Consider the following 207056-nt stretch of genomic DNA (forward strand, 5'->3'; position numbering starts at 1 on the left):
CATTTTGTTCATAGAATTTAACTTTGAAAAGTAAAAAAAAAAAAAAAAAAAAAAAAAGAATGGTGAGAGACTTAAGTGACAGAAACTAAACCAATCAATTTTTGCAACTAATAAAAACAATTATACTTTGTATGTCTAATGTTCAAATTTTGACTCTTACGCCGAAGAAAATCGAGTTTCCGTTTCGAAAAAAGTTCAAGCACGCATCGCGTGCAAAAATATCTAGTATCTAACTAGTGAGAGTCTCAGGTGATATACGCGTTGTTATATTTAAATTAGTATTTTGGCTCGGGTGATTCCCCGACTTAATTACAATTATAAAATATAGCGTTATTCATAAATTTCATAATTGATCATATTAGGGATTCGTAATATTCTATCTAGTGCAAAATTGTAAAGTTGACGTTATGGCATGATAAGTTGTTCAAACAAATCTTCCAGAAGAATTAGAGATAAAATAACAATTTTAACGAAATTTGGGTAAGAGGATGTTATTACTTAATAAAAAAGGTTAAAAATCAAAAAGTTTGTCCACAAGTTTTTATAATAAAACATATAATTATAAGAATTTATTATGCTTTACTTTGAAACATTAAGCATTGAAATTGTAATGAATTAATAGTTTTACTCTCACATTTCATTTCAAAGATCATGTGTTCGAATCCTAATAATTACTCATTGTTAATATTTTTGATTGAGATTATAAACATGTGTATTAGAAGTTTCAAAAAAGTACCACGTGGCACCGTTCCTTTGATAGGAACGCCTTTTAATATATTTGTTTACAATATGGTCTCTTTATTACCATAAAAGTATTACGTTCTTTTAATGGGGGTACAACTATGAGACGTTATTATAATTTATTTTGAAATACTAAACAATGATGTTATATTGGATTTGTGGTTAAGTTATCACTTTTTATTTTAAAGGTCACATGTACTATATAAAATATTTTTTTTAATATATAGTATAAATGGATAGATAGCTTTAATTTTAAAAAATCTATTTGTAGTCGAGGGAGCCTACTCGACTTCAATCCAACTATTCCCTCTGTTGCAAATTATAAGTCATTTTAGCTAAAAGTATTTGTTTCAAAATATAAGACATTTTACATTATCAATGCTGATAATGAGGCTTGCCCTCCTATATTACCTTCTTCCTGTGCTTTTCAAGCTGCCTTGATTGATTATTCCTCTCAGGAGGTTGGTGAGGGTGTAGGTTGTGATTTTGCTCCACCCTCTGGTACTGATATTGAGCTCTCTCCTATTCCTCTTCAAGTTGTCTATCCAGGTGAGTTGTTCCAAGGTAATCAATTTGGACCCTTGGTCCAGTTAGATGAACCACAGTATGGTGGTTTTTCTATTTTCGAGTCTGATGTGGAGAATGATACTATGATTCTTCACGATGAGGAAAAATTTTGTGATGATGTTGCTGTTAACCATGAATCCTCCTTTCATTCTATTGATTCAGCTAGCTCTATTGTTAGGCATATCAGTACATTGGGTGTTGAGCAGGATCCTCCTATGGAACCCACTTCTCTTTCTAGTGCTGCTAAGAGAAGGAAAGGTAATAGTGAGGAAGATTCTGCCTCCTCAGGTCTGAAGAGAGCTAAAGCCTAAAATGTTTTATGAAAGATGGTAAGTTCTTTTTTGGGGTGTCAGTGGGTTCTCAGTATAGCTTGCTGGCTTGTTGGTTAAGTATGGAAGCTAGTGGTAGTAAGGCATTAATCTGGACCAACTTTTTGTGGATTGTAAATAATTTTGTTCTTCTAATGCTATGTGAAACTTATTCTCTTAATCTTGCTAGGATATTGAGAAGATGGAGGTTTTGTTTCTCATATTTTGTAATGCTTCCCACTGCCAGATTGCTTAATGACATCCATTTCTTTATTAGCTTTCAGTTGTGTATTGGGTTGTGGCCCGTTGGTTTTGTACGTTCTTTGATCAATGTTAATGGGTGTTTTATGGTTGTTTTTCATTTTAGAACTTTCATTGTATCTCGTTTAATTGGCTCTATTATGAAGGACTCTGATTATTATGTTGTTTTGACTAGTATGTGTTGGTTCTGTTTATTGTTATGTAAGATTCATATTAGTGATGGTTTTCTAGTAATATTTTTTCTTGTCATAAGAGTTTCTTTCTTCAATTTATATAGCCACCCTAACGTTTTTTCTGTGATGCGGTTGATTTGGTTATTAAGGGGCCACAGCATGAATGTCTATTGTCTCTTACAAAAGCATTTTATTTTTGTGGCTCCAGGTCATGATTTAAATAGAATTAAAGGGTTAGTTTTTATTCGATTCATTTTTGTTAATATAATAAGAGACTCTTTCTGTTTCTTTTTTAGCAATTTAACTATTGCTATGGCTATATCCAATGTTGGTGGGATTTATTATCTTAGAAACCGATTGTATGGAAGATCATGCAAACTTGAATTTTGGCTATGGTCTATAGGCGGTGATCAGGCAAGTTTTATTTGTCTAAATTTCCTAATAAAATGAATATTAGTTTTTGGAATATTAGAGGGTGTAGAAGACATCTAGCCATGGAAGAAGTTAAAGATTTTAGCTTAGCTAATAAAGTTCAAATCATGATGTTATGTGAAACTAAAGCTCAAATTCCACCAAGTGATGGGTGTGTTAGATATTGTGGGTTTCAGCACTATGATTATCTCCCTTCTTTGGGGTTAGCAGGTGGTATTTGGCTATTTTGGAAAGATAATGCTTCTAATCCCTTCACTCTATCAATTCTTTATAAAAATGAAAGGTTTTTAGCTTGTAATATTAGCCTCTTATCTATGGATTGTTCATTTGTCGTGATTTTTTTATATGCACCCCCGAATTATGCGCAGAAACAACTCTTTTGGGATGATTTAATTAATTACATTAAGACAATCGATAGCCCTTTTATGTTACTAGGAGATTTTAACGAACTTAGTTCTCGAGAAGATAAACAAGGAGGTGCACCTTTTCAATTTTCTCGCTTAACATATATGAATCTCCTATTTGATTCTATAGAATGTGTTGAATTACCTTTTGAAGGTAGCAAGTTCACATGGAGGAAAAAAATTCATGGACCTAATAATATACTAGAAAGACTAGATAAAGGGGTAGTTTGTATTAACTGGTTAAGGTTATTTCCAGGTACCAAACTCCTTAACCATAACTTTTCTTCGTCCGATCATTGCCAGGTTTCGGTTTCCTTAAATATTAGACAAGCTAGAAAAGCTCCCCCGTTTAAGTTTAATAAACTTTGGACTACACGCAAAGATTTTGATTGTTTGGTAAAAAAAACATGGTGCACCCGCTTTCAAGGCTCTTTTATGTATTGTCTCACAAGGAAATGTAAACTTCTTAAAGAGAGGGTAAAATGTTGGTCTACTACGAGATTTGGCAATATTTTTAGGCAGCTTAGGAATGTAGAAGCAAGGTTGAAAGTGATCCAGAGTGAGTTAAGCTTAAAGGAGGACTGTTCCTACCTTATATCGCTTCAGAATAAGTTTCTTGCAAAACAAGCTAAATTACTTCATTTTCAAGATATTCATTGGAAGGTTAAGGCTAAGGCAAATCATATAAAGTTAAGCGATGCCAATACTAAGTATTATCATTCATGTGCTACGATTAGGAAAAATCGGAACCTCCTCAATTCTATTCAAGACCCTCAAGGAGGAGTGGTTTCTATCCAGTAAGAATTGAAGAATGTTTTACAGCAGCTTTTAAACAACGGTTCACGTCTAATAGTAGTTGTTCTTTTGATGTAAACACAGATTTTGGTCTTCTAGATGAAATAATATCCGAGGATGATAATGTTTTTTTTATGTAGAGAGGTTACATATGACGAAGTTAAAGAAGCTACATTCGATTTAGCTCCTAATAAAGCTCCTGGACCGGATGGTTATCCACCTTTCTTTTTTCAGAAGTATTGGCCCTTAGTAGGTAACTCGGTGTTTAGAGCTATTAAAGCGTTTTTTCACTCAGGAAAATTGCTAAAAGAAATTAATCATACTTTTATCACTTTAATTCCTAAGATTGATAATCCTTCTAATCCTAATCACTTTAGGCCAATTAGTTTGTGCTCGACTACTTATAAGATTATTGCTAAAATTCTAGCTAATAGGTTAAAGTTGGTTCTTGGGAAAATTATTCACCCCCTACAAGGTGCTTTTGTACCAGAGAGACTGATTCAAGATAATGTGCTGTTAGCGCATGAAGTTTTTCACTCTTTTAAGAATAAGAAAGGGGTATCGGGGTGGTTAGCTATTAAACTCGATATGGAAAAAGCTTATGATAGATTAGAATGGGAATATATTTTTGTTACTCTAGACAAGTTAGGATTCTGTACTAGGTGGGTTGAATGGTTGAGACAGTGTATCACTACGGTCTCTTTCTCAGTTTTAGTCAATGGCATTCCAGGTGAAAAATTTACTCCGCAAAGAGGTATTCGTCAAGGAGACCCTTTATCGCCATATATCTTTATTTTATGTGCGGAAATTTTGGCAAGGGAATTATATCATGCTAGTAAGACTGGTACTAAATCTTTAGGTGTCACTTTAGGCCATTCGGGAGTTAAAATCCCGTTCTTAACTTTTGCCGATGATACGATGATTTTTGCCAAAGCTTCGGAGGAGAGCTGTCGTATTATTAGAACTGTGTTAGATAAGTACTGCAAGATGTCAGGTCAACTAGTAAATTTTCATAAGTCGGCTTTTCAGTGTACTCAAAACGTGTCCGAGATTTTTTCTTCAAATTTTGCGGAAATTTTACAAATGGAAAAGTCATTTTCGTTAGGTAAGTATCTAGGATGCCCAATTATAGATTCAAAAGTTACTAATGCAACGTTTTCTGATCTCCAAGAAAAAGTGTCGTCTCAGTTGACGAAGTGGAAAGCGAATTCTTTGTCCCAAGCAGGGCGTACGGTATTAGTTCAGTCAAATTTAGCTACGAAAGCTAATTACCAAATGCAAAGTTTCTGTTTGCCGCCTGCTATTCTTTCTTCCCTTGATAAGTGTTATCGTAATTTCTTTTGGAATAAAGCTTCTGAAGCGAAGTCCCCAAATTTGATTGGGTGGGATAAGGTTTGTAGTCCTAAAAAATTTGGAGGGTTAGGTCTTCGAAAAGCTAAGATCACTAATAATGCGCTTCAATTCAAGCTGTTATGGAAGCTTTTGGATTCTCCCGATAATCTTTGGGTTCAACTAGTTCAGAGAAAATACTTAAAGAATGAAGATTTATTTTCATATAAAACTAAAACGAATGTTTCTTGGCAATGGCGAAGACTTATGAATCTTAGAGGTGCTTTTAGGAAAGGGCTGAGATGGATAGTAGGAAATGGGGAAAACATCTCCTTTTGGTATGACGTTTGGATATTTAAGACGGCTCTGGGTGATAGTTGTATTATTCCCAGTGGGTCGGAGGATTTAAAAGTTAGTTTCTTTATTAATCATGATAGACAGTGGAATGTCTTATTGCTTAGACAATTTGTTCCACTAGAAATTTCTAATTCTATAGCTAAGTATTTCCTCCCGACTAATTCGGATCATGATAAAAGGGTATGGGGCCTTGCTCCTGATGGTAAGTATTCTGTTAAATCAGGGGTGGAGTTGCTCCAAGGACTTAGTAGGCACCAAGGTCCCCCTTCGGCTTTTAGTTGGATTTGGAAAATGAATATTCCCCCAAAGATTAGATTCTTTTTATGGAAATTATGTCACTATGGTCTTCCTACTAAGAAAAGATTAGAATTAAGCCATGTTTTTCTTCCGATGGAATGTGTGTTTTGTAACCACAACTCGGAGAGTGTAGAGCATTTATTTTCTAAATGTCCATTTACGATGGATGTGTTTGAGGCGCTTAGTGAGTTGATGGATTGGCCTATTCCTCCCCTAATTGAGGATGATGTTCCTTCTCACGATTTCTTTCTTTCTCTTCATTCTTCTTTCTCGGCGTCTCATGTGGAATGCATTGTTATTGTGTGGTGGTTTGTGTGGTATGCGCGGAATGGGGTTATTTTTCGCCAGGAATCGGCTTCCCCTCGTAAGGTTAGTCAGATGGTTAAAGCTTTTGTTCACAATCTCTCTATTTCAGGTGCGGTAGTAGCAAAAGTGGATTCTAGTTTTTCCCTCTCGGCAGGTCGCACTGGAAAGTAGAGGTGATCAAACATGGCCCGGCCCGCTGGCCCGGCCCGGCCCGGCCCGTTTTTGGGCCGGGTTTGGGCAGAATTTTTCGGCCCGCGGGCCGGGCCGGGCCCGGCCCGGTCATTTTTTTTTTTGTTTTTGGGCGGGCTTTGGGCAAGCTAAAAACGACTTTTTAGTCTATTTTTTGGCCCGGCCCGTTTTGGCCCGCAAAAGCCCGCTAAGCCCGGCCCGAAATAGCGGGCTTTGGACACAAAAATTCGGCCCGAATTTAGGCCCGGCCCGGCCAATGGGCAAATTTTTTTGGCCGCGGCCCGGCCCGAACCCGGCCCGGCCCGGCCCATGATCACCTCTACTGGAAAGAGGTCCGCAAGGGATCAGGTAGTTTGGACCCCCCCTCCGACCGATTATTCTAAGCTTAATTTTGATGGGTCAAAGTTGGCCAGTGGGCAGGCCGCGTTTGGGTTTGTTATTCGTGATTCTGAAGGGTTAATCCAATTATGTGGTGCTGGGTCTTTGGATGTTGATGCATCTATTTTAGAGGCAGAGGCTATGGGTCTCCGGGAAGGTATTAGAGGGGCTAGATCTCTCGGAATTACTAAGATAATGGTGGAAGGGGATAATTTGGCTGTCGTTAATGCTATCAAGCAGGTTTGGAAGATCCCTTGGACAATTCATTCAATTATAGTTGATACAGCAAAAGATTTGGCCCAATTTGAAGATTTTCAAGTGAGTCACGTTTTTAGAGAAGCTAATGCGGCAGCTGACTGGATGGCTCATCGTGGTCATTCGACGGTTTCAACTACTTACTGGTTTGATGTTTCTGTTTTATCTTTCTCTATAATCATCCGCAAGGATGCTTTAGGGTGGCCCAAATCGTGGGATCCTCCCTAGTTTCTCTCTTTCCTTCTTAAAAAAAAAAAAAAAAAAAAAAATGTAAAATTATATGTAATTTTATACTATCAAGATAATAAGATTATAGATTATATTATTCAATACAATATTTAATGTCAATTTTTTTATTACCTATGCAAATCTAACTAAAACTAACTAAATTATTAATATGCGTAAAAGTGGTTACATGCCTTATAATTTAAAACGAAGGGAGTAATATATAATCAAGTTAGGATAAACCCAATATAATCAAGGGTAAAACTCTCTCATCAAGTGCTAATGCATTTTGAGAGTTCAATTACCTGGAGAGACCAAGACCTCTAACTAAATTAAACAAAAAAAACTTTACTACTAATCGAGCACCTATTAGTCTATAATTAATTATTTATCATATCAAGGTATGATAACATCAAGTGAATGATTAATTAACAAATTTTTCTAAAAGAAAATGGAGTATTACTTTTACGTTTAGTTAGTGTATAACAGAATCTTGCACAAGATCCTATTAAAAACCTTTTAACACGCGATGCCTGAAATTCCTTCATTCTCTCTGATACAACCAAAAATAAGACAATGATGGAAGATTAAAGTGACATTTCAAAACTATATAATACTCCTTTCTTTTTCTCTATCTAGACTAGTTTATACATTGTCGTGTTTTAGGTCCGGTTCTGTTTAACTTATTATAATTTATTTAATATCTTATAAGATAAGATTAGATTAGATAAGATAAGATCAAATCAAATAAAATCGGATAAGATAATTAAGATAAAACAAAATAAGTTGGATCATACAGACCTTTAGTAATTACTACATTTGAGTTTAACTTTATGTTTATTAATTTTTAGATGTTCTTTTTGTTTTAATAGTTTTTAATTTATACGATGTTCTCTTAAAAGAGGAATGGATCATATAAGGGCCCCATATAGTTGATTAATTATGGACCAACTTGTTGTAATTGGTGGGAATTTTCAGATAAAATTAAGGATAATATTAGCATCACATAGAATAAGGAGTCACATATTTTAGAATAGTTATTGTCTCTTTCAATTATATTAACGATGTTAATTGCTTAATATATTAGTAAATTTTGGAAGAAACTTGGACGGTAGATTAAGGAAGATTGTAATGATTAAGTAAATATAATTTTGTGTTTTACATTTTGTCTCTATGATGTGTGGGGACCACTTCAGGAGCTTGTTTGTTGGATATTGGATTAAAGGATGAGCTATATGTAGCTAGGTTGTTGCACCCCTCCAAATTATCTACTTATTAGAAGGATATTAATTTTTTTTTTTCTATGGAAGAAGGAATCCAAAGCTTATATTTGAGAGTATGACATCTTATATGTTTATATAGAATCAGTATTTGTTTAACAAATATTGTCTTTGTGTGTTTAAACAAACAGTGTTTGTCTGTAAGTAAATAATGTTCATGTTAAATAATGAAAAATGTACACATAAAAAGTATATGTTTATAAAAACACAAACTTTATGAGTTATATCTACTTATTACATGTTTATCATTTTTCATATACATGAAAACAAAGTAAAAAAGAAAATTGTCAAATGATCCAAGTTGATAGAATAGAATATTTTTTGTAGACCTGGGCATGAACCAGACCAGGCTGGGCCAGTCACGAGCTCGGCCCGCGGGTTTGGGGTAATGAAGTTTCAAATTTTGTCCACGAGTCTGCAGACCGGGCCCATGTTTTATGTTGTTTTTTCGAATTCTTGTTAGTTTTAGACTAAAAACAAAAGGAAATGGTGGTGGGGTCGTACTGGGTCGGGGCTGAAATAAAATTCTTGAGCATGGCAAGCCCATGACCCACTAGCGAACAACGGGACAAGCCAGGCCTCGAGCAGCCTCGGATTGGGACAAACCGTGCCGACCCAGGTCGACCCGCGTGCTAGCCTGCCCCCATGCCCACCTCTAATTCTGTGGATATATATTCTGTAAATAGATATCTAATATATTGTGAAATATAATATATAATATTAGGTTAAAGCTTGCCTTTCTCATTGATCACTTTACAATATATATATGTGTACATAATAGGAAACCGCTATACAAAGAATATTATCTACAAGGAAACTTGCCACTAAAGTATATATGCGTATCACCCCCCCTCAAGTTGGACATGGGTAGGATCAAGAATGCCCAACTTGGATAATAACAAATCAAACTGTGCTTCCCAAGAGCCTTAGTAAATATATCAGCAAGCTGGGCCTTGGTGGAAACATAAGAAGGAGAGATAAGGCCATCAATGATTGCATCCCGAACAAAATGACAATCCACCTCAATATGTTTGGTGCGCTCATGAAAAACAGGGTTCTTCGCAATATGTAAGGCAGACTGACTATCACAGTACAGAGGAATAGCCTTGGGATGATGAACACCCAAGCTCAATAACAACGCCTTCAACCACTTTAACTCACAAGTGATGGGGCCATAGAGCGATACTCAGCTTCAGCAGACGAGCGAGAAACGGTGTGCTGTTTCTTAGTCTTCCAGGAAATAGGAGAAGAACCTAAGAAAACCAGCCAACCCGAGAGAGAACGACGAGTGATGGGACATGCAGCCCAATCAGAATCACACCACCCCTGCAAAGACAGCGCACTGTCGGCGCGCAAAAGAATACCCTGACCAGGAGTACCCTTCAAATAACGAACCACACGTAAAGCAGCATCCCAGTGCTCGCTACGGGGTTCCTGCATGAACTGAGACAAGACATGAACTGAGTAAGCTAAATCAGGACGTGTGACAGCCAAGTAAATGAGGCGACCTACAAGACGACGATAGGCCGCAGGATCTGACAGCAAGGGGCCAGAAGCAAGAGCAAGCTGATGATGCTGCTCAATAGGAAACCCACACGGTTTAGAACCTAACAAACCAGTCTCAGAAATGATGTCAAGAGTATACTTGCGCTGACAGAGAAAGATACCAGAAGAGCTACGAGCCACCTCAATGCCAAGAAAATACTTTAGCGACCCCAAATCCTTCATTTTAAAGCAATCAGACAAGTAAGCTTTGAAGGACGAAAGCGCTGCAGAATCATTACCAGAAATGATGAGGTCATCAACATAAACAAGCACATTAAGCTGAGTAGACTGACGAGTGTAAGTGAAGAGAGAATAATCAGAGTAAGACTGCAGAAAACCATAATCACGCAAAGCGGTAACCAGTTTAGCAAACCAACAACGAGGAGCTTGCTTCAAGCCATAGAGAGACTTGCGGAGACGACAAACCAGATTGGGATTAGAAGAAGCAAAACCAGGAGGAAGCTTCATATAAACCTCCTCCTCCAAGTCACCATGAAGAAAGGCATTATGAACATCCATTTGATGAAGTTCCCAATTTTTGGAAGCAGCAATAGCCAAGAAAGCCCGAACAGTGGTCATTTTAGCAACAGGAGCAAAAGTCTCAGTATAATCAATGCCAGCCTCCTGATGATTACCCAACACAACCAGGCGAGATTTGAGGCGCTCAACCTCACCAGTAGAATGAAATTTTGTGCGATACACCCACTGACTCCCCAAAGCTCGTTTCCCAGGAGGAAGCTCCTCCAGAGTCCAAGTACCATTAGCTTCTAAAGCCTGTATTTCATCCTGCATGGATGCCTGCCATCCATCACTTCGCATAGCCTCCTTGAAAGACCGCGGTTCAGAGGTAGAAACAACAGCTGCAACAAACTTCAAATAATTTGCAGAAAAATTTGAACAATTTATGTAATGAGCTATAGGATAGGGAGTACCTGAAGGAGAAGATGGAGAGGCAGTAGAGACAGAAGGGCCATCAGAGACGACAGTGTGCGTAACATAATCTTTGAGCAAAACGGAAGGGACCTTAGTCCTCAACCCACGGCCCAAATCATTTGGAGGAGCAGAAAAAGCGGGCGGCCCAGCAGGTGCAGCTGGACCGGGTGATGCCGCGGGCGGCCCAGCAGGTGCGGGCGAAGAGAGAGGAGAGGCAGGTGGGCCGGACTGCTCGGGCGATAGGGGAGAAGAGACGGTTGGGCGGGCTGGATTTATGGGCTGAATCGGTTCGGTTGTGGACCGAGAGACGGGAGAGGAAAGCTCATTTGTGGGCAAGGGCTCATTTGTGGACAAGGGAGAAGTGGAGGATCATTTGTGGGCAAGGGAGAAGGTGTAGGCTCATTTGTGGGTACATTTGTGGGTACATCGGTGGGTATATGTGAGGGCTCATGAATAGGATCAAACTCAGCAAAATCAAAATGCACCAAGTCATCATAAGGGGGCACCACAGTGTGAACATCAATATTAACATCATCAGGAGAAGGCAAAGGGATACACATCTTCAAAAAATTTAACATCCCGAGAAACAAAAAATTCTTTGGAGTCAAGATCATACAACCTCCATCCCTTCTTCCCAAAAGGATAACCAACAAACACACATTTCCGACTACGACTAGCAAACTTGTCACCTTTGGTTTTGTGATTATGAGCAAAACAGAGACACCCAAAGGTACGAATAGCAGCATAAGCAGGGGAAAAACCAAAGAGAATATCAAATGGAGATTTATTTTGTAAGAGAGGAGAAGGGGTGCGGTTAATTAAATGAGCTGCAGCAAGAACACTTTCCCCCAAAAATAAATAGGAAGATGAGCTTGAAAGCGAAGAGCACGGCCAACATTCAAGATATGTTGATGTTTGCGTTCCACTCTCCCATTTTGTTGAGGAGTAGCAACACAAGAGGTTTGAAAAATAATGCCAGAAGCAGAGAAATAATCAATCAAGCAATTGAATTCAGTTCCATTATCACTTTGAACAACTTTAATAGTTTGAGAAAATTGACGCTCAACCATAGCTACAAAATTCATAAACATACCAAACACCTCAGTTTTATCCTCCATCAAATAAACCAAACAGCTCTAGAAAAATCATCAACAATAGTCAAAAAATAACGAGCACCACAAGATGATACATGTCTGTAAGGACCCCACAAATCACAGTGAATCTTTTCAAAAATTCTACTAGCCTTACTATCACTCAAAGGAAACTTGTCTCTAGTATGCTTAGCACGAAAACAAACTTCACAAGCTTTATTCGACAAACTACCCACATGACCACATAGGGGAGGAAGTAACTTCACCACTTTCTCCGAAGGATGACCCATACGACGATGCCACAAATCAAACTCCGCAGAAGCACCATTCACAGCCACTGAATGCACACTGTCACCTCCGTTGAAGTAGTATAGCCCATCCACCCTACGACCCGTTCCAATCAGCTCCTTCATGCGGTCCTGTATAGCACACATGGAAGAGTTAAATTGAACAAAACACTGCAAATCATTAGTCAGTTGTGCAACCGAAAGTAAACTACAACTAAACTGAGGAACAAGAAGAACATTATGCAAAGTAATAGAATCAGACAAGCGAACCGACCCCTTTTGAGTAGCCACAACAGTGCTACCATTAGGGAGACCAACAGGGCAGGAAGAAATAGAAACCAAATCAAACATGCCAGAGATATCACCAGTAACATGATGCGTAGCACCACTATCAATAATCCAGGAAGTGGAAAGAAACGTACCGCTAAGACGATCATCAGAAACCTTAGCAGAACCAAATATACCAGCTAAAGCTTTCCACTGCTCAGGAGTGAAAAGTGATGAGGATGCATCGGTCGAAGAAGGAGTAGCCACAGCATGAGCCGTGGCCTTAACAGCGCCACGCCCACGGCCGAGAGATGGCTTCGAGGCACGAGACTTGGGATCCATGCCCTCAGGATAACCCACCAATTCATAGCATGTACTAACATCATGGCCATGCTTTTTGCAATGAGAACAAGCTAACAAAGTCCAACAACGAGAAATATCGTGGCCGGTTTTGTGACAATGAGAACACGGGGTTCGGTCCGTGGAACCCCTGCCACGGCCAGCAGCAGCCCGGACAGTGAACCCGAGAGCAGGTGGGGCGTCATCCACCGTGGCCTTGGCCGTGCGTACACGCTCCTCTTGCACACTAAATGGTACGCACGGTCAAGGGAAGGAAGGGGCTCAGTAGACAATATTTGGGTACGCAAACGAGCATAAAATTCAGAATATAAACCCATAAGAAAGTCATGTAATTTCTGCGTTTCCCGACGAGCCTCATGTTCGGCCCCGCTTGACACGCCACACAACAAGTACATGTAATTAAGGGTTCATGTTTCGATAATTCTTCCCACAATACATTCAATTTGCCATAATACGTGGAAACACTCATGGATTTAGTTTGTTCACACTTTGCAATACTAGATTTTATTTGATGAATTCGGGGCCATTAACAGTAGCAAAGCGAGTTTTAAGATGAAGCCATAATTTACGAGCCTCACGAAACTTAGTAAGCGTACCTTTAACCTCAGGAGAAATAGTGTTCATCATCCACGAAACCAACATGGCATTAACCGTGAGCCAATCGGACTCGGTGTAGGGGGCGACGGGGCCGGTGATGGTACCGTCAAGAAAACCGATTTTGCGCCTGGCTTGAAGCGCGAGCAAGAGATCCCCGACCAATCTTCAAAGTTATCGTGCGTAAGACGAGAGGGGGTGATAAAATCGCCAGGACGATCGCCATGGCTGAGAAAAAACGGGCTATTGATATCAGGTTTAGGAAAGGACGACTCGCCGGAGTCTTTGTCGCCGGCCATGAGGCGGCGGCGGCTGGGAAAAAAAAACGGCGGAAGCGAGAGAGAGAGAAAAAACTAGGGCTCCGATACCATGTGAAATATAATATTAGGTTAAAGCTTGCCTTTCTCATTGATCACTTTACAATATATATATGTGTACATAATAGGAAACCGCTATACAAAGAATATTATCTACAAGGAAACTTGCCACTAAAGTATATATGCGTATCATATATACTTCCTCTGTTTAGAAATAGTTGCACCATTTCATGTTTTCACGCTTGTCAATGTATTATTTCAAATATTAATATGTCTAATTATCAATAAGTAAAAATTATAAAAAGTTGATATTAGAAAAAATATACATTGAGAGGAGTCTAATAAGATCTTATATGGCTATGTTTTTCCTAAGGTATAAATCACCATAAACAATCAAAGTGTGAAATGTGAATAGTTTTTTTTTTTTTTTTTTGAAAGGAAATGTGAATAGTAAATACTATGCAAATGGTGCAGCTATATTGAGGAAATATATATATATTTTCTAACAGAATTAAGAGTTTACGACTATCATATAAATATTAGTGCCAAATCAACTCTAAATCTAAGCCCACTTAATTAGTGATCAAACCGGCCAGTTGAAGAAAGGAAGACATGCATATATTCTGAAATAATCTTTGCAACATTAAACAACTTGACAAGATAAATTAGAAAGGGAGCAATAATATTTGGCATAATAATAACAATAATAATGTATATATTGTGAATTAATCATAGTATCACTATATTACGCACTACCTTCTTACTTGAGCAATATCAAATGATTTCCATTAATCAAAACTCATATCTTTATAACGGAAAGTGCATTGTTAGTGATGATGTGTCGTCACAAATGCGGCGGTCATAATCTTGCAACATTTTTGTACTTCTTAACAACGTGATTCTAGTTTCCTCCAAGTAAATGCTCTTGTCTCCCCACTTTTATTGGAAACAAAAAAAACCCTTCACGCGTAAATTGAAAACAATTGTGCTATCTTATTATATACTTCACGCGTAAATTGAGAAAAAAGTATTTATTGTTAATGGCTACACAATCAAGGTAACATAATATAATGTGATGACTTGATCTTATATAATATATGTGCTCGTTTTTCCCTTAAAAAAATATAATATAATGACTCAATAATGCATATAATAATAATTAAATTAACAAACTGAATTTTGGATAGGAAAAAAATCCTCATCCCATAAATAGACATCATGTATATTGTATATATATTAGTTTCTCGAAAATAAAGTAGAATATATTAGTTTGTCCACAAATGAACATTGTGCTATTGCGTCAAATAAAAATATAACAAGGGCGCGCATATAATAGTATGAATGCGTCTAGGATGTAATATGTTAAACCATAGGTCATAGCTTATTATGTAACATGCATAAGAATATAGACTTCAACCAGAATGACATGGACTACACAAATAATAACGTAAAATTTATATCATTTTTTCATTTATTTCATGTCATTTATTTGAGTTCTTTTTTTTTTTTTTAACAAAAGAAATAGTAGTTTATTTGTGGGTTCTCAGTTCTCACGTCATAAATTATGTTGTAACATTTATATTCAAAATTTGTGATTAAATATTTTCTTCATTTTGCTAATATTGTAGCAATTTGACTTACACATAACATGGCACTTTGTTTTCGCGTGGAGAGGGAGTATTATACAAATGCTACTTAGAATTGCGCTCGATGAAAACCAAGGAGCCAAGATTATGAAACTCATCAAAGAAAGAAAGATTAAGGGAATGGCATGCATGGTCCATTGCGTCATGCGATCATAATGTATAGTAGAATCGTCAACGAAATATGGTTCTTAGACATCAATTACAAAGAAACTTGTCCCTTGAAGACTTACTGTTGAGTCCATGCTATATTTTTCAGTCACTTGTGAGAAATAATATATCATTAGGGATATAAAAGCTCGTATATGTACAAGTTTTATACAACCAAGTTAATTTATATTATCAATTAATACTCTTCTTATCACTAGAGAAAATGAGGTCAAGTGCTACATTTTGTTATTATCCGATCGATCTGTTTGGCTTGTAATGGACCTTTAAGTGAGGACTCTGTGCGAGGACAGTCCAAAGAATTTCTTCTTACCTTAAAAAAAATGTTAATCGAGTAATTTGTATGACGCGTTGGATAAAAGAATTTGTATGTATTGAGATTATTTTATAGGGTTGATGATTTTAAACGACAAAGGAGTAAGCCATAGGTCAAGAGAGTATAATACCCTAATAAAAAACCAAAAAGAGACTAACCTTTCGAAGCATAGAAGAGGACAAACCCAAAAACCAGGGCAAAAAGAAGTTTTATAACTTCTCCTGGACTCATATGATGTAATGTCTAGCTACAAAAGATGATACATATATAAAACAAAAACAAAGTATATATATAATGAAGATGACAATTTTACTAATCATTAGTTGCATGATGTGGACAGCTAAGCCAGGTAAGAATATCTGACATGTCCTCCACATGTCGAACGACGAAAGGTGACAAGTCAGCAAAGGGCGGCGCACCAAACAGACAATCAACAGTTAAATAGTGTTTGTCAATTAATAATAGGGGGTGGCAAAAAGAAAAATAATCTATTGGATAGGTTTAAGTTAAAGTTTTAGTCTTATTAATAAATTTTTACTTTTCTCAAGGGTTTATGGTTAAGATAACATAAGATAGTGATAGGAGGAAGTATATATATGAGAAGTATAGTGGTGTTGTAACACAAATATTTACGGGTGGCGTGAAAAGAGTTGTGTGTCACACCGTCCAAAAATATATGGTAAAAATTTGCGCAATCTGCTAACCCCATGCGTAATTGATAACCCTCTTTCTCACCTTCTTTTTTAACTTCACAAACATAACCATATCTATATATATAAACACATATATGATTGCCATTTTTCTCCAAGACATATTCATCTCTATATACCTCAAGCAACTATTGATCCTTGTGGGTGTTGTACGTTCACCATTTTTTCGTCGAACCCGAATCGAGGAAGAGGAGAAGGAGGAGAGGACAAGATCTTATTCATTCTTTGGTTAGTTTTCATTTTCTTCATGTGTTATTTATTGTTATTATGATGATACCTTAGCTCGAGTGGTTCATTATAACTTGAAATTAAAATGATGATCGAGGATCTAAGGTTGTTCGTTTATTAGATTATATAACAAGATCTAGGTTGTTGCATACATGGTTATATGGGTTTAGACAATTAAGTAAATTTTATTACACTCTTTGAGCAAGAGTCATTAGTTTATGGAGAGGCATTTAGTTATTCATAACCATAGATGATAGTGAAGATTATTTGGGGTGGAATGAAGGATCTAACTTTTTAAGAGATTATTTATTGCTACTAATCAAGGTTTTAGCACTGGTTATTGCTAAAGTAAAATGATATAGAATGGTTTTGTCCATTATTTACTTCATTAAGTTAAAAGTATGTGGTTTTGTTATAGTTAAATAGGGCTCTTTTGAGTAGAATAACCAGTACTCAAATACATGTTTTTTATGATTATAATTTGGATAACATAATAACATATATACAATTCAAATAATTAATTGTTAAGCAATTTTGCTAACCAATAATATTAATTAAATCAAGATTTATACTACCTATACTACTATTATCATGTCACCATAACCAGCAAAGTTGTCTAGCTATAACTTCCTGGATAGAGTGAATTTCAAAACCTAATAAGAATACTTTATATTATAGTTTATATGCTCTTTTCTCATTCTAGACACTTGAACACTTACATGGGACTAACATTATGATCAGCAAACCGATCATAGTATGTCAAGATTATACTCTACTTATACTACTCAATTTATCACCTTAACCAGCTGCAAAGTTGTCTAACTTGTTCGATGAGAAGTTAGAGGTATCATGTCACAAATAATCGAGTTGAAAAAAACTCGACAAAATTATATACTACGATCTTTTCTTCTTTACATACTCGCGTACTTTTGTTAGACTAACATTATGAGATCGACCTAAACTTGTAGAACTCTTCCTAACTGGCATCTTCAAAGGAATTTTTTTTTTCAAAGAATAACATGTTTTAGCCAAACATTTAGACAATTAATTCATCTATTGCATACTAATTGTCAACCTCATGTACATTGTCAAAATTAAGTTGGTTGGTTTTTGGTGCACTGCATGGCTCAAACTAGATTACAGTAATCATGTTTGACATTGACTTGTATTCATATAGTAGATTTTTTAGGAAGGGTAAATAAGGTGGTGGGTAAGTGATGTATATTTTGGTGAAGACATACAAAAGCTAATCAAAAAGTAAGCGTATGTGAATGTAGTGCACTCTACTCAAAAGACAACTCAACGTGCGTGCTTTAGTGCCCCTGCCAAAGTCAATGTTTTCGGCTCCTTTTATTTTTGCTTCCTCACATTTTTACCTCTCAAACCTCCGTTTCAATTTAGTTGCGACATTTTTAAAATTACGAATTCGTAGATAATTTTTTGAGATGAGAGAAATAGAGAAAGAAAATCAAAGGGTCCCATATAATAAGAGAGAAATAGAAAAAAGTTAATTATTATCCAAAATAAAAGTATCATAACTACTTCCTCCGTTTCTTTTTACTCGCTACACTTCTCATTTCACGGACTCCTAGGCAATTTTTGGAGAAGAGAGAGGTAGAGAGTAAAAAGAAAAGGGACCCATATGGGAGGAGAGAGATAGAGAGAGTTTATTGCCCAAAAAAGAAGTGTAGCAAGTAATGTGAAACTTCCCATAATGAAAAGTGTAGCGAGTAAAAAGAAACGGAGGAAGTATATTAAAACTTCCTAAAATAAAAAATGTCACAATTAAATTAAAACGGAAGAAGTACTTGAAAACCCTTGCTATTTCAAAGATATTTTTATCCTTTGATTTTGGTGGGTCATATATATTTGTTGATTGGCTATGAACTTAGGTATAGGACCATTATAATTGTATGGACCAGTAGAAAAGCATAATATATAATATGAGTATAGGCCTACAAATAATGCATATGATATCATGATTACCAATTACCATGCATTGAAATTTATGTATGCTACAGTTCTTTCCACTTCTGTAACATAATTCGATGGGATTATTCTCATGTTTTGTGGTAGAATGTTTCATAATAAAATTATATCTATACAAATATAATAATAGTATGGTTTGATCTCAAGACCTCAAATACATATACTAAAATTTTAATCACTAGACTAAGTTGTATTTAGTGTCATTATCATAAAGCATTATATTAATAAATGAATTTTTCTTACCCGGGGCATAGCCCGGATCTAATAACTAGTTTAATATAAAACCTTGCACATTTGGCGATTATTATATGGATATACTCATATATATGAAAGTTACTTGAGCAACTATATCACACATGAAAGTTACTTGAGCAACTATATCATACATGAAAGGAGGCTAACTTGCTTATATTGTATTTTGTTGCAATTTAAATGAATTATTCTAAAATTACAAACACAATAAATGTTATTGCAACATAATTAATACTTCACTTATTATATCGATGTAATTATCCTTATATATTACTCCCTGCGTTTTTAAAAGATCAATTACTGTAAATCGCTTTTCTCACATTTTATTTTATTTTGGATTTAATGTTCAGATTATGGATCATAATGAATCATGTGTTCCACCGGGGTTTAGGTTTCATCCCACAGAAGAAGAATTAGTGGGGTTCTACCTTAAGAACAAGGTCAACTCTCTCAAATTTGATCTAGATGTCATCATTGACATAGATCTTTACAGAATTGAACCATGGGACATTCAAGGTATTAGCTTGCTATATACTCCCTCTCTTCATTTACATCTAGAAGCCACATATACTCAAATACTTAATACTTTTATCTATAGTCTATACATATATGGAAAAAAAGAAATATCTAACCTTTTTTCAATGATAATAATTATTCTCTTTCTCAAATTTGTCCTTTTACACTCATTAACTTTAATCATAATCCGTTATTATGAATACATTAAAGAATGATTACGTAAAATCTTGTTAGATTTTTTTTATATTATATCTCGTATGTATACATCTTTCGAAATCAATGATTTCAGAAATCTAGGGAAAAAAAAACAAATGTTGCATTATCTTAAGATTAAAGGATCGGAGTAATTTTGATAAGTTCAAAAAACGTGACAATTATGTTCATATATACCATGCATATATATGTATTCACATATATCTTATGACATAGATGTCACCAAACCTAGCTAAGACCTCATTTTTATCCATTATGTGCCTAAAAATTTGAGTTTGCCATGTGGTAGAAACTATTACTCTATCTGTTTCAATAAATAAGTCACGTATGATGATCGAGGTTGAACTTTGACGGTTAATTACTCTTAATTTATGTTGATAGAAAATCTTAAAAAATAATGTTATTATAGTATTTCTCAAGACAAAACCAACGGTATAATTTTGATAATTTTTATTTATCATATTATGGGAGATATTTGTGGTCAAAGCAAATCTTCGTAAAACATATGAATGCTTTATATTTTAAAACGAAGGGAGTAATAGTATTAGTATTAACTACTCCTAAGTATTAAAGACATAATTTGGACCCTATTATTTGTGCAGATAAATGCAAGTTGGGATATACCGAGCCAAATGAATGGTACTTCTTCAGCCACAAAGACAGGAAATACCCAACCGGAACACGCACAAACCGGGCGACGGCGGCCGGATTCTGGAAGGCGACGGGCAGAGACAAGGCAGTGCTATCGAAGAATAATATCATAGGGATGAGAAAAACCCTTGTGTTCTATAAAGGTCGTGCACCTAATGGCAGGAAAACTGATTGGATCATGCATGAATATCGTCTACAAACATCTGAACATGCTCCTCCTCAGGCAAGTCTTTCTAATTTTACTCCTTCCAACTTATATACTCCATATATATCACACGTAAAATATGTTGTGCGACCTTCTACATATTTTATACTCCGATTATTATTTTATACTACATATGTATTAGTGTTCTACAATGTTCTTAAAGAAAGTTCACTTTGTTGGTTTTTTTCTTGAAAACAAACCACCTTTTTGTTTTTCATTATTTGTAAAAGCATAGACATCTTTTGCATGTGTTAGGTCCCAGGGAAAAAAAAGAAATAAAGAAGAGATCTGAATTGACTATTTTGCTCATCTTATTCATATAGCCTTTTCATACATGTTATTCATCAAATCATGTATATATGATGTACTGATATTATAAAAAGAAAATCATGTATGATGTACTAATGAACAATTTAACTCACATATGGGAGCCCATATATACTTTTCAAAAAAGTTGGTCAAATTTATGAGAATTAAATTATTAATAGTCAAGCTAATTGTCTAACAATTATGCGACTAATAAAGGTGAAAACACAACGACTCTATTGATCATATAGTAAACTCTATTATAATTTATTAACATATTGGAAAATTTTGCCGAATTTGGTAGCAAATGAACTTTCTCAATAACGCGCTAAAGATAGTTCATACTTGTTAGAGATGACGAACTAATGTTACATACGTCTAGACCTCCCTAAACCCTATTCATTGTTAGTATTGTAATGATGCATGACTAATAAAAAGAGTAATAATATGCAGGAAGAAGGATGGGTGGTATGCAGAGCATTCAAGAAACCAAGTCCAAGTCACAAACAAGGATTTGAAGCTTGGAATCATCATAATAATAACTACTACATGAGAAATAATAACAGCAGCTATGACAGATTTATTGGGTCACCTTCAATTCAAGATATATCATCAAGTCCTTCAGATTCTTTCAATCAAGGTCATTCAAACTTCAACAATAATCCTCAACATTCTATGCAACAACATCAGCATTACAATAATACTAGTTTTGATCAGGATTATATTTCTTCTAATGGTGGAGTTAATCTGATGGAAAATCAACTAATAATTGATCTTCCTCGATTAGACAGTCCATCACTTTCCACAAGCTTTGCAGCACAAGATCAATCATATGATCATCATCATCATCATCATCAGAGTGGTGATAATCATGAAAGAAGCAACAACAGGTGGGAATCTTTGGATAGTTTTCTTGGAAATTCATCACAAATAATATTACCTGAAATATCAGCAAGTTCTTCATCTTTTTCTAAGCCACAAAATATGCAGTTGAATTCTCATGATTATGAACTTGAGGTTCAGAATCAACTTGGCAGCTTTCTGGAATGTTTTCCCAACTTATAGCAAAGGTTAATTCATCCAAAAAAGCCAAAAAAAAAAAAAACACAAAAAAAACATATTGATATATTTCTAAAGCTAACACAGAAATTGTGGTGGCCCTGAATATTGTTTGGCTGAGTTTGGACATGCTAAACATATAATACTACCTTTATTCGGGTCCAGTTGTTACATTACTAGTTCAAATTATACTATCAACGTGACAATCGATATTCAACGATTGGATCATGGTAGGAAAGTCAGGATATATATTGTGTGTTTTAGACAAAAGGACAGCTTCTGTCAACATGGAAGTCCTTAGAAGTTCAATTCTTCTTAATTTCTTCATGTAATATGCATGTTAACAAGGCATGCTATAGTATCCCAATATCATCCCAAATGTAACTCTTTTTTTTTCTTCTTTTCAATAATTGTTTTTAAATGTAAAGTTAGTAGGGTTTGATAAGCTCAAACCCATAAAGATTTATTCAAGTTTTTATATACAATATGATGGTAAATGTCTATATGTTAATTACATGCTCCTTGCTTGTACAATCAGAAATCATGTTATTGCTCATACTAATAGTCTAATACAATCAAAATTCAATTCTCTTGTAGTATAACTATGCTCATAGCACATTAGAAATATAAAACATGCAAATCTACAATTGCCATGAACATTGAACACTGAAAAAAGTATCCACTAGCAACCCTAAATCACCGTAAAATGGGTTTTGATATGTAAAGGTTGGAATACCGTGCATGGAGCTAAAAAGTTCATCGGCTTGGGGTACACTGAGATGCTTTTACCTTAAGTTTTAAAGCCATTGCTAATTGAGTGACCTTAAGTCCCTACATGGGAGGATAATAGCCTTAATGAGTAACACAATAGTATTGGGTACACTTCAATAGACATTATCAAGCAATTGAGAAAATGCAGCGACTGTCAAAAGTTGGAGCCTTGAAAAATATGATCGGGCCCAAAGAAGTGTCAGTCCAAAAATGTCTCAAAAACAGCCAACATTGAAGGTTATAATACACGCTTTCGGAGTTTCCAAGGGCCCGAGCTACGGTTGCCACATGATGCCTCCTCGTGACATGGGAGATCATTGGAAAGGAGTCATGTGGCTTGGAACAAATATGTGGATGTTTTTACGTTCATTTCGAGGCAAATTTGGATTTCAAGAAAATGAACAAATGGAGTTTTTAAAGGCTTTTCGAGGAAACACAAATGTTGTCAAGCACCCGTACAACGTTACAAGTCACGTCAGCTTTCCTAGGAACGTTTCGGTAGAAAATTTGACCAGCCCCGAAAAAGTCCAAAAATGTTCCAAAAATAGCCAAAATAGAAGGTTATATATAGGCTTTCAGACTATCCCGGGCCCGATCACCGAACGCCACTGGATGCCTCCGAGGGGAATGGGAGGTCACTGTCTCACTGAAAAGGAGTCATGTGGCTTGGAACGAATATGTGGATGCCTTTAAGTTCATTTTGAGATAGTTTTAAGTTTCACAAGAAATGAAAAGTAAATGGGGGTGTTTAAAGGCTTTTCGAGGCAACACAAATAGTGCCAAGCACACCCATACGACGTTACAAGTCACGTCGGCTTTCTTAGAAACGTTTCGGGAGAAAAAATTACCAGGTTCGGAGAAATAAAAAAATGCCCCAAAAACAGTCAAAATTGAAGGTTATAATACACGCTTTCGTTCTTTCCCGAGGCTCGAGCGACAGACGCCACGTGATGCCTCCTAGGGGTATGGGAGGTCAATATTGCAAAGGATTCATGTGGCTTGGAACGGATATGTGGGTGCCTTTACATTCATTTCTAGGCAAATTTGGGTTTCACGAGAAATGAACAAATGAGATGTTAAGAGGCTTTTCAAGGCAACACAAATGGTATTAAGCACCCGCGCAACGTTACAAGTCACGTCAGCTTTCCTAGGAACGTTCCGGGAGAAAATATAACCAGGCCCAGAAAAGTCCAATAATGTCCCAAAAACAGCCAAAATTGAAGGTTATAATACACGCTTTCCGACTTTCCCGGGGCTCGAGCTACGGATGCTACGGGATGCCCTCTAGCGATATAAGAGGTCATTGGAAAGAATCATGTGGCTTGGAACGAATATATGGATGCCTTTACGTTCATTTCGAGACAATTTTAGGTTTCATGAGAAATGAACAAATGGGGTGTTTAGAGGCTTTTCGAGGCAACACAAATGGTGCCGAGCACCCACGCAACGTTAAAATTCACGTAGGCTTTCCTAGGAACGTTTTGGGAGAAAATATAATCAGGCCCTGAAAAGTCCAAAAATGTCCCATAAGCAACCAAAATTTTAAGGTTATATAATACACGCTTTCGGACTTTCCCAGGGACCGAGCTCCGAACGCCACGGGATGTCTCCTAGGGACATGGGAGGTGAATGCAAAAAAGTCATGTGGCTTGGGACGAATATGTGGATGCCTTTATGTTCTTTTCGACACAATTTTGGGTTTCACGAGAAATGAACTAATGGGGTGTTTAGAGGCTTTTTGAGGTAAAACAAATGTTGCCAAGCACCCGCGCAACGTTACACGTCGGCTTTCCTAGGAACTTTCCGGGAGAAAATATAACCAGGCCCGGAGAAGTCCAATAATGTCCCAAAAACAGCCAAAATTGAAGGTTATAACACACGCTTTCAGACTTTTCCGGGGTCTGAGCTATCGACGTCACGGGATGGCTCCTATAGATATGGGAGGTCATAGGAAAGGAGTCATGTGGCTTGGAACGAATATATGGATGCCTTTACATTCATTTCGAGACAATTTTAGGTTTCACGGGAAATGAACAAATGGGGTGTTTAGAGGCTTTTCAAGGCAACACAAATGGTGCCAATCACCCGTGCAACGTTACAAGTCACGTTGGCATTCCTTGGAACGTTTCGGGAGAAAACATATCCAAAGCCGAAAAAATCCAAAAATGTCCCGATACACGCTTTCGGAGTTTCCCAGGGCCCGAGCTACGGACGCCACGGGATGTCTTCTAGCGACATGGGAGGTCATTGGAAAGGAGTCATGTGGCTTGGAACGAATAGGTGGATGCCTTTATGTTCTTTTCGAGACAATTTTGGGTTTCATGAGAAATGAATAATAGGGGTGTTTAGAGGGTTTTCGAGGCAACACAAATAGTGCCAAGCACTCGTGCATCGTTACAATTAACGTCGGCATTCCTTGAAACATTTTGGGAGAAAATATGACTTGGCCCGTAGAAGTCAAAAGAAGTCTCAAAAACAGCCAAAATTGAAGGTTATAATACACGCTTTCGGGTTTTCCAGGAGATCAAGTTCCGAACGCCACGGGATTCCTAATAGGGACATGGGAGGTCATTGGAAAGGAGTTATGTGGCCTGGAACGAATATATGGATGCCTTTACGTTCATTGCGAGGTAATTTTGGATTTCACGAGAAATGAACGAATGGGATGTTTAGAGGCTTTTCGAGGCAACACAAATGGTGCGAAGCACCCGCGCAACGTCACAAGTCATGCGACTTTCCTAGGAATGTTTCGGGAAAAAATATGATCATGCCTGGAGAAGTCCAAAAATGTCCCAAAAATAACCAAATTAAAATTGAAGGTTATAATACACGCTTTCGGACTTTCCTGGTGTCCGAGCTCCGAACGCCACCGGATGCCTCCTACCGACATGGGAGGTTATTGCAAAGGATTCATGTGGTGTGGAACGAATATGTGGATACCTTTATGTTCATTTCGAGACAATTTTGGGTTTCACGAGAAATCAACAAATTAAAATGGGGTTTTTAGAGGCTTTTCGAGGCAACACAAATGGTGCCAAGCACCTGCGCAACGTTTCAACTCACGTCAACTTTCCTAGGAACATTTCGGTAGAAAATATGATCAGGCCTGGAAAAGTAAAAAAAAATGTCCCAAAAACAGCCAAATTAAAATTGAAGGTTATAATACACGCTTTCGGACTTTCCCGGTGTCCGAGCTCCGAACGCCACGGGATGTCTCCAACTGACATGGGAGGTTATTGCAAAGGATTCATGTGGCGTGGAACGAATATGTGGATGCCTTTATGTTCATTTCGAGACAATTTTGGGTTTCACAAGAAATGAACAAATGGGGTTTTTAGAGGCTTTTCGAGGCAACACAAATGGTGCCAAGCACCCGCGCAAAGTTTCAACTCACGTCAACTTTCCTAGGAACATTTCGGTAGAAAATATGACCAGACCCGGACAAGTCCAAAAATGTCCCAAAAAAGCCAAAAATAGGATGGTTAGGATGCTTATTTTCGATATTATTAGCCATGTTATTAAAGTATCCGTCTTCTTATCCTATTTTATTCACTTTTGAGTAATTAGGGATTGCTATTTGTGTTTGATTAACCTACTTTTTTTGTTGTTTCCTTTACTTTAACTAATCTACTCTTTATGTTTGATTAAGTTATCCCGTAAAAGTTCCACAAATGTAATCAAATAATTGGGGATTCATGTATCTTAAATAAAAAATGTTAGATGTAATAAGGATAAGTAATAAAGAGAGAAGTACCACAAATTTTATTGTTGTTCCGATCCTTATAAGTTTTTGCCTATATTTAAATTATTGTTAATTTTGGCTATAAATGCAATATTGCTGTTCATTTCCCCTGATAGTGTTTCATTTGAGTATGAATTAATATTAACCTATATTACCATTTTCTTAGTTTTTTAAAATTGTAAAAAGAACTTGACGAATTATACTAAAGATTAAAGGTGTGCATTACAATTTGACGTACGAAGGTTAGCGGATAAGTTCGATAACGAAGTTCGTCGAAAGAGCCTGAAATGATTTCTACTAATCGGGCTTTCCGGAATCCGATTGCTTATTATAATATCTTTCTGGAATCAGAGTTCGTTTGGAGCCTGAAATCAGCGTTTTGATTATTTTCGGATTTTATTATTTTCTTAATTACGTATTAGGGTTTTGTGTTAAGTATTTAAACATTATTAGGTCATTATTGGGAGGCAGTTTTTGACTTTTAATAAATCAGCTTGTATCTCCATATTTTCCGACCGCTCACAATTGAGGAAATTCTGAAAGGAATTAAAGAATACAAAAGAGAGGATGACAAAAAACGGTGAATTGAAGTAATAAGTTTATAACAGTACAAGAGGTGAAGAAACACCTTTTTACAGGACAAGAATTAAGATAGAGAATAAAGGAAATAAAACTAGAAATACTTAGACAACACATATGACATAATCTAGTAAAACATGGAAATACCAACTTCCGCATGACATTGACATGATAAGAATGCCGAAATATTCATTCCTTGAAAATACAACTTTTGTTCAGCGACAAATCAATTTGAAATTAGTCCATGGAACACAGATCAAAGGGTAGCAACAACCATCGGTAAATGGTGTGCAACTTTCCCCAAAATCGTGGCAACCAAATATGGGTTGAGGTTTTGTAGCAAGCACAAAAATGGCTACCAAGAGTAGCAAACTTACCAGCTTTTTCATCAACATAATTTAATTGTATGTTTACTCTTACTTTTTCGTGTGTAAAGTAAACTAAAACTATGTTTATGAATTGATGATACAAGTGGAGATTAAGGTCATCTTTTTATAGACGAGATGGTTTAATTTGTTGTATAGAGTTTTAGTCTTAGTAATAATATTGTAATTACTAATTAGACGTGCATAAAGAATCTCCAGCTCATGTCCATCATCATCGTTGAATTTCATACAATAGTACTTAGTAAACATGAACATGATGAATGCATTAAGAAGTTCATTTATCCAGCTCATGCCCAGATGCCCTCCCTTAACTTTCGCTGTTGCAGGTGTATCTTTAATGGCAGTGTGCATATCTACATTTAAAATGATGAAGAATTGAAGACAACAACAAATAAATAGAATTAACATATAGAGAAAGAAAATAAAGAAAAAGCTTTCTTAAAAAACCAAACTGAAAATAAACCTGAGAATCGTCTAACTCTATCTTCCTGTTGATATTATACTCCTCTTATATAGGAGCAGCATATTATATTCTCTCTCTCTCCTAAATTCCTGGAACTTACTGTACATTAGTTGTATCAGAATATTACTAAAAACAAATCTATAACCCAAGTTATTAATTTGTAAGAGCATTTCTAAAATGTTTCACACTTGAGTAGTTGGCCGACTCAACTCATTTTTTTCATATAAAATAAAATAAGATATACAATAAACAACTATGAAATTTTACCTAAGTACTACTACTAATTTCTCTTTTACGTTGCACATCATGCAGCCTCCCCTATCCCCCTCATTTGCTATGTGAACATTGATATTTTCATTTAAAAAAAAAATTGTTTCATCAAAAATTCTCTCTCAATTATTTTCAGTTTTTTTTTTTTAAAAAAATAAATCAAAAGCTCCTATTTTGCTCTGTGAACACAGAGTTTCCTTGAGCAGAGTGTTGTTTTTGAAAAACTTTTTTACATTTCAAAAAATTGACTTCTCTTTTTGTATTATATCAATGGATGGTGGTTTCCCATGTATTGACTTCTTGTTGGTTAGAGGACAAACATAAATTATCGTCACTCATCTCTCCGTACTAGAAGTGAAAGATGTTTTGGAATTGGCCTTAGAAAAAGATGGAAAATATTGTCAAACATGCCGAACATGGATGTCCCATATCAATTGGTTATTATGGTTTCTGCATTCACACTCCAAAATTTCATCCAATTGTATGAGTTGTATATACCGATTTCAAGGACTGCAAATATTGCACCAAGTAGAGCAGATTGTGATATGTTCAATGACTTGCGCAACAAAGAAATGGATAGGGTGCAACTTCAAATAGCTAGAGAGATTTGGAATTCGGTAGGAAGAGGTATATACCAGATCTAAATTTATAATTTGTTTCTCGCACTTAGCGTTTATTTTGAAATGTAATCCAAAAATTTGACATTATTAGGCAATTAGTATCAAAAGTATTATACTATTGGTTTTATTACTAAATTAATATAAAAAATAATTTACATATGATTTTATGTCTTCACAATTTTTTTCTATATAATTACGACATATATTGCCCTAAAGATTCCAAAAAAGAAAAAAAAAGTAACGTGAAAAATCATTGCACTAAAAACTCATTATAATTCGACTATCGTAAGTACTCAAAAGAAAAGGCACATCATGAGAACTTGAAAAGGGCATATTGCCCTAAATGAAATTTTTTCACCCGTCTACCTAATAAGATCACATTACACAAGTAGAAAAAGGACGATTTGCGTCCCCTCAATTGCATCGCACAGAAACGGAAACGACACACAGTTGGGATTTGCGTCGCATGTGGGAAGCTGTGCGATGCAAATCACAAAAATCTCTCCAGCAGGTGCACGGTATATGTGTCGCACCCTCCTCACATGCGACGCAAATTAACAATGTGCGACGCATATGAGGAGAGTAGGACGCATATACCACGCACCTGCTGGAGAGATTTTTGGACTACTGTGCGTCGCACCTACGGAGCATGCGACGAACATCACTTCTAAATGTTTTCAGCATATAACTAGCGCCGCCTCTCCTTTAAAATTTCTCAAACCCTAAAATTTCTAAAACGAGTCCCTCACTTTCGTCCGTTTCTTTCTCTCTCACTTTTGTCCCTCTCAACCAGCGTCTCCCTCAAGCCCTAAAATTTCTCTCTCAGTTTCATCATCCCTCTCTCTCTCACCCTCACCCTCTCTCTCACCCTCTCTCTCTCCTTCTCCCACACTTAACCGCCGCTCCGTGCGGCTCAGGTGAACAACGAAGAACAATAACGTGCGTCTCCGGCGAACAACCGCAACGTGCGTCTCCGGCGAACAACGAAAAACCGCAACGTGCGTCTCAGGCGAACAACCACAACGAACAAAATTTCACCCGTCTCCGGCGACTTTGTCGCAGCGAACTCTCTTTTCTCTCTCACTTTGACTGGTTCGTTTTTTTTCTTTTAATTTTTTAGATCGAATTTTATGTTTTAATTATCAGATCTGAAAATTCTTATTTTCATTTGCAGATTTGTGTTTGATTCTTTTCGAAGTCTTCTTCGTCGGAAAACGAGATTTGAAGAACGAGATTTGAAGAACAAGATTTGAAGAAGAACGAGATTTTAGGCGATTTGTATTTTAAAAAAAAATATATATTTAGTGAAATTTCTGTCTGTTAGATCTGTTTTCTTTTTTTTAGGTTTAGTATTTTAATTTCGTTTTTTGTTGTATGTTAGATCTGAATATTTACTTTTTGATATTTGTTTAGATTTTTTTCATTTCTTAATCGACACAAGACAATTTTTTTTTTAAGGTTCACTTGTTTCACTGGTTAGATCTGGTTTTTTGATTTCTGTCTCGTTTCTTTTTTATTAATATCACTTGTTTCCTCGAATGCAGTACTAAAGCATTATGCTTTGGTACTATTTTTTTTTTTCGGTTTTTTCACCATATACCCCTGACAAATTTTTTTTTGCACCGTATACCCTTTCGACTTTCCAAATTCATCATATACCCCTCACATTTCGAAAAATACATCAACTTACTCTTTTGACTAACGGTGTTAGACTTCCGTTAGTCATTAACCCCTAATACCCTCTAACCCTAATTAACTAACCTAAATTAAACCCTAATCCTAACCCTAATCTAATTTTTTTAACTAACCCACTGCCACATCACCCCCCACTGCCACATCACCTCACCCCTTACACCCACTGCCACATCACCCCACCCCTTACACCCACTGCCACATCACCCCCACCCCTTACCCCACTGCCACATCACCCCCTCCACCCCCACCCCACCCCCTTCCCACCCCTACCCACCCCTTCCCACCCCACCCCCTTCCCCACCCCCACCACTGTAGTCCCCTCCCACCATCCCACCACCCACCACCCCACCAGCCCCGAGACCCCCCCTCCACCGTTCCGCCACCTACAGCGCCGCACCCCTCCTCTTCCGCCACCCACAGCACCACACCCGCGCACAAACTCGCGCAAACCCTTGAAACCCCACAAGCCCTCGAAACCACCACCCCTGTCCGCTCTCGCGCAACCACCACACTAGTGAGAAACGCCACCACGCCCTGAACCCTCCCCTACACCAACGAGAAAGCAGAGATCTGCAACCCTCCTTCCACACCCCTGTTCCCCTTCGAAAAACAGGGCGGCGTAGACTTCAAAAAACAAAGACCGGGGACCCCCCTCCCACACCCCTGTTCTCCTTCGACTAACAGAGCGGCGAAGAAATGCCGGCGAGAGAGAGGAGCAACGAGAGGTAGAGAAAGAAAAAGCGCGAGAGGAGAAAAGGCTCCGGTGAGGTGCGAAGGAGAAAGAAAAATGGCGAGAGTAGAAGAGGCGGGGGTGGGCTTCGGCGGTGGTGGGGCAAAGGGGTGGGCGGGGGTGGGTTTCGGTTGTGGTGTATTTGGGGAGGCGGTCACATTCTAGGGTGGTGAGGTAAAGGGTGGGGAGGGGTGGTGGGTAAGGGGTGGGGAGTGGTGGGGGCTGCTGCCTGCTAGGGTAGGGGGTGTGGGGGCTGGGGTAAGGGGTGGTTAGGGTTAGGGACTTAGGGTATTAGATTAGGGTTAGGGTTTGGTTTAGGTTTATGATAACTAATTAGGGTTAAAGGGATGATTAGGGTTAAATGACTAACGGAGTTAGCCTTCCGTTAGTCAAAAGGGTAAGTTAATGTATTTTTTCAAAAGTGAGGGGTATATGATGAATTTTGAAAGTTGAAAGGGTATATGGTGCAAAAAAAAATTTGTCAGGGGTATATGGTGAAAAAACCGTTTTTTTTTTTTTACATTACGTTATTTGCGTCGTAAATGGCGTATGGTGCAACGCAGATGCCTGATTTGCATCGCACTCCATGCTATGTGCGACGCAAATTCCTCTTATATCCCGCCTGTAGTGTGTAGGTTGTTGGGCTTGAAAGACCAATTTGTATCGCACCGTATACAACGTGCGATGCAAATAGCTAAAACATCTGCTTCGTTTCCGCATACGACGCAGATCAGTTATACGTCATTTGCGTCAAGACCTATGCCGTCGGACTCAAGTCCGACGCAAATAGGGGTCCCAAGTCCCACGCAAATCGACCTTTTTCTACTAGTGTTAGACATACTTGGTCGTGTTGGTTTTAATTGATCCTTTTAGTTTATTCAATTGCAAATTGAGGTATGTTAATTATTATCAATCTTTGTTTTATTATATCTTCCAATGATAATATTTCTTACTATTAGTAATATGCTGTCTATAGTTGCAAATTGCTATGTCATCTTTCAAATGACGAACATGTTATCAAGCGAGTTTCAATTGAGAGGATAACTGAGCGAGTATGGCTATTGGATGGTACCGCTAAAAGGTTTTTCCTTTCATTCCTTGAATTAAAATATTCGAAAGCACTACTGGTTATGGCACTGTAAGTAAACTTACTATATATTTGTCATTTTTAAGGAATGAAATTAGTATTTTGTTACTAGTAATTACTATGTTTTTTTTATTCACAGCAATTTTTAATGTACATCTTACTATTTTTTTGCTATGTACAGGATCAAATTTTTACTCATAGTAATTGGAATATTGGATTGGCGAAATTGGAAGACGTCGACTGAACATGTTATGTCATGTTACCTACCAGTCTTAATTTTTGTATGTTATAGGAAAACTTCATTTACAAAAAGAGGACGACAAATTCTAAAAGGGTTGATTAAATCACTTGGGTACGGAATCTATTATCCGATGTAGGTGAAAATTTAGAAGGATGCTAAACATTATTTGGATAAGGAGTAGAATTGTGATGTTAAAGAAGCATCCGATATTTTCGATATCAAAGAAGACCTACTTTTGAAGGATTAAGATGGTTATTTTCAATATTATTAGCCATTTTATTAAAGTATTAGTCTTCTTATCCTATTTTATTCACTTTTAAATAATTAGGGATTACTATTTATGTTTGATTAATCTACTTTTTTGTTGTTTCCTTTACCTTAATTAATCTACTCTTTATATTTGATCAACTTACCCAGTAAAAGTTCCACAAATGTAATCAAATTGGGGATTCATGTATCTCAAATAAAAAATGTTAGATGTAAGGATAAGTAATAAAGAGAGATGCAAAATTTCCATTTATATAATGTTGTGTGTTTTCCGAAAATATTCTCATGTGGCAAAAAATAATTTCAATTTTTGCATTGTTGTTCCGATCCTTATAAGTTTTTGCCTATATTTAAATTATTATTAATTTTGACTATAAATGCAATACTGCAGATCATTTTCCCTGATAGTGTTTCATTTGAGTATGAATTAATATTAACCTATATATGTTATCATTTTCTTAGTTTTTTTTAAAATTGTAAAAAGAAATTGACGAATTATACTAAAGATTAAAGGTGTGCATTATTACAATTGGGTAAATTCTAAAAGGAATTAAAGAATACAAAAGAGAGGATGACAAAAACGATGAATTAATAAAGTAATAAGCTTATAACATGGTACAAGAGGTGAAGAAACACCTTAATTAATTGAGGACAAGAATAAAGATAGAGAATAAAGGAAATAAAACTAGAAATACTTAGACAACACATAATTTAGTAAAACATGGAAATACAAACTTCCACATGACATTGACATGATAAGAATGCCGAAATATTCATTCCTTAAAAATATAACTTTTGTTCAGCGACAAGAGAATTTGAATGACCATGTGACGGGAACACAGAGACCAGGGTAGCAACAACCATCGGTTATTGGTGTGCAACTATCCCCAAAATTGTGGCAACCCAATATGAGTTGAGGTTTTGTAGCAAGCACAAAAATGGCTACCAAGAGTAGCAAACTTACCAGCTTTTTCATCAACATCATTGTATGTTTTACTTTTTTGTGTGTAAAGTAAACTAAAACTATGTTTATGAGTTGATGATAGAAATGGAGATTAAGGAGATCCTTTTTATAGACGAGGTGGTTTAATTGTTGTATAGAGTTTTAGTCTTAGTAATAATATTATTGTAATTACTAATTAGACGTGCATAAAGAATCTCCAGCTCATTATATGTCCATCATCATCGTTACGTTGAATTTCATACAATAATAGTAATTAGTAAACATGAACATGATAAATGCATTAACAAGTTCATTTATCCAGCTCATGCACAATGCCGCTGCATGTGTTGCTGCTGTACGAGGTTCTGCAACAACAGATTGCCGCGATCTTTTGCATTAATGCTACCATGTTTTTGTTAACCATGTGATTGTTTTAAGCTTTCAGTTTCTTCATAAAAGTTGTAGAGATCGAAAAGTTAATGAATTTAGGCTCAAGAATCGTTCAATTAGGAATTGTGTGCTAAGAGCTATACCCATTACAAGATAGACATTGTTGCTGTCTAATCTAGATCTGCTGCGGTAATTCAGTAAAGAACTTATCCTTTGTTGGCTTGTATTTTTACTTTTAATTTGCTGGACATGGACATGGCTATATCTATAATGGGGGTTCTTATGGTGTTCTAGTTAAAAAGCTTTGTTAAAAAGCAAACGTGTCAACTAAATAAATACAGAGTAATGAGGATAAATAGAAATAATCTTCATAGCAATCGAACTCGATCCATTAAAAAGGAAAAAATAACTACAGACATTTAAATTATACGTGTTGGACATATAGATTTAAAGTACTTCTTTCGTCCATTAATATAATGTTTGATCCTATTTTTTTATGGGAATTAAGGTAAATAGAATATTCTATCATTGGACTTAATTGATTCCATCGCATACTGATAAGTCACCGCTTTTATTAGTTGTTTTAGTCTTAAAAAAGAAAACCAAACTATAACAATCAAAATTAAATTATGGCAAATGTTAGTAATAAATGAGTCAAAGATTCCATGACTATTCAATAAATATGAGTTCAGTTTAAATGGGTAATTGAGGACATATGGGAAAGAAAAATATGACAAAAAGCTTCAAGGCACTTTAGATTATTTCTTTTAAAGTATAATTCTAATACAGTTTTAAATAGACTTAGGAAATACTTGGAGGAAAATAATTATATTATAAGTAAGTTGCATTGGTATTATTGTTAGCATGTACTTGTTTGGCAAAACTAGCGGTTGTGGTAGCTGGTAGCAGTTGTTGTAATTGTCAACGGTTTGCGCAGCTATTAGCTGTCGACTAATAGCGGGTAGTTGTTAGCATTTAAAGTAGCGGGTAGTTGTTAGCGTTTAAAGTTGTTGTGTAAATTATAAGTGTCATGTAACTCCCCGAAAATACATAACCTTAATTACTCATGATTGGCAGCGGAAACGGAACTTAAGTTGTGGGTTATGGGCCCATAAATAAAATAATAGTCTTAAAATGGTCTCTAAAAATATTCTAAATTTCCCAATAAATATATGTAGAGTCACTTCAACGTAATCCATAATATCACCCTTGCATATGCTTTGCCATACCTAAAACAGAAAACAAAACGTCATGAGCCGAGGCTCAATAACATACTACTCTAACAGCGTAAATTCATTTCAACTCATTTTATTTGAAAACATGGAGAAGAGAATATCGCAAACATCATTTCATAAACATATAACTTGATCGATATTAGAAATCCAACCATTTTGAGATATTATCCTTTATAATCTTACATCATTTTTAATGGTAACTTGGCAAGTACAACATTATAATCATTAAACCGAAAGGCGGCCACAACAAAGGTGACACTTGCGGTTCCCATAACATTAATTCGAAAGGCGGTCACAACAAATGTGACACTTGCGGTGCCCATAACATATCCGATAGGCGGTCACAGCAAAGGTGACACTTGCGGTACCCATATCCGAAAGGCGGTCACAACAAAGGTGACACTTGCGGTACCCATAAATTACTGCCAAGAACCGTCTTTCACTTTCATTTATCATGTTTCGTCATTTTTATATTTACGTCATAAAACATCTTTTAAGCATCCTGAAAAAAACAGATTATATCATAACATCATCGTAAACATCAGTTAGCAAAATATTTCATATCCCGCAATCCATAAACACATATAATCAAAACATTAAGTAAAAGCGTCATAAAACGTAGTTGGAAGGGGAGTGCAGGTGTTAGCAGTAGACGTTACCTTGAATCGCGATTATTATACTTGATAGCCGGGGGAGGCTTGTAATATCCCTTTTCAATTCTAATCTATTCAAGAATTAATAAAGGACGACTTATTAATATTTTATTCTAGATCTTTAAGATCTACGATCCATTTCCATCATGTGTGTATGAATTATTAAAGAGTTCATAAAATTAATAGTTATGAAACCTTATTATCACCATTTATTACTTAAACTATAATTCTTGAATTTAGTAACTTGATTACTAGCTTATGTAAAACTATTTGATTAGTAATAATCACTACTTATAAGATTCATGGAAATTAATGTTTAATGACTTGAATGTATGACTATAAAACTTTCATATTTTAATTAGACTTTTAATAATAAAGTGGTATCTAACTCATTGTTAAACTCTAACTTGTATTAGTGATATTTCCTACTATTTAGTGTCCATGTATAAGTGACTTACTTAATTAACAACTTAAAAGTGATACTCATTTCATTAGGCTAAAAAGTGGGACTATAATTATAGAGTAAGCTTACTAATATTATACTTAAAAATCCAAGTGTACTTAATTAGTATTACTTTATAATACATAAACTTAAGTTATAATTATATGAGCATGAAACTAAAATCTTATTAACTAAAACACCATTTATGTAGTTAAAGTGTAGTAATAGAGACTATGTCATAATCTATTTTAAACTATAATTAGGTTGTACGATTATTTTATGAAGTAAAATAGACTTTAAAACAATATAAAACTTACAGAGGGTATATAATTCTGTACTCCAAACTCCGAATCAGAAGATTTTTGGGTCTAAATTCAATAACTTTTCACGATATACAACTTTCATGAAGGAAGTATATGCAGATTGCAGATTCTTACTTTAAGAAGAAGATATTGGGGAAAAACAGTACGACAACCTAAAATTAAAGGAGAAAGAGAATGGGTATTTAGTGTCATTCATGGGTACTCAACAAGAATAAGACACATCAATGAAAATTCAGATTTTTATTTGGTGGTGTAAATGGAAGCTGTGGTTATACTTTGTAATTTTCAAGTGGGTGAAAAATGGTGAAATTAACCCACAATTTATAGTGATTTTAGGAAGCAAAACTCCATTAAATTAATGAAGACTTAATGGTGAAAAATACTTGGGGAGCAAGGTCTTCTAGAAGCCTTGGAGAGCAAGGAGATGGAGCTTGAGGAAGAAGATGAAATGTATGGTCATGGTGATTTTTTCATTTTTAGGAAAATATCAAAACTATATACTATATTATATTAAGTATTGCCACAACAAACATTGCTTTTGAAATAATTAAAGTAACCATCTTTTAGAAATAATCTTAACCATGATAGTTACGAAAAAAATATGGGACACAATTAAGCTAATAAACATAATTAGTAAATAATAAAATTAGTTGAAAATTCGGAATATTACATATCCGGTAAAAGTAATTATTGCAGTTGCAAATGACGATATTGTACACATACTAGTAAAGCAGTTACTAGGTGTTCTGCCCATGCAAAGTATAGGTAAATTTAATACAAATACTGAATTAAATGATTGACAAAATGAATTCTAAAATATTTTTAAGGATATGTTTAGAATAGTTTGCTATTTTATCTTTTATATGCTACTATGTCATAATCATTATTTTAAAAAATGTTGTGGAATATCAAATATATACTATGACATGGCAATCCTACATAAAATTGAAAAGATATAATCATTTCCAAAATAATATAAAAAAATGTTATATATCAAATAACCCCAACTTAATACAAATAAAGACTCACAATTAGTCAATTAAATCGACCCACATTTTTCCTGATTTTTAGATTAGATATCCATCGATGAATACTGATTGAAACAATAATATAATAGAGGTAAAATAACATAGCGAATATTCATGCATAAATTATGAAGTTCACTAATATTGTTAGATACATTTACCCTAAAAATAATTGAGGAGGAAGTGAATGATTTTAGAAGCCTAAATTACAATATTTTTCCTAATTTTTAGGTTAGATATCCATCGATGGATAATGATTGAAACAATCATTGGAATAATCGAGGTAGAATAACAGAGTGAATAATCATGCATAAATTATGAAATTCACTAATTTTGGTGTTAGATACATTTACTCTAAAAAAATTGAGGAGGGAGTGAATGATTTTTAGAAGCGTAAATTACAATATTGTTTAATATTTTGAAAATACGTCTTATGGGAATAGTGTAAACTGATAAACGTTAAGACTGAACAAAAATTGTAAGTTCTCTCTCAAAGAAAGCTTCTCTGAAAAGACCCAGAAGAAAATCTGGAGGTTAAACCCTGACCCAAATTCTCCTTATCAAGTTTAACATTCTGCCTCCCAGCTGAGAGATCTTTCTCCCGGTCCCAAGGTTTCCAGGGGTGTTTCCCGGTCCATTCGTCCTCCTCCGCCTGCTGCACCTGCTTTGATTTCTTTTTCGAACGACTTTTCTGAGCCTCTTCTTGGTGCTTCTCTACCAAGGACTTCGACCGCTTGGCCTTATTATATTGATCAACCAAATCAGCATCAACAGCTGATGCTTTCTTGTTTTCTTCATTAGAGGCGAGTGCCGATGCCTCGTTATAGGCTTCTATGTAACTGTGACGGATACAATCAAAGCATCAGGTTAAATAATCTTACAAAATACTAAATCGTATAAATAAGAAAAGGTCTTGAAATTATACTTCATCTTTGCCTTCTGAGCCCGGTCTAAAGGGCTGTCCGTCCAAGCACTGGTATCGCCACGCCCTTGTTTAGTAGTTCTGCTGAAATTTGTAGAGTGCGTAGGCATACCACCAGGCTGAAAAAAATGAAACAAGTCAAAGTTAGAGCAAGATGCATAATTCTATAGTACAATCTACAGAAACAGAAGCCAATACCCTGATGACCTCTCCCAAACCAAATTAAGTTTTCCCATAAATTCACCATCAAAAACCAAGTCTTATGTTGCATCAAAAACCAAGTTTTTATGTTGAAAGTATTTAAGAGGTACAACTATATGCATATAGAATTGTGTCAAATGATGATAAATGATGGTGTTGAAAATTAGATCTTTTAGTTACTTAATAACATCTTGATTTACACCTTTTTAACTTCAGACAATAAACGCGAAAAATGATATAAAGTCCTATCCACACATTTTCTACTCCCTTAATTGTGGCTTTTGTGATAGACTGATTTCTCTTTACAAGTATCCTATTTTCTTTTGATATATAAATTATAAAAAACCGAACATTGCTCAGCTATTGCTTAATTTTATTTATTTTGATAAGAATGATATTACCTAGTCAAGAATTAAAGTTCACACATTTCAATTTTACAGGATTAGCCTAGGGGTCCCTCTCAAAACCATAGTTGATAGAATTTGATCTAGAAAACTTAGCATAAATGTTCTATACCGAGAATTCCCACGATCAGGCCCTCTAGATTGCAAATACTGCAATGCCCACAAATGCACAAACCCACAAATCTCTCAGACACTGACCCATGCATGTGGCTAGAAACTCAGCATAGCTAATAACCATTTAACATCTCATAACCCTTGCTGGAGCAGAAAAAGACCCTCCTAAGTTAGAGAACTATAGGATGATGAGAAAAAGCTTAAATTATCGGGTTATTACCTTCCTTTCAGGGGGTAGAGTCGTCATCCATTCATCTCGTTTTGGTGGAGCTTTCACATCCGACTCTGCGAGCAGCACATCATCCCCTTCCATAGCCAAGCCTGTCAAGAGCAAAGTAAGCAGTTATTTCATTCTTTCTCTATCCAAAATTGCTAATTCAAAATCCCATGCCTATATCTCACTAATCCTAATAAAAAAAGAGCAGAAAAAAAGGGGAAGCTCCGTATGCAAGATGTCTGCTTCAACCATTCTGTGCTTAAGGTGCTATTGAGCATCAATCACTTAATCAGACTTCATTTTGTCTAAACTTGCCAGCCTTATTGTTTGATACTTGTAACTAATTGGCATATGTTTTTATCTTTGGACTTTAAAGAGAAATACTGTATCATAAATCAGGATGCTGTGCCAGAAACCACTATCAACTAGAAATTGCTGAGTGCTGAAGGGGTATGTACTGACTGTTAATATCCTTATCCCCAACTGTAACAAGTAAATCTAAATATCCTAATTTATTCATTACAATTGTTCCTCACCTTGTGACCGCCTCCAAAGTGCGGCTTCTCGCATTGATTTTAGTTCTGCCTGCATCATCCAAACACTTCATAAGAAATCTTATACTACAAGTCGAAGAAAATAAGCTATAAAGGTCTAACTGGAGTTTAACTGAAAAGCAGTACCTTCATTTCTTCTTCCTCTTCTTTTTTCTTAATAGTATCATCTAATGCTTTTCTCTGCAAATTAGAAAGAGAAGGCAGATTAAAAAAAAAAAAAAGTAAAACCTTGGTCAAAACAATATATCTGAATTCTAAGCCATGACTGTATCAATGCAGGCAAATGTCGCCAGAATACTTCTAGACTTTAAACTCTAAAGCTTCATTCATAAGATTAGGGTTCCCTCTGTCAAACTGCAGAGAAGCTTCTCAAATCCTGTATGAATTATGGAATCAGTGTACAAGACTCGTACATTGCAAGTGAGTAATTACCAGTTAAAGACATGTAAGTACAGACAACACGAAGTGACAAAACTACACATATTCATTCCTCGTCTCCTCCGTCTACAGAAGATACACAAAAAGATATCCAAGGTCATGGCGCATTTTAGTAAATATTACAGTTCTTGATGTCTTCCAAATGAAAACTAAATAACTAATTATTAAAAAAAACAAAAGTTTCATGATAAGTGAAAAATGAAATGTACTCTTTAAAGTTTCCACCCTTTCGTTAATTGAAGACTCCTGGTAGATACGCTTATCTTACTAATCTCAACTTAATACTTATTAGGACATACTTCCTCCATTCTTTTAGTTGAACCATATTGGTTTTTGACACTACTCACATAGTTCACTTTGACCTTCTTGTATTATTTATACGCAAGGAGAAAACATAATCATGTAGAATCTTATTAGATTCTTCACTATGTATTTTCAAAATATCAACTTCCCATTATTTTGAATCATGCATAATTGGACATATTAGTCTCAAAACTGTGCATCGGCAAACGTGCCCAAGTCCTTTAGTTAAAGCATAAAAAAGGGAGTAAGTATTAGTAAAGGTGTCAAATCTGAACCCCCCATGTCCTACTTTGTGGGATTCTTTACATCGTTGCACCCAAGCATGAGTTCAGATGATGGCTAAAATTTGTTTAGGAGCGACTTTATAAGCAGAAAGGTGGGGCTAAGATCAAAGATTTCTCAACAACCCCATATTACATTAGGCACTCACCTTATCTGGATCTTGCAGATCTTTGAAAGCCTTGTTCAGCTTAATAAATGCTTGGTGAGCTTGTGGATGAGGACATTTGTCAGGATGCACCAAGAGAGACAGTTTCCAGTACCTAAGTGACGTAGACATTGGGAAATATTAATAATTCAATATACATAAACAACAGCATCACAAGTTTTCAACAAATGAAATCATCCGCATACATGATCCACATATCAGAACCAATCAATAGATTCACAACAGAAAGATTAAAACCAAACACAATATTTGAACAGAAATGCTCAGCTACGAAACTACCCAGAGAACTGACCAGGCTATCAGTTACTTGAACTTCTATCTACAACTCAACAAATGTGACCTCTATCAGTTGCATGCTAGTACAGAGAAAAGTTGCAGCTCAGTTCATATCAACTGGTACTTTGTCCAATAACGAACAAAGGACATTACAATTTACTCCCGCTTTCTAAGGCAATCAAAAGCCTCGCTTGACTAAGTCAGTTTTCTGTTGGTTAAAGTTGTAGAATGAAGGGAGAAACCATTGGAACTAGAGAAGGAGAGGTAATTAGCACATCAAGCCTTTGCTTGAGTGGAGGAAGCAGTCACATAGAGCTTGTGGGCATCAACGCCTTTGATTGAGAAGAGGAAAACTGTTTCTCCCCTCCTACCAGTTCCTTTTTTTTAATTTTTTTTTTTTTGGTGGAGATGATCCGGCAAAGTTCTGCAAGCAGTGCCAACCGACTTCAAAAGATATGGGAGGCAGAGACACAGGAAGGGTGAGGGTGAGGCAGAAACAGGCAGGAAGGGGATGCTTCGAGGGTTCAAGTTAGTTCTCTTCTTATATTCTTTCAAATACTCCAATCCCCTGTTCTTCAGGCCTCATGGTTGATAGCCCCGGCCCCAGGCAACACGAACATGATATGTGTGTTTCAAAACATTATGAAACATTCACTTGAAAATGTTTGTTTTGCAGGTCTAGCTAGGCATTTCTCAGATGGAAACATTTCAAAAGCAACCAGAGCCAGAGGAGATGAAACGGTGGGCTCACTGCGCAAATTCCAGAGTCACCCAAGATCTTGGCCAAATATCAATACAATTGATTAAGTAAACCCCAAGTTGAAAACTATTAATCCCAGTTATAAGAATCTTAAGAACAGAAGCTATTCAAAGGATATCTATCATGACTGTGCAATAAGTACAGGTCATATAGATTCTATTATTCTAGAATTCTAAGAGTATTGTAAAGCCCACAAGTCAAATTTCAGAGAACTCGAAGATACATTTTAAGAGACCCATTTACACAGGCAAGTTTCCAGCCCCCATAAGAACGCTCAAAATTACCAGAGGACTCGAAGATACATTTTAAGAGACCCATTTACACAGGCAAGTTTCCAGCCCCCATAAGAACGCTCAAAATTACCACAAGTCCCATACAAGTAATTTGACTTTAACGGACACTAGATCAACACAGTGAACACACCATTGACTATAGGGACCATATTCTAATATGAAAATAGGGTCTATTAAACCCCCCCCCCCCCCCCCCCTCTCTCAACAAAGAAAGTAAGCAAAAGACATTTTTAATGCCATTGGAGAGTCTAAACTCTTTAATAGAAAAATGGAAGTATCTCAACCAAGATTCCACGCAACTTCCAAAGAGATTTGTTCAAGGTGTCGAACCCCAACATATTAAAGCCAAATTGGACCAAGAATGGACCCATGGAACAATACAGCATGCCGTAAATCACGTTTGTAACTTGAAAGAATCTTAAATGCAAAAGGAAACTTCAATTGAACACAAAGAGAAATTGTTCTATGAGCGCAAGCCGCAAGTCAAGTCCTAGAGACTTGTTTCAACATTGTTAAAATCCGTTAGTGGAAATGAAGGGAAGTTACCACTTTCTGTGGTGCTCAAAGTCCATATTGTCCATCTAGACGATGATAAATATCCCTAGTAAACCCCATGGTACTGGATGTAAATCACATTTTCGAAACCCTTACTTGACAAGAAATGTTAAGACAAATTGGGGGGAAAGCTTTATACCTACAGCCTCGTGCATACAGGTTATAAGTCAAATATGAAACCCCATGGTACTGGATGTATATCACATTTTGGAAACCCTTCTGACTTGAGAAGAAATGTTAAAATAAATTGGGGGAAGCCTTATACCTACAGCCTCGTGCATACAGGTTATAAGTCAAATATGAAACAGACCTATATATTTCTCCCCCACCCCCTCACTCCCAGCTGAAAATGACATAGGTTGTATATAGATCTTGCTCTATATACTTTAGTGATGACTCGATAGGAAAACAAACTGAATTCCACTGAGGTCCACATCATCTATATCTGCTTTATATGACCCCAAATGCCTCAGGTCTCAGCAAACCTGTTCCAGAAGCCCGACACACCAAAGAAGATATTGAGATAAATATATTTTTTCCTCTCAAGAGCTCCAAAATGTAACATGTTACGTGAACGTAAACTGCTAAGAAGCCTACTATGTTGTAGACGGTATGTGTATGAAAACCAATTTAGCCAATCGTTAGTCAGCAACATGAACCTCTCACTATTTGCTCCAAAAGCCACTCAGGCCCCACATGAAGTGGTTTCTTTATTTGTATGCCAACAGGCAACAGCATTGTAAGCCTGAAAAAAGCTCAACTGGACATCATTTTCAAAGTATTAAGGGCTTGTTCTCTTGACCTTTTTTTTTTTTTGACAGCACATTGTTCTCTTGACCTTATTATTCTTATATTCAGCAAAAAATAAGAAAATCTCAGAAGAAAAAAAAGTTCAGAAAAATAAGTAAAAAGTTAACAAAAAGTGGGGAGTAGTTTCTGAAAAATTCAGAAAGAGTAAGAAAAGTTCACAAAACAAAAGAGAAGTTCAAAACACAAACAAAAAAAAGTTCTAAAAAATTGAGAAAAATTAAGATTAATTAAAAAAAAAAAGTGATTTGAACCAGCCCTAAATGGAGTAAGATCCCTAAGATTGATCTGATAGTCTATTGGTCTTACATGGTGCTCAGGGTACTAAATCATCTGTTATCGTGCATATTTAATTTAATCTAGTTTGATGAAGGTACTACTAGTTCTATCATACTATTAATTTTGTAATTTCCTTGCTCCTTCTCTACACTAATGTATATGTGCTATTATTTGCAGAAAGTAAAAACAATTGTTACGATTAAATAATATATCTAATCAGTTATACTCACAAGTCACAAGTAAACGTTCATAAATCACATACCTCTTCTTCATATTTTCACCAGGCATTTTGTGGTTTACTCCAACAATATCATAAGGATTATCAGACTCCACTCCCATTATTCTTGTAACCTGGTGCAACAGATTACAAAATGGTATTATTAGGAATAACGAACATCTCTATTATACACTCAGTTTTATGTGTGCTTACAAGCACGCATACTTTAACTTATTTCATAAGTAGAAAGTAATAACTAATAAGACTTATGAAATTCTACAACAGGATAAATGACATGATGAGGAAATCTATATTCAACTAGGAGAGAGAAAACAAAGGATGATGTACAGAACCTCTTCAAAACGCTCCGCTTCATTAGCTGATTCAGCCTCAGTGACAAGAGCAGGAGGAGGTGGCCCGATAAATGTTCCACCATCATCATCCAATTCGGCATCCCTGGAAGAGTTTGTTAACAAAATTCAGCTGCGCAGATTCATTAAAAATCAGAACTAAGCAGGCAAGCAACTCAAAAATTAAGTTAGCCAACTTAACTAAGCAGTTTCAGTCTTGATAGATCTCATACAGTTGAAATACTAAGAAGCAATATAATACCTAAGCTCAGCCTCAGCTTCAGTCAGTTTGGCTGCAGCAGCAAGTAACTCAGCAGAAGGCATCTCAGGGCCAATCACCCTGCAATAACAATCAATCATCCCTGAATGGTATTAACAATAGTTTTGAAAGAAAGTTTCGGGAGATGTAGCAAGAGACATCTTCATACAAAAGCAAAAAGCAGCCAGTAGTATTGCGCAGAAGGTCACATGTTAACATTTTAGATTATGCAATGTGCACACTCAAAGTTGAGGGCCAAAAATTACGAACCTCCTTCGAGGAGCAGAAGCTTCAAAATTAGGACCAATAGTCACTGAAGGAACATCTTCAGTAATATTTCCAACATCTCCATCAGGCTGAGACGGAAGATTGTCCCCTTTTTTCAGCTCAGATGCTTCACTATGCGAAGCAATCACTGGACCAATAACCTCCAAAGTGGGACGAGCCTTGGACCGTAGCAAGAAAACTCTGTCTCCTTTTTCCTTGAGGTTTAAGGAAACAAACAGCTTCCCGAGATGCTTCATTAGTGGTTTTTCAGATATTCCTTTAATGTCAACAGCTTGCCCATCATCAATCATTTGTAAGAGCTATGTTCAAAAACAAATTATTCAGCAAACAAACAAATAGGAGATAACAACACTCCAATTCCATTCTTATAGCTAAACGATGCCAATGCTCTCCAAAACATCAAATACTTTCATATATTAGTTCAATGATTCATATCACTATAATGCACTTAAAAATTCACAATTTTCAGCTTTTCTGAATTATAACCTATGGTTAAACAATTTCCAAATTCATTTATAAGTTCCACACAGCAATATCAAATTAATACCTAATCAAATCGAACTTAATTGAATAAATAATGTATTAGTTCAATGATTCATAACACTATAATAGACCTAAAAATTCACAATTTTCAGCTTTCTGAATTATAACAATTTTCAAATTCATTCATATGTTCTACACAGCAATATCGAATTAATACCTAACCCAATTGAACTTAATTGAATAAATTGCTTCAACAACCAAACAAAAAAACATTATTCAACAATGATGCAAGCCTAATAAACACTAATACCTGCTTAAGATCACCAGAAACTCCAGGAAATTCCTGTAGCAAATCTCTAACAACATCACCAGCTTCTGAAAAATCATCACTCGATGAATCAAACTCACTTTCATCATCAGAATCAGAATCCTTCTTTTTCGAACTTCTACTCGATCGCCGTTTGCTTGTGCTATGTTTGCGATACTTTCTCTCTCTACTATCTTTTTCGCGACTCTCTCTTCCTCTTTTTTTCCTGCGCTTGTATTTCTCTCTCCTCGAACTCCACCTCTCGTCATCTTCATCGCCGTCGTCGCGGTGCCGACGACGCCGCCGTTTTGAGGAGTGTTCTAATTCTTCGGAGCTTGAAGATGAAGGAGATGATGATGGTGAAGATTCTGAATCTGTGTCGTTCGATTGCTTCTTCTTAGTTTTTGTTTTTGTGGTTTTCCCCATTGTTTCCAGTTTCGATTTCTGCAGGAGATGAGCTCTTATTACTTCGTTTAGGAGAGAAAACTAGTTTTTTTCCTAAATAATAATCTCAAGTATCACTCGTCTGAGTGATTAAGACATTAGTATACTCTTTTGTTTCAAAATAGTTGCACCGTTTGCTTTTTCACATTTGTCAAGATGCTTTTTTGAATGTTAATACCTGTAATTGCGTATAAGTAAAAATAATAAAATATTGATATTTAAAATTCTCGTATTGAAACGAATTTAACAAGATTCGACTTGACTATGTTTTTTCTTATATAAATGGTGAAGGAAGGCTTGTTAAAGTTGGTTCATGAATAGTGACCAAATGCCAAATGGTGCAACTATTTTGAAACGGATGAAGTATATGCTTGTGATTTCGGGATCGAATCTTACATTTTATTTAGCTTGTTATTCATGTATATTTAGTTTGTTAGGCATGAACATGTGTGCACCATACTCTACGTACAAACGTGTGCACAATCTAGGCCTTGATATGCATGAAGAGTTATTTTATTGTCCATATTTTTATATGTATTATATTTTTGTTGTTTTACATATTCGATTTTGTTAAATTGATCTACCGAAAATTTGATAGTAGTATATTGGCAATGGAACAGGTTCTTTGGAAATTTGAGACCTTAATTTCATAACAACACATAAATAATTTGAGAAATCTTTTATAAATACCCCGGTTTTAAGAAATACCTAAACAGTTAGGAAAAAAAACTACTTATTATTTAAAGTGTTCCTATATAAACCTTTTTTATTTCCTTCCTAGTTTTCTGAAACTCTTTGTTTTAAATCATTGATAAACTATGAAGCCTTTACTTTTTTTTCTATGATATACCTATTTTCTTTAAGTTGAGGTTTAGATTTGAATTGATGTTGAAATTGCACTCATCCAAATTGAAGTAATAACTCATATTTAGGTTTGAAACAAATGCATATAAAATTATCATTGTTTAAATCTTCTTATTTACTTCCAAGCTAATTAAAGACAAAATATCTAGATTAGCTTTTACACAAAAATATCATGCTCATTTTCAATGATGTCGCAATTTTAATTAAAATAGATGCGAGTTAATTTAGTTGGTATTTCCAATGGTATCACAATTTAAATTAAAGTAGATGCGAGCTAATTTAGTTGGTAAAATTTTAATGAATGATATTTAAAATCTAAGATAAAATCTCGTTTACATCATTATTGTCTTTCCAGCTCTCTATGCAACATTATATTTACAAAAGCCTAAAGAAGAACAAGAGGAAGTCCAACTAGGACATGATACATGACTTTAGAACTAATTAAAAAAATTTACTAAACAACCAATTTACTAAACCTAGAAGAATACAGTCCAATACAAATTATCCGTCTAATCTGCAGTTAACTTCAAACTGAATCTACCTAATGTATTCCCCTGTCTCAGAATCATGCAATTTTAAGCCTTTAATCTACTGTAATTAGCATTTATGTAATGCCTCCTCAAAAACATCTAGAGAAGAAGTATACCTGAAAAGCACCTGTAAAAGAACTGACTTTGCTACATGATACTAATACTTCAGAAGCACAATGAAAATCTTTTTCTTACAACATTTCTAACAAGTTCAATAGAATAAAAGAAAAGATGTGAGTTCAACATGAGAAGAAAACCTACAAATTTAAACCTACAAGTCAAGATAATTCTGTCTTGCTCTAAGATGCCATCAATCCAAAGCAATGTCCAAGATAAAATAGGACAGCTATGGATTTAGTTGCTAAAACTAAGCTGCTGATCCTAAATAACTTTCACATATCAGAAATTCACCTATTCCTCATCAACATCAAGATTCTTCAGTTTGAATTCGAGTTCGTTCTCCTCTTCATCATCCTCAGCGGATTCCTTTTCATCATCGTCTCCGCCTTCTGGGTCATTCTCATCTAATGACCCAAGCTTCTCGGGAAACTTCTTGAAAATATCATTAACATCATCGATTCCGTCATCGGAGATGAAATTCCCATTAATATTCAATAATTGAAAATCAGGCTTATTCACCGCCATGTTAGCCAAAACCCTAGCACCAGCTCTATTTATTGCATTTGTATTCATATCAAGTTCCTTAAGCTGAGTATGACCTTCAAGAGCCTTGCTTATTTGTATAGCTCCTTCATCCTTGAGCTCATTTTCTGCCAAGTTTAGATTTAAGAGGTGCTGTTTTGATGCTAGGCATGCAGCTAAGGCAGGTACAGCAGCAGGTGTAACATCATTTCCTGCCAGCTCCAATACTTCAAGCAAAGGAGCTGAATCTTTAAGAGCATTTGCTATGGCAATAGTGCCCTCATCTTCCAAGTTCAAATAACTTAGGTAGGCTTCAATAAGATTTCCATGTTTTGAAAGTGCTTTACTCAAAGCAATTCCTGCTTCAACTCCAAACATGTTGTCGCGCAAGTCAAGCTTCTTCAAATGAGTACATCCCTCCAGAGCTTCAGATAAGGCAATCCCACCTTCAGAATCAACCCTTGTTGAGGAACACCTAAAATCCTCCAGCAAGGGAGAACGTTTGACAATCTCGGAAATAGCACGAGCACCTTCATCCCCTGTCATGTTATTGTGAAACTGAAGGACCCTGAGCTTCTCTGTCGACGGAAGTAATTCGCAAACGGCACGTGCTGCCTCCTCTGAGATACCATCGTTCATTAAGTAAAGCTCCTCTAAGCTACTCTGTGATTTCAGAAGTTTTTCAAATGCTCGAACACCTTTCTCTCCCAAGGCGTTGTTTGAGAGATCAAGAGATTTCAAGACAGAACCTTCAAGAGCAGCTGAAAACATGTTCATGACTTCCAGGGCTTCTGCCTCTGGCCTACCGGCAATAAAATCAGACAGGTTCACTTCCTTCAAGTCATTCTTGATTGATGCCAAAATAGGCTCTGCTATCCGAGCTGCACCTAGGCTGAAACTTCTGTTACTAAAACATATCTTAGTGTAATTGTTTGATGGATCCTTTAGTGGTGCCAAAAGCTCTTCCGCTTCTTCAGCCTCAATGAAGGCACGTGGGCCTTTTGATATATCAAATAAACTTTCAGGGACTGCCTCAAGAGTTGGCACTTCCCTAACAACTTTACTTGCTGGACCTCTTTTAAGAGCTTCTAATATGAGTTTACTGCATTCCTTGGCATAAAGCTGGACTGCAGAGCTTCCATCACCATCTGGCTCCTTTTCATAGAACTGATTCGCAAGAGTAAATGCCTCCTCTTCAATTTGCTTAGCATTCTCCTCAGCTTCCTCCTTGCTCAAGCTACCATACTTCTGGGTAAAAATTGTTGGAGTTGAAAGATTGTTGGTCATCCGTTCAACAAGCATGATCCTTGTGTTTTGGCTAGGAGGCCATAGTTTAATGGAGAATGGACGGCGCTCAGGACTTGTTTGCATAGCATCCATTTAATTAACCTATTGATGAAGAACATTAATATGTGCAAGATTTTCAATACAAATGACAAAGGGTAGAAATGCAAAACCACTTGTCCCGAGGGAGATATTATTAGAAAATTGAAAAAACAAAATAAAAATGCTGCTTTGCTTTCTACTAGCAAGGAAAGAATATGTTTCAAGAGAAACATATTTTGAGCTCCACAGCAGACAGTATCACAGTAGCCTTCAAAAAAACATACAAGATATTTCTTTCTAGTATAACTAACTTACATAGTTGCTAACTTACATCAATTTTGGGAACTTCCAAAAATTAAGATACATATTATCAGTTCCAATGCATTTATGTTTGGCAAACGACAAATCAAGCGCTTTTTCGTAACCCCTATCAACATGAACAAGGTCAATTTCACAATCCCGTGAGCCTGAAGTACTAAGATACTCCTTATATATGAACCCTGCCCACAACACCACCTCGCCAAACCCCCTCTTCTTCTCAATGAAATAAGGCACACATTTTTGGAACTTCTACATGCACAAGCAACATACCAATAAATGACACCTAGCTTGACTCTATTGATATTCTTCCCTCACTTCCAATCAAAGAGAACAATAGAGTTCAGCCAAAAAGCAATCTTACAAATTTAAGGGCCCTAGGCTAAACTATATAAGGGGGATTAGCCTATCACTTTCTAATTTAGTTTTTAAACTTCTTTAAGTCATGAATAATTTGCAAAGTTTACAAGAAAGAGAGCATATAAAACAATTAACTGAAGTCAAACAAATAATAGTAACAGCCTAACAGGTAATAAAGACACAGGGACTCAGGGAGAAAGACATTTCTAAAGCACACATCATTCCATGGTCTGTCTCTTTCTTGCTTTTCAATTTTTGGCACCACATAAATCCTTAACCAACCAAATGTAGATCAAAGAGTTCTGGTAAATTGAGCTTCATTGGTTCTTAACATTATAAAAGGACATGATGCACATGACCATTCAAACAAAGGTATCAAATTGATGGTATAAAGAGATGTTTTCACATCATGAAAATGTGGTTCATCTATTACAGGTAACAAGAGTAATATCTGACGCATTGAATAGCCAAGAAAGGGTCCAGTACTTCTAAAATGGGCGGCAATCAATTATTTTGCTGAAAGGAATTCAAACTAACAAGTAAAGATATATTGATGATATTTCTAAATAAAAATAATTTACCAAAATAACTATCAATCTTTCAAAACATTTTAATACAAAAAAATCCAACTACTAAAGACAGAAAGATATATATATTTAAACTCCAATAAGAGTGCGCATTTCAAGCATGCCCAAAAACTAAATGCCCAACCTCCTATGACCATTTAGACAACTCCAATTTTGGGGAATTATCTATACTAGGGAAAAAATTATTTACAAAATCTCCAAATAACAACTAAAATGTAAAAAAAAAAAAAAAAAAAAAAAAAAAAAGGTGCAGATTTCTTTTGCAATACATCCTTCCTTTCCCATAGTTCAATCATCAACAAGCAAGTATTGCATCCGAATAGCATCCAACAACTTAAGTAAACTTAGGTACAAACATAGATTTTCAAGTGTCTTGTTTAATTTATAGCAAAAAAAATTCCAAAAACATGATCATCAAAGTGTTCCAAGTCACAGTCACCAAAAGGTGCAACAACTCCACTAGAGTTACACTCTCTCTTTCACCCCCAACCTTTCTAAGAGACAACCAACAACTGTGACATTATTGATTGATAGACAGATTCCACCCACTTAAGAAATAAACAGCGTTACAAAATACAAAATCGATTGCAATCATCAAATAGACCTGAAAACCTATAATTATGAACTATAAAAGAGGTGCTGTGAAGAGAGAGTAGTTGAGTACACCCCAGCCAAGAACAAAGGAGGAATAACTGTCACTGGACTGTAGAATACCAGAAAAAGATTGGCATAAGGCTATATATAATGCCGCTGTAGAAGATGAGGAGGCGTAAAAATCTTTGGCAGGACAAAAAAGATGGACAATGTGCATTGCTAAAGTAGTAAAGTTTCTCATTCTAGGGTTGGCAATAGATCACATTTTGTGCAGGTGGAGCTCGACTCACATCCACCACCCAATCATCCATAATTGTCCATCATCGATGAGCGAAACCGATTAAATTACCTCCCTTTTACAATAAAAACTCATAAAAGGACCTGTACTACCAGTGTCATCCATCTACCTACCATAATCTTCTTAAATTTTTACCTAGTATATCAGCACTATCACCATAAAACATCAGTAAAACAAGGCCAAATACCACAACACTATGGGAAAATATAAAATCCCTTGTCCAACCAAACAATGTAAAACGGCGAAAATCATTTTCCTCCCAAACAAACGGAGCCTTCAACAGACCGTATCGACGGTATCGTAGAATGAAAAACCAGTGCAGGATTGCAGACTGACACTGTTGTGAGGCCATACACAGAAAAATTAACATCGAAAGTTAGACATATCACCAAACACATTTCAAAAACAATTATACTACCAAATAAATTAAAAACCCAAAATCAAGGGTTTTCATTACCATAATACAGATTCTACCATAACAATTAACGAGTGAGGTAACATGATTAAAGTTAAATAGTACCTCTGAGAATACTAAAGATTTGGTAAAAATTATCATAATCAAAGTTGAGAAATCTATAGCAACGAATGCAAATAAAGCAAATGATATGAGAAACAAAAAAAAATACAGTAATTGAAAGAAAGATGACATTAATTCATATACGAAATTGATATGAGAAATATTAACAATACCTGAAAAATCGAAAAAATGAGAAGAAAGATCGAAAGAAGTTAAAGGAGTGAGAGTTTGAAGAAGATATAAAGTGAGGAAGATGCCAAATGGAAAGAATCAAAGAATGATACAACAGTAGATCGGAATTTGCAGACAAGAGGGAGGAGAGAGAAAATATTTTGGAACTGTCGATGAAATGATGGCGCCCATTTGCCCTTCCTAAAATCCCTGCACTCTTGTTTTTTAATTTTTGGGAGGAACCACTTTTTCAAGTGTTTGTATGGGCCATGGGGTACTATGGAATGTGGTTTTTAAAATTCAAATTTCTTTAAAAAAAAACATAATATTCGCTACACTTTTATTATCGGAGTTTTACATTACTTGTTATACTTTTTTTTTGGGCAATAAATTCTCTCTATCTTTCTCCTCTCACGTGGGTTTCTTTCTTTTTACTCTCTATTCTCCAAAAATTGCCTAGGAGTCCGTGAATTGAGAAGTGTAGCGAGTAATATGAAACGGGGGAAGTAGTTCTAAGTTACGGCTTTACGGACCTGTTCGGCTAAGGTGGTTGTTGCGATTAGCTATTGTACTAGCTGTTAGCTATCAAATATTGGCTATTAGAGCAACTTCAAAGATTAGCTAAAACGATATTTGGCTAAAGATGTCATGTGATTATCCTTAACTAATTCTTTCTTTAGCCAACTTTTATAACAGCAACCTTAATTAAATTAAACTTAATTATATGATCATGGATGATTCATAGTGGTTATAGTATTTATAAAGATGGCATGAGATGAGGTTGCTCGCCCGTTACTTACATGCAAGGACTCGAGTCGCCTTTTCTTGGTCCTACTACGAGGAGTTTTTCACCGCTTTTGGCGAGTAGATTAATCTCCTGCTGGAGTTTGCATGGGTACCTCAAAAGACAACATTCCTCCAAGCTGGAATATTTTCCATATCAAAGACTTAAACTCGAAACCTTGGTTAAGGAGCGAGAGACCCTTAACCACTCACGCCAACCCCAATTGAACTCAAATTGCCTTTTAACTAGACACGGTCCCGCGTATGATTCTATACTTATCATACTTTAGTTGTGGAAATACTTTTCGCTAGTTAAACTATGTCCATCGTATTATATTGTTAAAAATTTTGACTAAAAACAAAGTCATAAAAAAGGCGACTTCGTATTTATATGTATTTAAATTTAATACTTCCTTAGTAAAATTCATATAATTATGTTATTTTATGATCGATCAAAGTCACAATTTAGTACGGGCTAGTCTGCGAGCCCATAACAGGTGCAACTACTGACTAAGCCCACAGCTCGAAAATTATGAAAATATGAGTCACGTCCACCTTCAGAAAGAAAAGGCCCAAACCATTTGAGCCCATCTACACATAAAAATTGAAATACTAGGCTGGTTGCGCAAATCAGGTTATGTGGATACTATCACACACCAATTTGAAGGAATTCTCACACTATTTTTTGGTTGTTTTATTGGATACTTTTGCAACATCTTACTATGTCCATAGTTCTTTATAAACTAACACAAATAAGGTATTAGAACTATAATATTCTTTTCTTTTTATGTAAAGGGAACAACATAAATTAAACCAGTCAATCACATACTAGAATAATCAAGCAAATCCGAAGCATAAGGCCGTTCATTATCATTTTTTGTTTTCAGTTTTTTTGAAAATAAAAACCAAAAACAAAAAATCAGAAAGAGTGGTTATCACTTTTTAATTGCCAGTTTTCAAAATCGTCATGTTTCTAATAAATCCTGAACTTCTATACGTCGCCCATATGTTTAACAAACCTCAATAAATCTGACTAATTTTTTATTTATTATAGGACATATGTCATATGACTTTGAAAATCAAAAAATCAAAATATAAAAAACCACAGTAATATTAAACGAGTCCTTTCCTTGAGAGAAGGGTGCCCTAACTTCTCCTTTTGTACCAAAAAAAAAGAAAAAAAAAAGAAAAAACGAGTCCTAAGAATTCATGCAATAACTAGGAAGATGGGGAATAATATTATTCTTAGATCTTTGATATTTTATTAGCATTTACATCGTAAATGAATAGTTTCCATTTTTTAACTTTAAGAAAACACTTTGATAGACTTTAACGTGAAGTTGACTCATTGACAAGTGATAACGTATGGCAAACGCAACGCATAAACTGAATTTTATCATTTTATGCATATTATACAAAAATAAAAAGTGAAAAAAAATCAATTTGCTGATAATCTAATTAAGATCAATTCACAATGCAATAACAGACAAATGTTGTAGTGCTTATGTTGTGTCCATGAATGCCAACGTAACAACTTAAGCTGTCAAAAATGCGTTGCATTTGCATAGTATATAAACTATATAGTATATACAATCCCTTCTTCAAGGAGGCAAGGACAAGAACAAGAACAAGAACAAATTAATGCTGATTATTAAATTTGTACTAAAGAAAATGCATGGCTTAATTTTTTATTGCCACTTGGCAAATTCGGCAATATATAATTTCATTTTAATTACCAAGGACACTTGGGTTCAATGGTATAGCTTCCTATCTCCCACATCGAAGATTAAGGTTTTAAATCTCGGTGAAAGCAAAAATTTCAATATTGTTGGGGATGGGAGGGAGGGGGTTGGAGCTTGTTGGGCTTCTGAATAAGTGGCCTGTGCGAAGACAGCCAAGAGGAATTATTTCATCTTATCACGGATTCTCGAAAGGGGGAAAAAAAATCCCTTTCAATTATTTACTAGAAATTTCCTGAAGACAAGTTGCATTAAATTATACTCCTACTACATTACTTTTTAGAATTTATTTTAGTATCGAATATATATACATATTTTCTCCAGTTTTAAATATTTAGCTTATAGGACTATGATTTATATGTTATTCACATGTATTATTTTGATAGTAGATGTTTTTTCATATTTTTGTATAGACATGAGTTACTAAGCAAAATGTTATTGACTTTTTGTCTCAATGTATACATGCAATATTATTAGTAGCTAGAGAAGACTCATAGCTAAAATACAATTATATATTAATGGTTAAAATAGTGTTTTGACAAACATAAAAATTAACGTATCGTCTACAACTTTTCAAAGAGGTAAACATATTCATAATTTTTTATACTTCCTCATTTACTGTCATCCAAATAAACGTGTTAAAAAACATTATAAACTTTTAATTTCTAGATATATGGGCAATACCTAAAAATTTACTTTTAATTTCTAGATATATGGGCAATACCTAAAAAATTGTAGAATATATATACAACCTTCGTTTCATATTATTTGCAACGATTTGACATAAAATGTGAGTAGAAAATGTCTAATCGTTGCAAATAATATGATACGGAGGTAGTATTATATATAATTTCATGGGGAAAAGAAACAACCCGGTGATGTCCTCTAGGGACACCAGCAGAAGGTTCCACAAGAGTGATGTTTACATTGTAGGCTATTGCAGAAATTAGTAGATAAGTGTCACAACATTGTGATGAAATGTGAAATCTCCCAAACAACAAAACAAAACACAGCTACACACAAAAGAAAGATAATATTTGCTCTTAACGCTAGCGCTTGAGGCCTATATAATATAGGAGTTACCCTTTTTTTGTTCTTAGCTATCTTTATTTCATTTCCTATTTCAAGTAAATATCTAATAATGAAGCTTCTTGTGTTTTCCATCTTCTGCATTATTATCCTCCTGCAGGTAAACATTATATCCATAATTATAGATATCTGTGGTCAAAATAATGTCTCGACGTGCGTAAAAGTGGATTCGTTACATTTAATTCAAAACGGATGAAGTTTTTAATTTTTGTTGTTCTTGTACTTAATTTTCACAAATTTACAAACCATATGATTGTAATGTTAGCCTTATTTTGTAACTATAATAGATGTGCAGTGAGGCTTTATCTGCTACCAACTATACAGAGAATTCTCTTGTCAAGGTTAATTCATTAGCTTCTATTTAGCCTTTATTGATGTTATTTATTTTTCTCACCTTATTGTTATAATCTAATCTTAAGATCTTTTTAACATATAGCCGATACAAGAAGAGAATAAGGCGGAAAATCAAGGGAAATATGTTTGGAGAAACATAAGTAAGTCTTTATTTCAAGTTAAAACAAAGTGCATGCATGCAGAGCACAAATCTTTTGTCTCACAGTTTATGTATGCCATTTTTTTTATTGGTTGATAATTTATCTTAAATTGTAACTGTTAAGGGCCTGTTCTCTTCGGCATAAAAGAGCTGAACTGAATTGAACTGAAACTGAATTGAACTGAACTGTTCTGATCTGAACTGAACTGATCTGAACTAAACTGAACTGAATTGAACTGAACTGAAATGAATAGTGATATGTGAGAGTAAAAGTATTGTCAAGAGTTGAACTGAACTGAACTGAACTGAACTGGTCTGAACTGAACTGAATTGAAATGAACTGAATTGAACTGAACTGAACTGAATTGAACTGAACTGAACTGAACTGAAAATAAGCTGGGGAGAACAGACCCTAAGTGGGTTATAATGATAATAACGATCTATTAAAGAGAGTGACAACTGACACGGTACACTAATTGTGAGAAAAGAGAAAAGATCTAGTACTTGTTAAAAGATGTTTGTTGTTTTTATTTTTTATAAATGCCCTTTTTCTTTTGGTTGATTGACATATCTTCTATATTTGGTGACTATCTTATTTAATTTACTACCTTCGTTTTCTATTATTTGCAATGTTTAGACATTTTTTTTCTGTACTTTATGTCAAATCGTTGCACATAATAAAAAAACGGAGGTAGTATCCATAATTACAAAATAAAAAATTAGGGATCTCATAAGGAATCAAATTGATAAGCTACTTAGCTTCAGAAAATAAGGAGGTAATAAAATTATCCATATTTTTTTTATCAATTTAGATTATTTATTCAAAAAAAATTCAAATCAGCAACTTCAAGTAACTATTTCTACTAAATAACGCATATAATCATATTCATGTTCCTTATCAACTTGAGCAACTTATTAGTTTTAGTTTCTAGCTTTTTATCCAGTCTCAATTTTTTTTTGTAACATACACCACACCACATCATCCATGTGATCGTAGTACATAAGACTTTGAGAATATTTTTCTGTCGCAAAAGAGCCTTCCTCTTGTAGTGTTCCCTCAAAAGAAAAAAAAAACTAATGAGTGATATTCATTTTTTCCTAAACTAAATATAATACTAATGAGATACTTACCTAGTATATATCATAAGTATCATAAGACGACTATATTCGTTTCCGTATTAGTCTAAGACTCTAATATAATATACTTATCATAACTCTAATAATAACTGCAGATTGCAACTCTGCTTGTGCAATGAGATGCGTAAGGTCATCAAGGAAGAAATTGTGCGTTAGGGCATGCCAAAGTTGCTGTTTCCAGTGCAAATGTGTTCCTCCTGGTACTCATGGCAACCACCATCTATGCCCTTGCTATGCCCGCCTCAGGACCCATGGCAACAGGCCTAAATGCCCTTAAGATTTACTTATTACTTGATCATATAGTATCATATAGTATAATAGTATATTATTAATTAGTGTCACGCATGCATCTATAACTAAGCATTAAGCCTAAGATAGCAATATATAGTGTACTATATTAGTTTCATTTTCCTGTTTAGTGTTTGCAATAATGTGTTGGATCTACATTTATGCATGTTATAATAATTAATCATGCTCTTTATTGCTTGTTAGTTATAATAAGTCTATGAATTATATATACTTTTGTTGTTTACTTAATTACCTTATACATGCATTAATCATTGCTATTATTGTTAGGAAAGGGTGTTGTAGTGTTTGATTAATGCGGAACAAATCAATGAAATAATAATAAGAACGAGAAAAGCAATAAAGAAGATAAACAAGAGAACACAAGAATTTACGTGGTTCATTCAAAATAGACCTACGTCTACAAATAGGGGAATCGAGAGCTTCTTCGTATGATGGAGGAAAACAGAGAGAATAATATATGGAGTCCTAAGAATATGAGAGGCTAAAAGTTGTGTTTATAATGAACACCAAGAGGGTCCTTTTATAACACAAGGAAACCTTAATAAAACCCTAGAATATATATGCTCCATACAAAATCCGAAAAGAAATCATGCATCCCGCGTCAAAATCCCCGTAGCCGATCGAGCGGTCATCAAATTCAAACTGACCGACTACGCTAAGGGTGCCCGACCTGATCGGGTGAAATTCCAGTTCGACAATGTTTCGTAAAACGGTCATAACTTTCTCGTTTCTCAGCGGAATTGGGCATATCACATGTCGTTGGAAAACTCTTTAAACAAGCTATCACATCCAATTATAATCACATCAAAACCATTTATAGATTGATAGATATGTGTATTCAAAATCAGCCTTATGCCTTTTTCACAAGATTTCAAGGTACAACTAACCATTGTTTCCTCTTGTTGTATTTGATCTCAATAATGAGATTTGAGGCAGTTTTAGTAGTTATTGTAAACATTGCATTTGTCATCACCTCAATCGTCTAACATGCAGTGGTTGTTCGTTGAATCAAAATTATATTCGTTGATTTTTTTTCAAACTAACAATGCATCAACAATGTTGCTGTAAGGGATAAATCTTTGCTAATTAATATTACATGAATAAGGCCTTACACACTCAACACATGTATGTCTCTATGACTCTATGTCTCTATGTGGTGTACATGTTACAATGCATCTAGCTAATAATTCTCAGTCATCACCTCCCTATGTCTCTATGTGAAACTTACAATACACATATATATACACCCAAAAATGACTACAATCAAACAAATTAATGTTGACATATATCAAACTTTTAAATACTAGTTATTATATGTGGTGTACATGTTACAATCACACTCCTTTGTGTTAGAAGAATTAAGGGCATTTCTTGCGACCAGCTTTGGTGGACATGTTAGCCCAACAAGGACAGGCGTTTGCACCACCTGAAGTTCCTGGTGGTACACAGTTGCAACGTTGACAACAAGTATTACATGCCCTAATACATATCCTGTATCTTGACGCCACACTGCATCTTATATGACATTTTTCCTTGCAATCTGTCAATATTTCATCATAGAAGTGAAGAATGTTAATTTATTTTTTTATCCATATGAGTCACGAAGGCAGTACAAAGTACAAAGAAGGGGAGGGGAATTCGAATCTGTGACCTATCGTTCACAGCACCTCAATCTTAACCACTATGCCAAGACATTCTTGGTTAGGAATGTTAAGTTATTGATAGTTGGCAACAACTTATAATGGGTATAATTCTTGATTTTTCTGTTGTTGAGTTGAGGGAAAAAAGAGAGGTTTATATGGATATCTCAAAAACTTGTATCAAATCTCAGGAAACTATTATATACTTTCTCTATTTCAAAGTACTGTACACTTCTCCGGACACATTTGCCAATGTATAACTTTAACTATTAATATCTATAATTTCCTACATGTAAAAATTATAAAAAGTTGATATTTTAAAAGTATATATATCGGGAGGAATCTAATAAGATCTCACATGATTATATTTTTTCTTATATACAAATCGTAAAATACAGTCAAAGAAAAAAGTGTGTGAATAGTGCAAAAAGTTAAATCGTGTTATCAATTTTGAAATGGATGAAGTAATTTCAAAAAAAACATATGTGAAGATGATTGATTCAAAGGATTCCCTTTGAGTTTCCAATGATATGAAGATTTTTCATAAAGAGAGTTTCTTACCTATCTTAGCACCCAAAAATGCTCCCTTAGTAAGTTGTGGTTTTGGTTGTGGTTTTGGTTTTGGTTGTGGTTGTGATTGTGATGCGTTACAAATCTCCAACTGTAGAAGATATAATAATTTAGTTGTAGATATCAAACATGATTAAAGAATGATGTGATTAAATTGTATAAAATCGAGTTTATTGTTTATAGGTTAAAATAGAGGAGTATATTTGGTTCATTATCGTCAATAATTTAGTTATGCGCAAATTTATCTTAGTCTTCATATTAGTGTTGAGGCTATGTAGTCCACATAGGGTCAATATATATCAAACTGTGTCATTGTCTATTTGGGTAATAATTAAATTATACAATTGGAGTCTAGGCTAAGTTATTTGATCGCTTATCTGAATTGGGTCAATTTTATCAGTTTTAAGAGAACATTTTGAAGACAAATTGTGACCTAAGCAAGACCTAATCAATAATAGTAGAATCTAGCCAAACTCATGCATGTAATGTAATTGTATGATTTAATTTTGGAAAAATCTTCGAGCTACTAGAAGACATTCTGAATTATTCGCGGTTCATAATTAGAGAATATAACAACCATAAATATCATTGACCTATACTGATGCATGTTATGTTTTGTTTTTTTTTAAATCTATATGAGCCACGAAGGCAGTAAAGTACAAAGAAGGAGAGAAGGGGATTCGAACTTGTGACCTATTATTCACAGCACCTCAATATTAACGACTAGGCCAAAATATTCTTGATTTCGATGCATGTTATGTAATTGTGAAAATCTTGGTAAAAAGAAAGACAACATTCATGCATAAAATAGATCACGTACGTACCTGATGTGAGAGGACAAGGCAAAAAAAGACAATGCCAAGGATTTTGTTGAAGCTACTCATCTTTGTCATTTATCAAATATTACAAGATGTTGTGAAAAGAGCCAAAATTTAAAAAACAAGGGCATTTATCAATTTATGTATTTGAGAAGGGGGGGTTGTGTTAATTTGTTCATCGCTAGCAATAAAGAACCTCAAACATTTCTCCATAAAAGGCAAATAATGGTTGGAATTAATCTTATAAATGGATGGTGTTTTTATCCTTGTCCAATTCTCTAATTAGTTCTTTCTTTTCTTTATCTCTCTCTTTGACAAAAAACTAAGAAATTAGCATTGGTAATTGAATGGCAATAATAGCTTATACCATGGGCGGGGGCCTCGGCATCTCCCAACTTTGAAATTTCTTTTATGAAATCTTTTTAAAATTAAGGAAAAATTACTTTATTTTTTTTAAAATAGGTAAAAGTATTTAATAGACCCTTCCTAATTTTTTGAAAATTTTCAATTGGTCCCCTTGAAAATAAATTTCTAATTTCGTTCCAGGCTTATACTATCGTTTGTAAAATTTTCTTCAGGAGAAGGATTTACCTATTTTTCTTCGATTTTTTTACATGTTATACTTTCACTTTTCAAGCATGTCAATGCAAAACTTTGACGACATATATCTTTAATTTTGAATTTGTAAAAACTATAAAACATACATATTAAAAAATACATATTAAGACGAATCTAACAAGATCCCACATGACTATATTTTTATTCACGTGTAAATCATAAACAATGATTAAAATAAAATTTGTGAATAGTGTAAATGTCAAAGTGTTCTTTTTTTTTTTATTAGGAAATTAAGTCAGCCCAAGGGCTACCCCCTACCAGGCTACTAGCCTTGTAGGAACTACCAGCACATTGGCTGGTAATGCTGGGGGTAAGGATTGAACCCTTGACCTCAGAGATCAGAGGGGAGTGCTCTACCACATAAGCTAGCTCCTCATCCTTTGTAAATGTCAAAGTATAATATGTACAAAACTGAAGGAAGTATTTCTTTTTCAAAAAGTATATGTTTTTTAGATTTTTATTTTTTTTGATGCAGATATGTTTTTTTAGATTATGACACATAATCTTAAGAAAACAAACACCTACTTTGTCTAAGGCCTTCATGCATGGAACGGATGATCAAGTTTTGTACCTTTCTAATCTATTAATTAATTCTACATCATCATAAGAGAGCTTCAAATATGTGGCCAAACACAAGAAGATATCACATGCATTAGTTTTATGCCAAAAAAGCATATATTGTTATTTGATTTGAGACAAAATCTCAAGCAACCCAACATATACTCCCTCCTGTCTTTATTAGTTTACCTGTATTTCTTTTTGAGATATTTTTTATTAATTTACCTTTTTTATTTTTGAAATGGGTTAACTTTTAATCACATATATATTTAACTTTAATATAAAATAATAGTTTTTTCTTTCTTTCTATGTACATAACATCATTTCGATCTCTTTAAACTTTATGTAAAAAACGGGTAAACTAATGAAAATCGAATGAAGTACATATTAGCTAGAAAAGAATAAGTCAAGGCATGCAATATTAATGTGTACCAGTCCACGCCATCAAAGTGATGAAAGAGAATTTCTCAAGTTTAATATCTCTAATATTCAATCATGCAACGCAAATGGACAATAATTTATATAAGTTACTATTAAAAACATGACAAGTAATACGCAAGCGAAACATTAGAGTGATGAGAGTTAGTTTTGGAATAATAATTATATGAAAAGACTGGCAACTAATAATACTCAAGGAACAATATGACATATTCATAACGCAATTGATTGGCTTCTAGTTAATTGCACATGCAACCTTCTCTAACTACTATTATTGATGCTCCAAATTAGTACTACCTCTGTTCTCTTTTAGTTGCAACGTTTGATAAATTGCACTATTCATGTTCTCTTATTTGACCACATTTATTGATTTATATGTTTAAACAAAATATAGTCATGTGGGGTCTTGTTTGATTCGTTTCGATGTAAGCTTTCATAATATCAAATTTTTATAATTTTTACTTACATACAATTAGAGATAAAACGATTTGAAATTGTACATTGGCAAGCGTGAAAGTCAAAACGTTGCAACTAAATAAAAACAGAGGTAGTATTAGAGCAGTAAACTAAATTACCTTCTATTGTGTTTCCTGCACCCAACAAGATTTTTTTTACTATGACAGCATTATTGACCCTATATATATATATATAATCAAGTAATACTTGGTTTAGTGATTTGGTTTTTATCTCACGATTTTGAAATTATGGGATCAAATTCTATTAGAGGCACTTTGGAGGTGGGAATTTGAGGATTTTTCCTTACTATTCCCACTACTTCTAAAGGGCATTGCCTGCAAACCCGGATCGGGTTGTCCTATACGAGGTTCCGGTCCTAGCTAATTTATGACACTTAGCTTTTTACACAGTCAAAAATTAAGTGATGTTCAGAAATAAAAGACTCAAGTAGCTTTTTCTGTCTGATGTTGGTTGTACTTTTTTTCCTAGCTAATTTATAGTTCCAACTATTTTGCTCATAAAAAGCTAGCAGGAAAACGATATATGCCTTTATTAATAGCTAAATAGTATTAGCGTATTCAATTCATAAATACAATTATACAAATCACTAGACATGGCCCATACAAATCGGTGGAACAAGCTAACTAATTAAACCAACACACACTTCAATTGTGAAAGAGGCCTTTGGTAATTTTATATACTTGCTGGGATAGCTCAGTTGGGAGAACGTCAGACTGAAGATTTGAAGGTACTGTGTTTTACCAACTGAGGTTGGCGTGAATGGTTAAGGGCTCCTCGCTGCTTAACTAAGGTCTCGGGTTCGGATTTTGGTTATGGAAAAAATTCCAAGTGGAAGGGATGTTGCCCGGTTTGTTAAACATCGTCCCAAAAGTCTTAAAATCGCCCCAAATTCATTTTTGTAGATTATTTTACCCTTCCTCTTTTCCACACTACCCACCACCACCTACCAACCCTTGCAACCACCCGCCATCACTAGCCACCCACCACCTCTTCCACCACCCAACTGTAAGGAGTCAAAAAAATTTTAGGGCGATGGGCGAATGTCTAGTCGGGACGTTCGCTCCATGGGGTGAATGTCTGGCCAGCATTCGCTCCATGGCTCGAACATCTGGTCTGGACGTTCGAGCCATGGAGCGAATGTCCTGGCCAGACGTTGGCCCATCACCCTAAAAAAATTTCACCTCCTTCCAGTTGGCTAATGGGTGGTTGTGGCAATGGGATGGTGGTGGAGTGAGGTGACTGGTGGTGCGGATGGTGGTGGTTTAGGGAAAAAGAAGAAAAAGGTTAGAGAAGTAATTTCAATTTTTTGGGACGCTTTTAAGTACTTTTAAGACGATGAATAGAAGTTTAATTGAAGTATCAATTCAAACTCCCACATGAAATTAGTGCACTTATTGAAGGCGGTAAGAAACTGCTCGAACCAAAAAAAAATATAGTACTTCTACTTTCATAATTGGTACTAGAATAGTGGAACAAAATGGAAGCCAGTAAAAAGCTTGTATATTGGAGTAACTACTACTTTTACCAACCCTAAAACTACAACTACATAATACTAGTAAGTAATCATTAATTTTCTGACAAAATTTCATGTTTTAGCTTATAAGTTACATGTGGGTCGCAAATCCTATGCATCGTTTTGCCTCAACATCTATGATCTCTTGTTTGGTAAGAGTATCATACTCTGAAAACGTTTTATAATATCTTAAGGCATCAAATCTAATTAATTTATACACCACGCATTCAGAAATGAAGTAGAAATTAAACTTTGCTTCCTATTTTTTTCTTGCCATTGTCATGAGCAGTAGTATGAAATATGAATTATTGGAGAAGTTGTCGTAGCGTCTTTTGCTTGACTTATAGGATCGAAATTAATGCTTTAGATGTCGTTACATTTTGGCAAAGCAATATTTTTTTTTTTTTTTAACAACAAACATACTATGTTAATGAAAAGAGTATGTACAGTTTAATGTTAATACAACTAAAACTAAAACTAAAACTAAAACTAAAACAAATAAATTTAAAGGAGTTTTATGAGTTCGTACATTCTATCTAAAACACAAATAAATAAAAGTGATACAAAAACACTTATGTGAATATGTAATTACGGATGGAAAAAACTTATCTACCTATCGGGTAGACTATCCATCATTAATAAAGATTTGTTGAAGGTCATGATTTGGAAACCAACTCAACATAATAATTATTTTTTTAATCCTCTATTAATAGTGGTGATAGAGTGTAAATCAATTCTTGGGACTCCAACCACCAGCTTAAACTTTTGGTTGAGTTGGTCCTTTGACATGGTATCAGAGCCAGCGTAACAAAAATGTCACGGGCTCGAATCTCATCCACCCCTCCTTTCTCAGTGGAATATTTAGCGTCAGGTATGAGGAAGGCATGTGCTGCACCTACCCACACTTCATGCCCAAAGGGCTCTTGCGTGAGGGGGCGTGATAGAGTATAAATCTATTCCTGGGCCTCAACCATAAGTTTAAGCTTTTAGTTGAGTTGGTCCCTTGACAAGTAGGTTGTCTATCAGATAGGTAGATGTAGCGATGTGTTAAAATTGATATTATTTTGACGTAGTATAGGATTCAAAGAAGCATTTTATTACTAGAGTTCATCTTTTATTAGAGTAGCTTCAATTGAAAATGGCTTGGCTCGATTTATTACTCCCTAAATTTGTATATCGAAATATTACAAAAGGTAGTTTGAAAAAGGAAATTCAAAATGGAGACAAAGGTTTAGGGACCAATCTATTTCCAAGTGATAGTGTATTTCTTTTACTTCTATTTGAAATCTTTTCAACATAGATTTCTAATATAAGGTAGCTTTAGCCTTTAGCAGAGCTAGTTATTGTATGTAGTAAATTTTTTATTTTTTTTTACAATGATCGTAGTAAGTGTTGATGTGTTATTATAGATCACATGGCCGTAACTCGTAGCTAGTTTGACATAATAGATAATATACCACGCTCTATATCAGTAGTCTAGGTATATATATGATTCATGCACATTACAACAAGTCGATTTATGCACATTACAACAATATCACTGACGGTGGAGTCTGGATCCTCTAGAGTTTTAGTTAAATTTTACGAGATAGAGTATTATCTTAGTCATATATTTTACAATAAGGACTCATATGGGTAAAAAGAGAAAGATTTAGGGGTGAATTTTGATGAGATAAAATAGGGGGATTTTGGAAAGAGAATATATGAACCATTGATTTTTTATTCAATGGTTGATATTGTTCAAACTCTACCTTGTAGAGTTATTTTACAACTCTATAGGATTCAAACACGGTGACTGTGTGGGTTGCCTTCTCGAAATGATTTGGTGCTCCAAAAAATCCATCATAATGTGAAGCACTACTGATTAGTCACTCAAGATCATTTCCATAATGCAATAACTTTCATTTTTTTTATTTTGTAATTTACTAGTCCAAACAGACTCAATTTTTATGAGCTAAGAGATAAGAAGGGGATCATAACCCATAAGAAAACTAAAAGTTGGGATTTATACCCATAAGCAAATATCCACACATATACCCCAAATACGAGGACGATGAGAGTTGAACTCCCACCTGTCCTTTTTTTTTTTTTTTTTTTTTTTGACAGGGAAACATAGCTTTTATTATAACATAGCATCAGCAATTACAGCATGGTGTGCTTCACTAGGCACCTCTTCCATCCACACCATCATCTCATTATAATTCTTACTAATCTTAGCCAAAATATGAGCAACCCATTCCCTCCCCTACATACATGAGAGAAAAGACAAGATCTACAAGCTCGTGCTAGTTTAAGAATGTCAGACACAATTCTCCCAAAGCTAGTATTCTCACAATAGGCCTTCCTTAAATGAGAAGAGAGCTTAATGTTATCAGTTTCCAGGACCACCTTACTAAATCCCGCCTCCATCGCTATCTGGAGAACATGGCGCGCTGCCATTGCCTCGACCTCATCCACCCTATAGTCTCCTTCCCATTTCTCGCACGTTGAGAGCAGCACATCCCCCACATTATCACGCACAATACCTCCCAGCCCCACCAAATGCTCGCCAAAAAGAGCCGCATCTGTATTAATTTTTACCCAACCAGAATCAGGAGGCTTCCAAATCTTCACAAGGCTCCTCGTCTCGTTGTTTTCCTGATTCACAGCTTCATTCGCTTTCTCCCATTCACCCACAAAATTTACAGCTTTGTTAACAGTGGTCATGCTATTGATCTTTTGTTGGTTAAACGTCCACGCATTTCTTCGCAACCAAATCCCCCATAGCAAACTCCAGAACAAGCTCCACCATAGTGAGTCCTTAAAGACCTTCGACAGACTCAGGCACCACTCCATAAAATTCCCTATTCTCACACCACTGCTATCAATCCGTAAAGGTGAGACCCTCCATATCATTGCAGCCTCCTCACACATAACCAAAGCATGCATCACCGATTCTTCTTCAACACCACACATAGGACACACACAATCAGCACACATCTTCCTCTTCATGAGATTTACTCGAACTGGGATACTGTCATGCAAAGCTTTCCACCCAAAGGTTTGGATTTTTGGCGCTACTTTAGCTTTCCATATGTTCTCCCAGATTTCCATCCCCTGGTTAATTGAACTTGATGATTTCCCAGCTCTACTGATTTTTAACTGAGTGTAGTAGGCACTCTTAACCGAGAAGAAGCCGTCTTTCGTTAAGGCCCAAGCCCACGAATCCTCCTCCGGATACATAGCCAAGGGGATACGTTGAATTTCATCTCGTTCCCAGCTTGAAACATGGAATTCAACAGCGTAGATTTCCATCTCCCTTCCTCAATAAGCTCAGCAACAGTTTTTGGAAGCTCCTCCTGAGAGCTCCTGCTCGAAAATAATTTAAACTTAGGCAATCTCGGGATCCAGGGATCCTTCCAGACATCAATTGATTGACCCCCTCCGACAACCTTGATCGCCCCCTGCTCAATGATTTCTCTTACAGAAAGAATAGAACGCCATGTGTAACTAGCCATTGAACTCAATTTTGCTTCCATAAAAGACACATTTGGGAAATATTTATTCTTCAGCGTTCTTGCCATCAGCGAATTAGCATTTGTCATGACCCTCCAGGCTTGTTTGGCTAAAAGAGCCCGTTAAAAAATTTGAGATTTCTCATTCCTAGGCCACCCTCTTTTTTCGAAGCATATAGCCTTTCCCAAGCAATCCATGCAGTTCTCCTTTCATTCCCCGTTCCTCCCAATAAAAGTTACGACACAGTCGTTCCATCTCATTAAGAATACTCACAGGAATTGTGAAGCATTGCATAGAGTAAGTAGGAATGGCTTGTGCTACCGCTTTTATAAGTACTTCCCTTCCAGCCTGAGAAAGAAACCCTCTTTCCACCCTTTCAGCTTCTTCATGATCCTCTCTTGAATACTTTGAAAAATTTGTTTCTTAGAACTACCAATGTAAGTTGGGAGTCCGAGATACTTGTCATGTTCGTCAACAGCCTTAAAATTCAACTTCATCTGAAGCAATTCTTTCTTTTGTGGCTCAATATTTCGGCTAAACGAGACTTCCGATTTTTCCATATTCAATTTTTGACCCGAAGCAGCTTCATAGATAGAAAAGATATCCAACACTTTCTCCACTTCTACATCATTTGCTTTTATAAATAACAGACTATCATCAGCAAAAAACAAATGTGATATGGGCTCCACTTTCTTCCCAATTTTAACACCATGAATCTCTTTTTTAACTTCTGCATCCCTAAGCAAAACCGATAATCCTTCTCAATGCATTAGGATCCCTCATAATTCTCAATGCAATAACTTCCATAGTTGTAATCATGAATGATTCCTTAAAGATTTCCTTACCTAAATCATTTGTAAAATATTACTCCCTCCGTCCCAAAATATAGTTCCCATTTCTATTTTGGGAGTCAAATTTTAAAAACTTTGACCAAATATTCTTACTAATGTATACAAAAAAAACATATTCATGAGGGATCTTGTTAGATTCTTCTCAATGTGTAAATTCGTAATATCAACTTTTTATATTTTTTACTAATAAGAAATAGAAGATATCATAGGTCAAAGGTACGTCTTGAAGACTGTGTAAAATAAAATGGGAACTATATTTTGGGACGGAGGGAGTATGTTGCAAGGAAATAATATCTCCTTTTTTTTTATTATTAGGAGAAATCTTTACAACTTCTATTATACACTCAAATGTACAGTAATATATATGGGTAAACTTGAAAAAAGTTAGTGTACATGTATTCCACTCTCAATTTAGGTACTTTTGATGCTTTAATTTTGGACATCACAATTAATTTACCTCTCAAACTTCCTTCCTAATTTAAAGAAAACTTATCATTATTGATAAAAGTGAATTAGGGATGGGCATGGGTCCAGGACCCTACCTGGACCCTGTTGGACCCGACCCTAATTTAAGGGTTTGGGTCCAACTTTTTCAGACCCTAAGGGTCCGGGTCCGGGTCTGGGTCCAAGTAAATTTTTTAGGGTCCGGGTTCGGGTCTTAAAGTTTTGGACCCAGACCCGACCCTTAGACCCTAAACTTATCTAATATATACATTTTAACTTTTTTTTGAAAAAACAAATTGATTTTCTAAAAGATTAAAACCTAAACTAAAACACCAAAACACCCATTCTAAACTCTTATGTAAGTTGTGTTTATTTCGTTTTTTTTTTTCATTTTGTATGTTTGTGTTTTTGTTTCGTTTTTTTTCAGTTTATATGTTTGTGAATTGTGTTTGTTTCGTTTTTTTTTCAGTTTATAAGTTTGTGTTTGTGTTTATTTCGTTTTTTTTTCAATTTATATGTTTGTGTTTGTTTCATGCGATTTTTTGTGTTTGTTTCATGCGAATTTCAGATGATTATTGATATTAATAATGCTAAAAATTTAGCAAAATAAAAAATTTTGGTCTGGACCCTCCAGACCCTCTAGACCCTCCAGACCCTAAGGGTCCGGGTCAGGGTCCAATTTTTTCAGACCCTTAGGATCCGGGTCCGGGTCTGGGTCTGCAAAAATATTTAGGGTCCGGGTCTATGGTCCAGCTGGACCCGACCCAGACCCTACCCTTGCCCATCCCTAAAGTGAATACATCTCTATAATATAAGCCAAGGGGGCAGCTATGATGTCCCCTCTTGAGAAGACTTATATATTCCTATTCTCACAAAAAATAATAAAGAAAAGAATTTCTTAATATTTTCGTCAGTTACAAATATAGGTAACAAGGAAAGTTCTACATACATTACCAAAAAGACATACATAAAAAAGTGTAAAAAGAGGAAACTTACAATTGAAAATATAAACTGATGATGACTAAATCAATTTTCAAACAATTATAAAAACAAAGATTTACACAAATTTTTACTATCTGAACTAATAACAATTCAAATAACATACATAAACAAACCATAAAAGAATTAAAAAACTTATAGAATATTCATTTTTTCATTTTTTTTTGAGCTCATAATCAGTTGAGATAATAAATAATTAAAGAGATGAACATACATCATTTGTATAAAAATCTAGAATTTTGTTATTGAAGCACTATTCACCATGGTATGTTTAAAACCTCAATTACCTAATGAAATTAAAATTGAACTATTACTCATAAAATACACCTATAAAATATATGTATTTTTAAATAAATAAAAAACAGAACCTAAATTGTTTTTTTAACGGAGAGTTGTTAAATTATCAACTAAATACAAGATAATATACAGTCACATGCATTGCATGCATATAGTGCTAATATACCCTGAGTGTACATCTATCACTCCCCAGTAAACTCAAGACTATTTTTGAACCTTTTTTTTTCTTGATAAAAGTGTTGTTAATATGTTCAATAAGCTATGAAAAATCAAAAATTAAACATTCAACCCGAAAATCGATAATAACAACAATTTCTTACTCCACACACCTTCAATAATTAGAATTAGGGCAAAGTAATGATTAGGCCCTTTAGGTTTACTCAAAAGTGAAATTTAAGCCCCTCAAGTTTCACTTGTGGTGATTAACCCCCATAACATTACCCAAATATGAGATTACACACTTATTAATATATATAACTATTTTTTCTTTATAAATGTATTTTTTAAGGAAAAATACTTGGGAAAAAAAATTCAAAAATCATTTTATGATGATATAAAATATCTTAAATACATAAATTATACATATTAAGTGCAAACATAAAAAAAAAACAATTTCTTCACTAAACGTGCTCTCTCCTTCCTTATGGCCTTGTAGACCTTATCACTATGTAATTATTCTCATATTCCTCATAACTTTGCCAGGGAGAATAAGTTGTATAAAAATATGTATATTCTAATATCTTAGTACTAAATAAATTATTTACTAATGAGAAAATGATTAAATATTATATTAAGTGTATAATCACACATTTGGGTAAAATTGTGGGGGTTAATCACCCCAAGTGAAGCTTGAAGGGCCTAATCTCACTTTTGAGCAGACTTAAGGTATGTTCTTCCCAACTTATTTTCAGTTCAGTTCAATTCAATTCAGTTTAGTTCACCTCTGGACAATACTTTTACTCTCATCAGTTCAGTTCCATTCAGTTTAGTTAAGCTGTTTTATGCCAAAGAGAACAAACCTTTAAGAGTTAGGGGACTTAATCACCACTTTTGCGATTCAAATTATTATCATAACACCTTCCATAATTGTAATTATTATCAAAACACCTTCCTTAATAATCATGATTATTACAAAAACACCTTCCATAATTAAAAGATTACACTGATAAAATTTTCCAAAACTATAGGAGTACTTATTACCCAAAATAAAATTTTATACAAAAGACTTCTACACCATAGTCAGAAAGACGGTGTCAAATTATAATCGGCGATCATAAAAAAGAAAAGAAACAAAAAAACACAAAAGTTTTTTTCTTTCTTCTTTCACACACACACACACACACACACACACACAACTTCTTCTCTTTCAGATTCACAGACTACATTATTATTTATTCAATTTTCTCTCTTCACTTTTTCAATTTTTAGTCACCTATATCTCACACCTCTTCTCCTTCTTCAACCTTCAAACCTTAACTTCACTTTCTCTCTCCTCGATCTAAAATCACCAAAATCAAATTCTCTCTCCTCAAAAACCCTAAAATTCTCAAAATCAATCGAATTTTCAAGTATTGCAGAGAACTTCAGTGAAACATCAGTTTAAAATTTTGAATTTGAATTTAAATTTAGTGTTGAAGATTGAAGAATGCAACGGATGAATTGAATGGCTCAGTACAGACAACCTTCTGGTTTTGATGATTACGTCAGCACTAGTAGTAGCAACAACCACCATTACAGTAATGGCGGCATAAGCGCCGCCGTAGCCGGAAACTCCGACCACGTCAGCATTGGAGTGCGTGCGACGTCGCATAAGCAGACACGTCATCACCGGAGATTAGGTCATAGTGCGAAAAGAAGGATCTCGATCGGAACTGTTATCTCTCTACTTTGTTTTGTACTTGCTGCTTCTGCTTTTGCTTACGTATTTCTTTCTAGAGATCATTCTTCAGGTTATTTACTTTTGATCTCTTTGATTTGATTTGATTTTTTTTTGTTTTGGTTTTAATTTGGTGTGCTTGATCCTGCATTGGTTTGATTTGTGTTTTTTTGTTGTTGCTGTTGTTGGATTGAAGTTTGTTAGATTAGTTACTGAAATTGAGTAGTTGAGTTTAGTTGAACTGGAAACTGGTGAACTTTGATTGTGAGATTAATGCGATTAGATGCTTGCTGAAGTTAGAAATTTTGACGTTTTTCGAGAGTTGTGGACGGAATTAGTTAAGGATGAGCGGATTTCGGCATCAAAGTTTAGTGGAATGCTAGGGAGTTGTTTTGGTGAACTTTGATTGTAAGATTAATGCCAGTAGATGCTTGCTGAAGGTAGAAATTTTGACGTTTTTTGAGAGTTGTGGACTGAATTAGTTAAGGATGAGAGGATTTCGGCATCAAAGTTTAGTGGAATACTAGGGAGTTGTTTTGGTGAACTTTGATTGTAAGATTAATGCCATTAGATGCTTGCTGAAGGTAGAAATTTTGACTTTTTCGAGAGTTGTGGACTGAATTAGTTTAGGATGAGAGGATTTGGGCATTAAAGTTCGGTGGAATGCTAGGGAGTAGTTTGGAAATTAGTTGAACTGGAAACTGGTGAACTTTGATTGTAAGATTACTTCCATTAGATGCTTGCTGAAGGTAGAAGTTTAGACGTTTTTCAAGAGTTGTGGACTGACTTAGTTAAGGATGAGGGGATTTGGGCATTAAAGTTCAGTGGAATGCTAGGGAGTAGTTTGGAAATTAGTTGAACTGGAAACTGGTGAATTTTGATTGTAAGATTACTTCCATTAGATGCTTGCTGAAGGTAGAAATTTAGACGTTTTTGGAGATTGTGGACTAAATTAGTTAAGGATGAGGGGACTTCGGCATCAAAGTTTAGTGGAATGACGGGGAGGAGTTTGGAAATTAATGTTAAGCTAGTGAATTGCTGAAGGAAAAAGGTTTGAAGGTTTCGTTGGTGCTGATCTAGGGTGATGACTGATGAGTATCTTAGATTGGTAGTATTGATTACTTAGGAATAGGATGGTTATTCACTTTCTAGACCCCGGATTCTCGGGGTATAATGGATATTGCAATTGGTGAGGAGGTCGTGTTAATACGGGGTGGCATTGGTAACATTTACTAGGAGGGGCTTAGTCTGGCTTGGTGATAAATAGTGATGGTCTATAGTTAAGCCATTGGTTCAACTTGAGCTCCCTCCATGCAAAGTGAAAAAAGGGAAAGTCGTTATTTGTTTGGTTGACTATTGGAAGCCCCTGTGCATATGAGGTGAGTTGCATCTGGTTTTGAGCTCAAAAATGTCAATCATTTCACTTGTTTTGGGATGTCCATTTTTCAAGTACATATAAGAGAGCATGGCGATCGTTGCACTGTACTCCATTTGATCACTACAAATTTTTGTTTGTTCAAAATGCTATACCATTCGGCATAGTGAATTACATTACATCATCAATTGATGTTTGTTCATTTGCTTATTTCCCTTTATCAATTGTAACTCCTGAACTATATTTTTCCACTGTAGGCTTAACTGCTGGACTATATACATAGACACACACTATCGAACTAACAAATTAAAGAAACAATGGGGGTGGGGGTGGGAAGGGGGATTTAAGCTGAATTGGCAGTAGCATTTCATGTATTATGATGTGTGAATGAAGATCTTCTTACGTTTGGGAATCAATTGTCACATTGTCCCATCTTCACAGGCTTCCTGCCCCATAGTCAAGAATGGCGCATGATTTTGCTAAGATAACCTTTGTAATTGACTAATAGTTGAGTCAGTCTCACAATATTTCTGTTACTCAATTTAAGTGGGGGCCTCTTAGAAAATCCAGTCTTAAATGATTTTTATTGTTCAACTTCCAAATTATATAAATATCTTGTTCCCGAACAAAAGGATTAACATTCTTGAGATATTAATAACCCGTTCTTGATTTTTTTGCAGACTTAAATACAGGAGAGATCCAAGATGATGCTTTCAGAGATGATTTTCTAAAAAATGTGACAAGGATTACAACTCCCATAGTCAAGTTTGGCCATGGCTCTGTGGCTCATGGTGGTGATTCAAGGTATTGGGATAGGGATGATAGGAGAAGGGATGAAGATTACAACGAGGACGTCTATAAAAAAAGTAGCTCAGATAGTGACGATGAATCTGGGAAAGATCATGTTTCTGTTGGGGAGAAGAGTCCAACAAAGAAATCCAAGAACCATTTGAGTAAGGGCTCGGATCATCATGGTTTGTATAATGAAGCTGGGCGGGACGAATTAAAAATGTATGAGAAGAAATATGAAGCTTCTCTAAAGAATGTTGGCCAATCAGGCTTGGAAAGTGAGGGTGGCAATCATGTTTCAGACGAAGGTAATCCGGATATGGAGAATGAGGACACGGAAGTAGATGATGAATATGATGATGGGATTGATTCACATGACGCTCATACGGACGACTATGACGATAATAGACATGAAACTGAGGTTACCTCCAAACTGCGTAAGTCCCACTCTGAACATAGTGGAAATGACCTCGGTAAAGGCCACAATTCGCATGTGGATTATGAATCATTAGACGATAGTTCATCCAAACAGCGGAGTTCCGACAAAGTAAGTGGGAAGACTAAGCAGGCCAGTTCTGCTGATGCCCGGTCAAATATGAGCTCTGGAAAGCAGCCAAAGAAACATAGGAAGCACCGCAAATTTTCCTGTAAGTGCTGCATTTTCTTAGAAGTACTCATTTAATAAATGCAACCTTGCAAAAGGGACTTTAGTCTGTCAGACTCTCCCATCAACTCTGAATCCTACTGCATTGGAGTTTTGTACTAAAACTGTGTTTTCTATTGATGCAGCTTCAAGTTGTGAGATGAAATTGCTGAATTCTACTGCTCAACTTGTAGAGCCTCTTGAAAGCAGAAAATTTGCAAGATTTTCACTTTCATATACAGAAAGAGAAGAGAAGCCGGATGAGATAGATTCCTGGGAACCGAGGTTTGCTGGGCATCAAAGTTTAAGAGAAAGGGAAGACTCATTCCTTGCTCGTGATCAAAACATTAACTGTGGGTTTGTTAAGGGTCCTGCAGATTATTCAAGTACAGGATTTGACATAGCTGAGGATGATTATAGATATAACAGTAAATGTCACATTGCTGTTGTTTCGTGTATATTTGGAAACTCAGATCGTCTGAGATCTCCATTTGTTAAAGTGGTAAGACATTTATTTCCTAGGTGTATTTCCATATTGATGACATTCTGTCATATGCTTCATGACTATTGAGTTCATGAATTTGATTAATAAGGCCACCTGAACAACATTTCTCAAAGAACTCCATTGTTTCCGTCCCATCAAGTTGCTGTGCGAAATCTGATGCGCAGTTTGAATATCAATTTTCATTTCAGATCAGTCGTTTGTCTAGGAAAAATGTTTGCTTTGTGATGTTTATGGATGAAAAGACTTTGCAAACTATTTCTTCAGAAGGCCATATACCCGACAGAATGGGATTCATTGGTTTGTGGAAGGTCGTCGTAGTGAAAAATCTTCCTTATACGGACATGAGGAGAGTGGGGAAAATTCCAAAGCTGCTGTCTCATCGACTTTTCCCATCAGCAAGGTAAGAATATGCGTTATGGAGGTTTCACTTTCTGTTTAATCATTGTGTTTTGACTTCCAGTATACACCATCATCAAGATGTCTGCTGTGATTGTGAATGTATATTAAAGTTGAGTATGGTTGAGTCGAGAGAAATGTGTCAATTATATAGAACTTATGTACCATATTCTCTCTGCTGCAGTTCATGTGAAGTAGCAGTGACAAAGGTCATCTCTGTTCATTACTAGATTTGTCTTGGGATTTTTATTTATCTAGAAAATAATGTTGCATTAAGCTGTAGTAACTATTTCATTCGGAAAATCTCCCAAATTTTTTTGCTTATAAGCATCTGTCCTGTTTATCGGCTTCTATCTTCCCGTTAATGTGTTGAAAAACAGAAGGCTGTTATATGATGCTATCTAGCCTGTAGCTGGCTAGCTAACAGATTATTTCTCTTTCATATAGTACTCTAATATTTTCACGTGTGAAACCTGACTATTATTGATCTTTTGGTCCTTTTCTGAGCATTATTGTTCGACAAAATGAAGGGCTTTAGCTTGCACAGCAGTAACCCATATTTGAATCTGTCACATGCTAAGTACATAGTTATCTAAGCAAGATATTTTAATTGGTTTTGCAATCTTGTTGACTAGGTGAGCGATGTATAGGATGTTTTGGGGTTAGGAAACTGAAATTATAGGAGCAAGATAATGGAGTCTTATGGTTTTAATTTGTGGTGCCCTTCAACACAGAACTATGTGGAGTGATGGTGTCCCTACGCTAGCGTAATTTTTTTTCAAAGAAACAAATGCTTTTCCTAGGAAATATTATAGTTCTGTACTTTTGTATCCTTGAATTTTAAAATTTTTTGATCCATGAGCAAGATAAAAGTTCTGAGTAGATCAAACAGTTCTATAAGTAAATTTTGAGGGGGCAAGTCAGAATTCCATAGTGTTGCTCTTACTATACTGCCATTGGTCACTCCGTTAAAAAGTGATTGACATGTTTTTCTACTTCCATCATAATATAATCAATGACATTCCTTCAAAAACACAGGTTAAAATGTGCTTGTGCTACACTTGTCTTTGGGGTACTCATCCTTGTTTCGGTTAGTGCAGCAACAATGATATTAATTATTGGTCTTGTGGAGATAAGCAATAAATATTAAGAATTTCAGGCCCTTTTTTTCTTTTACTGACCCGATCTGTGAAATGTCATAATAAGCTTCTTATGAACATTAAGCTGCTCTTAGCTGTGAGATATCCCATGGAAATTCTACTAGATGTAGGATGACACTTGATAGCCAGAAATATACTTGGTAGTTTCTGAATGCCAATGACTGAGCATTTGTCACTTGGCAGGTATTCAATTTGGTTGGATAGCAAGTTGCGCCTCCAACGTGACCCTCTGTTGTTATTGGAGCACTTCTTATGGAGAAAGGGTCATGAATATGCCATATCAAATCACTATGATCGTCATTGCGTCTGGGAGGAGGTGGAGCGGAATAAGAAGCTTAACAAATACAACCATACTATGATTGATCAGCAATTTCAATTTTACCAGGCTGATGGGCTAAAAAGATTCAATGCCTCTGATCCTGCAAAGTTGCTCCCGAGCAGTATGTTCATATGCATCCTCCTGTTCTTGTTTCTAATCTATCGTCACACTCTTCAGTATTGATTTTATTTCTTCTGCCAACAGATGTACCAGAAGGGTCTTTAATAATAAGGGCACACACCCCAATGTCAAATCTGTTCTCCTGTCTTTGGTTCAACGAGGTGGATCGTTTTACCCCTAGAGATCAGTTGAGCTTTGCATTTACATACCAGAAATTGAAAAAGAAAAACCCTAGTAAAACATTTTATCTCCACATGTTCAAGGTAAGGAATGTTCGTATGAATAGCTTGTGTACATAATTGAAGTTACAGACATTTAACATCCAGCTGCTCGGGATTTGCAGGACTGTGAGAGGAGACAGATTGCGAAATTATTCCATCATAGGTCCGAGGAAAAACGCAGTACTCCACGGGATGCCACGGAGTAATCCAAGGGAGGCAGCATTGCACACAGTGTGAATTTCCACTTTCTTTTGTATGTTTTGCTCGGCCATGCCTTGTCCATTCTTGTAGAACATAATTGCCTTCCACGAGTTCCATTTTAGATCCTGGATGGCAGTACAATACACTATATACCGGAATTTTTCAACGAGAAGATAACATTGGTTCTGCTGGACCAGACTGGCGAACGAGGGGCAAACACTTTGGATTAACAGCAATAGAAGAAATTGTTCATTTTCTAGTTCCTCATTTGTATTAATTTTATTCCAATTCATTCTATGATTGATGGCTGGATAGACGAAGTCATCATTCAATACTTGTGTAACTCTAATATTGATCTTGAGAAACTAAACTACTGCTGCCCATATGTATTTTTAGGGAAGATACGACCGGATTATCATCTGGGGTAAATTTTTTGATTGGTCATTTACAGTGTATTTTTAGCTTTTGGGAACACTTTTAGATATAAATACATGATGTTGGTTGGTATATATCACTATTCAGAAGTACCTTTTTCAATTGGAACAACTTTCTCGATTTGGATTTTTGCTACATTACTTTGTTTCTCTACCTTTACTTTAGGACAAACGTATGATGCTCTGAAAGGTAATATTCCAACTTCCATGTGGGACATCAAATCAGGATTATATCTAATGAGCTGTACCTTAACTGTCTTTTGATGCGATGTCATAAATATGGATAAATATCTAAATTATTATCTGAAATTTTGATGTCTATATGGATAAATATCTAAATTATTATCTGAAATTTTGATATCTATATGGATAAATATCTAAATTACTATCTGAAATTTTGATATTTAGGGAGCTCAGTGAACTTCACACCAAATATAAACTATCGTTCTCCTTTTTTATTTGCTACATTTTATTATGGAAAAAGCAATTAACTTTGATTGGTTATTTTGATTTTTGTTTGTAAAAATATAGTCATGTATGGTACTACTACATTCTTTTAAATGTGTAAATTCGTAGTTATCATATTTTTTTTAAAAATTTATACTTAAAAGGAATAAAAGATAATAAAAGTTAACAAACAGATTAAAAACCGTACAAAAACAATTTAGCAAATTAAAAAATGGGAGGGGATAATAAAGTTACAAAAAATACCTCAAAAACTTGTGTTTTAACAATGACTTTGGAAAATAGAGAATTAAGAAGTATCCACTCTTTTCATAAAAATAGAGAAAGTTGAGTGAGAAGGGAGAAAAAATAGAAAGGATAACCATGACCATCATATGTGAAATATAACCCTCCAGCTCCAGAAACCCAATTATAGTGGGGAAGTAGTTGGTGAATCACTGCATAAAGTTCAACAATTTTTCCCCAAGATAATTGGTTAAGTTTGCATGCAAGTTTGTTTTTAATAACCCTTCTTAATGTTCATGTTGACAAAATCTAAATTTTCTAATCATTATTGTGCAATGTGTGTACTAATTACAGGTCTAAACCAATTTTAATTTTTTATAATAATGTAGTAAACCATCAAATTCCAAGTTATTAAAAAGAATCTTCCCTATATATCATTGTAACTCTATTTTCAATTACTATGTAGTATTTACTATTACTCATTGCGATACAATTGGAATTTCGGAAAAATAAGGCATATTTAGGCTAATATTTACCTATTTAAGGTAGCGTCGATAAATTTTTTAACTAATATTGATTTTGATTCACAATGAGTTTGATATTTTTCTTGACACCAAATAAGAGAGAACAAGAGAAAACAAACTCTAAGTAAGATGAAAATTTAAATGTTACAGTTATTCTGTAACATTTATTTCCAGTAAGTGTTCAATTTATTGAGAACGGGAGGAGTAAATATTTTATTTTACATCAATGTTGAAGACACACATACAATAAGAGATCAATCAAACATATTCATCAATTAATCAATGAAGTAATCAATAAAGTAATCATCAATAAACCATGAAGTCAAGCTGTAAAATAGCGAGTATAAAAACTAAAAGAGAATGGATGTCCTTGCTAATATGCGTGGAAATCATCTCTTCCTTAGGCAATCATATCCACACACAAACACAAACACAAAAATGAAAAATTATATTTTGCTAGTATTAAATTCTCTAAACTTTATAATAATAGTTTAATGGTAATTAATCAAGTTAATCACTCTTTTCCTTCCCTCGATAACATTTTCAAACAACTCATTCACTTCACAATCAAGCAAGTCTAGCCCTTCCTTGAGAGCCATAGAGCTCTTCTTCAATATCTCCAAACTTTTGGCTCTTTTTCCTTCATCAACACTCACTTCCCTAGAGGAAACATGTCCTTTAAACTCGGCAAATGCATCCTCGATCATCTCATTTTCGAGTAAAACCGGTTTCCTTAATCCTTGAGCATTTCGAAACTTTTCACCAAGAGAAGTGATAAGTTTTTGTATACAATCCGAGGATGAATCTAAATTCATTCCGGCATAAAATCCGTCATCGATTCTTACTGGAATTGGATGAAGAATCGAACAAAAGATGAACAAAGAAACAATACACATTGTTCTCCTAATGGCTTGTAAAACATGCATATTAGTCCTAGTTTTCAACTTCACTTTGGACACTCTTTCCTTATTAAGATTCATTTCTCTTAATTTTTTCACATCGAAAAACTTGTTGTAGTTCTCTCTTTCAAGTCTCTCAAGTTCGATCTTATTCTTCGTAGTTGAAAAAGTAGCATCATTCAATCTTGTAACCATGAAATCGATCATCATCCGATACCTATCTAACCCTGAAATTGCTGATTTAAGTAAGTTGCACAAGTCTAAGAGATCCAAACTTGCACTCATATACTCATCAAGCATGCATACAACTTCCCATGAAGCCATAACTTTAGATCTCTTGAAATCAAGGAGGAAATGAGTATGAGTCTTCCTAATGACAGCCATCGCCTCGCTACACCATCGAAGAGAAAGAGGATTCTCTTCTAAAGACTTTAAGAGTCGTTGTAGATCGATTACCATTGACGAAAACAACCCAACAGCTACTTCATCGGAAAACAACGGCTTAAAGGGTGCAAAACATGTTAGGAACACCTTTGCCATTTCTCTTGTACAATATCTGGTGGAGAAGATGGAGGAGTTTAGGTTTACTAGAATAAACGTTTATGCTTAGTTTTTGGAGTTACATTTTCAGAAGTTGAAATGAACTTAGATATTATATTAGCTTTGGCAAAAGACTTGAAAGTGCAGAAGTTAACAGAAACTGAATAAGACTGGTAAAATTGTAGCTTTGTAGTGTAAAATACTCTCTTTTCTCTAATAAGTTGGAAAGAATACGTGAACAACAAGAACTTGAAGGTTAAATAATTAAGAGTATGGAAAGAAAGGTGAAGATGTGAAGTCACGCAATACCCTTTTGCTATAAACAGCAGAAAAGTGAACATCTACCAAAGAAAGAGACATTCATTCAATCTAAAACTTATGTGGTAAAAGCAGCATTAAGACAGCAAATATGTTTACCAAATAAGTTGATTAGTTTATACGATTAACACTTGTAAGTTAAAAAATATATGTTTTCTTTGTTTAAGGGAGCTGCTAAAGAGAATTGATTTTTAATCTGTTTTTTTCTTAGTTTAGGAGGGTTGTTAATGAGAAGGATTATTATCTGTGCAAGCAGTACAGAAGAGAAAGATCAGTAACTAGATAGGCATGACTATCCCAAATGAGAAGGGTCTGAGCTAAGTTAAAAGAGCTTTTGATGGACAAAATCTTACCTCAGTTGTTTGTAATTCCATTTTCGATTAATGCAAATTTCTACGATGTCAAAATCTTCAAAGCGTCGGTATAGGGCCAAACTTGTGACCAATATGGTCTAATTTTTACAGGTGCTCATTTATGTCTCCTTGGTCATCTATCGGCTCTTCCAGCATCTGATGTTCGTACAGCAACTCCATTTTCGACCCACATAATACGACCTTTTTGATCCATTAACAAGACGACTTGTTATTTATTGACCCACACGAACCTCCTCGATAACCAGGTCTAGACTGAGAGTAGATCAATTGTTATGTGGAGATAACATCTTCCATGCTTACATTACCATATTTCCCTAGTTACCTAATTGCTACAAACAATGATACCTACAAAATTTAAAGGTTTATTGTTAATTTTGTCTAATTAAGTTCAATAGGTATACAAGTAAGCATCCAAACATGAAATGCAACACTTTTTCGAAAAGAATACGATCACCCTGGAGTGCATGTTACTATATATATCCATTCCAAACAGACCATATGACGGAATAAAGGAGCCAAGCAGGATTCTCAAGAATCAGAGATGTTACAGAGGAAACACAAAATTAGTTTGATAAGAATATTGTACCCCCTTGAAAATCTAAGATGGTCATGAATCAAGAATAGTGTTTAAGACACTTCATTAAGGCGTCTGTGTGCTCAGGTTTTCCCACAGATACACGAACAAAACCCTGCAGCTCCTTATTACTGTAGTGACGGATCATGACACCCATCTTAGCAAGGTCCTCCTGTTTTTGTTATGAGACAAGATACATTTTTTTCAGGATAACAAAAATAATTACAAAATTCATTCCATACTATATGTATTTTAAAGTTATACAAAAACTTCCGGAAAAATTTAAACAAACAAAAAATAGTGCCTTGTTAAGGTGATATATAAATTTCCCCCACCCAGATTTATTCTCAAAAAAAGAAAGAAAGTGATAGATATATACTAGATGATTTGGAATGCATAGTATACTGATATCTGCGGGATACATACACATTTTACATCTCATATACAATATCAAATTAGAAAGAGCAATGTGATAGTACCTTGAGCTTCTTGGCATCCAGCCCAGAGGTAACTTCGCAAAGAATAAAGTTTGAGTAGCTTGGAAAAGGTCTAAGAAACGGAACTTCCTGCAAAAGCTTATAGAGCCTTTCACGTTCTTGTACCAAAGCCTCTTTGACATTCTGACAAAGAAAGCCAACTATTAGATGAGATGAATGGAAAACACAGTCATCTATTAATTAAACAAAAATTGCATTACGGGAAAAGGCATTCATAGAGAGAGAAAACACTACTTCTAGATAAGTAGGATTCTGCAATGCAGCACAAGCAGCTATTTCAGCAGCTACCGATACATTATATGGTTGTTTTGCTCTCCAAAGGTACTTGATAATACTAGAAGAAAATGCTCCATATCCCACTCGAAGGCCTGCTAAACCTGTTTAGATATCAAGCAACTTATTAGAACTAAAGGTTCCCTTTAACATGTAGAATTGGAAGCAAATAAGATTGTGTTTTTCATTATTTTGTCTTCTATACACCGTCTCAAAACAAGTGTGTCATTTATTTCACTGTCATATGTAGATCTTGATACGTATAGTTCCAATGCCATTCAACTATACTTGGAGAAAATGTAACTATGTTTTGGAATAGCCAAATTCTAAATCTCTTATTATGAATTGGGTTTCTTCTAATTTACCAGCAGATACAAAGGAAACCCTTTTGCTAAAGGTCAAAATATATACAACGAGTCTCAATTTTCAGCAAGAATATCAGCAACATACCAGCCCTTTTGCTAAAGGTCCTAAGAACGATCAGATTCTCATGTTGCTTTACCCATTTCATTCGAGATTCCTGTCCTGAAAATTCAATATATGCTTCATCCAGTACCACCAGTACAGGAAGATCAAGAATCTTCAACAGAGCTTCTTCACTGATGACACTGCATGACATGTATAATACACAGCATATAGTCAATATATTGCACTTGCAGTCAGTTTTAAAGGTGGAAGTTAAAACTTCATAGTGAAGAACATTGATGGTTAGATTTGGAGGTCGGTTAAACATCAAACTCACTCCACAATCTTAATATACATTCTTTATTCTCCTATCAATGTCGCAAATCATATGTCCACAAAATAATTCCCAAAAATATTGCCATATATTTCTATCAGATGAACAACAAATATTAATTGCATTCTAAATTCTAATTCTTAAGAGTGGAATTTCCTAGGTCCGCCTCAGGTCCTTAAGGCAACCGAGTAGCAGTGCCCTGTCACCATAAAACCTTATCCAAAATCACACTCTCTCCAACACACAATCTGGATTGAGCCTAATATACTTAAATGACAATTCCAACCTATAACTTTATTGCCGTACGATTCAGATTTATTGAAGTATATATCAAATGCTACTTTTAGTTTGCAAATACATATGGTACTTCTTTTGACAAATGTGCCATACTAAGGCACAAGATCATAATCTCATGATGAACATATAAACAACACTTCATAAGCCAATATAGCTAACACTGTCACTTACCTCCCATCTGGATTGTTTGGAGAGGTTAGAAATATGCATTTCGGTTTCTCTAATTCAACAACACGTGCAATTTCTTCGACGTTCAAGCTAAAATCAGCATTTCTTGGAACTGCAAAAAAAAAGCAAAATTTAGAAGCTTTCCTACAAAACTTTCATTACAGCACAACCCCAAACTATTAATGTGGAAAGCCTAATGATAATAAAATTACAGTAGCAGTAAATGAAGACTGAAATCCAAATTTGCATATTTCAATGAGGGTTTATAGTTAAAATTTTTGGTCTGAAATCATGGACAAAGATTATTCCTACCCTTAAGTACAACGGCTCCGTTCACATTCGCATCAAATTCATACATTGTAAATGTTGGTGGGCAGTCAACTATTTTATCACCAGGTTCCAGCACACAACTGAACTACAAGATCATTTAGAGCAAATGGTAAGATACACTGAAGCTGATATAGTCGAACAAGGTTAAAAAGTCAATTGCATAAATCTATAGCATCAGAAGGAGGAGGCAGAGTTATGATCTCTAACCGCATGATCAAATCAATTAGCTCGTCAGCACCACACCCTACAAGAATATGATCAGACTCAAGGCCTGAGTCTTCAGAGAGAGCAGCACGTAATCTACGACTTTCTGGATCAGGATATATGTAAGGAAATTTCATGGTCCCCAGAGCTTCAAACACCTAAAAAGCAATCTAAAATTGTTGTTAACGCATAAATATTTATCTAACAGCAGTCAAAGATACTGAAAGAAAGCAAAACACAAACAGCAAGCAATAATAGGTAAAACTCAATTTTGTACTTGCCTCTGGAGGTGGACCATATGGGTTCTCGTTAGCATCCAATTTGATGATATCTTCAGGTTTCCTACCAAGGCGTGTTGATAAAACCTACCACAAAACAAGAGATATATGGATGAACAATTTAGTTCATTCACTTCATCCTCAAACTAATCAGATTGGTGATACATTGTTAAGAACAAATTGCATGATTCCCATATCACCAAAAAAAAAAAGACGAAACTTTGCACCAATTGCTAATCTTCTTACATACACATGATAACCCCTCATTAATCCTTGACAACAAAACTCTTGACCAACCAATTTAGAATCACATATTCACAGTCACTAACTAACCAATTGAATATCATATATTCCATAATTTCCATCTCATCAGAGAAAAAAGACAGAAACTTTGCACTAAATGCTAATCTTTCTTACATACACATGATAATTGATAACCCCTCATTAATCCTTGACAACAAAACTCTTGACAAACCAATATTGAATCACATATTCACAATCACTAACTAATCAATTGTATATCACATATTCCATATGAACAAAATGGAAAAAAAAAAGGAATCACAACATAGAGCAAGAAATTATTAAAAAGACAAAAAAAAAAAAGGTAAGAAAGAATTACCTCAAAAGGCAAAATGGGCTGATAAGGAGATAATTTTCTGAGATGGGGTCTAATAAAAGAATCCCCAGTTAACTTCTGTACACTCTCCTCACTCACCTGTTTAACAGGCAATGTAGAAGCCATAGAAATTACCCTTCTCTGATTTACCACAAATCCACAACTGGGTTCACCAAATTTTGACTTAATTTTGCACAAAGAATAAGTATTGCAGGAATCAATCACACCCATTAAACCTGCATATGAAATTCTCAATTAGTTTTTTTCCAAATATGATTAACTAATGATAGGATCATGGTAACTAAAACCTACCAGATAAAAAGGGTTTCTTTTTTATGATTAATCTGACATGATTATAGTGAAGATAGAGATTAAAGATAGTACCTTGAGTGGAGTGATAAAGGGGAAGTTTGGATGAAGAGAAGGTAGAAGAAATGAAACCCTAAACCTTGAAAAAGCTTGAGTTTTTCCAAAGTTCAGTAATAAAAACTTGAAAATGCCAATTTTTGTGAACTACAGAAGAGAATATCGTGGTTGTTGGAATTTTGGAAGGCTGGTGCTATTCCACAAAGGCACACACAATACACAAATGCAAAAGCAAAGATGCAATTTTTAATAGCCAAGTGCCAACAAATTGGTAATTTGGTACTTCATGTCACTATGTCATCACAATTCATATGTAGGTACTTATTAATTTTTGGGAGTAATTTCAAAACAAATGATCTAATTACATGAAGTCATTTAAGCAAATAATAAAGAATATGTAGTTTTAAATTCTTGAATCATGTTCGACAAAACTAATTATTGTTGTGGATGTAGCTATTAGATATTGCAAAATTAACTGCGTTTTAGTTATCGAAGGGATTAACTTTTTATAAATCTAGTTCTCAATTTCGTAAAGAAAGAATGAAATAAATTATATTTTATGTTAAGAACTACTCCCGTAGACATTACATGATTACATTAACCACTTAAATTTTCAACAAACTACTTCATTCTACCCTTTTTACATGTAGTGTAGTTTTCTTTTGACCAAATAAAAGTTTCTAAAAGTTAATTGAAAAGTTTTCGCCAAACATAATCTTGGTCTAAATTAATAAACCACATTTAACTTTTAAAATGAAATTTAGACCACTAATTTTTACTTTTTTCAATATTATTTTTTGGTGCATACTTTTTACAATTTTGAAAAGTTGTAATTTTTTTTGGGAATATTAAGTACTTAAACTGGCTCTATTATGATATCCTAACTCAAAAATTGTTGTGTCTTTCAAATGAAATTGTCACCATAGTAATATGATTGGACCATCAAAACCAACTTTAAAAAACGATTTTTCATAATTTTAAGATTGAAATTATAATCTATTGGTTTGAAAGTTTGACTGCCAAAATCTACAATAATCGATTTTCAAGAAAATATTTTAATTCTACTTAGGTAGGCATATACCCCCAAGAGAGAATTATTATCTATTGAGGATAGATTCGTATCATGCTAATCATATAAAAAGGCCCATTCTTTCAAAAAAAAAAAAATATATAAAAAGGCCCATTCAAACAGTGGGTACTGGCCTACTGGGTACCATAGTCCATAGAGCAACCCACTATCAGAGAATAAGAAGGAAAAAGAGGCAGAAAAACATGTTGGCCCGTTATAGAGGCCCATAATCAGGGTACATATTCGATTGGTGGTTGTCATGCCCAACTTCACATTTAGGGCTATCGAAAGTTCACCTGCCAAAAATTGGTCATATTGTGCTTAAACTTTAAGCAATTATTGGTTATATATAGAGAAGGTATTGTGTCTGACACAATAGAACTTGTTGGACCACATCAGTTAGTCTTAATTTTTTTCAGTTACTTTTAATTTTTTTCAGCTAGTCTTCATTTTTTTTCAGTTAGTCTTCTTCATTTTTTTTCAATAGAGTTCGAAGATTGGTAAGAAATTGCAGAGAAGATGACAATTCTAATACAAGGAGAGGAGATGCTATTGCTGTCATGTCTAGACTCTATAACCCGAAGAGTGGTCATCCCATCAAAGCAAGTGGGTCTGACAATTTTCAAATACGTGCGCTGAGCCAACAATAGCATTTTGATTTCGTCTCTTATCTCCATCGAGAAAACTATATACTTTCATTTAGAGGTAAGTTACTTTCATTTAAAGGTAAGTTACTTTCATTTAGACATGAGTTACTTTCATTTAGAAACTATATCTTAGAAGATGGATACTAAAAGGAGACATGTCAATGATCGAAGTCTAACAAGACTTGAAATCTTAAGTTTTGCTTGAAGTGTTTTCGACAAATTACCCGACGAGTTAATGGAGCGAAGGAAGCGAGGAGAGAGAAGGATGGTTTTTGTGGGTTTCAATAGTTTGGTGGACATTAAAGGACTTTGGGATGAAGCTGATTGTTGGGACTTGGGAGAACTGACATTGAAGGAATTTCAAAATCTCTAATTTCTTCTGTGAATATTTTGGGCTCAGCCCGTCCGACCAAACACATTGGGTCAGACGGTCTGACCCAATAGTTTCACTAATATATATTGGTTGATGTTGTATTTATATTGTTTTTTCTTTATGCTATACTTTTTTCGTTTTTTTACCTGTAACATAGCTCATTGGCACGTAATTTGGAGAAGATTAGAGAAGGTAAATAGACAAATTAATCAAAATAACTTAAACACTGATAAGAGGGATGATTTAGGATGTTGTGGCTCAAATTATTTTGATGAATTTATCCGTTTACATTCTCTGTTTTTCTCCTTAAATTACGTGTCAATGAGCTATATTGAAAGTAAAAAGAAACAGATGAAGTATATAATGTATAATGACGTTGAGATAGTATCATTTCCAAAATTTAACTAACATGATTATGGACCATATGAAACGGCACTTTAATGATATAGAGCAATATTCCATAATCCAAACACTTGGACTTCTTGAAGACTTTTCCAATAACCCATAGGACAATTTTTGTACCGTTGATAGTTTGAAGCCTCTAATGTTTCCACCATCAATTGCGGTCATTACGCGGAAATGAACAAAACACAATTTTTTGGTGGAGCCTAAAAGAAATTGACTTTATACTTCTATAGTTCTATCTAAATGTACGTAAACTATTCTAGGATGAAGTATACACTTCATATATTGTATGCATACACTTTTATAATTAACAGATTTGAAGTATATTTTTCTTTAAATTCACATAGCAACGGGCCGGACTTGAACCGGATTATACATAATCCGACTCCGACTCAACAAGAAGTCGGATTTTAAATCTGAGCCCAAGCCCGACATCCGACTCCGAAATTCCGAATCCGACCGGACATCCGACTCCGAAATTCCGAATCCGACCCGACCTAAAATCCGAACATTCGACTTCGAATCCGACCTAAAATCCAAACATCCGACTTAAAACCCGAACATCCGACTCCAAACCCGATCAGACTTATTTTTCTGCCCATTTTTTATGATAGAATAATCTTCTATAATACAATAATCTAATCAGTAATCATTATGATTTATTCTAATAGTCATATGAAAATCTTATATAGTCAAGTATAAAAATTTGATTTTATGAAAATATACATTGAGACGAATCCAACAACATATTACTTTATAACATTTGATTTTATCTAATTGTAAATAATGCATGGTCAAATTTTATAAATGAATAGTAGAATTTCCAAAGTGTAACGAGTAATTCAAAACGGAGGATTAACGTACGAAAAATTGGCCACTATTCTCAATAATTTCATACAGTAAGAAAGTCTGCATGTCATACTTGGATCATGATGAAGTCATGATACAACCATAAAGAAACAACTAACTTATATTTATGGCAAAGTCCTTAAACTTCTACCATTTACAAACAAATCCCTGATAGAAGTTGCTCACTTGCTCTACTGTAGTTGTACATAACTACAAACCATAGAGTTTAGCAAAAAAATCATATAGCTGTTAGTTAATCATTATCCTAAACCAATGCAATAACCCATAGTTAAAGCTAATCAATGAGTAAATATAAAGCAACAAGCACTTCCTCCGTTTCATATTACTCGCTACACTCCTCAATTCACGGACTTTTAGACAATTTTTGGAGAAGAAAGAGGTAGAGAGTAAAAAGAAAAGAGATCCATGTGAGAGGACAGAGATAGAGAGAGTTAGCAAGTAATGTGAAACTTCCCACAATGGAAAGTGTAGCGAGTATTATGAAACGGAGGAAATATATTAATCCAACATAAAACTAACAATATGAAATGAAACCATATATTATACAATCAATCAAGTATTGTTAATTGTGTCTTAATCTTACTATATATATATATACTTAAGTAACAAGTATGTATAAAACTGATCAAATTACAAGAAAACCTAATTACAAGATGAAATTAATCAACGAGACCTCTTCTTCTTTGCAGATTGATGAAGCACAAAAAATCTTTTAAGCACTTTTACTAAAACTATCATACTTGGTAATCTCTTATTATTACCACTCTTAATATTATTAGTTCTTACCAACTTAAATGGTGTAGGAACACATCCAAATTCAACCACTTCATTACTTCCTCTAGTAAACTTTTCATGGTAGTCAATATTTCTTGAATCACGCCTACTTTTGAACAATTCTTCATAGTTTAAATCTTCCCATAACATATCCATTTTCTCTTGATGATCTTGATCATATTCTTGAGTAGTACTATTATTACTATCACACATTTTTGATCTTTTCATTAAGCACTTACCTTCTAAAAATGAACAACTTTTCCTAGAATAAAAGTTGCCATTTTCACCTATTTTCGCGGTAAGCTTCAACCCTTTGATTGCTTCTTCATAGGATGGTGTAGGCGAGGCCGTTGGAGAGAGCCTCCATAACGGAGGAGAATCAATCGGAGTGTTATCTGGATTCGTCGTAGGGAAAGTGAACTCATCTATCTCCATTCGCTCTCGAAGATCAAGCTCTTAAAGATATAAGAGGCTTTGATCTTAAGATATTGTTTGAGAGCAAAAAAAAGTTTTTAGTAGTTCAACTAATATGAAAGCTCAAAATTTTGGGTGAATGTATGTATAGTTGTTTAGGCTTCCCTACCAAGAAAAGGACATAGAGAAGAAGTCTAAACTCTAAAGTCTATGATTTGCCTTTTGTGCAACAGCATATTACCAACTTAATTAATACAAAGTATGCATATAGTCGATTTGATTTTGTTGAGATGAATTTATGTCAATACTTTGTAGTTTTCTAGATTGGTGAATTTTGTCATTAGGTATGTTAGTCAATACTACACCTAACGTCAATCAGACTTTATATGTTCTTTCTAGTAGTTATGGCTCATACTCATTGGATGATGATTAGTTATCTTTGATCTTTGTGTTTCTTGCTTAGATTCTCTTTACTTTCAACTAAGAAAATTAGTGACTTCTTAAGACAAAAATATTAGTGGGACTTTGGAAAAGTAGCTTCCATTAGCAAAAAATTCAGCTTAATGGATAGCAATCTGTTCAATTTAATTAATTTAAAAAATGTTTATTTGTTTGATTTTTTTAAAAATTTGACTATGTACGATCAACGACTGATTTGAGTTTTGTAAGATTATTTAGTACGAAATACATTAATGACAAAATTAGAGTCGTCTCAAAAAAGTGGATGAACCTTCGCGGCATTGATAATTGATCTAGAATAAGTAAAAAAGAATGATTCAGTTTGAAAACAATTATATTTCATTATATAATTGATGCCAAATCTAGTGTGGGAAAAGAGAAAATTATTGTTTTCTAATGTTTTAGTAAATTTTCAAGGGTTCGGGTCATTACTTATATGGATGGGGTGATATGACCATTTTAAACACCCTGTTAGATAACCTTGAAGAACATCCATTACATAAAAGACGTTTGAAACAGTGAAATATTGATATTCCGGTCACACAACTTTATTAGAAAAAAAAACCTTAAACGAAATTACGAAAACAAGAGTACCATATCAAATCTGATGAGCTTTCTTGTAGAAGGGAAAAAAGACCATATAACCTTGAGATCAAAACAAGTCTGTGATCAAATGATGGTCGATTCATTCATAAACAGCTGACAACTACCTGGATGTAGTCTGTGCAATGACCATCTGTAGGACTTTGGGAGCATCAATCATCCTATGACATATCACATATATGTGGAGATATTGACAAACTTTATATTAGCACTTGAAAGGGACTTAAGAGCCCAAAGCAAGGGTTATGTGAAAAGCGTTCATACAGGAGTTAACATCAACATCTTAACGGGATTATAACGTAACCATTTTGCTTCATTTGAGGCAATGTTACATGATAAATGATGCCGAAACAAATAAGTGAAACACAATCTACGCGGAATTGCGTATGAGAGTGTACGAACGATGCAAGGCGCATGGCTCGCACCATTTATGAAAGTGGTTTGCGTATGAGAGCGTATGAACGATGCTTGGCGCGCTCCATTTATGAAAGTGGTTTGCTTAAAATGCATATCACGCAGCTTCAGGAATCTTGTAAGCTAATAAGGAAACATTATGAAGATCTTGGCAATTAATGTGATCATTTTGGGTTATAATGGGGAAAAGTTAGTATCACAGTTATCAATTAGTTTTTTGGTTCCAAGCACTGATCAGAATTACATCAAAGGGGTACAGGTACATATGAATAAGCACTACTTGAAACAGACTGGTTGATAAAAATGAATGTAAATGACTACTCAGCTTCCTGTATGTTTTTACAACACTCGAAGCAAACTCGAACCTGTATTCGAGTAGAAATTAATTATCTACAAAGTATGCATCATTGTTACATCGTCACTCAAAGCCCTGATCAATGGTATTGGTTCAAAAACTAAAGCATACCGTACAGATAGGGCAAAAACCTCATTGGCATGCGCCATTGACGCAACTCAGCTTAATTCATTCTCAATCCTGGAATGTTTGCTGTTGGGCTGTGCAGTCGAATGGGAGATCATTCACTCATACTTAAACATGCCACACTCTGAACTCTGTAAGGACAACACGGGGCACTTGGAGATATAAGAGATACATGCTTCGGTTATGATGTCCGTGCTAATTCTTGGTTCACCAGAGGGGACCCCTCGAGGTCAAATACCTCCATATTGGAGTGTTTAGGAGTTCGTGGGTATGGAAAGGATGGGCCTGAAGAAGAAGGAAATCATATAAGAGGATGTACAAGTATAACAGAGACAATCAAACTAGGCTAGTGTGGACTAATGAAAAAGGAAGTGCATACTGTCTGCCATGTCTTTTGTTTTATGTAGAAGAAAAGTTCCTGCCAGAATGGTTACAAATCCACACATCTCTGTCACAATTTGAGTACCATTTTGTCCAGCCCAATCCTGCATAACACCCAAATCCAAGTTTCCAAGTCCATGAATAATGAAGATTCGTCAAAAATTAAGTACTAAGTTCTCTAGCCAGAACCACAAAACTAGAAACTCAAGTACATCACTATCTTAGTTGCTTAACTATGCTTCGTCTCTTTAAGCATAACTTCAGACCAACATCATATGTTACCTTAAACATAATAACACTAGCCAGAATGGTAAAGGTCGTAAACATCACATAGTATATAGGTGACACCAATGCCGTGTTGAAAGTATCAAGTGCCTGCACATTGAAGACATCACATAACATAGTTTCATTAGCACCAAATAATAGACAGATAATTGGTAGAGAGCTTGTCATGTCGACATCACATCAAGCAGGATCAGAGCTAGGCTTCTAGCACAAAAGAAAATTGGGGGGGGGGGGGAGGGGTGAAGTATTTTAACAGCTGTCTGTACCTAACTTTAACAGAGACATTAACAAAATCACCGAATACAGGCACAGTACAAACAAACATCTTGGATGTCAGGCTGATATCAAGTGAAGTAGAAGGCTATAGCATATGCTATTATAAAGTAATCTCAATTTCATGATGGATATGTTCACACTTCACAGTAATTGTCCCATACCCTCCTTAAGAACTCACAAGTCACAAGTATCTCTTAGATACCAAAAAAGGGGAAATATCAGAAGTTCACATGTAAGAACCAAGTATACGCATAGTCCAAACAAAAATCTAGACCTCGGGTTTGTATTAATGTAGCGTAAAGAAAATAATAAACGCTTCAGGAAAGTAACTTTATCTGCTTTCAAATAAGACCACAGTAATTATCCCAAACCAACTTAAGAGGGAACTCACAAGTTTCTCCTAGATGTCCATAGGATCATAGATACCAACACCCATCATCAAAATTCCAATCAATCAGGGTCCAAAGACAATCTTCACTGACAACCAGGTAGATTCACTCCTAGTCAAAAAGTACGTCAACCATATTTATGGAATCTCAATAGAAGACAGAGGTTCATTGCATCTTTATTACCATTTATAAATGGATCACAATATAAGGTAAGCAAGTTACCTTGTTTAGATAATTCATTTGTGTTAGAATACAAGATATCACGAAAATAGCAAATGCCCAAGTTTGGGGGTATGCTAACTGATTCATTCCTGAAAATGTCAACTTCAGAGCAATTCCAAGTGCTTTAACACCCATTACCTGTTATCAGAAAAAGTAGCATAAGTATTACAAAAACATATCCATGTAAAGATTGTAAAATGAAATGAAGATAGTAGACGCCACCTACATACCGACAAAGACCCAACAAGCGAACAAATTCCGATGTAGACCATTACATGAGTCTGCCCGTATTGTGGAACAAAGTTTACCATGAGAATAAAGACTAATATTAGCACCAATACAACGTATACGAGGAAACCTGCCAAAACACACGAGATAATTTCCATTAAGTACAGATATTTTCTAAAGCCAGAACAAGCACATAAAATAATGACATTAATCTGTCTAACTAAACGTTTCAGATGCTTTTCAACTGCACTACATCTTATATCAACTACAGCTTCATAGTTACTCTAGATGGTACAAGAAAAATACCTGGTTCTGTCGCTAGATCCCATACTTCTGCAACAGACTCAATTTGACGCTCTTGAGGTGCATGCAGAACAATTGTTATTGAGCCCACAACACATAGTATACAGCCAAGGATGCCGAATATGTGTAGCCTCTCTCTTAAGATAATATGTGCAAGGGTAGCACTAAAGCAATCACACAAAACCGAAGAACTTCAATAAACACAAAAAAAATATACAACTTAAACAAAGACAAGGAAAGCAAAACATAAACCTAACTACTTACCTTATGATGATACTGACAGCACCAAGCGGAGTTACCAAAATAGCTGGTGCAAAAGCATAGGCTGCAAAATTAGCAATCTCCCCAACAACCACTGCAGTGAATTTATTTACATCAGCAATCTCAAAAGGCAAGGCTCTCAAGAACAAAAATAAATAATAAGTCCTTCAATGGGACAACAAGGAGCAAAGAGCAAATGCAGTTAATGGAGAAAAGGACACAAGTAATGGAACAACAACTTCGTTTGAGGAATGGGCCAGACCCGGTCATTTTTCAAGAACAAGAGCCCTGAAACTACTACATGGATCTGGAACTCATATAGGAACAACCATTGATATCGGGAACGTGGTACGTGGTCTAGGAGTCCATCTGGTTTACTCTAGAGGTTGCATTCCGCGTTCCCGTTTCCGTACCATGTTCCGGAACATTCTGCGTTCCCGTTTCCGTACCATGTTCCGGAACATTCTGCGTTCCATGTAACAATGGGAATAACTCATCTATGTAAAATAGAATAAGGAAATCACCCTTCTTTACCATTAACCACAAGAAAGCTATAATCTCTTTCTGTAAAAATTAATTGCACCGAAACCCCGAAAATACAGATATGGTCTGACACACCATTGCACTTTCTTTTTGGGGGGGGGGGGGGGTGGCTGGCATTGAGTTGGGACTTGGGATAGAATATCAAACTATGTGTATAGGATGATGATACTTGAATACCCTACCTAATACCACATGCTTTATTCATAATCTTACCCCATTTTTCTTTTTCTATAAAAAAAAAACTTGTCTTCTGCCCTTCTATGTTACTCTCCCTTCCAGAGTTCCTCTGACTCTCTCCACCTCCCCTCCTCCTCTGGTACTTCTCAAACCCCACTTTTCTTTTTCTATAGAAAAAACTTCTGTCTTCTGCCTGTCTATTTTAATCTCCCTTCCAGAGTTCCTCTGACTCTCTCCACCTCCCCTCCTCTGGTGCCTCTCAAACCCTCCATCCTCCACCCACCTACAAACTTATATCACATGCAAACTATAGAATGTCAACGCTCCTGGTATATCACAACTCAGGAATCATACAGGCCGACCAAAAATCACCGCCCTCCTGTTCTTGCGCCATCACGGCTTCTCCACTCCTCTCCTCTGCTATTTCCACACACCATAACTTATCCTCTCAACCATAGCACCTCCCTATCCAAGTACTTCCTCTGTATCTCAACCTCCCTTTCCAAGTAGTTCTTCTGTATCTCAATGCATCAATTTGGCTTGACACACTTGTCAATGCACAACTTAATCACTAATATCTTTAATTATTTATCAGTAAAAATTGTTTAAAAGATGAAACTTAGAAATAAACATTGAAACTAACCCAAAAACAATTAAAATGATGACATTTATCTTTACATATCAATAATTAAATATTGTCCAAAATAGTAAACGTATTGTGCATAAGGTTAAGATGATGCATTCTTTGAGAAAAGGAGGTATTATTGTGGCAAATTCTCATCTTTAGTAGTCGATATTGCCCAACAAGGCTCCATATTTGGAACCTTAATAGCCAAACACGAAACTTTAGAGTTGAAGAACATGGAGGCTATTTAAGGGCTCATTTCCTTTCTTTTCGAGCATCCGTGGTAGCTGAGGCCTGAGGTGAAGACAAGGTTTTTTTTAATGTGTTTTCCATTCTGTCATAATAGTGGTGATGTGGTGGGAAAGGCAGTATTGGCGACAAAAGGAAAAGGAAGCATTAAAGGCAGAGGGAGAGGGTAAGGAAGGCTTCTGACAGCAACTTGTGGGAATGATGCAGTGATTGTGGTCATCTGGTAATGGCATGCGCAGGACAATTTAGCAATATCATTCTTTTACTAAACTTCAAGTTCTGGAGGAGGGGTCAACAAGACCCACCTCTCCCCTGTGGTTTGAGAGTTCCATACCTCGGGGGTTTGAAAAGTGGGCCTGAGAAATGAGCCTAAGAAGCAATAAACACAAAAGTTCTTAAATGGTTATGTTCAAAACTCTTGTCATAAGTCAGGTTCTGAATCTTCATTATGTTGCATAGCATATTGAAAATTTAGAAGTGCGAAAGGAAGAGTTCAGACAAAAGGCAAAATTTGAATAAGTAGTACAGCATATAACCACAAAGCAGAGGGATGACGAACTCACTAGTTAGCATGCCTGTCCACCAAAGTGGCTCATATAAGTAGGAGTAACCTCCACTCCCTGCAATAAATAAGTAGGGAACAGTTACATCTTTTGACAATGCAAAACCCTGTTTAGATAATGATTACTCAAAAATAGATAGTAACGTGGGACGAGCTATACAATGACCTGCAAGGAACCAAGTTTTGTAGCATCACTCCACACAACCATACGCGCAAAAAGGGTAACATATCATTAGAAAGAGATTTTGATGTTAATCAAGCACTACGTAGTAGGTATAGTTTTTTCCTGACAAATGCAACTCTTTGAGTAAGAAAAAGGCAGCACAACTATCATGATATATACTAATAAAAAAATTCACGTTACACTAAACATAAACTACCCAACACAAAGCCTAAAAGATGACTCGGCCACTACGAAAATCATTGAGACCTTACTAATCATCAAAAAAGGGGGAAAAAATAACAACAAAATACTGCCTGTGCTATAGCTATCTTTTATCTTGAGAAAGAGGTTCGTATATGAGGGTATATCTGAGAGTGAAATTGATCAAACTTTGGGAGTTTCATAACTATTCTGGTAGAGCCTAGTTTCCCTATCACAATTGTGTGCGCATCTTGGGTTAAAAGGAACAGTTAATTAACAAATAAAGTAATCCATAAAATGTGCAAATCAGTATCCAGTCTAGAAAAAATCCAAAAGCCTTAAATTTCTTTCTATGAAAAGCCTTAAGAGGTAAGACTTTGAATCCGCCGACGCAGGGAATTATAGGTTTTATAGACCAGATTAATCATCAGCATTTAAGCTAAGGCCTTGTTTCCATTTTTCGAACGATATCATCTTCCAAATGTGTAAGAGAATACTATGAAGCATACTTGAAACAGTTCTGAACTTGTATGGAGTACATAAAAAGGAAAAGAAACATCAGCCAAAAGCTATGCCATCCCGTATGCAACACTCCTTCAAAGACAAGTTGCTGAGAAAATTTGTAAATCTATAAAAAGTACAGTCAATAGAGAAGTTATAATTTGATATGATTCAGTTTCGTAAGCCGTAAAATGACTTCCTCCTAAACAATTGCAAAATGGCAAAAATAGCTCCATCCAGTTGTAAAAGTGTTTCCTTTCATGGGCAACTGTGAATTTGGCATAGCAGGAGCATCACAGGTTCAGTATAACAAGCTCTTCCAGGTAATAAGCAAGTTTATACAAAACATTGCATTCCGCTTAATGTACCAATAAAATCGATCTATTCTCGAATGAATTTTGAAATTCCCATGCTAGCTTATACACAACCAAACAAGGCGTAATAATGATATGCTGCTTTCTTTATATTCCAAGTAATCTACAAAATTCCATAAGATTCGTATCATAGTCATTAACTCTAATAAATCTTAGTAATAATAAACTCTCTTCCCAAACTGCCTTCATTTCAAAGAAAAATTAGCAAATTTCATTGAAGATAATCCTCCAAAAATGCCGAATTTCCTGAAACAGTAACAACTCATGTAGTTCTCTTGACTACCATTATTAACTCTTGAACCCAAAAACAATCCAGACAAGTCCAACTTCTACTCAGAACTAGAAACCAAATATATTTTTTGGACATAAATGCACTTTTTAACCTCATCTGGCATTTTCTGATATTGTTGAACTTTCAACAGATAAGAGTATGTTTGTTTTCAACATTATACTGCTCATTAAGTGTACAACAACCCAGTATCCATTCCACGTCACAGAGGTCTCAAAAGTTCTTCCAAAATTCACAAATTCACCCAAATCCATCAAAACTCAAGAGAAACTGATTCTAATATGAACATTCCTCAATGTACTAACATTCAAATTACTCACACCCAAGAACAGCAAAGAAATACCCAGAAACCCCAATATCACATAAATCAACAAAATGTCACATACATTATCAAATCCCAAGCAATCAAATCAAAAAACCTAATTACAAAAGTACTATAAAAAAGAGGTAAAATTAAATGCATGAATCAAAAACCTAAAATGAATCCACAAATTAAAGATGAATACCTGCTCTAACACCACTAGCTCCAGCTTTCTTTAACCCTTTTTTCTTAACAATGAAGCTTGCTCCAATGAAAAAACTAGATGATAAAGCCAATACTAAACCTTTAATATTATCAGAAGACATCCCATTGTAAGTTTCCGAAGATGCCCCTGAATCTTGCATAGCTTGAAATCTTCACAATCACTCAACTTAATCCTTCTCTCTCTCTTACTCTCTTTCACAAACTACGATTGCAATGGCGGAAAAAATTGAAGATTTCGACCCATATAACAATAAGCATCAAATAAAGGAAAACCCCAGTTTAATTTAGAAGGTGGGTATTTCTCTTGTTCAAAAAAAAAAAATAAGAAATTGAAGTTTTTTGCAGAAGTGAAACAACAATGTCAGAAGTTGGAAATCACGGGATATGTAAAATCGAAAGTGAAGATTGCGATTTGAGCGAATTAAAAGAGTAGGGTTTTACTTTTGAGGAGATCTATGGAAAAAGGCACCGACATAGAAGGAAGAATTGCAGGAGGGTGACAGAGAGGAGAGAGAAAGATGTATACAAAGAGAAAAGAGGAAGACGAGGGTTACAGGATTTTCTCACTTTTCTTCTTTCTTTCGATTCTCACTTCTCACTCTCTTTCTCTGTCTTGTATATTTTGTGAGATCGGGGTGAAATGGTGAATGCTTCATTTGTGGCCCACATGTGGCAAATGGGTCATACAGGTCGGGTCGTTTCGTGTCAAGTACTTAAATTGTATTTGAATCAACTTTGTGTTCGAGTTAGGTTCGAGTTGGATCTAATTCGTGTACAGATCCATCTCGGGTTCATCACTCTTTTGGTGCAGGTTTGATGCCTATGGTGAGTATTAGATCGGTCAATTAAGGTAAGGTCGTCCCGGAAAGTATTCCTTTACGTTATATAAGAATCATATGTGAGTATAAAAGACAAGTTATTTTTCTTAAATAATGTACGCTTTCTTTTGATAGCAAATAAATAACAACAGATTAATTAACTTTTTAACTCATAAAAAAGGACGAGTTTTCACTAACAATTCAGTTTGAATATCAATCTTAACAGTTATTTTTCCATATATCTATTTTACCATATTTCTATTTTACCATTTTCTTATCACATTAATTCTCTTCATGCAAAGATACTAACACTTGGACACAACAACATTGGGAAACCAACACTTCGACAATAATAGTGTATTAACTTATATTATAGTACATTAAGACACCAACATTTAGACACAATCAAAACACAAATGGTCTGTTTAGAAGTTCATGGGGTCGATGAGGGGCTGCAAAGGGAGCCGACTTTCGTTTGAGTCGGGTTTGTGTCCTAATTTTCAAGTCTTTTCATTTTAGGTATGATTGTTTCGGGTTATCTTCTAGGATTTTTTGGTAAAAACACCCTTATGTTTGGTGATTTTTAGAACAATTCCCCTTATGTTTTTTTTTTTGAAATGCACCCCCAAACGTTTTATAAAAATTTTGGTTGCACCCCCAAAACCTAACTTCCGCCAAATTCAGACATTTGTGGGGCCCACCTAAGCTATTATATAACAACCACTTCATCCCCAAATCAGGACATTCCCTCTCTCACAATGGTCATTTTCCGACATCCCCAAATTGAAGCTGGTAATCCAAATTTTCAAACAGAAAATTGCAATTCCACTCTCAATTGACAATTCCTGACATCCTTCAAATCAAGTAAGTGTTACATTCATTTCTAGGCATTAAATTTTGGGTAATTTTGCGATTCTAGGGTTTATTAATTTGGGTTAATTGTTCAATTAGGGTTATGGCAACCAAATGCAATTGTCGAATTCATGCTAAGATTTTGAGGTCATGGACGCATGACAATCCTCGGAGGAGTTTCTATGCCTGCAAATTCTCAGATGTTCATACTGGAAGAGAAGGGTGTGGATTCTTTGGATGGGTTGACAAGAACCATGAGGAGTGGCAAAAGATGGTCATTAATGAACTGGTGCTGGAGAAGAGGTTGTTGACACATGAAGTAACATTTTTAAAGAGTGAAATAGCAAGGATTCAAGACACTAATCCAAAGGTTGAAAATTTTTCTGACTGAAGCAAGTGAGAGAGATGAATTCAGAGAACGAAGGAATTGAATGAGAGAGATGAAGAGGTTAGTTGAAGGGTTTTATTACCCAAGGATACAAATGTCATTTCACGCAACATTTAGGAGGGAGAATGGAAAAAAAGGCCCCACAAACGTCTGAATTTGACGGAAGTTAGGTTTTGGGGTGCAACCAAAATTTTAATTAAACGTTTGGGGGTGCATTTCAAAAAAAAAAAACATAAGGGGGATTCTTCTAAAAATCACCAAACATAAGGGTGTTTTTACCAAAAAATCCTATCTTCTATTACATGCCATATATGGGGGTCAGATCATTCATATTTCGCTTCCAAATCGTGTAAAAACATATCTTATGCCAAGTATTTCAACCCCTGTAAATGAGTAAGGGTGTTTTGTCAGTTCTATAAGGGTCGAAAAAACCAAGTGAAGAGGTTCCATAATTGGATCAAATTGCACCAATCACCAATTAATAAAAGTCAAGGATTAATTTAAATATCTCCCAAGTTTAACTTTTACATATACTCGTCAATACATAATCTTTTTAATCATTTATAGGTTAAGGTATAATTGTTTTTGTTCTAAATGCCATATAACAAAAATCTAACATAGTATAATTGTCAAGCATAAGTCCTAACTTCGATGGTTGGTTAATTACCTACTAATAATATTCTTCAAGTCATTCATAAAGCATACTCATTCGGTTTCTTTAAAATTATTATACTTTTACTTTTCACGTATGCCAACGCAAAACTTTAAGTATATGTATCTAGTTTTATATTTTTAAAAATTATAAAATGTACATGTTAATAAAAATACATATTAAAACGAATCTAACAAGATCTCACATGGCTATGTTTTTGTTCAAAGTATAAATCACAAACGAAAGTCAAAGTGCAAGTTGTGAACAGTAAAATATCAAAGTGTAACAATTAAAAAGAAACGGGTGTAGTATATGATATATACCATTTACATACAATATAGTTCAGTCATTCAAATTCTTTTTTAGTTGCACCATTTGCATTTTCACGTACTCTTAACATATTTGTTTGGACATTACTATATCTGATTGTGTATAAGTAAAAATTATCAAAAGTTGATATTTGTAATTGAAATCCTCGCATTGATACAAGTTTAACAAGATTTCACTTTACTATATTTTTTTTAATATAATGGCGATAGAAAGTTTGTCAAAGTTAGTTGATGAATAATACCCAAATATCAAATGGTGCATTAAAAATACAGAGGAAGTATGGTAGCCCATTTGGTGGCGAAATGGGATACAAAAGAGAGTGATGAACTAGTTTGTATGTTTCCAATTCCCCAAAGTATAATGACTTTGGCGGAATATGATTTGCAATAATATCTCGGCCTAACATTTTCCCCTTTAAAAAATTTATAGAGGAGGTATATATATATCAAATTGCTCAAGGATTGGAGCAATGCACGAGGTGAACTCCAAACACATCGTTTACAATAATAGTGTGTAAGGCATAATTACTACAAGTATCTATACAAATATGTTAAAAAGCGTGCGAAAGAAAGCACATGTGCCACATGTCACTCTCCTCAAGTTTCTAATGCAAATATTTTATATCTATGTGTACTCCTCATTTTTTTTTAAAGATGTGTAAGTGCAAGGTAGCGAACACGTGACCTTTGAAATGAAAAGTAAGAGTTTAACCACCAATACACTATTACTTTGTTGTCTAATATTTCAAATAAAATATGATAAAGTATTGTAATAATTATAAATAACTAAAAGGACTTAAACAAGCTAAGTATACACATCTCTAACACTCTTATTACATAACTTACAAGAGAATATTTATGTCATATTCTTTTATCACATTTCCTTTTAAGGTATTGCCTTCAAACTCAAAACTTTCAAATTTTTTTACTTGTCATGATGTGAATTTTTCAATTTCTTAAGGACAAAAAAAAAAAAACTAAAACTAGCAAAATAAATTATGAAATTTAAAAATAATAAAAGTAATTGACCCGAGGTATCGTTCGGACAAAAGAAACTAGTTTATATAGAAACGAGAATCAACTAAATGGTCCACATTAGCTACCAATCTGGGCTTTGTTTGCTTCTCTCTAGATTTGTAATGTGGAACGATGCTTTGATGTCGTAGATGATGTGTGCTATTTGTCATGGGGGACCAAATTCCTCAAACTACATTTAACAAGGAGCAAATTGCAGCCTTTGATTTGTAGATTTTGAATAAGTATATATTCGGATGTTTTTTTGGATTTGTTCCATCGTATATTTTCAACATATAAACTTTTTGTAAGTTTTGTGATAGATTTTTAGAGATATTAACAACCGATATCGTACATTTTGACAAGTATTTCGCACCGTGAGCATTTTTTTTCTTCTAAAAAGATAAATTTATGTGAACCAATGTAATACAATTTCTAATATTCTGCATTTAATGCTAAAGAATGATAGTATTCATAATTTCATATTCTAGAATGAATTCACTTGAGACCATCAAAGAATTTGAACAAAAACTCAAAAAGATCACTTGAGAAGGTCATTTTCTGAGAAGAGTTAAGATAGTGGGAAAAGCAGGAACACTAGCCATGCAGTTGCATACATTTGGATGTTTCATTATCAAGGTAAGATGAGACTGAATCATCGTATACAACAATACAAATAGTTAATGCAAACATTCATGAAGAGAAGTTGACGCGTTTACCCAGTTTTTCCAAGTCTTCTTTTTCCCCAAACACCAGTTCTTGCTTCATTATATTGGTCAGTTTTCTAAGTGATCATTTATCATCTGCAACTCAGTTTTACTTGCAACCTATTTACAATCAAAAAATTAGCTTACAAAATATTTTGTACATTAGCAACATGAAAGTGAGCATGATGAAGTTGTTGTTTATGATGTTATTTCTGTTGTTAAATTCATCAGTAGTGTTCTCTGAGCTCTCTTCAACACAGAAATCCACCATGATTAACCTCTTTGAGCTCATCTATACTTTTAATAATTATTGGTGGAATTTTAGCACAGACCCATGCTATGTGGCATGGGTACTTCTTCTGGGTCACGTACTCGTACCCGCACCCGTACCCGATACGATACGTATCTTGTATGGGTACGCGTACCCTTTCCTAAAATTTCAAAATCTTGCCGTTTTCTGTCCCCGTACCCGAATCCGCACTCGTATCCGTACCCGTCTATGTGCAACCTAGGACCCATGTACATGGGACGGTGTGACATGCAGCAGTGTCGCCAACTCTGTTACTCAACTCCATTTCTCCAATATACAACTCATCGCTTCCAGTTTCTTATCGGTTGCTTGTCAAATTGACACCTTAGAGGTTCTTGATGTTTCCGAAAACTCTCTAGATTCAATCCCAGATGAGTTTTTCACAAATTGTGGCAAAATTCCGAGGCTGAAATCTATCGATTTTAGTTGGAACCAAATGATAGGCCCTCTACCCTCCTTCAATAATAAAGGTTTTACCCAGTTAGAGTCCCTCAATTTTTCTCATAATGCACTGAGTGGAAGCATTGGAGCGCAGTTGAATGGGTTGGTAAGTCTAAAAAGCTTGGATCTTTCCGCAAATTACTTCAAAGGGTTAATACCGAATAATTTATTCTCGCACCAAAATTTAGAGCAAATTTATCTCTCTCGCAATTATTTGTCTGGACCGATTCCACACAAGCTGCAGAAATATGTGGGCCGCCAGTTAGCATCAGCTGCGACACTGTTGATGAGCCTCCTCTAATATTTACAGTAGGCTTTTACGTGAGTATGGGGATTGGCTTCTAATTTGGATTTTGGGGAGTTTGTGGCAGTCTGTATCTGAAAGATGCTTGGAGGCATGCTTTCTTCAACTTTCTCGACACCATTTATAACAAAATCTATGTCACTATTGCTATTTATATCGCCAAATATCGAAGGCATTCTCAGACATAGATATTATCTTTTCTCTGTATTTTCTCAGCTCTCATTTTGGTTTTGCACCTCTTCAATACTTCTAGCATTACTATTTCAGTGTTATTCATAAAGCCTGTACCATTTCTCTCCATCCTTCCCCCTCCCAAGTACCGTTGTTTAATCTTGGTGACTTGGGAACCTCCATCATCTCCATTTTTCAAACTCAATTTCGACGGTTCTGTTCGTGATTCTTCAGCAGCAGGTTTTAATATCAGAGATTCCAACACCAACCTAATCAAAGCTGCAACCTTAAACCTTGGTATATCTTCAGTATCGGTGGCAGAAACCACAACCCTTCAGCATGGAGTCTGGCTAGCTATTCAAAATGCTATTACTCATACCCATCTACTATAGGTGGGTAGCTATTTAAATTGAATTTGAATCATGCTGAACTTAGAAAATGCTATTACTCATCTCCACATCGAAAGAGATAATCTCATGGTTATCAACTCCATCAAAGGCAACTGATCCCCCCTTGACAGATCGCCCACATCATTCAAGATATCCAAACTTCTCTCCGCTCCTTTTTCCATTCAGCTCTTCATACAATCCTTGTAAACGATAAGGTTGGAGCTCCCCTTGTGCGGAGGATTTCCTAACGTTGTTTTTCCTTACCTTTATTAAAAAAAATAAAAATAAAAATCTACTTCTCCAACTTGTTTTTAATGTTCTTTATTGGGTTGGTGTTTCTTTTTTTTTGGCTCAATTATCATTTAATTGCCTCCAACATTTTCGTTAATTTTTTTAATGCTATATTTGAGTTTGACTTTCTTTTATCTTTTTTTTATTGGTAAAGGAGTTGATTTACTAATTTTTTAATGGGTAATTAAGTAAATTTATAAGGGAACACCATAACTCCCCCTTTCCTTATATAATACTACCTCTGTTTTTTACTTGCAACAATGTCTTTTTGCACAAATATTAAGGAAAGAGGAGAGAGAGTAAGATTTGACCCACTTATCCATACTTTTTGCATGTAGGGTAGGAAAAGTGAGAACAAAATGGTCAAATTACCCCCAAAATCTTTACCAAGAAAGAAAATGTTGCAAGTAAATAAAAACACCTATATATAAAAATTGTTGCAACTAAAAAAAAACAGAGAAAGTATATTCTAATATATGTAGTCCCCAAAGAGCAAGCCCCTTGTGAAAAAGGCTAAACAGGATATGGAAGCTATAATTGTAAACTAGAATTGAAACTATGGAAGCATAATTTATATAAGAGGCAAAAAAGATTTGAAAAAACAGTTTTATCTTTTTTAAAATTTAATAATAAAAAAATTAATATGAACCTGGTGCACACTAATTAGTGTGCACCCGATCCATATCACGTGAGTTTATAATAATGTATATTGATATGATATAGTGTATGTTAAAATGATATAGTATATATTAAAATGATATAGTGTATATTAAAATGATATAGTGTATGTTATAATGATATAGTGTATGTTAAAGTGATATAGTGTATGTTAAAGTGATATAGTGTGTGTTAAAATGATATAGTGTGTGTTGAAATGATATAGTGTATGTTACAATGATATAGTGTGTGTTAAAGTGATATAGTGTGTGTTAAAGTAATATAAGGTGTGTTAAAGTAATATAGGGTGTGTTAAAATGATATAGTGTATGTTAAAATAATATAGTGTATGTTAAAAGTGATATAGAGTGTGTTAAAGTGATATAATGTATGTCATAATAATATAGTGTATGTCATAATAATATAGTGTATGTTAAAATGATATAGTGTATGTTAAAGTGATATAACGAGTCACGTGCCTGGACCTGGTCCACACTATTTTTAGTGTGAGCCGGGTCCACACAAGTCGGATGATTTAATAATTTATGAATTTTTGGAATCATTTTTTTGGAAGTTATGAAGACAAATTGATCTACGAACTAAAAGAAAATGGACTTAGGAGTATTATTATTAGACGGTCCAAAACAGGAACGTGGAATATTATGGAGTTAAGTAGTCTACTCTAATCCTATTTTAGTCAAATTAATTTCTACCACAATTTTATAGAGTGAAACAAAAAGTTGATATGAGAGTGCAAAGTCAACAAGTCGGTCAATGTAGCTTTAAAGAGGAAACTACACAAGTCTTTGCCCATTTTTTCCAAGTCAATCCACCCTTTCAAACACGCCAATGTTTTGTCTTCTCTTTCCCTCATTTTCCTTCTCTTCATACTCTTCCTCCTCTGTTCTAATACTTTCACTCTTAGTAACCAACATAATTCTAAATCATACCAAGTATCATAATAAATTCATTTACTTCCTGCAGTATTATAATACATTATCCAACATGAAAATAGACACTTTAAACTTCTTCTGTTTCTTCTTTCTTATGTTCAGTTCAGTATCTTCTCAGCTATCTCCAACACAGAAATCCGCCATGAACAACCTCTCTGAGTTTCTTCACAACCAAGCGTCCTCTCTTGCGTGGCCTGTTAACACGGACCCATGTACATGGGCAGGTGTAACATGTAACAGTGTTGCCAATTCCGTCACCAAACTCACTCTTTCCAACTTAAGACTCACCAATTCCAGTTTCTTGCCTCTTGTATGCCAAATTGGGTCTTTAGAGGTTCTTGATGTTTCTAGAAATCTTCTAAACTCAATCCCAAATGAGTTTTATGTGAGCTGTGGTGAAATTTCTGCGCTGAAATCGGTTAATTTTAGCTGGAACAGAGTATCTGGTCCTCTGCCCTCTTTTAAGAATGGCTTTTTTTCCAGTTTGGAATCCCTGGACTTGTCTCATAACTTACTGGTTGGTAACATTGAACTGCAATTAGATGCATTGGTGGGTCTCCGAAGCTTGAATCTTAGCTCAAACAAATTAACCGGGTCCATTCCTATCAACCTCGGAAAATTGAAGGGGTTAGAGCAACTTCAATTATCAACCAACCAATTTCAGGGCACAATCCCAGAAGAGCTTGCTAGTTACAAAAATCTAACAATTCTTGATCTTAGTTTAAATCACCTTAAGGGGAGTATCCCTCCTAGAATTGAGGAGCTGCCTAAGTTGGAAGTGCTAGTGTTGTCCGGAAATATGCTAAGCGGAGAAGTCCCCGATATTTTTTCCCAGAACAGAAGACTACAGAGATTCGCAGCAAATCGGAACAGCTTTCATGGTGGTATACCATCCGGAATAACAAGGTTTCTAAGGAATTTAGACCTAAGTTACAATAACTTAAGTGGTTCCATACCAGTTGATCTGCTGTCACAATCAAACTTGCAGACGGTTGATCTGTCTTACAATAGGTTGGTAGGAACAATACCAGGAAATGTTTCTTCAAGTTTGGTTAGGCTGAGACTGGGAGGCAATTCACTACAGGGATCAATCTTGGGTGTCAATTTTGCTAAACTTCAAAACTTGGTTTATTTGGAGCTGGAAAACAATAGGTTGAGTGGAAAAATTCCAGCTGATCTTGGTTCATGCCAGAAGTTGAGCTTGTTAAACTTGGCGAGTAACCGATTATCTGGTGAATTGCCAGCAGAGTTGGGTCATCTGAAGCACCTTCAAGTTTTGAGCCTTCAGCTCAACAACTTTGATGGTAAAATTCCTGATGAAATCACCTCACTTTCCCTTCTTTCGAGTCTGAATATCAGCTGGAATTCGCTAAGTGGTCCAATCCCTCCTTCAATTGCAAACTTGACAAATCTGGAGTACCTGCATCTGCAGAACAACTTCTTCAATGGTTCAATACCAAGCATTGGTAGCTTCAATCACCTGATTGAACTCCAGCTAGGGAAGAATAATCTCAGTGGGGCAATTCCTCCCATGCCCCAAACTTTACAGTATGCTCTGAACCTCAGCAACAATTTGTTTGAAGGACGAATTCCAAAATATTCATTTGAGCAGATGGTTAACTTGGAGATTTTGGATCTTTCCAACAACAGATTTTCTGGTGAGATTCCGAAATCTCTAATTGATATGCCGAGCTTAACACTGTTGTTACTTGATAACAACAAACTTTCTGGAATTGTTCCAGAATTCACTCACAATGTAACTATAGATATCAAAGGAAATATAGGTCTTATATTTCCACCTCCAGACAGTCCAAACACCAACCAATCTACTGCAAGTCACAAGAGACTATCGGTTGCTAGCAAAATTGCAGTTGTGGTTGGTGCTGCTGTCTTTGGTGGTTTGATTGCGATTCTTGGGGTTTTTCTCTCAAGGCGACTACTCTATAAGGTTCATGATATTGAAATTCAGCCAAAGCAACTTGAATTCCCCGTCCCTCTGGCTGTAGAAAGTCGCATTCTGACAACCAACAGCACCCACAAATCAAACATTGATTTTAGCAAAGCTATGGAAGCAGTATCAAACCCATTAAACCTTATCCTGAAGACCAAATTCTCAACCTACTACAAAGTGGTCATGCCCTCAGGAGTAAGTTATTTTGTCAAGAAGCTCAACTGCACAGAAAGAATGTTCCAACTAAGTAGCCATGGAAGCTTTGGGCAGGAGCTAGAGGCTTTAGGGAAGGTGAACAGTTCAAACATCATGACTCCTTTGGCCTATACGCTGGCTGCAGATAGTGCTTACCTTATCTACGAAATGGCATTTAAGGGGACTTTGTTTGATGTTCTCCATAGAAGTTCAGTGACTCCTTTAGATTGGGCGAGTAGGTGCAGTATAGCAGTCGGGGTAGCCCAAGGTCTGGCTTCTCTCCACGGATGCTCGTCTGGTCCTATTTTGCTTTTCGATCTCACAAGCAAAACAGTTATGCTGAAGTCAATGAAGGAGCCACAGATTGGTGATATAGAACTTTGTAAGGTGATTGATCCCTCAAAGAGCACTAGCAGCCTCTCAGCTGTGGCAGGTTCTGTGGGCTATATTCCACCAGGTATAGAACTATTAAATCTTTTAATCTTAGTTTGTTTTTGCCTTTTCTTCTGTTCAAATGTTTCTAGTTGGTTTTTTATCTCTTTCTCAATATGCTTGGGTGTTTCCCAGACATTTTTTTACTCTAATATCTTTGGTTTACAGAATATGCATACACGATGAGGGTGACCCTGGCTGGAAATGTTTACAGCTTTGGGGTGATTCTTCTAGAGCTGCTAACAGGAAAGCAGGCAGTTTGTGAGGGGACAGAATTGGCCAAGTGGGTTCTGAGAAACTCGACACAGCCACAAAGATGGGATCGGATTCTTGATTTCAGGGTTAGTCGGGCATCACCATCCATCAGAAGCCAGATGCTAACAGTGCTCAAGATTGCTCTGGCTTGCATTAATGCCTCATCAGAGGCAAGGCCAAAGATGAAGAGTGTGCTAAGGATGCTCTTAAATGCAAGATGAGCAGAACCTACAAACGTAAAGTTCTAGTTTTACAATGAAGCCTGAACCCACTTTTCGTAGGAATTTATCACAATATGATGTAGAATTCAAAATCTCAATGTAGATTATGAGTCAATAGGGAGATAAAAGACATACTTTGCCATGGTAATGGTTTTGTATGAATACAAATAGCTGATTTATATATAGTTACTTTTAGCTATTCTATGAAATTACAACAAGTGTTGCACTGAATCATTCCACATTCATATCTAACACCTAGTGTTAATGTATTCTTTAGAAATCAACAGTTATAATCCTGAGGATCTTTTACTAATTCCTACTATCAGTAAACCTGCGTATAAGCAATAAATTTACTGTAACAAAGAAACAAATATAGTTTAGAGTATACCCCTTGTTTTTTAACTGTGGATTCATAAGATACGTTATAAACATAACTGTATCAGGTATTTCATAAATCACAAAGGTGAAAAAAGGAACAAGGTATATCATGAGTCTTAGTGAACATTACACATTTTGCAATCTAGAAAAATATTACTTGCGAACAAAATGGGAAATTCAAAGGGGAGAAGTCGCTTCCAAACAGGCCAGCCACTATATTAGACATTCCAATCAAATAGTTCCTAATTCTATGATTGAAAAGCTCAAGTAGCGCTAAAACCACAAAAATGCATCGATATATGGAACAGGTTCAACAACAATTGGACGGACAGCAATACAAACCTCTCAAGGTATGTAGGAGACCAACAGTGGACAAAAACACAAGAAGCGCAATCTGAGCAATTCTTTGAAAATTGACCTAGCAGTGTCCCAGTCATTAGCTGCTAATGTTCTCTAGTATTTCCACAGTTATCAGCAATTGTTGTCATTTGGGAAGCATCATTAGAGGAATCAAATTCTAAGCACTAGGAGGGAAGACATGTCTCATGTTCAGTAGGAAGTAACTATAGTGTCATATCTTTAGGATCTTCAATAATTTGGGCTAGAGTTTGCAAGAAAGCAGCAAGATCAGCACCATATATAACACGATGATCAGCGGTAACATTCACCTGCATCTGGTTTTTCATGCCTATCCGACCATCTTTACTGGCAACAACGTTGGGTTGAGATGCACCAACAGCCATAATTGCTCCCTAGAACAACAAAATCACCAATGAGGATTCCACCAATTCTACTTCCAATCCTAAGCATTCGAGAAGAAACAAAGAACAGTAAAGAACTTACCGTTCCAGGTGGAAGAATAGCATCAAAGCGGTCCACGCCAAACATTCCAAGGTTAGATAGGGTGAAAGTGCCTGATGAAATCACCAGTATTACATCGAGAAAATAGCGCAAAAAGCAAGACGGTTGTTGCACATTAAATACAAAACTTTACTGCAGAGCAGAAAGCCACTTTCATAAGGCTGGTATAGCAAAGAGTCTAAGCCTGCACTCTGCTTAAAACAATGTATCTTCTCTATAGACACCAACTATAACACCTTCTAAAGTTTATACTTTGAATCATCAAATGCCACCAACATCTTAACCAGACACAAACTAATTATTCATAAAATATATTTCCATCTGAGAGAGTTCATGACATGCATGAGTATAGAAAGAACTATCTGAAGTTACCACAAAATAAGTATTTTTTACGACCCACATCCACCTGAAAACAATGAGGTATATTAAATCTACTAGATAAATACTTCACTTTAGTCTCACTTGTTCACATTGTTCAAAATTCATCATGCAAAAGATTCATGCAATGTTAAAAGGTGAAAGATGGACTTCTTATGTTTAAAAAGCAATTTATGAGTATATATCCAGACATATCTTATCATGACCTCAAATAATATGAAGAAATGGCTGACACACAATATGACCAGATGCTAGAGTAGAACTGCTGACCAACGAGTTAAAGACCATTTATTTGCCTAATTGGCTATTTTTGTCATCTATATCAGGCCCTCATTGGGTTCAGCAACCTTTGATCACATACACATAATACACACTGAGCCAAGGCCCTCTAGAGGCAAGCACTTCCTTCCGTAAAATGACATAAATTGGAAGACTGCTAAACTAGGTGCGAACTCAAGCAAATTAATTATGTAATCGAGTACCTGTACTGTATTCTTGAGGTTGTAACTGTTTGGCGCGAGCCTTATCAACCAACTCCTTCCACTTCCTTGAAAGTGTGTAAATATCGACCTATGACAATTAAAAAAAGGACCAAAAACAGAAAGGACCTTTAGAACTATCCCCTTACAAATATCATCACTGCCCTTCAAACAAGAAAATGAAAAGAACAAAGGATGTACATATTGAGAGTTACCTTATCAGCATCTTGGAGCACTGGGGTAAGCAACCCACCATCCATAGCCACAGCAACCGCAATATTAATCCGGCTATTATAAGTAAAACTTTTCCCATCTCTACAGCTAGAATTCACCACTGGATGCTTAACCAATGCCAGAGCTGTTGCCTTTGCTAGCAATGCCGTCATGGTCACCCCCTTCGACTTCACCTAATTGACTCAAAGCATAAGCACAACAATTCAGTGATTCATTACACCAATCAATCAACTTTACAGATATCTTTCGTGCCATTAATTAATCAATCAAAGCAGCAAATGTCTTTCCTATTAAAATTGATGTCACACTTAATTCCACTAATCAATCAATTATCCACATGTAGATTAAAACACCAAAGCTATAACATAAACAACATATTCCCTTAATTAATCAACTTGACATCAAAACCATAAAAGTTCACCTGATTTCAAACATTACTATCCTCTCTCCCCAGCAACCAAAAATTGCACCTCACTAGCCAATCAAATAATCACTTCTACATATAATCATCAATCACTTATCACTCAATGAACTTTTTTTTCGATTTATAAAAAACTAAATTCATTCCAAATCAATGTACCACTCTCATATCAGAATACCAAACCTTTAAAACATAATAGTTTAAGACTAACAATAACCAAACCACAAACACAACCAATAATTCCACTAATCAAGCAACCGAGGATGTCTTGGCCTAGTGGTTAAGTTTGAGGTAATGTGAACGATAAGTCACATGTTCAAATCCCCCTCCCCTTCTTTGTAATTTGTAATGCTTTCATGGATCAAAAAAACAGAACTAATCATGCAGTAAATAAATGAATTCCAAGCTCACCTTCTTGTACAAAGCATCAAGAGCATCAGAAGTAATAGTATATCCAACTCTAAACGTAGGAACACCAAGACTCTCCACCATATTCCTACTCACAGCATTCTGCATTGTCGTAAACGGCACCGTTTTCCCCAACTCTACCGTCTTCGACACCGGAATATCCTTCGAAACAACCACCTCAGCAACCTCCACTGCAGCTGCAGCTGCCGCCGCCTCGACATCCTTAGCAACAATCCTCCCTTGAGGTCCACTCCCAACCACATTCCTCAAATCCACCCCTAATTCCTTCCCTAATTTCTTCGCATACGGCGACGCCACCACTCTCTTCCCTCCCTCCGCCGCCGGATGATCAGAAACACTCAATCCTCCCTCCTTGACCGCCACCACCACCGGAGCAGCAACATCCGAAGCTACACCCGAAGCTACATTCGAAGCGACAGATTCCGAACCTGAGGGCTTATGTTTAGGATTTTCCATGGCTTTAGCAATGGCGTCGGAAATTTCAGCTTCGGATTCAGCGAGAAGAGCAATGGCGGAACCAACAGGAGCAACGGAACCTTCATCGACGATGATTTTAGCTAGGTAACCATCGTAGAAAGTTTCGACATCCATATCAGCTTTATCGGATTCAACGACGACGACGGAATCACCTTTAGAGAGTTTATCGCCTTCTGATTTGATCCATGAGACGATTTTTCCCTCTGTCATAGTGGAAGAGAGTGCAGGCATGAAGATTTCTCGAATTTTGGCGCGAATTCGAATGGTGGATCGGGTTGTGTGGAGTTTTTGAGTGAAGCGGAGAGAGTGTGATGAAGGGAGGAATGTGGTGGATTTTAGGTTTAGGATGTTCGCCATTGATGAGAGCTTGTTTTTGCTCTGTGATTGTTTGATTGTGTGAGTGATGAGAGAGAAAGAGTAGAGAGAGCAGTGATTAGTGAAGGAGGAGGAGGAGCCTCGAGTGCATCGAAAGCAGGTGGAGAGTTGATCAACTAAAACTCAAATCAAGCCTGCTGCTAAAGACTCCTGATTTGCGTACTACCAAAAAAGAAAAAAAAAAAATTATGCGTTCAGATTTAGTGTCTGTTCTCCCCAACTTATTTTCAGTTCAGTTCAATTCAGTTTAGATCAAATCAGTTCAGTTCAGTTCAGTTCTTGACAATACTTTTACACTCACATATCACTATTCATTTCAGTTCAGTTCAGTTCAGTTTAGATCAGTTCAGTTCAGTTCAGTTCAGCTGTTTTATGCCGAAGAGAACAGGCCCTAAGAGTTTAAAGTTCAACGGTTAGAATTTTAATTCATTATTCAGTGCATTTAATCGTTGATTTAACAACTTTTTTTATATAAATTAGTATTTTTATATGGGTTTGATCCTAAAACCTCAAGTATATATACTAAAGTATTAACCACTAGATTAAGTTGTATTTAATGTTATTATCATAAAGTATTATATTAATAAATGAAATTTTTTCTTACCCGGTGTATAGTTCTAATGAAACATTAGACAATGAAATTAAAACTACAATAATAATATTAGACATTAAATATTTAATTTCAATTATAGTCCTTATTAAATATTAAATTAAAACTAATTTAAATATTAGAATTATAGTTTCATTATAGTTTCAATTATAGTCCTTATTTTAATTGAAACATTAGGCAATGAAATTGTAGTGTATTGGTGGCAAAGCTCTTACTTACTAAGGATAAAAATAATAATATATTTTTACCTAATCTTCTAAAGACAAAGCTCCTATTATTACCGTATATTTTGACCCTCCTCTAGCAGAATTATGGAGCATAAAGGAAGGTTTAATTTGGCTCTCGAGCAACGCAAGCAAATCCAACATCATGATCTCTATTATATAAGGGAAGGGGGGAGCAATGGTGTCCTCTTTTGAAACGCCTATTTTGCCCCCCTTCTCTTTCTAAATAAAGGAATGTCAAAATCAAAATACCGAAAATAAATTTACAACACCCACTCACAAATCACTTAAAAGAATAAACTTTACAAATCACCCATACAATTGAGAAAATCACGTTATAAAAATCACGCAAATCACTCAAATAATCAGAAAACTTTATTAAAACTTAAAATTAATATACAAACTAAAACTAATAACCTAGAACGTCAATACATACAAAAACATTTACAAAAATTTACTTACAAGTCACTATTCTCAAGAACTATTCACAATTAATGGTGGGTCATGATAAAAAATAGAGGTGTATTTGTAGTGAAATCAAAATTTAGAAATTAGACAAGGAAAAAAAATTATTTACTTTTTTTATAGTGTTTCCTATATATAATGAAACTTTTACATATATTTGGACGTATTTTTTCTATTATATAATAGCGATATGTTATCAAGGTAAAAAGGTTTATATAAAATATCATTCAAAAATTAAAGTACAACATATCTCTATTATATAAGGGAAGGGGGGGAGCTATGGTGTCCGCGAATGAATAAACTATCTTACCTCCTTCCCATTCTAAATTACAAATTCACTTACAAATCAAAGGGGGCTTCAAACAAAAAAATCAAAAATATAATTATAATAATCACTCACAACTCAACTAAAATCATAAAATTGCATAATTTACGTTATGCACATCACTAAAATGAGAAAACTTTAGAAAAACTTAAAAATTCACTTGCAAACTACAACCTATGAAAAAATTGACTTGAAATTAAAGTGTCTACTTTCTTTACAATGTATGAAGTACTGTACTTAATTCAAAAATCAACTAAAAAATTATAATATTAGAAATTATAAATAAATTCAAAAATTTTCTATTTTATTCATAAAATTTAACTTTGAAAAGTAAAAAAAAAAAAAACAAAAAAAATGGTGAGAGACTTAAGTGACATAAACTAAACCAATCAAATTTTGCAACTAAAAACAATTATACTTCGTATGTATAATGTTCAAATTTTGACTCTTATGCCCAAGAAAATTGAGTTTATGTTCGAAAAATTCTAGTATTCTCATATTGTAAAACTATTATTGAAATAGTGCAACAACAATGGTTTAGCAAATACTTGTACTTCCATGTGCTTACGAATTGTATAGACTTGAACAAACATTTCAGGCTAAGGAGTAGAGTTTAGATATATTGGACAGGAGCATGACAAAGTGGCAGATGCACTTGCTAATAACTATTTTATTCCCAACCACCCTAGCTTTGCTTATAAGCTTTTTTATTATCGATTTATGTAACGTTTAACTTTGGATGTATTTAATCTATGCTTACCTCGTTCACTAAACTTTGTGATAAACATGTGTATCCTCAACACACAAAAAAAGGAACCCAATATTGTTGATGCAATCTTTATATTGTTCCTCTTAACAGCACGATAAGCCATCGATTGGTGGATATAATTAGGTTGATATATGCCATTTAAATCTAAACTTGAATAACTAATACTAGTATATGGTAAGCTATCTGTGTTTAATTGGAACTGTTGGATCGAAATTATTAAAATGAAAACTGAAATGGAGAGGACAGATGGCTTCATGATATCATTAATGGTTTCATTCCCTTCCCAAAATAACTACTCACAAATCATAATAAATTATAAACTAAAACATATTAATAATTATTAACATGAACTAAGACACTAATCTAGGATGAAGAATTAAACAGAGTAAAATGACATGAAATAAAGCAACAAAATATTTGAGGGAGTAAAAAAATCTCATTCAAGCTACAAGAAGCTTCCAAATCTTTAAGTTTCTTTCATAAATTCTTCAAATTCCAAACATTTAGCTTCAAAAATTAAGGTCCATGTCTTTTAAAGGATTAAACATTATGTTATTAAACGCGTCGAAAAACTGGGATTTTTCCGCGGAGGCAAAGCAGAGCGGGAGCTCCATATATTTTGGAGCGGATGCACCTGAATTTAAACGGCTATATCTCTTTCATTTTTCATCGGAATCGGATTTGCTACCACTGGTTGGAAAGCTATCGAACCAAACTTTTATCTACAACTTAAATCACCCAAAAATATTGTGTGTGCTGAAAGTTATATATATTTGAAGTTAACACTTATACATAAATCCTTCAAAAAATGTCTTATTTTGGTAAAATTGCTCCATTGTATGCTCAGTGTGTGGGATTGAGACTTATGAGGTCGAACCTACAACATCAAACACAAACTAAGCATTCTCGAACCTTATAAAGTATCCAAAGTAATTAATATTCACAAAAAATAAGCTACAAATAAGTTAATTATTCCGAATTAAGCAAAGTAAGCTAGAAATGCAAAATGATGAGTAAAAAGAACTCTAAACATCTTTATTACATAAGGAAAGAGGAGGGGGACACCAAAAATGGTAATTCCTTTTATACCCTTGTATGTATATAATGCGCATTTGGCAAACTTAAAATTGTATATTCCGATTCCGTTGAATGTAAATCCAGTTATTGTTTCTAAGAGATCACGTGTCTTATTGCTTTATCGTGTGGATCATCGCTGATGCTGTGAGATGAAGTAAAGAGAGCCTAAACTGGAAGGTTTTATTTTCTGTTCAATTTATTAAGAAAGAAAAGTTTAATTGTTCCGTTTTTAAGAAAATATATATCCATGTTTGATTTGTGCCTTACTTGCTTTAGAATATGTTAGGAGTGACCACCCCTTTCTCTTGCACAAAGTTTTAGGAGAAATACCCTAGCCTTCCTTCTTCATCAATTAGGAGCTGCCATGGGTGTTTTCTTTAAGTGCCGATTTCGATTTTGATATTCGTTTTGTAATTTAGAAAGGGAAGGAGGACAAAATAGGCATTTCAAAAAAGGACACCATCGCTGAACCCTTCCCTTATAAAGTATTAGCCTTACATGTAGGGGTGTAAGTTCGGTTTTTGGTTTGGTTTTAGGTCAAAACCAAACCAAACCGAAATAAATTCGGTTTTGAAATTTCCAAACCAAATCCAAACCGAAATTCGACTCAATCCAAACCAAACCAAACCAAAATATGAAACCAAAAACCAAACCAAACCAAACTAAACCGGATTTTTTTTATCTTTTAAAATCCAAACCAAAACAAACCAATTTTTTTTCATATTCCAAAATCCAAACCAAACCGAAATGAAATTAAATCAAACCAAGATAAAAACCAAACCGAATTTAAACCAAACTTTTTGATAATTTGTATTTTAAGTGACAATATTTTTGTATTTTCGTAATTAATTTTAAAAAAAAAAGAAACACAAAAAAATAATAGACAAAATTCATATGATAAGTGACAATAATTCGGTTTTTTCGGTTTTCCAAAACCAAAACCAATCCAAACCGAAAAAATAATTTTTTTGAATCCAAACCAAACCGAATTTCAAAAAAAACCAAACCAAATTACTAATTCGGTTTGGTTTGGTTTGGTTTTCGGTTTTTAACCAAATAACTTACACCCCTACTTACATGCACGCAATGCGTGCAATAGCGTGATAGCATATGAAGTAGAAAATGAAATTAATTGGGTAGAAAAACTGTCTTTACATTTTTTTTTAGAAAAAAAGTTAGTTTAAACGTCCTACTTTTTCCCCTCTTCTCATTCAAAATAAATCAATTACCTATCTCCCTATCTTTTTATTTTTTTTTGGTGTCCCCTTGTGTTGCCTTATATAATAGAGATAAAATAGAGATAGTTTTTTTTTTTAAAAAAAAAAGAAAAATTGAAAAAAAAACGCTCAGAGTTAGGGAAGTCTCGAACAGCAGAACACTCGAAGTCTCGAACAGCAGAACAGGAAGCGAACTCGAAGCGACGGCTGAACTCTGAAGCGAAGCAAAGCCGCGCACCGCCGACCCCACCGCCGACTCGCCGGCCTCCCGAGACGCCCATTACATTTTTCAATCAGTTTGTAAGTTTTCTTAACTAACCCTAAGTTTTAGCATAAGTTTTTTTTTTAAGGTAATATTTTATATTTACATTTGTTTGGTTGTGAATTACTGAATTATGATATTTGTGAAACGTTAATTTGTGATTGTGGAATGTGGATTTATGGTTTTTGATTGATTTGTTTAATTGTTGTTGGTTTGGAAAATTGGAAATTGGAATTGGTAATGAACTCATGATTTAGGAAATTGTTAGTTCGCAATTTGAAATTTCTAATTAGGAAATTATAAATATGAGTTGATTTATAATTGAAATATTGAATAGTTTGGTTTGAAGAGGAATACTTTGATATGTAATTGATTAATTCATGCTTCTGTCTTCAATGGAGAATATCCATTTTCTTTCTCCTCTCACAATTTATCTCTGAGTTATAGTGAGCTTCGAACAGCTGCAAAAATGGAGAAACAAGAAGAGAGAGAACAAAACCAGCAAAATTGGAGGAAAGAAGTCGATAACAACATCAAATGTCTCCAATCTCTTGTTTCCGGCGCCGATTTTGCTTTAGAAAATCGCAATTTCTCTTCTGGAAAACTCCTCAGCCTTCGTCTCTCCGGATTCGTCGAATCTCGCTCCCAAAACGATGTTGACGTGTCCTTTCTTCATCCTATTCGCTGCGACGCCATGTCCAAGCTTGCTGCCGCTCGCCGTCAACGAACTCTTGATTCTAACCGGTGATTCTCTCTCTTTATTGGTTGCTTTTCTGTTATTTGTACTTTCTTTTGAATGATGCAAATTGAAACAAAACGTTGTTGTCTGATAATTTCAAGGAAACTTCATATTATAGCATTGATGTTGATTGTTGATTAGATGAAATTTCTGGTGCTAATTCTAGCTCAGTTTTGTTGCTGACGATGATTGGTTTTATTTAAGAGATTTGTTAAGTTATGGAGCTGTAATTTGAACTGATTAAATCTTTCGCATTTTTATGAAAGTTGGGAGAGAAACAAAAAAAGGAAGAAGATGAAGGTTGAAGAAGAAGGCGGGGAAAAATATCGCTGCAACGCCATGTCCAAGCTTGCTGCCGCTCGCCGTCAACTAACTCTTGATTCTAACCGGTGATTCTCTCTCTTTATTGGTTGCTTTTCTGTTATTTGTACTTTCTTTTGAATGATGCAAATTGAAACAAAACGTTGTTGTCTGATAATTTCAAGGAAACTTCATATTATAGCATTGATGTTGATTGTTGATTAGATGAAATTTCTGGTGCTAATTCTAGCTCAGTTTTGTTGCTGACGATGATTGGTTTTATTTAAGAGATTTGCTAAGTTATGGAGCTGTAATTTGAACTGATTAAATCTTTCGCATTTTTATGAAAGTTGGGAGAGAAACAAAAAAAAGGAAGAAGATGAAGGTTGAAGAAGAAGGCGGAGAAAAATATCAAGACTTAAAGTTACTCTAATATTGGTCAAAGTTATTGTTATAATACTTAAAGTTACCCTAGAAAAATCAAAGTTTTCATCTTAACATAATAAAGTTACTCTTATACTATATAAAGTTGCCCTTGAATTTGAAATATATAAAGTTATCTTTAATATAATTTAGTTATCCTACAAGTGGTAAAAGTTACCCTTAAAATATATAAAGTTGCCCTAAAAGTGGTAAAAGTTACCCTGTTTTAGTTTTTAGATTAAGGGTTGTTTTCAGCGGATTCCACTCCTATATATATATATATATATTCCGTTCTAAAACAAATGAAACACTTACCATTTTAGACCGTATATATATATACTTCCGTTTTAAAATAAATGAAACACTTACCATTTTAGACCTTTTCAAAATAAATGAAACATTATTTTATTTGGTATTCATTTCTCTCTATCTCTCTCCTCATCATATGGGTCCCTCTTTTTCTTTCTCTCTATCTCTCTCCTCTCATAAATCCCCTTGCCAAGGCTCTACATTTCATTTAAAATAGAACTAGCATTTTTTGCACGCGATGCGTGCTTCGATTTTTTTCGAGATAGAACTTCGATTTTATTCGACATTAGTAAGAGTCAAAATTTGAACATTAGACGTACGAAGTATAATTGTTTTTAGTCGCAAAATTTGATTGGTAGTTTCTCACCAGTCTTTTTTATTTTTATTTTTCAAAGTTAAATTCTACGAACAAAATAGAAAATTTATTGAATTTATTTATGATTTCTAATATTATAATTTTTTAGTTGATTTTTGAATTAAGTACACTACTTCATATATTATGAAGAAAGTGGACACTTTGATTTCAAGTCAATTTTTTGTGAATATTTTTGTGACTATGTATTGACGTTATAGTGTATTGGTTGTAGTTTGTAAGTGATTCTTTAGTTTTGTAAAGTTTCCTCATTTGAGTGATTTGTATAATATGAATTATGCAATTCTATGATTTTAGTTGACTTGTGAGTGATTGCTATAATTTTATTTCTAGCATTTTTGTTTGAAGACTCTTTTGTTTGAAGACTCTTTTGTTTATAGGTGAATTTGTAATTTAGAAAGGTAAGGAGGTAAAGTAGTCTCTTCATTCGGGGACACTGTAGCTCTCCCCTTCCCTTATGTAATAGAGATAGAGGAAGTATATATATATGTTTATTTATCTTATTAGATTTTTTATTCTCTAAAAAATCTTAGGTTATCACATTTTCATGAAAGAAAACGTATATACTTCTAATTTGGAGGATATGGAGAGATCTTTTAATATTTATTCTAGGAAATTGATTATGATATTATTTTAATTAACTTGACATGATTAGGTGGCGCGTATTATTCTAATATCCTTTGTGAATAAAATATTTTCTTTATTAAAATAAAATAAAAGTTAACAGGCTGCTTGTAGCCTAGGTCAAGTACAATTTTAATCTTGGTTTTTCTTTCTGTTTCTCTGTCTCAGTACTGCCTTACAGTCCGATTTTGCCATGATCCCACGTCATAGACTCGGCTTTCGTTCAAATAAACCATCCAGGTTCGCGAATTTAGCTGCTTCATATTTTGTTTAATTTATGAGCTATCAATTAAAACTTGTTTGTTGTCCGCTCTTTAAGTACTATCCCTGCTCGAATTGATTATTGAATTGAAAGGGTTCTGGACGTGTAATCACAATGAGAACTATTTCCGTCCCGTAATATTGTGCTTATTTCCTTTATGCAGGGTCTTTTTGACCTTCAATATCTTTAATTCTGTATTAATAAGAAGGTTATATCATAAAAGTACATGAGTATGTTTTTTTTTAATATATTAATGAGAATATTTTGTCAAAGATTTTAAAGTTTGACCTCACTAGAAACAAGCATTATATTATGGGATAGAGTGAGTAATAAATTATTGTTTATGTGTGATATATGTTTGCTCTTGATTGAGTTGCTTGAGCAACAATGTATGTTTTTTATATCAGAATGGATCATCAGATTGTCCCATATACTACCTCCTAGTTTTGCATTTCTTTGAAGTAGTTTATATTAGTGTAGGTTATGTTTTTAGTGTAGTGGCAAGAGAATCTAGCCTGAAGCATAGCTGATCCAACTTAAAAAGAATTTCTTAAGATTCTTATTGAGCACCTAGACGAAATGGAAAGGAAGGCTAATCTATGAATTGTGGCAGTGCTACTTGCAATAATTTTGCAGTTTTCGGATTGCTTGGGATGTGCTTTTTCTTATCAGTTCGTTCTTTATGACATGCTTAATTATATTGTTGCATATAGATTATTGACAAGCGCTTGCAGAAATTGTTACTGGAATGAGGTCTTCAGGAATTAGAATCTAGATTACTCAATCTGCCCATTGACTGTTGGTTTTTGGTGTAATTGTGATGTATGAGTATACATTTCCGACTTTTACAATCATAATTTTCCTGAGGTTATTTACTCGCATTGGTTTTCTTATCTTCTGATTGCCCCGTTCAATGACTGGAATAATAACTATAACAATTTTCTGTACTTGCTCAGAATGTCCCTTCTCTCATCGTATAATGCCAAGAGGTCTGTAAGAGTTTGTGATGCAGCAAATCGCACTACAAGTGTGCGGAGTTGGGATGAAATGAACTATGATGTCTTGGTGGACATAATAAGGAGAGTTTCTCTGAAGGAGAGGCTTTATGTTGTATGTATGGTGAGCAAGACATGGTTGTCGGCAGTGTTAGATTTATTGTCAAGAAATGGTGTCATCAACCTCAAAGTTTTGGATTCCCCTAAATATCGGAAAATGCACGGTAGATACTTTTGTTTCCTGAAGCGCATGCTAGATACTAAGGCGGCTGACTCTTGCTCTGAATTGCTTCATGGTGAAACTTTTTATCGAAAACATAAGATGAAGTACATTGGTAAAAGGTACTCCCTCTGTTTTTTTTTTATCTTTCTCACTTAGAATCTTGACATTATTCATGCATAGAGAGAATCTTCTCAAATGTTCTCAATTTATAAGAAAAAACATAGTCATGTGGGGTCTTGTTTGATTCGTCTCAATTAGTACTTTATTAATATTCAATCGTTATAATTTTTACTAATATATAATGAAAGATATTTAAGTTTTAAAACGTGCATTGGAAGATGTGCAAAAGAAAGTGAGAATGATAAAAAAAAACAGAGGGAGTAGTTTTGTTTTTTGTTTTCCCAACTTTGTGAAATACGGTTTTTCAAATTTCAGAAATTGCTCCATTCACCTTACTCTAACCTGCATTAGTTGTCTTCACCTGAAATTTACTTGCCTAAACACTAGTGTATTTAAATTAATGAATAAGTATATAAATCCCCGTATTTGAACTTATGCTTTCTGAAATACTTACTTCCTCAGTCTTGAAACATTTCTCACAATTGTGTAGATCTATTGTAATGAATGTTGGAAGCAAAATAGGATTGGGGAAGTTTATTGAAACAAACCAAAAAAACACGGATTTTGGCATGTGGGATTGGGATTCGTTGTGATAGGGAAGAAACTTACCTTTTGCTTAGAGTAGGTTGGGAACAAATGATAAAAACATTAAACTACCTCCATGGTTATGCATTTCTGACTATTTCTCTTAGTGGTGAAATGAGAGGGTATCAAAGGGAGCAATTGCATAAATCTATAGTTTCCTCCCTATCCCTGAACAAACGACGTGTAAAGTTATAAACATGCTGTCAAATTTTCAGCCATTGTTCAAATAAATACAGAATAATATTTTTATCTTCATGTTTCAGGACACCCTACCTTAAGACTTTGGTAATACCACAAGCTGTGGGATTGGAACATGAATATATTATTCCTGCTATTGTATACTGGAAAGAGTTGAAGAAAGTACAGTGTCCAGTGGGGGTTATTGCACGATGTCCAAGCAGTTTTACAAAGGTCGAAACTCTCTGCTTATTTGGCCATGTGGATGATTATGCAGCTGCAATTGTACGTGACTGGTGTCCGCAACTCAAGCACTTGAGTCTCCACTCGTGTGCTTTATCGATGAAAGCCTTGTCAACAATTTTGGACGGCCACAAAAATTTGGATTTGTTGAATACCCGACATAGTTTTCGTGTTCCTGATGGCACGATTATTAATAGGTCTGGATGCTTGCAAGCTTTAGACTGGAATGAAGAGGAGATTCAGCATAAAGCTGCCGGTGTGAAGGTGCACCTTAGGTGTGCGCGAGGGCAGTGTGCTAAGTGTGCTGAACCTTACCGGTGTTGTTTTCCTGAACAGCGGTCTCCTTATTTAAAACCTCCTCAACGGTTTTATCTTTGATCTTATCAAGTTTGTATCTACAAAATATTTTGGTTTTTACTTGGTGACTTGGTGTCATGAAATTCTTGCACAAGAATGTGAAAAATAAGTTATTATCTTATAAAGTACTTGTTAGTTCAATGATTTTTTTTTTGCAATTTTTCTAGAGTAATACTAATATCAATATGAATGGAGCGGTTATTTATTGAATGAGAACTTCGCAATGGCTGTTTTTTTTTTGGGTTGCCATTGGCAATATCTATACCCATTAAAAAGCCACAAGTTTGGCTACTGTAGTCTGTAGCTTAGGTACAGTGATTTGGCGCATTTGCCCTTCCATCTTTGTGAAACTGCTTGCCTGCCCTTACTTGCTCCTCCTGACCCCCTCCATTCTCACTTTCTCAATCTTCTTCGTCTCTCTCCTCTTTTTTCTGTTCCTCTGCATTTTTTCTCTCTTCTTTTTGGTTTTAGGCTTTTGTTCAAGAAGCAATTCAAGCGGTGGGAGCCATGAAATCAGTGAGCAAACTGCAAAGTCTCCATTCAGACGTTCGATGGTAAGACAGGTATCAGTGGAATTCAGTGTTCTTTTTTATTTTTCAATTGACCAAGAAATTCCCTTTTCTATTATCTTGAACGTATCTTCTCATTTGATAATTTTGCGATTGATCAAGGGTCAAACTTTTGGAATTGCAAAATGGCCTTTTCTATTATTTTCTACTGCTCAAGCTAAGTTCAAGAAGTGCAATTGAACTTTTGGAAGAAAAGATAATTTTGCAATTTAAGACCAGCATGGCTGTTTAGAAGAAAAAGTGAGCAGTGGCGGAACCTATTACACTAGAAGTTGCTTCTCCGGTTCCCGTAATCACTTTCATTTTCATCGGATTTTATCAAGCAATCATTTAAAATGGTTAGACTTCAGAATTTGAGGTGAATCCTTAGGAAAAGACAGATGTCAATGTTTTTCCCTGGATAATGCAGTTGGTTTCTTTATTGAATTGTGTCGTATGAAACTATTTGAGGGTGGAATTTTCATATTTGATTGCTGCATCGCGGGCGTTGTCGTCATCCTCCGCACGGCTTCGCAACGACAGCAACATTCCAACAACAACAGCAACATTAGACACAGGTCGGTTTCTAATGCTTACTTTTTATATTTCAGTTTTGGATTTTGGGATTTTTTTAGTTGTAGGTGACAACAATTTCTCTCTTCTTTCAAAGGGGTTTAGCTCATATGGGATGGTTGCAAAAGGTCAGGTTGTGAAATTGGTTTCATATGGGGAAGATTCCATAATAGTCTAACAATTCCATAATAATGGTAGTCTGTTACAACAATTTCACAATGTTGCAAAAGGTCTAAGATAATAATAATGGTAGTCTTCCTTGTTTCTAATCTCTATCTGATTGGCGGAAATGCCAAGGCTGCTTCCGTAACTGCTTATGTGTTTGTGCTATCTGAGCCCACACCCATTACCATGGTTACAAAGTTACTGTCTAATGTTGCTTAGTTCTGCAGCTTTGATGAAAGGATCAACATGTTTGGAGAAAAGAAATTTTCAAGGGATGGGATTGAACTCTTAATAGGGTGCAGGGTTGTCAATGTTTCTAATGTTTTTAATCACCATGAACGGCAAAGCAAAAGGGAAAAGTACACGTTGTACCCTACGGAATGTTGTATAGCCAGGTTTTATGCATGTGTTTTTTTAAAGCCTGAGTGCTATAGATAACAAGTGCTACTCATTTGTGTTTATCTATCTTGTAGAGAGCGTGTTACTCCTGCAAAATATATGGGGGGAAATTATACTCATTGATGCTGCAACATTTTCTATATGGTGCACATATATATCTAATATAAATCTACATGCAGGGTCACAAACATGTTCTAGCAATTGACGAGTGGTTGCGGGTTAAAGGTTGTGACAATGTGTTTGCCATAGGTGACTACTTCAGTTGATCAATGCTAAATCATTGTATGTGAGAACACTTTTCTTCCCTGGCATTTCTCTCTGTTTTCTTCTTCATAGTTTGTCAAATACTGTTTGAGTTCTCACTTTTCATAAACTAAAAAAATAGGTTAGCATTTTATTTATGATGGGTTAATACATCATTTGTTGATTTTTATATTGATGTATGAGGTTTGATTTTAGGAATTGGATTTAATTTTGTTTTAATAATTAAGCTATTTTGCAACAAATTCGGTTACCGTTTGGTTGAGTTGAAGTAGAAACGTAGCAGAAAGATGATAGCAAGTTGTTTATGTTTACTAAATTTATTGGTATATGATGAAGATTACTTAATATGCTCTATGTTTTCTTTTATTTGAAGCCTTTTAATTGTATGCAGTTTTTACTTTTTGGAATTCAAGCTAGATGCATGCCTTTCCTTGAAACCTTTGACGTTTAAGCATTTTGTGTTTACTAAAAGCTCTAATGTTTGAAGGATGGTAGTGATATCTTCCTTTTAATTTAGAGTGTCATGCTCTTTAGCTCTTATAGTATTGCGTTCATGATTTTTAACATGTACAGTCAGCTATGCCTTCTTAAAATGCCTGTCCTTGTGGATTACATGTTAAGTGTTCGGGATTTTTTGCCTTTGGAGGTTAATGAGAATGATAGGCTTAAGTTTAGCCTAGAATAATGCCTTTAAGAACATGCAGTTATGTTGTGTTTGCTTTGAACTGCACTATGGTTAGTTTAATATGGCCGGTGCCCTCTAAATTTCATGTTGAATAACTAGGAGTGTCGGTTCTTGGTTTGAGTTAATATCTTAGACCTTTTAAAAGTTGGAGTTCCCTACACTATTCATTTGAATAGTATTTTGAGTCACGTTTTTATGCAATTCACCGTTCAAAGTGAAACCACGTGCAACTCACATGATGCGACGTAGTTCAATCCCCCACGCGTCCTTCACGTGACACTCCCGCTTCTCCCTCACCTCATCCTCACATCGCGTGCTTCCATCTCAGCCACACGTTGTTTTGTTTCTCTCCCCTTCTTCACGTCTCCCACTCTTTCCTCTATTGAAAATTAAATGAAACCCTAGACAGCCCCTGCCACTTCCTTCACCTTTCATCGCTTCTACCACAAATTCATTCGTGCTGAGCATACGGCACAGCGAGCATGACATCTCCGGCAATGTAATTCCGGCGATGACTTGGGGTTTACCTACCCTTGATTGATCTTCCGTCTGAGCCACACGAAACTTCCAAGGTTAATTCTTTCTCCTTTGTGACTTATGGGTTCTTATAGTTTGTACTTACCTCCCAATTATGATGCTTTAGAACATTTAGATTTTAAAATTTTGTCCTACATCTTACACATTCGCTCCTTTAATTGATGGGAATTATCTGATTTTAGTTTCATTTTATGACTATTCATTTGACCGAGCCTCAATATTCAGGATTCAGGAATTGGAAGAGTAGACCACAGTTTGGACGAATTCCAGTTTCTAGTTTCTTTTTTTTTTTTGCGATTTTTGAGTTAAGATGAAGCAAGATCAACGTAATATGGTTTTTCCGTTTTTGTTTCTTTCGATTCTCTCTGTCTTCATTTCTTTTTTTTACTTTTGTTTCTCTTCATTTTTGTGTCAGATTTTCTGAAATTTGAGTGTTTACGAAGCTGTTGTTTCTCTCACTATTCTTTTTAGATCAACGTAGTAATTGATCAAATTGCCTTCTCCCGATTTCAGGAATATTGAGAGAAACGTGTTACGAGAGAATCGACCTTTGTCGATGTGATTGGAACTCGAATTTCCTAAAAAACAAAGGTATGTTTACGAGTAATTCTTGATACAAGCTTTTAAATTGTCTTTTTTCACACAAAATTGGGGGAACAACCAAATTATTCTTCATCCATTTCTTAGAAATTGTTTTCTAATCCGTCCGGGAAATGATGTAGGAGCGTTGTTCTATTCTTCTTCTTGCAAGTTGCTGCCTTTTCTGCCATACTAGCATTATGCAGGTAAGAAAATCTGATCGATTTTGATTCTTTAAAGGCTTGATAGTTCGTCATTAAGGGTTTATTTTCAATTTCGAATTGATTAATCTCAAAGGCCTGATAATTCATGTTTTAGGATTTCATTTGAATTGATAATGGGTAATCTGATACGCCAGCTTCTCGCACATCAATCGAAAAAATACCTTCCTTTCATTAATTCATGTCTTCTCCCAAATTTTCACTTCAATTTCTATTGTCACTTTTGCTTTGTGAAAACCTAAATAGGGACATCAATAAAGAAATCTAACTATACAATCAACTAAGTCAGAAATTGAATTTAGGGTGTTCTTTATAAATGGATAGCTACAAAATAAATTCTAGAGTTAGTAGATATCGTTTGTTTGGATTAGATTAGCCTGATTTTTGCTACAGGTTTTAGTTTTTGCAATTTTCATGATGTTCAAGTAAAAGTGTTGTTGTTTGTGTTGATTTTGAGAACTAAGTGCTTACTTCAGATTTCATCGGTATATTTGTTTATATTTCGGCTGTTTATGAAGAGTACTATATTTGATGTTAGGAATCATTATCGTATTCTATAGTTTTAAGTTTGACAATGCATGGTTGCAGGATTTGATTGAGGTAGGATGTAGATTTGATTTAAGTTTAACATCTCATCTCTCCTCTCCTCTTCATTTTCGCCCATCCCCTCTTGCCGTCCTACTATGCCCTCCATTTTCACTCTCTAAATCTTCTTCGTCTCTCTCCTCTTTTTTCTGTTTCTCACCATTTTTCCTCTCTCTTCTTTTTGCTTCAAGAAGCAATTCAAGCGGTGAGAGCTCGGTGAAATCAGTTAGCAAACTGCAAAACCCCCTTCAGACGTTCGATAATAGGACAGGTACCAGTGGAATTTAGGTTTGGGTCTGATTAAGTATTCTTTTTCTATTTTGCAATTGATCAAGGAACTTTTGTTTCTCTGTTTTAGTATTCAAAATCAAGAATTTTTTATCTTCTTTTAGTTATTATGATTTCTTTTTAGGGAAACTGTGAGGAGGAAGGCAGGAGGAAGAAGAGAATGGAGGAGGAAGAAAAATAGAGGAGGTATGAGCAAATTTTTCTCTGCCTTTATTTTTCAATTTGCTTTAGTTGGATTTGGGAGTGAGGAGAGAGAAAGCCATTTTTTGCGTCGTCAAATGGTGTTGGCAGTCAAGGCGGAGGAGATGATGAGGAAGATAAAGAATTTTATACTGTATTTGGAATTGTAAGTCATATATTTTCATTGAAATCGATTTCTTGAATGCAATTTCAAGGCTAAACGGGTCAGGAAATTCCAACATTTTTGGACTCCATTTGCTTTTTCCTGGGTATTACGAATTGCTTATTTTGCAGTTAGTGATATCATGGATTATGATTATTGAAAACTCTGCTATGTTTGAGGTGATGGTGAATTTATTTGGGGTGAGGTTATGATTATATGTTTCCTGCCTTAATCGCACTTCTATTGGGTTTTTGAATTCTTCAATATGATTTTTATGATTATGATTGTTTCCTAAGGAATAGCATAAAGGAGTATTTGATTAATTGGTTGCGTTTTGTATGGATGCTAAGTTTCAAGGATGAGAGATTTTTTTAAGCAATACCTAGAACTTAAGTCCAAGGATTACGGAGTTTACTAGGCATAATTATTTTGTTCATGTCTTTGTGTGCTTGAATTTGTTCATTTGCAGCGTTTTGTGTATAATCATATAATTAATCATTTCCTTTCAGTGCACATATCCTTTTTTCTTTCTTCTAGAGGGGAGGGGGAGTTGGGAGTGGGTCGAATGGGGAGTGAAGTTGGAGTTCTTGGTGAGAATAGGTTCATCTTACCCTCCAATTATTGGTTAGCCTTACTGCCTTACACTGTCATACATGTGAGCTTTTCCAAGATCAACTTCTTTGGAAGGCTGAAGTTATTGATTCCTTTTGCTTCTCATCCATAGCCTATCATATTAGATGTTGAGTGAGTGATCACAACTACTCCATGGCACAACAATTTCGTATATACAAGTAATGACAGAAAAATGAGAGTTTCATGGAACTTATAATCTTCTTTACCTTTTTGGATCTTTGAAATAGTATATTGACCTTCGAAGTAGCATTACTGACTGGATTCTTGAAATTAAAGGCAATGAATTGAAGTGGGTGAAGTAAGGTAGAGTAAACAGTAGTTAAAGAAGTTAGGAGAGATGAACCCACAGGAAAAAGGAATGAATGACTTTGATTTAATCCCTACTCCCTAATCCCTAACCGCTAACCTTTTGAAGGTTGGAGGTGAAACACTGTTGAAATCAGCAGTGGTATGGGTGAGAAAACACCGAAATTCACTATTCCTAAATCCTAAGCATTGCTCAATCTGATCCATCCAACGCTCCTCTAATCTCAGCCACACAAATTTTCTCGCCTTACTTCAGTCATCTCCTTTCTCTCTCTTTTCATTTTTTTTCTTCCCACCAGCCTACTCCACTTTTAGCATATGTGTCAGTTTGAGCATCTGACGATCAGGGTCATCTTATAACGAGTTTATGTATACTGTGTCCTAATCGGTATTTGATTCATAATCATGTACTTTTTGACGAATATCAAATACTTTCATTTTCCATGCTGTGATTATGTATCAGAATCTACTTGTGATAGTGATCATTTGTCTCGTGTTTGATTTTACTGTCTGGATTCTTGGTCTTGTGTTATCTGTGTCATTTTGTCTAGATCTGAGAAAAAGAAATGAAATGCTGAATCTTGAATTGCGGTCTTGTGTGGTTTAGGATTCTTAAAACTCTTTGAAATGTGAAATTTCAGGCCGGTCTTGTGAAGCCTGATACTGTGGAAGGTTCTGATGTCGAAGTACCTGAATTCAATGTTTCTCACAAGCCCCAGAAGATCAATCTGAATATTCCAGTCTACTGTGAGGCACCTACTACATCAAAAGATAAGGGATTCATCCCCAGTTTTGCTCAGATGTTATGAAGCCTCTTCAGATTGAGCAATTGATGGATCAAGAAGTTGTGAATCTATCTAGTGAATAATTGCAGAGAGTTGCTTTGGCTATGTCCTTGGGGAAGGTATTCATTTTTTTGTGTGGCTCACAAGTTTTCGTTCTCTTTTATCTTTCTTGCTTTCCCTTACTGTCTCATTTACTGGTTGCTGTTGTGATTTTGTGCGCGATTTACTGTGGTAACTTTGTACAGTATGCAGGTTTCTCTTCGCATCATAGATTATGCGAAGATATCCACATTGTATAGGATTATTAAATTACATGCCTACTAACTTTTTCGTTTTGCTATTAGTTAGTAGCTGAATAGGATGCTTCTTTGGAAATATTTTTATGTCTAACGTCAACCATTTTGTACTTATGCAGCCTGCAGATATTTATTTGATTGATGAACCGAGTGCATATCTTGATTCTGAGCAGCGTATTGTGGCTTCAAAGGTGATAAAGAGATCTATTCTCCATGCCAAGAAGACGGCATTTGTTGTTGAACATGATTTTATTATGGCGACTTATCTAGCGGACAGAGTGATTGTGTATGAAGGGACACCATCAGTTGATTGTACGGCAAACTCCCGCAATCGTTGTTGACAGGAATGAATCTTTTCTTATCTGTAAGTTTCACTGCCTTTTGTTGCTTTGCCTTTTTTTTTTTATATTGAAATTATCTTGGAATACCTCATGATTGGAATCCATTAACATTTGAAATACCTTGTCTGGGTTGGATCAAGTTAAGATTTCCTGTTTTGGTAGTGTTGGGACGAGCAAGGCATTTTTATGTTAATGCGACTGTGATGCAATATGTAACTTCTACCTTTTTTCTGGAATATTGCAGCATCTGGATATTACATTTAGAAGGGACCCAACTAATTATCGACCAAGGATTAACAAGCTAGAATCCACAAAGGACATGGAGCAGAAGTCTGCTGGAACATATTATTACCTCGATGATTGATTTGATTTTCACACAGGTCCGATCTTCACAAGTATGTATTCTTAGTAAACTTTGTTCCTGTTTGTTTCATGAATTCAACTTTTCTTTTCTTTGTCTCGTGTTATTTGATGTTTTTTGGGATAATATGAATCCCATCTCATCCGCTCTCTCTCTCCTCGTATGTTTTCTTGCATCTCCGCTTTTTACCTTTTAAATTTTTAATCTTATGATGTTGTTTGCTTTTTCTTTTTTGTGAATTTGATTCTAAGTTTGATAAATTTCTAAATGCGATTGAAATTTGATGTTGAGGAATCTGTCGTATTCTAAATTTGATTGATAGAATACGTGATGTTGCAGTACTTCATAAAGTTGAGCTTGAATTGTTAGACAAAAATGGCGATTCCTCAGCTTCCTCATATTCTTTGATCGCTTTGATCTCTCTCTCAGTCAAAGACGATTAAGAATACGGCAACTGAGCATGGCATCTCTGGCAATGAAATTCCGGCGATGACTTAGGGTTTACCTACCCTTGATTGATCTTCCATCTGAGCCACACGAAACTTCCAAGGTTAATTATTTCTCCTTTGTGACTTATGGGTTCTTATAGTTTGTACTTACCTCCCAATTATGATGCTTTAGAACATTTAGCTTTTAAAATTTTACCCTATTTCTTACACATTCGCTCCTTCAATTGATGGAAATTATTCGATTTTAGTTTCGTTTTATGACTATTCATTTGCACGAGCCTCAAATATTCAGGATTATGGTCGTTTTGACTTTTTGAATTACTGCTCAAGCACATGATCGAATTATGAAATGGACTTGGCCACTTAAACTTACAAAATGAACTGAGATCAATTCTGCTCATGGAAGTTTTTGTACTTCCGTTAGCGTTGGGCTGTTGTTTGTACTATAAGTTGTAGCACTCCAGATTTCAGGGCGGGTGTGCAAAATCTTAGTGGTAATGGACAACTTATTATGCGTTTGTTGCATTCTTTTGTTTGTTTGTCGTCTCTTTTTCTTTCTTCGCTTTACCACAACTTTCCTTCTCTTTGTTTTCGCCTTATCTGAAATGGTAGGGACAGAAAATGACACTTGATTGCTTAATATCCCTCATACCTCCATCATATTCTTAGGAGGTTAGGGATTATAACTAATGTTGATTTCTTCTTCTTGAAAGCTTCCAATTCGAACTCAAACATACTTGTGTGTGTTGCTTCTTTGACCTCAAACAATCTAGATTTTTTAAATTACACAGGATTTGTAAGCAGCCGTATGGTCGCAAGAGGAATCCTCTAGAGGGATAATGTTGAGATCGTCACTGTCAAGGATCCTCTGGCCACCACAAATTACATGATATTTCATTTTTGAACGAGGGCGAAGCATGGAGAGGATTAGAGGAACAATATAATGTTGAATGTTTTTATGTCAATTAATGTAGAGTTGGACACATCTCTTTTTTTCTTTTGTAGATTTTTTGAAAATATTATCGATATGGTTAGATGTAAAAGTTGTGCTTTTTACATATAGTTTTTGGTAATCTTAAGCTTCAAATGGGCTATTTTTCCTTGAAAGTACATGTTGAGTAGACTGCTTTCTTTTTTAGAAAGCAAGTTCTGCTTAAGTTTTTGCAATGAATCGGAGTAGTTTAGTTGAATTCAACTTATTTTATAAGCTAGAATGTTTTTAGATTCTAATTTCTTTTTTTGTTCTTAGTTTGGTCTTATGTGAACTACTTGGTGCTACTTATCTAATTCATGACTAATTGGAAGTTTGAATAAGTACCATGAAATTCTTACACTGAACTTTTTTTATTAATATTGTTAGTATAGAGTTAAGTAGCTACTTGAAATATCTATAACTTTATGATATGTTGGAATGTTATTCTATTCATTGTATTCTTCAAAAGATAGTCATATACTTAGGTTTGTAATGACATGTACAAGTTGTTTTCTTATATTATCCAAAAATAAATGTAGGTTATTTGACCAACGTAGGTACCAATCTAGCTACCTTTAGGCTTCGTTTGGTAGGGCGTAAAACATTTTCCCGGAAAACTGTTTTCCTCTATTTTCAGTTTTACATTGTTTGGTTGGTAAAAGAGTGTAAAACCATTTTCCCTTGGGGTAAAATTACTCTCTCAATGATGGAAAACCATTTTCCTTTCAAAATGAAGGGAAAACTATTTTCCTTATCTCTCTTGTACACTCCTCTCACTACCTCCTTACTTTCCCTTTCATTTTTCTTTCATTTCATCATTTTTCTTACATCGAACCAAACAACGGAAAACTAATTTTGGAATTGTGTTTTCCGTTGTAAATTGTTTTCCATGAAAATCATTTTACATTGAAAATATTTTACGCCCTACCAAACGGAACCTTAGTCCCTTACCCTTTTGATACTAATCGTTATTTAGACAAGAAGAGTGAAAATGACGTTTTACCTCTACTCTTAGGCTTCATATTTAATTCAAATCAATACATCCAATCACACTAACTCAATTTTTTTTACGGCTTCCACCAAAGAATGTAAAGCTCAATTTTTTTTACTGCCTCCACCAAAGAATATCAGCTGAACTTATTGCTAATCTGCTTGCCAACATAAACATCTTGCTTTTTTGTTTTTATTCTCACTTTACATCCATTCTCATGCCAACCTCAAATATAACACATATTCTGATTGTACATTTCAATTCACTTGCTAGGCATTTGTCAACATCTTTAATGAATTCATGACAACAAACTTTTACATTCAGATCACGCCATCTAAGTCCCTGTGTATTTGCACTCTTTACATATAAATTCGCCAACATCTTTCATGAATTGAAGACAACTTTTTCAATCCAAGAAGTGACATCAAGCGCATCATTTTTCAAAAACACGGTTCTAAGCTGGGATGTTATAACAGCTTACGTTAATAAGCCAAGGGTTCACTTGACAAGTGCTTCAGAGACATGTTGGAAGTTGGAACCTTCCACGTTAACCAGTTCAACATTTTATTAGTATTGAGAATTGCTAGATGAGACGTCCAAATTGTACTTTAAACAACCAATACCATGTATTTCTTATTTTCTTTTCAACGTTATGTAGACGTGTGGCCAATTTTAGTAAGAGCATATATCTTCCGTGGTTTGACCAATGCAGTTTAAACAAATCATGTGCTTACCACCAATTTGTAATTAATTGCAGAAAATGTTACCGTACTAATTACACATGACAAATTACGAATATCACAATTACACGATTTTGGGGTGCCGCGCGCATAGGCGCGCGGTACAACAACTAGTCCAAGTTAAGTATTATTGTTGATGCTCCTACCAGGGTCAGATACCACTTTATCTAATTTTAGAGTGCGGGAAAAGTGCAACTAGATGATTATCAAGGGTTTCCATTGATCATAAGATTGTTAAAACAAGAAGTGTATTACACAATAGATTAACTGTCATTTTTGTTACCTTAAAGGTTGTTAAAAAACTCTTTTATATGCATTTTTAAGGAAAATGTGGTTTCGTTTTGGCTTGTTTAGAGGATAAATGTTGAGGCTTACTTGTGTTTGTGTCAGTGTATATAGATTTAGGAGCTAATTTCGGAATTAGTAGGCATTATTTTTAAGGTACAACTTAAAATCTTTTAGTTATTTATATTGTTTTGAGTATAAAATATGTTCAATAATTGAAATTTAAGGCGCCACCCTTCGCCTTGCGCTTTGGGCCTCGGTGCGCCTTGCCCCTCTTAGAACTAAGATTGGTTATTGGTTGTATTGCGGATTTGTGCTAATGTGACCAACCATTCTCAAATTGGATCCGCCACTGAGCTATGTACCTCCAGAAATATTAGCTTGCAGAGGAATATAGTTCCTTGATTTTTCTGATATATGCGATTCTGAATTTGACAACATTGTTTGATGTTTCGAAGGCATTAATCTACACTCTTCCTTCTGATAGGCTAAATCAGAACTGCAACATACTGCATTTGCATTTTCAGAAATTCCAATCCTTTTTTTTTACTCCAAGCTTTCTTTATATTTTAGGTAAGTTCAAACTGCAATTAACATGTTTTTGGGTTTTCGATTTCTCAAGTGATGTTTTAAGAAACTCAGGAGTATATGCTTCAGGGGGTGGTGGAAGGGTGGGGGGAGCGGTGGTGGACTGGTGGTTAGTGTTAGAGTTTAGGGGTAGATGTTAGGATTAGGGTTACATTAGGGTTTAAAATAGAAAATTAAGGTTAAAATGAAAACTTGACACTGTTAGTCATTAAGGGCATTTCATGTATTTTGTGGAAATATTAAGGGAACCTGGTGCATTTTTGTAAAAACAGGGGTACCCCATGAATTTTGAAAAACCAGAGGGGTACCCCATGAATTTTGAAAAACTAGAGGGGTACCTACTTGAGACCCCTTTGCATTGAATACAAAATGCTTCTCAAGGATTGTTTTATACAACCTATCTACCTGGAATTGGTTGCAGAGACCATTATATGCGTATTCTAACACATGAGAGTGTTGTGTTTTCAAATTTCCTCATGTGACGTCAGGTGCATCTCATGGGATATATTGGTAGAACCCTTAGTTAGTCCAAACGTGTATTGTAACCTTTTCAGACTTTTTAGAGTCTGAAAATCTTTTTCATTCGAGGCCTTTTCGTAAGACCTGAGCTGCTTTAAGATAGCTTATAGGTGCTCGGTATCCTTTGCATGGCCTCAAAATGTCTTCCATGATTTATTTTGCATGTATTGAACCCTGAAATAGCTCCACAAACCACCATATGTGCATTCAAAGCCATAAAGATGATTTTATATGTCCTCCTATAACACAAGGTTGCATCCCATGAATTTAGTTGCTCGAGATACAAATATACTAAAACATGTATGATATAGCCTTCGAATTTGGCTAATTTGGGGATATTTTCATGCTTAATGACATTTTTTAATTGTGAATAAGCAAGTTTATGAATGATTCCAGAGTGTTGCTACTCTTTGCATTAAATACCTTATAGAGCTTGTTGTGTATATTTCAAATTAGCTACAAAAACCACAATATGTTGCTAAGACATGAAAATGATTTCAAATGGGCTCCTATCACCCTATGATGCATCTAACGAGTCCCATTACTTGGACCTTGTTAATGTAATAATGTCTATAAAATAATTGTAGCCTACAAATATGGCTATTTTGAGTATGATTTTTGGATTTTTGTTTTATGTCCCAATAATGTATTCTTTATCACGACATTTTCGAGGGCCTTAAGATGCATTGAGGTGGCTCCCATGTGAATTCGAATCATCTGCATAGCCTTAAAATGTCATTTATAAATTTTGACTTGTTTTGCTTATTTTCGGTTCAATCTTGAAATAACTCCTAGGGCACCCTATGTCAAATTCAAAAATATTGGGCTTGTGCTTAGATCCCAAGAGACTAAGAGAGTATAGGCCTTGAAAATTTTCATATTTGATAGTTTTGAGAAGTCTTATATCCTAAATAAGAGGCAAGATCCAAAGGTGAAAGGGCTAGAACAAAGCCAACTCTATTCGACCTTTGTTAGATTGGAAGCTAAATCTTTCACACAATCCCAGAAAAAGTATCATCGTTTGACTTGAGAATTGAGAGTGGGAGAAGTGAAAAAAAATGTTGAACACTTCAGCAGCCATCTTTCACACACCTATACTCTATTCCCTTCACAATCCCACATGGAGCAATAAACCGCCATTAACATGTAACAAGCTCAAAGCTTATTGCTCAATTTCATCAATTTCCCAGACAATTGTTGAGAAAGTTTCTCCAGTTTCTGGGAATTTATTAGGAAATGCAAAAACTAAAGAAAGGGTATTCTTTTTAGATGTAAACCCTATTTGTTATAAAGGGAGTTCTCCAAGTTTGGATTCTTTTGCTCATTGGATTTCTCTGTTCTTCTCTGAAGTCAGTCTCCATCATCCTGTCATTGCTGTAATTTCTCTCTCTTCAATCTTCATTTCCTGGTAAATTTATTTCTATGTAGTACTAAATGATATATATATATATATATATATATATATTATATATTATATATATATATATATATTATATATATATATATATATATATATGATTTATTATGTTTATCTTTCAATTTATGATGATATCATGATATGGTTGTGTATTTGAGAATTGAGATTGTGGGCATGACTTTCAATACTATGTGTTTGTTGATATACAAGAGTCAGAATTTCTGAATTTCATTTGCATATTACATGTGGGAAATTGCAGGGTAATTAGACTTTTGAAAATTATCATATAATGTGCTTCTTTATGTACTGTTCATCTTACCCAGAGAAGTGTCATGTAGTTGTGCTATGACTGCTATTTAAAGGAAAGACATGAATGAAGGAGATACAGGTTGCAAAAGTATTTTATGTTCATTGCTCATTTAATTGAGTGTCAAAAGAGCAAATGAGCGAAAAAATAGTTTTCGGTGTAGGTACAGCTGTGGATATAATGGGAGTGTTGAAGGGTGGGAGGAGGGAGATGAGAATGATGTTTATACTTTGAATTAGAAGTAAAGACGATGCATGTAATAGAAGGGGTGATTTTTTAATAACAAAAAAGAACTAAGCCTTAATCTATCAATAATGATTTTGTACTTTCAAAGTTCAATGATTCTAGAGCTAATAGTAATCATTCGATTGGGTGTTCTGGGAAGCATTGACCCAATGCTTTAATCAACCAATGCTTTGTTCACATTGAGATGATACCTCAGTACCTTAATACTCATTGCAATTCAGCAAACTATGCGAACATTAATCAAGGGTTCCCTCAATTTAGGAAGGAAACAATTACTTTATTCAGTTTGTTAATACAGATAATTAGTTCATGGAAGTTATGACATGCTGAGATCTGAGTTTTCTAGTTTCCTTTCATCAGTAAAAGTGAGGCTAAGACCGAAGGCTTATGTGAAAGTGTAAGAAAAAACATAAGAATCTGTTTACAATGATAAAACATGATTGTTGTTACCTTTTGATCTTATAATACCTCCTTCAAGGATTGCATTGTGCCAGAAGACTCAATACAGCATATCCAATGGATGCCATGAGAATGTCAAACTAAAAGTGGAGTCTTGATTCAAGAAATCTGGATCCTTGATTGCCAGTTGTATTAGATCCATCGTCTGTCTTTCGGGAATATGTCACCTGATGCGATAGTTCCTTCTAACTCCTAAGCTTGTAATGTGTGGGAGGCTTAGAATCTTAGAGGTGAATTGTTCGTTGTATCTAATTAAGAATTCGCTTATACAGTTAGGGGTTGAGTATATAACTTTATCCTCTATTCCATAATGTTTGCTTTTAGTACTCATTTTCTGGATGTTTCAGAATGCTTTCTATGTTTGATAATTATGCCATATCTTTAATTTCTTTCACATTCTTCTTAATTGTGATTATTAAGAAGTTAAGACCATGTGATAGCGGACACTATTGACTACAAAGTGAGGGTAAATATGTCCACTTCATTTAATTATTAATATGTGCCTTTTCTTAAAACACATTATAGTATGGAGGGAACATTGCTCATGCACATACAATATAATACTTTTGGGCAAAGATTAGGAAACCACAAACCTGAAAATGCTTTCTTGCAAGGAAAATTTCTAGTTTATCTAAGGAGATGATCTAAGGACCTAAATTTTCCTGAACTAATTTCAGAGTGTATTGATATGAATGGTCAAGCATCCAAAAGACGCAATAGCATAATTGTGGTGATTGGGATCTTGTCTAAAGCTGCTTCGTGCACTTTTATTTAATTGAATAACTTTTTTTCCATCCAAAAGACGAAAAATTTCTACTAATTGGTTATATTTTGAGTGAACTTGTAAGATTTATGTTCCAAGAGAAATCATGGATAAAGAAGTAATACATTCCCCTCATTAGTTCTTCTATTAGAGTGTTGAGATCGGACAATTTGATTCTGTATGTCAAGTTGTCAACCAGAAGATAGGCTTTTGTATATTATATTCATTGCTTCTAACCTTAGAGTGTCTATTCCAGTTGTAGATGCTAATTTTTTTAAGAAAAACTTGTTCGAAGGATGGGAAACAGATAACTGAAAATATCTTCTCACTGGAAGTAATGAGGATCATTATTTTTGGATGGTTTGGGATCAAAGATAAGTTTTACTTGAAAATAAAGGAAAAGGTATGCTACCAAATAATTGATGGTAGTTCTTTTCAAGTTCCAATGTTGTCATGAAACCAGTATCCAGAAGAACTCAGCACCAACATGTTACTCAAACTAAGAGAATATTCTGAGGCCAGATTCTGAGGCATGAAAGTGTATGTTTCACCAAGTGCTGGACAAGGCTTTACTGACCTAAGATGATACCTTTGTACTAGGGACTAAGTATTTAGTTGGTCAAGTCCTGATCGCTGTGCAACCATCATGTTAAGTAGTTATTGCTACAAGAAAATGCTCCAGAGGTGTTTCTCCTGTGTGCTTATTTGTTAAGAGATTACACGGGGATTTGAGATACAAATTAGCAAGTTATGTAGGCAAACAAGGAAAAAGAAGTATTAAAAATTGGAACGCTTACAGGCACATTATCTTTATTGCTATATTCTATAGGTATGTGGGCCTATGCCAATGTTGTTCTATATTGAAAAGATTTGTTCTTTGCCAGGTTTTTGATGGGGAAGGAGGCCATGAACATCGCAAACAAATATTACCATCTTATAAAGCACATAGGTTGAAATTCTTAAGGCGTATATATACATCAAAGGGACTCGAACAACTTCCGATTGGAAGGTCACACCAAATTGTCATGGATTTCTTGAAGGACTGTAACGTGCCGGTAAGGTTACACTGCTGTTCTCTTATTTCCTTGTATCGATTTGCTCAAATGTCTATACTCTCTGTTTGAAATCTTTAAGTATGGTATGTGTGTGAATTGTTATATTTTTCGCTTTGCAAGTGTACAGAAAAGTTGCTTCATTGTTCTTGTGACCAAGAAAGAGAAACGGGAATGATATCCCTTGGTAAGTCTGCAAAGTCCAGGGAGTTATATTATTATATTCCATCTAGTTGGCTTAAAATCTTGTGGACATCATTGTCTTTGTTTATCTATGAAACTGTGATTCCCCTGAATTCCCTCCTATTGGGTGGGGTATGTCCAAGTGTGTCCCCATGTGGGTGGTTGTTACTGGTGTAGCTCTGATTCTTTTATTCCTACTTATTTCTGACGAGTTCAGTTCAGTGGAGTAAATAAATCAACATTCTTGTGTGACTTCAAGTATGGGAACAGTTGAACAGAATGACATGTGATCTCCTCTACAAACTTGAACAGGACATCGTATGCTCGTCTTATTGTTTCCTGATTCTCAATGTTTGTTGCTGAGAGAAACAAATGAACTTTGCTCTTCTTCAGGTCTTGAAACTTTTAGGTCAGGAAGCAGATGATGTTATTGCTACTCTAGCTAACCAAGTCTTAGATAGAGGAAAGAAGGTGGTCATTGCTTCGCCTGATAAAGATTTCAAGCAATTGATATCAGAAGATGTGCAGCTTGTTCAACCTGTGCCTGAGCTCAAAAGGTGGTCATTTTATACACTGAAGCAGTATACTGCTCAATATAATTGCGAGCCACAGTCTGATTTGAGTCTTCGTGAGTTTTCTTTTGTTCTTTCCTTTGTCTCTAATCTAATTAAAGTCGTGTGTATCCATCTTTTCTTTCGACATGCTTCGTTTTTCTGTGTTTGCAATGTATTATGTATGAATTTCCTGCATTTAATTTTTTTTAAAAATAAATTAAGAAAACATCTTCATCAAAAATGAACAGGAAAGAGTCTTTTAGGCAAAAAAAAAAGGTCCTGTTTTGGGGAAAAAAAGCCCTACTCAGGTGTAAGCGTGGGATAGGTTCTTTGAAGAATCCATTTGACTTGCATTGAGCTCGAAACCTGCACTTCCAGGAAGACTTCTTTCAAAACCTCATTACGTTTACCAATTGTTTACAAGACAGCAGCAACAAGGTGATAAACACTCTCCAACTACGAAAAAAGACAAAGCAACAGAAAAATGTAAAACTTATTTCAAGGCATCAACCTATGATTTTTCAGCATCACGGGTCTTTTCAGCATCATAGCTTTGAATCTTCTACAATATCCAGATTTGACTATTTTATCAGTAGTAAGGACTATAGAGTATCTATAGTAGGAACCTTCATCAACAAGAGTTGACTTTCCTGCATATTTTCCTTGAGTAATCTGTTACCTATTTGTAATTCTATATCATACTCTCGTATTTGTTAAAGAAGTTGCTAAGTGGAAGGAAGTGGGTAGAGGCTCTTCGGCAGTTTCTTTGTTATCAATTGAAAGGAGAAATGCTGTTAATATGAGGCCAATATGAACATTTTGCTTTCTCAAGCTCAATAGTTGCATGGCAGAAGTTTCTACTTAAGCAAAAGTTTTCAGAACTTAGATGTTCATTATTATTAAGAAAAATTTACGTTTTTAAAAGATAAAATCAAAAGGACTATTAATATTTTGACGTTTCATGATATAATCCCTCCCCCTGAACATATATACTTAGAACTTGCTCACTCTAGTTTTGTTTGATACAAGTATAGTCGTCATTCATAAATTTGCATATATTTTATCATCATATTACAGGATTAATAATAATTTTATGCTGGTTCAGCTAAATTATTTGTGAATTTTTGCAGGATGTATTATTGGTGATGAAGTTGATGGTGTTCCTGGAATCCAGAATCTGGTCCCTGGTTTTGGCCGGAAGACTGCTCTTAAACTCATTAAAAAACATGGATCTCTGGAGAATTTGTTGAATGCGGCTTCTGTCAGAACTGTGGGAAAGCAATATGTACAAGAAGCCCTTACAAAATACACTTGTGAGCTTAGGAGAAACTATGAAGTACTTTCCTTGAGAAGGTGAGATGACTCTTGTTAATCTTTGTGCTAGTTGCTGGATCTTGATTCTTGAGTTCTTGACGGGTTATCATGTTCATTTTTGTCTAGGAACATTGATGTGCATGTTGAAGATGAGTGGTTAACTGAAAGAGACACAATGAATGATTTGGCTGCCATAGCAAAGTTGAACAAATTGTTGAAAGGAAGCTAAATCTTCAATTCTTAGATGTAGAATCCTTTTGATCATTTTGTCAAAGAAGCAAATATAACCAACTTTGAGGTTTGTTTTGTTGATTGCTTTTGTAGATTTTATAACCATCAAATTTATAACTATATAGTTCCTGTGTTATGTGTTTATTTTGCCATTGAAAAATCCAATTTGTTGTCGGTGAGAGGAGTTTAGTTATTTCTTGGTGTGCTGTGCAGGTCATCTGTCTATAACAAGACCTGCTTTGGGAATGCTAAGGAAAAGGGGTGAGGAAGGATGGCACAAGACAAGATACTTGTATTGGGTGAGACACAATTTCTTAATTTTTACATTGAGGCATTGAGCTGCTTATGCATTTGCAATGGGAGCATAACAAATGCTCATTTTCTACTTTTGAGTAAATTTCATTTGTGCTCTTACTGAACAATTGAACTCTTCATTTTACATTAAGTACCCTTAGAACCTCTTAGATCCTTGAGACTTCATTTTAGACAAAACTTGGGGAGATTTGTACTTCCTCCATCCTCTTTTCACTGCAACAGGGGTTGGGGGGGTTATTTGAAGTGAGGTGAGGAATAATAAGTGGGTACGATTTCGAGAGCATAGAGCGCGCCATGTAGGAAAATAAATATTTTTATTTTTTTAATTCCTTTATCCTAATTTTATTCAAGTAAAATCTGAAATTGTGATATAACGTATGTATGCTCCCAAAATCTACTCGCTTTATAATTATGTGCGCGCGTGCACGTAGGAATTGGATAATATGAAAACCATGAAATCCAAAGTAAAAGGGGTGTATTTGAGGTTTAAAGGGATAAATGTATTTTATTAATGTATGCTCCCAAAATCTCACAATTACTTATGCTGCATTTGTAATTTGCAACTTGATTAGTAATAGTATAAGATTACTACATAGACGTTTGTGCTCTCACCAAACCTTGTCTTTCCTTAGCTGTCATACAGAGACGTTTATGCCTTTCTTTTGTAGGTGTTGCTCATTAGGCATAGGCGCATAGCCTATGGAGCGCTCAAAGCCAGTAAGCCACAAAGGAATATTGAGATCTTTTGCAACGCCCTGTTTACGCATCACTTCAGTTCGTTTGAGCCAGTAATCCCAAAATCAATGTCGCATTCTTCGTTTGCTTTACCGGCTCTAGTTGTATCCGTCAAAGGAGGTGGGGGAGCAAGTGATTGTACTAATTGGCTATAATCTCATCTAATTTGTATCTCCCTTTCTTTTTGCTCCTTTGGAATTTTCGCTGCTCGTTCAGCTGTCCTATTTTTTTGTACAGTTGCAAAGTTGGAAAAAGGTTTTTGTATTCGTGGAGAAATTTGTGGTAAAGATGTTTGCATGCATTTCTTATAGATATCCAAATTTCGTCATTGCAAATGTCATTTTTGGGGGAAGATGATCATATATGGGTCCATTGCTTTTGCAAAATGTTTTTTTTTGCATGCTTCATTTTCATCATTTCATCTTCTACTGGATGGGGTTCTGGACCTACCATTTTTTGGTCGAATGTACTGTAACTGGTAAGATTGTGAAGGAAAGAATTTAAGTACTAAATGGAATTACCAACTTTTCCTCATGATAGCAAGAATCATAGTCTAGCCATGTAGACCTGGGAAAATTTATCTGTTTTACATCGAAATCTAAGATAATGTGGCCGTGGGGGACTTGAACACAATACTATCTCTGTTTCTTTTGTTGCGATAAATGCCTTTTTGCACAAATGTTAAGGAAAGAGGAGACATGCAGAGTAGGTAAAGTGAGGATAAAATGGTCAAATTGTTACAAAACCTTCACTATGAAAGAAAAGATCGCATCTGAATAAAAAACACCTAAAAATAAAAATTGTTACAACTAAAAAACAGAGGAAGTATTTACTAATTTAATATCTGCAAAACTCCAAAAGTGAATTTGACTATAAGTCAATTCGATTTAAACTAATCTAATCTAAAATTAATCATTGGCTTAATTTTGAACTTATTCATCAACTCTAATATGTTATCTTCGGCATAAAACAGCTGAACTGAATTGAACTGAAATGAATAGTGATATGTGAGAGTAAAAGTATTGTCCAGAGCTGAACTAAACTGCGCTGAACTGACTTGAACTGAACTGAAAATAAACTGGAGAGAACAGCCCTATGTTTAATTGTGAGAATGAAAAGCTCATTTCTCACATCAATATATGGCCAAAATTATTAGTCATTCTCACTTGTTTCAAGAGAATAGTATTTGATTTGCCTTGATGTTTGGTTTATTGACTAATATAAAACTAAATTTCCACCTAAAATTTGGCAGTGTATGCTATATACAGTTAAAGAACTCTATTTTCGTTGTTGATTGCACCAATAATAAGAGCCCTATTTTCAATCTTCAATCAGATTGAGGTGACCTAAGCAAAGAAGAAGTCCATCTACAATAGAATTATATTGTATCAAAAAAGTCAAAAAAATCCAAATTCTATCTTTTCACCATTGAAATCCATTTTATTGTTACATCAGCATACATGTGGAAAATAAAGTTCCCACATTCCTATTTATCAAAATATTTATTACTCCTAAGTCCTAGGTCTTGGTTATTGTCAAACAATTTTTCATGCCTGAAAACATGTATAAAACTCCAAATAGGATGGTAGATATAGGAATATATGCCAAAATTAAGGCAAATCAATCTTAAATTTAGATTATGATAGTTTGATCATGAATTGACCACCATTACACTGTCTCATTTGAGCCTAATCTACACTTAAGTCTGTTTTTTTCTTCAACTCTCATCTCATTACATTTTCAATTCTTGTCCTTGCATCGAAACATTATATGAGGCCTAATTCTTTCACAGTATTCAATAAATATAATATAATTTATAGTGAATCCCATGATATAGTTTCTATTTTTTCGTTTTAATTATTTATTTTGTTGCTATCCTATTGGTTAATTTTATTGGTTGGAATAATTTGCATAATTTGCCAAAATTTTCAATTAATGTTATTTTGCTATTTTGTGAAAAAAGGAAAAACTCATTTACTTATCAATATAAGTACAATATATACACGTCACGTGGCACCTCGTTACTCCACTACAATAATTGTTCAATGTGTACAAAGTCATATCAATTAACAAAAGTAAAATTATCTTGCAACAAGATTTGAACCCATGACCTCTTATTATTATACATGGCACAATTACCATCTCAACTAACTTTTAGTCATGTTTTAAGTGTCCACATTATTATATTTGTACCTTTTAAATGTTGAATTTTCCTTAACACATTTTAATAGAAATGAAAAAAAATGCATATCAAGTTCGAAAAACAATACCAACCCGGGGCAACGCCCGGGTCCCAAATACTAGTTGCATATTAAAATAGAAGCCACTCATTAGGTTTTTTCCTTCTAAAGTTCACTCTTAAACGTATGAAATACTTCTATAATACTCCCTCCGTCTTTTATTAGTTTACCCCTTTCGTTGGGGCACATTTGCCGAGATACTAATTTGAACCTTAATATCTCTAATTTTCGATAAGCAAAAATTACAAAAAGTTGATATTTGAATAATACACATTGAGACGAATCCAACAAGATCTCACATGACTATATTTTTCCTTAAATACAAATTACAAAAGATAGTCAAAGTCATATATGTGAATAGTGTCAAAAGTCAAAAGAGGTAAACTAATAAAAGACGGAGGGAGTAATTGATTACATGAAAACTCTAAATAGACGGGTTATTGAACATTAGTTAACTATTAACATTCAAAACCAAAATGTAACCAATACCATCAATTTAGAATTGCCCAAAATTCTAATAAATAGATCAATTATAAAAAATTAAGCATGGCTCATGCATTACTCACTAACTAATACTCGTACTTCATATGTTTTTTAATAAATACATCATATTAGCTAGGTATACTTGCCAATTTACATCTTGACCATCAATATCTTCCGTTATATATTATTAAAAATTATAAAAAGATAATAATTTGAAAATATATATTGAGATTAACCCATCAACAATAAAAGTTATGACATCTATCTATATAAATTAGTAATTAAAGATTGTCAAATTAATGTTGATATTCAAATAATATAAAAAGTCAATATGATGCATCTATTAAGAAACAAATGAACCGATAGAAGTACTATCATTTATCTATATGCTGTATAATTATTATTAGCTTAACATGATAAATTAGTATATATTAAAAAAATCAAATTAGACCTCACACATACTTAACATATTATTTTAGCTACGTAATCCGACCACCACATAAATAGTTCAATTGAGGTTGAGGGGTGGAGTTGTGACATTGTTTCCCACCTCATATCCCTAAAGTTTAGGAATCAAACCTTATGAGACTTATTTGCGGATTTTCCCTTATCTCCCCTTAAGTGAGTCCCTCTCGTCTTACCTGGAAAAAAAACATAAAAGTTCAATTAAAAGGGTTAATTTAACTTAATTTCACATTCCAACCTCCCAAATTTTGTCTTATAACATCTCATATCAAAAAACATATCAATTCCATATCTCACACAGTCATACACAATCAACTTTGGATTTGCTTTTGAGTGGATCATTAACTTTGATTTAGAAGGAATAAAATTTTGTACTTGGTCTTCATGACAGCAATTTGGTCAATCGTCAAGTATGAAAGCAGGTAACAACAAAACATACATAATCAGATTAAGGAAAAAAGAAAAAAGAAAGCAAAATTTCCTCTAATTAATGGTTAATTTGTCCCTTAATTAGCTTAATTATGGCAGTATTAAATTGATAGCTTTGACTTTGCTTCTTTCCAAGTAAGAAACTTGAATGGATCATTGATTTCCCCTTTCTGAACCTTCCTCGCAGCAACCTGCAGGTGGCATAGCTTTCTAGTAACCAGCAAAAATCTCTTCTTTCTCTCTCATAATAACATTTTTCAGGTGAGAAAAAAAACCCAGATATTAAAAATCAAAACTTTGCTATTAAAAATCAAAACTTTATTCATCTGGGATAATAAAGTTTCTAACTTTTTACTTTTTGTTTTTTGTATTTTATTGGGTTTTTAAGAATGTAAAGTTTGTGAATTATGATCAAAATTTTATCAGAAAAAGACCCACCAACAAACGGTGGTGATTGTGACTTGGACTGAATTAGTGGAGAATGAACGGTGATGATCAAAGAGTTGACTCATCATGGGTCCCACAAAGTGTATTACTGTAGCTGGGGCTACACCAGAAAATGCTAATATACATTGAATCCCCTTTATAATACTATTCAAATATTATTTTATTTATTTTAGTTATCTGTGTTTTGATTTGTTTGGTGGTTATTTATTGATATAGTTGAGCTCAAATTCCCTTTTCCAACATCTGGGTAACTTTCTCTCTCTTATTTGGATGGAAAATAGGGCTCAAAGCTGACAAAAAGGATTCTAGGCAACCCTAAATCTGGTGAGTTCTACCTCCTCAAGCTTTATATTGTGCAAAAATTGAAAAAAAATGATGTATTTTATGAAATAGATGTTTTTCTTTTTAGATTGTTAGATGTACTTGTTTGAGTTTCAATTTGTGGAACTTTGTGAAATGGGAGATCTGTGATGTTCATTATGTACCCTTATTATCTGTCATTCTTGAAAATGAGTGGTTTTTGAAGTAGTGGGTTGACCATAATTTGGTTCAAGGTTGTACCTTGTTATGTTAATTTTTCAATTCTGGTGCAATTTTGTTTAGTTTGCTTTAGTTCTTGCTAGTGTTTGAGATGGAGACTATGGAATGGTGCATCTTGAAGGACTTACCTAGATATATATGCTTGATAGAAGTTGATTCTGTAAATTGAGGAAATATTTTTGTGATCCCTTGTACTTTTATGTTCTTCAGAATTAGCATCTCTAACTGTGCTTGATTGGTTAAGTGGTAAGATTGCATTCATCTGGTCATCCCTAGACCCGCATCGACGAGATTTGTGTTGGATTGTTGTTGTTGTTGTTGTTGTACCTTGTATGCTAAGTTGCTACTTGTTGCAGGTTGTGTATTGGGTCTTTTCTTTAATTGTGACACTTTTAGGTGCTTTTTGTTCAAATCTTAGATGTTACTATTGTTAAAGAATTGTCCAGATCTAATTGCAAGAAAGACAACAATAATCAAGAATGTTGAGAATAATCAAACGGAAGCTTGGAGAAGATGCAAAGATTCACATGGAAAGAGGGAAAAACTACATAGGAGAAGAGAATAATCCACTATAATGGATATAGATTAAAACTGAGTAATTCTGTATGTCAAATTCTCACTTAAAACTCTAAGATACCCTATATATAAACAATACAGTAATACATAGTTATTAGGCTCAACCAGGTGGGTTCTGCAGATGCTAAAAAATGACTCCCATGCACTGATACAGCGAGGTAAATACTGCTGTGACACCCATAGTACCGTGATTCTTTGTGTTCCCACGTTATGCTTAGTCCAGTCTCTTGCCTATCAGGGTATCACGGTAAGTCCAGTACACTTAGATTGAGCCTGAAATAAAAATTGACACATACATAAGCGAATAGTTATGTGTAGAAATGTCAGAGGAATAATAAGTTCCTAAGTCAGCATAATAATTTTTTGGAGATGGTTAACTTTACCTTTGAGCTTCAAAATGTTTTTTTCCGGCATGATTGAGTTTTTCCTTTTATCTTCAATATTTCAATGGACAATTACCTAAACACAATCATGTAAACAGTTATTGGAGATCCTTGTTACATGATCAGTGTTACCTATGACTTTTGAGCTTCAAGATCTTGAAAAGTCTATTGGGTTTCTTTTGAAGATGTGGTGGAAGTGGGATGTGAAGTCAGAGATTTAGTGGGGTGGGAAAAAGGAATTTGGAAAGAAAAGGGTGGGTTGGTGGGTGGGTGCTGGTTAATGTTTCCTTTATGTGGTTTCACTTTCTGAGGTGGTTGATGTTGTCCATTAATATGTGGAAGTCAAATAGTTGCATGGAAAAGTTGTGTGATTTACCAATATATTGTGTTGATGTGTGATTCATTGATTTTAATATTTTCTATTATGTGATTAATCCAGGTTTGACGATCAGCTGGAACTGTGCTTGATAAGAATTTAAAGATGAATGTAAAAGATAGGCCGAATTCAGAAAACTGGATAAAGCCTTCAGCTTTCAGGAATGAAGTCCAGCAAAACTCATCTTTGAACAATCAGTCATTCACCTCTTTTAGTTCTCAGGAGCAGTCGAAATGGGAAGATCCTTCTATACTTGATTACAGCATGAGAATAGACCCTTCATTCTCTAAATTCAACCAATCTTCTGGGAACTCATCTTTGCTTGTTGGCAATCCTAGTAACCAGGCCAAACTTCCTAACCAAGAAGGGATTCAAATGAATCAGATGCTTGATGATGGTAATTGGGATCCAAGAGCAATGCTCAATAATCTTTCTTTCTTGGAACAGAAAATCCACCAGCTGCAAGAGCTAGTCCATATGATCGTTGAGCGAAGGACTCAATTTCCTCCCAACCAAGATGAACTTGTTATTCAGCAGCAGCAGCTTATCACAGCTGATCTGACTTCCATTATAGTCCAGTTGATATCAACAGCTGGTAGTCTTCTTCCATCCATGAAGCATAACCTCTCTGCTGCTAATCCTTCTGGCTTGCAACTTAGTCGGGTGCTTTTCCCTTCCCAAAACAATGAAGCACCAGCACAGCGAGCTGTAAGTGATGTTAAACCCGTGGAGCAGCCGAACCAGGTGGATGTAATGGCGAAGTGTGTCCCTGAAATGAACGCAAACATGGAAGAAGATCACGAACTAAAAGATGATGATGATGGCAAGGAAGAAGAGCATCTTCCTCCTGGATCATATGAAATCTTGCAATTAGAAAAAGAAGAAATTCTTGCTCCACATACCCACTTTTGTACCATTTGTGGGAAGGGGTTCAAAAGAGATGCTAATTTGAGGATGCACATGAGAGGTCATGGCGATGAGTACAAAACTCCGGCTGCTCTGGCAAAACCTAATAAGGAGTGTAGCTCTGAAAAGGTGCTTCTGAAGCGGTATTCTTGCCCTTTTGTTGGTTGCAAGAGGAACAAGGAGCATAAAAAGTTTCAGCCATTAAAAACTATATTGTGTGTGAAAAATCATTATAAGAGAACTCACTGTGATAAGAGTTATATTTGTAGCAGATGCCATACCAAGAAATTCTCTGTTATTGCTGATCTCAAGACTCATGAAAAGCATTGTGGTAGAGATAAATGGTTGTGTTCTTGTGGCACAACTTTCTCTCGAAAAGACAAACTTTTTGGGCATATTGCTCTTTTTCAGGGTCATACTCCTGCCATCCCTTCTGAAGAACATAAAGGAACATCTGGGCTGTCAAATCATGCAGAAAACAGTGATTCAACAAACAACGTTGCAATTATGGGATTTAGCTTTGGCTCCAATGATGTTGATGGAAATGGTACCCAGCATATGATGGACGTAAAGGAGAATAGTGTTGAAGATCCTTTCTTCTCTCTGCTAAACTATGAGTATAGTCTTGGCGGGCTTCAAGATTTTCCACAAACCAATTTTGATGATTCGCCAAGTTCGTTTTCGTTCCTTATGTCTGAAGAAAAGGACGGGATGGTGTCCGGTAGTCATGAAGTTGATTAGTTAGTATTGGTTGGTATTTTTAAGTTTCTTGTGTAGTGGAGCTTCTACCATCCTGACTTGTTCCCAAATTGGATGGACTCAAGCTCCTGTAATTTCTTAGTTTAAATAAATGCTTTATATATGACCATTGCACATTACAGATTTGTGTCTGCCTCATTCTTTCATTCATTTGGCTTCAATCTGAAATCGTTGGAGCAGCTAATGTGATCTAATTAGTGATTGTAATGTAAAGCTGGTTCTTTTTCCCAGTTCTTTGCATTTACAACTCAGTGGAAAACTTTTTATTTCTGTTGTCAAAGATGAAGAAAACAAACTGATGATCTGCAAGAATTGAGTCTTGTAGTTCATCCACCTTGAGATACCCTATTGTGTATAGATTTTATCTGTAAAGTATCATTTGTTAATTTTGAGAAAACCACTACATACTGCAGAATATTTGCACAAATGGATTATGAATTTCATTAGTGCATTTGAGTATGACAGTCAACTTGATCATCTGGAGTGGATATAGCTCAATTTGACAGACAAACTTGATCATTTGGATGTAGCTCGAATGCTTCACATTTTTCTGATGTCAAAGTGGCAGTCACAGACAAGTAATCGATCTCGTACAGTGGGTAAGAGAAGTGATGGTGGAAGTTCAAGAGTCGAGGAGAAGGTGAAGCAGCATGTTACTGTCTCACAACTCACTAGAACTCCAGGGTATGTTCTCACCTAAGTTGAACTTCTTTGAACTAATCTGAACTTGTTAGTTCTGTCTCTACTTATTACACCTTATTTGAACTTATTTGCACGATTGTTAATCCATTATCAGAACTTCTTAGCCATTGTCAACCCTTAGCTTTATGCCTGTACGTACTCTTACACAGCCTTATCCTACATACTCTTACCCGGCCTTATCCGAATTTATGACCGACTAAATATATTAGCACCCCTAGATAAAGTGTTATACATGTATTACTCTCACATGCTCCTTAGGTAGAGGGGGGGGGGGTCTGATGATTCGTGGGGATTCTGATGATTCGCGATATACCTTTTCTTTCCTTGTTTCTGAAAAAAAAGGATGGGATGTTGTCCTGTAGTAATGACATTTACTTAGTGCTGGTTGGCATTTTTAGTTGCACTGGTGCAATGAGAATCAACTAGATCATTCATTTGTTCATAAAAATTGTAAAAAATACAGTTGAAGCAGGATCATCTTCAGACTTCTCACAGTTCACACACACCATATTCAGTAAACTTCAAACGTTTCTCGGCCAAAAAATGCCATCAGGCATCAGCGTGCAGGAAACTGTCAAAGAATTGGTTCACCAAACTTCCACTAAATTCCTCTACCGTCTCACATATTATTCCCTGAAAAACACCCAAAAGGAGTCTCAATAACACTAAAAATCCAAGTTCATGTAAGGAATGATCATAAGTTATTGGCTACTTACCACAGCTATGGTTTTCATCTTCAATGTGACGTCACTACTGAGAAGTACGAGGTTTTCATCGTTATTATTTCTCCTGAAACTGAGAGCACATTCAAGTACATGATCTCCTACAGTGGGTAAAAGAAGTTCTGGTGGAGGTTCAAGGACTGAGGAAAACTGGAAGGAGCCTGTTTTGGATGCAGGGTTTTTTGATGCAACAAACTTCGACTGCCCTTCTTCCGTTGGATTCTGAACATGGATCCACGATGGTGTTTTAGCCATGCAATCTTTTATCCACTTTAATGCTAATGAAACCTCTGTACATTCTCTGACGAAACTCACTTGTTTATTCATATAAGTAAGATTCTTCATGACTGCCAACACAAGCATCAATTAAATATAGAAAGGTTCATTCTTTGATTGATTAGAATACTGAGATTTTGTTCATTTACCAGTATACGGGATGATAAGTTTGGTTCCCATGAGACCTTCAAGAAACTGCAATGCCTTTCTCGATTTTTGGTAAGTAAAGCAGTAGTGTCAACTACCATATTCCATTTCTGGATTCGCTTTCCGGAACATTTGTCCGGTATATTAGTGTAGGATATCAGAAATAAACGATTACAAGTTATATCAGCACTGTGTATAAATTTAAGGCATGATAAAAGGAATTGCATTTGCTAACCTTATTTGTAGCAGCATCATGAAGCAAGTCTCAGATGTTTTCTGTGGAACAATGTTTCTTACACTGGGTTGAGAAGGCATCCTTTCCTGGTTCCTTTTTTTCAGCCGAACTGATTCAAATCCGTTTACAGAAGCACCCTTTGTCTTTTGCAACTCCCTAAAAAATTTGGGTGAATCAGGTGCGTAATTCGCTTTATCAAATGAAGTAGGACAGCAATGGTTTCTACTGAGGGAGGTGAGAGCCGTTTGACAGGTGAAGAGAAGAAGTTCAATGCATCATGCATTTCATATAATCATATAGCAGTCATTTTTGGGGATGACTTTGATGATAGTCACTGGATGGGTTTGCAGATGTTACTCCCTGGAGACGATTCTTCTAAAGAGGCTGGAAATGTCGTAGGTGCAAGTTCTATGACAGACGTATTCCATTGCCACCGCGACTGGTAATTTCTCCAATTCAACTTTTGTAGATGTCTGGAAGAAATCATTAATATTGTAGGAAACTATTGGCTGTGCTTCATATTTTCGGCTTCTGAGTTCTTGCAAGCTCAGAGGGTAAAAGGCAAGATTGCTTGAATTTTGTGATTTTTACACAATTTCAATTATTCTTTTCAAGTAAAAAGGGAAATATGACATCTTTCTAGCATTACCTTTCATTTGTCCCTCATTCCTAAAATCCAAATAAACTGTTAACTATAAGAAAGAAAATGCTGCGGTCTTTTTCTGCTGTGATTTTTATTACTTCTCGTATCACTTTAGTTTCTGATGAACTTGTCATCAAAAGTTTCATGCTGGTTTTGTATCTTATGTTTGATTTGTCATGAATGAGATGCTATTGAGTATTGACCTTTGGATTATAACACCTACCCCATCTGTAATTTTTCCTTCTGAAGGGAATGTGGCCATGTGGGAACTGGGAAGGCATCTTGGTAGTCGACATCCAGGTTACGATAAATCTGGCGAACCTATCCCAAGTACTGCTCCACAGTCCAATCTTACTGTTGTAAAAAAACATCAATTGGAAGTCAAAACACCAAAGTTTAATCTTGATCACCTGAATTGGCTGCTTACTAAGTGGCTAACTTCGTCGTCTTTACCTCTGTCGACCTTAGAGGAGACCTGGCTGCTGAACTCCTTCAAATTTGTCAACCCTTCCATTCAGATATGGTCTAAAGAGAAGGTCCAGGGTGTTTTATGTGAAGTTTTTCAGGAGTATGCAGGAAGATGTACAGACAGTTCTGCAACAGTGGAGCTGAGATTTATCACGCTTTGCTTAAGATCCTCAAGATTGCTGCGGATGACATCTAACTTTCTGCTGTTCAGCCTGGAGGTTGTGCGGTGTTTGGCAGAAACTCTAATTTTTGGCTGCTTGAAGCATCACATCTTTATTCCAACCAAGTGTACTGGTCTTTATTTTAAATTTGGGAGTATCACTTGATTTACTAGCAAAGCGTTTGAAACACCAGATCCGAATATCATGGGAAATCAGGCTTGTTTTTCTTGTTCATTGAGTCACCTCTTTGATTTTCTGATTTGTTCACGGTTGTGTTTTGTGGAAGGATTAGTCTTTTAAATTGTCTTCATACATTCTCGTTTGTGTACATTTATGACGATCAGTGTAGCGAATTCAGTGGAATATTGTGTTATAAGTGCAGGCCAGCAAGTCCATGGATGGTGTCAAAAGGAAGCATGAGAACTCACTAGGCACCAGAATGCTGCTGAATGCTGGTGAAAGGAATGCAGTTACCATATTGCATGAATACCTACAACCCTTATTCAAGACCACAAACGACATATGTTTCTGAAATGATTGCAGCATGCGAAGATTCTTGCATCTACCCTGATTGGCTGAAGAATGCTGCTGAGGAAATGTCCCTAAAATCCAGCAGTTACAACGACCAAGTTTCAAATATATTTACCTACATGACAGCAATTCTTGATCCTCGGATCAAAGTTGAACTCCTCGCAGAGACTCTTAACTCAGAAAACAATTTGGATGAGGCTAGAAGCCATTTCCTTGGAAATTATTCAACCAGTCCTTTTTCAGTGAACAACATATATGGTGCTTCAGAGAAAGAAGGTGGTAGTGCATCTTTCGCAGAGGAAATTGCTCGAAAAAAACGGAGGGTGAGCATGAGTGTTGCAACTGATGAGCTGACCCAATATCTGTCTGTAAATTATGAGCTGGTAAGTTACTTTAGAGAAGAGGTAACTGTAACACTGCTATACTGATTCACAAGTGATAAAAGCAACAGCCCAAGCAGCTGACTCTGTTGTATACTTGGTTCATGTAAATATCAGAAATGGTATTGTTAAAGGATATGAGTCGTCATTTGTGACAGAAACTATTCATCTATTTGAGAAATTGAGATTCTTTTATTAAAGTAGATGCAAGTGAAGATTAGTATTAAAGATAGTGTCCCTTCATCCAAATCCATCTCCATCTCCATCTCCATCTCCATCGCTGATTTCTAGGTCCTTGTATTGAACTATTGATGTAGTTGTGTTCCTTTGAGTTGTCCCTTGGAACATTATCAATGAGCCAAAACATGGATTTGGGTATTTGCCCTCCTATCAATATCACTTCTTCCTTTTCTCTTGTGCATATGAAAATTGCGCCTAACTTGACACAATGTTTGCCACATTTCCAGTACGAACTCTTTTAACATACACGGGCCTGGAAAGCCATTCACTATCAGTGACTGTAAATTGTTTAATAGAGGAGTGCGCACACGCGCAAACACTTCATGCTCAAATTGTGATATATTATTCTAGTCGAGCTAAACCATTCTACACAAGTTCAAGGGAGTACATTGAGGACAAATTGTGTCTAAGAATACTGGGATCAAAACTATTTGGTGTGGAAGAGTATAAATGTACTCCAGTCGTATAACAGATTTGAGACAGTGAAAAAGACCAACAAAACGCCTTTACATAAGTTAGCCTTGATAATATCAACACGTATTCAACCACCAATAATCTGCACATTAGTATAGGTGTTCTTTCCCATATTCACGCACAATTACTGGCACACTTGTAGGTGGAACCTGTAACCAACAAGGCAACAGATATTAAAATCAGAAATGACTATAATCAATATCTCAAAGGCAGCTAATTTTACATGTTGCATCAACTTCAACAAATTGCAACGATTTAATCTTTTTCATCTCATGTATAATGAATGGTCACCCCTACAAAGCACATGACGGTTGTGACACAGCCAAGCCGACAAACTTTTGTAACCCCCCCAAAAAAAAAATCCCTCTCCTTCCTCCCTAAAGGAATTGCTGAAACCAACAAAAGCTCAAGAGGCAGTCAAATAGTAGTCAAATGATATCCTTGAGACACAAGTATACACTAAGGCCACACAGAACTGTGAGATATGGAGGAATTAATTGGTCTAAGAACCTGGGGACGTGAAGATTGAGAATAGCCATCGTGATTCAGAAGACCAGGTTTGCTAATTACTAACCTCCGTATCTAGATAACTTCCTTTTATGTGAGAGCTTTTTGGGAGAAGTGTGTCACTTATTCAGATACGAAGTACATAGTAATATTCCATCAAAAAAAAAAAAAATTATATAGTAACATAGAATTTGAGGAACATCCCAATGGAAAACACAATTTCACTTGATGTCACTGAAAAGCTAATACTCATTCCGTCCCTTATTCCTTTCAACAAAAGGGTTTGGTATATACTCCATAATAATGCTAGCATATAGGCGGGCGGGGCATATCATGTGATAGTTGATATATTTAAATATGGATAGAGGGTCATGTAGGTTAAATAATGAGTTGTAATTTAAGCGATTGTGCCGACAAGCCCATAAGGGTAATTTGGGGAATATGAGGTACTCTTTACCCTAAAAAATGTTAAAATCATAAAAGGGGTGAAGGGAGCATGAATTTTCTTCGAGTCCTATGCATATAACAGAACTAGTGTGAAATAACAGAACTAGTGTAAAGAAAACAATGTCCAAAACCAAAAATGTAAATCAACATAAAGATGCTTACCATGCCGTAGTCAGTGACAATCAATGATATGTAATCTGAGGGAGTAGCATCATAACTGTAATTGGCATAATTAATATCATTAGCTCTAGAAAGACAATACTGTTTTTGTTGTCTCCAAAGGACGATAGGAAGATATAATACTCACAGTAAATTTAGGAGTTGCAAGTTTTCCTTATTCATCCATTCATCCAAATAATTTACATCCTTTCTACCAGGTACCTTCGATATGACATTAGGATCACCTGCAAGGAAGACATTCATCATTAGAAAAATCTGGAAGTGGCCCCTGAGAAAATCCTTGTGCAATGCTTTTCGTAACACACACAAAAAAAAAATAGCATTACCAAGTTCATTGGCACATATAGAATCAAGCAGGACTCTCTCATGAAACTTGTAGGCTTCACAGCAAACTAATACTGGAACACGGAATGAATGAGCAACCATAGCAACACATGCAGTTCCAATTCTTGAATAAACAATTCCATTAGACAATACGGAAGCAGCGCCTAAGAGAACTCTTGTGACTTCATGCATGACATAGGAAACAGCATTAATATGGGTGTATGTACAGCTCAACCCTTTGGCAACTAGCCTGCGAAGCAAACCTTGTCCTTCAAACTTCGGCCTTGAATCAACTATGACAACACGGAACCTTTTCCCAAGTTCATGGGCATAAATCAATACCATTTCGACAACACTGGAGCAACCATAAGTAAGAAGAACATCACCGTCCCTGACTTTTGTGGCAGCCTGTTGCATAATAACCTTGTCTGCTGCTATTATTTTTTCATTAATGTAACGATCAATATCTGAAGCTAAAGCCGCTTTTGTGTCTGATTCAGAAAGACTTGAAGGCAACTTGGCAATGCGAGTCTTTAGAAACCTTATTGCATTACCCATACTGATAGAGATGGGCCTGCATTCATTCAGATACGACACATAGCCACTGATCCTTGCAGTTAGATCTCTACTCAAAAATTTATCTGCTGGGGTGTGGTAGTCTTCAATGGCTTCTCTAAAAGCATAGAGCATCATAATACATCGTGCATTACTTCCACATATATTACCCGTCAAATATTGCAAACCAACCTGACATCAAAAGCAGAATGTTGTTTGATCAGATAGCAATATGTTTTAAGCTATTTTGGTTGGATGTTAATTAACTTAAGGCGTTCTTTCTCTTCGGTCTAAAGGTTCCACATTGAGACATAAGGGAAAAGGACATTGCTAATAAGTTTACTAGGATAGAAAGACAATTTCCATAGTGCACAGCTGCACTGCACACATGCTTGTAATATAGAGTTTGACTTCCTTTGTTAATCACGTTTTCGGTTTTTCTTTTGAAGGATTTAGCTACAGTATATCAACTTAACTTGGCTTTTTGGCAATTAGTTGCCTGACAAACTAATTACTTTACTCGCACAAAATAGTAGTAGTGTATTTCATGCACGACAAGAAATATTAATTGGGTCGATTGGGTTGTAATAGTTTAAAATAAACTTTAAATTAGTTTTGGTGCAGGTAGTTCTTCCTTAACGATTATTCTCGTAATAATCGTGGAATAACACGTTTGGATTTCGAGTAGTTATACAGGAATTTCGTTGGTATTTGAAATGGGTGGAGTTGTTGGGAATTTGGATTTTGGATTGCTGATTTGTGGAAACAGGTTTAAAATTCGGACGCCAGTCCTAAATTAAATTTTAGGCAGTCCATTTTTCAAACGGAACTCTGCCGAATTTTCTATAGAATTTTAATATTATTTAATTTAATGAATCACTCGAAATTTAGGGGTGTTATAGTTGGTAATATTTCTCCAGATAGCTCAACTAGTGCACAGAGCTTGAACCAACAAGCAGCCAAGTTAGAAATTAATTAAAATTCACATATTATCATGGGCAGTTTTATACTGCTGACAAAACCATGATCTTTGAAAGCAATGCTAATTTGGTTAAACACTGCACAAGATAAAGCCTAATTAAGTTAAGTGAATATCATGAAAGGCAATGTTCCATGATTCCATCTAGGACCTTTTCTATTTAAAATTTCATATGAGATCATTTTGCATATTCGAGGCAACATGAACAAATTTCAAGCTTAAGTCTCATTGATGTATAAGAATGTTATTATATTGATGACTAAGAGATCACTACGTGGACATCTCATTATTCTTTTATAGGTGGTTGTTCTTGACTTGGTACTCAGATTTCCACGTATATCTTCAGCATCTTTTACATTTCCTCTTAGTTTTACTGACCTTTTCTATTTAAATTTCATAGGAGATCGTTTTGCATATCCGAGGCAACGTGAAAAATTTTCAAGCTTAAGTCTCATTGATGTATAAGAATGTTATTATATTGATGACTAAGAGATCACTATGTGGACATCTCACTATTCCTTTATGGGTGGTCGTTCTTGACTCGGTACTCAGGTTTCCACGTATATCTTCAGCATCTTTTACATTTTTTCTCTTAGTTTTAGTGAATGTTCTTTATTATTGAGTGTCATTGAAAGATTGGAATTGCCACGATCCTTTACAATTACAGTCCAGACAAGCCTCACTCACAGGAACTTAACTAAAGAAAAATAGAACATGAAGATAGAGATTAGGTAAAAGATTCTAACTGAAGCAGTCTTAACTAGAATATTTCTTTACCATGATCCCTAGCTATAAAAATCGAGCAGCCAGGAGGTCTTACAGTTGACAGTTTGAACCTAAACTAACAATCAGCTAGTAAACTTATCATTTTCTTCATCACTGTGATGGGAAAAAAATATTCATACAAAATCGACATAATTCGTAATTTGAGTACCTTGTGCACAGCAGGATGAACTGAATCAAGATTGAAAAATTTTGACTCAAGATCATGGAGCTGGTTTCCATATTCATACTGGGGCAAATGCCGAAACAGCTCCACTCTGTTTCTAGCTTCAGTTTGTTTGACGACAGAACGCTTTTTAGCCTTTTCAACTCTGCTCGTGTCATCATACTGCATCCGAGGAGGGGGGATATCCTTCTTCTTGTCTTTTTCCGATGGCCGATCACCCACTTTCATTTCAGAAACTGCCAATGAGGATGGTGCTGGACGAACATCTTTCTTTTGTGGAGGCTGCTTAGATGCTTTAGTAGGTTTTTCAGTGACATGAGCTGGAGGTCCAGGAGCCACACCTGCAATAATCATAACCCTAACTTATTTAAATGCCTCGCTACATAATATGTAGGGAAGTACTTCTTAGAGGTGAGTATCCAAATCCAAACATGAGCTAAAATTAGATCTAAAAGGGCATTTGATGTTCGAATCATTAGTGTGTTTCCAGAACTCAGTTAGCGGTATAGTTAAAGGTTATTTAAATCAATATACGCTCCTGAATTCATTCAGATTTGCCTAACGATATCTTTCAATCTCATGATCCCTCCATCAAAGAAAGGAAGTTAATTTAATTCACCACGGTCTCAAAACTTAGCCTTTTGGGCTTTGATCATTGTTATTAATAATCATATTAGTGAAAGCTGTAGTAAAGCTAATATTTATAAATGTGTTTTAAAAAGGCTAACAAGAGTACTTTGATAGTAAAACCAATATATATTTTATCAAAATTAATTATACAAAATCGTTGACTTTTGATCCAACAGTCTAGGAACACGATTCTGGCGTAGAGGAAGTAATTAGTGTCTCTATTACTAATTTGATAGAGAAACTTATCATTATCTCAAGAAGGTAAACAGATGACTACTGTCTAATAGGCATGCAATACATTTACAACTTTGTTTCCTCTACACTCGTATGCATCTCTTCTCATCAGTGATAGTAATACATCCAACGATCTAGATTCTAAAAATGATATAGTGTCTAATAATCCAATCCAACGTTCCCGTTTACTAAAGAAAGAAAGGAATTTGTTCCAACAAGTTAGAGACTTTGCACAGATATTCTCAGCTTGAAGCATTTACAAAACACACATAAATACATAATAGAGGTAACATTTTATTTCTTTATGAGTTAAATACCACTCTACTGTGAAGGCACAAAAACAAGTTAGCTTATGGAAATGGAGTACAAGAAAAGTTGAAGATGTGACATTTACTCAAAAGCTTTACAATACTAGGCCAACTACATCTAAAAAGTTACTTTTTTACCTATTGGCCTAGCAAATTCATACTTTTGGTTAAGTATGATAATCCACAATAAATCCAATAAAGATCAGACAAACTTGATAGCATATGTAAATCATATCCATTGTAGTACGAACCTTTTTTAGCAGATTTCGCAGCTCTCTGAGCCTCTTGTAAAGCACGCCTTTCAGCTTTGCTGGTTTTTTCCTTCAAAGGTTTTGAAGCCGGCTTCACTTCCTCGTGTGACACATGTACTTCTGATATATTTGCTCCCTTCTCTGCACGATTGTTTTCATTAAAAAAACTGCAACGAAACCATGTAAAAACAGAAACTTACTATAGAAACTTCACAATGAAAGTAAAATAAGTTTATGCATGCAACGCATCATAGAAAAGGAAAAGAAGAGGAAAGACAAAAAACCAAAGAGAAAATAGCTGGAAATAATGACATCTATAGCTCAATATACTAAAAAGCACACAGTTAGATATATTTCATGCACAAATCATTTACACGTATCTAGTCAAATTTAACACATTATTGCTACCTATATGGTGAAATACGAAGTTTGTATAATAACAAGACATGAAGAAAGCAAACATATTGAGAGAAACAAATAGTTCATTACTTGCCTGCAACTAGATCCATTCAACTATCACAAGTTCACAACACTAAAGCAATATCACAATGCTGAAACAGATCAATTATGCCTAGACTATCCTTTAAGTACAAGGTTCTCTTCCAACAAAAACAACTCCCAAAAGCAAAAAGAAAATGAAAAAGCTTACACTATCCTCAGAATCTACTTATCAAGAATAAAACCTAAAAAGACCAAAGTGATTCAGTAGGATTGACGTCGACATGTACGCAACTTCAAACCGCTAGTAATCAACTAATATTCCTTATTCTTGCTTCCAAAGAAAGCATCAAATCGCAGTATCATTTCTACAAAAGAAATACCGAATCCCCATTTCAAAACCAACGGGCAAATTCTACTTTATCAGAAAGTTCCAAGAAAAAATTACAATTAGCAAAAATAATAAATAAATCAATTGATGTCACCATATTCTCATAATATACATGTTTCTCAAAGGAAATAAATAATCAAGTTTGAATCTTTTTCTTCACATTAACTTACTTTAAACAATATCCAAATTGTTTTACATTCAAACAAAATTCGCCTACAAAACAATAAAACCCAAATCAACAACAACCAATTTAAAATTAAGAAGAAAAAACAAAAGGACAAAAAAAACATCACTTGAGTTGATTACCACTACCAAACAGTAACAATCAGTCTAACATTACTTTTCCAATATCTTAAATATTTTTCATTACATATTTGTAAAAATTATAACAATTAAATATTAATAAAATAGAGAAGAATTAACACCCAATATAGGCCATATTACAGAAGAATTTAGAAGATTCTCTCTAATTCCGAATAGTATCAAGATTCTAATTGAGAAAGATAATTATATACACATGTCAAAACCCTAATTTACATTTTAATCAATAAATAGAACAAAAAATTAAAAATCAACAACTACCCATTATCAACAATCAGTCAAAATTACTTTCCCAATTCACAAAAAAAAAAAAACAAAACCCTAAAAAAAAACCAATTTAACAACTAACCATGATCAATCTGATTAAATCCAGCATCCTCCGGCTCCTGAGTAGATTGTTGAGCAACAGGGGAATTAACCCCTGACATATCAAACGCAAGACTATATTTCCCAGAACTACTCCGAAGCCACTCATCGGAAAAATCTAGCTGAGTTGAATCAGGCGAAGAAGCGGTGAGAAACGAGTTAGAATCGTCGTGAAATCGGCGTGCGGCGGCGGCGGCAATAGGGAGAGAAGAGGAAGCGTCGGCGGCGGGAAAAGGCGGAAGAGGGATCATTACAGGAGAGAGACTCGAATTTCCGGCGGCGGCAACGGTGGCGGTGGTGGTGGTGGAGAGAGAATGAGACTGAGATTGAGTTTGAGGAGTGAGAGAAGAGAAGTTGAAACCAACTTGGCGGATTTTGGGGTCGATTATGGATCTGTTTGGAGGGGGTCGACGAGGGTCCATTTTTTTTTTGGCAAGGGGAAGGGGAATTAAGAATTAGGAATATTCTTTTGGTTTTGGGGGAAAGAATGAGAATAAAAAGGGTTGATTATAAGTGATTATGGAGGAGAAAGATTTGGGAATATTTTTTTCTTCAACCCATTTTTCTTTTCTTCTTAAAGTCACCATTTGGCTTTCGTATATCTCTATTATATAAGGGAAGGGAGAGCAATGGTGTCCTCTTTTGAAATGTCTATTTTGCCCCCCCTTTCCTTTCTAAATTACAAAAGTATTGTCAAAATGAAAATGGGCACTCAAAGAAAACTACCGAAAATTAATTTACAACACTCACTCAAAAATCACTTAGAAGAAGAAACTTTACAAATCACTCATACAATTGAGAAAATCACGTTATAAAAAATCAGCAAATCACTCAAATAATCAGGAAACTTTATTAAAACTTAAAATTAACATACAAACTAAAACTAATAACCTAGAACGTCAATACATAAAAAACATTTACAAAAATTTACTTACAAATCACTATTCCCAAGAACCATTCACAATTAATGGTGGGCCATGATAAAAAAAAATTGAGGTGTATTTGTAGTGAAATCAGAACTTAGAAGTTAGACAAGGAAAAAAATTATTTACTTTTTTATAGTGTTTCCTATATATAATAAAAATTTTACATATATTTGGACCTATCTTTTTCTATTATATAATAGCGATTAATTATCAAGGTAAAAAGGTTTATGTAAAATATCATTCAAGAATTAAAGTACAACATATCTCTATTATATAAGATAAGGGGGAGCTATGGTGTCTCCAAATGAAGAGATTATGTTACCCCCTTCCCATTCTAAATTGCAAATTCACTTATAAATCAAAGGGGGCGTCAAACAAAAATACCAAAAATATAATTATAACAATCACTCACAAACTACACCTATGAAAAAATTGACTTGAAATCAAAGTGTCCACTTTCTTTACAATTTATGAAGCAATGTACTTAATTCAAAAATCAACTAAAAAATTATAATATTAGAAATCATAAATAGATTCAATAAAATTTCTATTTTGTTCATAGAATTTAACTTTGAAAAATAAAAAAAAAAAAACAAAAAAAAATGGTGAGAGACTTAAGTGACATAAACTAAACCAATCAAATTTTGCAACTAAAAACAATTATACTTCGTATATCTAATGTTCAAATTTTGACTCTTATGTGGAAGAAAATCGAGTTTCTGTTTCGAAAAAAATTCAAGCACGCATCGCGTGCAAAAAATTCTAGTTTGAATTTTGAAGTTAAGAGTAAATTATATTGCCATTTTGCTGTCATTAGTCAGGAAATATTTTCTGCCACCTAGCTACCAAACTTAGCAAAAATTATTACTATAGTAAAATCAACTAGGTTTTGACTGAAAATTCTATTGTGCTCCCGGAAGCACGGTGCACACCATGCACCTAGTAAATTTGTTCTGTTTCCGATAAGTAAATGTTCTATTTTAACAAATGTTCATTTTAAGCATATTTTTCAGCAAAAAATATGTTCTACTTTTGTGAAAAATGTTCTATTCTATTTTCAATAAACAAATGTTCTATTTCAACAAATGTTTATTTTAAGCTTATTTTTCAGCAAAAAATTATGTTCTAGTTTTCGTAAAACATGTTCTATTTTCAATAAACAAATGTTCTATTTCAACAAATGTTCGTTTTAAGCTTATTTTCAGCAAAAAATTATGTTCTATATTTTGTGAATCTGTTTTATTTTCGATAAGCAAATGTTCAATTTTAAAAAATGTTCTTTTAAAACTTATTTTCCACAAAAAATTATGTTCTATTTTCCCTAAAAATAAGTTCTATATTTGATAAGCATATGTTCTATTTAAGTAATTGAATTCTAGTAATGTTCCACTTCAACCAAAAATGTTTATTTTCGTATTTGGATTCTGGTAATGTTCCACTTCAACAGTAAAATGTTCTTTTTCATAAATGAATTCTTGTAATGTTCCATTTCATCTATAAAATGTTCGTTTCATAAATGAATTTTGTAATATTCCACTTCCACAGTAAAATGTTCGTTTTCGTATTCGTAAATGTTCTATTTTGTGTTGTGGGAGCACAGTTCTCATTGTGCTCCGGGGAGCACAATGCACGCATTAGGTTTTGACCCGTGCAAAATGCACGGAATTTTTATTTATTTATAAATTCTATGACTTTATGATGTTTCTCCCAAAATCATGGGGTGAATATTAAATCGTGATTTAAACTTTTTATAATCATATCGTTTATGAGGAATATTTTAAAATTGACTTATAACCCGTGCGTTCAATGACTGATGTAATTAATATTATCATGCGACGTTGACTGAAAAAGTCTTTGTTCTATCCATTGCTTTACATTGAGGATCAAATAAAATCACAATTCGCTCCATTATTGAGATTCAATCATGCAACCACTTTCTTTCCCACTTTCTGCCGTCCATGCTTTACACAGTCCCTCTCACCCCCACTCTATTGTTGTCTTGAGATCCCGTGATCTTTATCACAAATAAAATTTCAAATCCTAATGTTGGTAACTCTTGATATGACTAACTGAACCCGTGCAAATTACAAATCAAAAATGAAGATTTAAAACATAGCTAGAATTGTTATATTTAATTGAACCTTTCTCCTGAATTTGGACAATACCATATTTTTAAAAAAATGGAGATTTATTCGAAAAATTGCTACATTCGATCAATTGAATATTATGTAATTAAAGAAAAAAATTTCCCGTTCAATTCCAAATTTATTTGAAAAAAGTTAAAGTTTGACCACATATTCATCGAACACACTTGATATTTTTCGAAAATGGAGAAAAAATGAATTTAATTGTGTTTTTATCCATTAACATTGGATGTGTGAGGTTCATATTATATAAGTTTTTTATATGAAGATGATGATTCACTTTCTAGATGTTCAAATTGAGATGGAAAAAGGCAGAATTTTTATGGCAGTGAAAACTGAGAGTTCTAAACAAGAGTTTGTTACAGTTTGGAATTTTATTAGCAAACTTAGATTTTGTTAAGATTATATTCGGCTTCTAAATAGAAATAAGATTATATGCACCTCTCTTAGAATTTAAAGCTTGTAAGTTTCATACTATTTTTTTTTTTTTTTTGGAAAGTAAAATATAATATAAATTGTATTGTCAATTATTTGTTACATGCACAATTCACCTTTTTTTTCATTTTTATTGTGAGTTTGTGATTAGCTCACTGACCCAGGTCAATAATACTTGTTCCAAATGAACGGTAATATATAGAAATAAAAATTAATTTACATGTGGAAATATATTATGTGACATTTTATCCTTTCTTTGACATGAACACCCAGAAATTATGAACTCTCAAATTTCATATGTAATGTATGGTAAGATTATTTTTTTAGTTGTGATTCGATTGTTGTGAATAAACTGAACAATTATATTTCATCTATATATATATATAAAACAAGGTTCAATTGGCTTATGTGTCAAGCTAATGCTCATTTTGCCACATGTCATCACTATACTTATTCTTATTCTTTTAGTGCCACGTGTACAATGGATCAATTACAATCTTATAAATTTGGTAAGTTTAACTCAACAAATGAAATTGCTTTACAATCATATTATTTACGGCACAGTTGCTAACTAATAGTAAACAATATTAATATTGATAAAACTTACCATTTTACATTACCATTTGTGTAACTTATCAAAAAAATAAATGTTATTATATAAGATGTTCATGTAATCACACCCTAATATAAACTTATTTTCTTCCACTTCTTTCTTTACACGAAAAATAAAAAAAATTCAAATGAATCTCAAATAAAAAAAATAAAACTACCATGTTAGCACAAAAACAAAATGGCGTTACCGTAAAAAACAAAAAAAGATGAAGTTTACTAAAAAAATTTAAATTCATAAAACCCTAAATATTTAACAATGGAACAAACTTATATTGTCTATTTATTTTTTACTAACTTTAAAATTATTGTGTCACTCACCGGTAGAAATCATCCTTATTTCAATAATATTAATTCTAAATTTTTTATTTGATGGGTAATTTTTAAATTCCTAATTGACAGTTATACTACTAATATATTGAATTAATTTTCACTAACTGTTAAAACTTGGAATCTTAATTTTTTCAATAAATTTCTCACTCACTAACTGTAATAAATTACAAAATTTTCAATACATTGGCATATTGACTATTTCATTCCAACTTTAGCTTATATTATTGATTTTTCTCACTCACTATTATCAATTTTAAGAATTATATGACTCATTTTAGTATATTAATTATATGATATATATATATAATATATATATATATATATAATATATATATATATATAATATATATATATTAATATAATATATATATATAATATATATAATATATATATATATATATCATATAATTATAATACTAAAATGAGTCATATATATATATATGCTAAAAACTACATGAAAACATAAAATCAGTTCATTTTCATCATAATTAGTCAAAATCAAAATTTTTTTAAATGAACTTACCAAATAATTTCAACCTATATTGACCCATTTAGAAAATTTCTTCAAACTCCATATCAATCCAACTCCATATATTCCCCTCAAAAAAAAAAAATCCAACTCCATATATTTGCGGTTTTGCATGCGGTCTTTAAATCTTCTTCACTTTGTAGATCGAATGATTCTACACCTTGGTTGTATCAAGGAACTATAGTAACCATGCTTCAAATGCAAAGAACATGGAGATCAAAGGCTTAATATCTTCATAAAACCCACATGCACGAGTTTTATATTTGTTGTTGATGCAAAAATCGATGACTTGGAGTATAATTTTGATGGATAATTTGTAGCTTTAAAGTATAAAAAAAATGTAGCTAAGAGAGATTTGCTAAAAAAACGTAGATAAGTTGTATGCAATAATCAGTATTAAGATAGGTTTGGTTGTAATAAGTTTTAAAATCATCTAGGCGTGGGTTGTGATAAGATAGAGATTGTATGTAGAGAGAGATTTAGAATCAATTTATGGAGAAGATGATGTATGTAGTTGTAATAAGAGAGATTGTATGATATTTTTTATTAAGTTAGAACACATAGTGGACTTGGAGCATTATTTTATAACCAAGGGCTAAATTATTTGAAGCATCATTATAGTAAAGTGGTATGCTCATTTTTGGAGAATACATAATTTGAGCCATTTTGATTGTGTCCAAATATAAGAAAATATAACTTTTACAATCAAAGTTAATCTTTAAATAAACACTATTTTACTAGCTTCCATTTCACTCTTTTTCACTAAAGGAAAGAACTTACCACTTCATATATTCAAATGTGTAAAGAAATTATATGGACTTGGCCCACACTAAAATCGTATGGATCTATGCTAATTCATGTTATTTATTAAAAAAAATCACTATTAAAAAAAATATAATATCTGAGTAAATATAGGTTGTAAAGTTTGATGACGTGGAAAAAAAACTGCAAACTTTGCGCTAGCAGACATTGAAGCTAAGCTACAAAGTAATGGCAGCACATTACGTAAATTCAGCGAAATGCCATATCCTAATGATCTGATCATAGAAGACGGGCAAAACAAAATGATAATGGACGAGCTTTCCTATGACCGAGGGAAGTTAAAAGAGGATTTCCAGCGACTGTTTCAAGGATTAACAACTGAGCAACGTGGAATTTACAATGAAATTATGTCAGCTGTATCACGAGGAAAAGGAGGGGTGTTCTTTGTATATGGATACGGAGGAACAGGTAAGACGTATCTTTGGAGATTGTTGTGTGCCTCATTAAGGCGTAAAGGAGATACCGTTTTGCCAGTCGCATCAAGCGGAATAACTTCTTTATTGAATCTGCGCGCGAGGAAGAACTACTCATTCTAGGTTTGGACTCCCGTTAATAAATGTTGCTGAGAACTCAACATGTGTTGGCATTAAGCCAGGCTCGGACTTAACCGGACTCCTTATGAATACAAAGTTAATCATATGGGATGAAGCTCCCATGATGCATAAATACTGCTTTGAAGCTCTAGATAGGAGTTTAAAGGATGTTATGCAGTTTGTGAATCCTGCAAATCAAGATATCACATTTGGTGGCAATTTGTAGTTTTTGCTGGTGATTTAAGAAAAATATTACTCGTGGTGCCTAAAGGAAGCAGACAAGACATTGTCTTCTCAGCAATAAAATAGTTCTTACTTATGGGACTTTTGCTGAGTACTTAGGCTGACAAAGAACATGCGCCTCACAACAAGTTCAAGTAATTAAAATGTTGATGAAATTTAAGAATTTTCATAATGGATACTCAATGTTGGAGATGGCTAAGTTGGAGGGCCAAATGATGGTGAGCCGATATTGAAATACCCCATGAAATGTTGGTAGATGGGGGACATGACCCTATTGCGACAATAGTAGAAAGCACATATCCTGACATAGCAGATCACATTTGGGAACCAAGTTATTTTCAAGAAAGAGCTATTCTTGCTCCAACCAATGAAATTGCTGAGACGGTTAACGATCACGTGTTATCTCAATTGCCAGGTGAAGAAAGAACTTACTTGAGTTCAGATGCAATTTCAGTGGAGGAAGGAAAGTTTGGAATTCATGAGATGTATTCAACAGAGTTCCTAAATACAATTAAATGCGGAGGATTACCAAACCATAGTATATGACTGAAGGTTGGAGCACCAGTGATGCTCCTAAGGAATATTGATCAAAGTTCTGGGCTATGTAATGGCACAAGATTGGTCGTTAAGCACTTAGGCGATCGCATTATTATAGAGGCTATTGTGGTATCTGGTAGTAATTTGGGCAATAATGTCTTCATTCCACGAATGACGCTGACTTCGTCCGACTCAAAAAAATTTCCCATCAAGTTCCAACGGAGACAATTCCCTTTGGTTGTGTGCTTAATGACAATCAATAAAAGTCAAGGACAATCACTTTCGCATGTTGGCCTATATCTTCCTCGGTCTTTTCAGCTACAGACAATTTTATGTGGCCGTATCAAGAGTTACTAGCAAGAAGGGTTTGAAAATTTTAATAGTTGATAAAGAACGTGGAACATCAAATGTTACCACGAACGTAGTATACAAAGAAGTATTTCAGAATGTTGGTTAAATACTCTTATTATTAATGTTACTCAATAATTGATTTTTATTTTCATCCACTTTGTTGACATGTATTTTTTTTACCTCAGATTTTCATGATTTATATTGCATGCGAACTTTAAGTGCTTCAAAATATGTTGCAACAATATTTACAGATATTACATTTGATGTACACAATTATCTCAAAAAATAAACTTCCCGTGCATTTTTGCACGGGTTAAAAGCTAGTATGACTTATAAACTTCACAAAGATACAACTACACTAAAATTATGGACAATAAATTTCACATAAGTTCTATATGTAATTTTAATCTTTAACCTCACATAGAGATGCCATACATTTACCAGTTAAAATAGCATATTCCTAGCGGACTTTAAATATTGTAATGTGATATTTTGTACAATGAAAGGGGTCCAATTGTTATTATACTAAACTTTAAGACATCTCATGCTTGTTGTTACAATTAGGCTACCCTCCTTTAAATTTTACAAACCTCATGAGCCAAGTAAAAGTTAACTTTTGTTGAGACTTTGTTATCTTTTCTTATCTATTTATATATTGGCTAATCCGTTTTTTAGTTGATAGTTTAATATTAGGTGTTAATACATAAGATGTTTAGACTTTTGTGCAAGTATTAGTACATAAGATGTTTATTCTTTTGTGCAAGCTAAGTGTTAGTACATAAAATGTTTATTCTTTTATGCAAGCTAAGTGTTAATACATAATATGTTTATTTTTTTGTGTTATACATGAGGTGATAATATCAATTATTATTGATTTTATCGAGGATCGTGTTTTGTATTGCTAATCACATTGTAACTCACTAATAATTATCATCGTTTTATGGGATACACCGTAGTCTTTGTAATATGACGGCCCACGATTTTATAGTTTTCAATGAACTTATAATTTTGATGGTATGGATATGTGGTCAATGATCTTATAATTTGAACTTTTTTTAAAACATCTATAATACAACTTATTGTATGATTAATAGGTCCCTTGGTAAATTTTAAGTGTAATATTAGAATCTATCAAGATTTTTGTTTTAATTTGGGGTTAAGAAGACAGTACAACATGTTCATTTAAATAGTTGTAATATCTTAAGTAGTACCTAAAATATCAGCTTCTTGCTATAAATTTATTTCTTAATTAGTGCCAAAATATATGATTAGTAACTCAAATACCGAATTTGGGGATATGAATTTTTAATTAGTTTCTAAAATATCGTATTTAGGGACATGATTTTTTTAATTAGTACCTAAAATATCGGATTTAGGAGATATATTGTTTTTGGCAGTTTTATGATGCATAAGTAATTACTAATTAATAGCAATCGATTCCTAAAATTTAGTTGATTTACATTCCATAACAGAGAACTTTCTTCAATAGCTTTCCAATTATATGCCTAAAAAAATAATGCATAACAAAAATATTTAGAGACAAATACACGTGGCAAAAAATTGTAAAAGATATTACAAAAGATTGACACATCAGCAATTCAATTTGCTCTTGACACATAAGCAAATCCTTATTGCTTTATAGTATTATATAGATGTTATCAAGATCGAGATCCTACTTTGGATCGTAGGGATTGGTAGAATCGAATCGGTGAGATCGAATTGTAGGATCGTCAGATCCTACAATTCGGTGAACTAGAGATAATTATATATACTACAATTCGGTGAACTAGAGATAATTAATTAGAATATGGTGAGAACTTCATGTTAAAAATTTACACATATTAATAATGACTTTTTTAATTATCAAATGGTGATAGTTTTTCAACACGATAAGATTGAAGTAACATGCGATCAAAATCTAGTAGGAGAAATATAATATGTGAAATTACTTTATGACTTTTATACGACAGGATTGGATCGTAGAGTCGTAGGATTGTAGAATCGTGTTAAGATCCTACCATGTGATTTTTTGTGGTCGGGTGGGATCGAAAGATCCTACAAAATTAAGATCCTATGTAAGATCGGGATCGATGAGGTCATCCAAGATCGTAAAATCATAGGATCGTAAGATTTGAATCGGAATTTTAACAACAATGAGTAAAATAATACTATGGTACTTAGCCCCTATAAACAAGGATTGTTTGCTTAGCCCCTATTTACAAGAATGGACAGTGGAGTATCCTTGCTATTTCTGTTGTTGGTGATTTGATCTTTGTCTTGAGAAAGTTAATAAAAATATTAATAATGTGTGTACGGTTCCAAACCATTTCTCTCATTCCTCACAACAAGCAATAACTCGCGCACATTAACTAGCCCTATAAAAGAAATAGACGACTACCATCCATCTACCACTGTACCGGCCAGGTGGTACTCAAAAGTCAAAATAAAATCATTATGATGGGTTGATGGTTGGTACTAACAACGGAATAAGTATGAAGACATGTGAATATGTGATGGCTTAAGACAATATGGTCTTGCTTTAATTTCTACTTTTATGACACAATGAGCAAAGATGAAAATCAAGACAAAATAGTTTTACTTCAATTTCTATGACAAAAAAAAAAAAAAAAGCAAAGGATGGAAATGAGTCGTTTAGATTGTGTATGAAAATATTATCTTGTAATCCTATTATATGTCATTATATATTATATTATTTTACAACCTTATTTTTTCTCAAATTACTAAGTAAATTATTAATATAATGGTTTCATTTTTGGAAAATTTATTTTAAAGGTAGTACTTGTTTTTTTGACATAAATGTCGTACTTAGACTCTGTTTTTTTGGACCGAATTGAACAAAATTTTTCTGAATTGAACTAAATTAAAATGAATAAACCTGAACTGAACTGAAAAAACCTAAACTAAATAAACCTGAACTGAACTGAAAAAATTATGAGAGGAAACTATATGAATTGAACTGAACAAACCTAAACTGAATTGAATTTGTCTGAAATAAAATGAGCTGGATTAAATTTTCGTTAATTCAGTCCAAAAGAACATGACCTCTTAATAGTACATAAAGATTATTCGACCAAAAAACCTCAAAATAAGTAGTAGATACCATGATAAATTTTTAATAAATGAAGAATTAAGGAATATAAGTACAAAATTCATGCATTGGTATGTGTAAAACACGTAGGGTACGCGTGCTCATATTTGTAATCCCCATAGGCCATATGCATATAACTTAGTGAACAAAGTAATATTTGCGTGTAAAAAATAACTAAGAAATATAACAACAACAACTAAGCCTTATTCCCAAGGTGATTGGGGTCGGCTAACATGAATCGTCAACTGGAATCGTGACCAGAGGAGATAGCATTGTCAAGAGTGATAAAAGTTTTTTTTTTTAAAAAAACAAGGTTTACACCAAAAAGTGTTTAAAAAAGGTTTTCAGCAAAAGGTTTCAATACTAACACAATTGACAAAAACAAATAAATGCAGTAATCAGACCCCTTCCTCCACATAGATACTACCCCTCCACCCACTTCTATCCAACGTCATGCTCTCCTCAATCCCAAGTAACCTCATATCACTTTCAATTACCCTCAGCCAAGTCATCTTAGGTCTTCCCCTACCCTTTACAATTTGATTACCCTCACTCTTCAATTCTTCTCACCGGTGCATCTCCTGATCTTCTTTTCACATGACCAAACCATCTTAATCGATTCTCCCTCATCTTTTCTTCAACGGATGCAACTCCAATTTTACCCGGATCACTTCATTTCTTAATCGGTCCTTCCTTGTGTGGCCACACATCCACCGCAACATACGCATCTCCGCCACGTTCATCTTATGAACGTGGCATTGTTTCACCGCCCAACATTCGGTGCCATATAACAAAGCAGGCCTAATTGCAGTGCGGTAGAACTTTCCCTTCAATCTTTGGGGAATGCCGGAATCACAAAGGAATCCGGTGGCACTTTTCCACTTTAACCAACCCGCGTTAATTCTATGCGCCACGTCTCCATCCTTTTGGAGAATGGATCCTAGGTAACGGAAGACGTTCGATCCTTGAACCACTTTGCTATCCAAAGTGACCGCCCCCGCCTCGCTGCTTGTAACCCCACTGAACTTGCACTCCATATACTCCGTCTTACTTCTGCTCAATCTAAAACCACGGGCTTCTAATGTATGCCTCCACAATTCCAACTTACTCTCAACACCTTCCTTTGTCTCATCAATCAACACAATATCATCCGCAAACATCATACACCATGGTATATCATCTTGAACTGACCTCGTTATTTCGTCCATGACTAGAGCAAAGAGAAAGGGACTAAGTGCAGAACCTTGATGCACTCCGATCGTAATAGCAAACTAAATTGTCCTCCCCACCATAGTCCGCACACTCGTAGTTGCCCCCTCATACTCTTCTATAACAAAGAAATATAAAACATACAAATTGATCATTTTTTTTTAGGGGAAAAGCACAGCTTATATTAAATCAAGAGCAACCAAAGTAGAAATAATTTGGGGAAAAGAACCAAACCATACAACCTCAGATTGTCTAGAGCAATCCCAACGAGCTAACAGATGGGCTACAATATTGCCCCCTCGTTTGACATGAGAAAAAGAAAACGACACAAAGTTTAAGCATAATCTATTAATGTCACTAAAAATATGAAATAAAGGAGCCCCACCTATACATTTGTTCTTGACAGCATTCACTACAAGCAATGCATCACCTTCGAACATCACCCGCTCATAGCCAAAGCGTTGGCCCAGGTCCACGGCATACAGTGCCGCCATTGCTTCCGCGGTTGTAGCATCCCATTTCGCCTCCACACGCTTCACCCCCATCGCCACCACCTGTCCCACCGAGTCCCGAAAGACGCACCTAAACCCACCTCACCATTAGGACTAAGGTGTGCGTCGAAATTTGCCTTCAACACCCCAGCAGGGGGCTTGCATCATGATGCACTCGACGTAGTTAACCCACCCTGCCGCCTAAACACTCGGTCCGCATACAACCCATACTCCTCCACCAGTCTCACAAACCTGGAAGCCACCATTGGTGCATCTAAAGCTTCATTCTCAAAGATATGCTCATTTCGGCAAAACCATGCCGCCCACATGAGAGCACATATAGTACGCATATCCTCCTTTGTACAAGAATTCATCAACCATGAGAAAACCTCACTAAATGAGGCGGATGGCATAGTGGCTATAAGGGGATTGAAAGAACTTACCTGCCAAATAGCTTGGGCATACTTACACGCAAAGAGAGCATGTAGAATAGTTTCGCTAGGCTCGCCACAGATCGAGCAAGAGGAAGTCTCACTCACATGCCGCCAACACAACCTTTCCTTCACCCCTAGGCTTCCCTTGCACGCCCTCCACAAGAAATGAAGAAGTTTTGGAGGGCCTTGAATCTTCCACACATGCCGCCACAAATTGATCGTTTAATTTCACAAGAGGAACAATTAAACGATAAACACGATAATTATCATGTTAAAATGAAGTTTATATCTTACAGAAGTAATAAGTATATGATTCTAATAAAAAAAATCTCCAAATATTAAATTTATAGATACTATATATTTCTTTGAACTATAAAAAAATCAATTGACTAAAAGAAAATTAACAAAAGAGGAAGAAGAGAACTCATTATCAAGAAAGATAATAAATGATGTGTGTCGTTTTCGCAACAAAATTAAATTTATAAATCACTCACTAACTCTAACAAATAGATAGGGAAAGTAAGGGTCGAACCCACAAAGACTGTGGGGGGTTTTCGAATATCACTTCTATACTAAAATTAAAACTATTAAACTAATAACTATAAATATAAATTGCAGGAAATAAATTCGATTTTAAAAATATAACTAAGAAACTAATAGGAGACATGTAATTTTCTCTTGAGACATGGTTTAATCATTGAATCATTTAACTAGTCGATAGATAGATTGGTTAACAAATAATCCCTTGAACGCAGGAATATTAGTTGCTTTATAATTCATACTAACTAAACCCCGTAAACGCACGCAAGTTCAGCCTAATCAAATTATATCAATTTAACAATGAAAGCATACATTAAATTAACAAACTTGACCACTTTAAGAACACCAATCAGTTAACTTTAATTAAGCCGGAAAGCTGCAACTATATTAAAATTAACATCACAGAAAATTCCAGCAATAACATCAGATAAGAAAGCTTCAACTTAATAATATTACTAATCCAAGCAAATAACCATGAATAAAACCTTAGGTGATCAATCTAAAATTAACATTCACAAATTATAAACTCAAATAACGAATTTCATGTGAATACCAACCCATATATCAAATAGTCAATTAAATGTTCCTACTAGTGTAAAACTACTCTAAATTAGACATAAAAATACAGAAAATAGATAGAAGAGAGTAGAGAAAACTCATGAGGGGACGAATTTCTGGACTGAAATATTCGTCTTCCTTCCCTCTAAACGCTGCTCTAGGCTCCGTTTGGTAGGGCGTAAAATATTTTCATCATGGAAAATAATTTACAATGGAAAACACAATTCCAAAATTAGTTTTCCGTTGTTTGGTTCGATGTAAAAAAAATGATGAAATGAAAGGAAAATGAAAGGGAAAGTAAGGAGGTAGTGGAGAGGAGTGTACAAGAGAGAGAAGGAAAATAGTTTTCCCTTCATTTTGAAAGGAAAATGGATTTCCATCATTGGGAGAGTAATTTTACTCCAAAGGAAAATGGTTTTACACTCTTTTGCCAACCAAACAAAGTAAAACTGAAAATAGAGATAAACAGTTTTCCGGGAAAATGTTTTACGCCCTACCAAACGGGGCCCTAGTCCTCCTTTATTTCGTCGTCCTCCTGCCGCCTCATTCAGCTTTCATCTCGTTCTCTCTGTTTCTTTTCTTCTCAATCCTTGGGCTTTCAGCCCCCTTTTGTTTTGTGCGTGAGTTCTTCAACAATCTCCTTACTAGTTAGTACAAGACTACAAGTGGGCTTACCCCATTAATTATTCAAATTATAAATGCACTTAAAATATTTGGGCTGTAGATGTGTAACACAATTTCGACCAAGTAAACGGCTCTTGCTTTCTTCTAAAAAGTTGTAGGTCTTGATCTCAGCTTAGTCTAAGGCCCTACACTTTATTTTTATTTCAGGTCATTTCGGGTTAGTTTCAGGTTCAAAAGGTCAACCTGAACCTAACCCATTATATTTTTAGGTTGGGTTGGGTTGACCCATTTTTTTTCAGGTCGAAAATCTCAACCCAAACCCGAAATTTTCAGGTCAGTTTCAGGTCGGGTTATCAGGTTGAGCCAGTTTTTGCCAGCCCTAAAAATTAAAGTGATAACCATAAATATTAGGGTTTATTTTTCATAGATATTGATTATAAATATTGGAACTAGGATCCCAATTAGATGTGTGTTATAGCGTTAGTGTGCTTTCCTTATCTCAAGCTTCACTCTCTCATTATCAATTGGAATTTCTCCAACTCATCGTTGCCAAAGTATTTCTCCCTCTTACCTAAAACTAAAGGTATTTCTCTCTTATATACAAATTTCACAGTTAAATTTATGTATTGTGGAGGCATTTATTTGTCTGATAGTACTTGACTCCTCTGTAAGAAATTCAGAGATTCGACGTTTGTTTCACATATTGAGATTAATTGATTATGTGGGTCTAAAAATTTAAATTTTTATGCCTATCTGATTCTCTGATTGAAGATAAATATTTACCGTCTTTATTAATTTATCAGTTTTTAAGCTTGTATTATTCTGGTTTATTAGAATTTGATGGTAACGGTAATTAGTAGATATGTTTTGGCTAATTACTCTGGATCAATGTTAAGGGACCCAAAACAATTTACATATGTTTGTTGAGCTTGTCTACAATAACTTATTATAGTTGTGTTTTGTTCTTAGTATTTTGATATTTTCTAGATCTGAATTTTTTTAAGCACTAGAGTGCTTAAATAAGTTGATAAGTTGATCTAAACAGAGGCTTATTATTAGGCAGGCTTAGAGAGATCGCTCGAGTCGGTGTGGGGGTTGATAGCAAGGAATAATTTCAGGAAAATAGTGGCTGCTTTGCTTGCTGATTGGGAACCCGAGCTTGCAGACAGCCCCGTTTCTGAGATTTTGGAGGCCCAAGGGCGAGCCTACATATTAGGGCCCTGTTCAAGTTTTTTGAACGTTTTATTTTTCGGTCTAGACCAAAAAATAAACAATTTTTTGGTCCGAAATTTTTGAAAGAGACGTTAAGATAAGGAGGTAAGTACATGCACAATTAAATGATTAATAAAGAAATTTCAAATAAAGTTACAACCATCGAAAGACCAAAGGCGGAAAATTTAACCTGGACCGAAATAAAGTAATAAAAAATAATTTAAATTTATATTAGATAATATCAAAATTTTATTAAAAAAAATTATGGATTAAAGGTCTATTCTTTTTAATTAATTTGCTTTGCATTATTTTAATAAAATATTATGAACTACTCTAAACTTATTCTGAACAAAAAAACAATAGGGATAAAATTAAATTTATCATTTTGTTAATAGTTTAGATTACACTTATTAATTAGAGTAAAAAGACCCGTTTCTCTGTGGATTCGACCCTACTTCCCTATCTACTTTAATTAAAGATTTACGTTATTACTTTTGATTGAGTTATATGACTTTAGCATGTCAGTTAGCAATACTGTATTTGCTACATAAACATCTTATTCACGCCGCTTAATGGATTAAATTTTTTATCAACTCATAAGTGAGACAAGTAGGTTGCAGTTGTTTTTTATCACTTAACAAAGACAATGGAGGAAGAATATCAGATTGGACAACGTGGAATATTTGTTGTCCAGCACAAGTGCATACTCACTCTCTAACTATCTCAATAAATCCACAATCTAGTGGTTGTCTTGGCCTCCATAGATTAAAACTCTATGAGAATTACTCACCAAGTAATGGCTTAAGGAAAACTAATAGTCTAGATATTGCAATTTCACAAATCAATATGCTAACAGAAACCTTCTCCATAAATAAGATTCCAACCAAACTCTAAATAAAATACACAATCTGAAGATAAACCCTCAAATTATCAACAACAGCCCAGAATTACTTCGAATTATTTATATTATTAAATTAAATGCACAAAACAATACATAAAAACATAAACCAAACCACAGATTTTACAAGAAATTACTTCGAATTTGTGTTTATAACAACCAAATAAACTACTACCAACAATATCAAATCATCATAAAGTGCATTTTTGAACAATTTCAACCAAAAATTTCAAGCAAATTAATGTACTTCAATTTAATTAATGTACTTCAAATTCGAACAATTTCACACAAATTCACAACAATTTCGACCCATTTCAACCAAATACAAACATTTTCGAACAATTTCAAGCAAATAAATGTACTTCATTTTCGAACAAATTCAAGCATACATACAACAATTTCGTTCCAACAATTCAATTGGTAAACCCGCACTCACAATTTCGAACCACCAAAATTCACCTTCTTCAGATATAAAGGGTTGCCTGCTTTCCACGACCTACTTCTGAACGCCACCAGCAGCAACGTGCTTCGCCAGCTCATTCTTAAACTAAAGAGATTTTGTTTATAAAACCTTAGTTTTATTGCAAACCATGAGAAAAAACGACTTAGATGATGAAAACAAGAACCTACTCCCAAAGCTCTTATTGGCAAAGCTCTTGCCATGGATAATTTGTTGCATAATAGGCATAAAAGCGAAGTAGCTGAAAGGTGAAGATTAATAGCAAAAGCAAGTTAGAAATAATTTTTTTTTAACAACAACAACAACGCCCCAATGCACATGTAAATTATTATTCATAAACCACCTTTCCCACTCTTAAAAGGGTAGGATGATGCATAGTTTATAGTACTACGTACATCTTTTTTAAGTTGATACTCCTTGCAACTATACAAACGTTGTTCAGTCCGCCTTTTTACGATCTCCAACCCATCATATTATTGTTTTTTATTAGTAACTGATAACATCTGCAACATAAGAAAGACTTAAACAACACATTTGAGTATGGAGGTATTATCACTAGTCTAAACAAAAACTAATAAGAACAGTAGAGGAAAATAGAATCAGATAAAATAAATTGACAAAAATTTAGAAGTTTGCAAATTAATAACTATCATCAATGTTAAAAGGCATACGCACCTAAGGATTGCATCTACCAACTCCATATATCCGCCTAAGATTAGATAAGTAAGGTAAAAAATAAGACAGTCGGTTTTGGGTAACGCGGGCCACACGAAAGGAAACCGTGTGGCTGCGCGCATCACTAACCATCCCTATCTCCTTCGTTCTTCCTTCCTCCTTCCTCCCTCCTCCCTCCTCCCTCCTCCCTCCTCCTTCCCCCTTCCTCAAATCTTCGACTTCTTCATCATCATCATTGCAAACTCAACATGCTTCGACATCATATGCGTCAACAACGACGTCCCATGGCGGCGATGCAATCGCAATCGCAGTCACTCTCCACTAATTCTGGGAATTCGCTGTCGATTGGTGTCGGAAACTTGCCGGAGGATGAGTTTTGAAGTTAATGCAAGGATAGCAAGTTCTCCCTCTATTTTCCATTTTCTGTCTCCTCACCTTATGTGGAAGTTTCTAAGGGAATTGCAGACTTTCCCCAATACAACTCCATCTCACGAACTCGGACCATCACAAAGACTTGCCAATAGAACCCAACAAATTGAACAGTCAGCCATTTCTTCATAAAACAAGGCACACAATATTACGTTATCCTCCTACACCAAACTCATGGAACTCCAGTTTGATCCTTCCAATCATGCTGTTAAGTGAATTGATATTTTTTTTTTGGTAGTTTGAATCGAAGCGAGTGAAATATTGATAGTGTAGATTAAGAAATGGTTTTATTCCAGCTATACTTGGAGTGTATTGGTTATATAGCTGATTATATTCAAATTAAGACATCATGTTTAGGATATAATGGAAAATAAAGAAAACTCCCTTGGAAAAAAGGATTCTCTCTCTACCCTGGCGATAGAACACGCTACCATCTAGGTTTTGCTCCGCCGCGGCGGTTTACTCCTCAGCCATGGCCGAGGAGCTTTTAGATTCAGTGTCGAGGTTACGTATTGATGAAGAAGAGGACTTAGTTTTAGATGTGGATGCCCTACATTCTGGAGAAACGCCCAAGGTATCCCTTTTGCTTCTAGGGCGACTGCTAACTGAACGTTCCTACAATGTTGAAGCCTTCAAGAGGACCATAACCACTGTATGGGCGCCAATTCATGGGCTCGTGATTAGGGTTTTAAACCCTAATTTATATGCGTTCCAGTTTTTTCATTGGAGAGATATGATGAAGGTCTTAGAAGGAAGGCCGTGGTGTTTTGACAATATGTTAGTGCTATTGAAGGAGGCGGATGGGGACGAACAACCCGATCAGGTAAACATCCAACACTCTCCTTTTTGGGTGCGGATTAAAAATCTCCCTTTTAACTATCGTTCGAACATTATTGTTAAAAATCTGATTGGTAACATGGGGGAAATTCTGGAAATTGAGGAAGATGTTTTAGGGTTTGGTAAATATAGGCGTGTGAAAGTGTTGCTTGATATAACTAAACCTTTACGTCGATACCGTAGATTAAAGGATAAGAATGGCAGAGAATTTCAAGTTGATTTTGCTTATGAAAGACTCCCTTTCTTCTGCTTTGCTTGTGGGGTTATGGGGCATGCTGAAAAAGATTGCCAACATGTTGATGAAGAAGAAAAGCTGGAGAAACTGGGATGGAGTTTGAGTTTGAAAGCTACTCCTCGCAAAGGGAGAGCTAAAGAATTGGTAGAGGAAAATAAATATCGAACCTGTAAAAAGATAATTTTTCCTCCTGAAGAACATATATCAGTCCCTGGTCAATTACATTTATTGGGCTGTGAAAGTACGAAATCTGATCCCACTGCTGCTTGTTCCCCTGATCTGGGTATTTCCCCTGTAATAAATTCGGAAGTGTTGTGTAGCAGGGAAACCACTCTTGGGGATCCCAAAGCCCATTTTTTGGGAAATGTGGTTGAGGTGGCGTGTAAGCCTTCTGGGGTGAATAGTAGTGCAACATTGGGTGCTCCAACATTAAATGCTCCCTTATTATCACATGAGGTGGAAGATAACAATGATGATCCTACCTTTATTGTCCCTTTGTTGGACCCCACTCCTTTACATGATAATTTTGTTTTTTCAAGCAGCAGTGGTAAAGCAGTTTCAAAGCTCCCTACTTGGAAGAGAATTGCACGTGGCCCCATGGAAGATAAAGGTGGTTCAACAACAATGGACATGGATTCTGATGAAAATTTTCTAAAAAGGCCTAATGATTTCTGTGAGGTGGATTGTGATAAGGGAGATAGTGCTACGAAGCGTTTCAAGCCGAGTTCTACTCTTGATTCTGGATCCTATTTTTTGGCGGAGGTTGGTTGTGACCAACCCCGCCTCTCATTATGAGTACTTTGTGCTGGAACTGCCGAGGGATGGGCAACCCTTGGTCAGTTCGTCAACTCCGGCGTTGGAGTACAGCTCATGCCCCCGACATTCTCTTTTTGTCAGAAACCATGATAAAAAAGAGAGAGGTAGAAGGTTTGAAATCTCGATTGGGCTTCCAAAATGCTTTTGGGGTCCCTAGTATTGGTAGAGCAGGTGGTCTATGTGTTTACTGGAATGATAATATTTCTTTCTCTGTGGTCTCTTTTTCCCAGCACCATATTTGTGGTGATGTTGTTGATGGTGCTAATAATTGGCGTTTTGTGGGGGTGTATGGTTGGGCGAAGGAGGAGGAGAAGCACAGGACCTGGGGGCTCATTCGGCATCTTTGCAGTGATTCCCCGTTACCTATTCTGCTTGGAGGTGATTTTAATGAAATATTATGTTATGGTGAAAAGGAAGGTGGAGCGGATAGAGTTCGCAGAGAGATAGACAATTTTCGAGCTGTTGTTGATGATCTGTCATTGAGGGACCTTGGTTTTGTAGGCTCCTGGTATACTTGGGAGCGGGGTAAAGTTGAAGCTACGTGCATTCGGGAACGTCTGGACCGGTTTCTTTGCACTCCTGCTTGGCTTGACTTATATCCCTCTCATGTTGTTGAACACCTTGTACGGTACAAATCGGACCATGCCCCTATTATTACAAAGCTCAAACAGCCTAGTCGTCCCTGTAGAAAGAAGAGAGGCTTTCGGTTTGAAACCGCCTGGCTACTTGATGATCATTGTGAGTCCGTGGTGAAGCAGGCCTGGGAAGGTTCTGTTGGGCTTAATATCTCGGCCCGGTTGGATGTTATGGCTCAGCAACTTACGGGCTGGAGCAGAGTGTCTTTTGCTAAGCTGGACAAGCAGATAGGGAGGGTGGAGCGCCAATTGGGGCTGGCCCAGCAGCAGCCAGTTTCGGACTCTTCATGCAAGGAGTGTAGTGAGCTCGAGAAAGTTTTGGATGATCTTCATGCAAAGCAGGAGGCGTATTGGTATCTTCGGTCCCGGGTCTCTGAAGTTAAGGATGGAGACAGAAATACAAAATACTTTCATCATAAAGCTTCTCAACGGCGGAAACGTAATTCGGTGACTGGCTTATTTGATTCTTGTGGTGTTTGGCGGACAGAGGCGGATGATATTGAAAATATATTTGAAGCCTACTTTAGCTCGATTTTCGAGTCCACTAGGCCTAGTGACTCGGCTATGCAACAAGTCCTGCAGTATGTGAGTCCTATTGTGTCGGCAGATTGTAATATGGAGCTCTTGAAACCTTTCACGAAGGACGAAATCTTTGCGGCCCTTCAGCAAATGCACCCAAGCAAAGCCCCCGGCCCTGATGGTATGCATGCAATATTTTATCAGCGTTTTTGGCATATTATTGGTGATGATGTGACTGTTTTTGTGAGTAATATTTTGCATGGTACTTCTTTACCTTCTTGCATTAATAACACCAATATTGCTCTGATTCCGAAAGTCAAAGTTCCAACTCAAGCTGCTGAGTTCCGTCCTATAGCCCTGTGTAATGTTTTGTACAAATTGGTTTCTAAAGCTATTGTGATGCGTTTAAAGTCATTCTTGCCTGCTATTGTTTCTGAAAATCAAAGTGCCTTTGTTCCGGGGCGCTTGATTACTGATAATGCCCTCATTGCTATGGAAGTTTTTCACTCAATGAAGCATCGTCAGCGAAGTAATAGAGGGACTATAGCTATGAAGCTTGACATGAGTAAAGCTTATGACCGAGTTGAATGGGGCTTTCTTAGGAAGCTTTTACTCACCATGGGTTTTGATGGGCGCTGGGTGAATCTGATAATGAACTGTGTATCTTCTGTTTCCTACTCCTTCATCATCAATGGAGGAGTCTGTGGTTCTGTTACTCCTGGACGAGGGCTCCGGCAGGGAGATCCTCTATCTCCTTATCTTTTCATTTTGATTGCTGATGCTTTCTCTAACATGATTCAGAGTAAGGTGCAGGAAAAACAGATTCATGGTGCTAAGGCTAGCCGTAGTGGGCCTGATATCTCTCATCTTCTTTTTGCTGATGACAGCTTACTTTTTACTAGAGCCACCCGTCAGGAATGCATTACTATCGTTGATATTCTCAACCAATATGAAGCGACATCTGGGCAGAAAATTAACTATGAAAAGTCGGAGGTCTCTTTTAGTAGAGGTGTTTCTGTTGAGCAAAGGGAGGATTTGATGAGTATCCTAAACATGAGGCAAGTTGATAAGCACGAGAAATATCTTGGTATCCCTTCTATTGCGGGAAGATCAAAGAAAGCTATCTTTGACTCTCTTCTTGATAGAATTTGGAAGAAACTCCAAGGGTGGAAGGAAAAACTTCTTTCTAGAGCAGGCAAGGAAATTCTTCTCAAAGCTGTTATTCAGGCAATCCCAACCTATCTGATGGGTGTTTACAAATTTCCTGCGCTGATTATTCAGAAAATTCACTCAGCCATGGCCCGATTTTGGTGGGGGAATAGTAGTGCAAGTAAGAAAGTCCACTGGAAGAGCTGGGAATCTATGTGCACTTTGAAGTGTCTTGGCGGATTGGGCTTCAAAGATCTCAGTGTGTTTAATGATGCCCTCTTAGGTCGTCAAGCATGGCGCTTGGTACGTGAGCCTCACTCTCTATTTGGCCGTGTTATGAAGGCGAAATATTACCGTCATTGTGACTTTCTTGAAGCCTCCCTTGGCTATTCTGGTAGCTATTCTTGGAAGAGCATTTGGAGTTCAAAGGCACTAATTAAGGAAGGGTTATTGTGGCGTGTGGGTGATGGGAGGCAAATTCACATTTGGGATGATCCATGGTTACTTGATGATGCTGGGCGCACCATTTCCTCTGTCAGGAATGACTCAGTTCATTTGGTTCATGATTTAATTGAGGATCGCACACTGGGTTGGAATATGGAGATTATTGATGGCATTTTTAATGAACGGGACAAGAGATGTATCCTTGCACTTCCTCTTAGTGAAGTGGAGTTGAAAGATGAAATTACGTGGGCTTTTTCTAAGAATGGTCTATACACTGTGAAAACGGCATATATGTTGGGTAAAGGTTGTAACCTTGATAATTTTCACCAAGCTTGGGTGGACATTTGGAGTTATGAAGTTAGCCCAAAGGTACGTCATTTTTTATGGCGATTATGCACAAACTCTCTTCCTACTCGTTCATTGCTTAAATATCGTCATTTTATTGAGGATGATTCTTGCCCTTGGGGCTGTGGCGCGATTGAGACAGCAAGGCATGCCATTTTTGACTGTCCTCGTGCTGCTGCAATATGGAGTGATTGTGGTTGTGACGTGATGCGGACTGGTAACACTGATATGAATATGTGTGAATTGGTGGTGAGCTGGCGTGATGTGGAGAGCAAGCTGAAATTACAAGGTCTCTTCCTTGCTTGGTGTCTATGGGGGGACCGAAACCAACAGGTTTTTAACAACAACTCCACGCCACCACATGTATTGGTAGCACAAGTCCAGAGGTTGGTCGAGGAACATGGCTTATATGCTGGGCGCATCTATCGGACCTCACTGCAAGCTCGTACTCCAAGCCCTCGACAGTGGGTAGCTCCGCCTGAAGGGGTTGTCAAGATTAATGTAGATGCTTCGTTGGCTGTGGAGGGTTGGGTGGGTTTTGGTATTGTGGCTCGCAATAATGTTGGCAACATCCTCTTCTCTGCGTCCCGTCGTTGTCGAGCATTTTGGTCTCCTGAGCTGGCAGAGGCGAAGGCAGTTTCTATGGGGCTGAGGCTGGGTAAACGTTTCGGGTTGAGTGATGTTATTATTGAGTCGGATTGCCAAGTTGTTGTTAATCGCCTCTCTAAAAGTGTGCTTTATTTGTCTGATTTAGATGTTGTTCTCTCCGAGATTTTCTCTGCTAGTTTGTCTTTCCATTCTGTTAGATGGTCGCATGTAAAGCGTGATGGTAATTATGTTGCTCACCATTTAGCTAAGCTAGTTCCTTTTGGTACTGAACAAATTTGGGAGAACCATTGTCCATCGGAAGTGGCTCCTTATGTACTCATGGACACGTTGTCCTTGGATTAATTTACTAGCTTGCTTTTCCCCTCAAAAAAAAAAAAAAATGTTTAGGATATAATTATAAAAAATAACCCCTATTATTCATTGTAGAAGTAACCCCTTATAATTACAAAAGTAACCCCTTATAATTACAAAAAGTAAAATCTATTTACTGTAGAAGTAACCCCTTATAATTAAAAAGTAACCCCTAATATCAGTAAAAGTAACCCCTTATAATTACAAAAGTAACACCTACTTTTAGTAGAAGTAACTCCTTAACATTACAAAAGTAACCCCTAGTTATAGTAAAAGTAATCCCCTTACAGTTACAAAAAGTAACTTATACTTTCAGTAAAAGTAACCCCTAATTATCGTAAAAGTAACCCCTATTTATAGTAAAAGTAACCCCCTTCAGTTACAAAAAGTAACCTATACTTTCAGTAAAAGTAACCCCTTAGTATTATAAAAAGTAATCCCTAGTGTCAGTAAAGTAACCCCTTAAAATTCGATAAAGTAATCTATAATTCACTAAAAGTAACACCTTAGCATTGGAAAGCAACGCGTTTTACTTTTTATGAATAAATAAGATTACTTTAAATATATAATGGGGTTACTTTTTATGAACTAAGGGGTTACTTGTACATTTATTATGGTTGTTTTTTATAAATATTTCAAGCTATTATATAATAATTGGGGTTACTTTTGTGAACATATGATGTCACTCGAACAAATAAATAAGGTTACTTATACATTTAATTAGGGTTACTTTTATTAACAAATGAGGTTACTACTATAATATAATGGGTCATTTGAAAAATATATGAGGTTTAATTGTACTAATAAATGGGTTACTTGTATTATAAAATAAGGGTACAAATAATAATCGTTACTTATTATGAAGTAATGGGTTGCTCATATGATAAAATAAGGTCACAAATAATAAGGGTTACACGTACATTCAGATAGGGTTATCCGAAAACGGATTCACGCTTCGCCTTTTTTTAAAGGGGACACAAGCATCATTATAAGGCCCAACTTGGGCTTATTATTAGTTAGCCACGTCCTTATTTATCAATGTGTTAATGGTAAAATTCTAAAGAAAATAAGAGGAGAGAGAAAATAGGAAAAAAATAGGGGAAATAAGAGGAGAGAGAAAATGAGGCAAAAAATTAGGAAAAATGAGAGAGACATCAAAGAGAAAAACAAAAGAAAAAAGAAAAAAGAAAAAAGAAAGAGTTAAAAAAAAAGAGAGAAAGAGGGGGGTGCGTGAGAGGGGGGTTAGAGAGGGGAAGGGGGTGGCCACACCATTAGTTGAAGGTGTGGCTCGCCTCATATAAAAGTTTTTGAAAATAAGATAAAAGTCATAAAACTATTTCTGGAACCAAAATTATCCTTTTATGCATCAATCTTATTTATTTTGCCTCTCTTTTTTACTCTAACCATTTGACCTTCACCTGGAGCAAATGAGAATTATTGGGATGTCCTTCTATAATACCCTCATTAGATTCACCAAACTCAGTAACAACCAACTCATGGAGCCCGTCACAATGGGTTTTCCTTCACAATTCTTCAAAAAAACCTCAAGGATTAGATAACCACCTACAGGAATTACACCCCTTAGCATAGCAAACAACACGGAAAATGAGAGGAAAAGGAAAACTAATTTTCATGGAAAATATTTTACACACTACCAAACGGAGCATGAATCCAACTGATTGTAACTGAATTGAAAATAAGATGGAGAGAACAGGCTAGGAATAATAATCCTATTTATATGATAATATTTAGAATTCTAACAGATCATCGATGTACAATACGCTATTACTAGTCTCATATGCATAAATTTATGTTAATGTATAAGTTCTTACTTTTTAATTGTTTGAAATTGCTTTAGTTAGATTAGTTTCATTTTCAATCAAAAATATCTCTTTAAAGCATATTATTTTGGAAAATATTTTATGTGTACATTATATCTTATTATAAATTAAACAATCTTAAGTTTCCTTATTTCTATATTACACATAAATATAGATCAAAAAAGAATTGAATATTTTATAGTTAGCATTTTTTAATAAGTAAAGGGTAGAACAATAATTTTACAAGACGACACCGTAGCTCATCACTTTGCTTATATAATAGAGATAAACTCGTCAATTTATGTTACATTTTCGGATGTTGTGCATAAAAAAAAATGAATTTTGCTATTTGACGCCCTAATTTTTTTACTAACACCCTAAATACATTGTATTTTTATACGGTATTTAGTACTTTACCTTTTTCTGTTCCTTACTCGCATCATCATCATATATAATATTAAAGCAAGAAAACTTCTGTCCTATGTGGCAAGCCATTATGGATTCTGCCCTCTCATTGCACCAAGGTTTACAAAGCAAGAATTTATATACATGCCATGTGTCAATGCTAAGAAAGTCTATTGAGATCCGGTGATATTAGGCAATAAAAATAGACTGATTTTGCAAATCCAAAATGAATCCTGTGATTGAATTCAATTAAGTTCATACATCAATCAAGCCTATACATTTTGAAAAAAAAAAACGATTAATTTAATTAGGAAATTAAATCTATTATGTCTATAAGTGAATCCCTAATCTAAGCTCATCAAAGCAACCACGCAAAAGCTACTAACAAATCAAATGCAATCATGATATTATTTCCTCTTATACTAGGAAGATCAAATGCAATCACGTTATAATTGCCTCTTATGTTAGGAAGGTTTTTTTTTTTTTTGCTGGAGCAAAAAAAAAAGACATTTTTTTCGGGCAAATTTAACTACAAAACAAAATGCTAACGATCCGTTCGTTATCGTTTTTTGTTTTTAGTTTTTAGTTTTTTTAAAAACTAAAAACCAAAAACAGAAAACTAGAAAATGTGATTTTCACTTTTAAGTTATCAGTTTTCAAAATCATCATATTCCCAATAAATTTGACTAAATTTTTATTCATTATAGGACATATATTATATGACTTTGAAAATAATAAAAAATCAAAAACAAGAAAACTACAATAATACGGAATTGGCCCTAAATTAACGCCTAAAATAATGTTGTGGTTAGATAAACACACCTATAATCACTTTGTAATCCGGAGGAAGTCATAAAAATATACTCCCTCTGTTTTTTATCATTCTCACTTTTTGTGCACGTCTCCCAATGCATCTTTTTGAACTTAAATATCTTTCATTATATATTAGTAAAAATTATAACGATTGAAGATTAATAATGTACTAATTCAGACGAATAAAACAAGACCCCACATGACTATATTTTTTTTTATATAAATTGAAAACAATTGAGAAGATTCTCTCTAAGTATGAATAGTGCCAAGATTTCAAGTGAGAAAGATAAAAAAGAATAGAGGGAGTACAAATTTTAATTTAGCAAACAGAGGAGAGAGAAATGGAATGGGGTTAGAATTTTCATGAAATTGTCCTTCTTGAGATAGCAAATCAACAATATATAATGTCGAACTCCTTGAAACTTTGCAGTTTGCATATATGCATGTAAGAGATGTAAAAGTCTAAAGGAGAAACAAAGAGGTAGAAAGTAAGAGATAAATTAGATTGGTAGTGTGGCAATGTTTAAAGAGCTTAAGAGCCTAAGTCATCAAGTAGTCACGAAAATGATAGATTATGAATTTATGACATATTAAAAAAAAATTAATTCTTTTTTATTGTTGAACTTCACATAATCACATAATTTCCTTTTGTTTATTGTTCTTACAAAATTAGTTTGCAATTTGGGGGACAAATAAGTGGTTTATACAGAGAGAAAATGGAATTGAATTAGAAAGGAATGATATTGTTACATAATAGGCATATGTCTAAGATATAATTTAATAGGTTCATAGAGTATGTTATTGCCTTTTGATTTTAAGGGCAAAATTAATGATCTCAATAATCGATTAATATTAATAGCATGATTGAAAACAATGGCTAAAGTTTCTATTGTAAGTTGTAACATTTAATCAACATAAAAATATTTACCAAACAATAAAAACAAATTAAATATTTATAAACCCAAGTTTTAAAAAAAATCAACAACGACACTGTTCTGATCAGCTTATTTTTATTTCTTACTAGAAAATATAAGTTCAGATAATGAATAATATGGCTTAATAAGTTCAGATAAGTTGTATAATGCAAAAACAAGCAAAGACAAAGTTTGACATGCTCACAAAATAAATTCTAAAAGTTAAAATATGGTCTAATAAGATTAATAAGGTGTAATAAGTTCAGATTAGTTCTTAGATAAGTTTATTTAAGTTCAAATAAAATTACATAAGCAAAAATAAGTTGAAAAACATATATAAAACCAAGAATGACAATTTGGAAATTATATAACTTAAAAAAAATCTTATGTACATAAAAGATTTTATTACTTTTTCTATAGAGTGTTGGCATAAACGTTATTTTGCTTATTATGGGCAAAAGTTTTACACTTATATAATCAAGAAAATATTTTCTCTAATGTTCTACAAAAAAAAGTTAGTTAAATGGAATGTCACTATGCGTAATTCTAAAATGGGAATGTAAATATGCATTACTTTTGTGGGTAAAAATATAGTTAAACGTAATATAATACATGATAAAAACAGAACTTTGTTCTTTTTTAATCTTTAGGTCTTTGGTGGGAGTGAGTATTAACTATTGAAAAAAACGGGGTCAAACTCTAGTCCTATGATCTAAATTATATCTATGACTTTACAAAAGTATTATCAAACACGAAAAACAACCATTATATGTAACTAGATGTACCTTAAATAGTATTAAAGCTCTAGCATATTGAGAAAATTAAAATTATTATAGCTAAGTGGGCAGTGGTCAATGGGTGGCTAAATATGGTGCAGCTGTGGTGCAAGAAGGCAAGAGAGTGGGTGAACGAAATTGCCATAAATGGGAGTGGAAGTTGGTGTATTGTCGAGTATAGTCGTGGTGCGAATTGTGATTTTATCAGGGCCTCTAAAGGAAGTACTTAGTAGACAGATTAAAGATTTTTTTCAATTAAGTCTTTTTTTAGGATGGGTTACGTGATCCACCATGACGTAAACTATTTCAACAATTGAACACACGGTCATAAATCAGTTTTAAAATAATTTAAATACACGAGTATTAAATTTTACATGAGTATTAAATTTTATATCACAAGTTGGAGGCTCATCACCACGATTCTTGAAGAACCTCTTAAAATCATCAATTTATAAAATGAACAACTTCATTCCCGTGCAGTTTGCACGGGTCAAAAAACTAGTATATAATATTAAAGCAAGAAAACTTCAGCCTACGTGGCAAGACATGAAGCTTCCTCCGCTCTCCTTCATTCTAATTCTTCCAGCCACCTCTTTGCTTATGCCACGTGTCATCTTAAAATTGCCACGTGTCATCTTATATTTCAACCAACACTTTGTGTAGAAATTTACGTACAAACTAGGTTTTGGACCCGTGCATAATGCACGGGAACTTTAATACAATAAAAATGTTTATATATCCGCTACATTGAAAACATATAAACGATTATTTACGTCTACTTGATCAAAAACTTTGTGTTTAAGAGAAATACACATTTATATTAATTATAAAATTGTTTAACAGATACATGATATTCATATGTTTTGGAAGACTTCTTTTTAGAGCAAAACAAAATGTTTTAAGAAGCTACTTCATCCATTCGTAGTCTAATATAACAATGAGATTTTTACACTATTCATTCACTATCATACCCTTCACTATATATTGTTATTTTTATGTAAAGACAAATCTAGTCATGTGGGTATTGTTAGATTCGTCTTGATATATACTTTCAAAATATCAAATGTGTATAATTTTACTAAATAAAGTAAATAAAGATATTAATAGTAAAAATTGAGCATTGGCAAGCGTGAAAACCCAATTGCTGCAGTAGAAAAAGAACGGAGGAAGTATAATATAGTCAGAAGCAATTATATCATCATAAGTAAAGCCAACAACACCTTAGGAGGAAGATTGGAATTCCAGATTTTCTTCCACACTTCCGATACAATAGAATCGCCAACAACTGTATGGGAATTCTTAAAAAATTAATAAAGTGATGGTCTTATTTAGTAGAACATACCAATTTTGGTGTAGCCCATAGAAAGCCACATCTAAGGGTTGAGATGGTAAAGGTTAAGGATTCAACCGCCTCAACAGGGAGAAAATTTGCACGAACTTGGTTTTCATCCCAGTAACCAGTGGGGGGGGTCAATCGTCTCAGAAATCTCTCTACATTACATCTTCATTTTTTCCTCGAAATGGCCTTAAAGTATTAGACTTCCCATTATCTTTCTGATATAGGAGTACTATTAGGCAATTTTTACCAATGACTGAGAAATGGCTACATAAAATTGGCCATGACTGAGAACTGGTCTCGGGAGATACAAACCCACCATGCGATAGGGATTGTCCTTGACTTTTGACACACGACCAACTAAAATTGCCTTTTTTGAAACCTCAGAGGAAATTTGTTCCATCTGACGGAATGAGTACCATACGGGGTATAAATACCTTATTCCACGTTGCTACCTAAAATGACCACAATTTCGATGATATATTGTATCATACTTTATTCCCCATTTCATCTGGTGGAATGAGTATCATACAGGGTTTCCCAACTCTACTTTTTTCCTAAATACCTTATTCCCCGTTCTACTTGAAATGATCACAATTTCGATGATATATTGTATCATACCTTATTTCCCATTCCATCTGACGGAATGAGTATAATACAGGGTTTCTCAATTTACTTTTCACCTCCCAAAGACTACCTCAAGTGACTTCAATGGTCCACAATTAACCCTTATTCATTAATTTCTTCCTAAAACCAATTTTCGAATATATTAAGCGAACTAAAGTTTTAATATTCATTAAGACTAATTTAGAAAATGTAAACAAATATAAATACGCACTACTTGTATAATATATGTGTGTTTTAAGGTTCTTTATAAGATGTACATTTCAATATTATCTTCTACATCAAAGAAAAAAAAAACCAAAACAAAGTTAAATAAATTAACAACTTTTCCAATTCAATAACTTTATTTGATCTTTTCAAAACAGTTTCACTCTATTATAAACCAATTAAACTTGAATACTTATAAATCCCCCTTTTTTTTTACATATAAGCTTGACAATTAACTCATCTTGTTGATTCACCTTCTAAATTAGTGTCGCAATGCTCATTAGATATCTCTCTTTCCAGTCTAATATCGTCCACACGATTTATGGTTTAAAAATTGTAACATTACTTTTATATAAAATTATAAGATAATTATTTTACTTGTAGTTTCCTAAAATGACCACAATTTTGATGATATATTTTATCTTACATCATTCCCCATTTCATCTAACTGAATGAGTATTATACAATATTAATTATATAAGAAAATCATGGCGCTGCTTAACTTTAATGATGAATAAGTGAGAAATATCTATTTTAGCAAGGAAACTATATTTAATCATGCATATAAGAAATAATTATTGATATCCTATAATGTCAACTACTTCATGATTCACTCATACTTTCATATATAATTTGAGTTTAGGATGTTAAATTTATGAACAGTTATATTAGTTTTTTTTTTGCAAGAATAATTAGTTAAAGAATATTGGATTATATTGAAGAAAAATAATTACTATTCTTAGTTTCTTAATACACGCAACATATTTCTTTTTGGGATATTTCATAAAACTTGCAAAATAATTCGCAAACTATTATAAAAATTAAAGAAAGCTTTATTTTATAATTTAAGCACATGTGTCATGTTTTCACTCTCTCTCCTACTCTTTTATTTTATAATTTTTATAGAATGGGCCAAATTCAAAGTGTGTGAATTTTCTTTAAAAATGATATTAGTATCAAGCGTAAGTTCATAAGTGTATGTACTTATATCGTTTGTTTCATTTGAATGTAAGAATGTGGGAAAATATTTGAGTGACCCTAGTCCCTAACCTAAGGTTGTCAACCTTCTTAGTCGCAATAATAGAATAATATATTAATATATATCCAATAAATTGGAGAGAGAATTGCCATAGATTAATGTTTTAATGTACTCTTGACCTTAACTTTTTAGTAGTGAGTATCCATTTTTATCTTTAAACAACTTATCTTGTCTGACATTTTCTTAATTCTCCCTTAAGTTGTCTGAAAAACACTTAATTATTATATCTAAATTTGTTTAATCTTATCTAAATTTTCCAAACTTATATTATCATAGTTATGTCAAAATTAGTTAAAGTAGACAGATGCTTATATATTGGTTTTCATTTTTTTTTTACCTAATTCAATTTCTTGAACATATATATAGATGAACTCTTATTTTACCTCTCTCACTTTAACTTTGTTTTTTTTAAAAAAAATACTTTTAGTATGTATTGGTCATGGATATGATTTTTTTATGATTATCATATTAGCTTACCTAAACCACTTTGGGACTAAAAATTGAATATTTGAGTTGTTATTGTTTTTGTTATATGTAATCTCTAGTCATAATCATGGTGTGTTATATTTTTTTCAACAAAATCATCTTTTTATTTCTTGTTTGGTAATAAAATAAACTTGCATTACTATTATTATTACATTTGCATATTTTCTTGAAGGGGCTAGCATCTCATGATAATGGTGTGGTATTCATTACCAAAAGTGAATAATATTAAAAAAAAACTTATTAGACCAATGTACCCATTGGCTTGAAATTAGGTAATTTTTAAATTAATTATATTATATAAGTTTGATAGGTGTGATGAAAAACTTAAAGTTGTTATACCAACGCACCCATTGGCTTGTACTTAGCTAATATTTGTTTTATATTTGAAATTTCATATTTTGACTTTTTGAGTATCTTGTATTAGTGAAAAACTTAAAGTTGTTATATCAATTCATCTTTTTCATTGTATATTTTCCCTCCTCTAAATTGGTATTTAGCTTGAAAATAATTCCATAACTGGTTTTTGTGAAAATAATAAGAATGACCGCTAAGATAATATATGATTTTCGTTTTAAAAAAAAAGATAATATTTGATTTGTTTTCTTAATTGATAATTGGTTGATTGATTCCTTTAGTTATTGTAGTTGATATTATTTCCTTCATTGTTACACAATCGAGGAATTAATTGATTATTGTTAAAATTATTTTTAGCAATGCCACGTGGCATAAGCAAGCATTAGGTCGAAAAGTTGAGGGTGAAGGAGAACAGAGGAAGGTTGAGGTCTTGCCACGTAGGACAATTTTTTCTTGCTTTAATATTATATACTAGTTTTTTGACCCGTGCAAACTGCACGGGAATGAAGTTGTTCATTTTATAAATTGATGATTTTAAGAGGTTCTTCAAGAATCGTGGTGATGAGCCTCCAACTTGTGATATAAAATTTAATACTCATGTAAAATTTAATACTCGTGTATTTAAATTATTTTAAAACTGATTTATGACTCGTGTGTTCAATTGTTGAAATAGTTTACGTCATGGTGGATCACGTAACCCATCCTAAAAAAAGACTTAATTGAAAAAAATCTTTAATCTGTCTACTAAGTACTTCCTTTAGAGGCCCTGATAAAATCACAATTCGCACCACGACTATACTCGACAATACACCAACTTCCACTCCCATTTATGGCAATTTCGTTCACCCACTCTTGCCTTCTTGCACCACAGCTGCACCATATTTAGCCACCCATTGACCACTGCCCACTTAGCTATAATAATTTTAATTTTCTCAATATGCTAGAGCTTTAATACTATTTAAGGTACATCTAATTACATATAATGGTTGTTTTTCGTGTTTGATAATATCTTTTGTAAAGTCATAGATATCATTTAGATCATAGGATTAGAGTTTGACCCCGTTTTTCTTCAATAGTTAATACTCACTCCCACCAAAGGCCTAAAGATTAAAAAAGAACAAAGTTCTGTTTCTATCATGTATTATATTACGTTTAACTATATTTTTACCCACAAAAGTAATGCATATTTACATTCCCATTTTAGAATTACTCATAGTGACATTCCCATTTAACTAAACTTTTTTTTTGTAGAACATTAGGAGAAAATATTTTCTTGATTATATAAGTGTAAAACTTTTGCCCATAATAAGCAAAATAACGTTTATGCCAACACTCTATAGAAAAAGTAATAAAATCTTTTATGTACATAAGATTTTTTTTAAGTTATATAATTTCCAAATTGTCATTCTTGGTTTTATATATGTTTTTCAACTTATTTTGCTTATGTAATTTTATTTGAACTTAAATAAACTTATCTAAGAACTAATCTGAACTTATTACACCTTATTAATCATTATTAGACCATATTTTAACTTTTAGAATTTATTTTGTGAGCATGTCAAACTTTGTCTTTGCTTGTTTTTGCATTATACAACTTATCTGAACTTATTAAGCCATATTATTCATTATCTGAACTTATATTTTCTAGTAAGAAATAAAAATAAGCTGATCAGAACAGTGTCGTTGTTGATTTTTTTTAAAACTTGGGTTTATAAATATTTAATTTGTTTTTATTGTTTGGTAAATATTTTTATGTTGATTAAATGTTACAACTTACAATAGAAACTTTAGCCATTGTTTTCAATCATGCTATTAATATTAATCGATTATTGAGATCATTAATTTTGCCCTTAAAATCAAAAGGCAATAACATACTCTATGAACCTATTAAATTATATCTTAGACATATGCCTATTATGTAACAATATCATTCCTTTCTAATTCAATTCCATTTTCTCTCTGTATAAACCACTTATTTGTCCCCCAAATTGCAAACTAATTTGTAAGAACAATAAACAAAAGGAAAATTATGTGATTATGTGAAGTTCAACAATAAAAAAGAATTAATTTTTTTTAATATGTCATAAATCATAATCTATCATTTTCGTGACTACTTGATGACTTAGGCTCTTAAGCTCTTTAAACATTGCCACACTACCAATCTAATTTATCTCTTACTTTCTACCTCTTTGTTTCTCCTTTAGACTTTTACATCTCTTACATGCATATATGCAAACTGCAAAGTTTCAAGGAGTTCGACATTATATATGTTGATTTGCTATCTCAAGAAGGACAATTTCATGAAAATTCTAACCCCATTCCATTTCTCTCTCCTCTGTTTGCTAATTAAAATTTGTACTCCCTCTATTTTTTTTATCTTTCTCACTTGAAATCTTGGCACTATTCATACTTAGAGAGAATCTTCTCAATTGTTTTCAATTTAATAAAAAAAATATAGTCATGTGGGGTCTTGTTTTATTCGTCTAATTAGTACATTATTAATCTTCAATCGTTATAATTTTTACTATATATATAAGAAGATATTTAAGTTCAAAAAGATGCATTGGGAGACGTGCACAAAAAGTGAGAATGATAAAAAACAGAGGGAGTATATTTTTATGACTTCCTCCGGATTACAAAGTGATTATAGGTGTGTTTATCTAACCACAACATTATTTTAGGCGTTAATTTAGGGCCAATTCCGTATTATTGTAGTTTTCTGTTTTTTGATTTTTTTATTATTTTCAAAGTCATATAATATATGTCCTATAATGAATAAAAATTTAGTCAAATTTATTGGGAATATGATGATTTTGAAAACTGATAACTAAAAGTGAAAATCACATTTTCTAGTTTTCTGTTTTTGGTTTTTAGTTTTTAAAAAAATAAAAACTAAAACAAAAAACGATAACGAACGGACGTTAGCATTTTGTTTTGTAGTTAAATTTGCCCGAAAAAAATGTCTTTTTTTTTTGCTCCAGCAAAAAAAAAAAAAAACCTTCCTAACATAAGAGGCAATTATAACGTGATTGCATTTGATCTTCCTAGTATAAGAGGAAATAATATCATGATTGCATTTGATTTGTTAGTAGCTTTTGCGTGGTTGCTTTGATGAGCTTAGATTAGGGATTCACTTATAGACATAATAGATTTAATTTCCTAATTAAATTAATCGTTTTTTTTTTCAAAATGTATAGGCTTGATTGATGTATGAACTTAATTGAATTCAATCACAGGATTCATTTTGGATTTGCAAAATCAGTCTATTTTTATTGCCTAATATCACCGGATCTCAATAGACTTTCTTAGCATTGACACATGGCATGTATATAAATTCTTGCTTTGTAAACCTTGGTGCAATGAGAGGGCAGAATCCATAATGGCTTGCCACATAGGACAGAAGTTTTCTTGCTTTAATATTATATATGATGATTGACGTTGGCGTACAATTATATGAGACAATAAAAAAGGAAATTTGTTTACAACTTTTAGAAAATCCTCACTAATTAAGTAAAGAGGTGGCCGTGACTACAACCAATTCTTAGCTTTCATCAATCAATTCTTTGAACAATATTTTAAGGAAAGAATATGATGATTGAAATACTTTAGGAAAAAATATCATTTCGGCTATTTCGGCTATTTCGGCTATACACTATGTAGAATATAATCTTTACTTTAGTAAATAATATGATGATGATGCAATATTTTGTACAAGCAAATCCCGTGAGGTTTTCTTACATATAATCTTTACTTTAGCATAATCGTTTATTTACCTATAATATTATAATATAATACAAGCAAATCGGTTTTTTTAATATGATTCTAAAAAACACACAATCGATTATGGGTCCTATATAATACCGATATCAATTCTTTAACGGTCACTACAATACAATACATAAATCATCTCATTACTTAATAAGATACAAGTGGACTATGGAAGCAACTATCAAATTCACAAAGCTATGCAAACTCCAAACACTTCAAGCAACTGACAACATTGAAATAGGTATTTATTGACATGATCCAATACAATATATATTATTATTTTTAAATCGCACAACCTGAATATTCAACCAATGGTTTTTGTAGGTGTATTAGCAATGATTATATATTTAGGTGCCGTGGAATTAGATACTACTCAAAACATCAATAAGCAACATATTATCATTATAGATAAAGGTAAATTTAAAGTTTTTTATCATCACATTTTATATGTTGACCATGATACCATATATATTCTTTTGATTCTAATTTACTTATTTTATTAATATGATTAGTTGTACTGCAACTATATTGTGCCTATTGAGCAATTTCATTCATGGAACTATACAAAAGAATAGTTGGGATATTGTCTCACAACACATCACACTTTTCGCAAAAGGTTTGATCATTAACAATGATAAAAAAGGTAAACGTTTTAATCCAAACTTAATTTATTTTAAAGAGATATATGATCTACGTGGGTTATTATTTTCTAATTGAACAATATATCATGATTTTGTAGGTTTGTTTTTACAATCACGAAGTACTACAATAATGATGGTCAACCCTAGAATGAAGCGTGCATACAAATTACGAAAATGGTGAGACATTTATTATAATAAAAAATAATTAAATTCAATTATGTACTAACTATCTAGACAAGATGACTTCTTAGCTTGGTTGTAGAGCTTGGGCGAAAGATTTGTAATCTATCTTGATGACTTGATGAATTAAGATGTATTTGAAGGAGTTGGTTAAACTCCTCTTTCTTGGGTGTGTATTCACTATAAAAGTTTCCTTCTTGGAAGGAATACCTAGGACTGAGTTGAGTTTCCTCCTCTGGAATTTTATGAAATGGAATAAAACTAATTTATCAAAAAAAAATATATGTACTAACTTGAAATACATATTTGTAATGTTGTCAATTTAATAGGTTCATCAATGATAAATTTGTTCAACAAAAGGTTCGAAAGATACATAGTAGTTCCCTTCCACTAAGTAGATTGTTGCTCATATCAAATGCAAAACGGTTGACGATACGCGAATTTCTAAAATACAAAAGGGTATGAAAGATCTTCATGCTAACCTATTGACAAAATTGCATTTGATTTTTTAGGCAATTGGACGGTTGTTTATTTTTATATTTTATTCATTGCAGGAAAAGTATTGTAGAATTATTGGAAGAGTTAACAACATCAATGTTCATCAATGTACGCTATCTGTAACTATTCAAATAAAAGACATGAGTGGAACAATGAATGTTACATTGCGTGACAACCAAATTGCATATATATTACAAACATCAAAGTATCATTTACGAAATGAACTTAATGAGGTACGTATTTATATATAAGAAGTGTATGTAGTTAAATTCATATATGTTATATTGTTTACGCATATAATTCATTGTCACTAACATATTTTTTGGTTTAGGTCAACTACAAGAACATTTTACGCACTAAACTTTACGCACATATAGGAGATGCCTATATTTTTCTACTAAAATCAACAATTCAGAATTCACTTTATCCTTCTTTTGACGTCGTTGACTTGACATGCGTGGACTGGGCTGAAGAGTGTGCTTATCTCTTTAAGTATTATATCTTAATTTCATACTTCCTTTTTTTTTAAAAAAAAACATATTTTATATTCATTTTTTTGATTTAAACCCACTATTATTACTTTTTACAGGATTCGCATGGAGGAGAAACAGAAGATGCTTGCATTACTAGAAGACATTTGATGGGATATCGAATTTAATGTCTTACACATTCTTCATGTATGAGATTAATAAGAGTGTACTTTGTCTTAGAATACGATTAATAATTAATAATATACTTTGTTAATTTCTTGCAAATTTATAGGTGTTTTAATATGAAACCTTATGAATAAAAGTCAATTTGTACTCTTATTTGTTTTAGAAATGTATTTTACATATGATTTGATTTAATGATAAAAGATGACAATTTATAATATGATTTATATATATATCATGATTCAGCTGCCCAACCAAAAAGAAGAAAAAAAAAATCAGTAACTTAAACGCGAATCAGTACTTAGCACATTTTATGTTGATGATATAAAAAAATAAATTCCCTCCATTCAAAAAAAATAAAATAAATTCCCTCTATCTATTCAAAAAAAAAAAAAATTCCCTCCATTCAAAAAAAATAAAATAAATTCCCATGTTCTCAATTTATGGGATTAATAGCACTTAAAATCAAATTTGGAAAAAAGGAAATCTTATGCCTATTATCTAGATTTTTAAAAAATAAACAAAATGCCATCAAGGCTATTTCACGAAACGTGTGATGATATAACAACTTTATTCCTATAAATTAGCCTCACTTCTAGGTCTAATTGATTAAAATACCAATTTTATCAATTAACTTGAACATCACCAATTAATATATTTTTTAATTTTTAACATTAACAAATTTACACTTTTCCTACAGTTAAGCATTAAGTTTTGGTAACATAATATTTTAAAATATTTTGCACGCTAACATTAAGAATTTTTTTAAAAGGAAAACACCCAAGTAATTTCCTCTTTTTCCTTTAATGTTTTCCCTATTTTGTTATTATTTACAAAATGACCTTTTATACTATGGAAACACAAATTGTAAATTTTTTAAACTTAGATTTATTAGTAAATCTTTTTATTCGGTAGAATATAAATCAATCAAGTCATTCAATCAAGATATCAAACAATAACCTAATTTATTTCAAAGATTATTTCCTACTTTAAGTGATTAAAGTAGCAAAAATTTATACCATACATACAAAGAATCAACTAATTCACCATAAAATTGAAGAATGAATAATGAACATGTGACATTCTAATATTACAATGACAAGTGGCATCACCAATCTTCTTAATTCAAGCAATAAAATCAACAAACTAGGTTTTGGACCCGTGCATAATGCACGGGAATTTTATTACAATACAAATGTTTATATATCAGCTACATTGAAAACGTATAAACGATTCTATACGTCTACTTGATCAAAAACTTTATGTTTAAGAGAAATACACATTTATATCAATTATAAAGTTGTTTAACATATACATGATATTCACATATTTTGGAAGACTTCTTTTTAGAGCAAAATAAAATGTATTAAGAGCTACTTCATCCATTCGTAGTCTAATATAATAATGAGATTTTTACACTATTCATTCACTATCATACCCTTTCATTATATATTGTTACTTTTACGTAAATACAAATATAGTCATGTGGGGTATTGTTAGATTCGTCTTGATATATACTTTCAAAATATCAAATTTGTATAATTTTACTAAATAATAGTAAATAAAGATATTAATAGTAAAAAATATGCATTGGCAAGCGTGAAAAACCCATTGCTGCAGTAGAAAAAGAACAGAGGAAGTCTAACATAGTCAGAAGCAATTACATCATCATAAGTAAAGCCAACAACACTTTAAGGAGGAACATTGGAATTCCAAATTTTCTTCCACACTTCCGATACAATAGAACCGCCAACAACTTCTATATGGGAATTCTTAAAAAAAAATTAATAAACTGATGGCTTGATTTAATAGAATATACCAATTTTGGTGTATACCCACACAAAGCCATCATCTAAGGCTTGAGATGGTAAAGATTAAGGATCTCAACCGCCTCAACAGGAAGAAAATTTGCACGAACTTAGTTTTCATTCCAGTAACCAGTGGGGGGTCAAGCCATCATTATAACCTTTTTTTTACATATAAGCTTGACAATTAACTCATTCTGTTGATTCACCTTCTCAATTAGTGTCGCGGTGCATATTAGATATCTCTCTTTCGAGTTAATATCGTCCACACGATTTATGGTTTAAACATTGTAACATTACTTTTATATAAAATTATAAGATGAAATAGGTTACTCATTTATATTTTACTTTTAGCCTAAATACCGTATTCCCTATTGTTTCCTAAAATGACCACAATTTTGGTGATATATTTTTATCTTACATTATTCCCCATTTCATCTAATGAAATGAGTATTATACAATATTAATTATATAAGTAAATCGTGGCGCTGCTTAACTTTAAAGAATAAGTGAGTAACATCTATTTTAGCAAGGAACACTATATTTCATCATGCATATAAGAAATAAATACTGATATCCTGTAATATCAACTACTTCATGATTCACTCATTTCATATATGATTTGAGTTTAGGATGTAAAATTTATAAACAATTATATTAATATTGGATTCTATTGAAGAAAAAGAATTACTATTCTTAGTTTCTTAATACACGCAACATATTTCTTTTTGGGATATTTCATAATACTTGCAAAATTTCTCTTATTCGCAAACTATTATAAAAATTAAAGAAAGCTTTATTTTATAATTTAAGCACATGGCCATGTTTTCACACTCTCTCTCCTAGTCTTTTATTTTATCACTTTTATAGAATGGGCCAAATTCAAAAGTGTGAATTTTCTTTAAAAAAGATATTAGCATCAAGCATAAGTTCATAAATATATGTACTTATATCTTTTGTTACATTTGAATGTAAGAGTGTGGGAAAATATTTGAGTGACTTTTAGTCCCTAAGCCTAAAGTTGCCAACCCTCTTAGTCGTAATAATATAATAAAATATTAATATATATCCAATAAATTGGAGAGAGAATTATCATAAAATTAATATTTTAATGTATTCTTGACCAATAAAATTAGAGGGTTAGCAACCCCTTGTTCACTTAATCA

General features: G+C 34.6%; 17 protein-coding genes, 4 long non-coding RNA genes and 1 pseudogene across 25 annotated transcripts; 10 read left to right on the plus strand and 12 right to left on the minus strand.

The window, feature by feature from the left end:
- Nucleotides 1–6468: 6468 nt before the first annotated feature.
- LOC125499345 (uncharacterized) lies at nucleotides 6469–7020 on the plus strand. Its single transcript, XM_048647906.1, has one exon. It carries the CDS (start codon nucleotides 6469–6471, stop codon nucleotides 7018–7020), a length of 552 nt encoding a protein of 183 aa, XP_048503863.1.
- Nucleotides 7021–16391: 9371 nt separating this feature from the next.
- Nucleotides 16392–22522, plus strand: LOC104893665 (NAC domain-containing protein 30). Of its 2 annotated transcripts, XM_057395936.1 has the most exons (4): nucleotides 16392–16756; nucleotides 19348–19513; nucleotides 20329–20604; nucleotides 21346–22521. In XM_057395936.1, the coding sequence occupies exons 2-4, from the start codon at nucleotides 19351–19353 to the stop codon at nucleotides 21951–21953; spliced, it is 1047 nt and encodes a 348-aa protein (XP_057251919.1). In that variant the 5' UTR covers nucleotides 16392–16756; nucleotides 19348–19350; the 3' UTR covers nucleotides 21954–22521. The 2 variants fall into 2 exon arrangements, with proteins under 2 accessions (XP_057251919.1, XP_057251920.1); XM_057395937.1 differs by lacking the exon at nucleotides 16392–16756 and having other exon boundaries at nucleotides 21346–22522.
- A 13001-nt stretch (nucleotides 22523–35523) lies between these two features.
- LOC130589745 (uncharacterized) lies at nucleotides 35524–37061 on the minus strand. Its single transcript, XR_008967387.1, has 3 exons — nucleotides 36779–37061; nucleotides 36026–36090; nucleotides 35524–35868 (listed from the first exon to the last, which is right to left on the minus strand). It is a non-coding gene; the product is annotated as an uncharacterized LOC130589745 (long non-coding RNA).
- A 1175-nt stretch (nucleotides 37062–38236) lies between these two features.
- Nucleotides 38237–46773, minus strand: LOC104893519 (hypothetical protein). The gene is made up of 11 exons (XM_010679660.4): nucleotides 46288–46773; nucleotides 45477–45793; nucleotides 45210–45287; nucleotides 44951–45053; nucleotides 44643–44731; nucleotides 41393–41504; nucleotides 40348–40401; nucleotides 40204–40252; nucleotides 39671–39771; nucleotides 38735–38850; nucleotides 38237–38648 (listed from the first exon to the last, which is right to left on the minus strand). Exons 1-11 carry the CDS (start codon nucleotides 46708–46710, stop codon nucleotides 38300–38302), a joined length of 1791 nt encoding a protein of 596 aa, XP_010677962.2. The 5' UTR covers nucleotides 46711–46773; the 3' UTR covers nucleotides 38237–38299.
- Nucleotides 46774–48252: 1479 nt separating this feature from the next.
- Nucleotides 48253–53178, minus strand: LOC104893456 (RAN GTPase-activating protein 2). The gene is made up of 2 exons (XM_010679576.4): nucleotides 52938–53178; nucleotides 48253–50153 (listed from the first exon to the last, which is right to left on the minus strand). Exon 2 carries the CDS (start codon nucleotides 50142–50144, stop codon nucleotides 48534–48536), a length of 1611 nt encoding a protein of 536 aa, XP_010677878.2. The 5' UTR covers nucleotides 50145–50153; nucleotides 52938–53178; the 3' UTR covers nucleotides 48253–48533.
- A 3161-nt stretch (nucleotides 53179–56339) lies between these two features.
- Nucleotides 56340–58657, plus strand: LOC104893378 (gibberellin-regulated protein 2). The gene is made up of 4 exons (XM_010679512.4): nucleotides 56340–56646; nucleotides 56834–56887; nucleotides 56983–57040; nucleotides 58272–58657. Exons 1-4 carry the CDS (start codon nucleotides 56599–56601, stop codon nucleotides 58451–58453), a joined length of 342 nt encoding a protein of 113 aa, XP_010677814.2. The 5' UTR covers nucleotides 56340–56598; the 3' UTR covers nucleotides 58454–58657.
- A 13875-nt stretch (nucleotides 58658–72532) lies between these two features.
- LOC104893259 (hypothetical protein) lies at nucleotides 72533–79317 on the plus strand. Its single transcript, XM_010679381.4, has 7 exons — nucleotides 72533–73152; nucleotides 75135–75890; nucleotides 76033–76388; nucleotides 76580–76791; nucleotides 78131–78387; nucleotides 78471–78649; nucleotides 78730–79317. The coding sequence occupies exons 1-7, from the start codon at nucleotides 72867–72869 to the stop codon at nucleotides 78811–78813; spliced, it is 2130 nt and encodes a 709-aa protein (XP_010677683.1). The 5' UTR covers nucleotides 72533–72866; the 3' UTR covers nucleotides 78814–79317.
- A 1393-nt stretch (nucleotides 79318–80710) lies between these two features.
- Nucleotides 80711–87137, minus strand: LOC104893085 (histidinol-phosphate aminotransferase, chloroplastic). 2 transcript variants are annotated; one of them, XM_010679194.4, is made up of 11 exons: nucleotides 86951–87137; nucleotides 86570–86802; nucleotides 85951–86034; nucleotides 85673–85827; nucleotides 85448–85545; nucleotides 85139–85247; nucleotides 84382–84539; nucleotides 83893–84035; nucleotides 83641–83781; nucleotides 82567–83333; nucleotides 80711–81911 (listed from the first exon to the last, which is right to left on the minus strand). In XM_010679194.4, exons 2-10 carry the CDS (start codon nucleotides 86795–86797, stop codon nucleotides 83202–83204), a joined length of 1248 nt encoding a protein of 415 aa, XP_010677496.1. In that variant the 5' UTR covers nucleotides 86798–86802; nucleotides 86951–87137; the 3' UTR covers nucleotides 80711–81911; nucleotides 82567–83201. The 2 variants fall into 2 exon arrangements, with proteins under 2 accessions (XP_010677496.1, XP_019104865.1); XM_019249320.3 differs by lacking the exons at nucleotides 86570–86802; nucleotides 86951–87137 and having other exon boundaries at nucleotides 85673–85839; nucleotides 85951–86023.
- A 3670-nt stretch (nucleotides 87138–90807) lies between these two features.
- LOC125499502 (uncharacterized) lies at nucleotides 90808–92056 on the minus strand. Its single transcript, XM_048648383.2, has one exon. The coding sequence runs from the start codon at nucleotides 91503–91505 to the stop codon at nucleotides 90960–90962; it is 546 nt and encodes a 181-aa protein (XP_048504340.1). The 5' UTR covers nucleotides 91506–92056; the 3' UTR covers nucleotides 90808–90959.
- A 1198-nt stretch (nucleotides 92057–93254) lies between these two features.
- Nucleotides 93255–100671, minus strand: LOC104893009 (probable magnesium transporter NIPA4). Its single transcript, XM_010679076.4, has 9 exons — nucleotides 99977–100671; nucleotides 97944–98000; nucleotides 95790–95880; nucleotides 95529–95689; nucleotides 95225–95352; nucleotides 94995–95132; nucleotides 94105–94197; nucleotides 93821–93926; nucleotides 93255–93726 (listed from the first exon to the last, which is right to left on the minus strand). Exons 1-9 carry the CDS (start codon nucleotides 100134–100136, stop codon nucleotides 93623–93625), a joined length of 1038 nt encoding a protein of 345 aa, XP_010677378.2. The 5' UTR covers nucleotides 100137–100671; the 3' UTR covers nucleotides 93255–93622.
- A 3660-nt stretch (nucleotides 100672–104331) lies between these two features.
- LOC104892941 (LRR receptor-like serine/threonine-protein kinase GSO1) lies at nucleotides 104332–111557 on the plus strand. The gene is made up of 2 exons (XM_010679000.4): nucleotides 104332–110875; nucleotides 111019–111557. Exons 1-2 carry the CDS (start codon nucleotides 108169–108171, stop codon nucleotides 111324–111326), a joined length of 3015 nt encoding a protein of 1004 aa, XP_010677302.2. The 5' UTR covers nucleotides 104332–108168; the 3' UTR covers nucleotides 111327–111557.
- Nucleotides 111558–111735: 178 nt separating this feature from the next.
- On the minus strand, nucleotides 111736–115499 carry LOC104892739 (dihydrolipoyllysine-residue acetyltransferase component 5 of pyruvate dehydrogenase complex, chloroplastic). Its single transcript, XM_010678744.4, has 5 exons — nucleotides 114489–115499; nucleotides 113638–113829; nucleotides 113426–113513; nucleotides 112548–112618; nucleotides 111736–112456 (listed from the first exon to the last, which is right to left on the minus strand). The coding sequence occupies exons 1-5, from the start codon at nucleotides 115338–115340 to the stop codon at nucleotides 112268–112270; spliced, it is 1392 nt and encodes a 463-aa protein (XP_010677046.2). The 5' UTR covers nucleotides 115341–115499; the 3' UTR covers nucleotides 111736–112267.
- Nucleotides 115500–120161: 4662 nt separating this feature from the next.
- Nucleotides 120162–126178, plus strand: LOC104892494 (hypothetical protein). Its single transcript, XM_048640885.2, has 6 exons — nucleotides 120162–120345; nucleotides 120755–121051; nucleotides 121313–121435; nucleotides 123244–123315; nucleotides 124294–124674; nucleotides 125524–126178. Exons 2-6 carry the CDS (start codon nucleotides 120777–120779, stop codon nucleotides 126056–126058), a joined length of 1386 nt encoding a protein of 461 aa, XP_048496842.1. The 5' UTR covers nucleotides 120162–120345; nucleotides 120755–120776; the 3' UTR covers nucleotides 126059–126178.
- A 219-nt stretch (nucleotides 126179–126397) lies between these two features.
- On the plus strand, nucleotides 126398–135619 carry LOC104889973 (ABC transporter E family member 2-like; annotated as a pseudogene).
- Nucleotides 135620–139374: 3755 nt separating this feature from the next.
- LOC104892350 (hypothetical protein) lies at nucleotides 139375–146395 on the plus strand. Its single transcript, XM_010678297.3, has 7 exons — nucleotides 139375–139867; nucleotides 142568–142738; nucleotides 143312–143546; nucleotides 144603–144825; nucleotides 144913–145084; nucleotides 145231–145316; nucleotides 146001–146395. The coding sequence occupies exons 1-5, from the start codon at nucleotides 139550–139552 to the stop codon at nucleotides 145013–145015; spliced, it is 1050 nt and encodes a 349-aa protein (XP_010676599.1). The 5' UTR covers nucleotides 139375–139549; the 3' UTR covers nucleotides 145016–145084; nucleotides 145231–145316; nucleotides 146001–146395.
- On the minus strand, nucleotides 143336–144603 carry LOC130591944 (uncharacterized). The gene is made up of 2 exons (XR_008969927.1): nucleotides 143777–144603; nucleotides 143336–143662 (listed from the first exon to the last, which is right to left on the minus strand). It is a non-coding gene; the product is annotated as an uncharacterized LOC130591944 (long non-coding RNA).
- Nucleotides 146396–150032: 3637 nt separating the features above from the next.
- On the plus strand, nucleotides 150033–153790 carry LOC104892261 (protein SENSITIVE TO PROTON RHIZOTOXICITY 1). The gene is made up of 2 exons (XM_010678176.4): nucleotides 150033–150455; nucleotides 152070–153790. The coding sequence occupies exon 2, from the start codon at nucleotides 152112–152114 to the stop codon at nucleotides 153651–153653; it is 1542 nt and encodes a 513-aa protein (XP_010676478.2). The 5' UTR covers nucleotides 150033–150455; nucleotides 152070–152111; the 3' UTR covers nucleotides 153654–153790.
- Nucleotides 151154–152071, minus strand: LOC104892208 (uncharacterized). The gene is made up of 2 exons (XR_789899.3): nucleotides 151631–152071; nucleotides 151154–151520 (listed from the first exon to the last, which is right to left on the minus strand). It is a non-coding gene; the product is annotated as an uncharacterized LOC104892208 (long non-coding RNA).
- Nucleotides 153791–153936: 146 nt separating the features above from the next.
- Nucleotides 153937–158357, plus strand: LOC125495913 (uncharacterized). Its single transcript, XM_048640697.2, has 2 exons — nucleotides 153937–154355; nucleotides 157408–158357. The coding sequence occupies exon 2, from the start codon at nucleotides 157475–157477 to the stop codon at nucleotides 157982–157984; it is 510 nt and encodes a 169-aa protein (XP_048496654.1). The 5' UTR covers nucleotides 153937–154355; nucleotides 157408–157474; the 3' UTR covers nucleotides 157985–158357.
- Nucleotides 158358–158496: 139 nt separating this feature from the next.
- LOC104892066 (uncharacterized) lies at nucleotides 158497–166047 on the minus strand. 3 transcript variants are annotated; one of them, XM_010677922.4, is made up of 7 exons: nucleotides 165514–166047; nucleotides 164015–164155; nucleotides 162577–162932; nucleotides 160111–160855; nucleotides 159912–160008; nucleotides 159767–159821; nucleotides 158497–158799 (listed from the first exon to the last, which is right to left on the minus strand). In XM_010677922.4, exons 1-7 carry the CDS (start codon nucleotides 165950–165952, stop codon nucleotides 158740–158742), a joined length of 1893 nt encoding a protein of 630 aa, XP_010676224.2. In that variant the 5' UTR covers nucleotides 165953–166047; the 3' UTR covers nucleotides 158497–158739. The 3 variants fall into 3 exon arrangements, with proteins under 3 accessions (XP_010676224.2, XP_048496596.1, XP_019104612.2); XM_048640639.1 differs by having other exon boundaries at nucleotides 164015–164181; nucleotides 165514–165652; XM_019249067.3 differs by lacking the exon at nucleotides 165514–166047 and adding an exon at nucleotides 164508–164665.
- A 10680-nt stretch (nucleotides 166048–176727) lies between these two features.
- On the minus strand, nucleotides 176728–177367 carry LOC130590300 (uncharacterized). Its single transcript, XM_057392385.1, has one exon. It carries the CDS (start codon nucleotides 177307–177309, stop codon nucleotides 176728–176730), a length of 582 nt encoding a protein of 193 aa, XP_057248368.1. The 5' UTR covers nucleotides 177310–177367.
- A 5075-nt stretch (nucleotides 177368–182442) lies between these two features.
- On the minus strand, nucleotides 182443–183244 carry LOC130589777 (uncharacterized). The gene is made up of 2 exons (XR_008967422.1): nucleotides 182923–183244; nucleotides 182443–182768 (listed from the first exon to the last, which is right to left on the minus strand). It is a non-coding gene; the product is annotated as an uncharacterized LOC130589777 (long non-coding RNA).
- Between the last annotated feature and the right edge of the window lie 23812 nt (nucleotides 183245–207056).

The sequence above is a fragment of the Beta vulgaris genome, chromosome 1 (genome assembly GCF_026745355.1).
Source record: "Beta vulgaris subsp. vulgaris cultivar EL10 chromosome 1, EL10.2, whole genome shotgun sequence".
Taxonomy (NCBI): domain Eukaryota; kingdom Viridiplantae; phylum Streptophyta; class Magnoliopsida; order Caryophyllales; family Amaranthaceae; genus Beta; species Beta vulgaris.

Bases quoted from the DNA above. Each gene is read 5' to 3' on its own strand.
- LOC125499345 (XM_048647906.1), top strand. From the start codon at position 6,469: ATGATCACCTCTACTGGAAAGAGGTCCGCAAGGGATCAGGTAGTTTGG.
- LOC104893665 (XM_057395936.1), top strand. From the start codon at position 19,351: ATGGATCATAATGAATCATGTGTTCCACCGGGGTTTAGGTTTCATCCC. The intron at 19,514-20,328 runs GTATTAGCTTGC...TTATTTGTGCAG, and splicing joins TGAACCATGGGACATTCAAG to ATAAATGCAAGTTGGGATAT. The intron at 20,605-21,345 runs GTCTTTCTAATT...ATATGCAGGAAG, and splicing joins ACATGCTCCTCCTCAGGCAA to AAGGATGGGTGGTATGCAGA.
- LOC104893519 (XM_010679660.4), bottom strand. From the start codon at position 46,710: ATGGGGAAAACCACAAAAACAAAAACTAAGAAGAAGCAATCGAACGAC. The intron at 44,732-44,950 runs GTTCTGTACATC...CTGTTGCACCAG, and splicing joins AAGCGGAGCGTTTTGAAGAG to GTTACAAGAATAATGGGAGT. The intron at 39,772-40,203 runs GTGAGGAACAAT...TGCTCTTGACAG, and splicing joins ACTTTGGAGGCGGTCACAAG to GCTTGGCTATGGAAGGGGAT.
- LOC104893456 (XM_010679576.4), bottom strand. From the start codon at position 50,144: ATGGATGCTATGCAAACAAGTCCTGAGCGCCGTCCATTCTCCATTAAA.
- LOC104893378 (XM_010679512.4), top strand. From the start codon at position 56,599: ATGAAGCTTCTTGTGTTTTCCATCTTCTGCATTATTATCCTCCTGCAG. The intron at 56,888-56,982 runs GTTAATTCATTA...TTTAACATATAG, and splicing joins CAGAGAATTCTCTTGTCAAG to CCGATACAAGAAGAGAATAA. The intron at 57,041-58,271 runs GTAAGTCTTTAT...TAATAACTGCAG, and splicing joins ATATGTTTGGAGAAACATAA to ATTGCAACTCTGCTTGTGCA.
- LOC104893259 (XM_010679381.4), top strand. From the start codon at position 72,867: ATGGCTCAGTACAGACAACCTTCTGGTTTTGATGATTACGTCAGCACT. The intron at 78,388-78,470 runs GTATGTTCATAT...TTCTGCCAACAG, and splicing joins TGCAAAGTTGCTCCCGAGCA to ATGTACCAGAAGGGTCTTTA. The intron at 78,650-78,729 runs GTAAGGAATGTT...CGGGATTTGCAG, and splicing joins TTTATCTCCACATGTTCAAG to GACTGTGAGAGGAGACAGAT.
- LOC104893085 (XM_010679194.4), bottom strand. From the start codon at position 86,797: ATGGGTGTGATTGATTCCTGCAATACTTATTCTTTGTGCAAAATTAAG. The intron at 86,035-86,569 runs GTAATTCTTTCT...GTTTTGTGGTAG, and splicing joins AGCCCATTTTGCCTTTTGAG to GTTTTATCAACACGCCTTGG. The intron at 84,036-84,381 runs GTATGTTGCTGA...ATATCTAAACAG, and splicing joins GACCTTTAGCAAAAGGGCTG to GTTTAGCAGGCCTTCGAGTG.
- LOC125499502 (XM_048648383.2), bottom strand. From the start codon at position 91,505: ATGGAGATAGATGAGTTCACTTTCCCTACGACGAATCCAGATAACACT.
- LOC104893009 (XM_010679076.4), bottom strand. From the start codon at position 100,136: ATGCAAGATTCAGGGGCATCTTCGGAAACTTACAATGGGATGTCTTCT. The intron at 98,001-99,976 runs GTATTCATCTTT...TATTTATTGCAG, and splicing joins AGCTAGTGGTGTTAGAGCAG to GGAGTGGAGGTTACTCCTAC. The intron at 95,353-95,528 runs GTATTTTTCTTG...GTGTTTTGGCAG, and splicing joins GGATCTAGCGACAGAACCAG to GTTTCCTCGTATACGTTGTA.
- LOC104892941 (XM_010679000.4), top strand. From the start codon at position 108,169: ATGTTTTGTCTTCTCTTTCCCTCATTTTCCTTCTCTTCATACTCTTCC. The intron at 110,876-111,018 runs GTATAGAACTAT...TTTGGTTTACAG, and splicing joins TGTGGGCTATATTCCACCAG to AATATGCATACACGATGAGG.
- LOC104892739 (XM_010678744.4), bottom strand. From the start codon at position 115,340: ATGGCGAACATCCTAAACCTAAAATCCACCACATTCCTCCCTTCATCA. The intron at 113,830-114,488 runs GTGAGCTTGGAA...TGAGTCAATTAG, and splicing joins TTGATGCTTTGTACAAGAAG to GTGAAGTCGAAGGGGGTGAC. The intron at 112,619-113,425 runs GTACTCGATTAC...TGATTTCATCAG, and splicing joins ACCTCAAGAATACAGTACAG to GCACTTTCACCCTATCTAAC.
- LOC104892494 (XM_048640885.2), top strand. From the start codon at position 120,777: ATGGAGAAACAAGAAGAGAGAGAACAAAACCAGCAAAATTGGAGGAAA. The intron at 121,436-123,243 runs GTGATTCTCTCT...TCTCTGTCTCAG, and splicing joins CTAACTCTTGATTCTAACCG to TACTGCCTTACAGTCCGATT. The intron at 123,316-124,293 runs GTTCGCGAATTT...GTACTTGCTCAG, and splicing joins CGTTCAAATAAACCATCCAG to AATGTCCCTTCTCTCATCGT.
- LOC104892350 (XM_010678297.3), top strand. From the start codon at position 139,550: ATGTTGAACACTTCAGCAGCCATCTTTCACACACCTATACTCTATTCC. The intron at 142,739-143,311 runs GTAAGGTTACAC...GCTCTTCTTCAG, and splicing joins TGAAGGACTGTAACGTGCCG to GTCTTGAAACTTTTAGGTCA. The intron at 144,826-144,912 runs GTGAGATGACTC...ATTTTTGTCTAG, and splicing joins GAAGTACTTTCCTTGAGAAG to GAACATTGATGTGCATGTTG.
- LOC104892261 (XM_010678176.4), top strand. From the start codon at position 152,112: ATGAATGTAAAAGATAGGCCGAATTCAGAAAACTGGATAAAGCCTTCA.
- LOC125495913 (XM_048640697.2), top strand. From the start codon at position 157,475: ATGCTGGTGAAAGGAATGCAGTTACCATATTGCATGAATACCTACAAC.
- LOC104892066 (XM_010677922.4), bottom strand. From the start codon at position 165,952: ATGGACCCTCGTCGACCCCCTCCAAACAGATCCATAATCGACCCCAAA. The intron at 160,009-160,110 runs GTAATGCTATTT...TCTTCCTTGCAG, and splicing joins TATATGTGCCAATGAACTTG to GTGATCCTAATGTCATATCG. The intron at 158,800-159,766 runs GTAAGCATCTTT...TGTTGGTTACAG, and splicing joins TTGTCACTGACTACGGCATG to GTTCCACCTACAAGTGTGCC.
- LOC130590300 (XM_057392385.1), bottom strand. From the start codon at position 177,309: ATGGACGAAATAACGAGGTCAGTTCAAGATGATATACCATGGTGTATG.